General features: G+C 38.8%; 1 protein-coding gene across 2 annotated transcripts; it reads right to left on the bottom strand.

The window, feature by feature from the left end:
* Nucleotides 1-24,803: 24,803 nt before the first annotated feature.
* Nucleotides 24,804-164,602, bottom strand: PREX2 (phosphatidylinositol-3,4,5-trisphosphate dependent Rac exchange factor 2). Of its 2 annotated transcripts, none has more exons than XM_060775438.2 (40): nucleotides 163,867-164,602; nucleotides 125,237-125,308; nucleotides 125,036-125,158; nucleotides 124,134-124,238; nucleotides 121,578-121,679; nucleotides 120,824-120,985; nucleotides 112,675-112,808; nucleotides 111,719-111,822; nucleotides 109,911-110,060; nucleotides 106,399-106,543; nucleotides 103,808-103,908; nucleotides 98,067-98,170; nucleotides 96,785-96,834; nucleotides 95,691-95,766; nucleotides 92,980-93,052; nucleotides 89,908-90,050; nucleotides 89,316-89,408; nucleotides 87,685-87,833; nucleotides 87,180-87,265; nucleotides 84,272-84,408; nucleotides 81,138-81,255; nucleotides 79,719-79,948; nucleotides 76,636-76,797; nucleotides 72,900-73,122; nucleotides 70,418-70,625; nucleotides 66,382-66,561; nucleotides 64,613-64,707; nucleotides 59,900-59,982; nucleotides 58,344-58,434; nucleotides 57,685-57,813; nucleotides 51,650-51,691; nucleotides 50,358-50,575; nucleotides 46,298-46,400; nucleotides 44,176-44,319; nucleotides 39,721-39,835; nucleotides 33,826-33,892; nucleotides 32,386-32,576; nucleotides 28,729-28,831; nucleotides 27,542-27,609; nucleotides 24,804-25,256 (listed from the first exon to the last, which is right to left on the bottom strand). In XM_060775438.2, exons 1-40 carry the CDS (start codon nucleotides 164,005-164,007, stop codon nucleotides 25,211-25,213), a joined length of 4,866 nt encoding a protein of 1,621 aa, XP_060631421.2. In that variant the 5' UTR covers nucleotides 164,008-164,602; the 3' UTR covers nucleotides 24,804-25,210. The 2 variants fall into 2 exon arrangements, with proteins under 2 accessions (XP_060631421.2, XP_060631422.2); XM_060775439.2 differs by having other exon boundaries at nucleotides 79,719-79,903; nucleotides 163,867-164,600.
* Nucleotides 164,603-228,489: the final 63,887 nt, after the last annotated feature.

Genomic DNA, 228,489 nt, shown 5'->3' on the forward strand with positions numbered 1-228,489 from the left:
AAGCATATGGACAATTTCAACAGAAAGGAGGAAACCATGAAAATGAACAAAATCTGACTACCAGTATAAAAAAAACCTCTAAAATTACAACAGCAAAACAACAGAGAGGAAACAATCAGGGACTTCTAATCACCTCTCAACAAAAGATTGCTCCAGGCACTAACAAGCCACACCAAACAACTGCCAGGCCATCAAATGCTAAACAAGGTGGTCAGTTGAAACATTCACACCTAGCTCCAACAGACAAGAGTTCTTTGCCCCACCCTGGTCATTCCACAGATTTATAAACCCATTTTTCTAGTTCCAACAGACCTCACTACCTCTGAGGATGCTTATCATAGATGCAGGTGAAACAAGGTTTATGCATATCAAACTATCAGAAAGCAGTGGTGTTACTTTCGCAGGCACCTACGTGGACAATTTTGGAATTCCAGTTAAGAGATGCTCAATAGCCAGCAGCACAACAAGGATCATGTGTAAATCCACTGCTGCTTCACTGATTGATTTTTGCTGCTACTGAAATGATGTCAAAAAGCAAGCAGCACCTTTCTTCTGTCTCAGCCAGTGATGGATATGAGTCAGTTGCACCAACTGGGCCATTGGTAACCTAATCCTGAGCATGAGGAAGAAGAAAACATCTTTCACCTTTTCAATTCAAATCTGGATGTTTGTAATCTCTTGACTGTCATACCCATTTATTTATTTATTTGCGGCATTTATAGCTCACCTTTCTCAGCCGTAAGGCGACTCAGGGCAGATTACAGATTGGCAACAGTTCAATGCCACACATTCATAAAAATATGATTAAAAACAATCAGCCTAACCCATCAAAACTAAGATTTTTGAAGACAGTGTTGGTTTATGTAGTACTGCTTCTACTTGTTGACTGCAGGTGAATTAAAGGCAGTACGTGATACAATGTGACATGCAGAGAGTAAGACTTAGATGAGAGTGAAGAAAAGTGCAAGATAAAATAAAACTAAGACTTAATTGTTTCTAAAATGTGTTGCTCAATGTGAAACGAATTTCAATGTGCCACCTTTGAACCTTTCTTGCTTTAGGAATTGAGCAGTAGTAATGTTAGTATCCTTGTCTCTTTGAATACTAACTTGGATTGGTCTCAGAGAGGTTTTGTTTGGGTCTGGGTAAGTAGATCTTACATGAAGAATGTAACCTACAAAAATAAACTTGTTTACTTTTTGTTTATTAGTAAGACAAAAAAACCCAATCAGCCTAACAATATTAAAACATAGAATCATAGAATCAAAGAGTTGGAAGAGACCTCATGGGCCATCCAGTCCAACCCCCTGTCAAGAAGCAGGAATATTGCATTCAAAACACCTCGACAGATGGCTATCAAGCCTCTGTTTAAAAGCTTCCAAAGAAGGAGCCTCCACCACACTCCGGGGCAGAGAGTTCCGCTGCTGAACGGTTCTCACAGTCAGGAAGTTCTTTCTCATGTTCAGATGGAATCTCCTTTCTTGTAGTTTGAAACCATTAAAACATTTACTCGCATATGCTGAGAATGATTTAGAAACTTTAGAGACAGGATGAAACATATCTGCTTCTGGAGTTACTCTACAATTCCTCTTTCTAAATGTTTACATTGGTCTTATGCTGATCCAATGTGTTTGGTCTTATACCAACTGATCCAAGTATGTATAGAACTGCCTCTTTAATGATAATGTCATAACAATTCCCTCAACTATTTCAGGCTTTCCTCAGACACTTCTGAAGATAATTTCAGAAGCTAGGGCTGCTTCATGTGCCATACTCTACCAAACCTACAAGTGTATATTTCACTTATTTGAAGCATTTTATGTGCCTTTCCACAGTTCGACATGACTAGCAAACAATAACAGAACAAATCAAGAATTTCGTAAAACATAATCATTCCTCAAACTAGACAAGTCATATTTTAAAGGGCACAGGCTAGGATCCAAGGGATAGAACTTGTATCAACACATTGCAATGTGGTACCTCCCGCCACAAACACACATAGCCCCCTGCACACCCATAAAATATGTTCTAAAATGTGCCATCTGAAGTAAAAAATTGTCTTATATCTTTTTCAAACAAATAGATGAAAGATGTATTCTGTGCTTCTTCGATAGCAATCCAGGACTGGAGCAAAACATGAAAGGCCTGCACATTGCCAGTGATGTTGATACTTCAAGGGCTCTTGCAGCAGGGTCTGACCCACTGACCTATATTTCCCAAAGTCTTAGGCTCTCTGTGAGGGAAATGTATTTTCTGATCTGTACAAAGTGCATAGTACAGATCGGTCTATTCAGCAGTGTGCATTTTGAAGGAAATGCTGCAGGTTGAGCATCCTTTATCTGGAATTCTGAAATTTCATGTTTGAACTTGACTCCCATTGCTAAGATCTCTCATTATGTATTCCAAAATCTGAAAGCAAATCCTAACTATGGAACACTTCCAAACATTTTGCATCAGGAATACTCAACCAGAGATACTTTAACCCATTGCCCCCCCCCCCCCCAGTGGCACAATGGCTTAAACTCTTGTGCCAGCAGGACTAAAGACCGATAGGTCAGCAGTTCAAATCCAGGGAGAGTGGGTTGAGCTCCCTCTGTCAGCTCCAGCTCTCCATGCGGGAACATGAGAGAAGTCTCCCATGAGGATGATAAAACATCAAAACATCCTGGCACCCCCTGGGCAATATCCTTGCAGACAGCCAATTCCTTCACACCAGAAGCGACTTGTAGTTTCTCAAGCAGCTCCTGACACACACAAAACGCCAAAAAACTCTGTACCTACAAATCACAACTTGCATTTTTCTTATGTGCTGTAGAATAAGGTGATACATACAGGAAGTCCACAATTTTGAAAGTCACAGTATTTCATTTTGTTGTTTTTGTTGCCATATTTGATGTAGGCTGAGGGTTTACAGCTTTTTCTCCTTTTGTTTTAAAGTTATATTGCCTTCTATTTGAACACTTTTGTGCCTTAAACGATGAGAGTTTTACAGGCTCTAAATAGAAATAGCTTTTTTAAAAAAATGCTAACTGTATATCCTTGTTAAGTCTATTAAAATTCAATTTTCCATCAGTGGATATAACTCTTACTTTGGTTGTTTTAAAAGTAAAATGTGTGCAGTGTAAATCCTGTGATATTGTATGGATACAATCAGATATAGGAAGATTTTTGCTAACTGGAGCAGTGCCATAGTTTTATGTGCTGCAAATTGTGTCACCGCAATTCTACTGATGTAATCATACAAATGAATCATAATGCCATGAAAGTTTTGCCTGACTGTTATGAATAGAAAGGAGACAAAATTACATCTTATCTTGGCTGTGATTTTCCATCCTCTGTTTTTTCTAGTCCTGTGTTTCCAGACTAGAGAGCCTGTTGTAACAGTTCTTCCTTCAGATTCTTGTTTTATGTGGATTCTTTTATTAGTATTTTAAAACTTTGATTTTGGACTCGCATTGCTTCAGAGGGAAGGAACAGCAATTTCGTACGCCACTGGCATTTTGTTTCATTCAGCTATATCTCATCAGAGGCAGGGTGCTATGCTAGCTGAGCAAACAGGCCATTTTGGAATATTATTACTTCCTGGTCCAACTGTCAGCATTCCTTTTTTTTTTTTAAAGTGGTAACCCTTTTTCAGTCTGCTAGATGATCCATTATGCCTTAATCACTATCTTTTTCATCAACTAGACAAACCCCTGGCGAGAAGGACATGAACTATCTGCCTTTCCTGCCAGCTGAGTTGGCTCATGCAGCGCTTGGGATCTTTCCACTCTTCTGGTCTCAAAAGAGAATATTTTCCTACTTCCAGAATAGGACTGTGCCACAGCACAGAAAAAAAAGAAAAGGGCAGACAAAATATTTATCGGTATTTTAGTATTGTCAAAGGTTTTCATGGCTGGAATCACTGGGTTGTTGTAGGTTTTTCAGGCTATATGGCCATGTTCTAGAAGCATTCTCTCCCGATGTTTCGCCTGCATCTATGGCAAGCATCCTCAGAGGTTGTGACCTCACAACCTCTGAGGATGCTTGCCATAGATGCAGGCGAAACATCAGGAGAGAATGCTTCTAGAACATGGCCATATAGCCCGAAAAACCTACAACAACCCAGTATTTTAGTATTCAAATAATGCTAGGGCTGTTTGTTTGCAATGTTGACACATATGAACATGAGTTAATGCACAGTAAGATTTTAGTTTCACTGTTGTTATTATGTTTTATATTTTACTTATTGCTATAATAAAATTTTATTTATTTATATACCACTCTGTCTCCCCGAGGGGGACTCAGGGTGGTTTCCAAGGAACATCACCAAAACATACAGCGTAAACAGCATAACAAAATTAACAAACAACATAAGCATAAAATTATCACAATTACACATATATATTAAAAAATAATCCTGCCTGTTCAGAGCAATTAAAAGGCTGGGCCGAGGCCAATACAAACTCAAAATTTGAGGGGACCGGGAATTAAGTACAGTGCTATAACAGGCTAACAGCAATAGCCGGTATGGGTCTGTGGCTGCTCATTTCCAGGGGCTATTAGAGGGAGGAGTGGGGTAACAGGTAGGAAGGATAAGACCATATTCAACAATGTTTAGGGCTGGGCTAGACCTGGTCTCGGTGGGAGTGAAAGGAGGGCCTCCCCGGAAGATCTTAGAGGTCTTCAAGCTCTTACGAAGGTCTTCAAGCTCTTATGGAAGGAGGAGAGGGATTGGGCCTGTCTTATTTCCCTTGGAAGGGCGTTCCAGAGGCGGGGGTCACCACTGAGAAAGCCCTCTCTCTCAAACCCACCAACCGTACTTTTGACGGTGGTGAGAGCGAAAGGAGGGCCTCCCCGGAAGATCTTAGAGTTCGCGCCGGTTCATAGAAGGACATGCAATTGCAAAGTTAGGTGGGGTCTGAACCATTTTTTATTACTAGCCTATATTCCGCATAATGAGAAAACAGGAAAGCTTGGAGAAGATGCTAGGGAAAATGGAAGGGAAAAGGGAGCCGACCAAGGGCAAGATGGATGGATGGCATCCTTGAAGTAACTGGCTTGACCTTGAAGGAGCTGGGGAAGGCCACGGCCGACAGGGAGCTCTGACATGGGATGGTCCATGAGGTCACAAAGAGTCAGAAGTGACTGAATGAATGAATAAACAACAAAACCCATTGCCTGGGTTTCTATCATTTTTATGTGGCTCTTTCATTTCTTCCTCCCTTTCTCTCATAAATTTTCTCCCTCTCTTTTCATCCTTTCTTCCCTTCTTCCCTTGCTTTCCCTCATACACCTTCCCCATCTTTCTTTCTTTCTTTCTTTCTTTCTTTCTTTCTTTCTCTTCCCTCATATGTTTTTCCGTTTTCTTTCTCTTCATTCCCTCTCTTCTTTTTCTTTCTCTCCCCCTTCCTTCCTTCATTTCCCTTCTTTTTTCTTTCTTCCCTTATTGTTGTTATTATTATTATTATTATTATTATTATTATTATCTTTATTTGTACCCCGCTAGCATCTCCCAAAGGACTCGATGCGGCTTACAAAGGCCAAGGCCGCAAAACACAACATAACAATACACAACCTAAAGCTAAAAACAGTTAAAGCAATATTAAACAACAAGCAATAAACAATACACCAAGACACAATAAAACTGGGCCGGGCCAGAGTAATGGGTACAGATTAAAAATGCTGATGTGACAGGTGATATCTAAGGATTATAGGGTAAGTGCAGTGTGCAGTGTGCAGCAGTCTTAATTCTAATAAAGTGCTTCTGGGACTTGTTATTGGAGTTTTCCTATTCTGGAAAGGCACATCAGAACAGCCAGGTCCTCAAGTTCTTCCTAAAGACTGCCAACATAGGGACCTGTCTAAGATCTTTGGGGAGGGTGTTCCAGAGTCGGGGGGGCCACCACAGAAAAGGCCCTGTCTCGCGTCCCCACCAAACGCACCTGCGACGCAGGTGGAATCACGAGCAGGGCCTCTCCGGATGAACGAAGTGAGTGCCTGGGTTCATAAACGGAGATGCGGTCACGCAGGTAGGATGGTCCCAAACCATTTAGGGCTTTGTAGGTAAGCACTTGCACCTTAAATTGGGTTCGGAAAATAAATGGCAGCCAGTGGAGCTCCTTGAACAGGAGGGTTGACCTCTCTCTGTAAGGAGCACCAGTTAACATCCTGGCCGTTGCCCATTGGATCAGTTGATATTTCCGAGCCGTTTTCAAAGGCAGCCCCACGTAGAGTGCATTACCGTAGTCTAATTTAGAGGTGACCAAGGCATAGCCCCCTTCTCGTGTGCTTCATCACAGCCAACTCCTCGGTGAACCAGGGCGACGGCATGTCATGATGCAACGTGATGGGACGTTCGGGAGCGATCGTATCTATCGCCCTGGTCATCTCCCTGTTATAGAGATCGACCAAGACGTCGACAGAATCGCCAGGCTCCATGGCAGGAAGAACCCCAAGATTCCTCAGGAATCCCTCCGGATCCATCAGTCTCCTGGGGCGGACCATCTTAATCTGTTCTCCACCCCTGCGGAGGTTAAGGGTCGCGGAGGTTAAGGGACTTCTATATATACATATTAATTCATTTCATGTTTTAATTTTTATGGCACTTGCAAATAGTTCACGTACATGCACCATGGATCTGCTGCAGGATCCGAACTTCCTTAATCTAACATAGGTGAATTAGGTGGAATACAATTGTACGAGATGGAATGTCACTTGACTAATTATTTATAAGGATGTCTACAAAGCACCATCAAGTAACCCTATGCAATAGGTTTATTCATCCCATAGTAACAAATGCTGGAAAGAAAGTTATTCTCACAGGCAGCTGTACACTAATGGAGAAAAATTCCTGCTTTTGAATCATGAAAGCTCCTGCTGTGAATCTTGGCTGAATAATAGTGAAAGTAAGAAACTGCATTGCTAGCAGTTTCCCCTCTGTTTTCCATTTGTCTTGTAGAGAAAATATACACCATCAATTGAATCTGGTTTTACAATAGTACCTAAACTAAATAGTACCTGAACTAACTACATAACCTATATTTTAAATGAATATTTTGTCTAACAAATCCTACAACTGCTCACCTGTTTAAATTCAATGGGAATTTCTCCTACTAAACATGTATAGGATCTCTGGGTAAATGCATTTCACTCCATTGTGGCTAAGGATAAATCTTGCCTACAGAATCTATTTTTAAATTAAAAATGATTAATGAGTTTTTAATTATAGTGCTGGAACACGCTATTTACTGTACCGTTCGTAATTGAGCTTTGTTGAGCTCGACAGCCTATATCTAGTTTAAGTGACTTACTCCATTAGTACATTTGTGCTGGGTCCATGCTTTTCAGCAAATAGATCTTTTAAAAATGATTTATAGTTTGCACAACCACTTTGTATAACTTCTGTGCAAAAACTGGATTGGATACCTCTCTTGTGCTGTGAAAATGTTTGGGTTTCCCTAGTGCAATTACATCACCAGTGGACTTATACACAGATAACCGTGTATAGGATTTCAGCCTAAGGAAATCTATTTCAAGGTGTTTTTGAAAAAATTGTTTCTTTCACTTATGCTTCTTTTTGCATGATGAATTGTATCTTTCTGTAGCTATATATTATGCAGCTATAACTCTGTCCATTCCTGGAATAGGCCATTGAGACCTTTTTTTTTTTTCAATTCCTTTAAAATCATTTGGATAATGTGTCCCATGTGTCACAATAGCATATTGAACTACTTCATGAAGCTTTAAATAGCAGGGGTCTAGCAGTTTCCTTCCTGACTTAAAAGGCTGTTCTCTAGTTTCTTATTTATTGTTCTTTTAACAATGAATGTCTGGGAAACATTCTGGCCCTGAAAACAAATTAAACTCCCTCTGTTCTTTTTTCTAAGCTTTCCAACTTGCCCTTGCTTTGTCTCTAAGAAAGGATGATTTTTTTGAGTATTTGCCAATTACTCTGAGATAATTTTGGTAATTAAAATAAGATATAATAAAAATCATCAATTATCATTTCAAAACAACTGTGAATGTACTTTTTCAAGTTTTGTCATATGATGTAATTATTCAGGTAATTCTATGAGTGCATTCAAAATTATTTTTGGTCGTATAGTTGATATTGCATCCCTCTGTTTATGGTCTCCTTAAAATAAACAAATTATTATTATTTTAAGGGAGATACTGTGAACAAAATGCATCACTTCTGGGTGTGCATTCTTCATGTAGTGTAAAAAATTATATTAAATCTTACTGATCAGAAGGTTGGCAGTTCAAAGTTGCGAGTCAGGGTGAGCTCCTGCCATGAGGCCTAGCTTCTGCCAACCTAGCCATTTGAAAACAAAAATGTGAGTAGATCAATAGGTACTGCTTTGGTGGGGAGGAAGAAAAAGTACCCATACAGACATGCTGGCAATTTGATCAGGAAGGCGTCCACGGACAACAGGCTCCTCAGCATGGAAAATGGAACAAGAGCATCTCCCCATGGCCAGAGTTGAGCATAGCCTCCAGATGCCAGAGATGAAAAGGGGGAAGCCTTTACCTCTGTCTGTGTATTGTCGTTGTTGTTAATTGTATAATGGTATTGAATGTTTGCCACATATGTATTCTGTAATCTGCTCTGAGTCGTCCCCCCCCCGGGGGGGGAGATAGAGCAGAATATTGATGATGATGATGATGATGATGATGATGATGATGATGATTGTTATTGTTATTATTATCAACATATGTAAGATTTCTTCAGTTTCCAAAAGACCTCATATAGTTGGTTTTGGAAAATTCTGAGCTAGTTGGTTGAATAGTAAAGTGTTGAACTGGGCATCTGGAAGCTCCAGTATAAAAATGACCACACTGTGATTAACAATTGGACCTTTGTCAATATGGAATTTTATGAAATAATTTGATGGCAAACAACAACACCAACAACAGCTTTTTGTAATTTGTTCATATAGGTTAATTGGAGACCATGGCTTCCATTTGTACTAGACCCAAGAAAACCAAATTGTAGATGACCAAGAAACAAATGGCAAGCCCATCACTGTACTAAGGGAAAGAGGTGACATTGCCATATATGATATGGTGAGTGTATGTGTGTGTGTATACACACATTGTTAGTGTTTATATACCATATTTGAGAAGGCTGAAGCTTTAAAAGATCATATAATAATCTAGACATATATTTGGGGCCTCTGACACACATTCACACATATTTAATTAAGGGCCATATATATATTAATTCAGAAAAAAATGTTCAGAAAATGACTGGTGATCAAATTTTCTGGTACACTGAAGTATAAAAGATAAAGCATAGAAGTACCTCTGATATCATTGCTAAATGTTGAAATTTAGAGAGCTAAAGAAATGAGTAGGTTTTTTATTAAGGTTTTTATAGCCAAAAGTACAAAGTACAAAAGCATCTGAAAAAGGAAATCAGACCAAAAAAAAAGGTAGGATAAGCAACATGAATTATTGCTTTAAGTACAAAGTGTAAAATGGGGATAATGATATGTAAGAATTATTCTGAAAAGAATAGATTTGTCTTCTTCAAGTGTATGGAGAATATAATGGAAAAGGGAAAAAAGAAAATAATGGACTTCATTATAAGATTTTTATCAGGAGCTCTATGTGATCCTGTGCTGTCACTCAAAATACCAAGGGGATAGAATGAAAAGATTGGGTCAGTGAACTATGATTATGTATAAAAAGGAAAGAATGGATGAGGTGACTTGCATGATAGTAAAGTCGTGCATGGCTTTATACTGTGAATCTAATAATTTTCTTCTCTTTGAAATAAATTGGAAAAGCAAGGGCTGATCACATGCATAGCAGTGTCTGAATTGCAGGTAAAATGTAGAAAACGTATCTGAATTCTACCAATTAGGGGCAGGAGAGGAGCCATCCTTTATAAGTGTTCCGACATTCTATTATGGAGAACAATAGAATGAAGTTCTCATACAGTTGCTTTACTATTAATATAAGGTATGTGCATAATTGCTGTTTATTTGAAACTTTATATTCCAATTTAGAAGACAGAGTTGAGGAATGTGCTTGGGCTGCAACTCACATCAGCTATAGGCAGTGCTGGATTTACCATTGTGCCTAGGTGTGCTTAAGCACAGGGTCCCATTGGCCAGTGGGGGCAATCATCCTGCCTAAAAATCCTAAATGCCTCACTCTGGCAGGCGTTGCAAGGGGAAGACCCCGAAGGGAGGGAGGGTCCTGGCAGAAGGACTGAGTGGGGGGGCACAGCTGCAGAGGGCATGGCACCTGTCTCCACAGTGTAGGAGGCTTCACAGCAGCCCTTTCCTTGGGAGGTGCCAGCAGCAGGTGCTGGCAGAGTGATTGTGAGCCAGAGAGGGACTCTATGTGCGTAAGCGTGTATGTGGCATGTTTGCAGGTGCATGTATTTATACCAAGCAGGATGCTGCCACAGGAAGCCTGATTTGTTATTGTTTACCGTGTTTACCTGTATCATAATAATTATTTGGTTTATTTGTTGTGTACTTTTGGCATCAAAATCTTCCATTTTTGTTGTGAGCCATCCTGAGTCCCAAGAGGGGAGATGGGACGGGGTACAAATAAAGTTTTTTGTTGTTGTGTAAATCCGCAACTGGCTATAAGCAGCATATCCAATTGTGAGGTGTGATAAAAGCTGTAATCTAAAAACATATGGAGGGGGACATTTTCCAGCCTTGTTATATAGGCCCAAGAGACTAAGAAAATTAAATAACTACTGGCAAATAAAACATATAAATTTGTTATACTTGTTTAATATTTATTGAATTGCCTACTACTGTCATCCCTCCATATTTGTAGATTTGATTTTTTACAGATTTGATTTAAAATGTTTTCTCTAGGAATCTCTCGGTCCTCCAGTGTGACTCTACAGTCAACTTTCTCAAGTTGTGCTGGAGGACATAGGAAGAACCTAGAATTTCCCGAGAGGTGTTCCTTCTGGTAACAAAAAACATAGCATTTTTTTATTTGTAAGTTTCACTTTCATAGAGAGATCTTTTCCCTCTAACCCCTGAGGATGTGGAAATCTGAATGTATAAAGCATGGATTACACAAAAATAGCAAACAGATGCCCTTTCCTCAGTCCTGACAGTTAAAATTGTCAATTCAGATTTTTCTCAAAGTAATATCATCCAAAATGTTATTTTAAAATATTTTAAAGGCTTATTTTAAAAGTCATGCTTGATTTCTAAAACTTGATAGTTCTGATGGGCTTGTATGAAGAGCCTGGTTTTGAACAAGGTGGCAGAATTTCCCGGTAGACAGACACCCACTTTACTTCTGAAGGTGATGAAAAGCATCTCCAGATTTCCAAGGGGAAAATAAAAGGGTACTATGATATCCTGAACCAAAGTCACACAGAGCCTTAAAGGGCAGTATCAACATAATGAATCAAATCCCAAAATCAATTAATCAGTGTAGTAATTTAAAAATAAATGTAATATTTTATCTGCTGTCAAATCTAGTAAATAGTTTGCCTTCCTCTTTTCATTATACTGATACTTTAAAATATTTCTTTAAAAAAACAACTTAAAAAGTTAGAATACTCTAATTCACTACAAACACAGAAAGAAGTTATATATGTTAGCCATTTTTCTGCACAACTGAATCATTGCATCGTCTGCCTCTCCACTGTCTCCCTACCCTCTATCCTAAAGCATTCTCTGCAAGTATTATGTTTCAACATATATTTTCCATGCACAAACCCCATATTTGGGGGTTGGACAGGCATGGGAACCCTTGGAGGCCCCCAAAAATTTCTTTGAAGGACTCCATCCATCCACTTTATTTATACCCCGCATCTCTCTCAAATTAGGGGTGCATCTATAGTGTAGAACTAATGGAGTTTGACACCACTTTAAGTGCCATGGTTCAACACAATGGAATCATGAAAGTTATCATTTTATAAGGTATTTTGCCATCTGACAAAGAGTGCTGGTGCCTCACCAATCTACAACACAAGTGGTCCATAGTTCTGAGGCTTTGTGGTGTCAATCTGCATTCATTCTACACTGTCACAAGTGGTGACAAACTACGTTCTTTCTACAATGTAGATGCAGTCTGGGGCTGAAGAAGCTTACAAAAAGACAGAAGACAAAATAAACATATATGGTTAAAACATATAATATTAAGATTAAAGCAGTATTAGACAACAGAATTAAACTACTTAAATTCTTAAAATGGATCACCCCCTTCCTTTCCAATTTTCAGTTGTTTCTCAATCCCATCTCTTCTGCTCTTGAGATCGTATGAAAAAAGGCCAAGATATTTTGATAAATAAACAAAGAACATAGCTCATCTATTTACCATTTCACTGCATCAGGCATAAACAGAAAGCTACCCATCCTGACAAACTATAATTCGTTAATTAACTAAATAATTAAGTACTTGTTTTCAAGCTCAGGGGCAGAATGTTGTTCTGATGTAAACTGAAAGCATGGTTCTTCTTATGCATTTTTGAAAAGGAAAACCTTTCTCTGCAGCATATCTTGAGACGTAAAGAGTATATTTTTCAACGCGTGACAATAAAAACACCACTGTTAATCTCTAAGGCAAGAAGTTGTTTTTGAAGATGATAAAAGTCATTCACACTTTCATCTTCAAGAATTTCAATTAATGTATGTATAAATATTTGACCAGAGAAGAGGAATATAAAAATGACAGAATATCAGGCTTTCCTGATGGATAAATCAGTCCTGCCATAATAAAACACATTGCTGTCACTGGCTGTTTTAGATGATGCTATGTAAGGTTTAAGCTGGGGAGATCTAATAGTAAAATCCAATATTTTTTACAGCACAGCTATTTAGGTGGGATTAGAGGAAGGAGCCTGTGATTAGATAAACCAAAAATGTTGTCATTTCCTCCTACTGATCATCTTGAATTTCCAATTTTCTGTCTCATCTCTCCATCTTTCTTGCTTTTTCTGGCCCATATCATCAGAGAAGAATGGATGTGGACTAACTTCATCTCAAATGGGAAACCATATGTGGTTTCTCTTGATGGATCTCTACATGGCTACAGTCTGAGTGCATAGTATCTAAATTGAGAAGATCCTGTTGGAAAGCATTCTGTTCTCTGACAATTAGGATGATGGGTTGGATCCATAATACCACTTAGCAGAATTCTGGTTACATTGGGAAAAGGAAATAGGAAATGTTTTTTTCCCTGACTCCTTCCCATATGTTGCTTCCTGGGGGGAAAAACGCTATGGAAAATGGGAAGATCCTTTGAAGCAGCATGAAGTGCAATGTAGACGTGTAGGAAGACAGGGAAATGAGTCAAAAGTACCTCCCTCTTCCATCCAGCATAGAGCCTCTGCTAGAACAAGTGCCTTTCTTGAATGAAAAGAGTTCTGCTGTTGATGAATGGCCAATCTGCATCCAGTCTGGCTTAGTGTCTTGTAGCTATAGGTATATGAAGCTCATTCTTGGTCTTTGAGCCAACGTGCCAGCTTCTTACATCATGGTTAGAAACATTGTATTTCCCGCAGTTCTTTCCCTGCGTACTTGTCAAGGTCTCATTTCATCTGTGAACTTCAACAGCACTGGGGTTTCCAGATTGTGCAAATTCACCCAATATCCTAATAAAGATGAACAATCTGAATACCCAGATCTGGAACACACTACTTGAGCAATCTTAAACATTGGAAGGATGATCAGAATTTGTGTTAATCTTTTAGATTATTTATTATATGTAATCATATGTATACATACATATGCAGTTGTGTATACTTCCCTTAAGGAAAAATGCATACATGTTAATATCTAGGCACATTGCTTTCATTAGATGACATTGCATATAAAGCATCTTCAGCTCCTCTACTGATGAGCTGTGTATCTCTAAACAGGAATCTAAGCTGTTAATATTTTGGGTCATTTCTATATCTTGTGATGTCTAGCAGCATATGTTATAGTTCTGTTAACATCCAACATATCCATTATAATCTTAATGGGGAATATATCTATTTAGCATAGCCTAGTTTTTCCCGTTACTAACATCGTCTATCTTCATCAGCATGCCTGAGCAATTATCAATTAGGAACCACTTAACTTGGAGCAACATTGCAGCCTTTCCCCACAATGCAGACTACAAAGCAGTCTGACTTCTGTATCTTCTGACTTGTGTTTATATCCTCAGCCTAAGCAGCTGTAATCAGCTGACATCACTGGTAAATCAGATAACAAACACTCGTTTACACAGTACAGGCAGTCCCGAAGTTATGAAGATGGGTTTTGTAGGTTTGTTCTTAAGTTGAATTTGTATGTAAGTTGGAACAGGTAGATTTTTAAAGTCTCACTCCAGCCAAATATATATTGAGCTTTGGATAGCAGAAGGAAGGGTTAACACACCTGGGATGATTGTTTTGCTGTCTGTGCCCCTGTTCAGAAGATTTCACCTCACTTTCTGCTTCTGTGTTAATTGGATTTTGAAAAATGTGGCTTGATGTGGAAACAAGGATTGGTGATAAAACTTCAGTTGAGACTTCTTTTCCCCATGATCACTCTTTCTGGAGTGAATTTCCCTTCCTAAGGACAGATTTCTCTCACTGCCTGTTGTCTCAGCCCCATTTGTACCTTTGAGTCGGGTGTAAGTCGGATGTCTGTAACTTGGGGACTCCCCGTATAAACAGTCCTCTCTCCTCAGTCACATTTTGGAGATGGTATGAACAACCCAGGTAGTGTCAGATCTTGGCTTTTGGCTGCCTTCTGACAGCCAACCAATTGCTTCAGCCATTATTCTGTACACAACACCTGTTTTGAATTTATTGTTGCTCAAGTCTGCTAGACAGTCTCTTACTTTATTTGTACTGTAATCGTTTTGGCGTTCTTACTGGAACTAATCTGTTCTTGGTTCTCAGTGACACATCACAATCTAGAATACACAGAGCTTTCTGTTTCATATTTTATATATGTAATAAAAAGATGAAGAAAAAGGAGAAGATATATTTAATTTTCCTTATGAACCAGTTGTTTGCATTTTTAGGACTTACATTTAGAAAATTTTAATCCAAATCACTGCATGGTCTGTATCACCTTTAGTGCAGCTATACCAGCAATGGTAAATCACAATTAAAGGTGAAATGAGAAGTTACCACTGAAGTGGGCAGGGCAGAGGGGAAATAATGCCTACTTGATTGTTTTAATGAGATAATTGTTTTAATGAGATGGACTCTGTTTTTCTGCACTAGATTTAACCATTTCATTGAAAAGCCTATATCCAATTATTATTATTCATAAAGCAGGGTTATCTGTAAAACATTGCTTTAAAATTTGGTGGGACTTTAATAATGAGGGAATGGCCTTGTATGTCTTCCAGAAACACCTTTCCTCTATAGCAGACAAGACTAGTGGTCGTGTTGCATAGGAAAATAGAAAAAGAAACCAGTAACCTACACAAATGCACACAAAGGAGGGATTTGATGCTGCTAAAGAAATACATTTTTAAAACATTGCAATTTTTTAATGCACAGATAATTTCAAAGAGGATGGAAATAATTCTGTCAGGAAATACAGCAAATGCAAACAGATGATACAGCTTGCTATTGAGCCAGTTCTGCTAGTATCTTAAAGGCAGGAAAAGGAGAAGAATTCCCTTTCTCAATATTTTTTCATTCAGAAATGACCACCTTCACAGTACTCCATTCCATTCCCTCCCATGTTTCCCTTCCTGATCTCTCAGGCTTAATCAGCCAGCACAACACTCTGGCTGACTGAGCATGCTTACCTTTAATGGGGCTGTATTGAATAGGTACTTTTTATTACTATTTACCCAGGAGCTTTGGTGTACACTATGTCTTATGGTGTGTGGTGCTCAGAGGCGGCCCTAGGTAATTTTCAATGGTAAGCAAACAGTATTTTGGCGCCCCACTCACCCAAAACCAATCGCACTATATATATATATATATATATATATATATATATATATATATATGGGGGCATGGACAAATTTTGGCCCTCCAGGTATTTGGGACTTCCTACTGGCTGTTTGGAATTGTGGGAATTGAAGTCCAAAACACATGGAAGGCTGAAGTTGGTCTATGCCATCCATACATACACACACTAGCCATAACCTGCCACACGTTGCTGTGATCCAGTCTAGTGATCTTGAAAAGAAAGTAATAAGAAAGTTGGTTTCTAATATATGTAATTTCTTAATGCTTGTGGGTAAATAGTATTTCTTGTTGTTTCTTTGTCAGTGTTGATGTAGTTCCAACAAAAAATACTGGAGGAATTTGGGGAAAATAGACTCTGAATTTTAACTGAATTTTTAAAATACCAATGATATTTAATTCAATTTTAATGTTTGCATATTTGTGGATTTTAAACTGTACTGAAATGTTTTTAATGTAAGTCAACTTGAGTCTTCTTGGGGAGAGAACAAGCAGGGTATAAATAAACATAATAATGTGTTGTGGAAGGCTTTCAGGGCCAGAATCACTGAGTTGCTGTGAGTTTTCTGGGCTGTATGGCCATGTTCCAGAAGCATTCTCTCCTGACATTTTCCCCACATCTATGGCAGGCAACCTCAGAGGAACAAAATCTGGCTACCAGTACCCTCTAAAATCAGAACAGTAAATAAAGAGCAACACTAAAAAAAAGGAGAATTCCTGACATGAAGCAATCAGGGCCAGTTAACAAAGGATTCCTGGGGAGCAACTAGCTCGGCTTCGAAGCTGCAAGGCCATTAAATGCTCATCAAGATGACCAATTGCAACATTCACACATACCTCAAGCAGACATGAGTTCTTTTTCCCACCCTGGACATTCCACAGATATATAAACCCCACTTGCCTAGTTACAAACAGACCTCACAGCCTCTTGAGGATGCCTGCCATAGATGTGGGTGAAACATCAGGTGAGAATGCTTCACCAAGCACCAAAGAGCATTCTGAACTCCACCAGTAGAACTGAACCAAACTTGGCATACAGGACTTCCATGACTAACAGAAAATACTGGAGAGGGGGTTGGGAAAAATAGACCCTGACATTGGGAATTGCAGTTTACCAAGCACCAAAGAACATTCTGAGCTCCACCAACAATAGAATTGAACCAAACTTGGCATATAGGACTTCCATTACCAAATACTAGAGGGGTTTGGGGGAGGCATGTACAAAAGATGACATTTGCAGTACCTTTTGACGAGGCCTCCTTGCTGCCCTGAGAGGGGTCCAAGCTCAGCTTCAGGGAAGGAAAGGGAAAGAGAAAGAGCCTGGCTGGCTGCCTCCTGGCAGCACGTGGAGGGCTTCCCTCTCGCCTAGTGGGCGGGGCCTGCGCTTCTCCATTAGAAGGCTGTGCCTCCCGCCCTCAATCCTCTCTCTCTCTCTCCCAGGACCCTCCGTGCTTCTCTCTTTCTCCTGCACATGTGGCGAGGCCTCCGGGCTCCTTGCGGCTGCCTTCCCTTCCTGGCTGGAGGGCCCAAGAAGAGCGAGTGGGAGAAGAGGCCTTGGGAGCATGCATGCAGGAAGGGAGGGAGGGAAGGCAGCCGCATGGCGCCAGGAGGCCTCGACACATGTGTAGGAGAGTCAAGCACGGAGGGCGGGGGTGGGGGGAGGCACAGCCTGCTGCTAATGGAGAAACGCAGGCCCTGCCCATTAGGTGAGAGGGAAGCCCTCCAGGTGCAAGGAGGCCTGCAGCTCCTCTCTTGCCTTCCCTTCCCTGCCTCTCTCTCTTACACGCTGTTGAGGGCGCATGGGGCCTGCAGGAGGAGGCGTGGCCTAAGGAGACTCCGGTTCCCGGCTAGCAGAACAGCGCCCCCTGGCAAAAAAAGTATTCCGCCACCGCTTACTTCGCGTAATGGACGGGCCGCCCCTGGTGGTGCTATTTTGCCTGCTTGAAGACACACAGCTGAATTCATATTCAGCTGCCCTGCTATCACCAAAAGAAAATTTAGTGAAACAGGATCCTTTCTGTAGCATGTACCCAGTTGTGGAATTTCACTCCAAAAAAGGGAAGTGTCATCCTTGATGGTATTTATTGAAAATGTTAACTAGTAGCAGGCATGTAGCCGGGGGGGGGGGAGGCATGAGGGGCTTCAGCCTCCCCCCCCCCCCAAAATTCTCATGGTGGTTCGCGAAAAGGCCTTACTGGTGCATTATTTAAACTGTTATGTTTAGTCATATCATGATCTGATCCCATACTCAATATATCCCATATGCATGGGGGTATTGGGGTAATGATACGAAAGGTTTGCTAGGCTAGACCCTCTTTCACTCAGACTCAGCCCCCCCCGAAACTCAGCCCCCCCCCCAAAAAAAACCCTGAAATAAATTTAGCCCCCCCCCCCCCCGAAACGAAATCCTGGCTACGGGCCTGACTAGTAGTCAATGGCAGTTCTTTTCCTATGTTAACTTCTAATAGCATTGTGTTGATTATTTTAAATCCTGCTCATTTTGATTTAAATTTAAGTTTTAATTTGTACTACATGGTGTTTCATTTAATTTAGTTCTTTTATGGAAATAACTTTTGGTGTGGACTGAAAATGTGTATAAAATCCCTTTAGAAATAAATGTTGGAAATAACCTTATTTATTTATTTATTTATTTTCTGCATTACTATACCACTCTTTCTTACCCAGAGGAGGACTCAGGGCAGTGTACAACATGGCAAAATTCAAGCCTTCGTTAGTAATGTTTATCCATGATCCTGTTGCTTACTGTTTGTATATATGTTCTGGTATGCAGCTTCCTTTACTATATGGGTTTTGGGAAGTTATAAAAGAGACTGCAGACCACATGCTCTTTCTCTCTCTCTTTTTGACTATGTGATAAACGTTGTTTTACAGGAAAATATACATATTTGGGGCACTGAAAAACACTTCTAAAGCTCTGCTGTTTTTACGCACTGGCAAATCTCTGTTTTCCAAACAGATCAGAGATAACAGGTTATTCAGTCTAACAACTGAAACCATTGACTTTCAAAATTATATTGGGTTGTATACCACAAGAGAAGATTCTACTCTAAAGGGTTTTTGGCTCTTCTCTGAAAGGTCATTCATTTTTAAAAAGCATGGTGGTTTCCAAAGGTTATGAATGCCATTTTCCAAAAATAAATGCATAAGCTTGCATAATTTGTGCAATCACATCTCATACTGTTCTGTCTATAATGACGTCTCAGTTGATTTCAATGGAAATTGACATAAAAGCCACAATCAAGAAAAATTATATGTATAGTTTTCACCTCCACTCAGTAATGCAACAAGGTGTTTGCGTGGGTTAGAAAGTAGCTTGCATAATGAGAAGTTATAATGCAAGAGAACATATATTCCCCATGGTACATCCGCAATCTTGTGTATAAATGGACTTTCAGAATAATACCCAATGTGTTTCAGATTGAAGTGCAAACAGCCTTGATTAAAATCTAAATGCTCTTTATACATACTATTTCCATATGCATCAAAAGCTCTGAAAACTCCAGTTGATTGTAAAACAGTATAACATTTATAAAACCCTAAACAGCACTATGCTTGTTACTTTAATAAAAGTACATATATTAGTGCCTATGGGATTACAACCTAGTAAGATTTCAGTATAGTTCATTTCAGCAGCTCATGTTTTGAATTGTCCTTGAGTCATCATGCTGCTCTGAAATTAAAACCTATACAACTGCACTATAGATAATAGGACATAATTCCTATATGCCACAGGTAACCATATTCTGGATAGCATTTTCCTATCACAAAGCCCTCCAGAGCTAACAAAAACAGAACCAATTTTACCTCCAAAAAAGGTGCAGCTATTAACTGAAAAAAATCTGGATTTTCTGCTGAAGGGAAAAGGTATGAAGGGACACAAACAAGGTATGAAGGGACACAATTCTCCCTGAATGTTGTGCCTTTTTTGCTTGAAATATTTTTTCTTCTACTTCAGAGTCACCACATTGTCCTTGGGAGACACATGGTTTCTGTTTGAGCTATAACTACACTGTGCTTGAGCATATGCTCTGGAGAGATGTGCCAAGGTGATATTATAGTGTGTATGTTTTCAGTTAGTCCTTCGTGGAATAGAACGACACTGCCAGAAAATCTAAAAATGTTAGCCATGATTCCAGCATCTGTTGAAACTTCAAACAATGTCCTCTGCAGGGCCATAGCCAGAAAAAAATGGGGGGGGGGGGTGAAAATATTTTTAGAAAATCATGAAGAGTAGTTCGATAACACAACATCATTTTTAATACAGTCCAAAGACCCTTATTGCTCTGTAAAAGGTATAAGATGCAAGGTATGCAAGGTTAGTAAGGCTCAAAATAGCAAAACAAAAGGGTGTGTGTGTTTTTTACCTGAAAAATTTGTGGGGGTGAACCCCTAACCCCCCCCCCTCCCCAGCTACAGGCCTGGTCCTCTGGCCTGATTATTCTACACATACACATATGCAATAGAACCGGTGAACTAGCAATGAGAGAAATATGCTACTAGTGCACATCCTGCATCACCTCAGACGACATCCAAAATAATGCTAAATAATTAGTAGTTTAGACAACCTTCACCCTGGTAATTCCCCCCCCCCCCCCAAATTCAGCCTTAATGGCATGAGGTTTGCATATACTTACATTTTCCAGGAACTACAGTTCTGGAGCACAATAAAAGTGAGCAAAGACACTACACAATCTATCACCCCTATACATTCCTCATCAGGACTTTTCAAGAGCACACACAACTATTTCTAGAAAAAACAGGGGAAATGGTTTTCCTCCTTCAACTCCCCCATACAGTATGAGCATGTCAGGAGTGCTTTCACTTGTCTTTCATAGCATCTAGCAGATCCCACCTGGAATGGAAAACATTGACATACAAGCAAGTTGCCACAATATAAATTAGGGAAACTGACATGTACTAAGTAGTGGATTAAGGACACCAGTTTTTTCAGTAGCAAGATTCCAGGTCATTCAGTGGAAGGTCATATAAATGTCATTTGGGTTAAATCTTATCATGGGTGTTGTTGAACAATATTTTCCACCACGTTCAATTTTCCCCCAACATTAAAAAAAGTGGTCTAATAGGCTGGAATTCAAACTAAGGAGGAGGACTCATGGGGAAGTGGTGGGTTTTTTAACCTGTGAATAAAAGTTTAATTTACGTAACTATGATTTTAAAATATTCAGAAAGACATGAAAACTTCATATCTTCCCCTGACTTCAGAAGGAAAAACCAACGTAATTTTGATATGAACTATAAATGGAGGAGAAAGGTTAAGCAGTCTCTGCCTGCCCTTACTCTTTGTATTCTGCAGTTTCAGCCCAAGGCTACCAGATTTCTTTGATGCACTCCTACAGGTAGAGCATACTGATAACCAAATGGACACTCAATTTGAATACTGTATCAGTATTGATGAGATACGTAGTTTGCGGTGGCATAATCAGTCAAAGTGGAATGTCTTGGAATGGGCCATGAATGATTTCTTTTTTAGCTGTAAAATGAAGGTGAAATCAAAATAATTCACCTATGCTATTTCTAATAGAAAATGAGTAGGTGGTACTGAAAGTCTGCAATCTCAATGTACCACCTGAGCCAGGCATCAAATTGTGCATCATTTATAAGACTCTTACAAGAAAACTAAGCAGACTCTTTTTATAGAAATACCACCCTTTTGCCTTGAACTGCAGGATCACCTTTGCTTAGACGAAGATGGATTTTAACTCCCTTCATCAGCTGAATGTACATTTGAGTAAATATGCTTGGGCTTTCACTGAAATATGCCCTTGCCAGGCTTTTCTCAGCAGCAAGAGAGCTAATAGATGCAGACTACTGGAGAGGATTAAGGCAATTATTAGGACTTTATCATTAGGGATGAGAAGGGTCAGTATTGAACATTTTAAATCCCCTTTTATCTAAGAGCTGCTCTTAAGAAAATAATAATAATCTTCCTTTGCTACTTAAAAACATAGCAATTTGGTATTTCAAATGAAATATGGAGATATCATACCCCTGGGTCAGATGCTCACATGCTGAATAGCAGACTGCATTAAGATCCCTGTGAGAAGGAACATGTGCACTGTATACACAAGATCACATGTCCTCTTAGTGCAGACTTAATTCTGTTCATTACTATGCATTGAGAAAATGAGGCGTGGTCACCCTCTTGATAGCATTATTAACAGTGGGTATAATTGAGTTAGTTGATATGCTAAAAAAAAAAAAAAACCAGATCCCTGTCTGTTGATTATTTACCACTAAGGATATCTGATTGTTCTTCACATGCACAGCCAGGATTAAAAGTTTAGATATACAATTCCTCAAGATACCTACTCCTCATATGGATGATAAAGATGAAGGGTTCCCAATTGTTGAAAGAGATAGAATCATAGAGTTAGAAGAGACCTCATGGGCCATCCAGTCCAACCCCCTGCCAAGAAGCAGGAAAAATACATTCAAAGCACCCCTGACAGATGGCCATCCAGCCTCTGTTTAAAAGCCTCCGAAGAAGGAGCCTCCAGCACACTCTGGGACAGAGAGTTCCACTGCTGAACAGCTCTCACAATGAGGAGATTCTTCCTAATGTTCAGGTGGAATCTCCTTTCCTGTAGTTTGAAGCCATTGTTCCATGTCCTAGTCTCCAGGGCAGCAGAAAATAAATAATAATAATAAAGTTTTATTTGTAACCCGCTACCACCTCCCCAAGAGATTACTGATTCAAATAGATTCAAATAGATGCTTAATGGTGACTCCATTTTTATTCATCAAATGTTGACATATGTAGCTACAAATAAGACAGATCTAGAAGAAAATGCTAATATGCTTTATAGATTTCTTTATACACATATTTATACTTTTTTTAAAAAAAAGGCAGCAATGTTCTAGACTTCTTACTGGGTAATTACAAAAATATATTCTCCATCTGCAAAATCTAGTAATACTAGAATGAAAGGAGTAAGAAAATCCAACTTTTAAACAAGGAACATACAGATTTACTGCATTTCTTACACTATATACATGATGCTAAATACTTATATTGTTGCTATAATCTTTTAAAACCAGTTTATATAAATGGTGGAGAATGCATTAAAGCATAATAATGATAGGACCACAGTCAGCAGTACTGAAAAATGATTGAAGTAGAAACGTATTCCAGGCACTGCCAGAGTATGCTAAATTGTGCTTTTGAACTCTAGCTGCATTTCATCATCTCCAGAAGGCAGGGCTTCAATTACAAGTAAATATTTTCAGCATAAAAACATTTCTAAGCATAGTCTGAGAAATTATGTTTAATATGACTTTTCAGCAAAAACAAATTGTAATCAATTATACATTTCAAAACGATGCTACAAATATATATCCTAAACATAAACAAAGTTTAATATCCTGAAAGAACACATACTAGGAGTGATATTGTTCAGTAAATGGTTTATACTTAGAGGATTCATTATTTGCTACATATAGCATATCAACATAATCCAGCACAGGAGATACACTCATGTAACTAAGGAATATCTACACTGTAGAAATAATGTAGTTTGACACCACTTTTAAGTGCCCTGGTTCCATGTTATGGAATCCTGGGAGCTGTAGTTTGGTGAGGCTTTGGCAGAGAAGGCTAAAGACCTTGTAAAGCCACAACTCCGAGAATCCCATAGCTTTGAGCCAAGGCAGTTCAAGTGGCATTAAGCTGCATTATTTCTACAATGTAAATGAACCGTAGGTTTTTCCTTATATAGATTTTGTAGATCCATATCAGGCTATAAATCCACACTGTCATTCAAATTGCTTTAAAAAGTGCTACTGTAACATAGATATCCCAAACCTGGTGTGCATTTATGATTTAGAACATTTTAAATATCTAATATTTCTTCTTAGCTATGATAAAGGAAAATGGATCAAGTAACATATTTAGTATAGCATATAAACCGTCCTGTTTCTATCCTAGTAGGAATATACATAGACTATGTTTTATCTGTGTTACTGACCTCTTTGAGGTTGCATGCAATCCTGCCCACCTCTCAGCAGAAGGTAAGCCATGGGTAGAATAGATCTCCTCTCCCTAAATCTCTTCCTGAGTATAGCAAACGTGTAAAGGTCTAGAATCCTGAACTGTCATTCTGGCATCTAACACTGGTGTCAGTCAAGGCAATACTGTTTTGTTGGTCAGTTCATATGTTTTGTATTAATTCCATTATCTGACAAACAGTTGATTTTTGAACATTGCTAGATGGGTGTTTTGTGCATTAGTAATGCTGTTTTCTTATGTTGCGATGGTCCAGGATTCTTTTGCAACATTAATCCAGTTTCATTTTCTAAAGTAAAATTGTGTAGACTGTCAAAAAACATTGGTGGGTGGAGATATATCTCTGCTTTAATTGTAAGGATTTGACATAACACAATTCTCTAGATAGCTTAGCAAAAGATACAGATTTTAAACTGTAACACATAGGCATTGGCAGTACTTTCCTTGCTTAAAATATATTCAAGCATAAATGTACACCAGAACTCTGAAATACAAAAATGTCTAAGAATGTATGGTTTTAGCAGAATTTTCTACAAACTCAATCAGCATGCTCTGGTGCTGAAAAATCCACTGTCATTTGTGGGTTACCAAACAATGTCTTATGAACAATGAATGGAATTTTGACTCAGCGGAATCAGTCTGTCACTTCTAATCCTTCATCTCTTTGTGCCGGATGTCACTACTGCCAAGTCATGCAAAGCACTCACTAAACTTCTTAGACTGTTACCCATATATTATGAATACATTTGGCTCCCATTTGAGTGCCTTAACTGCTCCTTCACAAAAATGATAATTTCAAGTACAGCTCGAATTTAGAATTTAAAATACGAGAATATGATTAGGGAATGAGAGTATTATACATGCAATGAATACACTCTACAATAAAAACTTAAAATTGTTTATTGCTTTATGGCTCTCTAAATGAAGGCATCGGTTTTTGAATCTATTGAACAGTGTTTTTCCCTGTCTGCACTTCATCTTTCTGTTTTTTTTTGTTTGTTTTTTTACTATCACTGGCGTTTCTGAAGTAGTCATTTAAAACACAGCTCATTCTAGTGAAAGTGCCCTAGGTTTAAAATCACAGAGCATACACCTTACATCCAGATATTCTTTCTCTCTCAAAAGTATTTGTTTGTCAGTAGCACAGTTGAATTTGAAAAGATTGCTGTATCCAGTGCTAAGCGATACAGCTGATCAGTACTCAAAGCACATTCTGTCAGAGACTGTTGTGTTCACGTTTTTCAGTGTCATGGAAACTGGCATTTTGATTATTCCTCAGATGGAGGTCTTTACTCCTCTCCAACAGGAGGTGGTGGTTGGCACAGCTTGTACAACCTGCCAAAAAACAAAGAATGTTTATTACCATCTCTGTTGAAATATTCAACCATAATGTAGTTCCTTTTCAATGATAATACACTTGAGTCAGAAGAAGCATATAGGCTGAGAAACAAAATGTAGCCAGTGATATCATTGTTGTGGGTATTCTCCAGTCAACAAAAAAGTTTCAAATAGAAAAATAGTTTTTTGCACCAACAAAAAGAATTATGTGACTGTTACTTGCCATTTCAGGACCTGTTATCACTTTGGCATAGTTTATTTGTTTGTTTTTCAATTAATACTTTACATCCCTCCTTGAGAAACATTTGTATCTATCTCATTGTTAAGATATGTCAGAAATGGGAGTTGAAAGAGTCTTTCTACTATACACTGTGATGACTTATTCTAAACCATGTTTGTAGGTTCTGCATAACCTACAAATTTAGGCTTTAAAGTTCTTGTAAGGCATAACAATGGCTACACTGCATATTTGCTTAAGCTCCCTCCACCCCCAATATCATAAAACAAGTTAAAGTCATTTTTCTACTACTTTCTGATTTTCTCAAGGACCCAAGGAACAGATATGAAGCCTGTGAGGGCCTGCTACGTAAAATGCTGCCCCCCCCCCACACACACACACACCTAGAGGAGTTGTGTCTCCCACAGTGATGTGGGATTAGGTGACAACACCAGAAGAACTATGACCTCTAAGGAATGGAACTGCACCATCGGTTATATGAAGAAGGCGATGTTTCATCTTATAATGACCTTCTCTTTATAAAACTGTAGATAAGGAAGTTGAGTAGCTATCTTAGGAGATGTAATCGCCAGAAAGAAGATAATCTTCATTAAGAGGAGATGTCAATTACTTTGTGGCCAGTGGTTCAAGTGGCCTATGTTGGGACAGAACCAGAAATATCTCTTTAAGCTTCTACAAAAAGCCTTGACCTTGAGATAACAAAATCATGAGTAGTCTGAGGGCGGTGGCAGAAATAGCTTCTATCTAAATCTAGAGAGAAGAAATAGCCAGACCCTTGTTTCCAAAATGATGAGAAATGGTAGTACCTCACAAATACCAGCATGTATCAGAAAATTTCATGCATCAAAAATTACTGGAGAAATTTGTTTCACTTTAAATGATAAATGTTGTGAGCACATGGTTTTTCAGCTCCCTTAATTACCATCAGTGTCTGTGATGTAAGGGGAGGGCTATATATACACCTGATTGAGAATAGAGTTCTATATATACAACTGACTAAGAATTGAGAACTATTGGAGGTGACTTCCTCTGCGTCTTGCCTGTAGGAGGGATACATTGTGGGAGGACACTAGTGGATTTCCCTCCCTCTTGAGGCTGATTCATACCAACATTAGGATCATTTTAGTGCCAAGTCAAAACCAGGCTTTTTTAAAAAAATTGAAGTTCTCAAGCATAGCTGAATTCATCTGGGCTGTACTTATTCATTATTTAAAATTGTTTAAAATCATTTTAAACTATCATTAATATTTATAGTTTTACAGTTATTTTATTGTAAACTGCCTTGAGATAATCTGATATAAGGGAAAGGTAAAGATTTCCCCTTGACATTAAGTCTAGTCGTGTCCAACTCTGGGGGGGGGGGGGGCTCATCTCCACTTCTAAGCCGAAGACCCGGCATTGTCCATAGACACCTTCTAGGTCATGGAGCAGGCCTGACTGCATGGAGTGCCATTACCTTCCTGCAGAAAAGACATCTATTGATCTACTCACATTTGCATGTTTTCAAACTGCTAGGTTGGCAAAAGCTGAGGCTAACAATGGGAGTTCACCCCGTCCATGGATTTGAACTGCTGACCTTCTGATCAGCAAGTTCTTCAGCTTAGCGGTTTAACCCACTGTGCCACCATGGCTTGTTGTTATAAAGTAGACTATAAATATTAACAGAAATAAATCAATTAAATTTATTTATTTATTTACATTTACTATCACTAAAGCACCATCCCATGGTGTAAGTGGAGTATTACTAAATAAAAGCAACTCTGTCTTAGTTGAAGCTTACTTAAACTTGTTGTTCTTGAGTTTTTTTGATAGGCAGTCACAAAAAGAAACAGGTTTTCCTACCATTAATCTCAAACTGAAAATAATGAATATTTTCTGAAAGACAAACTCCAAAATAAAGCTGCCGAAATTTCATACCTAAAACAAAATAAACCCTGTCCTTAAAAATCAATAAAAAAATTAGTGTGAATCTGGATGAAGTTCTGGCAGAGACTGAAGAAAAGATGATCTTGGTCGCAGGCAATTGACTGTTATGTGTAATTACCTTGGAGCAGATGGTGGCGTTCGGTCCCTAACGCCTAAATTCTTGGCTGTGTTCTGCACTCTTGCTCCCTGTAAGACAGGAAAACGTTTTGCATTCCAAATAGCTTATTTCTTTGATCTTTTCCTTTTAACCTCCTTCTGGGCATATACATTTAAAAACAAATTTCAAAGGGAAAATACATAAATAATTGTTTTTGCTTACAACAGAAAAAAAAACACATCACACTTTAAAAAACATTAAAAACAGAGATTTCAGGAAGTATAACCGTATAAAACTATTAAAGAACATTCCCCCTAAAAATTCAATTTTCAAAGGCAGAATTCTGATCAAACATTTTAAGGCACAGAAAGTCCTATTTAGTGAAGACACAAGAGAGGCCTACACAGTGGTGGCTCCTAGATTGTGAAACTCTCTTTTGCAAGGGGAAAAAGATTGCTCCTTCCATGTTGCTCTTCCACAAGCAACCAAATACCTTTTTATTCATCCAGAATTTTAGCACTCATTGGCTGTTAAGGAGAAGTATAGTATTTTTCTTCTTTTTTTCTTCTGTGCTATAAATTGTTTTATTTTTTAAAATGTTGCTTTAATATCATAAGCTATTCAACTGTTTTAATATTGTAATTTATTGTGCTTTCTGCTGTTTAATTGTGATGTAAAAAAAATCTGGATCCCAATATTGGTAAAATGACAGGCTTAAAATACAGTACAATACAATACAATACAATCCGGGTGTGAAAACACGTTCTAAGTCACAAGTTGATGGCAAACAGACAATAAAACAGAAACTGGCATACTATCAACATGGCATGTAATCTTGGCAGATTGACAGGCACACAAAGAATTTTGAAAGTGATAGACACCGTCAGTGTAGGTGGACTGATAGTTTCTGCTACTTGATGACAATCTCTATTTGACAAATATGCCAAACAATCTCAAACAAAAGATACCCAAGACAAAAGAACAGATGGTCACTGGTTTGTTGGCTAAATCAAATTGTTTGTCTCTGTTTCTGTCTCTCTCGTCTTTTAAATACACTGTGCAATCTGAGGCACATCTACTCAGAAGAAAATCTCCCCGAGATCAATGGGACTTTGCTAAATAGCTGTGCATAGGATTTTAGTCTTAGTTAGAACATGTTAAGTACATGTTTTAAGAGGGCAATTATCATAAAAATAATGGTGGCTTACCTGTTTGCGCATCACATCTGTAGCTTGCAGAATGTAACGAGGAGGTAGACCATGACTCCGAGCAAGAATTATAGCCTGCTCCAGAGTAACACTCAGAGTACAACTGCAATGCAAAAATAAATACATTTAACAAAAATCCAATGTATTCCTTGTAATACAATTAAAAAGTGTTTAAAAAAACCCATGTAGTTCTTTTAGCCCAAGGGGAAAAAACAAATGTAAGAAAAAATAATGCAACATTAACATTAGAAAAATGTGGAAATCAAGACTCAATATTAATTTTCTACTGAATGTATAGGGCAGCACAAAGTTCACCTACCCCAAAATGGGTAGAATGAAAGCCAACAGAATAAAGTAAATGTGAGCATATCAGGATAAAAAAATGATACCAAGCCTCTCAAATATTGCAAGTCAATATGCTTATCTGCTGAGCAATACATGCATTTCCATCCAAATTTCACATTTACTCAAAAGTAGGTGGATTATCTGAATTCTACTATAAATTGTTATTTGCTGCCAGGAGGCAGAATTTTGTATTTTCAAGAGCTTCCATTTGTTTAGGATTATGTTAATTTTAATGCTGCTAAAAGTATACAAATGTTTCATTTGTATAAATGTGCAGTAAACATATTCTATATAGTACTGTGGAGATTAAAACTGGCTTTCATTTTCTTTCTGATACGTTCCTGCTCTGATGATAGACTTGCTAAAGTTGTCTGTCTAGAACAGATACAGGATTTGTCACTTCAATGCAATATTGAAAAACACTTTGTAATAAAAATGACAGCAAAAGTAATTGCTAGCTATTCAAAAACTTAAATATGAGTGTGCATACAGAAATGCAGACAAAATAACCTTTCAAGCCTCTTTTTTAAGCTTAACGTGGTTAAATGCATTTCAACTTGGATTAGAGTGAAAAATAACTAAGAAAAAAAGAGCCAAATATTCTGGATCAGGGTTCCCAACCTTTTTTTTTTTACCAGAGACCACTTGACTAGGGATCACCTTGACCAGGCACCATTTGGCCAGGGACCACTTGACCAGGGACCACTTTGACCAGGGACCACTCTCCAACATTAGCACCAAAACGGTTTTTGATCAACTTTAGATTTGGTTTGGTTATTTGGGGTGCTGATTCAGAAAATTGCATTGGATAGACCACAGCAGCTCTAGTTTCTGATGCAAAACACATGCCATCCAGTAGTTGCCATCTGCTCACCCACAGAAAACCATATTTAATAATCTAGAACTGATGTGTTAGTAGTATTCTTTCATGAGTAGTCAGCCTATACCCTCCAGACATCCCCATTGCCTTAGCACTATAAGAGGGTTCTGCAAGACCAGTCACTCTTGTTGCTGTGTGGTTTCAAGGCAACAGTGTAGTAATGGTGAGGCCACGGACCATATTTTTGTTCTTGGGGACCTCTGCTGGTCCACGGACCACAGGCTGGGAACACAATGTTCTAGATGTTTAATAGTTCTATCTACTTTCTATACAAACGTGAAGGGTGAGTGGGACACACACTGGAATTTAAAATGTATTGCATACTTTGTTAATAATCCTAGACATTTTCTAAGAGCCTAAACTAACTACTGTGCTCACAATATTTTTAATCTGAATGTAACATTGACGAATGGGATGAGCTGCGCCAGGATGCATCTTATTATCCTAAAGTGCACTGTTAACCTCTACTCTGCCAAATTTACTCAGCCAATTTTTAAACAGATAACTTTGTTGCTGCATAATCTAGGAAGGCATGTCCCAATACATCTAGCCTATACAGTGTTCCCTTGCTACTTCGTGGTTCGTTTTTTAGCGGACTCACTGTTTTGCGGGTTTTTGAAAATATTAATTAAAATATTAAATATTTACATCCAGTGGAGGCCAGGGAGGCCAGGGATCCTGGAAGTGCAGCGGCCTGAGGCACGGCAGGGAAGGCCTGCCTTCCTGGCCTGCTGCTGCCTGTGTGGCTCCTGCCAAGGAGGCAGGCAGGTACCCTGGGGATGGGCCGGGAGGCAGGTAAGGAAGAGCGAGTAAGAAACTAATTTATAAAATATATTAAAAAATATATAAATATTAAAATTAATATTGCATCCCTACTTCGCGCATTTCCACTTATCGCGGGTGGTCCTGGAATGGAACCCCCGTGATAAGTGAGGGAACACTGTATGTGCTATTTCCACATCCCTTATAGTATTATTCTGTTTTCTGCATTTAAGAGAATGCAGAACCTTTTGCCATCTTTTGGAAAAGAAAGGAAAGGAAAGGAAAGGAAAGGAAAGGAAAAGAGAAAGCAGAACATGTGGACTTTCATGAAAAACAACCTCTTAGATGTAAAAAAGTATATTTTAGAGAAAGAAAATCTATCAGTGCCCAAAGAAAGAAAGAACTTCATATTCTGAATACTGTGATATTTTTGCAAAATATGCAAACTTTTTTTTAAAAAAAGCAGCTATTAAGGATGCCAAAATTAATCATTTCTCAGTCCCATTTATTTCAGTCATTGAGAGCTAAGTCCATGCTTACCTCTCATATCAAAATCAATTTAACATTAAGAAATTAACTTCAGCAGTTCATGCCACATGCGCATTTCAACCCATTATAATCAATTCATTTTTGTTGCAAGCCTGGCTGGATTACTCTAAAAATAAGACTTTTATATTAACTTTAAAATTGATTTCCTTGGTCTTTTTAACCAGTCTATCCATCTGCCACTTATTCTGTTCCTTTATTTGATTTTACAAATGAGTGACCTTTAAATACAAGAATTCTTTATTCATTGGGAAGTCAACATCATTCCAAGTTTTATACAAAAACGAAGACGAGAAGTATGTACAGGTAGTCCTCAAGTTACACACATCTGACTTACAAATGACTAATAGTTAAGAATGAGGTTGAGACAACAGGAAGTGAGAGAAATCTGCACCTTGGAAGGGAAATTCATTCCTGAAAGAGTTATCATGGGGAAAACGTGTTTCCACTGAAGCTTTGTCACCAATCCTTGTTTTCACAAGCCCAATTTTTCAAAATCCAATTATCACATGGACAGAAAGTGAGAAGAAATCTTCTGAACAGGGGCAAAGACAGCAAAGAAAAGAAAAGAAAACACCATAGGGGTGTTAACCCTTTCCTATACAATCCAAAGTGTATGTATATATGGCTGGAGTTACACTTAAAAATGTACCTGCTCTGACTTACAAACAAATCAACTTAACAAACTTTCAGGACCTCTCTTGCTCGTAACTTGGGGGCTGCCTATATTATTGGAAACAGCAGTTGGATTTTCACTTATGAGTTGTCTTCCCCAGATTCTCACACGTCCCATACCAGAAGATGGCTTATACTCTTCTTAGTTCAGCATGAGGTAGACAGTAAAGCACTCCTCAAAGATGCCTGTACAAATCTGTCTAAAGAACCCCAAAGACAGAGAGTCTACTGCCCTCTGAATTCCATACCAATTATTCCTATATTGGAAAATAAGGAAAGTTGAGACTAGCAATAATGCCACATATCTCAAGCATAAATCATACTCACAGGAAGTTATACAAGCTATATACACAGGCTCAGACTAAACACAGATATGTTCAGCAAGCTATAATTCTTGGAACTTGACAACAATGACCACAGTGCTGGAAAAAATTGAACAGCTGTCATACCGGTGTACTCCACTATTGCACATGATGATATGGCAAGCTCCAAGTCTGCTACAGAGTTCTGAAGAAACCGACAGTAGCCCAACTCCAGACGCACCACAGGCTGTGTAAGCACAGGTTGCTGTGCGCTTAGATCTTATGAAAGATACCATCAGCCGATAAAGTTCATCCAGAGAATTGATGGGACGCATCAGCTGAAAGAGATAAAACATATTTGATTGGTGGATTGTGGCAGTAAGTATAACAAGTTATGAGTTCCATAAACACCAAATTGTGGTTACCTTTGGCTGGATCTACACTGCCATATGATCCAGATTTATTAAAGCACATAGTCCACATTATCTGCTTTGAACTGGATTATAGGTGTCTACACTGCCATATAATCAAGTTCAAAGCAGATAATCTGGATTTTATAAGGCAGTGTAGATTTATTTATTTATCATGTCAGAAGCAAGTTGAAAATACAGTTAAAATGCATTTTTAAAAACACAAAGTTTAAAAACTTGGCACTTTGCTAAATGTCCTTTGACCAGAAGCTGGTCACATGGAATGCCTCTGGTGTCACTGTGAGAAGGTCCTCCATTGTGTATGTGGCAGGGCTCAGGTTGCATTGTAATAGGTGGTGTGTGGTTTGCTCTTCTCTGAACTCGCATGTTGTGGACTCCACTTTCTTAAGGTTATTTCTGTATTTTGTGGTGCCAGAACGCAGCCTGTTCAGTGCCTTCCAGGTTGTCCACTCTTCTGTGTGCCCAGGAGGGAGTTTCTCATCCGGTCTCAGCCACTGATTGATGTGCTGGATTTTAGCCTGCCACTTTTGGACACTTGCTTGCTGAGGTGTTCCTGCAAGTATCTCTGTAGATCTTAGTAAGCTGTTTCTTGATTTAATGTATTGACAGTGTAGATGAGGCCTTTGATAACGAGGATAAATTCAGAGTAAAGATTTATTATTGCAGCAAAAAATGTCTTATTTTTTCCAAGAGGCAGCTGAACTAGGAATAGACACTTGGCAAGTACCATATGTAGTGAAAGATTAAAGCTGGCGCATTTTGAACAACCATTAATTAGGTAATTAGAGAGAATTAACAGCCGAAGAAGAAGTTTACACACCTTGTAAATTAAAGAAAGGGAATTAAAATCCCAGAATCCACAGTTTTTATATTTAAGCACAGAGACTTGTATGTAACAAATACAACAACAAGAAATGTCACCTAATCTCTGCAACTTAAAAGGAATTAAAAATATTAAGACCCTTCTAACAGCCAAAATTACAGCACTTGCTTGTACAGTCTGACAACAACGTGGATTATTTATTTCACATGATTCACCCAGCATGTCAATTTATTTCCATAATACCATTTTTTTCCTGTGGATAACATGCATGACAATATTACTCCAAGATAGAACTCAAAGTGCTTTAAACATAAGTAAAACAATTGACTTTACCTTATCTATATATGCAGCTTTTGATGTCGAATTTGGTGGAAGATTTGACTTGTCCAAGTAGAATGCCCTGAGAAAACAGAATTTAATTTTTCAAGAGTTTCTTCAATGTACAATTGATTTAGCACTGCTTTCCCCCATTACTGGCTATAATTGTCAATAAATATCTTCATTTTTTCAGTCATAATACTTTCACTTCTGAACTTTGTAACTCAGGCAAATTCTTGTACTTGCAGTCAAATTGAGTCTGTAATGCCTTTCTAAATATACTGAGAAGCAAAGGAAATACTAAAAACACTAAAAACAAAATGAATGGTAGAATATTTATCTTTGTCCAAAAAACCTGCTGCAAATCAGTGGCACTGCATATTAAAGGATCCTTCAATATTGATGGAGATTTGTTTTCTACACTACTCTAAACAACCCATGGGTCATAAAGCACGAACTGAACGTTAACATAGTAAAAGGAAACAACACCTTATATTGCAGTGCCACAGGCATTTTAGTTTGAACTGCATAAACAGCTACACATAAAATAAAAATATATGCTCAATCTAGCTTAACAAGCTTGAGGCCTTCAGAAAAAGAAAAGCTTTAAATTATGACAGAGAAGAATACAGTTACGTTGAAGCTCAAAGACAGAAGAATCCTGTGTCATCTAACTAATCAATGTCAGGAGATATTGTCCAATCCATCTCCCACTACTAATGATAACCTATGGGGGCAGCAAGGCAAACTGCAAATACTCAAATCCGTGAAGGCTAAACTCGTGAATGTGGAGGGCTGACTATAGACTTAGAATATGTTGCTTTTTTTGGAGAACGTGCATATCTTTCATCCTGTTGTTTTTGAGTAAAGTCATAATTGTGTACAAATCAATTCAATACTTGGGCTGATGGACATTGTGACACCATCCTGTATCATGTATGTGGTGTTGCAGATGATGCCCTGGGGTAGATTTCCACTATCATTGGCTCACCCAGTTGTGAGGACAGAATGTGAATGTTGATGCTCAGTCCCTAATGATTTGTCCCTGGAGATCTTTCCAAGGATGCTGAGACACGCCGTCCATTTATTTCATCCATTTTGGTGTCTACTAAGTTTGTATTCCTCCCCCCCCCCCCCCCCCCCATTTTTCACCTGGATAAGCACACAATGGATGAGCATAATGGCAATTCTGCTGATGTAGCAACATTGTATTTGCACTCCTGGCATAATGTGCTTATAACATTCTGAGCTCCCAATGTAACCAAACTAAAAATGTAATCATTTTTCTCCACCTATTAGCTGACACTTACAGATAATCTGGAAGTGCAACACTTGCATAGGTTTTCACAAAATTATCTTGGGTGTTTCTGAGAACATGGCAAGCTGAGGACAGCATACAAATTTGTAAAGCACTTCACTTAATTACTAAGTGCTTGTTTAGGACCTTAATAAAATTTTATGAGGAAATCTAATGGAAGCTCTGGCCTAACGCCCAAACAAGGCAATTTTTCTGAAGTTTTTAAAGGGACAAGCACTAAATCTTAACATTTACACTATGTGCAGCCTAAGCACTTTTAAAATGTTATATCTGTACATATAAACATTGCCACTAAGTGCCTTCAAGTCATTTCCAACATATAGCTACACTCAGACAAACCTATCAAAGGGTTTTCCTGACAATATTTATTCAATGGGGAGTTGCTGTCACCTTCCTCTGAGGCTGAGAGAGTGTGAATTACCCAAGATTAGCTAGTGAGCTTCCATGACTGAGCTAGGATTCAAACTGTGGTCTCCAAAAGTCCTACTCCAACCATTGAACCACTACACCTGTTAGTACTCTCACTCACCATCCCCATACACATAGAGAGACAGACATCTATATACACAATTATCAAGAAAGTTTGAGAGTGTGTGTAAAGACAGATAAAATATCCAGTTTAGAAGGAATGTTCAAAGATGAAACAACATCTCTGGAGTATCAGGTTGGACTGAATCAGTGAAGGGTTAGACCAGGCATGGGTAAACTAAGGCCTATGGGCTGAACATAGCCCTCTGGGTGCTTATGTCCAGCCCTCCAAATTTTCTCCGTTCTCTGGGCATAAGGAGTGCTCTCAGCCTGCGTGCCTTCCTCAGGTCCTCCTCCTGGCATAAGGATGGGATGAACAGCCAAGAGAAGCACAGCTGGGGGAAGAGGCAAACAGGGGCTGGGGGAGCTCTAAAGCCCCCTCAGTCCCCACCTACCTCTCCCTTCTCCCAGTGTAAGAAGGGGGCAAGGCTCCATCTTGATGCTGGGAGAAGCCCGGCCCAGGAGAGGAGGCAGATGGGAGCCAAGGGAGCTCCAAAGCCTCATCCTCCTCCCAGCATAAGGATGGGGTGAGCAGCCCCATCCTTATGCTGCGAGGAAAACCTGAGAACATCACAATCAGCTTTTTGTTTTAACCTTCCAAAATACTTGGTTGTCATTAGCCTTTCTGCTCATTTAACCCCAAGTCAACTATAACCATCCAAGTAAAAAAAAACATCATTCACAATATAACTCCCTTAGGCAACCTTTACATTCCTTCACTGCAATATGTGTCAATTTATTTCCAGTGACTACTTTCTGTTCTTTTAACCAATGAACAATCCATAAAAGAACCTCCCCCCAATTACTACTATAACTTCTCCAAAGTTCCTAGTGTCAGGCTTCATGAAATGCTTTATATAAGTCCAGGAAACTTGGCCAGCTGTCTAAATCCTGAACAGGTGTTTACTGACACGCAAAGAAATCAAACATAGACACAACTCTTCAGAAATCTGTTGATTTTCTTTCAGCAACACTTTCCCTACAATGTCCTTGAAGAAATATATTTAATAATACTTCCCACCAATTTATCCAGAAGAGATGCCCCAATTGTACAGAACAGCAACAACTGTGGAGAGGCATTTTCCATTATTTTCAAGAAGATTTTAGAACTCGGGATTTTGAGTGTGATTGCATGTTGTTAGGTGTGATTTGAAAGCAATGGAAAACTTCCAACTAATGCCGCACTAACCCACTCGCCATAATAGAAAAGAGAAAATTAAAGCAGTAAGTGGTATGTAGCATAACAACAAATCAGAAAGATATGTGATTTTAGCACTGATTGGTAGTACTACATTACTAATTTGTTCCAAAATTACAAAGAGATTATATGAGCTAATAAAAATACCCTTTAATTGTAGTCTGTTTACAATGGAATTCCTATATTTTTGCTAATGTACTATTTCGGTCCCTTAAGCTCTTAATAACTGCTGAGCCTTCAGATACATAGCAATGAAGGTGTTTAAAGAATATTTGCTGACAGGTAGAGGAAACCTGCTGGTGAGGTTAGTTCCAAAGCCTCACAGAGAAGGTTTGCAAGGCCTCTGAGCTGATACAGCTAATTTCCTTGCCCTGGTTATTGCCAGTTGAGGGAAGCATTTCCTAAATATATGTAATATTCTATGCAGCCTGGTGAAATGTCCTATCCACTTTCCATTCTTACTGGCATAAGACATCAGGCCAGGAGATCTGCCACATTACTCCCTGCTGACTCTGCTCAAAATTGCTCTGTTAATTACTTTCTTCTTTTTAAAGATACATCTTCCAACTAGCAAAACATAAAGTAATCATAAATTTACAGCATTTACCTTCCTACTGACATAGGACGTCAGCATACCATTTTTCTTGGAAGTGCCAAGAAAGCAGAAGTCTAATTACAAAACACAGCTGCAGTCTGGTTGAATGTATGGTGAGAAAATACAAAACTGTAAAAATGCAACTGAGGAAGATAGAAAAGGTTTATCTGCACCTTTTAAAAAGTCTCAAGGTAAAAGTTTTCTTGTAGCACCATGGTATTTCATTTCTTATAGACCACAATTGACACACTGGATTTTGACAGAATGCAAAATAGAGATTTTGCCATAAACTGGCTTTGATTGGCACTCTTAGCAGACAGGGTGACTTACAATGAAAGGGAATTAGGTCAATAGGTAGCATGCCTTATAGACTCTTGAGCTACCTGAGCTACTTAAAGGAGGAGCAGGAAAGGTGAGCAGGAAACAACCATTTTAAAGTTTTAAAGTTTATGAAGTTGGAATGAAAGCCTTGACCCAGGGTATTTTATGATGTATGAGCACTTGAAAAATGAGCTATAAAATAAGTATAATCTTTCATTAAAAGTTAATTAGTATAGTTGTATTTAAGATGGCAAGCACAAACCAAAATACTGTATATTCTTGAGTATAAACCTAGTTTTTTAGCCCTTTTTTAGGCTCAAAAGCCTCCATCCACCCCCCCCCCCCTTGGCTTATACTTGGGTGAGGGACCTGGCAGGAAAGCACCGGGCTGAAAGGAGGGTTTTTTTCAGACCCACACCTTCCTGCCAGGACCTTCACCTCTTCGCACAGCAACCCAGCTCTCCTTCCTCTCCTCCTCTCTCGACGCAACACACACCTTCCTCTCCTCCTCTTTCTGTGCCAGTCTTTCCCACTTTTTCTTATTCATATACACACAGCATTTCCCCCAAAATGTATAGTTAAAATAAACTATGGTGATTATTGGAGGGATATGTAAACACATTTACATTGATGAAGGTTCGAATAATGATTTAATCAGAGTTGGAGAGTCTTATCTGAAATTATAGTTTTATGTAAATATTCAAAAACATTTAATCAACTGATGCCTCAATTAATGTCATTTTATTGGTATCTATGTTTTTACTTTTAAATTTATCAGTAGCAGCTACATTCCCTACTCTTGGCTTATACTCAAGTCAATAAGTTTTCCCAGTTTTTTGTGGTAAAACTAGGTGCCTTGGCTTATATTCGGGTCAGCTAATACTCATATATATACGGATAATAATAATAATAATAATAATAATAATAATAATACTTTATTTGTAGACCATCCTATCTCCCTGAAAGGACTCAGGGCAATTGCCAACATATGTGGCAAACCTTCAATGCCAAAATGCAGAAATATACAAACAAATCAGTTCTTGTGGGTTTTTTCGGGCTATATGGCCATGTTCTAGAGGCATTTCTCCTGACGTTTCACCTGCATCTATGGCAGGCATCCTCAGAGGTAGAGGTCTAGACCTCTACCTCTGAGGATGCCTGCCATAGATGCAGGCGAAACGTCAGGAGAAATGCCTCTAGAACATGGCCATATAGCCCGAAAAAAACCCACAAGAACTGAGTGATTCCGGCCATGAAAGCCTTCGACAATACATACAAACAAATCACCTCAAACCCGCCACATCAGACAAAACACCCCAACAGATGACCATCCAGCCTTTGAAATAAATAATAATAATAATAATAATAATAATAATAATAATAATAATAATTGGAGCAACTCCATGGGCCACCTAGTCTAACCTGTATGTGCCATGCAGGGAAAGCACAGTCAAAGTGGTGGCAGGAAGGCTCCACAGGCCATGGCAGCGGCAGAGAGGCTCAGCAGGCTGCGCCAGCACCAGCAGAGCTCCACAGACCATATGCTTCCTAGGCAGAGATGACTAGGGGGGCTCTTGGCAAAAACCTGAGACTCAGAGACAGCCCTTGGTTATGCCATTTAAGGACCAGGAATGATTTGCAACACTAGGTTTTCATGGTTGAGCAGGATTTTAACCCAGATCTCTTTTAGTTCTAGGGTGCCATCTATACTGTTAGAATGAAAGCAAGGGCTCTGTGGAGCATAGTTTGAAAACTGCTATTCTAGACCAACATGGCTATGTCTTTCAGTTTTACATTCAAATAACATATCTAATTTACAGATTGATGATAATAACATATTAAGTATTACTTTGGAGTCCTAAAGATATCTGTGCTTTGGGATACTATAAATATGACTTCAGTTGCTCATGATCTTTTGGATAAAGCAGATATAAACATCTCATAGCTTACCTAAGTTTCTGGTTATACTGTTTTACTTTTTCCAATGAAGCTGCATTAATCTGGGCTTGAAATTCTTCTACAGATACATTGTCTCTATAATAATAGCCTTCCATGCTCTCCAGTGCTAAAAGAGAATGATAAAGAAAATCCAAATGAAGAAGCTTTGTAAAACATTGGATTCGATTAAAAAAAATCAGATGTGTAAATGCTGATGTTCTTCAAATGCATTTTTTACTCTGAAATGCATAAGCCCAGGCATGTGTTCATATACATTAAAACAAAATAACTGTTCTGGACTAACTGTGGCAAATGTTTCCCAAATAGATGGGATATTAGCCTGACCTTGTTCTTCAGCATTAAAGAGAAATCTTAAGGAGATATGGTTTCTTTGATCATTTCACCAACATGATCCCATAATGCTTTTTCAGGACACTTAGAAAAATGAAGAGTCAAAACATATTCTGTAGATTTCTTCCTCAGAAATTGATATAAACTTTGAGAAAATCTCTCATTCTCACAAGCTAGAATAACTTATAAAGTTTTCTCCCTACTAGGGAGAATTATGCACATTTATGTGCACTTTTGAATTTTTTTCATTGTCTGTTGTTTATTCATTTGGTTGCTTCTGACTTTTCATGACCTCATGGACCAGCCCATGCAGAGCTCCTTGTCAGCCGTGGCCACACCCAGCTCCTTCAAGGTCAAGCCACTCACTTCAAGGATACCATCCATCCATCCATCTTGCCCTTGGTCAGCCCCTCTTCCTTTTTCCTTCCATTTTTCCCAGGATCATTGTCTTCTCCAAGCTTTCCTGTCTTCTCATTATGTGGCCAAAGTACTTCATCTTTGCCTCTAATATATCCTTTCCTCCAGTGAGCAGTTGGGCATTATTTCCTGGTTGGATCTTCTTGTGGTCCAAGGCATTCTCAGAATTTTCCTCCACCGCCACAGTTCAAAAGTGTCTATCTCCCTTTGCTCAGCCTTTCTTGTGGCCCAACTCTCACATCCATAGGTTACTACAGGGGATAACATTGCTTTAAGTATGCAGATCTTCATTGCCAGTGTGATGTCTCTACTCTTCATTATTTTATCAAAATTGGTCATTGCTCTCCTCCCAAGAAATAAATATCTTCTGATTTCCTGGCTGCAGTCTGCATCTGCAGTAATCTTCGCGCCTAGAACTCAAAGTCTGTCACTTCCTCCATGTTTTCTCCCTCTCTTTGCCAGTTATCAACCAGTCTGGTTGCCATAATCTTGGTTTTTTTAATATTTAACTGCAACCCAGCTTTTGGACTTTCCTCTTTCATCTTGGTTATAAGGCTCCTTTAACAAATAACATGTGTAAAAAGTTTGGTCTTTGCACAAACAAAACTTGTTCTGCACAAAAAAATAAAGCCCCAATGTTTTGAGAAACACAACAGTTTATTTGCACAAAACATAGAAACATTTTTTTCACATATATATCTTGAAGTCCAAATGTTCTCACAGCAATTGACTCTTGACTCAAAGTACTGAAATACCTTTTGTGGTCAAGGAAAGAGAAAATGTGGTGACTTTGTTACATTCTTGTTTCATTAACACTGAAATAAAATTTTAGTTTTTCATTAGAGAAATAAAAACCTAGATGCTTTTTCCCCCAGAGCAGGCAACATGTACTATATGAAGTTTGTTTCCAAAGGGAACAATCAAAAAAGAAAGAAAGAAAGAAAAGAAAAATGGGTTCAAAGTGGCAGCACATTGTTTGCTAGGAGTAGAATACATATTATGCACAGATAAAAACTATCAAAATGTATCCATTCACTTTGGTACGGAGTTTGAAAAATGATATTTAATAGTAAAAGAATGTGTATCCTCGGCGTGTTTTTCGATTCCTGTAATATTGTTCAGGTGGATTTGATACCTTTTGGAAAGAAGCTCAACAAATGAACTTGCAATGGTCACAGCAATACTAAGAGAGGAGCAGACATATCCACATTAGCAGCTTTGATATTTACAGCAAATGTAAGATGTGGCTTTGCTAGAAATGTGAAACATTCACATTCCTTTCCCCAAACATTCAAACCAGTGTTGAAATTAAACTATGCTAACTTCAGAGCCAGCATAGCTAATAAATATAGAACCAACTCTTCTACATGAATTGAGACTTTTTGAATTCAGAATTGATTCTGCTTCCATTTCACCCAGAACTCTCCTTAATTTGGAGTGACGAACCCATTCAAGTTTGCAAACACATCTTGGTTCAGCAGAGATGTTTGTTATGCGTATCCCTCTCCCAGCAGTATTCCTTTCTGCCAGTAGAGAGCAAACTAGAAGTAATTCTATCGCCCTTCATTGAAAACAGTGTGGAGTGTGTGTTTGGGGGGGGGGTGTGTGCTTATAATGTGTACTGGACTGCAATTTTCATCTATATTCATCAGTGAGCTTTTACCTATTAATTTAATAGGAATGTATGCAAATCTGGAGCTGATACAATTGGAAGTTATTAAGTGGGTAATCTCATTATTTCATTGAAACAGATATGCGGTAGTTGACATTTGAGGGCAGAAGCATATTAATAAAATAGGTTTCAATTAAGAATACAGCCACTTTAATAATAAATCTAAATTATACAGGTTTGTCCCCCAGGGAACAATTAAAATGTCCCAAATAAGCAAGATTTTGTTGAAACCAGCTTGTGGGTTCATAACCCTAACCATATGCTGAATATTAATTTTGTTAAATGACCAGTTAATGAATAATTGTATTCATTAACAGCCCACTTGAGCCTTTCCAAAATCGTTTCTTTCATTTTTGTATAAAGAGAATTCAGGGCAGGGATCAAATTTATATCCAGACTCCTGCATTAAATCAATCATTGTTGCATATCAGTGGTCAGGATTCATTTAAAGACATCTACATGTTTAAGAGTTCCTTATGCTTCATCAGATGTCACAGGAGTGGACATTCCCTTCCTCCCTGGACAGCACCCAAAGCCCCTTTCCTAGCTTATTACAATACATGCATGTGGATTTCATGCTTCAAGTTGAGCAGACAGGATTGGAGAAGTGTCTGGCAAGTGCTAATGGTGATATAACAAGTCTATGTACAGTTATGGGTGCTAGCAGGCCTTCTCCATGCCTGTCTGCTAATTTTGAGGCATTGAAGGGCTGCACACTGTTGCTTAAGATGCTTTACAGTAAGTCAGAGAATGGTACAGGCAGTGTCCAAGTTATGAACAAGATAGGTTGTGTAGGTTTGTTCTTAATTTGAATTTGTTTGTAAGTTGGAACAGGTGCATTTTAAAGTGTAACCCCAGCCAAAAAATATATATATTTTAGCTTTGGATAGCATAGGGAAGAGTTAACAACCACGAGGTGTTTGTTTTGCTGCCTGTGACCCTGTCCAGGAGATTTCCCCTCACTTTCTGTCCCTGTGATAATTGGATTTTAAAGAATTTGGATTGTTGTGGAAACAAGGATAGGTGATAAAGCTTCAGTGAAGATACCTTTTCCCCATGATAACTTTTCAGGAATGAATTTAGCTTCCTAGGATTAGATTTCTCTCACTGCCGGTTGTCTCATCCCTGTTCTTAACTATGAGTTATTTGTAAGTCACATGTTTGTAACTTGGGGACTGCCTGTATATGGTTTAGCATACCCTAGCTCTGCATGTGGCATTTATGCTACATCGAGGTAATGTTGAACTGAGGCCTGGGTTATAGGTTTCATCTATGCTGTCCATTTAATATTGTTGTGCAGGCATCTGAAGCGTTCTACTGGCAGCCACATGCTTATTGTTGAAAAGGGATTTTTTAAAATTGTATTCTGCCAGCCTTTGTGATTTGAGTAAGCACCACCTGAGCCTCTAACCAGTTACAGCATCATCCATACAGTGAAACTACTTAATTCAATATCAGTTTCAAACTAACCTAAGTGACCAATGTAGATATGTCCATAAAGGACAAAAGTATTCATATATATACAAACAGTGTATCTCTGCAACAGATTCAAACTAAAATAAGAGTTTTTGAAAATCCCTACAAATAGCTCCTAATCAAGTTATAATCACAACTAACTCTAGAAACTGTAATCTACATAAACTAAATTTTAAAAAATTGCAACCTACATCAGAATGCAAATTTTCACATGCCATGCTTTGAATGTTTATCCACACATAAAGGTATATTTTGTGTTATGTCTTTTCTTTGGAACTGGGGATTTTCTGCAGACTGTACAAGTTCAAATTCACAAGAAAGTATCTCAACAGATGAAAGCAACAACTGATTTAATATATTAAAAGTCACATCAGACTCTAGTTGGGTAAAACGTTCAAAATAGATTTGTGCAATCAGTAACTGGCTTTCACATTAAAAGAAAGTTATTTTCTGAAAAACCGCTATAGCATTCATTGATGTTGACACAGTGAAAAATACTGGCAATTATATTTCAATCTTCTTTGAAAATTCATGGTGATTATAAAAAATACCTTGTGCAAACAGGACTGGGTAAATTTTAAAACCTCCACCGTCTTGTAGTCTTTGAGGAAGCTGTTCAAAATTATAACTATCGAGATAAAAGTAAACTTTCAAGGCTTGACGACTTCCTTCTGCTTGATATGTAATTGGTGTATCTTTGAAAAAAAGCATATTAGAATGTTATCCAAGGCAGTTTTAATTTTAATTTTAAAAGTACAAACAACATTTGGAAGCAAATGAAAGATAAGAAAGAACTTGCAAGTAAGAAAGGATACCTTGTGTAATCTGTTTGGTAGACTCAATAGGCAATATGTTGCATAATACTTTGACAAAGATACAGAATTTTAATAGAAACTACAGAAATAAATTAATTTGTGATGCTTCCACAGATGACAGAGTTCGAATGTGGTCCCCAACCATGAAAGTTGCCAACCTGGATGAGAATTTGAGAACTAGTGTGTGCCTTCAAATTTCCCGTCAACTTATGGTCAACAAATTTCCCGTCAACAATTTTCAAATTCCTATGATTTTCTTAGGTTTTTGCTAGCTCTTTAATCTGAAATACAGTGTACAACACCTGTATGAGTTGGTACTCTCCCATCCTAGTACAAATTAGCCTTAGCTTTCAAAATCAAATGGGATCTTATGGCTTGAGGATATTTACACCATTTGAGAGGTCCCTATTTCAATCCCTATCCTGCCATTTTAATCTACATAACAAGATCATTTTGAGATCAAAACAGCAGAGAGCTGTATATGATGCCTTTCCTTCTCGGATACATATGAAAGCGCTAAAATGTCAAAAAAATGCAAGTGCAACTAAAATGCTGCTTCCTCTCTTGCTCTGTGGTATTCACAACCAGTGTTATTTAAATGGAAGTAACATTAATATGACATTTATTTAATTTCTTCAGTTCCACACCATTATTGCTCATTATTGAGTGGGGACATGGGAGTTCCCCTGGTAATATGTCATGAGGCAACTGTTCTTGTGTTACAGAAGAGGAATGCATGGGTAGTGCATGTTTTAGTCAATACTGCCACAGCCAAGCATCGAGCTTAATAGCTACTGCAATCTACTATTTTAAACCAAATTAGAAGCCATTCCCAACTAAACAAATCCTGTCACTACCCTGCTGGTTGAGTCCCCTTTAATCTTAAGGACTTTGCACTTTATGCAATCCAAACTTCTAACTTGTTAGAACTGTCTTCAATCATGGTTAAGTTTAATATGTCTTAATTGTGTTTTAATAATTGTGATATATAATTCCTTTTTAACATTTTTATTTATGGTTTAGTTGCATCCTTTTAGAGTTATTGTAGGTCACCTTGAATCCCATACTTACATCAACTGACTGGATGTTATATATTATTTTATGGTTTATTGCATTGTGTTTAATTTTTATGACTCCCTGTGTTATTTAGTTTAATCCTTGGCTAATTTTTGGTTAGTTTTATATGTTTGCCATTTTTGTTACTCCTTGGAAATTGTCCTGAATTTCCTCAGGGAGAGAAAGCATGTTATAAATAAAGTGTTGTTGTTATTACTACCATCATCGTCGTCATCATCATCTTGGGAGAAAAATGAGATATAAATTCAATAAACAGAACTAAAAATTCACAGTTAAAAACCATTAAAATTTGAATATGTGAATTTTAAAATACTGATTATATTTAATTCTGATTTAATGTTTGCATATTTGTATATTTTAAATTGTATGCTAATGTCTTTTATGTTAAGCCACTTTGAGTCTCCTTCAGGAGAGATGAAGTGGGGTATAAATAATTATAATAATAATAATAATAATAATAATTCCAATAAATAATAAATTAGAGGGACTATGGCTACTATAAGTTGCAATACTGCTTATGTACACAATTCTGAAGAAGGATGGAAGAAACAGATATTACTGAGAAAGCTGAGGTGATGTTAAAGGCACATAATGCTTTTAAATTGTTGATAATATCCTTGAGGCTGTAAGGATGTCTATTCCAGAACTATACAGAATTTTCCCAATGGTTCATATACTGTTGATGGGTTACAAATCAGAAAAATATGATTCTACAGAGCAGTGCCAACAAAGGACTGTGAAGTAACAGAGAAAGTCTGAAAAAATGCATTATAATACTCACTTGCAACTAGAGGCTCCTGTTCAGATTGCTTAAAATAAAATGTAACTTTCTCCAGGTCAAACAATGCTACCAATGTGTCTTCTAGCATGGCTTGTTCATCAGTCTGAAAGAATACACAAACACTCACGAACATATATCTCTTGAGTCTAGTAATAACTCTAGGCTGAAATGTACGATTATTAACATAAATGGCAGATGGTCACATCATGTTTCACCAAAGTAGTAGTTAACCCAATTAACTTTTCCGTAACAAAAATTGATTTTCACTCTGTCTTCTGCTGTCAAGAGAAAATTATTAGAAATGATGAAACAAACCGAACTGTTAATTTACTATTTGCTGGGACGGCTGTGACATTTAATCATCAGCAACCCTAGTTATTGTTCCTGGGAATGAGTATGATCAGAAAATAACATCCCTTAAAACTATATTGCAATATTTTAATAGCTTCCCAAACTGACATGGCAGAGATAACAACAAGAGTTTCCCACAACTTTCTATCGAGGGGAATAAGTATCATGGGTTTATGTGGAATCCTTGTTGGTACATTCAATCTAAAAGAAACAATGGTGGCTTCTCCTCCTCCCTATCCCATTCCCAGTGGAATGGAGGGATTCCTAATGAGACAAGGTTCTGAACCTTTCATAGACTGGCTTGGAGCTATGATTTATCACAAAGCAGCCAAAACATAAATCAAATAAATTACTTGTGGTAGTTGTATTTTCTTATAACTTTTCTTTTTATTGGAATATCAAAGAGAAGAAATATGGATTTATTAAGATATAGCAGCTGCAAATATTAAAGGGCTGGAAAAGGCACCAAATCTAATGATCCTCAAGATCCTCTAGTTCTGATTCCTAGTTAAAATTGAGTAATTCTTTCATCCACAAGAACATAATGTATTCTTCTGTTACTTCTGTCTAAAGCACTGGTTCTCCACCTGTGGCTGTACAGGTGTTTTGGCTTACAACTCTCAGAAATCTCAACCAGTTTACCAGTTTATTTGGATTTCTGGGAGTTGGAGGCCAAAACATCTGGGGACCCACAGGTTGAGAACCACTGGTCTAAAGGAATGTACTCACAATGTCCTGAGTTTATAAGTTTATTTCTAAGACACACTGGTCCCTTCTACATGGCCATATAATTCAGATTATCAAAGCAGATTATTCACTTTATCTGATCTCTACTGGATTATATGAGTATACACTGCCATATAATCCAATTCAGAGCAGATAATATGAATTTTTATATGGCAGTGATGCTACATTTCTTTTCACAATTTGCTATCTCTACGAATCCTTCCAACTAGTTGGTTAAACATTTTATGGGCTATTAAAGACTTCTTTAAATCAGAATGGCATAGTTTCCATGGTAACATTTCTTCACATTCCTGGTCCTAATATTTTATTAGTATCTCTTCTTCACACCTTGATTTTGCCCATAATGGCAGGATTTAAATTCCCTGAAGGCTTGCAATTGTTCTAAAATGAATGTTCTTCGTCTCTAAAGAATTTTCAATATTTCATCCTCATTAAAGGAAAATTTCCTTCTGAAAAAGCAGTTGCTAGACAATGCCTTGTGCTTAAAGAGTCTTCAGGTTGTATACTGTATCCATTACTGCTACATAAAAGTAATAACTCAACCTTTCTGTTATATTATGATGTTTGTTTTATTTTACAATTAATTCCTTAAGGATCATTTGCATCAATGGAAGATTGCCATAGGAGATTCTAGACAGCATACCATAATTTCATAAATATCACACAACTGGTGCAGTGTGGTGATGTTAGTCTTTCAAGCATATCCAGATTTAGCAGTTTATTATTTATTTAAAACTTTTATATCCCGATCTTATCTACCTCCGCAGAGGGCTCAGACCGGCTTTATTCATGAGAAAGTCTGTCCTAAGAAGATTTTGAAAAAATTAAGGCTGGGTGTACACTGCCATATAATCCAGATTATCAAATAAAATAATCCAGATTGTCTGCTTTGAACTGGATTATATGAGTCTACACTGTCATATAATCCAGTTCAAATCAAATAATATGGATTTTATATGGCATATTAGATGGGGCCTAAGCCCTTTCTCTAAAATCTGCTTTCAGAACTATCACTGCTGTATTATACTTTGTTTCAGATGCTGGAAATTGCAATATTACAGTGGCTACTGACCAGTTAAGAAGGCTTTTAATGTATTAATGTTACATCTGTGTTTTTCAATTACAAAGGCTCCAAATTGTACTTGAAACCTTAGCACCAGTTTGTTTTCTTCACAAAATCTCCCACTCCTCAATTCTGGAGGTTTAGTTATGGGGGATGAAAAGACTATTTTTGCTTAGGTGGGGAGGGATTTTACAGCACCATAAAAGAAATATCAGAAAAATGCTTGCAATCAAAGAAGGAGGAAGTCTGTGATCAAGGCTCTTCATCATAAAGGATGGAGTGACAGCACCCCCTTTTGGTCAGAATTGAGCACAACCTCCAGGACACTGAAGCCGACATAATACAGGTATCTGTTGTCTGTCCTGTCTGTTTAACGGCATTGAATGTTTGTCATTTATGTGTTCTGTGACTCGCCCTGAGTCCCCTTCAGGGTGAGAAGGGCAGAATATAAATACTGTAAATAAAATAAATAATAAATAAATAAAAGGGCACCGCTTTTGAAAAGATGCCTCCATGCAGTTTTTCAGGATTTCTTTCATCTGCCAGTATCCAAGATCACACCATTCAATAGCCCCTCTGGTATTTTGAGAGATGACAAGTGGAGAAATCTATTTCCAGAAGCTCAGATCAACATCCTTTAATCTGGATCAGATCAAGCATATGTACACCATGACTGAGAAAAGTGCAACCCATAGTTAATTTTGGACCACCTGACCATTCCAGACTTGGCCACTTTTTCAGTTTTCCGTAAGTGCTAGTTGTCTCCTCTGGCAGTCTACAGGAGCAGTAATTCATCTTTAATAGATTGTGCACACACATACACACATAGTGCTATTTCAGTGGTTGATGTGTTTAGCAGTTAATGTGGCCCTTGGTAGAAAATTAATCCCAAAATAGCCATCATTGCCCAAACCTGGGCTGCTGATCCACTGAGAATTTCGAAGAAAGAAATAGCCAATGGACACAATGATGGTACAAGTCTGACAAACTAGGATGGAGTATGGGCTAATTCTTCATAGTAGGTAATCTGAGAAGCATTACTCCACAGTGTTTTTAAAAACTAAACTCATCAGAATCACAGTGCCTGAACAATCAAAAATACATCTAAGTCAACACCAGCAAGACTCACGACAGTTCAGAGATGACAACCAGGATAATAGTGGCGCACATCCCTTTTATTGACTTTATAAATCATTCAGCTGACTTTCTTGCCCCTCTTAAATCAGAAGTGAACATGTGGAACGATGACATTACTAGGAAGATAATCTATAATATATCATGAGAATTTCAGGATTGTGCTCTGCTTGCTGTACTTTAAAAACATGACGTAAAACAGTGTGGTATTTTAGTTATTGTTCAAAAAAGCACAATTAAAACAATTATGGGCATCTCCTTTTGTCTTTTATCTTTTCACAGATACCTAACAATCCAAGTATGAACAGGAATAAAGTACAGTCATACTTTCTTTTTTTCTCTTAGTCTTTACTGAAATCCGATGGGACTTAAATCAGTACTAACTTAACCCAATCATTTTAAGATGAAAGGAGAGGAGCTATAGAAAATTCAAGAGTGGTGTGAAATTATCCATGAACCTGAGATGGGAGGAGCTGGGTAGATTCATAGGGATGTTGCAAGCATGGTGCAAACAACCAGAGGAGGAAACTGAAGTATGCTCACAAAAGAACAAGGGACGGTATGCTTGATTTTAATGTCAACCTTTTGCATTTTAACGGTTATCTTTTTAGTGTGTAAACCACATTTTCCCAGTATTGGGAAAAATAATATATAAAATTGTTTAAAAATTATCATCATCACCATCATTATCACCATCATCACCAACATCAACACCAACATTACAATGTTATAAAGAATGATGTAGAAATGAACAAAAATTCTCACCAGATTTGGTGACAACAATGACTGGAAGTAAAGGAGGACACCTGCAGTGGATATCTGTTCTAGCCATCTTCTGCTGGCCTCCTGTGTGTCCATTTCACAGTCCTTGGTATTGTCGAACATCTGATTTAAGGCAGCCATTAGTTGCTCTGAAAAAGCACAAACCGTGGCCACTAAACTCTGGCAGAAAACCATGTCTCTCCTGAGCTGTATCTCACTATCTGGCAAGGGAATAATAAAGAGGAAAGGTAAATAAAAATAAGTTTACAGTAAAGCAAATATGCAGACACAGGCACCTTTACATTGAGAACATTGCCACTGTTTTCACATCTGCAATAATAAAAGTGAAGATCTGCCATCACTCATCAGGACAGTCTGCTAGGAGTCTCAACATTTGAAAGAATGCTATTGGCTAATATTCATGATAAAAAAATCCAGTTTCAAATTAAAATTCCGAATGACAACTCCATTAAGAGCAAAAGACAGGATGTCCCTTGGACTCTTATTGGAGTATTAATAGACGCCTAGACATATAACAAGATTGGTATCAGGCACCAAGTAATATGGTGCATGTAGTTTATCTTGACTGTAATCTGCAAACATTGTGATTTAGCATGTTTGTAGATTATGGTGAAATTATAGAGAAACCTAGTTATGAAATACTTCTACAACACTTAATGCATCAAGGAACGGTATGAAAATTTTATTATTTAAATTTATATATTTCTATCCTGCGTTTTTACTCAATACAGGACCACATTTTGACTTGCTTGGATAAAAAGAGCTTTCTGAGTTATCATCTTTATATAACTTGCAGTTTGATCTTATATATGTGTATTCAGAAAGAATTCTCTTTGAGTAAAATAAGTATGAGATAGGAAATTCATTCATAATGCATTTCATGTACTCATATTGCAAGGACACTTAAAATTTTCTATCTCGTACAATCCTCTTCAGGTTTACATACTTCCTTTCCACACATCTTCAATGAAGTTTCTGTTTGCTTGTTCATTTTTCCCCTTCCTTATCATTTCTCTTGTTATATTTAGAAATGGTTATTTAAGTGGAACTCTTTTGAATAAGTTAAACACACAAACCATGAAACCATACTGATGTGATGGTATTCAAATTCACATGAATTCATGTAAATTTCACATGGTCCACACTATTTCTTAATTTTATTTTCTTTCACATTCAGTAAGTATGTCTGGAGTTTGTAATATTGTAAGATAAATAGTTTGGAAAATTAACAACATTGAATTTTAAAAAAACAACATTCTTAAATTAAAATTTACCTGTATATTCAAGAAGTGCCAAAAGGATCCTCGCTTTCACCTCTAAATTTTGAGAAAACAAAATCTTATTTGAGATTCAGGTTTGACTTTTGTGTTAATTTCTATTGATTTCAATACTAGGTTTTTAATTTGTACATCTCAAGAAGAGGCAAACCTGTTAATATATGAATTTTTCCACTTCAAAGTGAAATAAGACATCTATAATAGACATTCTGGGGTAAATCACAATTCCAATTCTAATAAGCATTAGATACGGGGAATCATAACAATGTGTCCAGTCATCTAGTAACTAGTGTTGTGGTTCAACCAGATAAAGATGACGGGGTTGGTATTTCAGAGCCTGGGAGAGTAGTGGATGGTTCTTTCAATGAGGAAATGAGGGGATTATAGAGCAAGATTGTGATAATAGTCTTGAAAGTGAAACTGTTTCGGAGTCCAGCAGACAGGGAGATGCAGAGTCTGCTGGAGACCTTTCACCTACTAGTAGCAGAGCAACCCCAGATAAAGACACGGATGGGCGAGAAAGCTCAATGGAGGGAACATATATGTTCGACAAGCATATCAGGCTTGATCTTAGGGAGGAATCTAGCAAGCTCTGAAAATTGCAAAGCCTCCATGAGAAGGAAGAGTGGAAAAAGTCTCACAGGCAAGGGAGTCAAGGTCATAGAAATGACTTCATGTTTTGTGGTCCTTAAATCAGAGAAGTGTCTTTTTGAGAATTCAGATCAGGCAATGCTGTTATATAGTAAGGCTCTCAAGTCCTGTTTCAGTTCATATTTTAGTCTAAGATCTTGGAAGTTTTGATTCATGTTTTAAGAAGTTCTTATAGCCTTGATTTTGGATTCATCCTCATGTTTTGATTCTTGTTTATCTGGATTCTTGTTCATGTTTTGATTTTTGATTTTCTTATAACTTTTGGGTTATTTGGAATATTGCCTTTTAAGTGTTCTACTACTAACGAGTTTGGTTGGGCTTTTACTTGTTAACTATTTTTAATTATTACCTGTTGGATTTTGTCTTTCTTATTTCTTTTGGTGATCTTCCCTTTTTAGATGTACTTTTTCCAATAAACTGGTTTACTGTCGCTTTTGGATTCCTGGTTGGTGTTGAAGGCAAGGTGAACTCTGGCTGGGGTGCAAAACTACATGTATAATTTAATCTGCACTGTGTAGATTGCAGTTTATTTGGAGACTCTGGATGTTCCTATACCGCACAACCCTTCATTACATGTTGCATTGTGTATTTCTGTTGATTTTTCTTCCTTAATCCTACATATATATACTCTAACTAATTCACGTACATTCCAAGATTCCTTGTGCTCATTTCAAACTCTATTATTCTATGATTCTACCATCACAATCAGCCAAAGTCATTATAATGAAGAGGAGTCGCACTCCCTTACTTCCAGTCAGTCACCACATGTGCTACACAGTCAATATTCACATGGAAATGCACTCCATGCAGCTTCATTAATATTCTTCATAAGTTTCTGGCCATATTACAAGTCTCACTTAAATTAATCAGAAGGCTTCAAATACATTTTATGTTCAGTTCAATATATTAGTTACTTTCTCTTCTCCCTTTCTTTGCTTTCTCACTTTTCTAATACTTTATTGTTCTCACTCTTTCGTTGTATTCTTTTTATAAAACTTAATAAAATTTCTTTGTTACCTTCCTAAAAACTGTGCAATCCTTGTTCTTTTTATTGTATGTACTTCTAATACTCTCCTTTGGATCTAAGTGGACAGTTGATCAAGTGGTATCTTAAGAAAATTATGGTATGAGTTTTCTATTTTTATTCTCATGATTTACTATACAAAATATAAAAAGAACTAGATTGTCTTATTTATGTCAATTTCAATAGCTTCTTGTTGTTATTTCATTTGTATTCAACATACACAATGGAAAAGATCTTTGATCAAAAATTCAACAGCTTCTGAGAGACTGGAGATGTTTTTCATCACCACAAAGGTCCATTCAGTTATCTTCTAGAATGAATCAATATCCTTTCAATTACAGTTCATGAAAAGTACTTTAGATGCTGGTTCAAAGGATTTTATAGTCTCTATTTAACGTTTAAAACTCCTAGATCCATCTCACGAGCCATAATTCCTCCAAAGTTTAACAACTGTTACCCATGAATTCTGCTTACATTGTATAGAAATACACAACTTGTATTATTATCTAGAACTTTACACATATAAACAAATAACTCTTCTTTTATACCCAAAGGAAGCAGAAAGGGCATTTGGGAACTGGGGAACAAGATGGCACCACAAAGGCAATCTCACTGTTTAAAAGTCCATAAAAGTTATAATGCTGTTTTCTTCAGAATCCTGTTGTACATGAGATCCTCTGAACCATTAAGGAGGGCATTCTAATGAGTTCTCCAAGATGCCTTTGCTTAGACAGAAAAAGACCAACAGTGTTTTCCTGTTTGGGAAATGGGAAATAAGATAATTCCTTCAGTTCCACAGATCCGAAGTACTACCTGGATGTTGTTTTCTATTTTAGAGATACTCCCTTACTATATGAAGGAAACATGCATACAAACACTTAGTATAGGATAGTTGAGGGGATGATGGGGTTTTGTACTTAAACACAATTATTTGGTAATAATCTATATATATAAATTTGTTAGGGGCATCCAACGAGGAAACAAAACTCAAAAACCCCCCAACGAAACTTAACCAAAATTCCCATGCCCATAACACAACCCACAAGGTACAAACATATCTACTCAAAATGAAAAACAACACAACAACACACTCACAAAACGGCAAAACAACAAAACTCAAAAATCCCCCAACGAAACTTAACCAAAATTCCCATGCCCATAACACAACCCACAAGGTACAAACATATCTACTCAAAATGAAAAACAACACAACAACACACTCAAAACGGCAAAAAAAACAAAACTCAAAAAAACCAACGAAACTTAACCAAAATTCCCATGCTCATAACACAACCCACAAGGTACAAACATATTACTCAAAATGAAAAACAACACAACAACACACTCAAAACGGCAAAAAAAACAAAACTCAAAAAACCCCCAACGAAACTTAACCAAAATTCCCATGCCCATAACACAACCCACAAGGTACAAACATATCTACTCAAAATGAAAAACAACACAACAACACACTCACAAAACGGCAAAAGAATAAAACTCAAAAAAAACCCCAATGAAACTTAACCAAAATTCCCATGCTCATAACACAACCCACAAGGTACAAACATATCTACTCAAAATGAAAAACAACACAACAACACACTCAAAACGGCAAAAAAACAAAACTCAAAACCCCCCAACGAAACTTAACCAAAATTCCCATGCCCATAACACAACCCACAAGGTACAAACATATCTACTCAAAATGAAAAACAACACAGCAACACACTCACAAAACGGCAAAACAACAAAACTCAAAAATCCCCCAACGAAACTTAACCAAAATTCCCATGCCCATAACACAACCCACAAGGTACAAACATATCTACTCAAAATGAAAAACAACACAACAACACACTCACAAAACGGCAAAACAACAAAACTCAAAAAAACCAACGAAACTTAACCAAAATTCCCATGCCCATAACACAACCCACAAGGTACAAACATATCTACTCAAAATGAAAAACAACACAACAACACACTCACAAAATGGCAAAAGAATAAAACTCAAAAAAACCCCAGCGAAACTTAACCAAAATTCCCATGCTCATAACACAACCCACAAGGTACAAACATATCTACTCAAAATGAAAAACACAACAACAACACACTCACAAAACGGCAAAACAACAAAACTCAAAAAAACCCCAACGAAACTTAACCAAAATTCCCATGCCCATAACACAACCCACAAGGTACAAACGTATCTACTCAAAATGAAAAAGAACACAACAACACACTCACAAAACGGCAAAAGGATAAAACTCTAAAAAAAAACAACGAAACTTAACCAAAATTCCCATGCTCATAACACAACCCACAAGGTACAAACATATTACTCAAAATGAAAAACAACACAACAACACACTCAAAACGGCAAAAAAACAAAACTCAAAAAACCCCCAACGAAACTTAACCAAAATTCCCATGCCCATAACACAACCCACAAGGTACAAATGTATCTACTCAAAATGAAAAAGAACACAACAACACACTCACAAAACAGCAAAACAACTGAGCATGTGCATTGGCGCCCAGCCGCAAGTTCCCTGGCACACGCACATGCCCTTCCGGCCAACGTTCCCTCTGCGGAAACCATGCCCACTCCAAGCCCCACTGCGCCGCTTCCCGCACGCACGCACACCCCTGCCGCACACACACACACAACCCCACACTCCATCACGCCCCCCGCCGCCGCACACACACACGCAACCCCACACTCCATCACTTTCCCCGCTGCTGCACGCACACACGCAACCCCACTCCCCCCGCCGCCGCACACACACACGCAACCCCATGCTCCATCACTCCCCTGCCGCCGCACGCACACACTCAACCCCACTCCCCCGCCGCCGCACACACACACAACCCCACGCTCCATCACTCCCCCCGCCGCCGCACACACACACGCAACCCCACGCTCCATCACTCCCCCCGCCGCTGCACAGACACACACAACCCCACGCTCCATCACTCCCCCACCCCAATCTTACCTCCTTTTACTTCACGCCACCTCCAAACCCCACCCTGCCCCTTCCCGCCCTATCAAAATCTAGGAAAGACAGGAAGGAAGGAAAGAAGGAAGAAAGAGAAAGGGAGGTAAAGAAAAAGGGGGAAGGAAGGAAAGTTAGAGAAAGAAGGAAGAAGAAAAGGAAAGAAAAGGAAAGATGGAAGGAAAGACAAGAGAGACAGCAGAAAAGAAAGAAAAAGGGGGAAGGAAGGAAAGAGATAGAGAAAGAAGAGGAGAAGGAAAGATGGGAGGGAAGGAAGGAAGGAAGGAGGGAAAGAAGGAGAGAAAGAGGGAAGATTGGCCACAGCAACACGTGGCGGGTAAAGGTTGTTATTTCTATTATTATTATTATTATGCTATTGTTCCTATGAGACCCTGGAGGAATGGGAGAGGTGTCAGGTCCCAGAGGCAATGCACTGCATTATTGTTATTGTTATGATGGTGGTAAAATAAAAGGAAATAAAAAGAGAAAGAAGGAAGCAAACAGGGAGGGAAGAAAGGCAAAGGAAGAAAGGGGGAGGGAATGAAGGAAAGAGAGAAGGATGAAACCAAGTAGTGAAAGAAGGAAAGAAAGAAAGAGGTAGAGAAGGAAGAAAGGAGAGAAAGGGGGAGGAAAAGGGGGAAGGAATAGGTAGGTACCTCTCTTTCATAATAGTCCAGATATCTACCTCAAGTTTGATAACTTTTACTATAGGCCACAGCAACGCGTGGCAGGGCACAGCTAGTTAGCTTATAAAAAAATTAAAACATTGTTTTCCTCTTCTGACAATACTTCATAATTCAACTCTAAAATCCTACAGTATTTTTCTTTATAAAATGCAGCATATGTTCCTTTGCAGTCATGAGACAGTGAGCAGATATATCATAGTATGTCACATAAATAAATCTGTACAATGGATGTGGTCAAAATAGTTGTCAACTTAAAAAATATGGACTGAAGCCAAATTGAATGAGATTTTAATTCCCACATGGATACATCTGCTGAATCACTCCAATGAATATCTTTATAATTATCCTTTTGCTTGTTCCCCCTTTTCCTTGTTATTTAGTGGAGACAAAATTAAATTAGCAGATTTCAATGAGGAGTTCCATGAATGTAGCACTGCAGGAACCTAGCCCTCCGATAATCTCCTATTAAAATGGCAGTGAGGACTACCATTTCTGAACACCAGCTATATGTCTTTCTTTTAATAAATTAGATTTAATTAAATTAACTAGCCAGGCTACTGAGGTTATGCAGCATTTCTGGAATTTATTCATCACAAACTTCTACAGATTCTACATTAGAAGTAGGAAAAACCTCAACATATTATAAAGTATTATAAAGACTACTGAGTTACTGACCTTCAACAAACTTTCTGATGTTTTGAGAAAGATTCTGAACACTACTAGGAAGATTCCAAGGGTCTTGCTTGATATGAAGTCTCAGTCGCTTTGGACAGCTGAGTTTAAGTTCAATTTCCTGCTGAAATTCTAGTCCAAAAGAAAATTATCAATTTAAATTCGTATAATACATCCATTTGAATAGTCTTACAGTGCATTCCAAACCCCTTCTGAACCAATCTTTCAAATAAAATCCCATGCTAGAGTTGGCATAAATGAGAAAATATGGTACTTGAAAGCACACAACAACCAAGTGCAAAGTAGTTCTTTAGGTGCCCTTAAAGTTCTATGGGTGTGTTCTTCAGGTGGTATTTTAATACAATGATGGACTTCTTTCTTTAATTTTATTATAATTTGTAATATTGGCAATTCATAGTCTAGGCCACAATTTGCTCCTGGTCTTGGTTTCTGTTGTGAGAATGGAGCTTTTCAAGCTTCTGCTTCCAATTACAAACAATATTTAATTTTTATATTGGTAATGTTCATATATACACACATATCTTTGGTTATTTGAAGAACGTGTTTGCAATTAACAAACTATTGCAACAAACTCAAATTTGGAAGCCAGACTGCTTATATGGGAAGCCCCATTGACTGCCACTGTTTGCTTTCAAGAATACCTTGCAAACTTCGACCTGGTGTGAAGAACTTGGTCTGCTCAAAAGCTCTTGCTACTGCCGGTCCTTTCAGTAGAGTAATAATTGAATCTACCTGTTAGGTGAAAAAAAGGAAATGGTGAATCAGAAGGAAACTGAGTTTGAAAAATATCTCTATAGAATACTGAAGTAAATTTTTGATGGAAGTACATTTTTGAACAAGACAAGAACAGAAGAGCATGGGCATCTGATATATGAGAGGTCCTGTCATAACCACCAAACCTAACAATGCACAGTGGAGTACTCTGATAAAGATGTGGATCAGGCTACTTTTTAGAAAGGAGAGTAGCCAGTATGTTTTTGCTGCCTTCCTTGGACTTCAGTGAGTCTGTTCAAGTTAACACTAGCAATTCTATTGATACCAACACAGCTACCATCTACATGGCCATGTGAGTCAATGTGGAAGCGAACAGACTATGTGCTACACAGTACATACAAGGTTAATGTGGCCTCGTCCCATGTTTTTAAAGTCCAGCATGCTCCAAAGCTTCGCTGAAGCATTATAGGATTCTGTACCAGTATAAATAGTTGGGCTACTACTTATTTGGAAGGGCCCATGACTGTTCCTGCTTTTTCTGGGTTCCAGTTATCTCGGGACAGGGGATGGCACTTTCCTTATTCTGTCATTCTTAGCTGGAACCAAAAGGCACAAATCCAGAAATGGTTATCACTCAGTGCTTGTAGTGACAACACCCAGAATAATGTGGAAATCAGAACAAAGAGGGAGTGGGAAGCAATTATTCCTTTCTCTCCTCTCCTCAGTCACATTGTTTCATCACTCTGGCTATCATCACTACATGCACCAAGTTGTGACCATCATCATGTTGTCCCCGGTGATCACTGCTAAGGCCATGCTTCATCACTCAGGCTATCATCACTACAGGCACTGAGTCCTGACAATCACCATGTTTGTGCCCGGTGATCAATGCTTAGGGCAGTTTAACAGAATAAACGAAGCACGGCAATCCAGTGGTGGCAAACCAGTTCCAGCTAGACCATGTGGACACCATCCAACTGACATGCCTTTTCAGGGCCACACTGTGCAAAACTCGCCAGCCTCCAAGTCAAAGTGGATTTTTTTATTTGCAATTTGACACTCCAGTTATCTGAATATATGAAATTTACATGAGAATAATTGCAAAAGGGAAAATAAATATTATGACCAATAATTAAGTAAATACAGTTGTGAAAATCTAAACAAGAAATGTGCAATAAGATCCTATTATTTACTATGCAAAGCAAAGTTCCTCAAGTGAAAGCCAACCCACTTATACCAATAACCTAGTTGTTTTCTGTGTCCCCCACCTGAATATCACAGGTTTTTAGTGCAGTAATATAACAAATATACATGTGTGGTCAATGCATAAGTCCTTATCTGTCAGTGGATGTAACATTGTGACCACGAACCCACAAAGTTTGCAGAAAACTCAGGGCTAACAATTGGACCTATTGGCAAACAAAATTATAAAAAGCAGTTTATCAAACTGGTATAAATTGTGTAATTGCAATAACTGAATTACCTGACCAAAAAGATGCTCCAAACAGCCATGTAATTTGTCCTGCTTGTCATGAGAAATGCGTATACTCAGAGGAAGTTCATCACCTATTAAAACAGTATGTGAAATTGTCTTTGTCTTAAGACATTAACAGACTATTCAGACTCTATATCTAGATTATTAATACTATTACTATTTTGATATAGTTACAAACAGATTGTGAGAGCAGTGCTTTGCTTTTCCTTCTGGGAGAATGAAATACTCACTTAACTCCCCCCCCCCCCCCAGACTTCAGAAAATATTATTATGGCTAAGGGAATTTGAAATGTGTAGTCTTTAACTTTTTCACCATGATTTCTTTTACTTTCCTTGATACTTTAATTCAGGTTAAGGGATACTTACTATCATCATTTTCTAAATGATCTAAACCACTAAATCACCAGAATTGGACACAGTATTCCAGGTGTGGTCTGACCAAGGCAGAATAGAGGGGTAGCATGATTTCCCTGGATCAAGGCACTAAACTCCTATTTATTAATACTAGGGGAAGAAAAAAACTTATAAAATAGTAGCCAAGTATTAAGAGGCTTCATGTCTGATCTGTGCTTTAAATGTGGAAGCACACCATACTCAATTTGTAAGGTTTCCATTTCAATCTATATATATAAATTTGTTAGGGGCATCCAACGAGGAAACAAAACTCAAAAACCCCCCAACGAAACTTAACCAAAATTCCCATGCCCATAACACAACCCACAAGGTACAAACATATCTACTCAAAATGAAAAACAACACAACAACACACTCACAAAACGGCAAAACAACAAAACTCAAAAATCCCCCAACGAAACTTAACCAAAATTCCCATGCCCATAACACAACCCACAAGGTACAAACATATCTACTCAAAATGAAAAACAACACAACAACACACTCAAAACGGCAAAAAAAACAAAACTCAAAAAAACCAACGAAACTTAACCAAAATTCCCATGCTCATAACACAACCCACAAGGTACAAACATATTACTCAAAATGAAAAACAACACAACAACACACTCAAAACGGCAAAAAAAACAAAACTCAAAAAAACCCCAACGAAACTTAACCAAAATTCCCATGCCCATAACACAACCCACAAGGTACAAACATATCTACTCAAAATGAAAAACAACACAACAACACACTCACAAAACGGCAAAAGAATAAAACTCAAAAAAAAACCCAATGAAACTTAACCAAAATTCCCATGCTCATAACACAACCCACAAGGTACAAACATATCTACTCAAAATGAAAAACAACACAACAACACACTCAAAACGGCAAAAAAACAAAACTCAAAACCCCCCAACGAAACTTAACCAAAATTCCCATGCCCATAACACAACCCACAAGGTACAAACATATCTACTCAAAATGAAAAACAACACAGCAACACACTCACAAAACGGCAAAACAACAAAACTCAAAAATCCCCCAACGAAACTTAACCAAAATTCCCATGCCCATAACACAACCCACAAGGTACAAACATATCTACTCAAAATGAAAAACAACACAACAACACACTCACAAAACGGCAAAACAACAAAACTCAAAAAACCAACGAAACTTAACCAAAATTCCCATGCCCATAACACAACCCACAAGGTACAAACATATCTACTCAAAATGAAAAACAACACAACAACACACTCACAAAATGGCAAAAGAATAAAACTCAAAAAAACCCCAGCGAAACTTAACCAAAATTCCCATGCTCATAACACAACCCACAAGGTACAAACATATCTACTCAAAATGAAAAACACAACAACAACACACTCACAAAACGGCAAAACAACAAAACTCAAAAAAACCCCAACGAAACTTAACCAAAATTCCCATGCCCATAACACAACCCACAAGGTACAAACGTATCTACTCAAAATGAAAAAGAACACAACAACACACTCACAAAACGGCAAAAGGATAAAACTCTAAAAAAAAACAACGAAACTTAACCAAAATTCCCATGCTCATAACACAACCCACAAGGTACAAACATATTACTCAAAATGAAAAACAACACAACAACACACTCAAAACGGCAAAAAAACAAAACTCAAAAAACCCCCAACGAAACTTAACCAAAATTCCCATGCCCATAACACAACCCACAAGGTACAAATGTATCTACTCAAAATGAAAAAGAACACAACAACACACTCACAAAACAGCAAAACAACTGAGCATGTGCATTGGCGCCCAGCCGCAAGTTCCCTGGCACACGCACATGCCCTTCCGGCCAACGTTCCCTCTGCGGAAACCATGCCCACTCCAAGCCCCACTGCGCCGCTTCCCGCACGCACGCACACCCCTGCCGCACACACACACACAACCCCACACTCCATCACGCCCCCCGCCGCCGCACACACACACGCAACCCCACACTCCATCACTTTCCCCGCTGCTGCACGCACACACGCAACCCCACTCCCCCCGCCGCCGCACACACACACGCAACCCCATGCTCCATCACTCCCCTGCCGCCGCACGCACACACTCAACCCCACTCCCCCGCCGCCGCACACACACACAACCCCACGCTCCATCACTCCCCCCGCCGCCGCACACACACACGCAACCCCACGCTCCATCACTCCCCCCGCCGCTGCACAGACACACACAACCCCACGCTCCATCACTCCCCCACCCCAATCTTACCTCCTTTTACTTCACGCCACCTCCAAACCCCACCCTGCCCCTTCCCGCCCTATCAAAATCTAGGAAAGACAGGAAGGAAGGAAAGAAGGAAGAAAGAGAAAGGGAGGTAAAGAAAAAGGGGGAAGGAAGGAAAGTTAGAGAAAGAAGGAAGAAGAAAAGGAAAGAAAAGGAAAGATGGAAGGAAAGACAAGAGAGACAGCAGAAAAGAAAGAAAAAGGGGGAAGGAAGGAAAGAGATAGAGAAAGAAGAGGAGAAGGAAAGATGGGAGGGAAGGAAGGAAGGAAGGAGGGAAAGAAGGAGAGAAAGAGGGAAGATTGGCCACAGCAACACGTGGCGGGTAAAGGTTGTTATTTCTATTATTATTATTATTATGCTATTGTTCCTATGAGACCCTGGAGGAATGGGAGAGGTGTCAGGTCCCAGAGGCAATGCACTGCATTATTGTTATTGTTATGATGGTGGTAAAATAAAAGGAAATAAAAAGAGAAAGAAGGAAGCAAACAGGGAGGGAAGAAAGGCAAAGGAAGAAAGGGGGAGGGAATGAAGGAAAGAGAGAAGGATGAAACCAAGTAGTGAAAGAAGGAAAGAAAGAAAGAGGTAGAGAAGGAAGAAAGGAGAGAAAGGGGGAGGAAAAGGGGGAAGGAATAGGTAGGTACCTCTCTTTCATAATAGTCCAGATATCTACCTCAAGTTTGATAACTTTTACTATAGGCCACAGCAACGCGTGGCAGGGCACAGCTAGTACTGTATATAAAACATCAGGAATAACAGCGTGGGAATTTAGTGCTGTTTATAGTGATATTACTAGCAATATGCAACAATTAGTAGTATCATTAACAGTCCAATTAATCTTTCTTCAACACGGGCAAATGCAATAGTACTGTAAGATTAATGTCTACTTTCACAAAATGAAATTTCTATTTTCTAGAAACTCAAATCCTGTTGGGTTATTGTAGGTTTTTCGGGCTATATGGCCATGTTCTAGAGGCATTCTCTCCTGATGTTTTGCCTGCATCTATGGCAAGCATCCTCAGAGGCAGTGTCCTCACTACCTCTGAGGATGCTTGCCATAGATACAGGCAAAGCATCAGGAGAGAATGCCTCTAGAACAGTGGTTCTCAACCTGGGGTCCCCAGATGTTTGTGGCCTACAACTCCCACAAACCTTTATCAGCTGTTAGGATTTCTGGGAGTTGTAGGCCAAAAACCTCTGGGGACCCCAGGTTGAGAACCACTGCTCTAGAACATGGCCATATAGCCTGAAAAAACCTACAACAACCCAGTGATTCCGGCCATGAAAGCCTTCGACAATACATTCAAATCCTGTTATTTTACCAAATGGTGGGGAAAGTCATTTCCTTGGAGTAGATCATTGCCATGGCAGCTCAGCAACCAACACCCAAAGGCAATGTGTATGTGTGTTTGGGGGGGGGGGAGGGGGTGATCTGGACAAAATATCTCATCTCAGCCATTTTGGCAAAGATGGAAAAAACAACATACTTAAGAAAAGGATTGAGGCATTTTAATAGATAGTACTTCTGACAATAAATAAGGAACATGCAATTCGCTTTCTTATGAAACAGACAGTGAAATTAGAAACATTTTGCCCTACAATGGGAAAGGCAACCAACAGAGAGTTGAAGCCTGCATTCATTCCCAAATCAGGAGCTTTATGCTGTCAATACTGGTCTTTGGCACCACTGTAGTTGCAAACAGTACAATGTGCCAGTGCCAATGGTATTCGGAGGAGGGGATTAATATGATTCTTACAATCCACTCTAATTATAAAGTATTCCTATTCCAAGACTACAGAAGAAAATTGTAGCTGTAACTAAGACAGATTATCATTTCTTAAGAGATCTACTTCATTTGTACTGGAAATTGAAGCTTCTGGAGAACATGCACACATACAACTAATTACAGTACTTAAGCAAAAGAAAGAAAGACATTTCTTTCATCCACTTGAATAAAGAACTGCACAAATCAGCCAACAAAACTCACACAGAAAAGTACATTTTTAAAAAATTACCAGAATCCATTTCATCACTGTGGAAGTAAGAACTGCACTGACTACTGCAAATGCTGGTAAAAGAAGCAATAGAATTCCTGTTGCTGTTGCAGTCACTAAACAAAGGAAAGAAATACACAAGAGGATAAATCCTTTCAGAACATTTACATTTCAATAGTGTCTTTCTTATCCTTTTTTCCCCACTCTTGTCCAGGCATTCTTTGCACTACTTTACCAAAGTTATTTATGCCATTAAACACGACACACAGTACATTTTATTTTCCCCCTGAGATAAAAAGCTCAATACTGTATAATTTTAAAGCTTAACAAAATAATGCCCAAGGCTACAATCCAACATAGAGCTAAGCAGGCTTATGCCAGTCGAGGTAAATGAATCTAATGTTCCAAATTCTTAGTGAAAAACAAATCTGTTATAGTTCCACTTTCTTTTTAGTTTACCATTTTCCCATTATACATATATTTCATCCCATTTTCTCATCAGTTTGGGACTTCTTAAAAAATTCCATGAAAATTCCATATGTATTAATATTTTGACAGAGAGAAAGGCACATATTGCCAAAATCTTCCAACAAAGTCCTGTTTTGCCTATTAAATCCAGATAGAGTGGGCAACAGAGCAAGACAAGCTGTTATATATTAGGAAGGAAGAAAATGGAGCACCTATTGAGTAGAATCCTTTGCTAAGCATCAGGAATTCTTCAAGATAAACAGACCTATGAGTTTGTTTCTAATTGCTTATTTGCTTTGTATTTCTGGTTAGTTAAATGCATGTTCGGAAAATATAAGGATCTCGAGGAGTGAAACAGAACAAGCCATTGGAGGAAGAATGGAGAGAGACATCTTGTGTCTGTCCCTTCTTCTGCTTCACCAACAAACATGATTCCTGGCTATTCCTGGCTATTCTAGGAGAACCCCATCAGATCACAAAATACTCCGGCTTAAGGCCAGGTCAATGACTGAAAAATCTGTATTATCTAGGACATGATCTTGGATAATCCCACTGACTGTGATGTTTAACTAAAATCTGATTCACTCAAGAGTTGGTGCCAATTTGACCCTGTTATGTCCACCAGGATTTTTAAGGCAGGAGCAGACAAGATCTGATGGGTTGGGATGAGGAGTTGCAATGCATTCTTCAATTGCAGTACTCCCTCTGACAAAATTGTTAAGGTTTAGGTATATACACCTGGCAAGAGGGTAACGAGATAAGATAAGGATCCTGTTGGTATCAATTTCACTTCACTGCCCAACTGTCTCCCAGCCAGAGCTCATGAAGGTGATCTTGAAAGTGGTGTTAAACTTATTGAGTTGGGAGATTTTAGCATCCATGCTGAGGTAAGATCATCAGGATTTCATGGCTTTCTTGGGAACCAGGGGCATGTCTCAATATCTCGCCCTGTACATTTATCAGTCCATACCCTTGAGCTGGTTTTGTTAGTTAGGACTCTGGTGATCTAAGCATACAGGCATTTAAAAGAATTTTATTGCCATGGATATACTGCTATCTGATGTGGTTTAGATCTTCTCCTAACCTCCACTGTGAGCCTATCTTTGCTAATTCTGAGCTCAAATGTGGACGACATGAGGAAAGCACTGAGAGGAAAAACTATTTTGAAAGTACAAAATAACATTACCTTCCATTTAATTTTAGCTGATTGATAAACACTATGTTTCATTTTCATTGTGGAATTTTAAAGATTTATACTATTTACTCAAATAGAACATAATCCATATACTGCCCTCTTATTGATGGAGGTAAGGCCCACTTACCTATATGAATCCCTGTTGCTAATAGTGTCATGACCAGAATCTTCTTGCTCATCACCAGTTACACTGAAACAGACCTTTTTCCCATTGCGTTCTCCTTTTTCGTTATCACTGTCTGGTGATGTCAATGGTTCGTGGGTTTTATGCTCTGATCTTGGTGAATATGTTATTGAAGAGAGAAGGCTGCAATTGCATACATTCTTCTTAATAATAATAAAAATCTTCTGTATATTACTATGAAAATATGTGAATTGTATAATGAAAATGACACAGATCTAAAATGCAATAGTCTTACAAAACAGACAACTATCAAATAGGATGATTGATTGATTGATTGATTGATTGATTGATTGATTTACTGCATTTATATCCCACCTTTCTCACCCTGAAGGGGACTCACACAGATTCTTACTAAAATATATAGTGCACATAAGTATTTCAGTACCCATACTAATCTGATCACTATTTTGAATGCGTCCACCTGAGGGTGGGTGACCGGGACAGATTAGGGATTCTGTTAGTGTACCGTCCACCTCGCTGCACTACAGTCTCCCTACCTGAGCTAGCGGGGGTAGTCTCGGACCTGGCATTGGAGTCCCAGCGGCTGCTTGTGCTGGGGGACTTCAATGTCCATGCTGAGGCTGCCCTAACGGGAGCGGCTCAGGACTTCATGTCTACCATGGCGACCATGGGTCTGTCCCAACAAGTATCTGGCCCCACCCACAGTGCTGGACATACATTGGACTTGGTTTTCTGTCAGGGATGGGAGGAAGGTGGCGGTGTCGAGGAGTTATCCATCTCTCCGTTGCCATGGACCGACCACTTCCTGGTCAGCTTTAGACTTACTGCGCCCCCTAACCTCCGCAGAGGTGGAGGACCTATTAAATTGGTCCGCCCCAGGAGGCTTATGGATCCGGAAGGATTCCTGACGGCTCTTGGGGATTTTCCCGCCACCGCGGTTGGTGATCCTGTTGATACCCTGGTCGCTCTCTGGAATGGGGAGATGACCAGGGCAATAGACACGATCGCTCCAGAACGTCCCCTCTCAAGTAGCCGATCTAAACCGGCCCCTTGGTTTACTGAGGAGCTGGCGGTGTTGAAGCGAAAGAAGAGGGAACTAGAGAGCGTGTGGCGTTCGGATCCGAGCGAGTCAAACCGAACACGGTTTGTGGCCTTTTTAAGGTCATATGCCGCGGCAATAAGAGCCGCTAAGAAAACTTTCTTCGCGGCCACTATTGCGTCTGCAAAGAACCGTCCGGCTGAACTGTTCCGAGTTGTCAGAGGCCTTTTGAAACCCACCACTCAGGATGGGTGCCCTGATGACTCGGCTGCTCGCTGTGAAGCTTTTGCTCGGTTCTTCGCAGACAAAGTCGCTTTGATCCGCTCTGGACTGGACGCCGCATTAACGGCAGTCTCTGAGGATGTAACACGAGCATCTGCTTGTCCGATTTTGATGGATTCATTTCAATTGGTTCAAACTGAGGATGTGGACAAGGTGCTTGGAGGAATGAGAGCTACCACATGCATCCTAGACCCCTGCCCATCCTGGCTTCTAAAGGAGGCCAGAGGGGGATTGGCCGAGTGGGTTAAGGTGGTGGTTAATGCCTCCCTTCGGGAAGGCATTTTTCCAGCCAGCTTAAAGCAAGCTGTGATAAAACCGCTGTTGAAGAAGCCATCACTGGACCCCACTCAATTGGTAAACTATCGGCCTGTTTCCAATCTTCCCTTTTTGGGCAAAGTCATGGAACGTGTGGTGGCCTCACAACTCCAGGCATTCTTGGTAGACACAGATTATCTAGATCCGGCACAGTCTGGCTTTAGGCCGGGACATGGTACCGAGACAGCCTTGGTCGCCTTAGTGGATGATCTCCGTCGGGAGCTCGACAGGGGGAGTGTGTCCCTGTTGGTGCTACTCGACCTCTCAGCGGCCTTCGATACCGTCGACCACGGTATCCTTCTGGGACGCCTCGCGGGAATGGGTCTCGGAGGTACTGCTCTGCAGTGGCTCCGGTCATTCCTCGAGGGTCGGTCTCAGAAGGTGTCACTGGGGGACTCCTGCTCTACCCCACAACCTTTGTCTTGTGGGGTTCCTCAGGGTTCAATACTGTCCCCCATGTTGTTTAACATCTACATGAAGCCGCTGGGTGAGATCATCCGGAGTTTCGGGGTGCGGTGTCATCTGTACGCAGATGATGTCCAACTCTGTCACTCCTTCCCACCTGCTACTAAGGAGGCTGTCGAAGTCCTGAACCGGTGCTTAGCCGCTGTGACGGTCTGGATGGGGGCGAACAAATTGAAATTGAATCCAGACAAGACAGAGGTGCTCCTGGTCAGTCGCAAGGCCGAACAGGGTATAGGGTTACAGCCTGTGTTAGACGGGGTCGCACTCCCCCTGAAGACACAGGTTCGCAGTTTGGGTGTGATCCTGGACTCATCGCTGAGCCTGGAGCCCCAGGTTTCGGCGGTGACCAGGGGAGCATTCGCACAGTTAAGACTCGTGCGCCAACTGCGACCGTACCTTGGGAAGTCTGACTTGGCCACGGTAGTCCACGCTCTGGTTACATCCCGTCTTGATTACTGCAACGCTCTCTACGTGGGGTTGCCTTTGAAGACGGCCCGGAAGCTCCAACTAGTCCAACGGGCGGCAGCCATGGTATTAACAGGGGCTGGGCGCAGGGAGCACACAACTCCTCTGCTGTACCAGCTTCACTGGCTACCGATTAGCTACCGAGCCCAATTCAAAGTGCTGGTTTTGACCTTTAAAGCCCTAAACGGTTCTGGCCCTACATACCTATCCGAACGTATCTCGGCCTATCAGCCCACCAGGACCCTTAGATCTTCAGGAGAAGCCCTTCTCTCTATCCCACCTGCTTCACAGGTGCGGCTCATGGGAACGAGAGATAGGGCCTTTTCTGTGGTGGCCCCCCGGCTTTGGAATGCCCTCCCTACTGAATTAAGGTCAGCCACTTCGCTAATGGCATTTAGGAAAAAACTAAAAACCTGGATGTTTGAGCAAGTCTTCAATTGACCTTCGTCGTGATGTTTTATCTGACCATGGATTAGCAATCAAGACAACGAATTGGATGACGATTTTAACTATGAGATGTCCCGATCTGTATTGGTGGCCCAATGCTGCGTATGTTTTTTGTATGTATTCTTAATTTTAATTTTATATGCTTAAGTGAATTGTATATTTTAACATTGTATATTTTAACATGTTGTAAACCGCAATGAGTCGCCGCATAGGCTGAGATATTAGCGGTATACAAGCATACCAAATAAATAAATAATAAATAAATATTTTCTATTTACCTTTGATTGTACAAATTATACTCAAATACTATTCTGCCGGCAATATCATTAGCTTAGCCTATGTTATCAAATTTTACTGGACCAACTACATCATAAAAACTAAAAAGCTGATAAACTATCATTCTCTGAATAAATAAGTATAATAACTAAAACCCAACAGTTAAAGCAAGAAACCAGCAATAATAGAATGGGGATTTTATTTAAAGTCTGACAATTTAAGACTGACAGGTATGTAAAACCTAACTAATCTTCTGTTACATTATTTTATATAGAATTATTGTTACAAAACACTTTATGTAATACTCCTTGTGTGTAGTGTTCACCTTTTCAACTATGTGAGTCACAAAATTTATTTATGATTATAATATGAAAAGGATAAAAAATGAAAATACTGATATTACGTCATGTAAATTTATAGCGGAATAGCGGTGACATTAACAATTTAGAAAGCAAAAAGTTGCTAGAATACTAACATAAAAATATTAATGAAAAGAAATTGATTATTTCTAAGAATATGTGATCTATTTCTTGGTTCATCTGATAAGTATGCATGTTTTGGCTTGATAGTATTTATGTTATAGTATAAGAGAAGGTGCAATTTCTTTGTATTCTTAATAAAATACATAGTGCACATAAATATTTCAGTACCTATACTAATTTGATCACTATTTTCTATTTATCTGTTAATGTTCAGAATCTCTAAAATATATTCTAGCAATTTACTTACTCATCTATTTGTGAAACACAGTTTTCCACCTCTTTTAGTGCAGCCTGCAACTTGCACAACAATTTCTGATAGACGTCTTGTGTTTCCAGATCTTCTTCATTTAACAGATATCTCAAACCATGGCCATCCTGTTGACTTAAGGAGTGTCCTGAAGGAGCTGCCATGGTAGTGATTGTATGTTGTACATAGACCATGGGATTCAGTTTACCTGCAAATGATGGAATTTTAAAATAAATAAATAAATAATATATGCTCTCAGGTACTCTATTTTCATAATGACCATTCTTGAGTTTAAAACACAAGCCTTACTTACACCTATCCAGCATATGAGCACGCTGATGCTAGAGACAAAAAAAGGCACAGAAATTCATTCTTTCCACATACCCCTGGTATAATTAAAATTGCCTCCATGCTAGTAAAACATGTTTTTCTGTTTTTCAAAGATTAAAATCAGTATATTAAAGCAATCCAAATCATTGAAAATCATAGGCACCTCGCAGTAAAATCAATCATAAGTAGCTATAAATAAGTACTTGGGAAAACAAAACTCTGTAATTATTATTGCTTTTAAGCAAAAAAGGGAGAGTGTTTGTTGTTAAATATTTTCAAAATCAAGAAGCACTTCAATCAAAAACACATTGTTTATTCACTTGGTTTTCTCTAAGACTGATATTCTAAATGATTTCTTAGTTATTGCTCAAAAAATGGAGGTGGGAAGTGGGGAGTCACACACAAAAAAGGAACAAAATGGGATTAAACTATTCAGGAATGGTGGCTCTTGCTTTGAATAGCCTGCATTTTCCTAGCAACTCAACATACAATTGAATATGATTCACTAAGAGGTGTCATAATGTTGTCATGTGGTTACTAACCGAGTAGAATCTTTCTAATAAATACTAACTGGGAAGCAATAAAACAAATTGCGAAGAAGCCATAGCAGATGAGGAAGACAAATAGAAATTGTAAAAAGACTGTAGAGAAAGGGAAACACAGTAGTTTTGTCTCACAAGCATAGTAATTCGTACGTGCAAGCAGGAACAATAACCAGTCCTGCACTACCACCATACAGAGGTCTAACAAAAAATTAGCCTTCTTTGATAAAATGATATGAAATATATTTATTTACAGCTACAAAAGGTGACATTACATTTCATGGGGAAGTCTCTGAAACATGTTCAGAGAGAAGAAAGAAAAATGCAAACTACAGAATGATGACCAGTCTGAACAACTGAATATTAACTAGTGGAGGAAGAGAAAACGGTAGGGCTAAGGATAATATAAATGAAATGAATGAATACATTTTATATTTAAAGTCTTAGAGAAATATATAAAGTAGTAATTACAGTAGATTCTCTGGCTCTGCAAGCTGTGAATCCACAATTTCAATCAACTGTGGATTGTCATGTCTTATAAATAAATTGGCATAGACACACCGAAGTGTCCTCATGCACATCACCACCATTTAATAACATGGAACATAATCTGCTTTTGTTAGCATCTGCAGGAATTCTGGAACAAAGACCTCATAAGATGTATATAACCAACTGTCCTGCATTCAGGTAGGTTCAGGGATGATAAAAGAAAGTACTTCTTCGCACGAACTATGGAATTTGCCATACATCACAAAGCATGGTAAAATGACTCTTAATTTGGATACCTTTAAAAGGAGATCATGCACTCATGGAAGAAAAAGGCTCCTTGTGGCCACATGCTTACCTCAAATATCAGAATATAATTCTGAATGCCCATTGATAAGAAACATGAAGAATAGGGTACTATTTTACTCATGTCCTTCCTGTGGGCTTCTCATAAGCATTCAACTGGTGTAGAATTTTTAGATCTCTTTATTTGTTTCTAAGTTAGAGGTCCATTTTTTCACATAGACATGAAACACGCATAGGTTATTGAGGTTAGGAATCAAGAAAGGTCCAATAAATCATTTAAACAGTAGCTTAAAGCTAGCTTTTTACCGGCTGTGCCTTAGATTTAGAGCATTCCCAGGTCAATCCAAAACACAAAAGAAGTAGCCAAAGTTGCAACTTGCTTATCTAAAGGCATTTCCCGCACAGATATAAGTAATGGAGGGGAAAAATTCTGAGTTATCTAAGGATTTGCTGGTTAATCTGGAAAAAACAGGGGGAGAAGCAATAACAAGTGACTGAATAAATGATAAATGATAACTTCCCCTTATGGGAAGAAATCAACCTATGTAGTAAAAGCAAATATTATTTAGATTTCAGCATGGTAAAGCATAATTAAGCAAAATAATTAAACATGGAGTTATAAAAATAGGTTTTAGGATATCTTCTTCAAATGCATGTTTGGCTTTATCTACACTGGCTGCTTAATTTATGAAGGTGGCCACACACACAGTTCCCATCTGAAGCAGTGGCAAGGCGGAATCAAAATGGAGCTACAATGCTAACGTTAGAAAAGATGCTTGTGTGATAGGGAAAAGGTGGGAGAGATCATTGAGCCTTACCTTGGTCAGTATATTTGTTCTCTTTTTCATGTGATAGATGTTTTCTGCTATCCAACTGGACACCAAAGGCACTGCCAACTGATGTTGAAGTCTTAGGATATGAGACTTCCATCACATTGATGTGGCAATTTGTTGGACAGAAATCACTGCTGTGTAGTGGAGAAATTTTTGACTTGGCTTGCTTGAAGGTAGGCCAAGCTCGATTTTTTAAAACCCGTGAAAACTGCAAGTGAAAAATGGAATGCATAAAGTTTATTTTAGTATCAAAACTAATATTAAAATTGTTATATTTTAAAAGATTTGGATATTGAAATCTTTTTAAAATATAACAATTTAAAATTGTTATATTTTAAAAGATTTGGATATTGAAGTATACAATTATTACTCTAGAAACTAGGGTCCACATTTCCACTCGTCCATGGAAACCCACTGGGTGATCTTTTGTAAGTCACACAATTTCAGAGGAAATGAAAGGGGAATCTCCTCTAAACAAATCTAACCAAGAAAACACTTTGTGTCTTAGAGTTTTGTGTGTTTTCAGAAACATCTTGAAAACACACAAAATAATGGAACAAAACACCTTTTTGATTTCAGTTTACTAACTTGTATTCTCATTTTACTGACTGTTATACAAGTGATAAGTATTTTGTGATGACAAGGTATTAACATAAGCTTTCCACAGTGATTTTTTTTTTCATGTCTGGAGTGACTTGAGAAATGGCAAAACGCTTCCAGTGTGAGAAAATTGGCCATCTGCAAGGATGTTGCCCATGGGATGCCTGGATGTTTGATGTATTACCATCCTTGTAGGAGGCTTCTCTCAAGTCCCCGCATGGGGAGCTGAAGCTGACAGAAGGAGCTCAACCTGCTCTCCCCAGATTCGAAGCATTGATCTGTCACTCAGCTGTCCTACCAGCACAAGGGTTTAACCATTGCACCACTGGGGGCTCCAACAGTGACTGATCATCCGCAGTGACGATCTGTCACTATAGATAGAGTTATCCACTATCATGAATTACAATCTAATAACAACTTTAAAAAAATCAAATTATGAGTGTGCAGACAAATTTTATGCTTGCTTACAACACTTGTAGGAAGGACTGGTGTATCTCTCCTGCAATACCAAACATGCCTCTTATACACTTAGTAGGAGTATAATATAAAACCTGCACTTCCAGAAATGTACCCACCATCACAACTAGTACATATGCCAATCACTCATGCAATGACAACTGTACCATTAGGAATCATGCATCCCTACAGAGACTATTGAAATGTGATTTGTGACATTTGTCATCATTGACTATAATGTTTAGGGCTGCTATCCACTTTTTGCACTAGTGCTACTTCAAAGAAATGTCCAGAACAATTGGGGGGGGGGGGGAGGTACTACCTCAGCTGTATTTGATGATTTTGTTATGTGCCTTCAAGTTAACTCTGATTTGTGGAGACCACATCATATAGTTTTCTTGATGATATAATTGCTTTTCTCTAAAGACAAAAAGGTGTGACTTGTTTGCAATCAACCAGTGGGTTTCCATGGTCAAGTGAGGATTTGACACCCCATCTCCAGAGACGTAGTCCAATGCTCAAACCACCATCCTGGGATTTGAACTTTGATATCCTAAATATTGTCAATTGGTGTAACCAATCTAAAGGGATATTCCCAATTTCATGAAGTATGATAATTCTGGCTTACTTTGTCAAGCTTAAGAGAAAAAATACATGTTTTAGGTAACCATAACCTAGAAATAAAGGCAATGAAAGGTAAAGGTTTCCCCTGATGTAAAGTCTAGTTGCATCTGACTGGGGGTGGTGCTCACCTCCATTTCTAAGCCAAAGAGCCAGACAACTCCAAGGTCATGTGGCCAGCATGACTTCATGGAGCGCTATTACCTTCCTGCAGAAGCAGCACCTATTGATCTACTCACATTTGCATGTTTTCGAATTGCTAGGTTGGCAGGAGCTGGAGCTAACAGTGGGGGCTCTCCCCACTCCCTGGATCCAAGCCACCAACCTTTTGGTCAGCAAGTTCAGCAGCTCAGCAGTTTAACCCATTGTGCCACCAGGGGGTCAATAGGCATTTACATTGATAATATTCTTACTAACAGTCATATTAATAGTGGATACTTTCTGTTACATCTATAAACAGCCATAATGATTTCCTAAACTCACATATAAACAAAGAATACCATATATGCTTTGAACCCAAGTTTGCCAAAAATCTAAATTGTGTGGGATGTGATCACGAACTGTTATGGTATAGACATTAAGTGCTCTTCATAATACTTCTGTCCAGATAATCTAGTACAGTTGGCTTGAAAGATGTGAAATAATGCAACAAAGGCATTAAGGGCATTTAAACAGGAAGAAGAGCAGCGCATATTTCACATTTAAACCTCCCACACATTATCTCCCACAGAAACCAAAAGCCTGGATATAATTCGATGAGACAGTAAGTATTATCCAAAATAGTTTTCATACATATGCTTGAAAAACCTGGAGAGCATTATGCTGGACTAAAACTTCTGTTCGAAATAATGGGATAATAAGAAACACAGGAAGCCACTAGGCTTCTATTTATAGATTGCAAACTTTCACAGCAAAACTAACAGCACGGCTAAAGAATTCTCAGACACTTTTGTTACTATGGTGACATTTACCTCTCTAAAATAAAAGCATGGCTGCTCTTGGAATAAGGCACATTACTAACAGCTATCAAGAACGGTAAACATTTTTGAAACAACAACTATGCATCATGTTAATGGATTTTGGAAAGGTCTTTTCTGAGCAGTAAATGACTGTATGAATTTATATTAAGGTAATATCAGATGCAGTAATTCCCCATATAGTTGCGCCAATATTCTTCTTCCTGACTCAATACTATCTTATTATCGTAGACATTGTACAGAACATAATGAATTATTCTACAGTAGTCAAGAACTATATGAAAAGGATTGCATGCATAGAAATTCTGACTGGGGGATAAAAACACCCCTCTACAGCAGTCAAGTTAAACAGAGATGAGAGAGAGGCAAAAAATTTAAATAAGGCAGATAGCCTAATAACTGATATCAATATTCATATTGATTGAGAAACATTACAGACATTCAAAGGGGGCTAAGTATGTTGTCAGGGATCTTAGTAGCCTGTAAGCCATAGGGCTCCTCACTTTCCCAAAATACATTTCCCAGAGTTCTGTGCTTTCTTTCCCAGCAAACTCTGCTTTCTCCCCACTTTTCCTCTCCTCATGGCAATAGGCCATTAATTTAAAGAGGAGAGGAAGCCCTCTGGCTTTGCTTTGATTCCTTGTGCTGAAAATAAAACCGACTTTAGGAGGCTTCTGAAATATACAAAATGGAAATGAAAAAGTTTTGATTCTTACATTTTTGGCATGGGGCATGCCCATGTGTCAGATATTGCCTCGTAAGTACGAATTTAACAAATTTGATATGACTTATGAGGACTAACAAAAAAATGCACACTTCTAGTATTTTGTGCATTCCTTCATGACCAGGAGATAGACTAGGTGGCCCCTGTGGTTTCTTTCCACTCTATGATTCTAGGCAGGGTTTGTTGACATGAATATGGTTCAGAGAAAACAACAGAAAAAAAGAAAGAGAGATAATAGAGGCAAGTATAAACAAAGAGGGCATGCAGTTATTTTGGTTATACGTGCTTAGCTCAGCTGAATATTTTTGGTTGTTTTTTTTCAAGCATAGCTTTTTACCCTTACCTTTTTGTAACTAGTAATCCTTCTGCAAATGTGTTCCATTTTCTCATTGCAAATGGTGCTGAATTTACTTTGCAAGTCAGGAGGTATTACTTCATTCAGACTATTTAGGCTGTTACAGTTTTGCACAAATTCCTCATCACTTTTTGCAAGTGCTTCCAGAATCTGTAAGTAAATTGTAGTAGATTCCTTCAGTGTTACAACTAACACACTCTACTGGAGTTAATTTAAAATGTTTTAAAGTGTTTGAAAGTCTGTTATGAATCTTTATACTTTTAAAATCAGAAACTATGAGAATCATACATAAATCAGAAGAAAAGAAATTGTTAAAGGTGCAGGGACTCAATCATTTTTATCTGCAGTCAACATAAAACAGACACATAAAAAATCTATTGTCTTTTGATAGGTCCTGTCTTTCAACAGGACCTAACAGTACTGTAACTTACACCCCAAAACTATTCCTTCTAAAGCAGTGCATGAGAATCCAGTATATTGAACTCTCCATTGTAAAAAAAAATATGCAAGATAAAATATCAAAAGGCTCAATTAACTTCTCTCATGTGAAATATTTTTTCTTGATTCCATTGACTGGAATGTATGGCATGTGTATAGGGCATTTACTAACTATTTTTCCATGCATTAAATTATGTTTCCTTTAGCATTAAAAAACTTTTACAGTGTATATGCAATTATAGCAACAAAAAAAAGTACTGTAACTTACACTTTCTGAATCATGATATTAATTAGGTTTCTAATTGCTTGTAAGAGTTTTGTTTTCAGCGGGTTTAATTAATAATGCAAAATGTTTCAGCAAAATCTATCCCTTGGCTATCACTACAGAGAGTGTGGTTAAATCCATACCAAGTCATGTAGATCCTGTTCTTCAATTTCAAATTATCTTTTTAGTAACTCTAAAGCATTGCCATTCCTAAATGACTATTTTAAAAATTTATATCATTTCATAATTAAGGTTTGCAGCTTTGATCAAAAGCAACCCGCAAGAATTACTGTATTACATGTAACATTCTAACTTAGCTCTCCTAATTGTTTTTGCATTACTTTTCTTCACTATAAGATGACTTTCTGAGCCATTCTAGACTTCAATTGTGCCATTTAAGGATCTGTAAAATAGGACTACATTTACCCACACTAGACAGCACAAGATATTCTAACAATATGGAAGATAAATTCGGGGAGGGGGGGGAGCTTCAATATGATTGCAGAATGCTCTACCAGTGTAGCCATTCTTCTGGCAAAAATACATTATCAGAATGGTCAAAAAAGGCTGAAAGCACGTTTATTCAATATTCACCCAAGTATAAGTGCACACTGCAGCAACCATGAACACACCATTGTCAACCATACAATTGTGCAGCAAGTATGTATGTGATACAAGTAGTTTCCCTCCTAATGATTTCAATAGGAGATATTTGAATCTCCTTCAGGAGAGATAAAGCGGGGAAATAATAATAATAATAATAATAATATCCCTCTATTGCTCTACAACACAGTTTAAAATAGAGCACGAGCCAGGACACATCATGATCCCGCTAGTCCATATATGCCACAACTCAACCAATAGCACATGCCATATACGGTTAAAAACTCTCTGACTTTGAGTCATAAAAACCTAGACTTCAAAAAATGTACTTTCTGCAACAACAACAACAACAACAACAACAACAACAACAACAACAATTTATTTCTAGACCGCCCTCTGTCCCAGAAGGGACTCAGGACAGTTTATACACAGAAAAAAGCAAACATTCAATGCCAAAAATAATGCAAACACATCAAAAATCAAAGTAATACACAATAATAACAGTAAACTTTAAGAATTAAAAGAATTAAAACATTATAAAATAGTCCTATAGACATTATAACATTGAAACATATAACCTATAAAACAATTAAAATATGAAACAGCTCGTCTCTAAAATATGTACAGCAACTTAAGCATTTAGACAGTACTCATCTGAATAGTACCTTTCCAGATACACCCTTTAAAATAGTGGCAACTCCAGCTACAAGAACAAGGAAGGCTATGACCATTCAACAAAATAATACAACTGCAACTATCTCTCATACATACCCATCACAAATTATATCTTGTCTGAACTGCTGATAAAATATCAGACAATATAATAGTATGTGATGGATGTGTATGTTGTGACTTTCAGCTAGGGTCCATCCACTGGAGGCATGAGATTTGCATTAAGCATCCACTAAGCAATCTAGTTGCATCTAACAATTGAATAGAAGCCAAATTTTTACAAGGAAGGGGGAAATAGTTACTTTTTGATTAATATTATTACTGAAACGGTAACACAATAACTGCTAGTATAGGCTACTTATCACTCCATAAACATTACTTGGGATAGGGTTCATCTCCCCCTCCCCCCCCCCCCCCCCCACCATCCTGATGTCACACTGCTGTTTTTTCTCCAAATCCTTATCTCTCAATGGCTGGATTAACACCACTGATTTTTCATTTTCTTCCCTGCTGTAATTTAGCACCAGTTAAAGCCTTTTTACAATGCCGTGCTCCTCTGAGCAATTAGCATAGAACTCACTGGGTACACTTTATTTATGAAAGGAACAATTAATCTGCATAATGTTGTGGATGAATATACTCTTGACCCCTCTTACACAAAATAAGCAATATGAACTTTGCTATTAAAATAGATAACTATGATTTTTTAAAAATAACATCCAATTATTATTGAACACAAAAACATTTAGAGAAGTACTTGAAAACACAAAATCCAAAAGGTAGCAACGTAATTTATACCTAGTCTCTTTCACATTATTTTAAGTTTGGCAGTTTACTTTATGACTGCCCTGCAACTGAATTTTCTTTCTGGGTGAATAACTATGACTCATAACCATTAACAACCATAAACCGTACAGAGGTATTTCTGGACAAATAACCACAATTCATAAGCATTAATAACTATCAACAGATCATTGACAAATGATAGACTTGAAATGAAGTAACTAAAAACCTTTCCCTATACAAGATACGCCACTTCAGTGACAGAAGGAACAATAAATAATTAAAGAAAGAAATATTTTACGCTTCATACCTTTGCAGTCAAGCTGAAAAAGCCCTTTGGTTCAATCATCTTCTCCAAAACATGACATTTTATTCCAGCTGTACTGTCATATTCATAAACGACACCATATTCCAGATGAACATTATCAACAGTTAAACTGACATGGTCCTTCCGTCCATCAATTATTGCCATGGTATTAAATTTGTCAATTACTTCTAGAAATAGATGTTTCAAGTCAACTTCTTTTGTTTCCATCTTATCTAATGATTTAACGAATGCAACTAAATCATCATTTGTTAAGCAAACTAAATTAAAATTGAATTGAGCAAGTAAATGAGCTAAAACAGATTACAGTTTATTTATAATCTTGCTAGAAGATAATTCGTTTTTTGTAAAGTGAGATACAGACATAGGCATTGATATACATACAGATATACTATTACTAAACCAAAGATTCCAAGGATAACTGAAGGTGGATGAATGTCTTTTAGGGCACAATCTCAAAGAAAATCCTTAAAATTTCAATTAGGTGGAGCTATATAGAGGTTCAAATCTGGGGAGCAGGTGAGCTCCCACTGTTAGGTCCAGCTTCTGCCAATCTAGCAGTTTGAAAAAATGCAAATGTGAGTAGATCAATAGGCACCATTTCTGCAGGAAGGTAACATGCTCCATGCAGTCATGCTGGACACATGACCTAGGAAGTGCCTACGGACAAAGCTGGCTCTTTGACTTAGAAATGGAGATGAGCACCACCCCCCAGAGTCGGACACAACTAGACTTAATGTCAGGCAGGCCCATAGCCTGGGGTGAGGGGCTTGATGGGCTTCAGCCCCCCCCCCCCCCCAAATTCCCAGGGTGGTCCATGAGAAGGCCTTACTGGTACATTATTTAAACTGTTATGTTTATTCATATCATGACCTGATCACCATGCTCAATATGTCCCATATGCATGGGGGTATTGGGATAATGAGACAAAAGGTTTGCTAGGGTAGAGCCTCTCTCACTCAGACTCAGCCCCCCCCCCCAAATCAAACTGAACCCCCCGAATCAATATCTTGGCTACGGTACTGATGTCAGGGGAAAACCTTTACCTTTACTATAAGGACAATTCTAAAGCAATATGAAAAATAAATCAACATTCAAGTAAAGGTCATAATCAGATTTCCATGCCTATACATTAGTTGGACTATTTCACTAATTAAGAAATTAGGCTTGTAACTGACTAAATCACATACATACTTCATACTTCAAACATATCACCTGAAGGAGAAAGCCCACATCTCTCTCTATATTATATGTGAAGAGTGTCATTTATTTGGTTTCATGTGTCTTACTTCAAGGGATGTTCTTTTGACAATGTGTGGGGTATTTGCTTCTCCTGCTTTTGGTCTTAAGTGTCTCATCTGACATTTTACTTTGCTGTGTTCAATAAGAGACAAATAACCCCACCTTCTACTTTGCAGTCAAATGCGTATCCTCCATCATCTCCCAAAGGCTTGGAATTTGTTTTCTGCAGATCTTCCTGAGCGCTCTCAATGCTGTTATAGACCCACTGAATAGAATCTTGCTGCAGAATAGCAATAACAATTATTTTAAAAGTTTACGTGCTTACTATAAACAGGAAAGCATATTAGCTTTGCTAAAGGAAACAATGTTCTCATGAGTGTCATATTGAAATGAAAGTTTAATTTTCATCCTCATCCCACCAGCCCACCCTTTTCCTGGAATTTTAATGACTCAGAGATGAGCAGAAAGACTCTCACTAAATATTCCAAGCAAATGCTTCCTGTCTTGCCATACTACACTGTGAAGCAGAGCGATGGGTTTTGGGACAAGATTAAGTCATGCCCCACTCAAATAAAATTCCTGATCTTCCCATTAAAATTCTCCTTCAGACCTCAAACTTCTAACATTGCAGTAACATAAACTCCAATGTTTCAAAGATAAAATTGGAACACGTGTATTCAAGCAACATTAGAATGTGGTCAAAATCATTGATTAATGAGGAAGGACAAACAGGCTAAAAGAGGTTGCATCTGTTTGCTTTTTTCAGAGACTATTCACATTTCAGAAGAGAATCAAGACTTGGTGGTTTGAACAAGCGTTTGAAAATGCAAGGTAAGGGACATAGGAATTGGAACGACTGGACGACGAGATGGGACAATGTTTTTATTAGGAGACACAAATGATGTATGCTTTTAGTTTTCTTGTTATGGTTTTATATTATGTGTTAATGTTTTTAAATGTTTTATGGTGTTTTTGGGCCAATTGTTTTTGGCCCTCCTGGAGGCAGATGTAGATGGGGGGTTAGCATGCTCCCCAGAAGTAGGGGAGCCCCCAAAATGCAGCATATCTGGTGTCTGGGAGTTACCTCTGCCTTGTGTTTTTTTAGTGTCCAAGGGTGAGTGGGTCCTGGAACCTATCCCCCCATGGATACTGAGGACTTGCTTTAACTATAAGATCACACTTGTTAAAATTAAGAACCTGTCTACTGATTTACACTGACCATTTCATACAGATTCAAACTATTACCGAAGAAATTGATTTTGCTGTGCAGATTACATAGCAAATCCTTGAACCAGTTTGAGGCCCAGAAAGTAATTATACAAACCACAGAGCACCAATGCACATAAAGGACTTTCCTTTATGCACTTTCATGGGAGTTGGCTGTCTAGTGCCCGCCACTGTTTGAAGCTAGCTTTGAACTGCATTAAATGGTCAGTGTAGATCAGTGGTTCTGACCTGGACTGGATTTTGGATTCTGATTTTAATAGAAGTGTGCCAATCAATTGTTTTAATTGCTGTTTTAATATTTCAATGTACTGCTGATTGTTTTATGATGTTGGCACCACATGGTGCTTTTGTGAGGCTGCTCTGAGTCCCCCCTCAGGGGTGAGAAGGGTGCAGTATAAATATAGGAAATAAATAAATAAATAAATTCTTAACCTATGGGCCACGGACCATTAGTGGGCCGGGAGGATGAAAATCTGGTCCTCAAGCTTCCTTCCTTTAATTTAATTTAATTGCACTCCTTTCGCACTGCCAGCCACTCCTTCCCTGTCGCTGACCATGGCATATGTTCTGTATCAGAAACTAGAGCTGATGTGGTCTATCCAATGCAATCTTCTGAATCAGCGCCCCAAACCAAATGAAGAGTTGACCAAAAACTGATTCGTAACTCTTTTGGTACTAAAGTTGGAGAGTGGTCCTTGGTCAAAAAAAGGTTGGGAACCACTGGTGTAGATGGCGGTCTCATAATTTAAAATCAGAGTTCACACACAAGGGCATTCACAAAAATATCTACTGCCTGGGCAGGAATGCATTAGGTTCTGACTGAATGTCTAGAAACAGGTCTCTACACACAATAAAAAGGCCTGCATGTCAGTTATATTTTTATATTCATTGTTTCAACCAGCCACATTCTGGAAGAATTCCTAAAACATATAGAAATCTGTGTAATTTAGAATTTAGCCCAACAGTTAATTATAGATTGTTCTCAAAAGACTAGATAACTTGTCCTTGTTTTTTTCTAGAACAAAATGTACTCTTCTTATATAGAATCATTGCTAGAAAGTCTGGTAGTAAAATATATATTCTAAAACGTTTTCAGTTACTTACTAAAGTAAAAAAAAAAAACCATGGTGAGTTTCAGAATTTCTTCCACCCCGCAGTTAAATACAGCTGGATGAACTACAAAAATAGCTTGTGTTCTGACAGAATTGAAAATACAAGCCTCTGAAGGAAAGTGTGTGGGATGAAATGGAAGTTAAGCAAAAAGTCCAAGGATTTGAGCTTTTGTATATATTTCTATATGACTTTTCAAAATAAAATTTTAAGCTTATTTCTCTTTTAATATAACTTCAAATGCATTACTGAATAATTCCATATGCTTTTTGTTTATGATATGAAGCTAAATTTAACTCATCTCTTCCTTGCTACATTCACTGCATTTTATCTAACAATGTTTATTTTGCACCGTGGGAGGCTATGGTCCATTGATTGCATTACTTTCCAGCCATATTTATGAAGTATCAGCAAAAGTTTTGAAAGGAGGTCCTTTCAGGATCTTAAAGATCACTGGAATGATCCCAGCGCCATTCTGTACCAACACAAACCAATTTATACATTTTCTTTCCACTCTTATTCAAGCTTTTTACTGCAAGTTTTGTGTGAAGTCTGTGCTTATCAACTAGGTAGGTTACTGAAAATATTATGAAAAGGCATATTTAGTGCCAAATATGTTTTCTTTATATATCTATCTTTTCCGGTGATTTTTCACATTGCTTTTATATAGTTAGAGCCTGATTCTGCTGGTTTCAATTGGACATATTTATTAAGTGATAGAAAAGGTAGAAATGTTCAGTATTATATTCATAGAATTGGCCCCTTTTGGTTTCATCACAAGTCAATTCAAATGTGCACCTCAAATTGCATCAAATAGCACTTTTTAAAATAATTACAATAGCGATATGCTCTTTTGACTGCATTATTTGCATTCATCTCCCAAGGGATAGATGTGAACCAATAAAATGGAAAAGTAAAGCAACCACATTCAAAATAAATAAAGTCAGGAGCATATTTACATGCATTGGGCGTCTGTGTTTCCTGCAAGCTGTGACATGGGCAATGACACTTGCATGTGTTTCTTTGCTGACATTAATTCCATTCACTTTGATGATGCATTGTCCCGGGTGAAGGCCGGCAGAAGCAGCAACTGTTCCTTAAAACAGAGTGGAAAGTTGCCAAGTTAGAAGTTTCCTTCTTGGGAAGAAAAGGGGAAGAATCAATAGCTCAAATTGCATGAATGTCTTCTCTATTTGCAGTTCAGCTCAGAAACATATTGAAGCCAGTATGGTGTTCCCACTGCAGAGAGACTTTAATGCTTTAACAGGTTGTGTTCAAAGTGATCCACACAAAGATTTCACCCCCACAACCAGTTTCCCCCCTTATTTACATAGCTACTGGCTTATTTATATCCTGCCTTTCTTGGCAGAATGGGATTCATGGCTGCTTAAGATATAAACATTTGCCAAATGTGTTATAAATAGGGTGTGCTGCATTTGTTTATTTATTTATTGCCACCATTGTACTGTACTTTAACAGCTTTCTAAATTGTTATATATTGGAGTTTTTAAGATAACTGTTTATGTAATTGTTTTTCAATCTTTGTATTATGCCTTGTTTTAACTATACTCTGTTTCAACTTGTGTCAAAACTCCCATAATGGGGAAAAGATGGAATATAAAATATGTACATTAGGAAGTAACTAAATTCAGAACACGACAATAAAATAAAGTCCTTTTTACAGCAAGATGGTTGTTTAAGAAACACCTGAATAAAAAAAGATCTTTGCTTGCTGCTGAAAAGACAACAGAAAAAGAACCAGACTAATACCTCTAAGGGTGCAATCTACAGTATAGAATTAATGCAGTCTGAAACACTTCAACTGCCATGGCTCAATGCTATAGAATCATGTTAGTATTTGTAGTTTACACAATCTTTAGCATTGTCTGCCAAAGATTGTTCCCAAATGACAAAAGCAATAAAACCATGGCATTGAAGTGGTATCAAACTGCATTAATTTGACACTATAGGTGCACTCCCTGTTGAATTCCTAAAGCCTGGTCGTGACCCCTAAGGAGGTTCCCCCCTTGCGTTTGCACCAAACAAGTCTCCTAAAAGCAAAGGGATTGAAAGAAGACCAACAGATAGTGCTAGTGTGTTTCTCTACCAAACCTGACAATCTGTCACAAGGAAGAATGTCTATGGGATGCATATCTTTTCCCAGAGCATGCCGATAAAGGAGACACCGTTTTACAAGGCTGGCCTTGTGAAAGTTCAATTGATTTGCCTCTGTGGTGCTACATTTAAGCCAGATTTATTTGTTGCTCTTACTATAATAACCAAGCAGCAGCTTAGTAATATACACTATTATATTGAATCATTTATATAGCTGCTAAATAAAATTCTGACAAAATCCCACACTGAAAGCCATAAGCAATTTAAGTACTCTTGGGCATTTTAAACAGAAAGATTTGATACTGGTAGAAAGATGGAAAGCTACATCTGTGTTGTCGAAGGTTTTTGTGGCTGGAATCATTGGGTTGCTGTGAGTTTTCCGGGCTATATTGGCCATGTTCCAGAAGCATTCTCTCCTGATGTTTCGCCCACATCTATGGCAGACATCCTCAGAGGTTGAGGACCCTGTTGGAAACTAGGCAAGTGAGGTTTATATATCTGTGGAATATCCAGGATGGGAGTAAGAACTCTTGTCTGCTTGAGGCAAGGGGGAATGTTGCAATTGGCCACCTTGATTAGCATTTAATAGCCTTGTTGTTTCAAAGCCTGGATGATTGTTGGGAGGTGTTCGCTGGCCCTGATTGATTCTTGTCTTGAATTCCCCTGTTTTTTGAGTGGTGCTCTTTATTTATTGTCCTGATTTTAAAGGTTTTTAATACTGATAGCCAGATTTTGTTCATCGTTTCTTCTTTTCTGTCGAAATTGTCCACATGCTTGTGGATTTTAGTGACTTTTTTGATAGTCTGAAGTAAATAAAAAGCAACACTAAAAATAGGAGAATTCCAGACAAGAATCAATCAGGACCAGCTAACATCTCCCAACAAAGGATCCTCAGGTAGCAATCAGCCAGGCTTTAAAACTACAAGGCCATTAAATGCCAATCAAGGTAGCCAATAGCAACATTCACACTTGCCTCAGACAGACAAGAGGTCTTTCTCCCACCCTGGACATTCCACAGATATATAAACCCCACTTGCCTAATCTCCAACAAACTTCCCAACTTCTGAGGATGCCTGCCATAGATAAGGGCGAAACGTTAGGAGAGAATGTTTCTGGAACATGGCCATACAGCCTGGAAAATTCACAGCAACCTAAGCTACAACTATTTCATACCAAGACTTTTTCTGTGTCCCAAGAAACCCTTATACCTTGATGCCTGTAACAGGGAAAACAGATTTCTCTGTCAACTCTGTTCTTTGTCAATCTGAGAAAAACACTAAAACAGACCTGATATGTTTTAATCCAGAATAATAAGCCAAGGATCCAAGTTCAGGGACGTTTCTATGCAGATTTTAATTTATTTAACATATTGTTGAAATGAAAATTAAATCAACAGAGAAAGCTTTAAAGAAAAATCATGTCTTACCGATGTAAATTATTAAATTGTATATCAGTACTAAGTCCATTTGTTGAAACATTCCCCTTTCCCACAGTGCCAAAACAGATGTATTTTGGAAGATCAGTGCCAAGGCCTGAAGATAATTATTTTCACTGTTGCCTATTATAAGCTTTGTATCTTATGGTGGTTGTCTTTACTTTTACTTCATTGCTCCTATTATTTACTTCTTCACAAATCAAATTCAAACGAAATAAAATCAAGGATGGATATATGACTCAAGAGTTCTAGATAATTCTGCCTACAGTTTTAAATGCTGGAAAAATATTCACAACTAATCAAGTCCTCATTCCTACCTCTTCCAACAGCATGGACAACTGAAGGGCCAAAGCCTCGTATCTGGAATCCAAGACCATCCACAGAATCGGGTATCTTCACTGTCCTAAGAGAAATCTCAAGATGAAAGATCCAATGCCAATATGTTTACTTCACTGTCCACTGAGAACCAGGGACTACATATATTTCAAGAAATACATTCTTCTTGGAGTCAACCAATTCAACATTTCTTCATTGTTTACAAACAAATTGTCATTAAAGATGAACAGAAAATGTAATCACATTTTCTGGATATGTTAATTATTATCAGTCCATTATTATAACTTAGGAACAGCATTAACAACTGCATATTCAATGCAAATAACTTAAATTCCCATTCGACCATTAATGCCTTCACCCAATAATCTTTAACTCCTAATTCCAGGCATTTAACGTTTGCCAAGAAAAAGTTTTTGCATCCTTCCAATTTGATGCCCATTGTTTGTAATACACTTTACAATTTCTGAAACTGAAGAAACAACTTACTCCCTGGGTTTTGTGCTCACAAGTACCCGGAGGGGCTTTCTGATGCTTAAACATGCTTTCAGAAAGCTATCCACTTCACTGAAGGGTCTCAGAAAAACCAGGTCACCATTTATGGCAAAGATTTTTTTCCCAACCTCCAGACCTGCCATCTAAATAAGGAAACAAAACACAGAGAAAAGTAAATATATTATTATTTTGAAAACAAAACTACTTATACTCATATCCTTTGCTCCTGATAAGTAAGACTTTGAGAAATTTATCAAGTGGCCTAGCACTACAATTGTGAAATGCATGCAATCCACAAAAAATATTCTGGAGGTCAAAAGTGATTGCTTAGCAATTTCAGAATTATTTGAAACATATGTTCACTCAATCTCTCTGTGGGCCCTTCTAGACAAGCCCTATATCCCAGGATCTGATCCCAGGTTTTAAGTTTATCCCAGATTATCTGGCAGTGTGGACTTATATAACCCAGTTTAAAACAGAAAACCTGGGATCAGATCCTGCGATATTATTCTCTGTTATAAGAATATAGAAAGGGACTCTAAGTAAAATCTAGATTATCTGCTTTGAACTGGATTATATGGCAGTGTAAACTTATATAATCCAGTACAAAGCAGATAAAATGTGGATTAACTGATTTGATAATCTGGATTATATGGCAATGTAAACCCACCTAAGATTCCACTGTTGTCGGTAATGAACATCCTAGATTAATCTACTTTGGATAGTAATGTACTGGTCAATAATACTCAAATGTGCTCCTTGTGTTAGGCAAAATATTTTGCAGGCTTTATGAAAATATATACCGCTGCAACACGGCAACATAGTAAAATCTCAGTGATATATGCTGGGAATCTACACCGTACACATATTATTGTTATATGCATACATAACCCACATCGTTTCACAGTTAGGTGGAACGCTTTCAGTGATTGAGGCTGCTCCATGCAGAATTGTCTCCAACCCTGAGCTTCTCTGGAGCTGGCAAAAGTAATCTACAACTGGGTTGTTGTAGGCTTTTCAGGTTGTATGGCCATGTTCTAGAAGCATTCTCTCCTGACGCCTGCATCTATGGCAGGCATCCTTAGAGGTTGTGAGGACCTCTGACGATGCCTCTGACCATGCCTGCCATAGATGCAGGAGAAATGTCAGGAGATAATGTTTCTAGAACATGGCCATAGAGCCCGAAAAACATACAACAACCCATTGATTCTGGCCATGAAAGACTTCGACAATACATTAACCTACAACTGGTTGTCAGGTTGGGGACTTGGGCATCCATGGATTTTGGTGTCCATGGCAGGTCCTGGAACCATTCTCCCGTGGATATCGAGGAACAATTGTATTTTATTTCTTTTCTGATAAGTGATGATTACAACACAGAGAAATGATGTATACTGTCTAATCAGATAGTCCAGGAAGTCCTTATATGCAGAGAATTTCAATGCACTTGACACTTTTCTCTGATAAAAAAATACCCTCACTGCTTTCAATAATTGAGGCTGCTCCATGCAGAGCTGTCTCCAACCCTGAGGTGAATGGGAAGCCAAACTAAGACCTCTTTGCAAAGTTTTACAAAATATCTTTTCAGGCAACGATACACATGACTAAAAATTAAAATAAATCACCTCAGCATTTGATCCCTTTTCCACTATTTTAATTATTGGCACTTTGTTTTTGTCTTCCAAACCAAAACCATAGCTTTCTTCAGTTGATTTAATCTGTAAAAGAAAAAAATGTTTGACATTTATATAAAATGAAATATTTAAAATACCTTCAAATTAAATAAACATGAACATCAGGCCTGGCAAATGTGATGATTACCCTCAGCAGTCATCCACTGTCTAATGTGGGAGTTCTAGCCAAGACACAGTGTCACTTTCACACAAACAGTTTGTTGTTAGAGGAATCTTCTGCTAAAACTGAATTGTGGGGAATATGGCATAGAAGTTTTATTACATAGTTTATTGCAAATATGCTGATATAACCCAAAAGTCTGTTTCTCCCGTCCTTCTTTGCTATTACCCTGATGCCAAGGTGCTCATTAAAAAAACCCTTCTAGATAACAAAGAACACGGAGGAAAGAGTGGGCATAAAACCTTTGTCAAATGGGTTTTAATCTGACAGGGAGCAATGCATAGTCAACCTTCGTGAAAGTACTATGAAAGTGTCATGATATATATACAGAGACTGAGAAAGACAACATTTTTAAAACCTTACCAGGAGTGATTTTGCAATTACATTTTCCACTACTTTTAAATCATGTTTCATGAGCCTGTGCTTCATGTTTGAGCCTTCCATTTCTTCATCCGCAAAAAAGCGAAAGACAAGTGGTTCATCTTTGAATTCACTTTTTTCAAGCACTGTTTGATACAAAACAACGTAAATGTTTTCTCTCTTGTCCCACAAATACCTTTTGCTTTTTGATCTTTTAAAAAAACTTGCATATTGTATACTGATTAATTCAATAGATAGCATATGTAAGTCAAGTTATAGAAATAATAGTTTTGTACAAGAGTGGGAAAAATGGGTTTTGTAACTGTTGTGTACAAGACTATTTGATACCTTAATTAATGATCCTAATGGCATTCCTTACTTTTTTCAAATCACAGACTCCTTCTTTAGCCATTATCATCTGCATTTAAGTCATAAAAATATGCTTTCATTTAGACCCAATGAAACTCACTGTAATCATGTAAGAGCTATTCAGTGTTGCTGGTGAGACAGGATGGTAGGAGTAACAGTCTATCAACACTGAACACCGACACATATCTGTGGGCATTGTGTAGAAAGATGTTTGGAACAGTACATACAATTGCTTAATAGCCAGACGTATCCATCCCTAATAAGACTATGCCCATGGTAAGCACTGTCTACTGCCTAATAATCACTGGTGTCAATTATTCCTGTCTCTGTTACCACCAAATGATACTGATCAATAAGGGAGAAAAGCCGCTTTATCCTCAGTTGCTGTTTATGAGTACCAACTTTTTAGTAATGCTGGCTTTCGCACACGTGATTGGTGGGGATGAGAGACAGGGTCTTCTCAGTGGTGGCCCCTCTTCTATGGCATTCCCTTTCTAATGATGTTAGACTAACCCCCGCTCTCCTCATATTCAGGAAAAAGTTGAAGACCTGGCTATGCTTCTACAGGAATTTGGGGAATAGTGCCAATAGTGCAACACTAATGATGGTCATGTGTCTAGGTGTCTATTTTAATCTGTTTTTAATGGTTTTAACTGTTTTAATTGTATTGTATGTTTTATTTGTTTTTATTGTTTTATTATTATGTTTATTTGTTATGTATGTTTTGATACAACACTGAATTTTGCCAATTTTGTAAGGTCACTCTGAGTCCCCTTCGGGGTGAGAACAGCAGGGTAGAAATGAAGTAAATAAATAAATAATGCTGCTTCACAATAGTATGTACTGGAGCAGTCCCAGTGAACTGCAATGTGACTCTAGATGGAGATCTTCTAGAAGAGTTGGGTTGGGGAGACTTTGCAGTAGTTAACAACTATTAAATAAACCATTAATTTCAGTAAGGTTTGTTCCTTATTGTTCCCTTAATGTTTAGGGTCAAATAACCAAAGGAAGGATGGAAAGGTAATTTCTGGCTCTAAAACAAGGTCTTTTTCTTTGAAATAGGCAGAATGTGAACCACAGTGTATGGCTGGACACAGATGATATTTCAGGGGATCATCTGATCTCTGCGAGGAACAGTGTGCACTAGAAAATGTAGACATTAGTCTCAACCCCAGCAATTCACAATTCTTTGTCAAGTAGATATAGTTAGAACTAAGTATTCATTAATTCATTAATTGCTATAGGATTCAGAGTATATACTTTTGCTTTGTAAATTTAATCACGTCAATGGATCACACAGATTCTCGTTTTCAAAAACCGAATCAATCCACACAAGATGGTTGCCAGCCCACTCTGTTTTACCATAAGGTGAAATTGGCAGAAGGGTGTCCACTAACCACTTAATCTATGCTAAGGCAGAATATTGGTAACTGTCTCTTTAAAAAAGTTATTCAGGAAACTAGACTTTACAGCTTTCCACTTCCATTGCTAAACTGTTCATATGGAACATAATCAAACTGTGACACTACCCCTCACTGCCATCAGTTGCACTTGCACTCATCTTTATGGATCTCAAATAGGTATGTGTTAAGAGTAGCAATGAATTTTCTCCTTTTTATTGATTTAAAGCAGTAGTTCCAACCTTTTTTTGACCATGGGCCACTTTGACCAGGGACCACTCTCCAACATTGGTACCAAAAGGGTTACAAATCAGTTTTTGGTCAACTTTAGATTTGGTCTGGGATGCTGATTCACAAAATTGCATTGGATAGAGCATATCAGCTCGAGTTTCTGATACGGAACATATAACATGGTCAGCGACAGGAAAGGAGTGTCAGGTGGTGCAAAAGAAACAGAAATAAAATAAAATAAAATAAAATAAAATAAAGAGGAAGGAGGCTCGCGGACCAGGTTTTCTTTCTCGCGGTCCACTAGTGGCTCCACGGCACACAGGTTAAGAACCACTGATTTAAAGCTAGAGTGGAATACAAACCAGAAGTAAACATTCAGGATGATGAAGCAAAGTTACAATTTTCAAATGAGACATTTCCACATTTACTCAGGAATAAATTTGTATTAAATCTAAAAAGTGAGTTGCTCATCATAGTGAATTTTCAGCTATTTTGTCATAAGGCCATATAATCAACAGAATCATAGTTTATTCATAACAACATGTAGAAGCATAGTATCTGAAAGAAGTAAACAGTATCTTTTCCAAAAGAACAGTGTAGAAAAGTTAGAACTTATTTACCTAGATACTACTTTTCTCAAGATAAAATCTAAAAGTCAAACCCTATCAAAAACACAATAAATAAATGGTATAAGTCCATCAGTTATTTGCAGCATATTATGAGACATAGCCACCCATAAAGAACCCAATGGCGTAGAAAGCTAGAGCTGCCTTCAGGATAAAATACTACATTTATTAAAAATATGCATCAGTGGCTCAAAGAAATGAACCATATTATTCCAGGCAAAAGAAAAGGGTTTTCTTGGGAGATTAATGCAGACCCAAATTAATGATGAAAACAAGAAACACGACATCCTTCATGGCATTAAGCCTAGGCAATCATCCTTTTCAGCCATCTGATAGAAAAACAGACATTCTTCTAAGTGAAGATTCTCAGCACTAAAACGCTTGAGAAATTCCCTAATCCGTACACAGTATTTATTCACAGTCAGAATTCTAAAATCTACAGTGTTTACCATGGTGCATAAATCCATTGTCACAAAGTGCTATGCCAAAGATCATTGCTTCTTCTCTCGTCCTGCAGTCTCCCTGTTACAACATAATATATGCATCGATGTAAGTATCATGCACCGCAATTTGAAATTAGGAAATCATATATCATTTTTGCATCACTCAAACAAACAGGATCATTTTATTTTAGTCCCATTTCAATTTTAATCATCTAATTAATTTTAATAATTTTAGTCCCAGAGCATCATAACAAAGGTAATGTTAACATAATATTTTGGAAATAATAAGATAAATAATTATGCCTATTTTGTAATGAGCATTTTCAAAGTGACATACAAATTTATTCTATTTGCCAAACTATTAGAGAGATAGAAAAAGTTTCTCAAAGGCTGTTCCTTAACAAAAACCGACTAAGTGGATTCTCAGAAGAAATATACCATATTTGTAAATTCAGAGAGGGCTTTAGAAAGTGACCTCACTTTCTGCAAAAATGGCTTTCAACCAGTTCAAAGTGCCTTTGTTTTATTAAATTGTAAGCTACACTGAGTCCTAGTTTTGGGAGAAAGGCAGGATATAAATCAATTTTGCAAACTATTAAATTAAAATATTGACTATTTTTGTTGTGTGTATAATAGACTTAACACCCCGCAGACTAAAATAATGTACAATGCATAGACATTTTGCAGGTTAGTCACCAGATGATGGCAGTATGGTGCTGCATCTTGGGAAAGGCATCATGGGTCAAACATAATATTTTGCATAGTGTTGCCTTTGAATCCCTACCGTGAAATAAAAAATCCAGACACAAAGATATGGAGAAATAATGGGCCATTTATTGGCCTATTTAAAACTGGAAAATGAAGTAAGCAATTAGTTGTGGGGGAGCACTGCAACATGGCCAATGGCATGAGACCAGGTATCATTCTTTGACTACCCGCCAAATCAAACACTGGGTGAAGTACCTGACCCCCAAGTGATGGTTTGCTATCCCAATTAATAACCTATAGAGGTCAACCCAAAAGTCCCCCTTTTCCCAAAAAGGGAGGGATGCCAAGGTTGCACACCGATCCATATTCTCCCCCACTTCTTGCCAATGACAGCTAATTATGACAGCCTCACCTCTTTAAATTCATTGCTCCCAACAGTTTTAATATGGGATAGGCAAAAAAAATCCCCTCTTATGGGGTAAAAATTCCTACCCGGCCAGTATAATGTGACCAATATTACCTTATATTGAACTGAGGGCGGGGGGGGGGGGGAGGTTGTGGGTTGTGCGGCTAACCAAAGGTGGCTTCCTTAAGCCCTTCTCCACTGCAGACTGGCAGTGACATCAGTCTCAGTAGGACACTGGTTTCATTGAAAGGGGGATTCAAAAGCTCCCCTCCAACCATATGGCTGGCCTTTCTGTCCAGAAGTGAGTGATCTATGAATCAGTGTCAATATCGAAGCTCATTTTAAACCATGGATCTTCTACATGAGAACCAATGTGGTCTAGTGGTTTGAAAGATGGTCTAAAATTTCAGGAGTTCATGGTCTAAATCACTACCAAGCCATGGAAACCCATTTGTGACACACTCTCAATGTTAGAGAAAGGCAATGGTGAACCTCCTCCAAATGAATCTTGCCAAGAAACCCTATGATAGGGTCACCATATGTCCGATTCAACTTGAAGACATATAGCAAAAACAACAAAGTCTCTATATTTGAGGAAGAGCAAAATATGAATATAATGGCTCTTTCTCTTCTGTTTGCATTGCTATTGATTGGTACAGCACAGTTGCATGCAATGTAGGGACTGCGCTATCCTTAATTTGGAACCTTAAAAAAGTAAGTTTTTCAATAATGCAGAGAGTCATAAAAATTTTAAGACTGAGTCAGGGCAGCTATGAAGTGTTTTATGGATTTTACTTGGTTTTCAATGGTTTAAATTATTTATTTTAATAGTCCCTGGTTTAATGCTATTTCAGTGTTTACATCTTTTATGTCAATACACAATTTTAAGTTGTATATTGTTTTTACTATTGTTCACAGCTTTGATTCTCTTTTAAGAGACAAAAGGTGGGATATAAATATCATCATCATCATATACAAGGGATCATCCACTGGGGGCATATACTCTCCATGTATAGATGGCAATGAGAATAATGAGGAAGATGACCACACAATTATGCTTCTCACAGTTTTTCCTCCCCAAGAGTTTGATAGTGCTTTCGTTGGGTTTGGAAATAAGAAAATGTTTCATTTTCTTGAAAACTATTCTATAATAGAGAGGAAAAAAGTTAAGGTTGGCTCTAGGTATACTTGAATCCAGAGTAACCCTATCAATGGACCCTATCAGGTTTACATGAAAGTGGCACAAAACAGCGTGAGGACTTCAACCTGCACCCCATTTTAACTTCTCATCATTCCCCTTGCATTACTTTAAAGTATGATGGAAAAACAAAATAGAGCCTTCACCTAGTTACTTGACTTTATTGGGAGTGCTAGCTAGAAATCATCTGAAGGGAAAAAGAAGAGAGCCATATATGCCATGTCCCTTCTTGGGGTACTGACTTTCCAGAAGCTGTCAAAGAACATCAGATGCTCATCCCTGGCTCAGATACATATAGCGATACAAAATAAACTAGATAGAATGGGAAGATTTGCCTCAATAATGGTAATAAAATAGGCATTCCATTTTGTAATAAAATTTATGTGCCTCAGAGCACTATCCTACCTGTGCAATTAGCCAGTCTATCAATTTATTAGCCATGACAACAGATTTGTAGGTTCGTAGATGGTAATCTTTATCCCTGGGGGGGAAAAGCACATGCAAAACAATTCATTCTTAAATTTATATATTTGACATTTCAGTGCAACTTGACAGTACCATACATTTATTTGTCCAAGTCCACACCAACTTTTGTTAGCTTCAGATAATAAAACATTATTCTGGTTGTAACTACTAAGTGTATGGCTGCCATATATTATCACTTTCTTTTTACAATTATTGAACATCTCTTTATTTTCAGAAGTATCTGTTTAAAAGCAACGCATATCCTACCGAAGGACATTTATTGGCTATTATGATTCCTCCTGGAGCCCCCAGTGGCACAATGGGCTAAATGCTTGTGCCGGTAGGACTGCTGACCGACAGGTCAGTGGTTCGAATCTGGGGAGAGCATGTTGAGCTCCCTCTGTCAGTTCCAGCTCACCATGAGGGATGAGAGAAGCCTCCCATGAGAATGGTAAAACATCAAAATATTCAGGCATCCTTGCAGATGGTTAATTCTCTCGCACCAGAAGCAACTTGCAGTTTCTCAAGTCGCTCCTTACACGAAATAAATCCCTTCTCATTCACCCCAAAGAAAGAGCAACAGTAAGTTATGCATTGTGTTCTTTCTTTTTTTCTTCACTCTTCTCATTTGAGGATAGGTAAATGGCCAAAACAAAATATCTTCCAAATACCTGAATGCAGAATTTCCTTGGCAGCAATATGTTAAAGAATACAATTGGAGAAAACAATGTTATTGTTACCCTTTATACTAATTTTATACAATTTTTCTTTCATATCTATATTGTCACAATTCTTTCACATGTATTTGTGATTTTTAAATAATATTCAAAGAAAATAAAAATTGAGTTGAACAGTAATATATTGCACAAAGACATGTATACCCTTCCATTAATTGTGTACTGTTTACAAGAAGATGACATTTGTCTCTATTTCACCAGCTCTAGTTTTCTCTTTATCTAAAATTCATTACCAACACACTGATTAGCCTCACTAATATAACCTGATGAAGCATAAAGTTCAAAAAGAACACCTACCTTACCACAGGAGTAAATAGACTGTGTAGACGACAATATAATCTTACACCCTGTTAGATATATAAACAGGTCTAGTGTTAAATATACCTTGCTAATTAACACCTCTACAAAACCAATTAACCCAAAAAACGCTTGTACAAAATATAACCTTTAATGTCAGCAATGAAATGAATGGGATAAAGCAGACAAAAATAATAGACCATGGCATGCAAAGTCTAGGGAAATTCTTACAAATCTCCCTCCAACTCCCCAAAGTAAACAAGTCAAGATTTCTCCAAATTCTTGTATTTTTTCCAACCATTTCTTCGGTTTATTAATTGATTCTTCAATGATTAATATCAAATCATCCACAAATGCTCTCATTTTGTACGTTTTACCTTGTATCTTTGTGCCTGTTAATTCTTCATCATCTCTTATTTTGTTTAATAGGATCTCTAATGACATTATAAAAATGAGTGGAGAGAAAGGGCATCCCTGTCTTGTCCCCTTATTGATTTTTATGTATTTGGATTCCTGCCCATTTATAAAAATCTTAGCTTCCTGTTTTTCATATATTGCTTTGGCAGCAATAATAACCTAAATCCAATTATTGCGTCATAAGTCACCTTCGGGCTAATATGGGCGGGATAAAAGGGATGTAAACAAATAAAATAAATAAATACATTTAAAGAAATCCCAATTTAGGTTATCAAAAGCTTTCTCGGCATCAAGAGCTAGTAGGAGTAGTTCTTTTTGATTCCTAGTTTTGTAATATTCAATCTGATCCACTATTATTCTCATATTTTCCTTTTCATATCTGTTAGGCAGGAAACCTGTCTGTTTTTCTTTTATCCAACTGTCAGGATTTCTAATTAATCATTATGTCAGAATGTCACTCACTATTATCTCTTCCATAACTTCACTTTGTGTCAGTAAATAAATATTATACACAACTCATTGAAAAAATACCAACAAACATTTACATTTAAAAATACAGTTCAACACAGCTAAACTTACCAGATCTAGTTTTAAAAAGAAGCCTATTTTTTCATATATAAAATTAAACCGGATTACATTATGAAGTTCTCTATCAGTCCACAAAAAATTCAACGCAACTCATGCAACTTCACAAAGATCATGAAAAATTCATTAGATTTAATAATGTTATCAAATTTCTTACTGATGGGTTTTACAAAATTCAGATTGATCAATATTAAGGTACTGACAACTGACAACCCAAAAAGACAAATGGCTGCTAAGTTTTGAAGCAGAATCTCTTTCTCTATTACATTTATGCTTATACCTTGGAAATTACATCCTGCATTTCACTTCTTGGGTAGTATGTGCCATCATCATAACGAAATCTGTAGAGCATGTGTTCAGGTTTAAACTGATGCTTGTCAGTAACTAAAACAAAAGAAAATATAAAACAAAGATAAATTGTTCTGCTTTAACACATCAAGAGGAGAACTCAAAGTGCCAATGAGCAATCCCCCAAAAAAGTATTCTGTTTGTTTCACTGTGGCTCTCCACCAGGATTATATCTGAAGCACTTTTCTACTGAATTTCCTAGGTTTCTTTTCTTTCAAATACAGTATCAATCAGTTAACTAAGATTATTATTTATGACAGAAATGAAGCTCCTCTGTGGACCCTTATTATATTCTGAAACTCACTAGCAGGAACTTTTCACTTCCCTACAAATTATAATTTAACATACCTTCAGGGTCCTTAGTAAGAAGCCAGAGGCCCTGGAATCTGACAGCCTGGAAAGTTTAAGTTTTAAAGCTTTAGCATTTAATGAGGTGCAAGAAATAGCCTTCCTCTTATCATTTTTCCCATCATCATTGCTGGAAGGCAAGTTTAGGAGAAAGGGAAGATGGCACAAAGGGTTTCGAGGTGATATGCTTTCAGAATCCATCATAATTCCAGTGACATAATTGAGAGCCGAAAAAGTATCCTTTTTGTTTTATAAAAGAAAACGGTGAATGTGTGGCTTTCCAAGTGTTGTGCTACATTTACAGCATTTTTCACCACTATTTATGCTGCCTAGAGTTGATGATAGGTGTAGTCCAACAATTGTAGGGCCACATACCAATATATGTACAACAGCACTCAAACACAGGGGATATACTAGATGAAAAAGGAACAACTTTGTGGTGAATGTTTAATAACAAGCAAACACAGGATCACTCCAAGTCAAGCTCAGATTTTCCCTTTTAGTAGAAGTAAAAAGTAAAGGCTTCCCATTGACATTAAGACTAGTCATGTCCAAATCAGGGGGTGGTGTTCATCTCCATTTCTAAGCCAAAGAGCTGGCATTGTCCATAGATGCCTTCAAGGTCATGTGACTGGCATGACTGCATGGAGCTGTAAAACAACTGTATGGTTGCTCCTGACACGATAAATAAATATGGAGCTCCGTTATCTTCCCACCAAAGTGGTATCTATTAATCTACTCACATTTTGTATGTTTTCAAACTGCTAGGTTGGCAGAAGCTGGGGCAAATGGTGGGAGCTCACTCCGCTCCCCGGATTCGAACTGCTGACCTTTCAGTCAGCAAGTTCAGCAGATTTCGAGGAAGATTCAATCAATTTCATATTTCACTGCTCTAGACAGCTATTGAATATATTTCTGCATACATATATGTACAGTAGAGTCTTGCTTATCTAACCTTTGCTCATCCAACGTTCTGTATTATCCAATGCAGTCTGCCTCCTGCCCACATCCACAGCTGTTTCAAAACACTGCAATGTTTTGGGGCTAAATTCATAAATACAGTAATTACTATATAATGTTACCATTTACTGAACTGTTTTTTTCTGTTGATTTGTTATAAAACATGATGTTTTGGTGCTTAATTTGTAAAATCATAATATAATTTGATAGTTTAATAGGCTTTTCATTAATCCCTCCTTATTATCCAACATTTTTGCTTATCCAACTTTCTACCAGCCTGTATATGTTGGATAAGCGAGACTCTACTGTGCATAGCTGTATATGTATATATTAAACTGACTCTTTATTTCAAGGAGGCATAGACTTGCTAGATGAGTGCAGGAAAAATAGTTAAATTAGCTTACGGAGAGAGGCCTTTTCAAGCTAGTTAATAATGCCGTAAATAGGTGTGAACAAAAGAGGTGGGCAGCAAAAACTGGAAAAACCATTATATGTAGCATCTGGAAATATTTAAATAGGAAGGCTGTAAAAGAGGAAGACATAACCTTCAGGTTAATTACACTTGCTTTATAGCCAATTTTGTTTTTGTTTTTTTCTCAATTTTTGTTCAAAAAGACAGGTGTGTCTTGATATGATCTAGTGTGCTAAACAAAACCTCTACAAGAAATTTCATGTACATATGAACCTATATTTCTGTTGATACACACAGTTTTAATTTGCACCTTCAAAATGGTCATCAATGGAGATGTCTGTGTGTATACAGATACAACAGATTAGATTATGCCTCAACATAATTTAAGGAAAACTAGCAATCCTATCTCTAAAGGTCTGAATCTCTAATTATTAGCCAGCAACACTTAACATACTCTGTACTGTAAAGCAAAAACAACAAAACAACTTAATGATAAATAACTTAGAAGATATAATTATTAGTTGCATGTACATAAACGCCCAAATTAAAACAAATCTGTGCAAAATTTTATTTTTGTGTACAAAACAGATGGTTCCTCCAACTTTATTTTAAGAATTTTATTCCTGCTAAAAACACAGCTGGTCCTGCACATGCTAATAAAAAGGGCATACCTGACTCAAAAAATTCTCCGTTCTAAAATATTTATCATTCCACCCTCCCACCTTAACTTTAATGGCTTGGTAACAGAAAGCAAGCAACATAAAATATAAGCTATTTCAAACACCTTGACTTTGTTTACTTTGCTTAATGAAAAGTTACATTCATTTTAATTAAACAAATAAACAAAGAATGAGGAGACAGATAAGCAATTCTGCAGTAACTGAAAAATATGTATTATTTCCATTGATATTCCATTGTCGAGGCAAAACCATTACTTCTGAAGTGGGCTTATTATCACAAGTCAGATCAACCAAAACAACTATAATTAAATTTATTTACCACCATAAAATTAAACTAAATGACAACACAGGATCAAAATTTTTATCGTATAACACAACTTGTTTAATGAGAAGTGGTGGTTAGTATATGCAATCTGTGGGAAGTGGGAGCAATTCCATTAAAACAGGCTAGGTTTTAAATCCAAAATAGTAAGATACCACATAGGCCCCTTCTACACTACCATATAAAATCTAGATTATCTACTTTGAACTGGTTGATATGGCAGTGTAGACTCATATAATTCATTTCAAAACAGATAATGTGGATGATCTTCTTTAATAATCAGAATTATATGGCAGTGTAGAAGGGGCCACAGACATTCCAACATGAGTAGTTCCATGGGAACACCTTGAATCAATAAATGATATGCTATATCTCAAATGGTAGAGTACCCACAGAAGTACCAGAGGTACTCTCAGACTGTGGCGAAAACATAGGAAGAAGAAGCACTCCTTCAAATAACTAGGATCAGTAAAAAGGTAAAAGGGTTGGGAATAGCTGCTATATATTGTTGTTATGCATCTTCAAATGGTTTGTGATTTTAAAGACCCTAAGATGCCCCCAGTGGCATAGTGGGTTAAACTTCTGAGCTGCTGAACTTGCAGACTGAAGGGTCGCTGGTTCGTACCTGGGTAGGGGCTAAGTTCCCACTGTTAGCCCCAGCTTCTGTCAACTTAGCAGTTCGAAAACATGTGAGTGGATCAATAGGTACCGCTCTGGCGGGAAGGTAATGGCATTCCATGAAGTCATGCCACATGACCTGGGAAGCATCTACGGACAACGCTCTCTTTTCAGCTTAGAAATAGAGATGACCACCAATCCTCTGAGTCGGACACGAATGGACTTAATGTCACAGGAAAACCTTTACCTATCATGGATCTTTGTTAGCAAGTTTGTTAAAAGGAGGATTATTTTTGCTTTCCTTTAGAGTTGAGAGTGGATTTCTATGGTCAAGCAGGGATTCAAACCCTGGTCTCCAGATTCCTGGGATTTGTCTACACTAGCCAAAACATTCTGGACTCATTGTGAATTTACTACCATCTGTCTCCATGACACACAGTGAATTCTGGAGTTCCCTGGGATTTTGTGGCCCTCTGAGCAGCTAGATTGTGTCGGTTTCAGCATGATCCTTTGTCCAGATAGCACTGCTACCTTCACCCTTCCCCTGATGAATGCAGTGGAAGAGAATGGCTCATCCTCATGTCACCATTACCAATCCATGTCAGCCACAGAGATTGCTGTAACCCCCTGGCCATCACGGGCACATTCGCTGATATCAGAATGGAGCACCCACATGACCAGAAAAAAAAGGAAAAGGTTGACTGATACAGTATGGAGAACCTTGCAGCACTGTATAAGCTCCCAGCTCATACACACTCAGATAATATAAAATAATAGCATGATTGATTGCTCTGATTTCTACTGAGAACTACACTGAATCCCATCACTGAATCCCAAGTCTCCTTTATGCTAAACAAGAAGGGGAAGATAGATTGAACTAAGTGTTCAATATTCTACTAAAATATCCTATTTTTAGTTGAAGATGAGGAAGCATGAACTCTAAGATCTATCTTAAGTACCGCAGATTAAAAACTCCAAAATGAATTTATTTTTAAAACCTAGCCAGGATCAGAAACTGACTGATCTCCGGGATCAATTCCACAGTTTGGAACTGCAGTGTCAATTTGGATAAAGGCTCCATCACACTATGTAAGATGTGGAAACAAACACATGCATTGACTCGACTCCTCCAAGGACTTTGCGTACATTTTTCAGGTGCAGCACATCAAATTCAAACAATTAAGATAACAAAAATGGATATGTTGATATCTGCAGACAGTGGAACTTTATTATTATTATTTATTTTATTTCACTTACTTATGCCCCGCCCTTCTCACCCCAGGGGGGACTCAGGGCGGCTTACAGGAAAAAGCACAATTAGATGCCCAAATCAATTGACAAACAATACAAAATACCAAAACAATCAACAATTAAATTAAAACATCAATACATAATAAAATAATAAGACAATCTCATATTCAGGGTTCAGAGACCATATATCCATTCCATTCCATTTGTCCTTATCTATCGTCAGATCCTTAAATTAGTTGTCAGAACGACCAAAGGCTTGGTCCCACACCCAGGTCTTCAGTTTTTTCCTAAACGCCAGAAGGGAAGTCACCGATCTAATCTCCCCAGGAAGTGAGTTCCACAGGTGGGGGGCCACCACTGAGAAGGCCCTGCTCCTCGTCCCCGCCAGCCTAACTTGTGACAGTGGCGGGGTCGAGAGCAGGGCCTCCCCAGAAGATCTTAAACTTCGAGGTGGGATGTAGAGGGAGATCCGTTCGGACAAATACACTGGGCCGGAACCGTATAGGGTTTTGTAGGTCAAAACCAGCACTTTGAATTGTGCTCGGAATTGGATCGGCAGCCAGTGGAGCTGACGCAACAAGGGGGTGGTATGCTCCCTGTACGTCGCTCCAGTGAGCAACCTGGCTGCTTCTCGCTGGATTAGTTGGAGTTTCCGAGCAGTCTTCAAAGGCAACCCCACGTAGAGTGCGTTGCAGTAATCCAACCGGGATGTGACAAGAGCGTGGACCACCGTGGCCAGATCTGACTTCCCAAGGTACGGGCGCAGCTGGCACACAAGTTTTAATTGTGCAAAAGCTCTCCCGGCCACCGCTGAGACCTGGGGTTTCAGGCTCAGCGATGAGTCCAGGATCACTCCCAAGCTGCGAACCTGCTTCTTCAGGGGGAGTGTAACCCCGTCTAACACAGGCTGTAACCCTATTCCCTGTTCGGCCTTCTGACTGACCAGTAGGACTTCTGTCTTGTCTGGATTCAATTTCAATTTGTTAGCTCTCATCCAGTCCGATACAGCAGCTAGACACCGGTTCAAGGTCTGGTTTAAAGTTAAACATTTTAAAATGATTATGGCGAACAGATATATTTACCATGATGGATAATGCCATTCTCCAGCAGAGCCTGACCAAGATGAACACCTTCTTCAGGTCTGTGAATCTCTCCAGTTTCTAGCAACCAGGACACAAACTCACTAATAAGGAGAAAGACGGTTAACAGAAAATTAATTCAGTATATTTTAAATCAAATTATCTGAATTTGTATCATTAATAAAAGCAACAGAGCCTAAAATGGTTTTTGACAACGCAGTGTATAACCAAATTTCTATATGTCTGCTCAGAAGCAAGCCTAATGAGTCTTTTTCAGTTTTCAACAGTCCTATGAACTGACCTTATAATGGGTTATACTAAAATGTCTGTCATCAAGAATTTGACTGTAGAAAAACAATAGAATAGGTTTTCCAATCCATTCCAGTCATCAATTTATTATTTATTTATTTAGAACATTTGTATCTCATCCTATTCTCAACCTCTGAAGAGGGACTCAGGGCAGTTTCCAACAATATAAAAACACCAATAAAATACACAATTACATAAAATGATAATAAATATACATTAAAAAACAGTTTGCCAGGTTTAAAACATCCTCCAAATCAGTCCAAAAAATGTGGTCCATAAAATCTCATCTACACCAATAAAAACCATCTATTCTGTGAATGCTTGCTCCCACAGCCAAGTCTTAAGTGTCTTGCGAAAAGTGAAGAGGGAGAGCGCAGATCTCACCTCTTTAGGGAGGGACTGCCACAGCTGAAGTAAAGTAAAAAAAGTGTCCTCAAAGTCGCAAGTTTATACAGAATATATTGCAATCCTATTACCACTTCTATGGAAACAAAATCTCTAAAAATAATGATTTTATTTCTGCATAGAGACACACAGAACTGCACATGTCTAGATTTGTAAAAGTATATTGAAGAGAAAAGCAGATAAGTATTATGGGGGGAAAACTGCAGACATTGCAGCCAACCTGACCTAGATTTAAAAAGCAATAGTAAGATCAACCAGAAAAAATTAAATTTTTCAAGTCCAAAGCCACATTGCTGAGAAAGGCATGATGCCCCCATTAACGCCCGAGAGAAATGCCCACAGCTTAAAAAGTGAATTGATTTTCTATCTTTTACTCTCAGCAAATAGAACTGTGAAATGTTTGAGAGTTATGATATGAATGATGATTTTTCTGCTATCACAATGTAAACCTCCAAAATGAATATCTATGTATCTAGAACAGTGGTTCCCAACCCCCCCCCCCTTTTTTTTTTTTTTTGACCAGGGATTACTTGACCACGGACCAGCATTAATACCAAAAGGGTTATGAATCAGTTTTTGGTCAACTTTAGATTCAGTTTGGTTATTTGGGGTGCTGATTCAGAAAATTGCCATCAGCTCTAGTTTCTGATACAGAACATGTGCCATCCAGTAGTCACCATTTGCTCATATTTAATAAGCCTCAGCACTATAAGAGGGTTTCATGAGACCAGTCGCTCTTGTTGCAATTATGTAGTAATGGTGAGGCCACGGACCATATTTTAGTTCTTGCAAACCATTGGTGGTCCACGGACCACAGGTAGTAACCACTGATCTAGAAGCACATGATTTAGACAGATTGAAGAACTTAGACAATTTAGAGGGGAAATGATCAAGACTCATGACGATGCATGCTATGGCTATAACAATAAAGCGGTTTGTTTACTAATAAGTTCTTGATTATACAATAAAAGTGTTTTGCTGTTACAGCCTTACTAGATCATGGGCCATGATAACTTCTTCTCCAAAACTCCCAAGATGAAATATTTTTGACACATTACAAAATTGTTTCAAACTTCGAAAGGATTAAAAATTGATATGTTTCTTTATCGCAGAAAGAAATACTGCTTGTAGGCAAGACTGGGGATCAATTCACAAATTAACTTTTTATGTAAAATGTATTTATTTATTTATTTAAAACATTTATATTCTGTCCTTCCTACCCCAATGGGGACTCAGGGCAGAGCACAGCATATAAATGGCAAACATTCAATGCAGGACATAAATAGACCTTGTACATACATAAACATTAAAATCATTTATCTTGACATGGTAAGGTTTCCTATTGCACTGTCCCAAAGGCTTGGTCCCACATCCAAGTTTTTATCATTCTTCTGAAGGACAGGAGGGAAGGGGCTGCTCTAATCTCACCAAGAAGGGAGTTCCAAAGTTGACTGGCAATCACTGGGAAGTCCCTCTCGTCCCTGCCAGTCATGCCTGTGACAGTTGTGCGACAGAGAGCAGGCCTCCCTGGAGGATCTTAATCTCTGTGATAGTTCATAGAGGGAGATGTGTTTGGACAGGTAAACTGGGCTGGGGCCGCTTAGGGCTTTATAGGCTAAAGCCAGCACTTTGAATTGTTCTCGGTAGCATGGTGATTTCAAAATGACATCTTTAATGCATAGAAGGATTCAACAACGCTTCAAATATTCTACACTAGGAGACTAAAGCATCTTCCGATTTCCAGAAAGATTATTGCAATTATTTTAACTAGTTAGCAGCCTAAGAAAGATAAAATTATTTCTTACTATCTCTCCGGTGATTATTTTTTTAAAAAAAAAGTTTTAAAAAAGCCACTGTGAAGCAAATTGTGAAACACATACCTTCCGAGAAAGCATTTTGGAAAAGTTGTTAATTTTCTCTTTCGGTCTTTGATCAAGTTCCCTTGTCTACACATCATTTTATAAAGTTTCTCTCCTTGTTCTGAGATCATCACCCAGGTATCTTGTTCCATACCTAGTTTCAACCCTGGAGAATGAATCAAAATTAATTAATTATGAAATGTTTCTATAAACAAGCATATACCATTATTTTATTTTCCTCCTAGATTTCAGTTCTGAGCATCTTAGATGTACAGTAATGGGTACATTCCTTCATACTTAAAGTAATAATTTTAATTTTAAATTATTTCTATATTAATACGATGGTAGCATATATTAATCATAATAGTTTAATTATTTCTCTCAAAAATGTATTTTCATTTTCTTTATACAAGCAATACCCACATCCCTATCATAAAGGTCCATGAAAGATCTCGAACAGATTGATAGTGATTGCATAGTCTTTTCATATATTACAATTCAACAAGGATCTGAACTTTGAATGTTTTCAAAAGTTGGAACAGGATGAATTTCAGTCTACCTGTGAGGTTCCCATGGTAACCAGGGACATAGCTGCAATGCTAGGTTGGTAAAATTGTATAATAAGGACCAGTACATTATATAGGAAACTCCATGGTAAAAATCTACATCATTAACGTATCTGAATTTATGAGATCCTTCACAATTAGTAGAAGGCTGATCACAAGTAGTCATGAAAAAACAAAGACTAAGGCTCAGATAACATGAACTATTTTCTACAACTCCATCAAGGCCCGCACATAAGAGCTGTGCTCTACCTGTAGCTTTTTCCCTACATCCACAATTAATTCATTGGAGGCAATAGTGACAGAAGGAAGAACTAGACTATAATTCTTCAGTGGTGCCCATAATACTCAAAAGACAGTGTTCCAGGCTTCATATGACATATATGTAATGGACTTAACCATAAAGTTGATCCATTCAAATTAGTGGGATTTCTGATAATAAAAGTGAACTTGATTTCAATCTGTCTCTTCACCCCAATCCAGTACCTAAATCCATGGTTTTATATAAAGTCCAAGTATTTTTTTTTACTATTAACCTACTGGCAATATAAGCAAGTTTTCTGGCAAGTTTACAGTAAATGTGGAAATCACTCCTTGCCCTTGAGTGTGCCCACAGTATTGCAAGGACCATCAGGACATATGCTTTCCAGAGTATTTGATAAACCTCCTGAATACTCAGGCAACCTGTAAAAATCTGCCTGCCCTAGAGATCCTTCTTGACATGTTTACTCAAGAGTTCTATCTGATATTCCACATAGGAACAGAATTCATTATGAACAGAAAACGAAGACTGAACTATGTTAAGTCCAGATTCTAGGCTGCACTCTTTTGCAGTGAAAGTTAAAGTCCTTGCAAAACTAGACCCTCAGTCAGTTTCAAATGTGCTATGCAGAAGAGACACAATGTACATCCATACTGTAGAATCAATGCAGTATGGCAATGCTTCAACTGTCATGACTCAATGCTATGGAATTATGGGAAGTATAGTTTTACAAAGACGTCTATCTTCTCTGCCAAAACTACAAATCCAAGGATTCCACAACATTGAGCTATAGCAATAAAAATCATGTCAACTACATTTATTCAACAGAGCAGATACACCCTGGGAAAGCTTATGCTTCCAACATCTTTTTTTTTAGTCTCAAAGGTACTACAAGATCCTTTTGCATTAGGAACAGAAGACATCCATATTTTAAATCAGACAAATAAAGCTTCCCCAATATTACAATGCATGACAGTATCTTCAAAGCATTGTAATGGAAATGGGGGCAGTAGAAGAATAAGGGTGTCTTTTGCACACATACCCTATCCTCCCACCCCCACATTCTCCACCTCAGAAAATCAGCTGGATTTCCTTTTCAGCTGTGATTATGCAAATGCTTTCAATTAGTCTGTATACATGAAAGTAAGTGGAATTTTGGTAAATGCTGTTTTGTAAACTAAACTAAATAATCTAAAGCTATTTTTTATTCGTGCTGAATGGAATGCTGTTTATGGCTACTTTTAGCAAAGGTATTTTAATTTTACAGACTATTTTGTTCATGAATCATCTGCTATTCTGCTTGTAATTAAGTCAATGCATCCTGCTTTATAAAAGAAGTGTTTATACAGATGTTTTAGAGATAGTTGGGATGAGACAGTAGCAATATGTATATACGTACTGTCAAAATGAAACCACGAGGGAAAAATTGCAAAAGCTTTTCTTCTATAAACTTGTGAGATAAATCATTTTACTCTGACTTCTCTTTTGTTTCACTCAAAGCCTCCAGCTATACTTTTTCACTGTGTCTTGGGACCTATCTAAATAATGGTTTCTTTGTGTCTCAAAAGCACAGTTTTTACATAAACCTCACAGGGAGTCTAAAACATCCATGCACAGCAGCATTTTGCATGGTTGTTTGAGCATCTGCCTGACGAATTTGGAGAAAATGGTACAAAACCCCACTCCGCCATCAAAATCCATGACATAGCCTTGGACAAGCCATGGTCTCTCAGCCTCATGTCTGTTCTACACTGCCAAATAAAGCAGTGCAAAGTTGCATTAACCTGCATGCACCCATATAAGATATGCAAGCTAATGTGAATTAGTGCAGGCTGCTTAATGTGGCTGCACCCCAGGTTAAAAAAAATACTGTCTGGATCCTGTTCCAAAATTTTTAATTTCATCTTTGTTTGAGCAGTGGGGCAGCCATCCGGCATCCCTATGTGGGATCCTGTCCACGCAGCCATTGAACACTCCCCAGTATCAGGCAATCTGGGGAGGCAGGATACCCCTACTTCTCCCACTGCCCAGCCATGTTAAAACCTGTTCAACATGGCTGAAAAGGGGGCAAGATTCAACCTCACCCTGCATCCCAATTCAACCCTAAGGCAAAAACAAACTCATTTGAATAAATCTTTCCATGAAAACCCTATAGTAAGTTCACATTAGGGTAGCCATAAGTCAGAAATTACACAAAGGCATACATCAATAACACTTTTGTAAAATGGGATGGAACAGTATTTTTGAAGAGAGTATAACAAAGACTACCAACTATTAATTTTACCTACTAGGAGGCACTTTTAAACCAAAGTATGTAAATACAGAATATACTGCTTAAGGATAAGAACAACCATCATGAATTGAAGTGATCAAGCTGACTATGAAAGTAATAGAAACATAATACATTACTAAAGTTAATAAATAAAAATAAATACAATTAATACAAGTATTTATATATCCACATATTTTAACAGCCTCCCAACAAAACACACCGCTGTGCTCCACAATTTTAAATGCAAACACTGTACGGATATGTTAGAACAGTGCTTCTAAGGCTGTCTGATGTGGGGAACTAGCATTTTTTTACCCAAATACGTCAGGGATTGATTCTGGTTTGCAAGACTCATGTGATCATGTCCTATGACTGTGGAAAGTGAGAACTAGTAAGACTACAGGAAAATTCCACAATGGGATATTTATATTCTCACCTTTTCTTCTTTCACGTTCTTTTAGAATCGCTTCCAGCCATTCATGTTTTTCTTCAGGGGTTTTTGCCATGCAGACAAACCATTTATTTTTTGCTGTGTTGTGTATCTTCCATCCATTGAGAACAATGTGGCCACTGCTGTGATAGTCAGCTGGGAAAGATTAACAGAAAGCACATCTTTTAAATGTAAACAAATATTTGGATAAACAAAAGGGAAGTAGATATGGTGTCTTTCTGAAGTGTTCACTGCTTTAACTTTTCAATATTTTTGTTATGTTACAGGCTGAAATTGAAATAGTTTTAGTTGGCATTATTATCACTTCGGAGCCCCCAGTGGCGCAGTGGGTTAAAGCCCTGTGTCGGCAGGACTGAAGACCGAGAAGTCGCAGGTTCGAATCTGGGGAGAGGCAGATGAGCTCCCTCTATCAACTCCAGTTCCTCATGCGGGGACATGAGAGAAGCCTCCCACAAGGCTGGATGGCCATTTGTCAGGGGTGATTTGAATGCAATATTCCTGCTTCTTGGCAGGGGGTTGGACTGGATGGCCCATGAGGTCTCTTCCAACTCTTTGATTCTATGATTCTATGAAAAACATCAAATCATCCAGGCGTCCCCTGGGCAACATCCTTGCAGACGGCCAATTCTCTCACACCATTTTCTTCATTTTGTTTTCCAATTGTTACCTGTTTCTAATTTTTTTCCCTTCACCCTCCCTAAATAAGTAATGTAGACAACACGAAATTCTTAATAATACTTGTAAATACTATGGTATAATGTCATGAAAAGGGTAGAATTGCATATTCTCTGAATATTCCATCTTTCTATACTTAAGGTTCAATGCTTTGTATCTGGTAACTTCCTTGGACCCATTTCCAATATATTTATTTATCATGCTCTTAAACACAAATTTGTTTCTGATCCCACTCTAAGATAAGCAAAAGAATTACAAGCAAAGAAAGAATGTGTTCCTCTCTTGCTTTTAAAAATCTGCATTCATAATAAATATACTAACATTACATCGATCTGCTTCCTTCCACATTCTTTCATGAACCGCAGCTAATTGGAAAAACAGCTGGGAATATCTTCATTCTTACCAAAGGTTTTATTCCTGGGTTTGACCAGCAGCCCAGAACTAAATCTATTAGCAACTCAAATATAAACAGTCAAATTCACAGAGCTGGAGGAGTTCAAATGGCTATGTAAACGAGGGAATTGCATTGGGAGAATTCATACAACTTAAATTTTGTTACAGGAACTACCATCTCAAAAAAACAACCACTTTTCCTTTAACATAAAATGCACTCAGGTTTCCAACTGTAAACAGGGTGTACTGGGAATGCATATTCTTCTTTAAAGGGGGAAATTGATGGTTTACTGAGGCAAATTTAGATGCAGCCAGAAGGCACCAACATATAAACCAATCCACTAATTTGAAGCAGGTCCACTTATCTATCAAGAGTGCAGCCAACCAATGCAATGCAAAATGAATGACAGGTTCTGCCACAGCAGCTAAAGTGATCCTATACTTTACAAAACGATTATTTAATCATGAATCAGGTATTGTTACTAGCTCTGTAGTGCAGCTTACAGGTTGTGTCAGCAAGATAACAGCTCCTATGATAAATGTCTAATATAAACAGAAGCTTGGTTCTTATTGTTTTAATCAACTTCACTTTAGCTACCTAGTGCCAAATATATGGCATATAAATTAGTGGAAAGAACAAGATGTAATGACAACAGAATATTTTAAGGGGATGTATGCACATTTATATTTAAATAAATGGTCTAAATTGGTGCAGGCACACATACCTGTTCCATCATCTACATTCTCTACTTCCATCACTTCAGTGTTTATTCTGCCCCGGAAAAGGTACCGATGACCTTCAGAGGAGGTTTTGCTGTTTTTCAGTCGTCTGAGGTGAGGGGAGGAGGTACAAGTGCATTGTCCAAATATTAACATTTTTTACAATTCCAGACTAACTGAATTGCATTAAAGAAGCTACACATTTTTTTTTAAAGAATGCATACTATCCAGCCTCCATATATGTTGCCAGCGATCTAGGGTTGATCCAGATTTATGCATATAAAACTGGCTCAACTTTCTTTTTCTTTCCATGCTAATGTGCTCTCCCAAATTTTAGTCCCCTCCACAAAGCTCAACCTCTACAAATATCCCACAGAGGGTTGGAAGACCCTGTTACATGGCTTAAGGTATACACCAGTGGTACCTAACCTTTGGACCTCCAGGTGTTTTGGATTTCAAATCCCAGAATTCCAGCCAGTTTACTAGCTGTTAGGAACGGTGGGAGTTGAAGTCCAAAACACCTGGAGGCCCAAAGGTTGGGAACCACTACTATACAGGAATAAAGACCCAGAAGGTCAAGCAATAAGATCCTCTATCACAAGGATAGAAAATTAAGGAAGGCTAGGGAGCTACATTGTCTCCCTCCCCCCCCCCCCCAGGAGACTATGAAGGGCTGCCCTTGCTTCACTCCTGTAAAAAAAAAATCTAAATTTTGCACCCCCAAACGGCAAAAAATAATGCTGACCCCTTGCTGGCCCTTTCGGTTGCAGGTAGCACTTTGTTCAACTATAATAAACTGGACTGCTGCACAGTATCTTCTATTTCAAAAATTAAGTGCATACGCTAGCATTATATTAGTTAGGTCAAAGTATCAAAATGTTTTTAACATTAAAATACACTAAAAATTAAAATTATAGGGTCGGAGCTGCATTAAAGTATACACTAATAAAATGTATCTTACCTGTGCTTCCTCTTACAATAGACCAAAAGGTTGTCAAAGAGAAAAAACACTCGTTCCTGTATATTGCCTGCAGAGATCTTCAGCAAAACTCCACACATAAGCATTTCTGTGCACGTGTCTGTAATGTTAGATCCCTGATCAGGAAAGGTAAGAGCAATTTAGTAGGCCCCAGATGTATAATAGATATCATCATGCACACGCATACCTGTAGGAGTCTCACAAAAATTGTGCAATTTTAGTTAAGTAAGAATAGAAAAATACATTTTTTGTTTAAGTATTTGGTTTATTGCACATTGGTACATTCTTCTCTAAATTAAATGATTGACTATGGTCTAATGAGATGACGGTGCATCTCCTGTGCATACAATACATTTTTTATAAGTTTCCATGTCAGTAGATGAGTCAATGGGCAACATCTGGAAGTCCATTTTCCTCCTCTCCCCCCGCCACACACATATGTATGAAAATATATGAAACTTCCTTCAGAAGCTTATGGGGTACAGCATTTGACTTTCTAGACTTTTGAGGGTTAGAAAGGGTATTTTTTAGGAGCAAGTAGTAGCTGACAAGTCAATTCTTGTATCTAAAAAAGACATTTGCAAGGCAAATTATCACCAACTCTTGAAGAATGGGAAACCCAACCTTGCCACCAAAGTAGGAAAGAAACCAATAGCCAGACAACCAGAGATTGAGAACAACAACCTCCATGAACCTTTTACATCTACTGAATTGGACATGGCTCTCAACAAATGTAAAAATGGCAAAGCAGCTGGCTTGGATGATCTACGGATGGAACAAATCAAGAACTTTGGTCCAAAAGCAAGGCGCTGGCTGCTGGAGCTGATGAACAACTGCACTGCATCCTGTCAGATCCCCAAAATCTGGAGGAAAGCAAGAGTCATCGCCATCTTGAAGCCAGGCAAAGACCGTAATGACCCAAAAAGCTACAGACCAATCTCCCTGTTGTGCCACCTCTACAAAGTTCTGGAGAGACTTATTTTGCATAGAATTATGGAAAAAATAGACCCCTGTCTGATCCCACAGCAAGCTGGCTTCAGAAAAGGCAAAAGCTGCACATCGCAAGTGCTGAACCTGATTCAGCACATAGAAGATGGCTTTGAAAGGCAGCAGATCACAGGAGCTGTCTTCATAGACTTGTCAGCAGCCTATGATACTGTGAACCACCGCCTCCTCCTGAGAAAAATGTATAATATCACAAAGGACTACCACCTCACCCGCCTCATAGGAAACCTGCTACAAAACAGGAGCTTTTTTGTTGAGTTCCAGGGCCAGAGAAGCAGATGGCGGAAACAGAAGAACGGCCTGCCTCAGGGGAGCGTGCTTGCTCCATCCATGTTCAACATCTACACAAATGACCAGCCACTGCCAGAAGGGACAGAGAGTTTCATCTATGCTGATGATCGTGCCATTACTGCTCAAGCAGGGAGCTTTGAGATGGTAGAACAGAAACTCTCCGAAGCTCTAGGTGCTCTTACTGCCTATTACAGGGAAAACCAACTGATCCCTAATCCATCTAAAACACAGACATGCGCCTTTCACCTTAAGAACAGACAAGCATCCAGAGCTCTGAGGATTACCTGGGAAGGAATCCCACTGGAGCATTGCAGCACACCCAAATACCTGGGAGTCACTTTGGACCGTGCTCTGACCTACAAGAAGCACTGCCTGAACATCAAACAAAAAGTGGGCGCTAGAAACAACATCATACGAAAGCTGACTGGCACAACCTGGGGATCACAACCAGACACAGTGAAGACATCTGCCCTTGCGCTATACTACTCTGCTTCTGAGTATGCATGCCCAGTGTGGAACACATCTCACCACACTAAAACAGTAGATGTGGCTCTTAATGAGACATGCCGCATTATCACAGGGTGTCTGCGCCCCACACCACTGGAGAAATTGCACTGCTTAGCCGGTATTGCACCACCTGACATCCGCCGGGAAGTAGCAGCCAATAGTGAAAGGACCAAGGCAGAGACATCTCCAGCTTATCCCCTGTTTGGATATCAGCCAGCATGTCAACGACTTAAATCAAGACATAGTTTTCTTAGATCTACAGAGACACTCGCTCAGCAAGCGAGAGTCCAAAAGTGGCAGACCCAAACCCAGCACCTCAATTCATGGGTGATACCAGATGAGAGACTCCCCCCTGGGCACTCAGAAGACTGGGCGACTTGGAAGGCGCTGAACAGACTGCGCTCTGGCACCACGAGATGCAGAGACAACCTTCAGAAATGGGGCTACAGGGTGGAATCCTCGGCATGCGAGTGCGGAGAAGAACAAACCACTGACCACCTGCTGCAATGCACCCTGAGCCCTGCCACATGCACAATAGAGGACCTTCTTGCGGCAACCCCAGAGGCACTCTAAGTGGCCAGATACTGGTCAAAGGACATTTAACCAAATACCAAATTTGCAAAATCTGTGTGGTTTTTTTTCTTTTTTCTTTTCTTTTCTTTTCTTTTTTATCTCTGTGTTTGTTTTGCTCTGTTAGAATTGTAATACAATGGTTGCTGATGACACGATAAATAAATAATTAAAAGGCAAATTATGCCCTCAGAGACTCCAGGGGTTGTTGTGATATCACATTTTAAGGACCACGGTTTTAGAGGTAAGATTTCTTAGATTAAGGAGCCAAAAATGCTGGCAACACTTGTGATACATTATCCATACTGATGCAAGGAATAAATCGAAACATTTTATATGCAAAGCATATGCTCAGTCAATCAGATATGGACATATCCCTCAAAACACAATTCACTGGTATCATTTAAAACTGTAATTTAAGTTCATTCAGGCAGCTTTTGAGGATATGCTTTCCCAGGCCACATCTATATCGGCTGCTTAATTGGGGCAAATCCAGAGCATTATGCTCTGGCCTGGCTCCAGATCAACCATAATGGTGATAGATCACAGCAGACTGAACCCTCTGTGGCCCTGTTTTGTTGTCCAGATAGCCCAGTTTAGCTGAGACCACATTGGCACTGCTGGGCCACCCCCTTCCCTTTCATGTTGCTACTGCCACTCTCCACCAGTCACAGAACCCCCACTGAACCCTTGGCTGCCACAGTTGCATCTGCTGAGGTCATGCATGACAGACACCTATTCTGACCTCAGCAGGCACAACTGTGATGACCAGGTGCTTGTAGTGAAGCACAACAGTGGCAACATGGGAACAACCCATCACTTTGCTCTGTGGTGATCAGGGCAGGGAAAAGTTGATGACAGCAATAGTGTCCATGTAAACAGTAGATTGGATTGAAATATGCCTGCAAACTCTAGAGTATTCCCCAATTTTTTAAACAAAGAACAAAGTCAGGTTAATGGCAGAAACTGGAAATATTTATTGAAAATCCCTGTTCATCATGAAGACTGTCAGTGCTTGATTTGAAGTGAGTACAAGAATGTTTATTTGTGTAAACAAGTCCTAAAATATGCACATGCATCCCCTTGGATTTCAGCAAATGTAATTTGGAAATATGGAAACTTGGATCCCTAAACATTTTTGCTTAGGCCAAGCTCCTCTTAAATCAACAGAACTTGGTTTCAGGTAAATAGGTTTAGAGCAGGGCTGCAAGCCAAATAGACTGAAGAGCTGAGCCATTTATATAAAGCAGAATTCTGCTGAAATAGGAACTATGACATTGTAAAGTAATAGCTCCTAATTTTCTTCATTTATTTAGTTACCAAATTCATTTATCTAAAAGGTTCTTTTTTAAAAAAAAAAACCAGAGTACATCAATTAGAGTGCTTTCACAGCTAGTCTTTTGGAAAGCATTTTATAGGCCTATTTAAAGTTCCAAGCATATATTCAAAGTTTCTTTCCTACATCATAAGAATATTAAATACCATGCAAAAACATATTGGATTAGAACACTATATGAGCCAGTCAAGTAATAGCTTCATTAAGAATGTGTCATGAGCTCATGTACTACCATAAAGTACATTTTTCCAAGTTCATACTAAAATGCAGTAACCAATGGAGGAATTACAATGTTAACACTTGACTTAGGCACTTTATCCACCAGCCCTATCCTCACAATTGAGTTGCACTAGTCTGCCCACCCGTGCCCAGGAATTATTTACTATTGCAGGTTCATTGGTCATTGGTTTGATGGTCGCATTTATTTACAACATTGTTTTTTTTAAAAAAATTCTGTTTTATGTGGTTGTATTTTATATTTGTGTATTTTTCAACCATGTTTGTCTCGGGCTCATCCCTACGTAAACCCCAAGTCCCTTCAGGGAGATGGAGGTGGGCTATAAAAATAAAATTGTTGTTGTTGCTGTTGTTGCTGTTGTTACAACATGCTGTATTTAGCCAGAAAGGAATAGCCCCATTATCGTTCTAGTTTTCCATAGTAACAGCTTTGAACAAACTGGTAGAGTATTTATTTTTCATGCTTTTTATCACCATATTGTGGCATGTTGCTGGGGAAATAAGAACGAACACATGGAGGAAAAAAGGAGAAAGTACTTCTACTCATGTAGACTCTGGAATCCAGCTAGTACTAACATAATTACAACATTGCATCCTAAAGGCAGAATACCAAACCAAAAATGTAATGAAATATTTAAGAAACTAAATTCATCAGGAAAAATAACCTTTTTGTAACAAAGTACATTTCTTGATAACCGGCTTACTACAAAACCTGTATGCCCATAGGTGATTCTATACAATATAATGACTGTTTTCTCTTGCAAAACAAAACAAATGAATCCACTATTTAAACATCTCAAATATGATCGGAAACATCTGCTTTAGGACTAATGAATTTAACATTCCGATGTTCAATTCTTAAAAAGAATACTTGAAGCTTGAACATTTATATTCATTTAGATGATATCTCTTTTCCCACAAAATGTTAATCATAACCAACACAAGCTTAGTTTTGTGACACTTGTATGTAAGAATGCAAGTCATGCTTTGATCCTCCATCAGATTCTAAATATAGTCCTTTTCCTAGCTAAACAATGTGCTAAGCATTTTCTTCTGACAGAATATCTCTAACAAGTGTGTTTCTCTGTTCATAAGCTTTCTTACAAACCAGATGTTTAGTTAATTAAAGCAGTCCCTTGTACTATAGAACAATTTATGGAGAAGAAGACTTGGTTGGTTCTTGCACAAACCATTTGAATTCAAGCAATTTGAAGTTGAAAATATCATTTACAAAAAGTCTAACCTGAAACATAATGAGTATTAATTTTTAACCAAAATATGGCTTCAAATCTGACTGCTAACACAAATATGAAAGGCGCCCTCCTCTCCAGAGCTGTCAGGCAGTCTGACAGAGGCATCCAAGGTCAGGTGAGAGTCTAACCAAGCCAAACCAGTTATGGCCTGGCAGCATGGTCTGGACTCCGCCTCATCACCATTGCGGTATGCAGACAGGTAGTTGTTCCTCCAACTCCTCAGCCTCATTTTGTGGAAACAAGGAGGAGGACCTTTTTGGTGGCTGTTCCCAGATTTTGGAACTCTCTTCCTTGAAAGACCAGAATTACTCTGCCCTGTCCTCCTTTTGTCATCAGATTAAGATGTTTTAATGCCTGTAGGCTTTTAGAAACAGATGGGGTGGGCTTTTAATATTGTGTGGCTTCATGTAGTCTTTTAACTGGTGCTTAATGTGTTTAATGTTTTAACTTTATATAGTGTTTATCTCTTTTAAAAATTACTCATATTTATGCTTTTATTTTTTATACTTTTAATTAGTATAGTTTTCAAGTATGGCATATTATTGGGAGAAAGATGGGATATAAATGAATATAATAAATGAACCATTAGTGACTACTCTTTGGAATCAGCCCATCACCCAGGTGGAAACTATGCAGCAGAAAAACCCTCTGGGAGCCATTGACAGTACACAAACAAATTTGAAGAGAAAAATCTGTCTGTCAACTCTATAACAGGCTCTGTAATGGGAGTCAACAGGTTGTACTGCTGATGCTGAAAAGATTCAGTGCACAGAATTTCCATCTGGATAGAAAAGGACCCGGTCTGTTCCCAGAGGAGATGTATACTGGTAGTAGGGGACTCCGTCATATGAGGAACAGAAGTGGTGATTTTGCAAACATGACAGGTTGCCTTGAGAAGTATGCTGTCTTCCTGAGGCAAAGATCTGCCACGTAACTGACCATCCCCTTCTCCTGCTGGTTCATGTGGGAACCAATAATGCTGCAAGGCATTGTTTACAAAAGATCAGAAGGGATTTTGAAGTTCTGGGGAGAAAACTAAAGAATGGTAATGTACAGGTAGTCTATTCATCTCGTTGCACAACACAATCCACAAAGGGCAAGAGAAATAGTAAAGGGAACAACTGGCTCTGCAAATGGTGTCATCAAGAACGATTTGGCTTCCTGGACCATGGTCTCAGGAAGATGGGTTTCTGGCACAGGATGGATTGAACATCACTAAAGTTGGAAGGAATGTTTCTGTTGAAAGACTCACAAACTTGATCAGACAGATTTGTGTGGGGAAGGGTGTGTGAAGCGTTGTCCCCAATATTCTTGGGGACAACGCTTTATTAATGTCTAGACAAAACAGCCCAAAGGCTAAAGAGAGAGTTGAAAAACAGAACAAGTACCAAGCAGAAAAAGGATAGTAATCTCAAATAACCAGCTAGGGGAATGCCCCATGGGCTTAGATGTCTCTACACTAATGCACAGAGCATGGGAAATAAATAAAATGAACTGGAACTCTTAGCTCAACAAAACAGTTACAATGTAATAGGTATCATTGAACCTGGTGGGATGGGTCCTATAACTGAAATGTAGGGCTGTAAATTATTTTAGAGAAATAGACCAAATAGGAGAGTGGATGAGGTAGCATTATATGTTAAGGATCTTTACACCTGTGAAGAGATACAAAAATTAAATCCTGACAATCAGGTTGAGAGTATCAGGATAAAAATTCAAGAAGCAAGAACAGAAAAAGATGCAGTTCTGAGGGTTTACTACAGACATCTAAGATTCTGTAATCTTCTGGGCCACTTTAGAGGTCTTTTCAAAAACGTGATGAAAGCCTCAAATTATTTTATTTTTATTGCATTCTGTGGCAGCACGCGTGGTCATTCGATATCTTCTAGGGAGGCTAATGTGGCCCCTTAGCTTTCCTCAGTTGTCCACCCATGTTCTAGAAACAACTATTTCTTGATTTCAGCATTACCCATAGACATGCATACAACTATATATTCCAAAACAGTTATCAGTCAAAAAATCTTGTTAATATATTTAGTTAATGGAATAAATGTACAGCAGAAAACCATTAATCCAGTAGGTTTATATTCTCAATTTTTTTCTGCTGGTTAGGAGTCGACATTTTCTTTAAAAAATATTTAATCATGTCATTATGCAGAATGAATATGTAACTGCAGTACATGGGGAAAACAGGGCTGTTTCCAAAATTAGCAACAAGCAGGAGAATTTAATGTGTGATAATGATGCAACTATTCTTATCCCACAGCATCACCTCTCTCCTACTGTTTTCAGTGACATGGAAATTGTCTATACAATAACATTAAATCATGTTTTCTTTCAGTATTCTGAGGAAGGAAAAAATAAGGTGCTTTTGGGGATAGGCAAGCATTATTCATGCTCTGTAGAAATCTCCAAATACAGATGGGAAAGATCAGGATGGTTTCAACTAGGAGGAACTCCAATGAGATCCCACAGTCCCACCATCTGTTTTCACCCACTATTCTCCAAATCATGCCCACCCCAATGAATCAGATAAAAAGTAAGGCAGAATTTAGACCTACAAATCGTCATTGTGGGGAGGAAGCTAGACAGAAGCATATTCCTTAAGCTTCTATTTCCCCACAATATCTGTTTGTATTTTTCTGCCATAAGAAGGAATATCATCTTATTTCTACCTTCAGATTTCCCCACTAGAAAATAGTAGAGGTGTTGGAAATTATCCAGCCACGGGCTGATCAAACACAGTATTATTCTAACTAACAAGAAAAAGGACAAAGCACTTTAGTCTAATTGTGAGTTATAGATTGTTCCTAATATGTCACATTATGTCCTGTGCTGAATACAAAGAACGTACCATGTGCACACAATGTACCATGCGCAGTCTTTTAAATGCCTCCCACATTTGATGAAATGACAAATTTTGTGACATTACCTCCCATCCCTCAATGTGAGACTGCCATTCTTCTAAAACCTCTAATTTTTCCATCTGTCTCTTGGCCTCATTAATGTTGGAGCAGACAGCTTTCATAGTTTGGAGAGCTTCCATTAGCAGAGAGTAGTCACTGTGCTTTTTGGGAGTTCGCTTTAGCAACTCCTGTTTTAAAAAAAAAATCAGAAAAAGAAAAATCATTTTTTCAAAGTAATTATAATCAATTTCTTCAGTTTCACTGGTAATTTTATAGGACACAAAGGTTTCAATTCTACCCATAGAGTTAAGTATCATGAATTCAGTAGAACAGACTCCCAAATAGGCACTGCCATAGAATGAGGACATCAAACTGATTGGCATACTAAAACGATTGTTAATGTCGGTATCCGATTTCGTAACATGTGCAGTTAACTCTCCCAATAATGTCAATAAGATTTAATAGTGCTGGGATTTGCCTGTTTCAGTGCCTCTCCAATTTGTTCGGTCTCTCCAGTCTATTTATGACACCAGAAATAGAACAAAACTTACACATCCTACAAAGGCTAGAAAAATAATTGAAATAGCCTTTATTATTAACTTTTATAAATGTTTGTAAAACTGTAGCTAAAGCCACAGCTCGAACAGAGCTCCTGCTTTTTAAAATCACTAATCTCCTTTGTTTCAGGGAAATCATTGTCACTGGTGAATGTCAAACACAATGTGGCAAAGATTATGTTTTGTGTTTCAAATATTTCAAATAGCTAAATAAAATTCATACCTTCAAAAGAAGTGGATACTTGCATATTCTCTGAATTGGTGTCACTAAGTAACCTTCTAGTGGTACATCAGTATTCTTGCGTCCTCCTAGCAGCATGCAGTTCTATAAAGGAATTAAGGAAGTTGATTGCTTTGGAACTGAATTTACCCATTGCCATGTCAACACATCACTCTGAGATCCTACTTGGCTAGTCAGCTTTCAAGTGGCCAGACAAGCACCACAATATTTTATTTATACCAATCACTGAAGACAATTTGGAAGTTCCTTTTGGTCAAAATGTTGTGTTTTTCTGTTAATCTAGGATACTAAAATTATACCACCTTAATTTCATAAATGTCAAATAACATTCTAGAAAAACTCAGATCAAGTCACTTGTTGCTCTTTTAAAACTTAGAATGGCCTGGGCTCTCTGTGTGTGAAGGACTAGTTTATCCCTCCATTTTTTTCTTGTCTATTAAGATCAACAAGGAAAACCCTATTCCCATCCTTTCACAATTCGAAGTTAAAACTATGGAAACACAGGCCAGGATCCAATGCCAGACCTGCACCCAATCCCACTTCTTTTGCCAGGATTCCTGAACGCACAAATTCTTCTCTGGTCAAGTATAACAACAGTGCCAAATGATATCAGAGGGTCAAATGTTGGAAGTCTCTGTTTCATGGGCACTGGGTAACAAAATAAACTATGGCTCTTCACTACAAGGTAAAACCTTCTTGCCAGTTTCAGTAACCCTGTGCCATCATTTGCAATATAATTATGAATTTCAGGGACCTCTGTTGCACAAGAAAGTGTAAAAATGAAATGGAGAAACAATGCAATTCACTAGCACATGACCATTAGGAAACCAAGCTGAGTTTGGAAAACATCATAGCAGTGGTAATTGCTACTTGGATATTCCAGTAATAACAGACATTATGCAAATGAAGACAATAGTTGCTTGGGAAAAATGAGAAGAAAGGTCTGCTGAAAGGGAGGGGGGTAAGGCTGCAGCCTGCTAGGTCTTGTATGACTGCCGTTGTCACATGCATGAGCATGGTTGGCTTCTTACAATGGAGGTTAGGATCTTCTTGATGGCATAGATCAGGGGTCCTCAAACTAAGGCCCGGGGGCCAGATACGGCCCTCCAAGGTCATTTACCCGGCCCTCACTCAGGGTCAACCTAAGTCTGAAATGACTTTAAAACACACAACAGCAACAACAATCCTATCTCATCAGCGAAAAGCAGGCCCACACTTCCCATTGAAATACTAATAAGTTTATATTTGTTAAAATTCTTCTTCATTTTAATAATGTTTTAAAGTGTTTTTTGCACTATAAATAAGATATGTGCAGTGTACATATGAATTAATTCATGTTTTCTTTCAAATTATAATTTGGCCCTCCAACAGTTTGAGGGACAGTTTGACCTGGCCCTCTGTTTAAAAAGTTTGAGGACCCCTGGCATAGATGAAGGGTTAGAAGGCATGATCATCAAGTTTGCAGATGACAACAAATTGGGAGGAATAGCTAATACTCCAGGAGACAGAAGCAGAATTCAAAACGATCTTAACAAATTAGAAAGATGGACTAAAACTTACAAAATTAAGTTCACCAGGGACAAATGCAACATACTCCACTTAGGCAGAAAAAAATGAAATGCAAAGATACAGAATGGGGGATGCCTGGCTCGAGAGCAGTACGTGTGAAAAATATATTGGAGTACTTGTAGATAACAAGTTAAACATCAGCCAACAATGTGATGCAGCAGCTAAAAAAGCCCATGGGATGTTGGCCTGCATAAATAGGAGTATAGTGTATAGATCCAGGGAAGTCATGCTACCCTCTATTCAGCCTTGGTCAGACCACACCTGGAATACTGTGTCCAATTCTGGGCAACACAATTGAAAGGAGATGTTGAGAAGCTAGAAGGCATCCAGAGGAGGGCAACTAAAATGATCAAGGGTCTGGAGGTCCTATGAGGAGCAGCTTAAAGAGCTGGGCACGTTTAGCCTTCAGAAGAGAAGGCTGAGAGGAGATGTGATGAGAGCTATGTATAAATATGTGAGGGGAAGTCACAGGGAGGAGGGAGCAAGTTTGTTTTCTGCTTTTCTGGAGACTAGGATGCGGAGCAATGGCTTCAAACTATAGGAAAGGAGATTCCACCAGAACATGAGAAAGAATTTCCTGACTGTTAGAACTGTTCAGCAGTGGAACTCTCTGCCCCGGAGTGTGATAGAGGCTTCTTTTTTGGAGGCTTTTAAACAGAGGCTGGATGGCCAATTGTTGGCAGTACTTTGAATGTGATTTTCCTGCTTCTTGGCAGGGGGTTGGACTGGATGGCCCATGAAATCTCTTCCAACTTTATGATTCTATATGGGTGTCTATGATGGAACATAGGATGCAGACAAAATGGACTTTTGATCTAGTTCAGCAATGCTGTTCTTAAGAAAGGAGTATCTTTAACATAAGCAGCTACAACAAGCATATTGTTAAACTGCACTTCAACAGCAGCATACATTAAAATCCTATATGTTTCTCAGGTATAAGAATCAAAATATGAATAAGTATTAGCTTACCAGTAGAAAAGTCCGTACTGTTCTTATTTTGTTGAGTTCAAGCAAAAGTTTTTGTGCCTTCTCATGATTACTGCAATATTCATCATAGATACGAAATCTGTCTTTCTGGTGGAGGGATTATTTTATATTAGTGATATTACGAGGTTGGTTTGTTTATGTCTATTTTGTTGATTTTTTTTTAAAAAAAGCATTTATAACACAGATTAAAAATAAATATGTAACTGGATTTAATTTCTGAACTCTCCACACATTGTGGAAGAAAGATTAAAAGTAAGTATTAAAAACGTATGAGTTAAATACTGAAAACAAATAGAATAACTCAGGGAAAACAAAGAGCTCCATTTTCATTTTAGCTTCTTTGATTGTAAAGGAAAGGAGCAGAATTTGCTTCTTCTAAATAATACATTCAATCTATTTCGCTATACTTGTTTCACAACACATCACAGTGTAATGTTTAAAACTACATTTTCTTCAGAATCACAGCATGTATTTGCCAAACAGGACAATACATGAACACTACTCATTTTCACAGTAATTGCACTGTAATGTACAATAAACAAACTTTCCTCCTGATCAAACAAAAGATGAACCATTCAGAGCAAGTGAAAAAGAATTCACCGCAGCTAATTCCAGCACAGCTTGCTAAAGAGGACCTTAATGAAAAATCACATTGATGCCCACACTCCACAGAATAGACAACAAAATGGTAAAACTTTACTTTTAGCACTCAATTTAGCTTCCAAGTGTCCTAAAGAGACCTTAAATTATGCAATCGAGTCTGTTTTTGTGCTCACGGTGTAGTGTACATGAACTACATGCCAACAATGTCTTTCTTTAAAAAGCAGCACTGCAGAAAAGATGATCAATTAAATATGAAGCTTATGTTACCAACGTTTACATACAAAGTGAAGAAAGCAGGTTCCAACTTCATGTTGGGCATTTGGTTCAGGATGTAAACATTTTTCAATACGAGATAGAAAATCCTTGTGCACCTCAAGAATATCTTCAATATTTGAGAACAATGTCTGTAAGTTTAAAAAGAAAGCATAAATATACAGAAACAAACATCAATTCTAAGACAGGAAGAATAAGCAAGAACTCACCTTAACTGTTTCCTCTGTAATATTTTTGTCAATTTTAGAAGCAGCACATTGCATTATTCTTTGAAGAAATGCCTGAAGAGAAAAGAACATTTTAAAAATGGAAGAACTGTATGGCAATTCAATCAATATTTTTGATTTAATAAAGTTTCATATGAACTATTGCAATTAGCTAAATATGCAATAATCTAATAGATGAAATGGATAAAGTGAATTGATTCTTTAAAAAGTGGCTGGGTTCAGCACACACACAAAAGAATCAATCTTGTGAGACAATACTATCAATTTCATTTTAGCATCAACCTTTGTGAATTAGAATTCACCTCCCTGGATCAGTACAATATTCAAGCATCACTTGTATGTGCTCAGGTACATCGTTGTAGGGATGAGACCAAAATGCCTTCCCCATATTTCATTATATTTCCTTACATTCAATGTCAAAGAAAAACTATATTTTATAATCCATTATGAACAAGACAAAATAAGATACAGTTTACAGAAACTACACTATCGCAGAATCCGCTTGAGAGGGGACTGGAACAATGATGGCAATATTCAATGGGTTCCTAAATCAAATCATTTTCAGTTAGGAGGTCTGACCATTATTCTTTGCTTCCAGTGACATTTGCTCTTTGTTTCAGCATCTAACTCTGGAACAGTGGTTCTCAACCTGTGGGTTCCCAGATGTTTTGGCCTACAACTGCCAGAAATCCCAGCCTGTTTACCAGCTATTAGGATTTCTGGCAGTTGTTGGCCAAAACACCTAGGGACCCACAGGTTGAGAACCACTGCTCTAAAAGATTTTTTTTCCCATATCATTGAAGTATGGAACATGGTTGTTCCTCCTAATTTAACATGGATGTTGAGAACCACAAGAAGAAACAAACTCATGTTTTGGTGCTTTTCCATCTCTTCTTCCTAATCCCTGATAATCACTGAAATAACCCATCCAGAAAATCAGATATCTGAAGGGTAAGATTGTTTAATGACACCAAGTGCAGTTGCTAGGTGAGAATAAAATTGGCCAAAATGTTCATGAGGTACCATAGATATGTGGGCAAAGGACATAATACTTTCAATAAATACCTTTATAAACTGAATGCTGTTTAAAAACAGGCATGATGTATAGGTTATTGGAAAATTAATCTATTCAGATAAAGGACCTCATCACATTGAGGCTCAAATCCATGGGACAGTGGGGGGATTTGCCACACAGTGGGTCGGCGGGGAGAAACTGCGCCCCTTACCTTAGCGCACAGGGGAAGCATCACCAGATTCCCCCTGTTCTTCTCTATGGAACATGGAAAGCCTCCAGTATTCTCAGGGAAGGTTCTAGCATGCTGCCAGGACATTTTCTTTATGGAGCCTCGCTGGAAGTAGCCTTACGTTGGGTGATGGCATCTGGTGGGCTCAATCGAGGAAGCATCCTGGCAGCATGCTAGGATGCTTCCTTCTCTCCATGTGATGAGGTGCAAAGTCTGATAGAAGTGTAGGTTTGTAAGGAGCTACTGCACTACTTCTAGAATTACTATCATCCTAAGTACAAGTTATGCATCAGGACAATCAAATGACATAGCATATCTAGTTTGTTAAGCGTGCTTCATCAGTTTTCATTATCTACACAGTCAAAGGTTTTGGGGTAATCTAAAGCATAAGCTTATTTTCTCCTGAAATTCTTTGATGCACTCCATTATCCAACATATCCATGACTGCTTCTTCGTCTGAGCCCCCTACGACACAGCTCTATAAAATACTCATCTGCTTTGAACTACATTATATGGCAGTGTAGACTAAGATAATCCAGTTCAAATCAGATGTGGTTTTTCTGTTTTGATAACCTGGATTATCTGGCATTGTAGAAGGGCCTTGAATCCTTTTCTAGTAAAAGTCTTTGTAGTAGAAATTTGTGCATTTTGCATGACTTTGCTCCCATGGGGTGAATGAAATAATGCTGTGGTTACTGCAATCCCTGTTCTCCCCTTTCTTGAATGTTTCCACTTTGTGACCATTGCTCTATTTTCCATATTTGTTGACAGATTTGAGTTTTAACTTGAGTGGATTTTGTCTTTGTAGCTTCAAGTAGATCTATTGGTGTGCCATCTGTTCATGGTGATTTATTTCTCCCAAGTGCTCTGAGTGCAGCTTCCACCCAACTTTCTAAAACTGTAGCTTCATCTTCAAATGGTTCTTCCTTGAATTAACCTGTAATTCTTTCATCCGTTTCATATAGTTTGTCAGTGTATTGTTTCCAGTTCATACCAGTTCATTAGTTCTATGTATTTCTAATAATTTAGCCTGAACTCAGTTCTTGTGGGTTTTTTCGGGCTATATGGCCATGTTCTAGAGGCATTTCTCCTGACGTTTCGCCTGCATCTATGGCAAGCATCCTCAGAGGTAGAGGTGGATGCTTGCCATAGATGCAGGCGAAACGTCAGGAGAAATGCCTCTAGAACATGGCCATATAGCCCGAAAAAACCCACAAGAACTGAGTGATTCCGGCCATGAAAGCCTTCGACAATACATTAGCCTGAACTGTTACCTTAATCTATCATTCTTATCACATTGTGTATATTTTAAGGATCACTTTGCTAATTCAATTCATTTATAAGTAGACAGCATTTAAACTTTAAAAATAACTGCTTTACTTAATATGTTGAGTTTCCAAAATATACATTACTTTAGTTATGAATTAATTACTGATGTCCCATTCACTTATTGGAAACCCCACCAGAAAATATTTTCATAACTCTGAACACAATGCTATAATATATTTGCATTTTCTGATATCTCTTGTCTGTTCTCAGGTACTTTCAATTTTGGATACCAGTTAAAAAGTCTAGTAAATAGCTGTGCTCAATGAACAATCCAAATTTTTACATCATTTGTTTTCTTCAAAAATAAAGATTTATTTTATGCCCCATTACCTGATAAAAGGTTATTATCTGTAATATGGAATATTATAAAGTAAAAATATTACTCTATTTTATAGAGTTGAAATTAGCACAAGACACTAAGCCACAGCTTGATGTCTAGGAAATCTACATGTTATCCTATCACTCTCAATTGGCCTCTTGCAATACTAAAGCAAAAAACTTAACTGGGTGGAAAATGTGTCATGTCCAAACAAAATTTCTGGTTTCTTTGGTTTCTACGAATTTTGAAGCATAAATCCTTATTGTCCCTACAGCAATGCCCCTAGGAGAGACCAAAATATCCAATAATGTTTACATAAATACCAAGTCAACTTATTCACATGTCAATGCAATACTTCTGTGTACAATGGCACTTCTGGATTTCTATAACGCCTGTACAAAAATGACAGTAGCTTGCTTTTTAGCACTTCCTTACTATGTCAGAGAAAGAAGAGGAGGCCAGTGCTTCTTTTTAGGTTACCAGAACAGACTAAATTCCTTCCCTTCTTGGCTGCTCAAAGCCCTCCTCAGCTAACAAGGTCCCATAATCATATTCCCTTTCTAGCTTCTTCTCTGGGTCTGGTAGTCGCAGCCTTCTCCTCCAGCTCCCGGACTGCCCGTAATACATGGGGCTTGTCCAGAGACAGCACTACTACTGCCACCACCAGACCACTGTGACCATTCTGCTGCCTGAAAGCTGAAGGAGAGGAATATGCAGGAGCTAAAATACGGTATAACCCGCAGCGTTGGTCTTGGTCAGGATGAGGTGGTGGACAGGAGAGAAAAAAAATCCATTGAAACCCATATTGCCTATTTCTGATATAGAATCTTAGAATCCTAGAGTTGGAAGAGACCCCCAAGGGCCATCCAGTCCAACCCCCTTCCATGCAGGTAGGCCCAATTAAAGCACTCCCAATAGACAGCCTCTGTGGAAAAATCTCCAGAGAAGAAGACTCTACCACACTCCCAAGCAGCCTATGCAACTCTCCAACAGCTTTTACTCTTGGGAAGTTCTTCCTAATCTTTTCAGTCAAATCTCTTTCCTTGCCATTTGAAACCACTGCTCCCTTGTGTCCCTGACTCTAGAACAGCAGAAAGTCAGTTTTTCCCCTCCTCCTCTTCCTCAGTTGGACACCCTCTTAAATCTTGAAACATGGTTCTCATGTTCCCTTTCTACCTTCTCTTCTCTCGGCTCAGCATTCCCCAGGAGGAAAGGAGGAAGGAAAAAGAGAAGGGAGGGAGGGAGGAGAAAAAGAGAGTGGAAGGAGGAAGAAAAGAGGGAAGGAAGGAAGGATGAAAGAGTGAAAGGGAAGCAAGGAGGGAGGGAGAAAAAGGGAGGTAAGGAAGTTAGGGAGGGAAGGAAGGAAGAAGGAAAGAGAAGGGAGGGATAGGATGGTGAAAGAGGAGGGAGTGAGAAAAGAGCCCAAGGGAACGCATCCGGCCCACGGGCCTGGGTTTGCCAATAGCTGCTGTAGTATGTATAGTGCTATTGACAAGTAGCTAGACAGCAAACTTCACATGCTTCTTTAATATCAATCTCCTGCCGCACCCCATGCTGCAATGCTAAGCTTTATGAGGGAAGACTATAATGCCATCTGCTGGAGTTTTATATTTTGCCAACTTCATTCAGATTTGGCGGGGATACACATGTTATAAATATAATCAGATACCTAAACAAATGGGAGAAACTATTCACATTTAAATAAGGCAGATTTGGAAACCATGTTTCAAATTGATTTGTTTAAAAACTGAGCATGTTAAAACATATATTGACCAGAAACTTGTTTACAATCTGAGCAGTTTACACACTGTCACATGTGCATAGTTTGTAATTGTTTTAGACTATTTCAAGCAGTCTTAAATTGTTTTTTTTTACTTGTTAAATTGTTTGGTACATCTTTAGTCTTTTAAGAATTATTTTTATTGTTTACAAAATTTAAAAATAGTCAGGTTGGCCCTTCCCATGTAGGAGAAGAGAAAATAGGTGGTAAGTGGCTCACTGACAGCTCCAAAATAACTCAAGAATGACTGCATTATACACTACCTTATATTCAGAAATATTGTAGCTCATAGTAAATTACAACTACCTGGAACCTTAGATCTAGAGTTTACCTTGGGAACAAAGAAGAGACTTCAACACTCCTGTTCCTGTGCAGAAGATTTAAATGGTCACAAACCAACTGTAACTATGGCCTCTTCCACACAGCTGTATAAAATCCACATTGAACTGGACTATATGGCAGTGTGGATTCAGATAACCCAGTTCAAAGCAGATAATGTGAATTATCTGCCTGGATATTCTGGGTTATATGGCTGTGTAGAAGGGCCCTATAACAAAGTGTCAAAAATGAATATTTATCTTACCGACCAGAATAATGAAACTGTGTGGGGTAATGCATTTCCAAAGAAGTACAACAGTGTTACTTCCAACAGACTGAAAAATGTATTAGCATTTGTGGTTTACTGAAATAGTTAGATCACTAGCTTCAGTGTTACTTACTGCAGAATCCTTTCTCAAAAAAAAAACAAACGAGAGTACAATCAGAGAAAATGACTGATTAAAAAAAACTGGTGGGAGTTGCTTTGTATTAATGTACTGAAGCCATGGTGGAAGAGGGGCATGAATGGAAATCATATTTCTCTTAATGTAGCCCTGTATCAGATTTATGCCTACTGATTCAGAAATGACACCTAGGTTGCTATTTTTGCCCTCATCAGTCAGCTAAGCTTTTGGAAAAGATGTAGCATTTGCTAAGAGAAAAGAAATGGCATAGGCACCACAGTGTTTTAAGAGAGAGCACTTAAATATTCCTGAACTTCTTGCCACTTCTCCCCTATAAGGGCATTTTTGCCTCCAGCTGGCTATATTTCCTGTTTTGGAGCACAGCTGGGGAAAATACTGAAATATGCATGGAAGAGGGTCAGTTACAAAGTAGAAACAATGGATAGCTAAACAATTGAGGACCCACCAATTCTATTCTTTAACAATCCTTCCTAGTATTATGTGGGGATATCCTATGATGTTCTTCCCAATTTCATGGGGAGGAATTGTGCAAGAGCATTCTCAATAGATCTGCTTGGTAATAATGTGTCTCTAGTTCACATGAGAAAGGTGGCTGCCCCCCTATACTTTGCTTCATGTGGACACTTAATATCAAGCCAAGGAGCACTTATTGAGAACCAGGAAATAGTACATAGAATAGAGCTCAAGCCTCTAAAATAGTGGTTCTCAACCTGTGGATCCCCAGATGTTTTGGCCTTCAACTCCCAGAAATCCTAACAGCTGGTAAACTGGCTGGGATTTCTGAGAGTTGTAGGCCAAAACCCCTGGGGACCCACAGGTTGAGAACCACTGATCTAACCCATGGCCATCTAGTCCAATTATAATCTGGAGGGCCATGTGATTCTCCAGTCTAATAAGGCCAAACAGAAAATGTTCTAGACAAGGTATAGTTCTTCTGAAACAGCTTTTGGTGCTTGTGCATTAGGGTTTTGAATAATACAATAAGCACACATATAGAAAAACAGATGTTATGGAACATAGGAAGCAGCTGGCCTTCACCATGTCTTGGCTCTTCCTTCATTTAGGTTAGTACTGTTTACTTGGACCAACAACAGCTGTCCAGAATCCAAGTTAGGAATTTGTTGCAGAGGAATTATATGAATAGACAAATTCATGGAGACTGAATGCCCTCTCACAGCTTTTTGTCCATGGTAGTTAAGGGATTCTGGAAAATGTAGTCCAAAAATAAATTTTGGAGTTCTGCACATGATCACTTCAAATTGTCTATTCAATCAAACTGAGTTTTAAAAAAATCATCTGACTTGTCTGCCTTTACAAAAATAGAACAAAGCAATGGACAGAGTTCTAAAAAATCTGAAGTGGCAGTATAATTACATTACCAGCAAAGGAAGTACCAGAATTCATGTCACCAAATACTTTTCATGAAGCATTGCAGCATTTGCAGCTTAAATATATATTCTGTCCAAAACCATATGTAAGAATGACATCCTGAGGGGCTCAAAACTGGTTCACAAAGCAATAAATCACATATTCTCCAACATTTCATGAATGGAACTTGGGTTACATATGACCAAGCCACTTCAGATAGGGTGGCAAAATAATAAGAACAGACAAGCTAGAAGGATGTGCTTTTACCTAAATTTAAGAGGAAAGACAAGGTTCTGCCACTTCTCTTTCCCTCCTTTTGCTTCTCAAGTTGAGTGCAACATACTCTTGCATTTTAAATTCAGTTTGCAGCATTATAGCAATCTGAGGGAAAATAAGGAGAGGAGGAAGAAGAGAGAGAACCTCAGGTATTTTAAAAGCAATCACAAATTGGGACAGCACAAGATGAATTGGGACTTTTCCTTGCAAACAGGGACAATTGTGTGTGTGGGCAGTTATGGAATCATTGTTTAGAGCAGAAGTAGGAATAATCTGGCTCTTACATGTTACTGGACTGCAACTCCCCAGCAGCCCAGGCCAGCAAAGCTAATGGTAAGGAATGCTGGGAGGAATTCAACATCTAGAAAGCTGTGTGAATGCAGCCAATTAATTATGTAATAATTCCTCTCTTTTATACAGTAATTCCTCTCTTATATGAAGAGCTACTTATGTGAGTATGCATCAAGAATTCTTTCCTATTTAGGCTGCCATTCATTTTCTTATGCTCTGTAATCGCCTGCGATTTTGAGCAGCCATAATGACTTATTTATCCATTCATGCATCAACAGCAGTGAGTTGTTGTTTTCTCTTTTGTGCTTTGGATTTTGCTTCCTAGCACTGCTAAAAATGCTGGCAAAAGGTAGTCTCCACATTGCTGTGCTAAAGGTTTGAAAGAGCAGCATGCTCTGCTTCCTCTATTACACTAAAGTAGAGGCACAAGTTCTCCTTTCACTAGTAAATCAATTCTCAAAGGGGGTGCTATTATCTAGAACAAGGGAGCTCTATGGTGCTTGTTAGACTTGGACAAGAGCTTCTCTTTTCTTCTCCATCCAGTTGTCTGTCAGGAAAGGAGGCCAGTGTCTCTATGCCAGGCTGTAGCAGCTGTCCAAACACTACTTGCAAATACTACATGGATCTCTTGATGTTTGTGTGTGTGTGTGCCTTCAAGTCACCTGTCCATTTATGACAACCCCATCAATTTCATGGGATTTTCTTAGGTAAGAAATACTCAGATGTGGCTTTGCCAGTTCCTTCCCTTGAAAGGTAGCCTGAAGCACCTCATGTTCATTGGTAGTCTCCCATCCAAGTACCAGCCGAGTCTGATCTTGCTTAGTTTCTAAAATCAGATAGCATTTGGTGCCATTTCAGTATTTAGGTTTATATATGCACATTACTATAATGGAGTAGTCTGGGGTCTTCTATATTTATGCAGTGGTATGAATCCCTGATAGCCATAAGGAGCCAATTACCATTCCTTTTCCCTGCTATCCAATCAGGATCAGTTTACACTGATTTTTTGCTATTGTTTACCAATGCATTCATGTTAAATACACCAAACAAATGTGACTATATAAAACAGAAACATTCTATCATTGTATTGCTTCTTGTAGTGCCATTCTAGCAGCACAAAATAACTGTCGATGCAAAAATAAAACACGTTTGTGAAATGCTGCCATGTAATGCTACATTTATTTCATCAACAAACAAAAAGATATACAGAATTAACTTGAGTTTTTGGCACTTTCTCTAACAAGCTCTGCCTCAAACCTGTCTTCCATGTATCTTGTCTGATTTCCCCATCCTCACTAGCTATAACGCAAGGAAATCTATTTTAAATAAATATACCTGAGACAGATTTCCACTTGTGAAAGTACCATAAAGTAGAATATGTCTCTTGCTTTAAGTATTACCGTAATATTCCCACTGATTCTTGCAGGGGGTTTTTAAATAGAAAACGCATTGGATGCAGTTGTCCCATATATCTGCAAGAACTGTATTTCTAATTAGATGCATTTTGAAATGCATGTAATTAGATGCATTTAAATTACATGCATTTAAACAAATCAAGGATATAAAATTGAGTAGGGAAATCAAAGTAGATTGAGAAAATTACAGAAATATTAAGGTGCATAACAAAAACATATATTTCATAACATTGCAAATGACAGGATTAACAGACTAACCTTTCACAACAAACTCAAGATGGAAGTGGGGAACTGTGTCCTTATATTTATTAGGAAGTTGTGACTCCAATAATTCCTTAATATTGTCTATGTTGCAAATGTCCACTGACAATTGTTAGAGATAGCAGCTTTTGCGCGCTTATTAATCTTGTGCATTTGTATAGAATCACAATCTGTTTTCTGTTTGTTTCATTTGTAAGACCCCATTTTTGTATTTGAGTGTCTCTCCCGAAAATGGGTGCCTTTCCAAATGAGCTTTTTCATCCAAGGTCCAAACAAATGAATATTTTGGCCCATTGGCAGAAATGGGCGGGCTTCCCATGCTCCTCTTCCCCTCAGTTTTATGGCTAGTGTTAGGTGCTTGGCTGCAGACCCTGGCAGATGTGGGAAAGAGAGTGCATGTGTGGCGAGCAGGCCCAAAGCTCCCGCGCCTGCCAGGGCCTACAGCTGAGCACAGAGAGCCTCTTCCTTGGCACTCAGCTGTAGCCAACGGCCTGCAGGCAAGCACTGAGTAAGAGGGACTCAGCACTTGGCTGTAGGCAGGCATGTAGCCAGGGGGGGGGGCTTGGGGGCTTCAGCCCCCCCCAAAAAAAATTCTGATGGTGGTCCACGAGAAGGCCTTACTGGTGCATTATTTAAACTACTATGTTTATTCATATCATGATCTGATCACTATACTCAATATATCCCATATGCATGGGGGTATTGGGGTAACGATACAAAAGGTTTGCTAGGATAGACCCTCTTTCACTCAGACTCAGTCCCCCCTGAACCAAACTCAGCCCCCCCCCCAAACCAAACTCACCCCCCCCCCCCCCGAAACAATATCCTGGCTACGGGCCTGGTTGTAGGCCTTGGCAAGTATGGGCCCTTTGGGCTTGCTCACCACACATGCACTCTCTTTCCTAGGAGAGTGCATGTGTCGAGCAGACCCAAAGTGCTAGTGTCTACCAGGGCCTCTTACAGAAATCAGATTATAGGAGTACTTTGTACAATCCACAGAAATCGAAGTCCATGAGTAACATCAAAAAATCAGAAATACAAAAACAGAATAAATCCAAAACATGAAATTCTGGAACAGTCCTCAAAACTTGGAATCATGAGACATAAACAAAAGGAAATATGGAACATCGTACTAGAAATCCCTTGACTTGCTCATGGATCTATACTCAACACCAACGTTGCCAGGATTAACGAGATCATCTGCTTGGCTAACTCATACAGAGAGAAAATCATGACGTCTTCTCTGCGAAAAAGATAAAAACGTCTTGTCTAATAAGCGTCTTAACCTTCATACTCTCTCTTGAAAGGCCCTATGTTGATGGAATGTAAATCTGCTATATAACTCCTCATTAAACTGGCCACCTGGACTTTCATTTCCACCCTCTAAGCTCAGTTCTGCTCCTGACCTAGCAAATTGCCTTTCCCTAGCGAACCGTCTTTCAGGAACATGGCCTTCAGACACAGACTGCTCATTTTCAGGGCTTAAAATCTCTTGCTGGCTCCTCTGCTGGCATGCAGATCCAGAATCCCCAGTGTCATCAGAATAACTAAAAAGCCCAGAATCCCCAATGAGATCAGGCACAGGCACAATCAAAGGCTGAACTACAACAAGAGCCTAGATACAAATGCTTCATTGGTTATCATTCTCTTTCTGGAAAGAACTCAAAATGCTGGTTATGACCAACAAAGTCATATGTGTCTTGGAGTCTGTCTGTGTAATAAACGAAGTTACTTGACCAAGATTTGACATATTTATCTGAAGTTCTCTTTCAGCTAAGGCAAATCTAGTATAAGAATAAGAGGAGTCGCTACTCTTATATTTCACAACTGAAATATAAGAGTATAAATTCTTAGTGGCTACTCTCATATTTCATAACTGCTTCCTGATATGTCAGGCTGGCTTTCCCCTGTTTTGTCCTTCTAACAATGCAAGAATATGTTTATCCAGAATACCTTTTGAGCATTGCATAGTACTGCATGGGGGGGGGGGGTGTCAAAATTTATATGGGTGTCGTATTCTTCCATATAAGTATGTTTTAAAAGTTTTTTTTAATTAGACCTTTAATCTAATCACATTTTAATCTGTCTGGATGTGATTCTTCCATGTTATGTCGCAGGACTCTGTGACTGAAGCAAATTGGCTGTTGCAAATGAAAGGATTTTGCATCTAATCACCAGCATGATTTAAGGCTGAAAACTCTTGTACAGGGACTTCTTTGAGGTGTCTGGGCTGAATGCCACAGTTGCATTTGTGAATGAAATGGCATGAGCCATGCACTCATTCCTTTTCTCCCCCTTCCATCATGTGCTCCACCTCCCAAGTTCTCATAAGGCCTTTTACTGCTTCTTTCCCTGGCAACCAGAAGACTCAGCTGCTTCTCAATGATCCAAAAAGGCATTCCACAATTTCAGGAGAAATCACCTACATGTCCCTTTTCTGAAATTTTATCACCTGTTTTCCACACTACCTTGTAATAAGTATAACAGTATAACTGCAAGGTATGTAGACAGCTGAAAGTGTAGAAAAACTCAACATCATACTAGTAGGTTAGTCTTTGTCATAGCAGTAATACTATTCTTACATTCATTTTTTTCAACTTATTCTTATAGTACAAGCTTCCTTAATGCTATCCTATAAATTGTCCTATTATATGCATGCCTTGTCCCAGAAGGGAAAAATTCCAGCAGCCTAGTATTTATTCATCAGTTAGCTTCACTGTTCATTTCACATAGCAGGAATTCTACTACTAATGCCAGCAATTAGAATTCTACTTTGTACAAAGCAGGAAATCTATTGGTGATAGTTTAACTCTATCTGTTCCTAACATATAGCATTGTAGAACTTAAGTGTTTTTAGAATATGTATCCATGAACTTTATTTTTGATTGCTGTTACTGATAGTTCATAAACTTACCATTTATCTTTAGCCAAGGTAAATGCAAACTTGCATTTATCAAACTGAAACTTTTGGTTCAAGAAAACATATTTTTAAAACTATACATTTTACTTCCATGAACACGAAATTACTTTGAAAATGAGATTTTATACATTATCTAGAATTTGATTTATATTTTCTCAAATTTTTGGGATGGGATGGGATAAATCTTAGCAAATGAATAAAAGCCATAATATTATACAGACCAGAAAGTGTGGGATCACTAGAGGTTAAGAAAACAGGAAATGGAAAAGAATGAAAATTGTTTGTTGGGGGTGGGGGTGGAGGGATGTTTTTATCAAAACAAATCATGAACCTCAGAAGAATTAAAAGTCACTAAGTAGTCTATGGTGAGTTGTTCTAAGACAGCATTTTTCAAGCTGGGGGTTGGGACCCCTGGGGCGGGGGGTCGCAAGGAAGGTTTTAGAGGCATTGCCAAAAACCATTAAAAAACACATATTTCTTATGGTCTTAGGAACTCCTTTGGCAGAGAAGGCTGAAGATCTCTCTGCCTGTTCTTCTCTTCCTCTATTCCCAGTTTGGTACAGAGTGCTCTCTGAATGTTGGTGAACTACAACTCCCAGAATTTAAAAACAACTCCCTCCCAACCGCACCGGTATTGAATGTTGGCCATGTAGGTAGTGTGCCAAGTTTGGTGCAGATCCATTGTGGGCTGGGTTCAGAGTGCTCTTTAATTGTAGGCGAACTAGAAATCCCAGCAACTACAACTCCCAAATGACAAAATCATTGCCCCCCCCCCCCAACATCACCAGTATTCAAATGTTGGCATATCATGTATTTGTGCCAAGTTTGGTCCAGATCCATCGTTGTTTGGGTTCACAGTGCTCTCCGGAGGTAGGTGAACTACATCTCCCCTGAATCACTGTCAATTCCTCCCAAATCCCACCAGTATTTTCTGTTAGTCATGAAGGTTCTATGTGGTAAGTTTGGTTCAATGCTATAATAAGTGAAGGTCAGAATAATGTTTGATTATAGGTGAACTATACATCCCAGCAACTACAACTCCCAAATGACAAAATCAATTCAAATTTGGGCGTATAGGGTATTTGTGCCAAATTTGGTTCAGTAAATGAAAATACATCCTGCATATCAGATATTTACACTACAATTCATAACAGTAGCAAAACTGCAGTTATGAAGTAGCAATGAAAATAATGTTATGGTTGGGGGTCACCACAACATGAGAAACTTTATTAAAGGGTCACGGCATTAGGAAGGTTGAGAACCACTGCTCTAAAACAAACTCTCAGAGGGCCACATGGCTACAGTAATCAAGAGTGTAGACAGGTAATGTTAAAGTCTTGACGAAGACCCTAGACAGACAGTCCCCAGGTTATAGACAATATAGGTGCTGTAGATTTGTTCTTAAGTTGAATGTTTACATAAATCAAAACAAGTACATTTTTAAGTTTAACTCCAGCCATTTGTTGTTGTTGCTGTTTTGGATACTATAAGGAAGGGTTAACACCCTATAACATTTCTTTTGCTGTCTGTCTCCCTGTTCAGAATACTTCATCTCACTTTCTGTCCCTGCGACCATTGGATGTTGAAAAAAACTGAGTTGTCATGGAAACAAGGACTGGTGATAAAGATTCAGTGAAGACACTTTTTCCCAAGATCTCTCTTTCAGGAGTTAATTTCCCTTCCTGGGGGCAGATTTTCTTTCACTTCCTGTTGTCTGACTCCCCCATTCTTAACTATGAGATGTATGTAAGTTGGATGTCTGTAACTCGAGGACTGCCTCTATGCTGATATATAAATCTAATAATAATAATAATAATAATAATAATAATAATAATAATATACTTAGTTTATATTCTGCCCTTCTCCCCGTGGGGAGACTCAGAGCAGATTACAATACAAACAAGAGGCCAGCAAACATTCAGTGTATTGTCGAAGGCTTTCATGGCCAGAATCACTGGGTTGTTGTAGATTTTTTTGGGCTATATGGCCATGTTCTAGAGGCATTCTCTCCTGACGTTTCGCCTGCATCTATGGCAAGCATCCTCTTGTTACAATACAGTGAGAAACACAAACACAAACACTATCTCCTTTCATTTCTGGCTTTGGAGGGGGTGCTCATCTCTGGCTCTGGGGGAGGTGCTGTTCTCCATTTCCAAGCTGAGGAACCTGTGTTGGCATCTCCTGGTCGTGTGACCAGTATGACTGCTTGGAGCATCATATGCCTTTCCTGCCAAAGCAGTACCTATTTATATACTCACATTTGTGTGTTTTTGAACTGCTAGGTTGGCAGGAGCTAGAGCCAACAGTGGGAGCTCACCCCATCTCACAGATTTGAATTGCCAACCTTCAAGTCAGCAGTTCAGCAGCATAAGGGTTTAACCTATTGCACTACTGTGGTCCCAAAGTCTAGAAATTTTAGTCAAACCCAAAAAATCTGAGTTGACTTATCAATGGGTAAATGTGAATACTGTAACTTAACTCTTATTGTAAAAAGGAACCAAGTACATTCCAAGGCAACAGTTGTGGGGTCCAGCAATGTTTCCCCCCAGTGTGCCAGGGATCTATACCATATTTATGCACATTAGCTGCAGTTGCATCTGCCACTGAAACTGGCAGCCAGTAGCTTGGAGACTGATATTGCTCAGTACTAATCTACTCCAATAGTTTCAAAATGTGGTCAGCCATCCCAACCATTTTAGAAGGCCTTCCTGCTCTTCCTGCCCCAAAGTGGTACCTTTCCGATGCCACTGTTCCCATCTCCTCTGCTTTTCTGCAAATCCCCCCCCCCCTCAAAAAAACGAGGACAGGTTACAGCCTAACATAGTGGAAAGTCTGAGCAGTGCTTTTGTTCAGCTGCCTTTCTTTTCATTTCCCAATACTCACTGTGATTCAAATGCTGCCTTACATAACATTGTCATCTCTGGTCACTTCTGGTATTATTTAATATTCCATTTGCACCAAGCAATTGAAATAGGGCAACTGATAAAAGCATTGCTAACTGAAATGGAACTATTAATTAACAAAAAGCTTAAATAAGTTCTGGCTATATTGATGTGTCCATCACACTAGAGAAAAAAAACCACTTAAAAACCGGTTTCTGCCTCCTGAAGAATTCTGGGGTTTGTGGTTTAGTGAGGCTGTTAAAGGCTCCTTCCTAAATGACAAACACCAGAATTCTGCAGGAGACAGAAACCGGATTTTAAGTAGAGTTTTTCTCTAGTATGATGAAGAACTGAGTCTCCTTCTAGTTTCTCCACAATGCAACTATTGCTAGACATCCAGGTGCAGCCGGTCTTAAAACAATAGTAACTCAAGTTACACTTTACCCACTATCCTTAGTTACCATTATTGGTAAGCAAAGGGAGTGTCAGTATCATGTTTTTTCAGTGAGAAAATCAAGCCCAATTCTGCTCTGGTTACTTTGTGTTAGTCTTTCCTGACCCGGTGGTTTTCAGATGCTTTGGCCTCTAACTCCCATTATCTCCGTCCACTGCTAATGATAACTAGTCTAAAATATGTGGAAAGCATGTCAAACCCCCAGCATTGCAAACAGCTCCACATTCATTTCCTATCCTTATCACAGTTCACTAGAAACCTTTAAAATCAAACAATCCACTTTGATTTTTTGGTCTGTTTTGTCACTCTCTGTACTGATAGTTGTGGAATATAAGCAAATATACAACTTTTATACAATAACTCAGTAACACCTGAATTTAAGCAGTGCATTTAAAGCTCTAATAGACTTATTTTAATACTGTGGAGTACTGAAATTATAGTGGAAGATAAATAGTTTCATTTTCTTGAAGATATCTATTAAAAACATTGATGTATGTTTATGACACTTGAGTCATTCAGAAAGAAACACAACACTATATACAAAATGCAACAAAAATCCATGCTCATTAGTCATTTGTTTGAAGAAATGGTCACAGTTGTTCAGAGAACAAATACAAAAAAAAACTCTACCATAACAAAAACAATAGGAAAAATTCCTTTCCTTGTTTTCAGACTAGCCTAACTACATTCACAGTTGTGTATCCAACATACAAAAGAATCTGTTTCCTGTGGAGACAGCATGATCGTACGTGAAATGAAATTAACACATCCGTATAGAATAAAAAGACCAATTTCCAGGCATTATTCTTAATAAACAACATTTCACATGGCAAGAAGGAAAAAATAAACAACGAAGGACCTTTTAAAAGGAAGTATGAACTATCACTTCTTATTTCAAATAGAGAACTCTTGAATACAGAATGTAGAAATTAACTTTAAAGGTGATCAATGACTCCACAAATATTACTTGTCAATCTTAGGACAGTAGTATTTTGCACACAAAAATGTAGCAACAATAGATGCACACACCCCCTGCATATGTGTCTTCCAGAGTACTAGCACAACAGTGTGCTTCAAGATGTAGCAAACAAGGCACAAAAATTAGTTTCACAGCTGGCAGATGAAACAGGGATGAAAAAAATGGGATGCATCAGCACTAAAGAAACATGATATCCAGAGATTCACATGTTGCCGGTATGCTGTTGAAGACTACAGATGTGCTTCATTAGATGCAAGAGTGGAAATCCTAATAGATCATTATGAGCATCTACTTTTTACTAGTTGCCAAATGATGGAAGTCAATATCAGTGGAAAAGTGCATCTGAACTTTAAATAAACTGTCCAAGGAGCTCAACACCAGCACGGTGTTTTGAGAAGGTTTTAAACAACTTATTTTAAAGTAGATACTGTATAACTGATTTTAGTGTTTGTATATGTTTATAGTTATTCATGTCCCGGCATGGAATGCTTGCCGTATACATCTTGTGCTCCATCCTGAGTCCCTTTCGGGGTATAATATAAATGTTTCAAATAAATTAATAAATATTTCTGGATTTAGTTGGCAGTGGAGATATGGATGACTGTGAAGTTCTCTGTAAGTTGAGGTGGGAAAGCATCTGCCAGTCCCAGGCATCCCCTTGTTGTTGTGTGCCTTTTAGTAGACTCTGATTCATTGCAAACCTAAAGTGATTTTATCATGGGGTTTTCATAGCAAGATTTGGTCTGAAGAGGTTTACTTTGCCTTTCTGTGAGAGTAAGAGTGTGATATATGCAAAAAAAATAATCCAGTGGGTTTCCATAGTTTAGTAGCAATTCCAATCCTGGTCTCAAGAGTCACAGATTCATATTCAAACTACTACATGATGCTGGGTTTCAGATGTTGCCCACCCGTTGCTTATGCCTACATAATATGATCCACTTTATTTTACTAAACAAAATGGAAGAGGGAGTGCAAGTCAACCCAGGGGGAGATAAACTTGTTCTCATAATACCATGTATCTCTCTTGCAGCGTCATCAAACTAGTGAAAAAAATCCACTTTAAAATCCAGTTTCTGCCTCCTGCAAAATTCTGGGCTTTGTAGTTTAGGGAGAAGCCTTTAACAGTGTGATGAAGTGGTTAGCACCTGCCCATCTTAATTTTTTTAAATTGCTTTTGCATTGAATATCTCCCAAGATACTTGTGTTTGGTACCAGAGTTAAAGAACTCTCAGGCCCCTTCTATACTGCCATGTAATCCAGATTATCAAAGTAGATAATCCACATTATCTACTTTAAACTGGATTATATGAGTCTACACTGGTATACAATCCAGTAAATAATCTGGATTTTATATGGCAGTGTAGAAGGGGCCTCGAGTGTATGCCAGCTGAATTTTATCCTTCATCATTTCTGTTTGACTTTCTTTTTCAGATAGTTTTGCATATATATATATATGCAACTATGAGTATTTTCTGTTACCAGCACAGTGTATTTCTGCTGGTTTGCTGCTTCCAAAGAACCGGTATATAAGGAAACTTCAACTGTATTTTTCTTTAAATTCTTAAATTTTCACCCCATTTGCTTAACTTAAATCTTCTAAGTTTGCTATTCTCTTTAGTTTAGCAAGCTTTCCATGTTTTTAAGGAAGATTTCTTGCCTCTTTAACACCCTTCAGATCTTCTGCAAGGGTTAATTATTAGAGGTGTTCCAGTATATAAGAGAGCAAGGCAGCACTGCATACTCTTTTCATGAATTTATTAAATTGGACCAACTTTTCCTAGTTGAAGCAAAACTATGTCTACATAAAATCTGTAAGGAAGAAACAGCCTATAAAATTTGTTTATGAGCTTATAGGAAACATCCATTACAAAAGTGTTAGCCGCATAAAAACAATAGCCAGTGACAGTTTTGTCTCTTTCAACTCCTACAACTAATTTCTTCATCTTCACTTGGCAACTTCTGGCATCACAACATAAACATCTATTAACAGCATCATTTGGAAAGTCTCTTGCGTCAAAATATTCCAGCAACTCTATAGCACTTTGAAATGGCTATGATTGGTTTGTGTGAGTGGGTTACCAAGTTCTAGATCATTGCAACTTGTAAGAGCTGAAATATTTCAACTCTCCTCTCGAAGGGATGAGTTGTTGTATACAGAAGCTTTCTCAGCATTTCCCTGATTAAAATCCTCTCTGTGACCTTTCCCTTATTAAGTGCCAGCAGTGTAGTTCCATAGCAGTATCTCTCTTTGTTCAGTTTTGGCTTGTCTCCAGAAAGTTCCCCAGTGCCTAGCAAATATAAAGCTTTTCTGCTTTTGCTACTGTTTCTAAACTTTTCCTCCCTGCACCACTATCTCATGCCTGTCTAGTTTGATCTGCATACATAATAGATAGCAATTTCCAAACATGCTACCTTGGATGACTGGCAACACCAAAATTTTATTTTCATGATCTCAAGTATAAGAACACTGACTCCTCCAACACCTAAGTCTTGACAACAGCCAATATCCACACCAAACAGACATGATCCCTACATGGTGATTTGTCAAACAACACATAGGTATTCTAATTATTTCAGGCTGGATCGACTGCCCTTTATCCCAGGATATGATCACAGATTATATGCTTTGAACAGAATTATATGAGTTTCCACTGCCATATAATCTAGGACAAACAGATAATCTGGGATCAGATCCTGGGGTATAGGACAGTGTAGAAGAGGGCCAACAAGCTGAAACTAAATCCAGACAAGACAGCCTGTGTTGGATGGGGTCACACTCCCCCTGAAGACAGAGGTTCACAATCTGGGGGTGATCCTGGACTCATCGCTAGGAGGGACTAGGAGCACCTTTGCACAGCTGCATCCATACCTTGAGACGCCAGACCTGGCAATGGTAGTCCATGCCTTAGTCACATCTTGTTTAGACTACTGCAATGCTCTCTATGTGGGACGGCCTTTGAAGATAGCTTCAAATGGCCCTGAGATTGGCAGCCATGTTACTAATTGGAGTGCCATTCAGGGAGAGAACTAGTCCCATGTTGTAGCAGCTCCATTGGCTGCTGGTCTGCTTCTGGGCTAAATACAAGGTGCTGGTTTTTACCTTTAAAGCTCTAAATGGCTCTGGTCCAGGCTATTTGACTATCTCCTACTATAGACCAACTTGGACACTGCGGTCATCAGAGGAGGCCCTCCGCTTGCTCCCAAGCATGGCTTGCGGGAATGCTGCCCCCCCCTCTGGAACCCCCTTCCTAAGGAGTTAAAGATGGCCCCCTCCCACCTCACTTTCAAGAAACAGCTGAAGACATATCTTTGCTCACTGGCTTGCGAGGAGAAGAAGGAGCTAATACTACCATTATACCTCTGATTAATAGCTACCATCTGTATCCATGCCTTGTTCAGCCCACCAGCTCAATAGTTATTTGAGCAATGATCAATTTTTATTTATTTTTTATTTATTTACTTCATTTATATACCGTTTTTCTCAGCCCTCAGGTGACTCAATCTATTTGCCCCCAAGGAACTGGGAAATTGATGCTTCTGTTCGATGTTTGATGTTTTGTCCTATATCTGATATAACAGGCTAGGGTGGAATATAAACAAAATGTTGTTGTTGTTGCTGCTGTTATGTCACTATCAGGATATCCCACCTCTGCTACTTCAGAGCTAAGAAGTTATGAGCAGTTCCAGAATTACCTCCCCTAAATTTTTAATCTGCTACACTGCTCATTTAGCTTCACTGGGTTTATCAATAACTAAACATGTTCTTTGCTTAATATAAAATATGTACTGTGAAGCTGGTACTCTTCATGTGGTATATTTCAGGATATTCAATAAATGCAAAGAGACCAAACATAAGCCAATGTTGGCAATGATGATGTGATAATCTCATGCCTTGAAATGACCCTTGTACATGATTTCTCACCTGTGTAAAAGTATTTCCCAAACCAGAACACCAATAATTCACACTGCTTAAATAGTCAGGCAAGGTCAGGAGGCCAATTCCTAATGAAGGAAGGAAGCCACTAGTTTGCATGTGCTATCACTGAACCCAGTCTGGACCTCTGAAATATTAGGTAGTGTAGTAATACAACACTAAAGGAAACCAATTGATTTATAATTAATGAAAAGGGGAATATTAATTTACTAATGTATTTGCTGATTTATCAACTTGTTAAATAAAAATGATTTAATCACTTAAAATGATTAAAAATGGCCAATGAATTAAAGTAAGAAGAGATAATAGTTCCTCACAAGTAACATTGTTCCCATAAAAGAAATAAAATTATAAATTGCAGATGGTTATTAAATGATTTTAACAAATCAGAGGTAACAAATTAATTTTTAAGTAATTGTTTTTATGTTCTGGCCTAATTCTATGCATAGCAATCAAGTTGGGGCTATTAATGTTTCTGGTGAATTGATGTTATTTCCAGAGAAGTGTGAAAATTGAGAAGCTTCATAATTACTAATGTGAAAATGCTTTCCTTGATTTAAAGAATAATTCTGTCGTTTTTCAAGTGATAAAAGCTGCTTACAGATTTTTAATTCCTCCCAATTTAACAACTATGTTATTTTCCAGTGCCCTGCACAGTCCCATGCATAGATATTTGGGAGTTCATTCTACAATAGTTAATCATCACAGCGATAACCTTCAATCATGTTTAATGGGATATACACCCTAGGAACTGCATTAGAATTGCACTTCCATTTATGCTAAAACAATTATTCTTTCTGACTGGATTGTCACAATTGTAATGTGATATATTCATTTGTCTTCTCATTCAAAGTGATTTGCTTCTTTCTTTACTTCTTCAGTTAGATTTATGAATAAGAAAGATAAACTTCACAGTCAATTTTTTTGGTCTCAACATTTACTTGAATCTTTCACTCAGCAACAGCAGTTGGTTGTAGTGTTCACTGAATTGCTAGTAAACCAGTACATAAAACTTTTTCCATAGTCATAAAGTTGGACAGATTCAAGTTACTACAAGATACACCCAGTACAACCTATCACTGCAAGAATCCATTACTAAAACACTATCTGGCCTCTGATATAAAACCTCCAATTAATAAGAACTCACCATACCCTGGGGCAATCTGTTCTCATAAAATAGCAGATCCCAACCTGTGGTCCGTGGACTACCAGTGGTCCCCAAGAACTACAATATGGTCTGCAGCCTCACTGTTACTACACCATTGTAATGAAAGTGACTGGTCTCGCAAAAACCTCTTATAGTGCCGAGTCAATGGAAATTCAGGAGTAGAGAGGCTGACTACCCACAAAAGACTTGACAACAAGCCTCCTAACTGCTGCTTCTCTTCCTCCTCCCTCCCCTAGAGCAGGGACTTTCCTTGTGGCACCTGGAAGCGGGAACGTCTTGGTGTCTTCGTTTTTAGCCCTGTTCCTGGGGTTATTTGGGGTTCAGATTCAGAAAACTTGCATTGAATAGACCACATCAGCTCTAGATTATTAAATATGGTTTTCTGAGGGAGAGCAGATGGCGACTACTTGATGGCATATGTTCTGTATCAGAAACTAGAGATACTATGCTTGGACAGTTCTTCTCTGGCTGGATCTACACTGCCAAATAAAGCAACTTGGAACTTCACTATATGGTCAGTGTAGACTCATATAATGCAGTTTAACTACACTGAACTGCACTGAATCTACACGAACTAATATAGATCCAGCCTCTGTTACATAAAAAAGCAAGGCCAGTAAGTGTGAGGTTGTCTGCTTCAAGGGCCATAAAGACAGTTTGCCAGATATACCTTTAGTTTTTACTTGTGTGGCGACAATAAATAGTGGGGGGGGGGGGCTAAACTATGGCATCGTGAAGAAAAGAAGATTATGTAAACAGTCTGGAGCTTGCATTAGTGGGGGGGTTTTGTTGCCTTTAGAGACAATTGGGGAAAAGAAATAAGGAAGAAATGCACCAAGAAATCCACCCCAGCCTTTCTCCCCTGTCACAATAAGCAAGCAGGGATTTGGAAGTACAGAGAGTAAATACAACCTATCTCACCATCCACACCTCTCCACCACTTTTAGAACAGTAGTTTTTCTAAAAAGAAGTTTTTGCCTACAACGTCCAGAAATCCCAGCCAGTTTATCACCTATTAATTAGCATTTCTGGGACTTGAAGGCCAAAACATCTGGGGACCCACGGGTTGAGAACCACCGACTTAGAATGTATCTGTACACTTTATTAAAGCTGCAGAAAAGGATAAATCAGGCATGGGCAAACTTTGGCCCTCCAGGTGTTCTGGACTTCAACTTGCAGAAATCCCAGCCAGCTTACCGACTGGTAGGAATTGTGGGAGTTGCAGTCCAAAACACCTGGAAGGCTGAAGATTGCCCATGCCTGGTCTAAATAACCCTAAAGGCACAAGATCTTGTCTGATCTTGGAATCTAAATAGAATCAGCAATGCCTAGTCAGGACACCGCCAATTAATAGGCTATTTTTCAGGGGAAGGACCTCACAAAACTATCTCTGAGTGTCTAAGGAAACCCTATCAAATTCATGGGTTCACCACAAGTCAATAGGCAACTTGAAGACATATACACTTACAGTTACAAGGAGGCAGATCTCACTGCGAGTAATGTGGTTTATACTCTAGTAAATGCATACAAGACTTAGGCTATTTTAGTATTTGTTAGCTGCTAGTTGAAGTGCGGCCCAACACTCAGCATGAGGAGGTCTTCCTTGTAAGTTAATGTAGTTTTATTTCATTTTGTGTATGGGAAGGGAATAATTACATTAATAACGAATGCAAATAGTGTTACCATATTTAATTCTGACTAAGCAACTATTCCTGTTTTTCCTTATACAGCAGACAAGTTAAAAACAGCAGAAACTGGAAGTGAATAGATTTTTTACTTTCTATGGTAATTGTGTCTGAACTTCCTTTTGACTCTACATGATGTATCAGCCATGCAACTTCTGTGTTACAGAGCAAAGGAAAAGGAAATCACACAACCTTATCAAAAATCACAGCCAGTTGAAGTCCTTCCCTTACTACATTTAAAATACTTCACAAAATAGTACGTAGTTCGTAAGCTATTATGCAGTCACCAATCACAAAAGAAATTAATCCTTTTAAAAATCTGCTTTCTATGAATAAGCTATATGCTATTTTGAACTGAGATATGAAGTAGATGCTAAGATAACGGACATGGAAGAAATTTAAATGTAATTCCCTAGTTACCTTCTTCTGGCATAAACTAGGAAAAGTCTTGAGAGGTCAAGAAACACATTGCATTGCATTGTGACTAAGAACAGCTGAATGAAAGCTCTTAGGAGCGTAGGTCCATCTTAACAATTCGTATTACCAAAGAAGGAAAAAGAAAACTCTTGCCTACATAGGTGATTCTCAAGCTGATGAACACTTTCCTCTACAAATGCTACAATTTCTGGATCTCTTCAATCCAGAACAGATAATCGGTTCCACAGGTCAAGGCACAGATATTTTTATAAAGCCCCCTTATCTGCGGACTCGATAACCACGGTTTCACTTACTACACTCCCTCCTACCACCACCCCCAGAAGCCTTTGTGGGTCTCTGTTATTCTAAGATATGCTCAAAATATAAAGTTCACTATTATCTGGGATTTCAGGTATCCCAGGGGGTACATATCCCCCTTGGAAATGGGCTTTTTACTCTACTATGCATTTCAGCCCAGTGCTGCTTGCTGTTATTTTTGGACTGAGTTACTAATCAGAGCGCTATCACTAAGGGAGGTCCTGAACAATACATCTTTGATTGCTGATTTAAAATTATGCACAAAACATAGCGCTTTCTGAGACTTCTAAGCAAACTCTCCATAATTCAATCTGGAACCTGTTTAATCAAACCAAACAATCTTCTAAAATTTGAGGCTAGTTTGGTGGGAATGTTTAAGACTAATCCTGATGTTTGTATATCATGATATTCCTAGGATCCTCCTACAGCTCCCTAAATCTTTCTTAGGTTGTGTTTTTTATATATACTTTTTCATTATCCTGGCAATATCTCTGTGCCACATTTTCTGAAACTCATGAAAGCCAGTACTTTGGAGATATAAAATGCCTTTTGAACTAAAAAAAAAAAAAAAAACATTGTGGGACATACTTGATAATCATCAAGCTTTGGGACATATTGATTAGTGTAACACATTTTGGACAGTATGATAGGAATCTGTAAATACAGAATGACTAGCTGGCAAAACTGACTGGGCAAAGTTAGCATATGTAATTCAAATTAACTTTTTAAATTAAAAATAAAGCCCCAATAGTTTAGGACAAGATTTCAGAAATTCTCATCATGGAAGCTAAGGACTATAGGGGACATTATCATTTGTGCTCATGTCTTATGCCCTGCACCAACACTCTTCTTTGTTTTTTCAGGACCAAATTTAGATGGACAGGACCTGTGGCTGCGAAAGACCACTGTTCCTATATTGCATTATAGGAGCTGTTGAATCTTGCTGTATTTCTAGGAGTCCTTTTGTAATTTAATTCATGCCAGTGTTTACTTTCCACTGGATGGTCTCTTTCATGTCACTGCAGTGCCAAAACTACTTAACTTTAAGTGCAGGTTTAGTCCTTTGGAAAGTAAAGATAAAGTTTGAATTTAAATCCAAATTGATGTAGGACTTCACTGGCAATGTGATCATCACCAGTTTGTACTAAGAGCAGTAGCTAAAATAATGGAATAAATCATGGCTGGACAATTCTAGTCTATTCTCTTAAAAAGATAAGATGGGAAGTTAATACTGTATCAGCCTGGGATACCAAAACCCATGTTCAAGTCCCATGGGTACTAAAAGCCATCAATGCTCAAGTACCATTATATGCAATGGCATAGTTTAATAGTACAATGGCAAACAACACCAATGAGTGCTAAAGAAAGCCTGAGGATCTGTGAAATCTGTGATCTGTGAGGCTACAGCAGGGTATATGCCTATGCACCAGTGTTGAGCTTGGCACACACCAAGATCACAGTCTGCTTTTTGGAATTTGTTTTCTAATTTTTTTTAGCTGTGTTTGGTTAAATCCATGGATGCAGAGGCTGACTATAGTAAAGGTAAAGTTTTGAATCCCCAATTTCACAGGTGTCAGTGCTGAAGTCTTAACCAGTTAACATATTTTTTTCCAAATACACAAATAAAAAATGGAAGGATATTACCAATCTGATGAGAAGAACAGATCCTCGCAGCAAACATTATGAAAATTCACATCATGATAAATCTGCCAGACTGGAACCCACTTTATAAGACACATGAGCTCTCACTTCTGTTGTCTGCTGAACCTTTGTTTTAAATCTCCATACAGGTATTGTTAACAACAGATTTATTGGGGGAATTTTAAACAGCTCCCTAGCACAACTTAAACAGACCTGTGAAAGGTTTTTCCTAGGGAAATTTCATCAAATAACTCAATCCGACATGAATTTTTAGGACACAATAAAATCACTTAACACAAATCCTCACACATCACAACCTCATCCTACATATACAGCCCAAGAGTCATGAAAGAAAAGTTTCTAATTAATGCTTACATTGATTTTCTTTAAAATTCTGAATTTTTCCTTCTGTCTGTTTTTGGAAGGATAAGTGATATTTTATTTTATTTTTATTTATATTCATTCTATTTGACAACACAACTGCAAATGTATTATAAATAATGTTAAAACATTGTCTTCTGATTCATATTGCAAAATCATAGAAAACTGGACTATCCATGAATTTATTTTAGTTCTCTGATTACTTGAATATCATATGAAGATATGGAGGAATGGGGAGCACAGCATGTTTTTAAAACCCTAAGCATATAATATATCTTGGTCCTATAAATCCTAGCAGCCTCACTACCTCCTTGGAGTCAGTTATGGTGTTTTTCCCTCAAACAGGCTGTCCTCCTGTCTTGCCTGTGCAGAAAGAATTGGGAGAACTGATCGCTTGTGAAGGAGCTTGTCACATAGGGAAGCATAAATCTCTCGCCTTCAACTACAAGTTTTGATTTAACTTCACAAGCAAGCATAAACTCCCTGTTCTGGAGACTGACCTGTCTGAGTTCTCGGTTTGTTATAATGCTGTTTTTGATTGGTTCCAGAAAATCTGAAAAGATCTGGACAAAAGGTGCACAGATGTAGCCAAATAAGTCTCTATAATTATCCTCAGATTTGATCTGCAATTTAGCTTTCCCCATAGTTTTAAAAGTTATTTATAATAATTAGTAACAATCACAGTTCTAAGGCCTCCATTTGTGAATGACCATGGTTGTTAATTGCATTTTTAAACAACTAATGCTTACTCAAGAGCAGCTAAAATAATTATTTTGGTTTGGTTCCCAACATTTTTTGACTAGGGACCACTTTGACCAGGGACTACTTGACCAGAGACCAATCTAACATTAGTAATAAAAAGGGTTTTGAATCAGTTTTTGGTCAACTTTAGATTCAGTTTGGGATGCTGATTCAGAAAATTGTATTGGATAGACCACATCAGCTCTACTTTCTGAGACATAACATATGCCATGGTCAGCAACAGGGAAGGAGTAGCAGGTGGTGTGTAAGGAATGGAAATAGCATAAAATAAAATAAAATAAAATAAAATAAAATAAAATAAAGAGGAAGAAGGCTCGCGAACCAGATTTTTGTCCTTAAGAATCACTGTTTAGCACAAATGCAGTAGAATGCAGAAGGTCATTCCTATCCCTAAATAATGAAGTCATAATGAAATAACTATAATATTAAAGTACACTATACTTATACAGTACTATAAACTGGCAGTATTATTCCTTGTTAAAATACCATGATAATATGCCTTGGCTATTGCAAAAATGCAATAATTAGAACCAGCTAGTGTTTTTGTAACTATCTACTTCCAATGCTTATCAACTCTTGTATGTTTGTCCTACAGAAAACAAATCATAAATAGAGGGCTGCCATGAAATTTAAATAGCATTTGGACTCTTGTTTCTCTTTCCTTATCTCTATCAATCTGTTTACTCTTTGTGTGTCCCAATGAAAGATGACATTTGATGTATGTGTTAGTCTTCAAGATGACACAAGAATCTTTTATTTTTAAGCATACTAATGCAGCTACTCCTTTAGAACTATTGCCAGCTGATGTGAAATCTTATCAACTAAACTTCAGATACATACTAGAGATACAGTTTTTAATTCTCTCCAAGTGTTTTCAGCATTTAAAGCTAAGAGTTCAATGTTTACTTTGTTTTTATTTCCTGTTTATTAGGTCTAGGGACTGGGAGTATGTCAATGTTTTTCATGCTTTCAGCTTTTCAGAGTAAGTAATTAACTGCTTTGAAGAGCTTTAATTACCTCCGGTATATTATGTCTTTTGACATAGTTGTGTTACAGCACAATCTACTTGAAAAACTTGCCCATAATGAGTCAGTTGCAAAAGACCATTTGCAATCTAGAGAATCAATATATAATGGTGATTAAATCCAGGTAAGTGCATTATCCAAATCCCATAATCAGAGATGAGACACAACTGAAATAATAATTTCCCCTCTAAGGAAGACGTTTGATAATGTACGGTATATGCAAATGGATAAACAAGAAAGGAGGCAAAGTTGTGTGATCAACATAAAGTAAAGCAGATACCAAAGGAAGAGCTGGATTCCATATGGGCATAGTTCCTCTGACAGGAAGCTGGATTTGACCTTGATTTGGCTCCATCTATCTGTCGATCCATCCATCATTTAGTTACATTCCACTTTTTCCTCAAACCTGGAGCTCAAGGGGTTTACAATATGAAAAGAAATACAAGCAAAAACACATGTAGCTAAAGTTCTGTTTAAAAGAAGATTAAACTGTCTATAGAATCAAAGCCGGCTCTGCCCAGTGGGTGCTGGCTCCTCACCAAACCAGAAGTCCCATGATCTCACAGCCTTGGGCCATGGCAGTAAAATGGTGTCAAACTACATTAATTCTACAGTCTATCCACACGGGCCAGAGTTTGAGAACAGCCAGGAATAAGGCCCTCCCTTGTATGCTCAATAAATATGCCTGTAAGGGTGGTAGAATTGAGAGAAGCTTCTCTCCTTAGAACTTAAGATGGCTTGAATGAGAAGATGCAGTCCTTCAGACAATTGGATACAGGCTATATAAGGTTATACACCTTTACATCAGCAGCATTTGAACTGTGTATCCAGCTGAGACATTGCAAAAGGAATCTGTGGGCTTCCTACAACCAATCTATGTATGTTTATGGCATCTAATTGTTGCCAATCTGTACGCCGCCCTGAGTCGCCTTTGGGCTGAAAAGAGTGGGATAAAAATGCTGCAAATAAATAATAATAAATAAACCTTTATTAAAAATCTGGCTGCAGTTCTTTAAACATGGTGAACTTTCCAAACATTTTTTCTAGGGAAGCATTACATAGAGCACATAAAAAATAATCTAAATGTGAGGTAGATAAGGCATATAACGCTGTGAACAAACCAAATGTCCCTAGGAACAGGTTGGTTTTGATACTGTAAATCAGTACTTCTCAAACTCTGCTCCTCCAAGTGTTTTGGACTTCAGCTCCCAGAAATCCCAGCCAGTTTACCAGCTGTTAGGAATTATGGGAGTTGAAGTCGAAAACACTTGAAGGAGCAGAATTTGAAAAACACTGCTGTAAATGCACTTCTGGCAACTGTTGAAATCCAGGGCAAATCAAGACTGCACATAAATTCTAAACCTCTGTCTTTAGCCTAGATGGAGTCCCTTTTCACTGATTTGTCTTTCAACTGACCAAGAGTTGACCTCTGCCCTGTCAGGATTAAGCCCAGTCTATTATTGCCAACAAGTACAGATTTATACCTGAAACAATTTTCTGAAATTAGGGTAGAAAGAAAAGAGATTAACTTGAGCACCTAGACATGCTTTGCTAGTTCCTTGGTCTTCATGAAGACCAAAGCAAACTGTGGGGTGTTCCAAAAACAGATGTTTTTAATTTGAGATCATCTATCACTGGAATGGCACACAAGCAAGCTACATTCAACTACCATTGTGAGTTTTTCAGATAGTGGATTGCAGCACTGTGATACATATTTAGGTTTATCACAGCAAAGAGGAAAGAACACTTATGAAACCACAGAATGCCAGTTTGGTTTTGTTTACTTAATTTTAGGTAAAGGTAAAGTTTTTCCCCTGACATTAAGTCCAGTCCAGTCATGTCCGACTCTGGGGTTGGAGCTCATCTCCATTTCTAAGCTGAAGAGCCGGAATTGTCCATAGACACCTCCAAGGTCATGTGGCCGACATGATGGCATGGAGTTCCGTTACATTCCCGCCGAAGCGGTACCTATTGATATACTCACATTTGCATGTTTCAAACTGCTAAGTTGGCAGAAGCTGAGGCTAACAGCCGGATTTGAACCTGCAACCTTTTGGTCAACAAGTTCAGCAACTCAGCAGTTCAACCCACTGTGCCACCGGCCCTTCAGTAAAAATAGTTTGCACCTTCACAGCACTGAATATCTTGTCTACATCCAGTGGTAACAATGCCAATTGAATCAATTTCAATTCTACCTTGCAACACAACAAAATATGCAAAACATTGAACTGGGGAAGGAATACTTATGCAAGGCACTGTACTGCTGAGGATGACTAGCTGAAACCTATGTTTGTTTAAGTGTGACTTTTCTTCTACACTGAAATAATAACATCCAGTAAATGAGGTGTTCTGCAACAAGGTTGGAGTTCTTCAAAATGACAACTCAAGAAATGGCCCAAGTCAATGAATCTACTGATGAGTAAGTGTCCTAGGTATGAATGTTTGTGGCAATCCTTCTCTTTGCAGGTATGCAAAAGTAGGGAAAGACAGCTTGTTTTCCTTCCTTCCAGAAAATAAATGAGTGGTGCAAATACATATCAAGAGAAAGTTTCTCACCTTTGTGTTTTCCTTATTTCGGGAAGTATCCAACTAGCAGATAGCAGCATAACTGATTGCTGTTAGAACCCCCCTCAATAATACTCATATTTTTTTCTAATTCTGGCTTTTAGTCATCTTTTCTATAGTACACCTCTTCAGCTATGGCAGCAAACCAGTTGGTTGGTTACTACTTCCACTAAACTTTTCCATAAATCTTGATTTGCACCGGGATTGTGGCGCAGCTGGCTGAGTGTCAGCTGCATTAAGATCACTCTGACCAAAAGGTCATGAGTTCGAAGCCAGCCCAGGCTGGAGTGGGTGTCCAGCCACTGTGTAGCCCGTTGTCGACCTTTGCAACCCGAAAGACAGTTGCATCTGTCAAGTAGGAAAATAAGGTACCACCTTGTGTGGGAGGCTAAATTTAACTAATTTAACGGGGAATGTGGAATGCGGAAGAACTTCATCGGTGTCGTTGATGGATGATGAAAAGCAGCAGCTCCCCTGGCGGCCAGAAAAAAGTTAAATAGCCTCAGTGTATTTGTGTGTTAAATGTTGTTTGTCAAACTGGCATTGAATGTTTGCCATATATGTGTTTACTGTAATCCGCCCTGAGTCCCCTGCAGGGTGAGAAGGGCGGAATATAAGAACTGTAAATAAATAAATAATAATAATAATAATAATAAATTTGGACACCACACACAACTCAGAAAACTTGCTGAACTCTTCAATTTTGATGTCTAAGTCAGTAACAAAAAGCAGCTGACACATTTCTATCTGGGCTTTACTGACAGTTCCAAGGGATTTTGAAGATTGGTCTGAAGAACTGAAATGCTTTTCTGCTTGTAGTCATAGACAGTATGTCGTATTTTGCACTGAACAATATTTAGGGAAAATGAGGTTTCTTGGGTGTAGCTGATGACCAATAATCCAAAGAACATTTAAAAAATCTTATTTTCCAAAGGCAACATCCCACTTCCACAGAGCTATGGATGTTTATAATAGGGTTCATCTATTGCTAAATATGCATAAAAATTCCACTGCCTATTGAATGCTCAACCCTTTAACACGAGTTAGCAACTACAGGCAGTCCACAAGTTAATGGATAAGGTTCTGTAGGCTTGTTCTTAAACTGAATTTGTATGTAAGTTGGAACAGGTACATTTTTTTAAGTGAACTCCAGCCAAATACATATACATAAGCTTTGGATTGCATAAGGAAGGGTTAACACCCCTGTGGTGTTTATTTTGCTGTCCGTGCCCCCTATTCAGAACATTTCACCTCACTTTCTGACCCTGTGAGAATTGGATTTTGAAAAATGTGATTTGTTGTGGAAACAAGAATTGGTGGGAAAGCTTCAGTTGAGACATCTTTTCCCCATGATAAGTCTTTTAGGAATGAATTTCCCTTCCTAAGGATAGATTTTTTCACTTCCTTTTGTCTCACCCTGTTCTTAACTATGAGTCAGATGTGAGTCAGATGTTTGCAACTCAGGGACTGCCTGTACTAGCATCGCATATAGGTAGGATGCAGTATCCTGTATGCTATGGAGCAGAGCTTATTCTTAGCAAGGTGCATGTCAACTTGGTCAAGGAGAGGATTAAACTTTGAACTATTTACTTCAAATCACATTTCTTATGCACAACATTAATGTATTTCAGAACATTCAAATCATCAGCATCGCCAAAGAGGTCAGCAGAAAGTAGAGCTTTCCAAAGTTCAGTTTGATGGAAATGTAATCAAGTAACAGAGCAAGAACCCAAGCATTCAGCAAGGGCTTGACCCCTCTCTCCTCTGCCCTTCACATACACCTAGGATCGCCTGGTGTAAACTGAACAAGCATAAACACTCTCGTTCAAGATAAACAAGCAGTGTTGTTGTTAAGGCTAATTGATAAGGAAGAGGCAGCTCATTTTTTTCTAGTCATAGCAACAGACTGTCCCATGTTGCTAGCTTGTTTGTTGGTTGCTGAACTTTTCTGTGGAGGGAAGAAGATTTGACCTGAGAGCTAATGGGGGATGGAAGAGGGTTGAAACTGAGGGTGAAGAGGCCCTGAACTATGAGCTTCCAGTTTTTCTACCCTTTTACATTATTCACAAGATGTCGTTTCAGTGCAGCTGAATTTAATTTCAAATTTAATTTTCAATGTAAACCTCGTTCTTGCTAGTGACCTCAAAAACATCATATGAGGTCTCAGTGTAAAAGAGTTCTATTCTTTTACAGATTTTACTTTAACTAATTTTATCTGAGAAATGAATTCTAAAGACTCAGGGTGCATCTATGCTGTAGAATCGGTGCAGTTTGACACCACTTTTAACTGCCATGACTCAATTCTATGGCACACTATGGATATGTAGTGAAGTGCCAACATTCTTTGGTAGAGAGGAACTAGAGAAATTGTAAAATTACCATGATTCCATAAAATTGCACCTTGGTTGTTAAAGTGGCGTCAAACTGCATTAATTCTAGTGTAAATGCATCCTCAATCATCAGGTAAGATGTTTATTGTTTATTATTTATTAATTTCATTTATATACTGCTTTTCTCAACCTCTGGGGGAGCTCAAAGCAGTTCACAACAAAGTAAATGACAAAATTCAATGCCTCACAGACTATAAAGTACAACACATAACTAAAATAGCATATAATGAGATTAAAACCAGTAAACTATAAAACAGTCATGGGCAAACTTTTTTGCCTTCAGGCCACATTGTGGGCCGGGCCAGGAGGGAGAACAGCCAGACACACACTGGGTGGGTCGGAATCAGGAGGGGGAGGGCAAGGCTGGAAGGAGGTGGGATAGGATCATCCATAAGTTGTCCTCCTGGCCATAAGGGCGGGGCTGCTTGACCCATCCTTATGCTGGGAGGAAAACGAGACATGTAGCGACTGTCCCGATCCTCCTCCCCAATATTTGGGCTGTCCACTCGATATTTTTCCGGGAGGAGGGCATGACACACGGTGGCTGAGAGCGCTCCAGAGGGCTCTCAGCTGCTGTGTGACTTCTTCCCCTATCCTTTCTGCATAAGGATGTGGCAGTCCACCACATCTTTGGCTGCTTCATCTTAGCTGCTTCATCTTACTCTCCAAATGCTTGCTTTAAAAGCCACATTTGAGTAATTTTCTGAACATGAGGAGGGAGGGGCTGACCTGATCTCACTAGGAAGGGAGTTTCATAGCCAAGGCGGTACAACCGAGAAGGCCCTGTTTCTCGTCCCCACCAGTCACACCTACAAAGGTGGTGGGACCGAAAGCAGGACCTCCTCAGCTGATCTTAATGCACGACCTCCTCAGCCGATCTTAATGCTCTAACTGGTTTATGTTGTCAATCAAATCGAGGATCGTCTACAAATGGGGAAGTGGCCCTCAAAATGTTTTGAACCTAATAAACTCCAATTATTGCCAGCATTTCATGAGAAAGTCGTCCAACAATTTCTGGAGGAGGATGGGTTCACCATTCTTGGAGCAGACAATACTGGATTTGTGGGTTGTTATGATTACAAAGGCACCACAGGATTTCTAGTAGAGATCTTTCACATTTCTTGCTACTTTTATTTTTTATTGAACCTGGGTACTTCCTACATAACAACTATTGCTGTCACCAAACTGTGATGTCTTCCAAAAGAAGCTAATAGGCAGAACATTCCGGTCCTGCCCCTAAACAAGACAAAACCATTGGAACAAACAGGCCTTGCATACTTGTGGAAACTTCACTTTCTCCACATATATCAAATCTTCATAGCTTCTAAATATAATTTTCTCTATTCCATTGCCAATAGGAAGCCAAAGAGATGTAAAGTTGGTGTTTATTTAAAACAAAAGGTAAATGTCAAAACAGCAGATTACAATTAAATCATAAAGACCAAATAATGCACTCTTTGTGTATTTGTTCATAATTACATAGAGATTAGCAATCCCTGTGAGGCTTCTCTATAAATCATATTTTATTTCAGCATCATTGCCTTCATTCCTGCCAAAAAGCCGAGCTGAGAATGTTCTCCTGCATGATAATAAGCAGAAAGTTCACATCTCTCTGAAAACTAAGCAGGAAGTTTGCTCTTTGAAAGATTTCCCTTTCAGACAGGATGGGGGTGGGGGAATGCGAGGAAAAAATGTGAGGGCTATTATGACAGGCACTCTAAAAAAAAATTAAGCAGACAACTTGAGCTTTGTTTATACCAAAAACTGCTTAAGTGATCCTGCTGACAAATGTGAAAATAAGTTTGGGAGATAGTGCAGTGATGTTTGTGTTATCATCCAACAAAGAAAGATCTTCCTTCACAGTTTCCTCTTAGAAGGAAAATGCAAGTGTTTACATGCACAGGTTTCTTCTGTCATGTTAATGTCTAGGAAATTAATTGTGAGGGACCTAAATACCCTAGAGCAGGCATGGGCAAACCTCGGCCCTCAAGGTGTTTTGGACTTGAGACGCCAGACTTGGCCATGGTAGTCCACACCTTAGTCACATCCCATTTGAACTACTGCAACACTATCTACGTGGGGCTACCTTTGAAGATAGTTTGGAAGCTGCAATTAGTGCATAGATCGGTGGCTAGATTGTTAACTGGAGCACCGTATCGTGAAAAGACGACTCCTCTGCTGCGGCAGCTCCCCTGTTTGCCAGTCTGCTTCCAGGCTAAATACAACGTGCTGGTCCTTACCTATAAAGCCCTAAACAGTTTGAGTCCAAGTTATTTGTCCAATCACATCTCCTTATATAGGGCATTTAAGATCATTGAGTGAGACCCTGCTTTCAGTCCCGCCCCCTTCTCAAGCTCGACTGGTGGGAACAAGAGAGGGGGGCCTTCCCCATGATCGCTCCCCATCTCTGGAACTCCCTCCCTAAAGAAATAAAAGTGCCCTCTACCCTCCTCTCCTTTAAGAAACTTTTGAAAACACATTCATGCACTTCAGCATGTGGAGAGGAGGAGAACTAAGATACTACTCCACCAGAACACTGGCGAGCCCATTTGCACTAAATTTATTTATTTATTATTTCCAACATTTCTACCCCATCCTTCTCAACCCCTGAAGAGGGACTCAGGGCGGTTTACAACAGTAGTAATTCAATGCCGACAACATACAAACACATTTACAACAGCATTATACAAGAGAAAAAGCATTAGATTAAAATACATTGATTAAAATATGTTAAAACATTATTATTCATCATATAGCCAAGTCTAAATCTGATTTAGCAACCGACAACTCAGCCCAAACCTGACATTGTCAGAGTTCAAGCATTGTGAATACTGCCAAACCTACTGTCCAACATCCTTGTCCCAAAACCATGTTTTGAGCTGCTTTCTAAAAGAGAGGAGGGATGAAGCTGACCTAATTTTGTTAGGAAGAGCATTCCACAAGCGGAAGGCCACCACCAAGAAGGCCCTGTCCCTCTTCCCCACCAAACGCACTTGCGAAGAGGGCAGGACCTCCCTCAACGATCTTAAATTCCAAGAGGGAGATATGACAGCTATGATACATTTTTAACAAACACATGTGTTAGCCATCATAAATGCAATTCATTTACAACTGCTTTAAATTATATATGTTTAATGTGTATTCGTGTCCTAGTTTATTATCTAACTGGTTTACTACTACCTAGTCCCCATTTCAATTTAATTTTTTAATTTTTATTATTATAAGTTTACTGTTATTATTGTGCATTATTTTGTATTACTCCTGATGTTTGTATTTTTAAGGCATTGAATGTTTGCCTGTCTCTGTGTGTAAACCACCCTGAGTCCCTTTGGGAGAGGGTGGTCTAGAAAATTACTATTGTTATTATTATTATTGGAATTCAACTCCCACAACTCCAAACAGCCTCAGGCCCTTTCCTTTTCCCCCTCAACAGTGGCTGAAAAGGAAGGACCCTGAGGCTAATAGGAATTGTGGGAGTTGAAATCCAAAATACTTGGAGGGCTGAAGTTTCCCCTTGCCTGACTTAGAGGCACCAGATCCCATCTGATCTTGGAGGTTAAGCAGAATTATTCCTAGTTAATGCTTGGGTAGGAGATTGCCAATGAATCCCAGATGCTTTAAGTTGTATTGAGAGGAAGGAACGAGAAAAAATTACCTCTGGAGCTACCATGAGTCAACAGGCAACTTGAGGGCATGTGCATATGCACACAGATAGACAGGCAAATCAATTGCTATAGTGGGGTGGCTAGAATGCATGTTGTAAGCAAGTCACAGGGCTGGAAGGATGTAGGCTTAATCGTGATTGAATTAAGTCCATTGATTTGAGTAGGTCTTCTTTTAAGCATGATGAGAATGGGATACAAGCCAACTTTCTTTTAATCATCTATCTATTACCAAAACAAGACTTTGAATAGGCAGATGTTGGATGGCAGCAGAGTCAAGGGAAGAGAAGAGGTAAAAGTTACATGTGGCTTTAATACTAAACAGCTGATGTAGATCAAGCATCTCCACCCTTGCGCAATTCCCTCCTTTCTGCCCCCCCCCCCCCATACCCTCTTTCAAGGAAGATAGTAAATACAGAGTGATTCAAGATTCCAGTGTTTAATCCCTTCTTCCACTTCCAAAAAAGTCCCATCAGCCAAATGGACCTAAACTTAGAACATTTCATTCACTACTTTTCAAATATGTGTGCCCAGAAAAGTCACCTGACATTGGAGTTTTCAAGGAAGCGGAGATTTAAAAGAGATTTGTTCACTGGATTTGTAAAGCTTCGGCATGGTTGCAAGACAAGAACATACTGAAGTCAACCAAGGGAAGATGAGGCCACACAAAAACAAGACAAAAAGTCCAAAAACATGGGGGAAAGTCCAAAGGCAAAAGTAAAACAAGACTCCTCTTCCCTTGATTGACTTGAACATGTTCTCCATGTAGTATAAATCCTCCCTGGACTCTGGAGACTGTGTTTCCCAAGAGTCGCACAATGGTCCCCAAAGGCTTAGAACACTGTTTCACAACCTGGGGGTCAGGACCCTTGGGGGGGGTCGCTGGGGGGTGTCAGAGGGGCCACCAAAGACCAAGAGAACACACAGTATTTTCTGTTGTTCATGTTTGGGAAGTTCAGCTCAATTCTATCATTGGTAGGGTTGAGAATGCTCTTTGATTGTAGGTGAACTAGAAATCCCAGCAACTTCAACTCTCATATGTCAAGGTCTATTTTCCCCAAACTCCACCAGTGTTCACACTTGGTCATATTGAGTAGTCGTACCAAGTTTGGTCCGGATCCATCATTGTTTGAGTCCACAATGCTCTCTGGATGTAGGTGAACTACAACTCCAAAACTCAACATCAATGCCCACCAAACTCTCCTGGTATTTTCTGTTTGTCATGGGAGTTCTGTGTGCCAAGTTTGGTTCAATTCCATTGCTGGTGGAATTCAGAATGCTCTCTGATTGTAGGTGAACTATAAATTCCAGCAACTACAACTCCCAAATGACAAAATCAACTGCCCTCCAACCCCACCAGTATTCAAATGTGGGCATATAGGGTATTTGTGCCATATTTGGTCCAGGGAATGAAAATAGATTCTGCATATCATTATGATTTGTAACAGTATCAGAATTATAGTTGTGAAGTAGCAACTTAAATAATTCTATGGTTGGGGGTTACCACAACATGAGAAACAGTATTAAGAAGTTGTGGCATTAGGAAGATTGAGAAACTCTGTCTTAGAATCATAGTGTTGGAAGAGACCTCGTGGGCCATCCAGTCCAACCCCCTCCCAGGAAGCAGGAAAATTACATTCAAAGCACCCCCCGACAGATGGCCATCCAGTTTCTGCTTAAAAGCCTCCAAAGAAGGAGCCTCCACCACAATTCAGGGCAGAGAATTCCACTGCTGAACAGCTCTCACAGTTAGGAAGTTGTCAAAGGCTTTCATGGCTGGAATCATTGCGTTGTTGTAGGTTTTTTCAGGCTATATGACCATGTTCTAGAGACATTCTCTCCTGATGTTTCGCCTGCATCTATGGCAAGCATCCTCAGAGGTTGTGAGGTCCTCACAACCTCTAAGGATGCTTGCCATAGATGCAGGTGAAAAGTCAGGAGAGAATGCCACTAGAACATGGCCATATAGCCCAACAACCTAGTTAGGAAGTTCTTCCTCATGTTCAGGTTGAATCTCCTTTCCTGTAGTTTGAAGCCATTGTTCTGTGTCCTAATCTCCAGAGCAGCAGAAAAGAAGCTTGCTCCCTCCTCTCTATGCTTTCCCCTCAGATATTTATACATGGCCCTCATCATGTCTCCTCTCAGCCTTCTCTTCTTCAGGCTAAACATGCCCAGCTCTTTAAGCCGCTCCTCATAGGGCTTATTCTCCTGACCCTTGATCATTTGAGTCGCCCTCCTCTGGCTTCCTCGACTTTGCTGGCAAACTTGGGGGGAGGAGTGAAAGAAAGGGAGAGAAGGAGGGCTGTTGATATCCAAAGGGATAGGAAAAGGCGCCTGAGGCGATGACACAAAGCCGAAGCATCATTTGAGGAGGGGAAGAGAGTAAGAGAGGTCCAAACTCACCGAGACCAAAAACTCCAAGGTGCCCACATAGTCCCGCTCCGTCTTCAGCAGCTCATTCAAAACGCACACTCGGAGGCGAAGATGCTTCTCCAAGTCTTTCCCACTTTCTCCTTTCCCTTCCCCTTTGCTTTCTTCGGTCATGGTTGCCCACTCCCCAAAAAATGCACTTTCCCTACTTTTTTCCTCCGCTCCTTCTTAGCCAGAAAGGGAAATTCCACAAAAAAGGAAAGGAAAAAGAAGGCAACAACACGAACAACCTCTCTGTGCCTCTCTCCTATTCAGTGGCTCTCTCTTTCTCTTTCTCAGGCGCTCCCAAACTTGCGAAGAAGTGGGAAGAGTTGTTCGGTCTTCCTTCCTTTCCCGCAGCCCTGAAAATGTCCTCTTTCGAGGAAGGAAGAGGCCCCCGGGCCGTAGGAAGTGAGTGGCCCCCGGCTCCTTGCTCCCTTTGTGCGTCCGAGGGCTTGGGAGCCTTGGAGGAGGCGCAGCCGCGGAGGCAGCAGCAGCAGCAGCAGCACCGCTTGGCCATTAATCAAAAGCTTTGTCTGGCTGCGACTCCGGCCCCCTTCTCTCCCTCCTCGCCTCCTGCGCCAACTCTCAGGAAAAAGCAAAGGAAGCTCAACCTTGGGAAAAGGGGTGCGTGCCAACAAGGGCTTGTTTCACACACAAGCTGGGGAGCTTTGGGAGTTTTGTTCGGGGCTAATTGGAGATCTCCCAGTTGAGAGGCTGCGGCGGCTTTCCAAAGGTCCCAAACGAGCTCCACTGCTGAGTTTCTGACTCAAGAGTTTATTATGCTTTGTATTGAACAGGCAGCCACAGGTCGTGCCTCCAGCCCACGGATTCCCACCCACCTCACACAAGTATTACATAAATCCCATGAGCCTAAATAGAAAAGTTGATGCTGTAGACAAATACATATCTAGTTACTATTTTGTAACTAGTTACTAGTATGTAATTATATTGTGGCACAGCTAGTAAGAAGCCAGCTGCATTAAATCACTACTGACTGAGAGGTCATGAGTTCGAAGCCAGTTCGGATCAGAGTAAGCTCCCGAAGATTAATAGTCTAGCTTGCTGTTGACCTATGCAGCCCGAAAGACAATTGCATCTATCAAGTAGGAAATGTAGGTACCACTTTATGCAGTGAGGCTAATTTAACTAATTTACAATGCCATAAAAACTCCCAGCAGCATGCAGAAGAATGAGGAAGCACTCCATCAAAGCTAGTTAGTAACCAGCTGCATTACATCACTACTGACCGAGAGGTCATGAGTTCGAAGCCAGTTCGGGTCGGAGTAAGCTCCCGAAGATTAATAGTCTAGCTTACTGTTGACTTATGCAGCCCGAAAGACAGTTGCATCTATCAAGTAGGAAATACCACTTTATGCAGTGAGGCTAATTTAACTAATTTACAATGCCATAAAAACTTCCAGCAGCACGCAGAAGAATGAGGAAGCACTCCATCAAAGCTAGTTAGTAACCAGATGCATTACATCACTACTGACCGAGAGGTCTTGAGTTCCAAGCCATCCCAGGTCAGAGTAAGCTCCCAAACATTAATAGTGTAGCTTGCTGTCGACCTATGCATCCCAAAAGACACTTGCATCTATCAAGTAGCCCCCTGTTATGTCAGCTCCACTGGCTGCCGATCCAGTTCCGAACACAATTCAAAGTGCTGGTTTTGACCTACAAAACCCTATACGGCTCCGGCTCAGTGTACCTGTCTGAACGTATCTCTTTCTACATCCCATCTTGGAGTTTAAGATCTTCGGGGAGGCCCTGCTCTCGGCCCCGCCTTTATCACAAGTGAGACTAGCGGGGACGAGGGACAGGGCCTTCTCAGTGGTGGCCCCTCGCCTGTGGAATGCGTTCCCCGGGGAAATTAGGTCATCAACATCCCTCCTCTCTTTCAGAAGGAAGCTAAAGACCTGGATATGGGACCAGGCCTTTGGGTAAGCTGGCAGATGGATAAAAGACAATGACGACCAGAGTAGGAAAGGACAATGACAATGCTGGATGGATTATGGATTTATGAATTGACGAACCTTGACCACAAGATGATTTTATTGCTACTGTTGTTTTAATTTGAATGTTTTAATTAGTTATAATTGTCGTCGTTATATTGTAAATTGTATATTGTATTTTGTAAATTATTGGGCATCAAATTGTGCCTTTTGTAAGCCACCCTGAGTCCCCCCCTAGGGGGTTGAGAAGGGCAGGGTAGAAGCATTCCAAATAAATAAATAAATAAATAAATAAATTTAGGTACCACTTTATGCGGTGAGGCTAATTTAACTAATTTACAATGCCGTAAAACCTTCCAGCAGCGTGCAGAAGAATGAAGAAGTACTCCATCAAAACTAGTTATAGTAGCCAGCTGCATTATATCACTACTGACCAAAAGGTCTTGAGTTCCAAGCCAGCCCAGGTCAGAGTAAGCTCCCAATCATTAATAGTCTAGCTTGCTGTCAACCTATGCAGCCTGAAATACAGCTGCATCTATCAAGTAGGAAATCTAGGTACTGCTTTATGTGGGGAGGCTAATTTAACCAATTTACAATGTCATAAAACCTTCCAGCAGTGTGCAGAAGAATGAGGAAGTACTCCATCAAAGGACCCGGTGTCACAAGTGGACACTGAAGCAGCAGTTCCCCTGTGGCCAGAATCAAGCATATATGAAGCCAGAAAAGCTGGAATGTTAAATTGCCTCTATGTCTGTCTATATATGCAGCTCGAAAGACAGTTGCATCCATCAAGTAGGAAATTTAGGTACCACTTTATGTGGGGAGGATAATTTAACTAATTTACAATGTCATAAAACCTTCCAGCAGCGTACAGATGAATGAGGAAGTACTCCATCAAAGGATCCAGTGTCACAAGTGGACAGTGAAGCGGCACCTCCCCTTTGGCCGGAACCAGGCATACCCTCATGAAGCCAGAAAAGCTGGAATGTTAAATTGCCTCTATGTCTGTCTATATATGTTGTATGTCTAATTGCCATGTATATGTGCATTGTAATCCACCCTGTAAATAAATAAATAAATAAAATACATATCTAGTTACTATACTTACTTACTTTACTTACTTAGGTGATCCCTTATAGCCCAAGGATGATGTTCCTCCAAGTTCAGTGTCTTGGCGGTGAGCCCGTAGGTGGCTGTGGAATTCTATTCTTGATCAGCATGTTCTCCTGCAGTGAGGACTTTGGTTTCCAGGCAGAAGGCGGTCCCTGTAGGGGTTGGCTTGACATGCCTTTCGTTGGCACGTTTCTCCCTTTTGCCCTCCATTCGTGCCTCTTTGAATTCTGCAGCACTACCGGTCACAGCTGACCTCCAGCTGGAGAGCTCAAAGGCCAGGGCTTCCCAGTTCTCGTTGTCTGTGCCACAGTTTTTGAGGCTGGCTTTAAGCCCATCTCTAACTATCTTTCCCTGTCCACCAACATTCCTTTTTCCATTCTTGAGTTCGGAGTAGAGTAACTGCTTTGGGAGATGGTGATCGGGCATTCGGACAACGTGACCAGTCCAGCAGAATTGCTGATGGAGGAGCATCGCTTCAGTGTTGGTGGTCTTCGCTTCTTCCAGCTCGCTGACATTTGTCCGCCTGTCTTCCCAAGAGATTTCCAGGGTTTTTCAGAGGCAACGCTGATGGAATCGTTCCAGGAGTTGCGTATGACGGCTGTAGACAGTCCACATTTCACTGGCGTATAGCAAGGTTGGGAGGACAATAGCCTTATAAACAAGCACCTTGGTATTCCTATGGCTGTCCCGGTTCTAAAACACTCTCAGCTTCATTTGGAAGAATGCTGCACTCACAGAGCTCAGGTGGAGTTGTATTTCAGTGTTAATGTTGCCTTTGTGTAGAGGTGGCTGCCAAGGTAATGGAAATGGTCCACATTTTCTAATGTTACACCATTAAGCTGTATCTTTGGCATTGGAAAGGGATTGGCTGGTTACTGCTGGAAGACCATTTTGGTTTTCTCAATGTTGAATGAGAGGCCAAGCTTCTTGTATGCTTCTGCAAAGGTATTTCGAGTGGCTTGCAGGTCTTATTCTTAGTGTGCATAGACTACAATCTGCTACAGAAGAGATTAGTATAGACTCAACACTCTTTCTGTGGGAAGTGGGAATGGAACAGCAGTTTTCCCCATAATTTCAGGAACGTTTGAGGCTCACCTTCTCCTGACATGAATGGTACTTGGCGCATTTGAGATGTGAGCAAGTCTATATTTTCAGTCAATCAGAAGTGGTGAAGACAGTGAAATGCTGCCACTTATTGTCTGATACTCACACATTTACTTGGGAGTTCAGTCTGAACGGGACATGAAAAGTATTATATTCTGAGTAAAAAAAAATTTCTGCAAAGTGTGTGTGTTATAAAAAATATAGCAGAGGTGACAACCTCTGTTGGAAGGTTTATTCTTGTGTTATCTTCTGTCAGTGAAAGCAACCATTCAGGGAAACTATCCTGAAAAGCATGTGTACCGTTGAGCTTTGCATTCTTGGTGGGGAGGGGGAGTCAAAATCAGTCATTACTGTGATCCCACTCACTTTGCTTCTACACATCTATTCTGTCCTTCATTCCACAATCTGACTTTTACCCCCACAGTGGCCCCCTGGTGGCACAGAAGGTTAAACCGCTGAGCTGCTGAACTTGCTGACAGAAAGGTTGGCAGTTTGAATCCGGGGAATGGGGTGAGCTCCCACTGTTAGCCCCAGCTTCTGCCAACCTAGCAGTTTGAAAACATGTAAAGATCAATCAGTACCGCTTCTGTGAGAAGATAATGGCAGTCCATGTAGTCATGCTGGCCATATGACCTTGGCGGTGTCTATGGACAACCCCGCTCTTCGGCTTAGAAATGGAGATGAGCACTACCCCCCAGAGTGAGACATGATTGGACTTCATGTCAAGGGAAACCTTTACCTTTACTGCTAGAGTGCAGTTCCAGACCCCCCCCCCCCCCCAACTGGAATTTGACCTTTTGGCCAAAATATATATATTTTTACCCACTTGATACATGAATTGAAGTTCTAGCCTTTCTATGTATATCTAGTCACACATATAGTCATATATTCTAAGAAAATATGCATTTATTGTTGGTATAACCTGGATCATATTGCATAAAAAAACCCAGATTAGTATTTTTGTTGAAATGCTTTCAATGGGGTCACTTCCCAATGCTGTTATCCTCTCATATATGCTTGATGAGCCAAAACACTGTTGCTGTTCTCAAAAACAAGTACATTCAATGACAGCTTGAGATTCACCAAAGAAAAAGGAAAGACACAAGAACAGTCCATCCTCTGTTTTCTTCCTTTTTATGTGTATGATTTAGAAAGGCCCATCACAAATTGTGTCATGAGCTAGAGTACAGAGCAGCAACTGTCTCTTCAGAAAAAGAGGACTTATCTGGGAAGGATACGGAGATTGTGGTATAAACACACACACGCACATGTGTATGTGTAAGTAAATGCCTTTGGCAGTACTTATCCAAGCTTCCTGCATTATGCAAAAAAAAAAAAAAAGGCTTCATTCTTCATGGCTATAGAATGAAGACATTATAATGTCTTCTTTCCCTTAGTGCTTGAAAATGGCCAAATACCTTCAAAAATTAGCTATCAGTGGCATTTCATATATGATTACTGCATAACACAATGACAAAGAATGATTATTGGTAATTAATATCAGTAATGGGAAAACATAACTTTGCAAATCTTCAGGCATTGTTCCACACACACGAGAGTGGTTCCATTAAAGGAATAGTTTTGGTACTCCCCCTAGACATCTTAAAAAAGCATATCTTGTTCCACATACTTTTTCATGTTTATCTTACTGGGAGCTGTCCATTGAGTTAGTTATGAGAATGTTAAGAGCAGCTGTCCAGCAGTGAATCAGGGGACACAATAAGACTAGGCATTGCTTTACCTCTGGTGAAACCAGTATTATTATTATTATTATTATTATTATTATTATTATTATTAGTTTACTGTTATTATTGTGCATTATTTTGTATTATCCCTGATGTTGTTTGTATTGTTTAAGGCATTGAATGTTTGTTTGCCTATCACTGTGTGTAAACCACTCTGAGTCCCTTTGGAAGAGAGGATGGTCTAGAAATAAATTATTATTATTATTATTATTATTTGAAACACAACAAGATGAGTCCACAGCAGAAAAGATCACTCTGATGGCTGTTGTATTGGATCACACTTCGGACACTTCCCAGGTGTCTAGGACTGTGTGGTATAGAGGCGAATAATGCATACAGATCCCGTTAAGGTGGCCTTCTGCAGCTGGCAGATGGTAATTTTGTCAGCATTGATTGTGTTTAAGTGCAGGCCAAGGTCTTTAGGCACTGCACCCAGTGTTCCGATCACCACTGGGAGCACCTTGACTGGCTTGTGCTAGAGTCTTTGCAGTTCGATCTTTAAATCCTTGTATCATGTCAGGAAAACTTCCTTGGCATTAGGTGGAAAGGAGTAGTAGAATTGGGTGTCATCTGCATATAGGTGGCACTGTACTCCAAACTCTGGATGACCTCTCCCAGTGGTTTCATGTATATGTCAAACAGCACGGAGGACAAAATGAAAACCTGAAAAACCCCACAGGTCAACAGCTAGGAATTCAAACAGTAGTTCCTCAGCACTACCTTCTGAGTTTTCTCCTCCAGGAAGGGGCGGAGCCACTGTAAATCAGTGCCTTCCAGTCCCATCCCAGCAAGATGAATCAGAAGGATACCATGGTCAATGGTATCGAAAGCCACTGAGATATCCAGGAGAACCAAAGGACAAACTCCCTCTGTCTAGTTCTCAGTGAAATATCTTTAATGGTAGTGAGCTTAGAAGGAGACCGTGACTGATATCTTCTGATATCTTCTGAGACCATAGCTGATATCCTACATGTGTGTTTGCACACCTTCAAATCACCTATCACCTTATGGTGATCCCATTAATTTCATAGGGTTTTCTTAGGAAATAATACTTTAGTGATTTTCCCAGTTCCTGCCTTTGAAATATAATCTACAGCATCTAATATTTACTAGCATTGCCCCATCAAGTATTATCTAGAACTGGACCTGATTAGAATCATAGAATCATAAAGTTGGAAGAGAACTCGTGGGCCATCCAGTCCAACCCCCTGCCAAGAAGCAGGAAAATCGCATTTAAATCATCCCCGACAGATGGCCATCCAGCCTCTGTTTAAAAACCTCCAAAGAAGGAGCCTCCACCACACTCCAGGGCATAGAGTTCCACTGCTGAACAGCTCTCACAGTCAGGAAGTTCTTCCTAATGTTCAGATGGAATCTCCTTTCTTGTAGTTTGATTAGCTTCCAAGTATAAACAAAGTATGGTGCCTTTAGGATATTTAGGTCATTATAACCATGCAATTACTAGCACCTAGAAGTAGATTCCTCCTAGTCCTTTGGAATCCCATTCAATTTTGAGTTGATCTTGCTAGAAAAAAAATAGGTCCTAGGACTTCATTCCTAAAATGATATACAATGTGTTTCGGTATGTGTATATGTGTATGTATGTGTGTGTGTGACTGCATGCATGTGTGTGTGTGTGTAATATCCTGCAAGAAGAAATTGACCCAAGGACTTCATTCCTAAAAATATACACAATGTATTTTTGTATGTATATGTGTGTATGCATGTGTGTGTGTGTATGCACTATATGCAAGACCAGCTATGTCATAACACTAGGACTCTGCCCTATGGCAAACTACAATGAGGCTGCAGAGGGGATACATCCTGTAACACTTGAAATAAAATTTATTGTCATTTATGTTTGGAAGATCTCATTCCCTAAACACAGAAAAGCAAAAGAATGGGACCGGACTAACAGCATGTTGCAGCTTAAAATTCTAGCTGTCAGTAACTAAGCCTTGGGGGAGTGACGTCAGTCTTTTCTGAATGGAGAAAATTGCAAAAACATGGAAAAACAGCTAACAAAATCGCATTGGCTCTCTCCACTGTTAGCATGTGACTCCTGGATAGAAATTCACAAGGGAATCCAGTCCTTTGGCTACAAGATTCTCCACATCTGCTTTAACTCTCCCCAGTTCAGAAATGTCAACCAAATTCTTATTAATTGAATACACAAAGTGAAAGCTTCTTATCTCTTTAACATTTGCACCAGAGAAGGAAAAAATACTGGTCCGTGTCAATGAACTATGCTTTTGATTTATATCCCAAATGCTCCTCAACTGTACGGATGGATTTTAGGTGTACTGTAACTCATTTCAGAATTTGACCAATTTTCTTTGACCTATCATTTTGAACTGAAAAACACATTTATAGTATTGCATTTCCAAACTATGCCTTCTTTTCTCTAAATAGGAAGCATACACACATCTGTAATTTGATGTATTTATATATGTGGGTTTCCACAAGTAGAGAATATTGCTTAGTATATATTATTTGTGATTTATATGCAGTCACAGGGGGGGAAATGCCTTAAACTACCATAGTTTCATTAAAAAACAAATTCACTCCATTCAAAATGTGAGTTTTGCATTAGAGTGGATGTTAAACTGTTAATACAATGTCTGTAATTGTATATTTGGATTAACTTGTTTGATTTAACTTGCATGGTTGGCTTCATTTGGTTTAATTTTTACCTCAGTTATGTTGTTTGTCTAATATACATTTTATCCCAGAGGCTCAGTATAAAGAACAAACCAGAAGATGGGAAGGAAAATTCCCGGTGGTTGGAAATAATTATAAAACAGATCATTCTTTCCTTTGTAAAAGAGAACAACAAAAACATATTTAGCTAAATGTTTGTATTTTCTGCAAATCTCTCCTAAGAATTCACCCAGGCACAAATTAGTGCTTCCTTTCCACAGATATCAGCAGGATTTGTTTCCTATTACTTTAGGTTAATTGCACGCCATAGATTTCACAAAGTTCATTCTCTTTTGTCAAAGCCTTTCCAGCTATGTAAAAGCAAACTTTTAATTTTAAAACGCTGTATCATAATTGCTTGTGGGATTTGTTGCAATCAGTGAGATTGGCATATTACTTATCAAACTTCCTTGATCCCTACGTTAATTTTAAATGAAAAAGGATTAATTTGTTTTGCAATAAGAGTTATTTGCATATTATACCATATGTACTTTCTGGAAGGGACCTCCTGGTGGTGCAGTGGGTTAAACCACTGAGCTGGTGAACTTGCTGACCAAAAGGTTGGCGGTTTGAATCTGGGAGGTGGGGTGAGCTCCCGCTTTTAGCCCCAGCTTCTGCCAACCTAGCAGTTCAAAAACATGCAAATGTGAGTAGATCAATAAAGATGGCTTCTGCGGGAAGGTAACAGCGCTCCAAGCTGTCATGCTGGCCACATGACCTTAGAGGTGTCTATGGACAATGCTGGCTCTTCGGTTTAGAAATGGAGATGAACACCACCACCCCAGAGTCGGATTCAACTAGACTTAATATCAGGGGAACCTTTTCCTTTCCTTTACTACTTTCTGGGAATGGCAAGCTTTTCTTATAGAAAGTGAAAAGTACTTTTATTCCTATAATTCATTTTCATCACTTTTCAATAGATTTACTTTAATTGTAGGAAGTGATTTCCACCACTACCCCCTCTTCCTTCTCCTCCTCCTCCTGTCGGCTTTCCATATTTGCCAGGCTTAAGGGGACATTACCTATGCAAAAGTAGAAGAATGGAACCAAGTTATAAAATTTCTATTTTTTTTTTCTTGAAAGAACACCTTGCTAGTGTTCTCTATCTTCTCTACTATGTTCAACTTCTGGTGGAAGCTTTGGAGGACCTAGAAATTCCAAGAGAAATTGATGAATAATCAAACCCACAAATAAGAAACCTTCACATGTGGATGGTCAACTGTATTATATTTATACTACAAGTGATCATACGTCTGGCATTGTGTCCCCATTATTTATAGATATTAATAATAAATAATGTGTTGTCAAAGGCTTTCATGGCCAGAATCACTGAGTTGCTGTGAGTTTTCCAGCCTGTGTGCCCGTGTTCCATAAGCATTCTGTCCTGACATTTCACCCACATCTATGGCAGGCATCCTCAGAGGTTGTGAGGTCTCTTGGAAACTAGACAAGTGAGTTTTATATATCTGTCAAATGTCCACGGTGAAAGAAAGAAGTCTAGTCTGTTGGAGGCAAGTGTGAATGTTGCAAATGACCACCTTGATTAGCATTGAATGGCCTTGCAGCTTCAGAGCCTGACTGTTTCCTGCCCGGGAAATCCTTTGTTGGGATATGTTACCAAGGCCCTGATAGTTTCCAGTCTGGAATTCCCTTGTTTATTGAGTGTTGCTCTTTAATTACTGTCCTGATTTTAGAGTTTTTTAATATTGGTAGCCAGATTTTATTCATTTTCATGGTTTCCTCTTTTCTGTTGAAATTGTCCACATACTTGTGGATTTCAAGGGTTTTCTGTGTTGTCTGTCAACATTTGACAGCAGTGACTCTGTAGCATTTGATTAACATTCCAAAATGATATTACTAACAAACCACGACACTATTATAGTCTTGGGCTGGAGATAGAGGGATGAGGAGCAGAACAAATTATCACTGCTACTTTGTCGCTGCTGTTGTTTTTAATTAAACAACCCAGGACATTCTATACACAAAACCACATTTTCAAGTTCTGTATATCAAAGGTAAACAAGCCATGGCTCCTGCTCCACTTGTAGCTTCTAAACACTGCTGGCGTGAGCCCTTTTTCCTGCTGCTGATGGGCATGGAAATATCATTAAATTTACTTAATATCTCTTATACTAATACCACCAACTTTAAAGCTATTTTAGCAGAACATTTTGTTCTAGGGGAGACCTGACCCTACCCTTCCCACCACAAAATTCCAAACATTGAGATAAAGTTTATGTGAGTTTCAGTCCAACTTTATATGTCCCGTGTGTCTCATTTTCTGAGTGTTTTGCATTTGCATCTTTCTAGTATTCCTTAGTGGCACTAGCAGAAATAGTTTTCATAGAATTTCTATCTTTGTTATGCCAATAATAATGGAAGCTTATGGAACAGCGATAAAACAGTTATGCACCAAGTTCAGACCAAGGAGAGGAACTGCTTGTTCTGAACTGGCTCCTACATTGATCCTCTATTAACAAGGAGGATCGGCAAGCTACCTTCCCCATATCCCACACCATTCCCAAGGTCGAGCAGATATCCATTATGAGTACGAAGAAGACTACTGCTGCCATTTTGGTAATTTTTTTAACCTTCTACTTAGGGTTTTTTTTTAAAAAAAAATGGAGGTTTGAATAGCTCTGAAAATCAAGGGAAGTGAACTACCACATCTGCAATTGGCTTTGGGTATGTGATGCCTTTTTCAGAGGGAAAAATCTTCTGAAAATCAGGGAGACTTGGGAGTTTTCAAGGATTACACTTTAGGGTACCAAGGGCCAAATGATACTCATGGGCTGCACTTTACCCGCACTGACGTACACATGCATATTATTGTGATCAACAAATCCATACATTGTTGAAGGCTTTCATGGCTGGAATCACTGGGTTATTGTAGGTTTTTTCGGGCTATATGGCCATGTTCTAGAGGCATTCTCTCCTGACATTTCCCCTGCATCTATGGCAAGCATCCTCAGAGGTAGTGAGGTCCAACAGAATGCCTCTAGAACATGGCCATATAGCCCGAAAAAACCTACAACAACAAATCCATAGTTACACAAATGCCGATATACCACATCTGTTGAAATGAGGACTTTATTTTTGAATTTAAGAGGTTGTGATAATCAGCAACATACTTATTGAGGGCAGGCCTAATCTTTCAGCCACAATTTCAATGCATGCATCTATGCCAGACATAATTTAAGGATACTCCATGGGGAAGCAAGCTGAAAAGTGAAATTCAGTAAAGTAATTATAAGACAGAAGATAGCCTTTCTTTGTTTAACTTCTAATGCATCTTTGTGATTCAATTTCCTTCACTCACGAAGAGCCACTTACTGAATGACATTTTACAAGAAGCATCAAAGGCTATCTTGCTAATACTGAAAATAAATTCATTGACTTTTTCATGAACATTATTGAACCATCTTGAACTATCTTGGTCTGGGCAAGAAAAATACCACAAAACATGAATGTTACTTATAATAATCAAGAGAGAAATAATAATATAGGGAAATAATATAGGGAAATATTTAAACAAAATAGGGAAATATTTCTATTTTGTATACCCTTTTTATTTAATCAAAGAAGGGATGTCCACTTTTTAAATGTATTGTCGAAGGCTTTTATGACTGAAATCACCAGGGTGTTGTGTGGTTTCTGGGCTGTCAGTATTTTCTCTTGACATTTCACATGCATCTGTGGCTACCATCAGATCCTCTGAAGATGCCAGCAACAGATGCAGGTGAAACATTAGGAGAAAATGCTATTAGAACACAGCCATACAGTTCAAAAACCATACAACACCCCATCCACTTTTTTGTTTGGTATTTTATTTGGAAAACACTTCAAATATCACTTCTGCCAAATTTATTGTCTCTGCAATTCTTACAAGTCTGGAAGGCCATTCACTATGATTATATAACCTCTGTCTTGTACTGCCATGTCCATGAATGGGAGTCCATGGGCACTAGGGAAACTAACTGTTTTTCTGACTCACTCTTTTGCAGTAGTTTTCAACCTGATGTTTTGGCCTTCAACTCCCCAAAATCCTAACAGCTGGTAAACTGGCTGGGATTTCTGGGAGTGTTAGGCCAAAACACCCAGGGACCCACAGGTTGAGAACCACTGCTCTTTTGGGTAGTACATGCATTAAAAGTGGAGCTACAGGACTTTGAATAATCCCAAACAGACAATTGACAAAGAATCTGGCTCAGATGAGGCACCCTTCTTGGGCCATATTTCTCCTTCCATGCTTCTAATGAGCCCAGTCTCTGACTGAAGCACAACACTATTTTGTTTAAACATGCAAGCATAGGCAAACCAGCCATGGAGATTGCATAGCTTCCTTTGGAGAAGACATCAGTCCCTGTGAAGATTCTGGCCTTGTTTTGAGTTCAAAGTGAACCTATTTTATGAGTTTTCTAGCTAATAAACTCATGTCAGTATTTATGGATATCAGTATCTAAGCATGGACCCTCTCTAGTTCTTCTTCTTGGTCCTTACTACTGCCCATTCTACAGAGGGAAGTGGATAGGAGAAGAAACGTAAGGAAATATCTTATGGTTAGGTCACCCTAGTTCAATGTTGTTTGCATTGATTGACAGTGAGTCTTACAGATTTCAGATACAGTTCTTTCAGACCTGGGGTGTTAGGGAATTACACATATTTCCCACTACATTTATTAATTCAGTCCCACAGCCTCTATACTACATGTACTGATGCTATAATTTCAGAAGTGTCACAGAATCATAGATGCATACAACTGGGAAGTACTTCAAGGGACTTTTAATCCCCCTGCCAACCTCTGTTTGAAAATTTCCAATATATGAGACTCCACCATCTTCCCACAGAGACTAGTGCTTATCTATAATATCCTTCCTAGTGCTTATCTATAATATCCTTTCTTGTAAACTGATTCTCTCTATCAGCATTTGTCTTAATTTCAGCCTTATTCTTCAATCTTGTAAAGTTATAGTGAATTCAAATTCTGTCTTGTAAATGTTAACTACCACTCCTAGTTTTATGTTACATGCATGTTTGATAAGTAAGCCCTCTTCTCTGTCATTTATAAAACTGGGCCCAATACAGGACCCTGCAGCAGCACCTCCTTTGTTATTTGTTTCCATGAAAATGGGGAGTCATTGATGAGCATCCTTTGGATTTAGTTTCTAAACCAGCTACAAATCCATCTAACAGTAGCCAACATTTTAGCAGCCTGTCTCCAAGAATATCATAGAGAGACGCGTCAAAAGCCTTATTAAATAAAAATCCACTACATTCTGAGCATTCTTCTCACATATCAAGTTGCGACACACAAAAATAGTTTTATAGAACCCTATGCTGACTTTTAATAATGGACCAAGTGTTTCATGGTCCTTTCTATAATCTTTAGGTATTATAATATAGAAGGCCAATAGTTGTCTGCACCTTTTTTCCCATTTCTAAAAATGGAAAACAATACTTTCCTACCTTCTGGCTGTGAGGACTTCATTTGTTCTCCAAGGATTCTCCAAAATTATGGACAGAAATTCTAAGACTGTATCTGCAAGTTCCTCAAGTAGCCTTGGATGTAGTTCAACTGACCCCGGATATTTGAGTGTATTAAAATAACATATATCTCTTTGCCTGTAGAATAATATATAGCTCTTTCAAAAAGTAAAGCATAGTAATCTGGATGCATCCAAACAGTTAAAATTTGTTTGAATAATAGAAGTCTTCGTAAAACTAAAAAGAAGGCACCTTTTATGGAAGAGAGAGATGCACAGTTAAGTGAGAATGTAATGTACATTTTTAGAAATAGTAATAATTATAATACACATAGATTACAATAATGTAAAAATCATTTGCTGTAATTAATAGCATAATGGTAGCAAATATTGTGATTTGGAATGCACTATTTTTTTTCCCGGGTTGCATTTTTAATTAAAATCTGGAGCTGCCAAGAACCCATTATCCAGTTTTCTAAAGATTTGAAGGCGCAGTTGAAAGTGGTTCTGTTTTCCTCACTCTCATGCTTCAGGACCTGGCCACAAGAACTGTTATTCTCATTAGGGAGAGTATGGTGATGCCTTGCATAATGGAAGAGTATTTTGTGTTTCAAGAGAAGACAACATTTCAACTGATGTTTTTAAAAGTATAAAAATGAAAACCTGTGGTTTTAGTTAATGGTGAAATTTATTTGAATTACTGAGAATTGTTTTTCTACAACCTATTCTTAATTGCAATATGAAATAACAAACACACATAGAGTGTTTGTAAGTGCAACAAGTCTGTCAACCACAGAAGAAACCCTGGAACCATGATGGTAAATTATTCAAAAAAATAGAACCTAAGGAAGACACTTATTTGGGGACAGGTCTTATTGAATTCAGTGGGACTTAATAATGAGTACACATGTAAGAGGGGAAAAAGTCATAACATTAATGTAACAGTGTAAACCACTTGCAAACTCAAGGCAAACTAGAACTATGTAGCTCATTGCAACTTTCACCTATCACAAATATTTTTCCATAATTCTTAAATGAATGCTACCATCTTCCTAAACAAAGTTCATCTTCACCGAACTAAGTTAAGAAAATGTATTACTTATTAAATTACTAAATCTGTCTGAAGTACTCTTAGTAGAACAAACCACCCACATTCTAAATATTCTCTTCCTAGAAAGTATTCTAAATACAGTAGTGCCTAAAGATTGAATAGCACCTTTGGGAGGATATAATTGTTGTTTTTAAATGTTCCAGTAAAAAGGAAACTGGAAGATTAGTATACAGACGCAAGATAAAATAGTAATGGGGTAACTATAGCAACTAAAAGAATGCTGTTGGGAAATTGCCAAACGTCTTAGACTTTGGCGAGTTCATGAAAAGGATGTTTTTCCTCTTCTGTGAATATTCATTCATTAATTGTAAGATATAATCTCAGGAATAAAATGTGGATGTGGAGTTGTTGTCGTGTGTCTTAAAATAAAATTAAAATGTATCAGACTAAAAGAAAAAGAAAAACATCATAGAAGTGAGTGGAAGCAACGGCATGTGGCTGTGATTTTTCTTATACAAAATTCTGGAGGTTTGCCAATACCTAATTCTTAGATAATTTAAAGAATGCATTCAGGGATGCTCTTGACTAGTGCTACTCAAAGTTGTGGCTCCTGGAATAGTGCCAATGGCTTCCAATCCTTGATGAGTTTCCAGGAATGAAAGAAATAATTATAGCCAATGTGTACAAATATTGTGCTGCTCCTTGATACATTGGAGGATAAAAAAATTACTAGTCCACACATCAAATAGCCTGAGAGACAATTATTGTAGATATCCAAATGTCATCCAGATATTCAAAAGGAGTTCAGGTGCATATATTTAATGGATGGATTCATGACCTAGACTTTTTGTGGCACTAAGTGAAGAACTTGTAGTTCTGGGTTCTTCAGATCTATAAAACTGAATTAAAATTAACTATCATCAAAAGTGACCCAAGACTGAAATGGAGAAGGGTGAGTCCTGAAGGAGGAGACATGAGACATGTATTACAGCTCCACCTGGCCAGAACTTTATAACACTCTACCTCATACAGCAGCTCGGCTATGTGATGTTTCAGTATGATCTGGCCCAAAGGACAGTGATAAATTACACATAGGAAATCTAGAGAGTTGAGCTATAGGGCTGGGGCAAGTTAAAGCAAATTTCACATCTGGTCTGTCTCTCCTTTTTCTGTTAACTATTACCTTGAACTTACAACTCCCCATTTTACAGCAAGATTTTCAGGTTAATATACCGCTACTTGTTTGGGAAGGTAGGAAAATGATCCTGCTATATAATCTAAAACAAATGGCGGAGGTGGTTGACCTCCCAATCGTATCAGTAACTCCAGCTGTAGCTTTTCTTGACAAGGTTGTGGATTTATAGTTAAGTTGTTAGGGGCCAGACTCATCTGGAAGAAGTGGTCTAAAGCTTTATGTCACTCTCCAGAGGCCTACATTGTATGTTGTACTAACTCATATTAACTGATCCTTCTGCCATCTGTTTCAGTGTGGTGAAATAATCTAAAGGAAAAATCTGTATGGGAATGGGCTTCTACCTTTCATGAGGCAATTCACAAAAATGTAGAGGAAATGTAATGTAAAATTATACAGTGCTGTTGTGAGACTGTTATAAATTTACCTATCTTTACAAATATGCAAAACAGGTCTCCAGGATATCCCTCCAAAACTGATGTATAATTTAGACTCAGTTTTTTTCTCCCCCCACAACTTTTTCTCTTCATGATAATTCTCACAGTCTTATTTGGACCTTGGTTTGCAAATAAATGTGTAATAAATGTGTACCTCCCAACTTACTAATGTGCAGATTTTGAAAGTATAAAAAAGGAGGTGGTGTAATAGGTAACATTGGCACTGGGGAAGGGGGTCTCACTGAGTGGGAATACATCAAACTATGGGGGTGACACCAGCGAGACCTCCACTGGAGTGTGTAATGCAGTATAGTATATGAAAAGAAATGCTGCACCAAACACAACAAGAACTGAATTAGCATAAGTGGTATCAAACATGTTCCTATAATGCCGTGTTTTATTAAATCAGCCAAAGAGGGACATAATTGTGCACCTATCTGAAACTGCCCCTTCAACATGCTTCATATGAACTAAACATTCTTTATGTGAACTATTCCCTCTCTGCATTTGAACTATACATATTTATTTCAGCATAGGTGCAAAGTAAAATATGAGTTATGGATCAGTCCTAAAATGCTTAATGGAATGTTGGGTTTACATTTTCACAATGGTGTTATATCAGCGCATTTATATGTACAGAGCAACTCATACAACTTCTCCCTTGATGTTCACTCCATTACTTTTCTGATATTTGAGTTCCCTCTTAGTATAATTAGGTTTCCAGGAAGAAGATTCTTTTCATAATTTGTTTTCCTTCAATAATTTTTTGTAACAAGACAGCAAAATTCATCTCTGGAACTTGGAACATTATTTTGACAAAATAAGAGGAAAAAACAAGGTAAAGGTTGTTGTTAAGCCAAAGACATATCTCAAAGCATCAAATATAAATTTGACAGCTTTGACTTTTCAAAGTAAATCATTATCATGTATTTATGTCTTCCTACATTTCATTTTTATCTCTTCCATGTTCAATTGGAGTTTATATCTTTTCTCTAATGAAAGTTTGTATCCAGCTTACTACATCAGTTAGGAAAGTAGGTAGTGCCTTCTATGCATTTGCCATTTTATCCCCATGATCACTTTAGAAATAGATATGTCCAGAGAAAGATCTTTAATTTAGTAATAATAATAACAACAACAACGATAATAATAAACACAACAACAACAACAACAACAACAACAACAACAACAACAACTTTATTTTTATACCCCACCTCCATCTCCCTGAAGGGACTCGGGGTGGTTTACATGGGGCCAGGCCCAACAGAACAGTTAAAACATAGCACATTAAAATGCATATCAACAAAATAACAAAAAAACAATATAATCAAATAAAACAACAACATTAAACAGTATATAAAAGAAACATCAAAACCAACAACCAATAGCAAAATTCAATGTCTCAACATGGGTGGCCGGATTGGTGCCACAATATTAGAGGACAGAGCTAATGAGTAAAGTGCAAATATCATACAGCAGTGATGAGGATAAGAATGATTTATCATTAAGGATTTGGATATAATTATCATAAAGTGCTTGAGGACACGAATTTTCTTTTGGTACTGACTGGGGCCAGCTGTCTAGGGAATTGCCTAGTCAAAAGCACAGTGAAACATCCACGCCTTTAAATCCTTGCGGAAGGTGGACAGGGAGTGTGCTAGCCTGATGAATCTTTATTACAGCAGTAATGCTCATCCAGTGGTATATGTAATTCCCAAAGGACACAGACGTAGGTGGGATGCAGTGTTTTCCTAATACAGTGGAGTCTTGCTCATCCAACATTCTGTATTATCCAATGCAGTCTGTCAACCGCTCAGATCCACAGCTGTTTCAATACATTGCAATGATTTGGTGCTAAGTTCATAAATACAGTAATTATTGAACTGCTTTTTTGTCAACTTGTAAAACATAATGTTTTGATGCTTAATTTGTAAAATCATAATGTAATTTGATGTTTTATAGGCTTTTCCTTAATCCCGCCTTATTATCCAATATTTTTGCTTATCCTACGTTTTGCCAGCCCATTTATGTTGGATAGGCGAGATTCTACTCTCCTTCAATCCCTCTGTCTTATAAGAAGTTTAACAAGATCCTTGCCCTATATGGAATGGATTAGCCATCTGTGTCTTTCTGGTGTGCTGGTGATAATTTTGCATACACAAGATATGAAACACAGAGAACTGCTATAATTTCTAAATTTTCCTTATGCTCTTCATTTCTTCAGATAGAAAGGGAGTTCTGAGAGCCTCTTTGAATCTGAAGAGCAATTCAGTTGACTGTAACTCTGTATGCTATGCAGGGATCATTTTTCTGAGAAAGGAAACTGGCTGTTCCAGTAGGGAATAGGCAATTTTCCTTCCCACCATTTCTCTTTGCACAAAGAGCACAGGGAGCTGTATATGCAAGAATGATAGGGCTTCCCCAGGCAATATAATCAGAAACCACATCAGCTGGGGGACTCTGGGAACCATTGTCTGAAAAGTAACATTTCCAAAGTATAACAGATTATCTGGAAGCCTGTTCTGAAGAATTTAAGAAGTCATCTTTTGTTTGCAGGTGGAAAACTAATGTAGTAATGAATCCTAAACAGAGCATCAACCACCAATCTTGGAGTTTCTCAGACGATCTAGACCTACTGAGCTTTAATGAGGTTCTTTTTTACCATTTGTATTCAGGGAATGCTCTACAGATATATTTTAATGTGTATTCCTTGTCAGGACTGGAAATTAAAACTGTCTACATGTGTGTTTCTTGTTAAATCTAATATATTTGGCAAAACATTTCATTTGTTGGCAGCTGTCCAGAGAGATGCCACACCACTCTTCTTCCTTGATGCTTCTCCAGCTGCCCATCAAAGTCCCTTTTTGTACTTGTCTTGGTTTTGGGCTTTGGATGAGATGCTACGGAAATTTGAAATTAGGCACTCGATATCCTTTTGAAGAGTGAGTGTCTTGATGAAGAAAGCATATGCACCCATTAAGAAGCTATTTACAAAATAATGCACATTGAATAATTACATCGTTCTATATTTTCAATCCTGTTTTCATCATAAGTTAGAGATGTGTTTAAAAATTATTATTTAAAAATTATGCCCTTAAAAACATTTTGGAGCTAAAAAGCAAAATAAAAAACATGCTCCTTATGTTTCAGACAATATTCAAGCAGGTGCTTCTTGCTGCTTTTGACAATATTTTAGTGATGATATAAAAGTCATCACTAAAACACTGACTCAATTCCAACTATTTGCAGATATATTTGATCCTGTGGAACATTGGAAACAGTTACATGTTGTACAGATGGTTTTGCAAAATGTGTGAAGGTAACTTTTGCAGAAAAACATGACACACCAAAGCAAATTAATTAGGTAAATAAGGAAACAGAATTTACTTCCTTCCCCATAAGTTCCTTTTATACATAAAGATAAACACTGCTTCTTCTTTCTTTTTTTGAGAACTCCCCCTGTCCATTTTTCATTCCTGACAGATGCCATAAATGTCATGTTTAAAATGACATAAATTTAATCATCAGATCTTTACCTGACTTCTTTTTATCTCAACTATGCTATCTGTCTTCCTTGACATATTGCATAACATGATCTGAGCTTGGCAGCTAGCTTGCTGAGCTATTGAGGCTTACTGAGCGACTTGTCATGGACCACATACAGTCAGACTTCAAAGTGCTCTTCACATATGGAAGGGAGTAACTTTTTTCCATTTTACATACTTCTAAGTACTAATGGCAAAATTAGGAGAGGTACATGTTTTATGGATGATCCATAAGCAAACAATCACTATAGACAACATCTTTGGCTTCTACTGTCAAATGCTAACTTTCAGGGGCTGCTGAATACTACATAGAACAGCTAATATTCAGAACTTTGAAACAAGATGCTTCCCTTGCAATACTAGCATCCAGCACTTGACCCTTTGTAATAATATTAGGAAGTGACATCACTTCATAAGTCATTGCTGTGAAGATATCAGTGTCTTCCACTGGCACGGTCAGTGATAGTAGTTTCCATGGCAGTGAGACGATGAATCAGTTCTGGTTTTTAGTTCAAATGTTCAAATGCTAAATCTATTATGGGGATAGAAATAAGTATCTTGGATAGTGTTAACTTCAGCTCACATTGCTTGATTGGGTATTCATGCATGGCTGGTGGTTGTAGAATCATAGAGTTGGAAGAGACATCGTGGGCCATCCAGTCCAACCCCCTACCAAGAAGCAGGAAAATTGCATTCAAAGCACCCCCAATAGATGGCCATCCAGCCTCTGTTTAGAAGCCTCCAAAGAAGGAGCCTCTACCACATTCCAGGGAAGAGTACCACTGCTGAACAGTTCTCACAGTTAGGAAGTTCTTCCTAATATTCAGGTGGAATCTCCAACACTATTATTCTAACCCAGGCATGGTCAAACTTCGACCCTCCACGTGTTTTGAACTTCAACTCCCACAATTCCTAACAGCTGGTAAGCTGGCTAGGATTTCTGGGAGTTGAAGTCCAGTGGACACAGTGGCAGAGGTATCCCACTCTCATCTATAGTGTCATGTTCAGAGGACAGCATCGAATTACTATATCTCAGACCTATGGCAATTAAACCCTGGGAGTTCCACAGGTTCCATCTTGTCCCCAAAAGCAGGAGGATAATTAGTGGGTGATAATTTTATATAAGTTATAGTGCATCTTTCTTTCAAGTATCCATGCATACCAGGAATTCAGTGTAAAGCAAATTGTGAAAATACATTCAGAATACAAGCAACCTTACCATGGAGTCCCCATTCTCCACCTTCAGATATGCTCTCCCAGTCAGCTGAAGACTCAGACTTTGTACCTCAGCTTTTGAGTTCAATCGTGGTGTTTTGTAAATTGCAGAATTCAATGTGCATGTGCCCTCCATTGTTGTCAGAGTCGGCCCTAGGTAATTTTCAACGATAAGCAAACAGTATTTTGGCGCCCCCCCCCCCTCCCCCAACTAATCACTGATATATATTTTCTGTTTGTCGTAGGAATTCTGTATGCCATATTTGGTTCAATTCCATCATTGGTGGAGTTCAGAATGCTCTTTGATTGTAGGTGAACTATACATCCCAGTAACTACAACTCGCATATGTCAAGGTCTATTTTCCCCCAAGAGTGCCTCAAGAGCGCCCCTGAGCAAAATAAACTATACTGCAAATGCTTACCTTGCATAATGGGTTGAGCTGCCCAATTGTACTGTTTTATTGATATTGTATACCTTTTTGACATTATGATGAGAAATGGGTAAGAAACGTTATAACAGTACTAATGACTATGCTATTTTATTGTGTTCAGGGTAAAACCATGCCTTGTATTGTAAAACAGAACGGAAATGAAATAGGTTTTTTTAAAGTCTGTCACATCCTAGAATGATTTGCTTCAGGGAACTGGTTATGACTCTATTTTGAAAAGACAAATAGTCTTGGGAGAATTTTATAGAATAACTGAGTGGCTGTCCATGACAGCATTTTGGACTTATTAGAAATAATGTAACATAGCACTGCAAAGCCTCTAGTGATTACATTCATCTCTGAAACGACCAAGAAATATAACCTAATTAGTGACACCATTTGCTGTAGCATGCTGAAAGCTTCCAATTCAATTCTTTTTCCATACTGCAAAAAGAAGAATGTGGGTGCCCAATGTGGATCACTTCCAATTACTCTTTTTTAAAGAATCAGTAGCATTCAAATAATTTTTCTTTGCTTTATACCATCTGTTTAGATATTTTCATACAAGCCTGAGAAATGTATACTGTCTCCTTGGGCTAAGATTAAAAATAATTCAGAATAGATCAATGAGTTTCTGTTCTTATCATGGTGGTGTGTTTCATTTTCTTAGAATCTTATAATTAATACTCCTTGCACCAGATTAGCTTCCCCTTGCCTTGATGTTTTTAGCACAATGTCCTGGTGCACCATGCTATTTTGCTACTGAGTCTTTTGAAAATGTATTCTGTTTCCAATTGAAATAATCTGTTAATGACCGACAACCCCCCCCCCCCATATTACTATGGTCTAATAACCACTTTGGGTGTGAGTGTCTTGTTCCACTTTGTAGTGAACATGTGTAGACATTATATCATTATCTCCAGCAGGATAATGCTCAGTGGTTGGTCTGGGATGGCATCAGGACTTTCCAAAAGTAGATGGACATTTGTTATCTGTTCTTCTACATGTTACATAAAAACAAGTAGGGAATATTGCAGTAATACAATTCCAAGATAAACCTACTAGTGAAACTGTAGGATTCAGGAAAAGTTTAAAGTGTATGCAAAACTTTAAAAAGTAAAATACCAAAATTGGCTGCATGCCTTACTGTGTGGCCCAATTGTGGTGTGGAGCAGCTGCCATCTTATTAGTGGCCTACTGACTTCTTTCTAGGGTTCTGGGACCTTGACACAACCCTTGAGAAACCAGCAACCATTGGGTTCAAGCTGATAAATATGAATAGAGTGGCCCTGTTGTAGTCTTCACTCCAGTAAGACTAAGGAGGTTTATAAGCTCCCCCTCCAGTGCAATCTCAGCAATTGCCCTCAGAGAGTCATCCCAACACCCTTATTTTGCATTATTTAAGTACTCATTATTGTTAAAGAAATATTTTGTCAGTGTTCTCAAACGTCACAAGTAATGCTGTCTTCCTTCTAATATGAAACTAGCTGATACAAAGTTTTTTAACTACTCTGAATATTTTAACTGAATCACCTAAAAGCCACCTTGTCACCTGCATTATGGAGAAATAAATGTGTTCCATGGCTTCTTGAAAGTATCTTTGTAAAACTCAGCTTCTAATGAAGCAGCTTGGCATCTTTGAATGCTTATGCTGCTTTGCAGGAAAAAAAAACCTGAAAAATAAGTCTCAAGGTGTCATTGAACACATTTGATTTTTAAAATATTATTATACTCTAGTGACCCTTTAGACTGTATAAATTATTGTAGTTATAGAACTTTACAAATGTGGTTTTAACTACAGTCAGGAAATACAGTTTTTATTTTTAATATTTAGAGAAGAACAAAGGTGACAGCAAAGAGGAAAGAAAAGTTTTGGCCCAACTAGACTGTGCAGACTGACACCATGGGCCAAGAACAAAATGTGTGGACACCTTTAGACCTTCAGGACAAGTCTAGACTGGCCCCACAAAACTGGCCACTACACAAGAGCCCTCCGGTTGGTCTACACTGCTACATAATCCAAATTATCCAATCAGGTAATCCATATTATCTGCTTTGAACTTGTCACACCACTGCCACCTAAAATAGGTGGCAGTGGTGGTGTGCTGGTTCCACCTCCTTTCACCCATGGAGCTATCCAGCGCCCATCATACGGGGCCATCCCGACTCTATGGGTGAAAGGGGGCAGAACTGGCACGCAACATGACAGGCTTCCCACATTGCCATTGACTTTAATGGAGGGAAACCGCACACTCCATGTGCACACCATGCTTCCCCCATGGGATCAACAACCCGAGGAGCCAGGCAATGTGGGGTGTGAGGTGGCGGCTTCCCCATGCCCTGCAGGCATGAGGTGGGTAGTCTACACTGCCATGTAATTCATTTCAAAGCAGATAATCTGGATTTTATATTACAATACAGGGATGGATCTACATTGCCATATAATCCAATTATCAAAGCTGATAATATGAGTCTACGCTACGATATAATCCAGTTCAAAGCAGATAATATGGATTTTATATGGCAGTATAGATGGAGTCTAGATACAGCCTCAGAGAGCAATCACATTTTATGTATTAAGCAATATCCTAATATAAAATAATGGATGTTCATCCATCCTGTGCAATCCTATGCACACCAAACAGGAACTAAATGGAATGTAAAGGAATTTATATTTGAGTAAACATATTACGAATGTGCTCTCAAGTTACAAGGGATGAGGTTAATTCTTGTATGGTCTTGTTTAATGCAACCTGGCACATTTTTTTATTGCACCATTACCCCTTTACACTCTGCTGTTCAAGTCCCATACGTTTAGATAGATAGGGACTGCATTTGATTTCATGTTGATTTCAATAAGGAAACCATATGGTTTTCATTTTGAGATCGAAAATAAATGAAGCACATTCATCACCAACCTCTTTAAATAATAAATCTCTTTCGTTTGGACAGCACACTGGTACTTTATCATTTCTTACAAAACCTGCTACAGAAATATCTTACCATATGTACTTTTTCCCAGGTAATAGTATTGAAGATTTACTTAGTAATCACGTTTGTTGTTGTTCATACGTTCAGTCGTCTCCGACTCTTCGTGACCTCATGGACCAGCCTACGCCAGAGCTCCCTGTTGGCCGTCACCACCCCCAGCTCCTTCAAGGTCAGTCCAGTCACTTCAAGGATGCCATCCATCCATCTTGCCCTTGGTCGGCCCCTCTTCCTTTTGCCTTCCACTTTCCCCAGCATAATTGTCTTCTCTAGGCTTTCCTGTCTCCTCATGATGTGGCCAAAGTACTTCAACTTTGTCTCTAGTATCTTTTCCTCCAGTGAGCAGTCGGGCTTTATTTCCTGGAGGATGGACTGGTTGGATCTTCTCGCAGTCCAAGGCACTCTCAGCACTTTCCTCCAGCACCACAGCTCAAAAGCATCGATCTTCCTTCGCTCAGCCTTCCCTAAGGTCCAGCTCTCACATCCGTAGGTTACTACAGGGAAGACCATGGCTTTGACTATGCGGATCTTTGTTGCCAGTCTGATGTCTCTACTCTTCACTATTTTATCGAGACTGGACATTGCTCTCCTCCCAAGAAGTAAGCGTCTTCTGATTTCCTGGCTACAGTCTGCATCTGCAGTAATCTTTGCACCTAGAAATACAAAGTCTGTCACGGCCTCCACGGTTTCTCCCTCTATTTTCCAGTTGTCAATCATTCTTGTTGCCATAATCTTGGTTTTTTTGACATTTAGCTGCAACCCGGCTTTTGCGCTTTCTTCTTTCACCTTGATTAGAAGGCTCCTCAGCTCCTCCTCGCTTTCGGCCATCAGAGTGGTGTCATCTGCATATCTGAGGTTATTAATGTTTCTTCCAGCAATTTTCACCCCAGCTTTGCATTCATCCAGCCCCGCACATCGCATGATGTGTTCTGCATACAAGTTAAAAAGGTTGGGTGAGAGTATGCAGCCTTGCCGTATGCCTTTCCCAATCTTGAACCAGTCTGTTGTTCCGTGGTCAGTTCTGACTGTTGCTACTTGGTCCTTGTACAGATTCCTCAGGAGCGAGACAAGGTGGCTTGGTATGCCCATCCCACCAAGAACTTGCCACAATTTATTATGATCCACACAGTCAAAGGCTTTAGAATAGTCAATGAAGCAGAAGTAGATGTTTTTTCTGAAACTCCCTGCCTTTCTCCATTATCAGCGGATATTGTAATCACGTATCACAACAAAATTATAAAAAGTACATTTAAAAACTAACCTGAGTCCTACTTCTGGAATTCCTGATATGATGAAATTCAAACTGTTCACTAGACAAGGACTTTGAGGTCCCATCTACATGATCATATAATGCAATTTCATGATGCAGCTTAGTGCATTGAGCTGCATTATATGAGTCTCCACTGTTATATAATTCAGTTCAATGCAGTTAAACTGCATTATATGGAAATATAGATAGGGCCTTAGTTGAGTCCAATTATACAATATTCAAAACCCTTAAACATGTGCAAGCGGGCATCTCCCAAGGTGGAGAGCTGATTAATAGCCTTGGCTGGGAATGGAGATAACAAGGGAGGGGTTGCATAGCAACAAGATGGGATTGAGAAGTTTCTCTCTAACTTGGGCCTCTTTCCAAAAGTGGAAGGGGGGCTCACTATTCAGTTCCATTTGTTTGTTTTGCAAAGACTTCAGTTTTCGACATGGTTTTTAAGGATCTCCCACTCACAAAAAAATACCTGCATATGAGGCAGCATTATCTATTTTGTCCCTTAGGGTTCTAGTTATCTTTGGACTGAGCAGAACTTAACAATGTGTGCATCTGCACTGTAGCATTCATCCAGTTTTGCACCACTGCCATGGCTCAATGCTATAGATTTCTGGGAGCTGTAGTTTGGTAAAGTTTCAGCACCCTTTACCATATAAGGCTAAAGACCTTTTCAAACGGAAACTCTCATGATTCCATAGCATTGAGCCATAGGCAGTAAAAGTGCTGTCACTCTGCATGAATTCTACAGTGTGGATGCACCCTTACATTGACATTCTGGAGAAAGAATGGGCATTATACATTATTTCAAAATCTCAAGTGTAGATTGCAAAACTTATCTGAACAAATGAATATCCAGACTTTCTAGTTGTTTTAGTTTGAATTTCAGCTTGACTTTGAGCCATTGCTCATGCCAAGATTGTTTTGCAGTCCTGGCAAAGTTAACTAGTTGCAGCCTCTCCACCCCAAAATTGCTAATATCAATTTTCTAAAAGGGATTTTTTTTAAAGAATTTAAAAAAAACAGAAAAATTGAAAGTATTTATTTTAAATTACAAGTCTAAACAATCTTTGGTCAGCTTTTCCAAATATAAAGGTAAATATTTAGCATACAAATGCTGCAAGTCGCTTCTGGTGTCAGCAAATCAGTCATCTATGAAGACGTTGCCCAGGGGACGCCCAGATGTGTTACTATCCTGCAGGAAGGCTTCTCCCATGTCTCCCGCAGGGACATGAATATCAGGCAAAGAGTGGGTGCTAGAAATAATATAAATGAAAGCTGACTGGTGCAACCTACAGATCACAAACAGACACAGTGACAGCATCTGCCCTTGTGTTTTGCTACTCTGCTGCTGAATACACATGCCCAGTATAGAAAACATCTCACCACATCAAAACAGTGGATGTGGCTCTTAATGAGACATGCCACATTATCACAGGATGTCTATGCCCCACACCACTGGAGAAATTAAACTATTTAGCTGGTATCACACCATCTGGCATCTGCTGGGAAGTAACAGCTAACAATGAAAGGACCAAAGCATTGACATCTTCGATCCATCCTCTGTTCAGATATCAGCCAGCATGTCAATGCCTTAAATCAAGAAACAGCTTCCTAAGATCTACAGAGATATCATAGGGACACCTCAGCAAGCAAGAGTCCAAAAGTGGCAGACTAAAACCCAGCACCTCAATTAGAGGCTGAGACCAGGTGAGAAACTCTCTCCTAGGCACACAGAAGAGTGGACGACCTCAAAGGCACTGAACAGGCTGTGCTCTGGCATCACGAGATGCAGAGCTAACCTTAAGAAATGGGGCTCCCAAGGGGAGTCCATGATTTGTGAGTGCGGAGAAGAGCAAATCACAGACCACCTACTACAATGTGGTCTGAATCCCACCACATGCACAATGGAGGACCTTCTCACAGCGACACCAGAGGCACTCCAAGTGGCCAGCTTCTAGTCAAAGGACATTTTGCATAATGCCAAGTTCTTAAAACTTGGTGTTTTTTAAAATGCATTTTAACCCTCAACTTGTTTCTGATATGATAAATAAATAATAAAAATAATAAATAAATAAGAATACAAACCATGTTGCGTAATCTTGTGACCTGAGATGTTAACATTTAAATCTCTTAAGGTTTTTTTTCAAATACATTTTTAAAATCTCATTTTGTATGCTTTTTCCTTTTTAACCTTTTGCCACCAATTCCTTCAGATGAGTGCTGATGCTTGGGTATGGTCAGCGGATATAGTTGTCAGATCATTTATTTCTTATTTATTTGTTTCAGTTGTATGCTGACTTTCCCCCAGAATGGCTTCCAGAAAAAGTAAATAAAAAGAAATAAACAAACAATAAGTTTTTTTAAAACCAGAATAAAGGTTTTCTGAGTATCCATTTAAAAGCCTGCTTAAACATTCTTATCATGTATTAATTTCCAGTAGAACACTTCGTCTTACCAAGTTCCCATTTCCAATCTTATTTTTAAAAGTTTACACAAAGGTTAAGTGCAGCAGCATGTATGTATTTGATTATTTTGTAAATTTTGAAAATCATAACATATACAAAGATTGTTAAACCTGAGGCAAATAAAAGCAACATATGAGCAAATATGGTTTATATTCTCATTGTATTGACATACCAGAACTAATACAGCCAGCAGAGGTTTAGGTATATTCAAAATGTATCACTCAAACCACAAACCAAATGCATGAATTAATTGTATAAACACACAGCTAGATACAACCATGTGCTATTTATCTGGAATCCATTTGAAACTTGATTTTTCCAGGTACTCCAAGGCATCATATGAGAAGATCCTCAAGCAGAAAAGTGTTGAAGGGCTGGAATGAAGCAAATAAACATGAGATATCTAATTGTTTCTTTTCAGTGTGCTAACCCTAGGATGCCTTTACTTGTTTCCTGGTAATCTGCCATATCGCTGACTCACACAAAAAAGCTTTTGCACTGGGAAATACAATTGCTGTTATGCTCAGCAACTATGATTCTCAGGTTGCAATATGAGATTTCAAAAATCTTGATGCATATAAAATTGAAGGTTGGAACAGAGACTGGGAAGAAATCTCCAGCAAAGTTGCAGAAATTGTTGTGTTCGCTACTCTGTTCAGATACTAAAAATACATCCTCTACTCAGAAGAAGCACTTGAGTGATTCAAATGGCAAAATGAGTCATCTCATGGAGCAAAACTGAGAGATCAAGCACACATTGATAAGCTATAGCAATTTGTGTCCTGATAGAAATGGTGGATTATGAATCCGTTTAGGGTTGCCAGACTAAAAACTGGAGAAGGCTCTTGTCCCTTTGAAGGCAGTGTAGAAGACAGAATTTCAGCAGGTGTATCCGGTTGTGTAACAAGCAACAATTGCTCAAATTCCCTCTTCTGTAACAATCATTGAAAGGATAGGAACTGCCTCCAATTTTCATTGTGGTTACACTTTGTATGAGATACCTTGGCTTCTAACTGGTCTTGGAAACCACTTCTTGCTGAATTAGAATCAGCCCAAACTATTTTTCTGCCTAAGGCATAACAGAAAATGGTATCTGAGCCTTGTTGAAGTATTTTGGCATCTGGGTCAGAAAATCCCAGAAGTGTCTTTTTTAAACTTCTTTGATAGTTAAAATAATAATAATAATAATAATAATAATAATAATAATAACAACAACAACAACAACAACATTTGCTGTCTGTTCAGTTCTGCTTAAGAGAACTTCTCTCACAACATATCAACTATTCAAAAGTTCAGAAATCATATCACCATTTCTTGGTTGGATGGGGAAGCAATTTTTACCTTTATGTCAGACTGTTTATATGTTTTATTAAAAGGATAAAAATAAAAATGTCATGATGACAAGAGTGGATATGGCCCAACATGTGATAAAACAGAGTCACATTTACTTATGTTAAATTCCAATAGAATTGCAACAAACAACAATGAACCAGAATTTCCCAGAAGACATGACAGCTCTGTTTCACCATTACCTCACCACCAGCTACTTTCAGAGGGACAAGCTGGAGTAGCTATGGGGAGCTCTCTCAGCCCGGTCATAGCTAATTTCTACATGGAACACTTTGAAAAACAAGCCCTGGAAAGAGCAACAAAAAAGCCCACTATATGGTTCAGGTATGTCGGTGAAACTTTCACCATTTGGAGCCATGGAGAAGAAGAACTCAACAGGTTCCTGGACCATCTTAACAGCATCCACCCAAACATCCAATTCACCATGGAAAAAGAAAATGAAGGAAGACTGCCTTTTCTAGATGTCCTAGTCATCCGCAAACCAGATCAACAGTTGGGTCACACTGTTTACAGAAAATCCACACACATAGATAGATAGCTACATAAAAACTCCAACCATCACCCAAGTAAAAAAAGAAGCACCATTAAAGCCTTGGCAGACCGTGCAAAAAGAATCTGTGAACCCCACCTCCTCCAAAATGAACAGAACCACCTAAACTGGGCTCTACAGGCCAATGGATACTCCACCTCAGACATCAGAAGAGCTGCAAGACCAAGAACAAGCCACGAGAGTAAAGATGAAGATCCACCCAGAGGAAACGTGTTCTTGCCATATATCAAGGGAACCGCTGACCGCATAGGGAAGCTGATGAGGAAACACAACATACAAACTATCTACAGACCCACCAAGAAAATCCAACAAATGCTACATTCAGCAAAGGACAAAAGGGATCCTCTCACTTCTGCAGGAGTCTACCGTATACCATGCAGCTGTGGACAAGTCTACATCGGGACCACCAAACGCAGCGCCCAAACACGAATCAAGGGACATGAAAGGCACTGCAGACTACTTCAACCAGAGAAGTCAACCATAGCAGAGCACCTGATGAACCAACGTGGATACAGCATATTATCTGAGAACACAGAAATGCTGGACCACTCTCACAACCACCATGTCAGACTACACAGAGAAGCCACTGAAATCCAGAAGCATGTGGACAATTTAAACAGAAAGGAGGAAAGCATGAAAATGAACAAAATCTGGCTACCACTATTTAAAAAAACTCTAAAATTACAACAGCAAAACAACAGAGAGGAAACAATCAAGGCCATCTAATCACCTTTCAACAAAAGACTGCCCCAGGCACTGCCAGGCCATCAAATGCTAATCAAGGCCTGAAGAAGAGAAGGCTGAGAGGAGATATGATAGCCATGTATAAATATGTGAGAGGAAGCCACAGGGAGGAGGGAGCAAGCTTGTTTTCTGCTTCCCTGGAGACTAGGATGCGGAACAATGGCTTCAAACTACAAGAAAGGAGATTCCATCTAAACATGAGGAAGAACTTCCTAACTGTGAAAGCCATTCAGCAGTGGAACTCTCTGCTCCAGAATGTGGTGGAGGCTCCTTCTTTGGAAGCTTTTAAACAGAGGCTGGATGGCCATCTGTCAGGGGTGATTTGAATGCAATATTCCTGCTTCTTGGCAGGGGGTTGGACTGGATGGCCCATGAGGTCTCTTCCAACTCTTTGATTCTATGATTCGGTCAGTTGAAACATTCACACCTAGCTCCAACAGAGAAGAGTTCTTTGTCCCACCCTGGTCATTCCACAGATCTATAAACCCATTTTCCTAGTTCCAACAGACCTCACTACCTCTGAGGATGCTTGCTATAGATGCAGGCGAAATGTCCGGAGAGAATGCCTCTAGAATATGGCCATATAGCCCAAAAACACCTACAACAACCCAGTGACTCCATCCATGAAAGCCTTCGACAATACAATGAAAACAGTACAAATTTGGTACAAAGATACCTCCTTAATTGCATTATCATATTCAAAGTAATATGCTAGTTGTCATACATCCAAAAAGTCACAATTACATTCAGCATACCCTAAACATAATTTTGGCTGAACCAAATGCAATTTTAGATCTAAAAGAATATTAGTTATTGAATCTAGGCAGCTCTGGTTAATTTGCACAAGAGAATCAACTCTGTCCCACTCAACTGTAACTGCATTAACAGCGAATTTATTTCAGCAAACAATTACAGATGAATCTCACTGGTTTCAGTTTCTCTCAGGATATGATTAATGTTTCCATCACAGCAGGGATGGGTGAGTGATGGGCCCTATACAGACACATCAAATGATATTGTATGCACTGATACAATGCATCCATGGACAACTGGTAAGTAGACTGTGACCCTGTTCTGAATCAATCAACTGATCCAAAGTACAGATTCTACAATCAAATCATTTCTTCCAGTTCAAAAAATAATCCTTTTCAATATTCACATATGGTTCCCCTTACATTACCAACTTGTACAGGTTATGGATTCTCCCAACATGACTCAGAAGACAGTAAATGGAAAGAATACATAAGGAAGATGTAAACCTAAATGCAAAGAGCTATTATTTCAGCAAGAAAATCTATTGCCTAAAGTATTGTGAAGTAAAGGGCCTGTGCTAAAAGCATTTTAAATATTTTCTTATTGCTCCTAAACTGTCCTAAAGTTATTATATCTGAGATTGTCAGATATAGGATGGGATATAAATATTTAAATCCAAACATATGTACATTTAGAACTGTATGCACTCATTCTGACAGACACTTTAGAAGAGTCCAGGAATGCAGGCAGCTCTGCTATTCTGGCTGTTTTCAGGAAATATTTTATAAGGCTAATGAGTTATAATTGCTCATTTAAGACTAAGGCTGGATCTACACTGCCAAATTGAACTTGTATGGTCAGTGCAGATCCATATAAGCCAGTGGTTCTCAACCTTCCTAATGCTGCGACCCCTTAATACAGTTCTTCACGTTGTGGTGACCCCAACCATAACATTATTTTGGTTGCTACTTCATAACTGTAATTTTGCTACTGTTGTGAATCATAACAGGATGTATTTTCATTCACTAGACAAATTTGCCAAAATACCCAATATGCCCAAATTTTAATACTAATGGAGTTGGGGGGCAGGGATTGATTTTGTCATTTGGGAGTTGTAGTTGCTGGGATTTATAGTTAACCTACAATCAAAGAGCATTCTGAACTCCACCAACGATGGAATTGAACCAGACTTGGCACAAAGAACTCCCATGACCAGCAGAAAAGGGTTTGATGCAGGCATGTAGCCGGAGGGGGGGGGGCTTGAGGGGCTACAACCCCCCCCCCCCCCCGAAATTCTCATGGTGGTTTGCGAAAAGGCCTTACTGGTGCATTATTTAAACTGTCATGTTTATCCATATCATGATCTGATCACCATACTCAATATATCCTATATGCATGGCGATATTGGGGTAACGATACAAAAGGTTTGCTAGGGTAGACCCTCTTTCACTCAGATTCAGCCCCCCCCCCCCAGAAACAAACTCAGCCCCCCCCCCCCAATCGAAATCCTGGCTACGGGCCTGGTTTGGTGGGCATTGGTATTGAGTTTTGGAGTTGTCGTTCACCTACATCCAGAGAACACTGTGGACTCAAACAATGATGGATCTGGAGCAAACCTGGCAGGAATACCCAACATGGCCAAATGTGATCACTGGTAGAATTTGGGGAAGCTTGACATTTGTACTTTCTGGGATTTATAGTTCATCTGCAATCAAAGAGCATTCTGAACCCCATCAATGATAGAATTGGGCCAAACTTCCCACACAGAACCCTCATGTCCAACAGAGAATATTGTATATTCAATGGTCTTTGGTGATGCCTCTGACACCCCCACATGACTCCCCCAGGGGTCCTGACCCCCAGGTTGAGAAATGCTAATATAAGCAGTTTGAACAACATTGAATTGCATTCTTTGCCCCTAACTGCCTAAGTCACCACATCCCAAATACATTGCATTACAATGGGGGTGGTTCATAACAATACTGTATATCAATACAAAGAAAATCTATAGCCACCATAAATCCTGCATGCAATATGTCCAAAGATCCATCATTCCAATACCCTCAAGTCTCCTTCACAAATTATTTTGCCGACAATGTCAAGGAGGGCAGAGTTCTAATAGCTCTTTTAGACAAATTCCCACTCACACCATCAACATTTCAAACCTCTTTCCAACTATTCTAAAAGGCTAACAAAGACATTCTATACAGCACACTGTGAAATCTGTACAATGTTCCTTAGCAGAGCTGATTTAGAATACAACATAATAATCTTCACACTTCTCATATGTGCAGCTGGTAGAGCAGCCAGCTAGCTGTTATGAACATAATTGTGTGGGAGAGGTGAAAGAAAGAAAAGACAGGACTCTTCCACTCTGAAAGGAAAGATCGTCACTGCAGGGAATAGAGCAGCCAGGAGCAACTGGGAGCAGCGACAGCTTGCTGTTGCATTACTCATATTTTGCTGTTACATTTTCAGTTGAGAGACAAAACCATTCTCCACGATTAGAGCTCCACTTTTCTACTTATGCAAGCATCAGTGCTGCAAGATTGTAGGTAGCAGTTGAAAGGAGCCACTTCTGTAGTCATCAGAGCTGTCTGAGGGCCCTTCCAGGCAGGACTTTATCCTGCGACTTGTCTCAGTTTTACCAGATGATTCCAAATGATGGCTAAGGTCAAACCAGATCTTTCCAGGTGTTTAATTAATTCAGAACAAACTGGGATATACCAGTTTCTCTGAATTAATTAAACACCTGAAAAGATCCAGACTTTTTCAGGTGAGTGTCCTGGGGAATTGAGTTCAAGGACTGCTCCTGCAGACGAAGAGTCCGAGGAGCGGGATGGTACCCATCCCTCCCCTCCAACCCCCCTATTTCCCTCTGCTGTCAGGCCCCTCAGGTAGATTTTTGAGCAGGAAATGGGGGGCTGGAGAATGCCCTTCTGGGTCAACCTTTGGAAATCCCAGGGTTGTGGGAGAGCGTGTGGCTTTAATCCTGAAAGAAACTGAGTTTAAATAACCCAGTTCCTCCCGGGATTAATGCCTGTCTGGGAGGACCCTGAGGATGGATCTTTTCTGCCCTATTTCCTAGGATCTGATCCCAGATTACCTTCTTATCCTAGATTATCTGGCAGTTCAGACTCAGGCCCCTTCTACACTGCCATATAATCCAGTTTATCAAATCAGATAATCCTCATTATCTGCTTTGAACTGTATTATGTGAATCTACACTTCCATATAATCCAGTTCAAAGCAGAAAATCTGGGATCAGATTCAGGGATATAGGGTAGTATAGATACAGGCCCCTTCCACACTGCCCTATATCGCAGGATCAGATTCCTGATTATCTGTTTATAGCAGATTATCTGACAATATTGACTCATATAATCCAGTTCAAAGCAAATAGTTTGGATTCAGACACTGAATTATATGAAAATGTAGATCCAGCCTGAAACTGCCTTGTGGTCTATTCCAACCTCTTGCAGTGGGTTTTTGAGGTTTTTGAGAGGCTGACCTTTCTCTTGAAAGGTGGCTTGATGCCATCTTTGGATAACATCCAGCCCCCCCTCCAGCCCCCCATTCCACCCCCAAAAAAGCTTACCGGAAGGGCCTGCCAGCAGAGCAGAGCAGAACCCTCTGCAAAGTACTGCCAATGTGTGAAAATGATGAACCAGGAGGTGGGGGGGGGGGGAAGCTACTCCAGTAATTTCTTTAGGAAAAAATAGGGGGTTGGAAGGGAGTTAGTGGGCACTCCAGGAGCCCAAAGAACAAGGATGTCTGTGGAGCTTGACCCCTTCCCCCCCCCCCCCAGGACTGGGGAAGCAGTCCCAGGAGTCAATCCCCACAGGTCCCTCGCCTGGAAAGATCTGGACCTTAGTTTTATGTCTGGATCTTTTCAGGTGTTTAATTAATCCAGAGGGGAAAAAGGGGAAGTCCCACTTTTCTCCCGATTAATTTGCTTTTACTTGAGGTGTCATTTGAACACCTCAGGTGAAACCGAGACAGGTCCCGCATTTTGGACCTGTCTGGAAGGGCCCTTTGTTTCCTAGACTCAGAATTATGTTTGGATTATTTCAAATCAAATTTTCCATGTATTGATGAAGCAAACCACTTCACGGTAGTAGGAAATCATACGGCAATCCAGAGTGCCTACATCAGGCATGAACAAATTTCTGCCATCTAGATGTTTTGGACTTCAACTCCCACAATTTCTAACAGCCAGTAAGCTGGCTGGGATTTTTGGGAGTTGAAGTCCAAAACACCTTGAGGGCTGAAGTTTGCGTATGCCTGATATATACTGTAGTATTAATGCAGTTGGATACCACTTTAACCGCTATGGCACAAAGCTGTGGAATCCTGGGAGGCTCCAGCACTCTTTACACAGAGGCTCAAAGATTTGTAAAACTGCAACTCCCACTGTCCCATAGCATTGAGTCATGACTATTAAAGTAGTGTCAAACTGCATTAATTCTACAGTGCAACCCCACTAGCAAGCCAGCCTATCAGAAGTGCTTAGATTTTTTGCCCTATCAAATGTGGATATCAAACAATTTTAGAAAATGAAGGAGCATGCAAAATCAAACAAATGCTACTTGTGAGTTCATTTAGCTTCAGTCAATTCATTGCCTACTTTTCCCCCTCAAGCTGAGTCTGGATGGCAAAGCTAAGAATATTTGCTCAAAGGGATTTTTTATTGGAGCTGATACTGCAACTGATTTCATTAAAAACGTTCACACTACTTGAATTCCACAGGCCCCTGGATTTGCTCAAATATATACGGCTTCCACCCAATTCATAAATTATAACTGAGTCATGCCATTGCTCCATTTGTCAAGAAACAGGGCAGGGATAAACAAAAGCAAGGTTGGCCTACTATAGTAAGATGCCATCATCAGGACTCAAATTGGGAGTGATATGTAAGAACAACAAAATGCTACTTTAATAGTTTTCCTGCTAGGGATGGAGGAAGCTACTTGTAGGAAGTTGGCAAAGGTTAGGCTGGGATTTGTTGCCAGATCTCTGATTGATTTATATTATAACAGCAAGCGTTCTGACTCACTAAAATTTGTTCATGTGAGCAGCATAAGAATGCCTTTCCCAAGAAAATTAGACAGCTGATAATAATAATGCAAAATTTGCTTTATTGTGAAAGGACACTGCCATATAATCCAGATTTTCAAAACAAATAATCCACATTATATAGTATGCTTTGAATTTGATTGTATCAGTCTACACTTCCATATAATCCAGTTTGAAGCAGATAATCTGGATATTATGTGGCAATGTAGATGGGAGCTCAGGGTCCTTCTACACGGACCAAATTCCCAAGAGGAAGAGGGGGTCCCTTCGCAACAGGCCCAAAATGCAGAACCTGTCTTGGTTTTGAATTAACCCAGAAAAAAACTGGAATTTCCCAGTTTGCTCTGGATTAATTAAGCACATGAAAAGAGCCTGGGCCTACACTAAAATCCAGATCTTTCCAAGTGAGTTCCCTGTGGGGATTGATTTCCAGGATTGCTTTCAGGAAGACATCTAGTCTTCCCCCAGGGAAAGCCCAGAGTTTGGGTTGGGGGGTTGGGTTGGGGAGTTTGGGTCAAGGGTGGGGACTAAATCCCGGGAGGACAGGGATCCCAGTTCCTCTCAGGATTTACTCAAGTGTGGAAGGGCCCTGGGATTTCATATCCCAGTTCCTCTTGGGATCGAGGCCCCATATCCACCACAAACCCCAGGATTTTGCTGGGGTGGTGGCTACATGCCCTCTCAGAGGTTGACCTGGAAGGGCATCTAGCCAGCCTCCAGCCCTCCATTTTCCCCCTAAACTGATCAAGGGGCCTGGCCATATCTTTAGGGCCCTCAGCAAAAGCTTCTGATGCATCAAAATGACACATCAGGAGCTTTTGCTGAGAAGCCTGAGCATGCAACCAGGCCCCTTGGGTAAGTATAGGGGGCAAGTGAGAGACTGGGAGGGGAGTGTGGGTGTGCCATCCTTCTCCTTCAGGTTCTTAGAGCCCTCAAAGCCTGAAGAACCAAGATTACAATGGGGGTCGCAGAAAGCGGTTCCAGGAGTCAATTGGAAGGCCATCCTTCCAATTGAGTCAGTCCTCACAGGCCAGGCACCTGGCTAGATCAAGACCTTTCAGTAAAGTCTGAATCTTTCCAGGTGTTTCATTAATCCAGAGTAAATCCCAGTTTACTCTAAATTAATCCAGATTAATGCCTCCAGAACATGGCCATATAGCCCGGAAAAACCTACAACAACCCAATCTGAAGCATTGTTTGGATGCCTCAGGTTAACCCGCAACCCAACATGGGTTTTGTGCTTGTCTGGTAGGGCCCTTAGGCTGGATCGACACTACCCTATATCCCAGGATACTAGATTATCTACCTATCCCAGTATAGATTTATATAATCCAGTTCAAAGCCAATAATCTGGGATCAGATCCTGGGATATAGAACAGTGTAGATCCAGTCTTATTTTCCCCAGCAGTTTGTACACAGACACAAAGCCAAATGTTTCTAGCAGAAACCAAAAGATTTCTGTCTTATGTCCACTTACCTGGCAATAAAGCCAACTGTAAACATTGGGGAATACTTCTGAGTACGCATACTTAGTATGGTTCCATTTGGATAACTGCCAAATCAGAATGTTTAGAATTTCCACTCTGCATACTTAAATATTTGAACCGTATAACTCGGAATGAATTTCCAATCATAAATGGTCAAAATGCAAATAATTAATTGAAAAGGGATTTATTTTTCATTACACATCAGACATGCCTTGACTGCATTGGCTAGACTAACACATAGCCAATCTCTAACCGATAGAAGAGAAAAAATAGATCTGTTTTCCAATTAAGTCATTTTGATAATAATGTTGGAATGGAAAGATAGGTTTAAATGAGAATGGGTCCAAAAATATTAAATCGAAAGTTATTATTGTTTTTAGAAATTTTTAAAACACATCAAGAATAACTTGATGTGTTTTAAAAGTTTTATAGATTTGCATTGTTTAAATTGGTTTTTATTTGTTAATTGCCTTGGGAGTCCTTGTGGGCCAGGAAGTAATCCAGAAAGAAATAAATACATAAATTATTCCCATATTTAATAAAGGATAAAATCATGACTATTGGGCAAACACATTACCTAGAGAAGATGAAAACGCTGACATTTTTGCATCCCACCATTAAATTTCAGAGGGCTTAAAAAAGATTTGAGCTTATCAAATGCCTTTTTATATTCTCATTCCTTAGTGGAAATCACTGCATTTGAAACACAGAAGCAAAACAAGCTGTTGGTATTACAGTGACCATATACTGCCCTCCAGTGGTTTCTTCTAGGACATGAAATGAGAGAAGATCTCCTCAAAAGCACTAAAATGCTGGCAAGTTGTTCTCAAGTACTTGTGCAAAAACTAGTAATTACTTGCATTCAACCATCTCAATAGTTACCTAGAAATTAGTAATTGGCACCTAAAATGAAATCTGTAATACTCATTACATACAATTAGATAACAAAGAAGCTCAAACAGAAGAACAAAGAATACTAGTCTCTGCAGCGTGAAAAAGAGGATGGGAGCAGGAAGGGTAAAAGGAATGTAGCAGCACCTTTAAAACTGTATTATTATTATTATTATTATTATTATTATTATTATTATTAACAAGATCACTATGCTGGCTTTTGTTTTCGATCACATGTTGGACACTTCCCAAGTGTCTAGGATTGTGTGATATATTGGTGAATAATGTGTGCAGATCCAAGTAGGGTGGCCTTTTGCAGCTGACAGATGGTAATTTTGTCAGCGCTGCTTGTTTTTAAGTGCAGGCCAAGGTCTTTATGCACTACACCCAATGTGCCAGTCATCATTGGGAGTCTGGGACCACCTCTCCTGGCTTGTGCCACAATCTTTGCAGTTCTGTCTTTAAATCCTCTTTTGTGTAAACTTTTTCAGTTGCTTCTTGTTGATTCTGCTGTCACCTGGGATTGCAATATCGAGGATCCATACTTTATTTTTTTCCACGATCGTGAGGTCAGGAGTATTGCACTCCAAAACTCTGTCAGTCTGGACTCGCAAGTCCCAGAGTAGTTTTACGTGATCATTTTCTGTAACGTTTTCAGGCTTGTGATCACACCAGTTCTTTGTCACAGGCAGATGGTATTTGTGACACAAGTTCCAGTGGAGTATCTGAGCAACAGTATTATGCCTCTGCTTGTAGTCTGTCTGCACGATCTTCTTGCAGTAGCTTAGTATGCGATCCATCATTTCGCCTGCTTCCTTGCAGAGTCTGCACTTGGAATCTGTCGTCAACTTTTCAATTCTGGCTTTGATGGCATTTGTTCTAATTGCTTGTTCTTGGGATGCAAGAATCAAGCCCTCCATCTCATTTTTCAAAGTTCCATTTGTGAGCCACAGCCATGATTTTTTCCTTGTCAAATTTGCTCTCAATTTTCCCCCCAGGAATTTTTAGAGAGGCTGCTTTTGCCAGTTTTCTCTCCTGCTCTGTATTGTATTTTCAGTATTCACTCTTTGTCTTTTGCAGTTTTCTACTATTGACCACCATCAATGTTGGCTCGAGTATCTTTCACGTAATCTGCCAGTGCATGTTTCTCTTCTTCTGCCATTTGTTTCACTTGAAGAAACCCTCTGCCTCCTGATTTTCTGGGCAGGTAAAGTCTGTTGACATCACCACGTGGGTGTAATGAGTAGTAGATTGCTTTCTTGTTTTTCTATTATTATTTTACTGACACAAAACCACAGTATGTCACAGCAAATTAGATCTATATTCTGATTTTGCATCACAAAATCACAAGTCGAACACTTCCCAAGAGTCTAGGACTGTGTAATGTATTTTTGAATGATGCATGCAGATCCAAGTAAGGTGGCTTTTATTCTATTATTATTATTATTATTATTATTATTATTATTATTATTATTGCTATTATTATAGCATGAGCTTCCATGCACTCTGTACTGCATCTGAAGTAGTGGATTTATATCCACACAACCTCATGCTGAAATAAAAAAAAAACAATTGTTAAAGTAATACTACCTTTCACTACCTCCTTTTTAATTAAATAGCGGCTACAGACGGAAACTAAACCTGACTGCAAGAGTTATACAACACTATACTCAATGTGAAATCTGACATAGTCTTTACTGTAATGCTACATTCTAATCTGCCTATTCTCTACCTGTTGATACTGGTGTGTGCTTTCAAGTCATTTCCAACCCATGGTGACCCTATCACAGGGTTTTCTTGATCATTTTCTTGCACTTGGCTTCCTCTGAGGCTCCTTCTACACTGCCATATAAAATCCAGATTATCTGTTTTGAACCTGTTTATATTATTTTACACTGCCATATAATCCAGTTCAATGCAGACAATCTGTATTTTATATGGCAGTGTACATGAGGTCATAGTTTAATGCTCAAATTTTCTTTGAACACATCCTTGGGTGGATGTAGTTTCTTTGATAGGGTAACTGTAGGCTGCAGGATACAATAATATGGGAATTACTTTCTACATAACTCTGTTCAACATACTTCACTAGTTATTCCACTGGCTTGAAAGTAAACAAACCAGTGTGTAACTCAGTGTTTTATCTGTGAATTCTAACCCATTCCAATTGGCTACTAGTCTTCCCCTCCTTACTGATAATGCTGCAGTGATAGAAAGATTTTCTTTAAACCAAGGATTTGTATCATCTTTCACTGAATTTAAAATATTGAATTCTTTTTTCTCATATTTCTTCTGCACATCCTTTAAAAACCATAATCTATTTATTTTACTTACTTCAACCATTGAATTAAACATTTTGTTTGGTGCTGATAAAGGGCCAAAAGCAGTCCTGTAAACTGAGCAACTAAAATCTGTCAGGCAGCTGCCTATATATATGGATAAAAAGGGTGCCCTACTTTCCCAAGGATGTGTAATGCTGCTTCTTGCAGAGAAATGGCTATAATAAATTAAAAGTCAAGCTGTCATAAGTTTGGAGAAGAGGAAGAATTGTTCTTCATCTGGCCAAAAGGAATGAGATTAATAGACCAGGAAATGTGGGTCAAAAGAAAAAAGAAACCTCAGAAATGACTAGAAGGAAAATGCCATTTATTCTACATCAAAATGCTCATAAATATAAGTTCACTAAACAAGAATCTCAAAATTCAAGAAAATACTATGATTCTATGGACAGGTATACTAAAAGAGAAGGGAGTTAATGATGGATGGGAGTCTCTTAAAAGTGAGATACTGAAGGCACAATTGCAGTGCCAGCAAGAAGAAAAAATAAGAGAAGTGTAAAGAAACTAGAATGAATGTGCAAGGAACTTTCAGCTGAGCTAAGATTTAAAGGAGACATGTAGAAGAAATGGGAAAAGTGAGGAAATCACCAGAGAGGGATTCAAACAAATAATCAACACATGTAGGTAAAAGGTCCAAAAGCCTAAACCAAAAAAATGAACCCAAGCTTGCCAAAGAGATTAAAATCAATAAAAAGGAGTTCTTTCGTTCTATCAGTAAAAGGGGGGGGGGGGGCAAGGAAATGCATGAAGAAGATGGTGGTGAAATTAGAACTAGATAGAATTACTCAACACCTTCTTTGCCTCAGGGCCCATCCAGACAGTACCTTTATTGTGGTATCTATTACAATAAAGGAGGGGTTGTCCAGACAACGTTCTGGACAGTCCCAAATTAATTCACTACAAACCAGGAAACCCCTGGTTTGTAGCAAATTAATTAGATAGTGGGTTTATTCCATGCCTTCTTGGAAGGCTCGGGATAAGCCCAGTATTTCCGGTTCTGGACTGCAGAATACTGCAGTCCAGACAGTATTCCCACAGTTTTCCAGGCTAAATAAGCCCGGTAAACTGTGGGAATACCCACCCCCTTCCCCAGACCCCTTAGAAAAGTAATGAAAATTTAGATAAAGTTTAGCCTAGAGGTTAGAATGACTATGTAGTTATAAACTCCATTAGTTTGAACAGCTTTAACCACAATGTGTCTGACACTAGATGGCAGAAAATACCACTTTCTAAGATAGTTCCATGTATTCTGCTGAAGTTGGAAAACTGAGATTCAGATACTATAAAAGGTTTTTACAATGTTGCTTTAATTGCTATAGGTTGTGAGCAATTCTGCCACATGCTTTCTATTTATTCTGTGCTTCTGTTCATGCACAGAACTTAGATACTGACAAACAAGGTACATTATAGCTAATTGTAACTTGAAATAAACAAATATTTTTACCATACAATCCTAGTCCACAAGGGTAATCCTATATAGTTTTATTCAGGTGTCCCTTTGAGTTCAGTGATGGGTTCCAGTATTTTCTTATACAGACATAACACAGTTAACAAAGCCTTTTTACACAGTCTGTTTTTTTGGGAGCCCAGTCCAGCCTGCAAACCTTTTCTTGCCTTCAGTGAAACTGGAAATTGTTATTGTATTTAGAGGGTTTTCAGGGGAAGACAGCATTGGCATTAGGAGGCTGGTGGAAGAGGTCTGGAGAAAGACAGGCTTTCAATCTTGGGTGGTAATAGTGTCTCTGTAGTAAACAGTAAACCATGCAATAAAGCTCAACCTAGGAGTTAATAGGATTCCAGGCTAGGTGATGCCACTATAGCTGTCTGTCCTTACAGTATGTGCAAAATGCTGCCTCCAGAACCACTTATTGAGCATATGTGAACAGCAAAAGGGGGGGGGAGATTAGCACCACAACTTCTTCTACGTAGTATGTTAATAAAGCATAGATCTGTAGGTTTTGCCTCCAAATGGAAATCATGAGGAAAGCAAAGACAGTTGAAAAGAAGGAAAAATTAATTCCAGGATGGAATTTGGAAGAAGCTTTCAAGTGGTCTCTAGAAGATTTGAAATGTCTTGAGGTGGGTGCTTCATTTTACAAATTCATGTTGTTTGATTTTGATAAAAAGTTTGCAGAAGCCTGTTGAACTGCTCTTCTTCTTCTTCTTCTTCTTTTGAAATGCATTTACCTTACTCCTTCCATGTTATTTTGCCACTAATAATAATGTTTATGTTAAAAGCTGTAAAGCCCAGGAACACATCTAGTCCATTAATTGAGGTGTTCCTCAATAATGTAGATGATGTTCCTCAATAAGTAGATGACACACAAACACTTATGGAATATTCTTATGGAGGTCTAAATGCTCTGAACACATGATAGAAATCAGAAGATAATTATTTAATCAAAAACACACTGAGCTATTTTCATCACATATCTTTTATATTTATATTATACATTTGGAAAAATAATACAATGCTTGCAGACTTCTCTTCCCTTGACACATACGGGAATCATTTGAGAGTCAGAATTTACTCTAACCAGATTTTTTTTCCTGATGGCTATGTTATGGATTAAATTCCACCCCAGTTTTAGCACATGGCGTTGAGGTTAAACTGCCACATTGATTCTTTTTTAAGCCTTCAAACATTATCAGCACATCTGGACCCCATCCCATCCTGGCTCATGCTCCAATATATAAGGAAGTGTTGGTGTATTCAGATGGTACTTACTTTCTCGAATGGAAAGTGCCAAGATTTGGGTCCATCTGGAAGTCAAACATTTCCCCGCTCCCTCCAGAAGCCCTTACTGACATTGCCAGTTGTGTGAAATCTCCATGTGAGAGAAAGGCTCATGCTCTAGATGTGTATGCATATGTGCCTTCAAGTTGTCTGTTGATTTATAAGAATTATTATTATTATTATTATTATTATTATAAAACTTTGTTTATATCCCACCCTATTTCCCTGAGGAGACTCAGGGCGGTTTACAACAGATACTGGCAAACATTCAATGCTGTGAGAAGCTGAACAAAGACAAAATAACCAACCCCCTAAATCCCAAAAACAAATCCACATCAATATAAAAAATAATAACACATTATAGTGCAATATTCTAGTAATGTTATATGTAATATATAATATGCAATTATCATTATTATATATTATTATTATTATTATACCACAATATATATAATATACTACCAGTACATTATACTATTAACAAGGAGACATTATAAATTTATATTTCATTTATTTGTTTAGTTTTTATTATATGTTATGTTTTTAATTGTATTATGACATTGTAAGCATTGTATTTCACCATGTTGACCGCCTTGAGTCGCCTACTGACTGAGAAAGGCGGAATACAAATATAGTAAATAAATAAATAAATAAATATTAGTAATATATAATATGTTGTACCATATCATAACTTGTAATATATACAATATATTATATTACAACATTATTAATATTACATACAATATACCAGCACAATGTTATTACTTCTATATATTATTATATTGTATAAATTGAGGGACTCCCAAGTGATGGTATTCAAGGTATTCATGAATACCATAAATCTCATAGGACTTTCCTGGGGAAGAAATACTCAGAGGTGGTTTTGTCAGGTTCTTCCTCTGAGATACATTTTATCTTTATTATGACTTCCCATTAAATCAAACTGTATAAAACAGTACGTATTTTGTAAAGCACCAGGTTGTTCCTGAGACTTCTGGGAATGTAGGCATGTACACACAAGAACCTCCGGGAACCAAGAGGCTACTTCATCTGTATTCCCAAACTCAGGCTGCGAAAGTCCCTATGGAGAGACTGGGGAAGGCGGTGGCTGGCAAGGCCAAAGGCCTTGGCTTTGCAACCCCTTTTCCTACTGCAAAGGCAAGACAGTCCAGTTTCTCAATGAACCTCCAGATGCTTGGAAGAACCTGAAAAAGCAATTCATACCTACACTTACAGTGCACTGATTCCTAACTTGAATTTATTTATGTGAAAATATGAAACACAGGACCTTTTTGTAGAGGGGTGCTAGTATATCTCAAGTATTATTATAATTAAGCAGATACAATCAATAATGTTGTTTAACCATGCAGGTAGATTACTATCCAACAGGTAACCATCTAACTAAGTAATGTTTTGCTTTTTGTCTATCTTTAATATACTTTTCTATACACAGTGCCTATACTTTTCTATACACAGTGTGTATAATACTATGTTATTACATCTACACCTTGTGTATATGTTTACACACTACCTTTATCTTCAAGTTTTTAAACTGAGAACATAATGACAGGTCACTACTAAACTCTGAATGGGCATAAGAACTTTTCTCCTACTGAATTATAAGGTGGAACTGAATTTAAAAATACCTTTGTATCTAAATTGTGTCATATAGGCAGGTGATTTAAAAGCAAAAACAATTAAAAAGCTGTGTTTTATTTGTATTGACATGCAGCACAGCAGACAGTCATATTTATTTATTTAATTTTATTTATAGTATTTGTATTCCGCCCTTCTCACCCTGCAGGGGACTCAGGGTAGGTTACAATACACATATACATGGCAAACATTCAATGCCACTTAGACATACAACATATATAGACAGACACAGAGGTAATTTAACATTCCAGCTATTATGGCTTCATGAGGGTATGCTCAATTCCAGCTTGATTTAAGCCACAAGGGAGCTGCCGCTTCACCATCCATTTGTGACACTGAGTCTTTTGATGGAGTACTTCCTGATTCTTTTGCATGCCACTGGAAGGTTTTATGGCATCGTAAATTAGTTAAATTAGTCTCCCCGCATAAAGCGGTATCTAAATTTCCTACTTGATAGATGCAACTGTCTTCTGGGCTAAAAAGGTTGACAGCAATCTAGACTAATGGCCGGAAGGTGGGTTCGAACCCATGACCTCTCGGTCAGTAGTGACTTAATGCAGCTAGCTATCAGCTAGTTGCACCGCAACCTGGTCCTTATTTGACCAGACGTCATATTATTGACTTTTTACTTGCTTATTAGTAAATTTATTCAGAAATACTTTGATAGGCAAAGCCACAAAATGTTAATAAAACACCAGCAAAAGATGACATTCAGCTATTAAGCTTAAACAGAAAAACAACAGTTTTTAGATTTGACATTGTAGCATAAACAAAAAGTGCTTCTTTGACAATTTTTAATGCAATGCTAAAATCCATTTAGAATTAACAGTAATTACTCTAAAAGATTTCTGGCAATGGGTGTATTGATAATTCATGTATAAAGTATATATGAAATAGCCTTTTTTTTTTCTTTATGGACCTGCCAAAGATATTCTGAAAGCATGACTCCCACAATCTCCTATGAATAGTTTGGTCTATATTTAGATCACAGGTGGCTCAGAACCAGCGCATAACCAACCCACATTCATAAACTCTTTCTGGAGGTGACATGCCAGAATCTTAATACATGCACTATTCACAAGACTCTCCATCACATGAAAAGAATTGAGATACTTACTGGCTTATGCTATGTTAAAGTGGTGCTTCAAACAGACCTTAAAGCCTTTAAAACTGTTCAGTGTGTCAATCCTTTTTTATTCCATCATTTCAGTTTCTGTGGCACAGTTTCCTTTATGTACAAATCTTTTACAATAAAATCTAATCTCTATTCCGAGTAACCAAATTATTGGGTAACAAATGGTTTGCCTAATGGAAAATTACCAATGCATAAGTATAACACGTGATATACATGATATACAATATATGCTTTCGAAGACTGTTCGGAAGCTGCAAATAGTCCAATGCACTGCAGCCATGTTGTTAACTGGGGCATCGCACAGGGAGCATGCAACCCCCCTGTTGCGGCAACTCCATTGGCTACCTATTAGCTACTGAGCATGATTCAAAGTGCTGGTCTTATCCTATAAAGCCTTAAATGGCTCTATTCCAACTTACCTGTCCAAATGTATCTCCCTCTATGGACTGGTTTGTAGATTAAGATCTTCCAGGGAGATCCTGCTCTTGGTCCCAACGGCCTCACAGGTGCGGCTGGTGGGGACGAGGAACAGGGCCTTCTCAGTGGTGGCCCCACAGCTGTGGAACTCCCTCCCGAGTGAGATCAGGTTGGCCCCCTCCCTCCTGACCTTTAGGAGGCAGCTAAAGACCTGGCTGTGGAAACAAGCATTCGGTCCATCACAGGAATATTTAAAGTGAAAGTTTAAAGTGCAATGGACCAGGACTATTTATGATAATAGCTATTTCTCTGTGTGATAGATGATCTTATTTTACATGATGTCTTTAATAATGTTAACTGTTTTATCTGGGCAGGGTCAATTTTAATGTTTTATACTGTTTTTATCAATGGCATTGAATTGTTGCCAGCTCTGTGAACCGCCCTGAGTCTCCCTCAGGGTTGAGAAGGGTGGTATATAAATATTGCAAATAAATAAAATAAATAAATATATTCTTCAGCATCAAGAACATAGATCCCTTCAACACCGATCCCAGATTATCTTATTATCCTATATTATATTTTATTGTCTGCTTATATATTTATATGTATATTGTTTCTTTATTGTCTGTTATATGGCATCAAATTGCTGTCGATGGTAAGGCTGCTCTGAATCCCCTTTGTGGTGAGAAGGGCGGGATATAAATACAGAAAATAAATAATAAGTAATAGATTATATGGAGATTTATTTAATCCAGCTTAAAGCAGATAATTTGGGATCAGATCCTGGGATATAGGGCAGTGTAAATCCAGCCTTACTGCTAGCCAAAGGGGAGGTAGGATGGAACAGGAACTGTCAAGGACAGTCCTGATAAATCCTCTGTATTCAGGTTTTTTCAACTGTTTTTAAAAGGCATGGGATGCATCTAGGATTGATACAGTTTGACACCACTTAAACTCCCATGACTCAGGTCCCATCTACACTGCCATGTAATCTAGTTTGAATTGCATTATAAACGTCACTGTAGTCCAGGCATGGGCAATTTTATTTTGTCTGAGGGCCAGCCCGGAGGGCCGGGCTGGGATGGAGTGGGATCATTTGCACGCTGGGTGGGCGCAGATCCACAAGGTATAGGGCTCAGGAGAAGGTAGGGCCAGGAGGGGTGGGGAAGAGCCTGGGTCATCCTCAGGTTATCCTCACAGCATAAGGAGGGGGCTGGTTGCCCCACACCGGGAGGAAGGTGGGACACACCACGACTGCCCCAATCCTTGGGCTTCCTTTTGGCATAATGCCAGGAGGAAGGCAAAACAGGTGGAATCTGAAAGGGCTCTGGGGGGCTCTGAGCCACCACATGCCTTCTTTGAGCTGTCCTCACGGCATAAGGGTGGGGCCACTTGCATCATCCTTATGCCAGTAGGAGGACGAGACACGTGGTGGCTGAGAGCGTGCCTGATGGCTCTCAGCTGCTGTGGGTTGCAGCGTCCTTATGTCAAGAGGTCAAGGTAAATGAGGAGGGCCTGAGGTAAGCGCCCCAGGGGCCACATCCTGCCCCCAGGCCTTAGTTTGCCCATGTCTGCTGCAGATTCATATAATGCAGACTGAACTGCATTGAATTGGATTATATGACCCTACACAAGCCCGTAGCCAGGATTTCGATTCGGGGGGGGGGTGAGTTTGTTTGGGGGGGGCTGAGTCTGAGTGAAAGAAGGTCTACCCTAGCAAACCTTTTGTATCATTACCCCAATACCCCCATGCATATGGGATATATTGAGTATGGTGATCAGATCATGATATGAATAAACATAACAGTTTAAATAATGCACCAGTAAGACCTTTTCCTGAACCACCATGAGAATTTCAGGGGGGGCTGAAGCCCCTCAAGCCCCCCCCCCCCCCTCGGCTACATGCCTGACCCTACACTGCTATACAATCCAGTTAAATGCTGTTAATCTGCATTCAGAAACTGGATATTATGGCAGTGTATATGGGACCTCAGTGCTAGTGAATCATAGAAGTTGCAGTTTTACAAGGACTTAGACTTCTCTGCCAAAGAGTGCTGGTGCCTCAACAAACTACAGATCCCATGATTCCAGAGCATTGTGCATTGGCAGTTACTGTGGTGTCGAACTGCATTGAATCTATGTATAAATGCTCTCTTAGATTGCACTCCTGGAAAGCAAAATTTTGCCATGTGGAACATATTTCACATCCTAATTGAAACCTGTATTAATATTCCTATGAATGGTCTCTGATGTGTAATATACTTCAATCCAATACATAACAGTGGATTGAAAATTGTTCAAGGAAAACAGCATTTTTAAGAAGTTATATTATGAGGAAACATTAAAATGTCAGCAAAGTAAAAAAGAAAAAGTAGCTATGTGCTCCACACTTAGGTACATAACCTAGATTTATGTATATGTTTATTAGGATCACTAAAATCTCACAGACATTGTAAGTAAAGCAATAAAAACTGCCACTTCACAACAAAATGGAATAGTCTGGATGAGGACATAAGTTATAAAAATTCCTCCTTGCAGATCTAATATTCTGTGAATTCTACAACCAAATATAGCTCTGAGACTAAAATAGCCCATTTGTCTGAACAAGGGTTAAATGAAACTAAAAAGTCAAATAAACGTTCTGTGCCCTCTCATTCAAAGGAAAGCAAAGGCCAGAGTTGTGTTCCAGTATGAATTTTCGCTCAGGGAAATGGATCGGTGTTAATGGTTATTACGGGTGACTCAAAATACTAGGAAATACACAACAGGGAGTACTTGTACATTGACAGAGAGATGATCTAAGAGACCTTTTCTACTTCTAATATCCACCATATGATTAATGCTGGATTTAGTGCCAGCATCCAAGGACACAAAAGGGGAATGATGGTATGTTGTTTAGTTACTGAACACAAGGAGCTGAGATTTCACAAAGCTCTTTCCATTAGGCTTCGTCTCTTTCCCCTCCTTTGAACAGAAGCAAAATAATATTTTAGATCTGCATTTATTTATTTCAATCACTATAACTTGGATCTACCTCTTTGTTGCCAGGAGACAGCATTTTGTGTAATGCAATTTGTAATCCTTTCATGTTAGACATTGCACATGACAAAATATTCTTTAATATTTAATATTTAAATGGAAAGGTGTCATGAAATGTTGCCCAAGTTTTTAGCTCTGTAATCTGTGGTTTTCAAAAGAACTCAAATATGATAAGAACTGTCTTCTTGCTTTCTTGAATTTACTTTTATTCAGTATGATACATACTGACAGTCTTATCCAGGTAGGAATTGTGTTCATTCATAGATACATCCAAAGATCTATATAGCTCAACATTCAGGCAGTAGCTAGCCAAATATTCAAAGGTAGGAAGAACAAAGAAAAGATGGGATACAGTTGTTGCATTCTCTCTTGCTCTTAGTCAAAAATTATCTTGAATTAGAGTCTGTGGGTTGCAACCAGTGCTTGAGCAAGTTGACTTTCAGATTCTTTTCTCTCTACTCCAGTCCCTGGGCTCCTTGAAATCCTCTGTTGAGGTAATGGACTACCAGAAAAGGCCTGAGATGTAGCAAGAAAGCTACCATGAGAGAGTGGATTATCCAGATTTGGACAAGATTTGCTTTTGACGAATGAACGCATACCCGCATACCCGCATACCATGTCCGTCCCAATCCAGACTTGATGTACTTTCTCTCATCCCTTAGTGAAGCTCAACCCCATCATTCGCCCCTGAGTTCTCCCCTTAGAAACACATTACTCCATTTACTTATCTCACCCAGGGTTTTATCAATTTTATCCTGTGCATTTGATCCACCCACTGTGGTTTTTATTCCTCCATTTTATTTTGCGTCTGCTTATTGTATGTTTGTTATTGTTTGTATTTTACTTTGATGTTATTATTTGTCTGCTGTATTTTACTTTGCTGTACTGTAATTTTTTGGGCTTGGGAGATGGTGGCGGAGTATAAATAAATAAATATGATGATAATAATGATGATGATGGTTATTATTATTGTTGTTGTTGTTGTTCATTTGTTCAGTCGTCTCCGATTCTTCGTGACCTCATGGAGCAGCCCACGCCAGAGCTCCCTGTCGGCCGTCACCACCCCCAGTTCCTTCAAGGTCAGTCCAGTCACTTCAAGGATGCCATCCATCCATCTTGCCCTTGGTCAGCCCCTCTTCCTTTTACCTTCCACTCTCCCCAGCATAATTGTCTTCTCTAGGCTTTGCTGTCTCCTCATGATGTGGCCAAAGTACTTCAACTTTGTCTCTAGTATCCTTCCCTCCAATGAGCAGTCGGGCTTTATTTCCTGGAGGATGGACTGGTTGGATCTTCTCGCAGTCCAAGGCACTCTCAGAACTTTCCTCCAACACCACAACTCAAAAGCATCTATCTTCCTTCGCTCAGCCTTCCCTAAGGTCCAGCTCTCATATCCGTAGGTTACTGCAGGGAATACCATGGCTTTGACTATGCGGATCTTTGTTGCCAGTGTGATGTCTCTACTCTTTACTATTTTATCGAGACTGGACATTGCTCTCCTCCCAAGAAGTAAGTGTCTTCTGATTTCCTGGCTACAGTCTGCATCTGCAGTAATCTTTGCACCTAGAAATACAAAGTCTGTCACGGCCTCCACATTTTCTCCCTCTATTTTCCAGTTGTCAATCATTCTTGTTGCCATAATCTTGGTTTTTTTTTTATGTTTAGCTGCAACCCAGCTTTTGTGCTTTCTTCTTTCACCTTGATTAGAAGGCTCCTCAGCTCCTCCTTGCTTTCGGCCATCAGAGTGGTGTCATCTGCATATCTGAGGTTGTTAATGTTTCTTCCAGCAATTTTCACCCCAGCTTTGCATTCATCAAGCCCCGCACATCGCATGATGTGTTCTGCATACAAGTTAAAAAGGTTGGGTGAGAGGATGCAGCCTTGCCGTACGCCTTTCCCAATCTTGAACCAGTCTGTTGTTCCGTGGTCAGTTCTTACTGTTGCTACTTGGTCCTTGTACAGATTCCTCAGGAGAGAGACAAGGTGGCTTGGGATGCCCATCCCACTAAGAACTTGCCACAATTTATTATGATCCACGCAGTCAAAGGCTTTAGAATAGTCAATGAAGAAGAAGTAGATGTTTTTCTGAAACTCCCTGCCTTTCTGCATTATCCAGCAGATCTTGACAATTTGGTCTCTTGTTCCTCTGCCTTTTCTAAACCCAAATAATAATTATTATTTTAAATAATTATTCTAAATAAATTATTATTATTATTATTAATATTATTATTATTATTATTATTATTATTATTATTATTATGTTTATAGAATTTATACAATTTCAGTTCTCACTTCTGGTGGATCCTCCATCCATGTCACAACCTCAGGATTTTGTCCTTGGGTGAGGTTTTTCACAGGCACAGTGAAAGGAAATTATGTTGATATTGTTGTTGTTGTTGTTGTTGTTAACTGCCCTCAAGTCAACTCTGACCTATGACAAAGTCCCATAGCCTAAGGGCTTTGGCTTCTTTGTTAGAGTCAATCCACCTGGAAAGTAGTTTTCCTCTCTTCCTACTGTCTTCAGTCTTACCAACCATTATTGTCTTTTCTAGTGAGTCATGTCTTCTCATGATATGGCTAAAGTATGACAACTACCATCTTGACATCTCTGGAAAGTTCATGGTTGATTTGCTTTAAGGCCCATTTACTTGTCTTTTTAGCTATCCATGATATCTGTAGAAATATTTACCAGGATCATTGTTCAAATAAATTGATTTCTATCTTAGCTTTCCTATCTGTTCAGCTTTCACAACTATTTATGAAATGGAAACAAGAAGACATAGACAAGCCTAACTATAGTGTTCAATCATATATCTTTACACTTCAGGAACATATCTAGTTCCAAATCCTAGTCTCCTTCTGATTTCACAACTGCAGTTTCCATTCTGATTAATGACCGACTGAGCCAAGGCATCAAGTGACCCGACTGGTGTGCAGTCCATTGGTGTTTCTAGAATCCCGATGAGATCCATTTGCTTCAGCAGGTAAGGGATGGAAGAGGAGGGGGTGTGGTAACAGAAGTTGAAGGCACTGTTAATTTCACCTGGGTAGATCTCCAAAAAGTTGAGGGTATCATCTCAGCAGCAGTTTCTCCTCCATGTTTTTGTCACTTTTTTCAGCAGTAAGAACAATTTGAATGATCAAAAGAAGTGAGAAATTCCTTATTGCCTGGAATGTCTGTCTGGCTTTCAGATGAAACAACCAGAGGATTACTTGAACACATGGTTAACCGAAAAGTGTACTAAACTGAGTATTACCGTGCTGTTTGTTCAGACACATTTCAAAATAGATGAACATCAGTAATGAAACTATGTGTATCTCATAAAGTTTATCAGATGATTGTTGTTATTATTATTATTATTATTATGTTTATTTATACTACACTTTTTTCTCTCCACAGAGAAGACTCAGAGGTTGGTTCTAAACTTCACATGCCATTCTACAAGAGAAGGCCAAAAATTCCCTAGAATGCTATCCATCTTGATTCTCACAGTGATGTCACCATCACAATTCAATCTTATGTCCTATAACCTGAGAGCAACAAATCCAATTCAATTCAGTTAGTTTAAATAGGCACAGGTGTATATTGAGACCATTTTCTAACCTTCTTCCAAAAAAATTGATAAATGACAGTTGAACTACAATCTTCCCATTTTATTATTGCTTTTCATTGCAGTCACACCTCCCACAAGGACCTGCAAAGAAACCATACCTCAATCTGACAATTTGCTGTGGAATGATTTCATAGCATCTGAAAAATTCTCCTAAATTTGCACTATGATTCTCTAGATAGGGAACCCCCAGTGGCGCAGTGGGTTACACCATTGAGCTGTTGAACTTGCTGACCAAAAGGTCACTAATTTGACTAATTTGAATCCCGGGAGTGGGGTGAGCTCCCGCTGTTAGCCCCAGCTTCTGCCAACCTAGCAGTTTGAAAATATGCAAATGTTAGTAGATCAATAGGTACCACTCCGGCGGGAAGGTAATGGCGCTCCATGCAGTCATGCTAGCCACATGACCTTGGAGGTTTCTACAGATTAAGCCGGCTCTTCAGCTTAGAAATGGAGATGAGCACCAACTCCCAGAGTAAGACACAACTGGACTTAATGTCAGGGGAAAACCTTTACCTTTACCTCTCTAGGTAGTTCTTGGAAATAGTTTTTTTGTTTTCTTCTTTGGAACTTGCAAATTTAGTCCCTACTTGTCTGATTTTGAGCAAAGGGACAGAGGGCTATGTGAAAAAGCACCTTTGCTTGGGTGAAGGCTGATTACATTTTTCAACACATGAAGAACTGATGATGAGTTCTCTACATTGCATAAATATGAGTATGTTGTTTGATCTTTGTTGGCTGAAAAATAAAGCACACGTTACATTCCTTTGACCTCAGGAACTCTTTCAGGAGACTCTTTGAGGACCAGGTCATAGAATTAGTGGAGCATTTGTTGGCTTACCGTGCTTTTGCCAGGAGGATTATATTGTTTGCAAGCTGCTAAATGCCAAGACGCCAAATCCTTTTGTCGATGGAAAACACCCCCTTTTGTTGACCAGATGCCGCCAGCTATTTATTGTTGTTGTTTCGCTAAAAGGCTTTGCAAGGCATGAACATGTGCTACACAGGATTAACCCTGCCGGCACACAGGCACCCACTACATAAGGCACTGCCAATTAAACTGTCAAATGTCAGGAGAAAGCAATAGGTCAATCTGATGAAGCTTTCATTTTCCCATGAACCTCTATTTTTAACCAGACATCAGGAACCCACATCTGGAATTTGGTTTTTCAGGCATATATAGGAGGCCATCTCATGTAATATGAACTGCAGACCATCTGTATATTGATGCATTTGTAATCTGCACCATGTTTAAGACTACTATGAGAAAAAAGAGGGAGAACAAGAACTGTGTAAAATGTCTGGAGAAAACTTAGGAAAGATATTAATACAGTGCATAAATAAATACTATTACAAAACTCAACAAAATACTCTACAGTGACCCTTGCTGATAAACTTGTTCAGCTAAAATACAAATCCTTCAAGAAGTATAGGTCTTTTAAAATTTATGAATTTGGCAGTTCTAATTTTAGATAAATGGGCACATTATAAAGTCAAGGATCTTCACTGTTCTTGTGTGAGATTTCTCTCAGCATGACTGCAAAGCTTCTTACTTCTTTGGACTACACACTCCATTGGCATGTTACCTAGAAATTATGAGGACTATACTGTGATCCAAAATGGTAACTTTGTCAGGTCTGAAGCTATGAGGAAGGATGTTTATTAGCTGTCTAACATTTTACACGCCAGTTCTGAAATCAAGAGGAAAGGTTACTCAGGAATTAGACATGCTGCCAAAATACTTGGGCACATTTAAAATGCAATGTAGCACATTCTTACAGAAGAGTAAATCCGTAGGGAATCTTTTATAGGATTGTGCACAGAACTTGTTTTGAAGTTCCAGGTAAATGTGCATAGAGATGCACTTTCTAAATCGAGTTCAATTACTCCTCACCAACAAGCAATTCATCTACATGACCCAAATAGTGCCTTACCTAGAAGTACCTAATCATCATCTAGCCACCAAACTCTTTTTGCTTTCCAAAATACTATTTTACTTACTAAAGAAATAATAAATGATTGAGAACTCTAAATGTACCTTCACTTCCTTTGATCCTTTGAAGAAAAATGAAGAAGACAAGGTATTAGCTCCACACTAACAGGCACTGCATTCTTAAGTTCTTTCCCTAATATACTTTAGGTACACTACCTGTCATTCCTTTCACTCCTTTTTGTGAGCTGGATGTCATAATAATATACTTTATTTAAATTCCACTCTATCTTCCCGAGGAAACTCAGGGTAGATTACAGAACACATATATGGCTAACATTCATTTCTGTTATATAATTAACAAGGACACACAATACATAAACAGAAGTAAAGGCTTTCCCATTTTTTTCCATTTCTGGCATCTGTAGGCTGTGCTTGACTCCGGCTACAGGGGGTGCTGTCGCTCCATCTTCCATGCCAAGGAGCTTTGTCCCAATTGAATCACCAGCATGTCCTTATGGGTGCTTTTCATTACCTACCCGGTTAAAGCAATACCTATTTATCTACTCACATTTCAACCTGCTAGGTGAGCAGAAGCTGGGGCTAACAGCGGGTGCTCACCCTCACCCAGGCTTGAACTGCCGACCTTTTGATCAGCAGGATTTTCTGCAGCTTAGCAGTTTAACCCGCTGTGCTAAAGTTTGGTCCCGTTATGATCAAAACAAAGTGTTAAGCATCAGTTTCTTTCTGAGTAAAGACCCAAAGTACTAGAATTGGTGCAAACCAAACTTCAAACTTCAAAATATAAATCAAAATATGAATACAGGCAGTCCCCAAGTTACTAACAAGATATTTCCCCTTCGGGGGAGATAAAGTAGGTATAAATAAATAAATAAATAAATAAATAGTTCTGTAAGTTTGTTCTTAGGCTGAATTTGTATGTGAGTTGGAACAGGTTCATTTTTAAGTGTAACCCCAGAGATAGATAGATAGATAGATAGATAGATAGATAGATAGATGATTTGGATAGCATAAGGAAGGGTTAACATCCATGTGGTGTTTGTTTTGCTGTCTGTGCCCCTGTTCAGAAGATTTCTCCTTACTTTCTGTCCCTGTGATAACTGGATTTTTAAAAATTTGGCTTGTTGTGAAAATAAAGATTGGTAAGAAGATGTCAGTGGAGACACCTTTTGCCCATGATAACTCTTTCAGATGTGAATGTCCATTGTGAGGGGTAGATCCCTCTCAATTCCGTTCTTAACTATGAGTTGTTTGTAAGTCAGATGTTTGTAACTCAGGGACTACATGTGATTACTTTCTCTTAAATAATGATTTGGGTCTCTAGAATGTAAAGTTCTAGAGCCTCCAACTGCTCCAGATAATGTGGGAAACCAGACTTCAAATCATAGAATTATAGAGTTGGAAGAGACTACAGGGGCCATCTAGTCCAACCCTCTGCCATGCAGGAAAAGCACAATCAAAGTATCTCTGTCAGATGGCTATTCAGTCTCTGTTTAAAAGTTTCCAAGGAAGAAAATTCCACCACAATCACAGGCAGAGAGTTCCACTGTTGAACAGCTTCCTAATGTTCAGGTGGAATCTTCTTTCCTGTAATTTGAACCCATTGCTCCTAGTCCTAGTTTCAAGGACAGTAGAAAACAAGCCTACTCCCACTTCCTTATGACATTTTTTCACATATTTATATATGGCTATCATGTCTCCTCTCAACCTTCTCTTCTGCAGGCTAAACATACCCAGTTCTCTAACATGCTCCTCATAGGGCATGGTCTCCACACCTTTGATCATTTGAGTCACCCTCCTCTGGACACCTTCCAGCTTGTCAATATCTCTTTTGAACTGTGGTGCCGAGAATTGGACACAGTATTCCAGATGAGGTCTAACAAAGCAGAATAGAGAGGCCTTCCCTTGATTATAGACACTATACTCCTTTTGATGCATCCCAAAATCCCATTGGCTTTTTTAGCTGTTGCATCACACTTTTGGCTCATGATGAACTTCTTGTCCATGAAGACTCCCAAGTTCTTTCTCACATGGGCTGTTGTAATGCCAGGCATCACCCATCCTGTATCTTTGCATTTCATGTTTTCTGCCTCCGTGTAATATCTTACATTTGTCCTTGTAAATGAGAACTGAGAAATCCTTCCTCAGTGCTCAGCCACAGAGATTACTATTTAGTGACCTTATGTTGTTTACTTGCTCATAACTCTTACAAAATGGGAAGTCACCTTCTATCAAATCTAACCACTGTTCTGCCTAGTTCAGCTCTTTCCTAGATTTCAAGTAGAAGTATTTAGATACATCTGGAAGAAATGCTTTTCTCCTGAGGTCTTAGGCATGGAACAAAATATACAGAAGAAAATCTGGATTTTTGAGAGGCAGACTGTCTCTGTAGGAGATAAAGTATGGCAATCACTAGATGTCAATAGAAGCAAAGTAGTTGATCAGAGTTTAACAAATGCTCAGCTCCTGTCTCCTTTATATGGTCTGTAACATAAGATAAGGCCATTTGGTCATGAAGGAAGGGCAAAATTGATGGCAAGACCAAAGCTAGTTTCTGGAATGCAGGCAAGACCAGGTGTCATCAACAGGCATGAAAACACACACTTTGCCATTAGATAATGGCCTAACAGACTTGTTATTGTACAGACAGGAGGTGAATCATAGAATCATTGAGTTGGAAGAGACCTTGTGGACCATCCAATCCAACCCTCTGCTAAGAAGCAGGAAAATTGCATTCAAAGCAGATTGAGAACAATGAATCTTTTTTGAACTCTTTAGATTGAGGATATGGGAAACAAATCTGAAAAACAGAGCTGCAGGTCTTCTCTATAAATGTTGATAGAGATGCCTAGAGAATCTGAAAAGATTACCCAAATGACAGAAACAAACCATACTGCAGTGAAGGTGAGAACCATGTCTCTTTTTTGAACTCTTTGGGAAGAAATAAGGAAAAACAAATTGGAAAAATAGAGTGTCAGATCTTCTCTATAAATATTGATGTCAAGATAGCATCCACCACTGCACTTCTTGTCTAGAGAAATGGAAAAGATTTGCCAAATGAGAGAAACTAAATCATACCACGGAGAAGCAAATTAAGTTAATGGTAGCATGGCATGCCACATCAGACAACAGAATCCATGTGATCTCAACCCACCCCATTGTTCCTCTCATCCCACCCAGCCTCTCCCCTCTGCCCCATTCAAAGGTCTTATTCTCATCTTCATTTCTATGCTGAAGCGTGGTGGAGGCTCCTTCTTTGGAAGCTTTTAAACAGAGGCTGGATGGCCATCTGTCAGGGGTGATTTGAATGCAATATTCCTGCTTCTTGGCAGGGGGTTGGACTGGATGGCCGAGGTCTCTTCCAACTCTTTGATTCTATGATTCTATGATTCTATGATAAGAACTACCCAGATGGAGCCAATCTGAACATTGTTGTAAGGAGGCTCTTTATGCCACCATGGCACTGGCAATGTCTATGGCCATTGTGTCTACAACTGCATGCATTGAGAACTTCTTAGAGCAAGATCTTTGGGAACTGCTGGCCTCCGAGATCCCTCCAGCAGAATAGAAACAACATCTGATACAAAATGTACGCTTGTGACACTAATATTGTCATTTTTCTTCTCCTGTATTATTTTTCACATTTTTTTGTCCTGATGAAGAATCCAGTGGAATTTCAGAAGTTTACATGATGCATTTCCTGCATTTTGGTTGGCCAATAGCGGTCAAATCTTTTGTGGATTTTTGTTGTAATTTAATAATTGAATACTGAAATACAATAGCCAGCATGTATCAGCAAAGTAGAGTAGCCATGTGTGATGCTTGTTAGAAGGCATGACTTTACCTGAGGCATACCATGAAACCTACTACCTAGAGTTTAGTTCATCTCTCCCTGTGCCATCGCGCCTGGGGGCTATAACTCTTAATGAAGGAGGCATGGGCGTGGCACCTTTCCCCAGGGGATTGCTTCTTGCCCTCCTATAGGAAACTGGAACTCTCAAAAACCCAAAACACTGTAAATAACTCAAAATAAGTTTTATTGATCACAAAGAGTTATTTCTTTAAAGCAATGAGCTGGAAACTTCAGAGGGGTGAAGGAAAATATACGTTACAGTCTCAGTTAGTCCTGGGTCCAAGGTGTTTGAAGCTGAGAAGCCTTTCCAAGTTTCCTCTTTCCTCAATGCCGGAGCAAACCACAACCCCAGTTCAGATGGCCTATGTTTGAAGACTCAGGATCTTCCTCTGGTGCCAAAAGAACCGGTTTGAAGGCGCTTGAGACTTCCAACGTCGTTCAGGTTGGTCTGAACATGAAGCACAAGTCTCAAGGGTAGAAAACCTCAGAACTGGTGCTGAGAGGTAATTTAAATCAGGGTCTTTTGGAGTCAAGTCTCTTACTCACATCCATCTGGTAGAAACTCTGATGGCAGAATGGAAAGAAAGGAAGCACTCCCCTCCTGCAGGAAGAGGTGGAGCCAAACAGTACTGATTGACAGCTATAAGTAACCAATCCATCCAACTATACATAAGCAGGGTAAAAAGGCAGGATTAAGCATGATAGAGCAGTTTAAATCTTGCAACTAACTGTTCTACACATAGATGGTGCCACTCGCGCCATCACACTCCCACTTTATTATTATTATTATTATTATTATTATTATTATTATTGTGTTTATTTATATCCTGCTTTTTCTTGCTATACAGAGACTCAAAGCAGCTCCCAATTAAAAGCATTACAATACAACTTAAAATATGTAAATATTAAAACAGTATTAAACATCATTAATATTAAAAACAATTCAGGTGAAAACCTAAAAAGCATATAAAACCACAGCACCCCCTGACTAGGTCTTCAACACTTTCATCTTTAAAAACCTGTCTGAATAAAAAAGTTTTAGCCTGCTGTCAGAAAGACAGCAGGGAGGGAGCCATTTTAGCTTCCTTGGGCAGAGAGTTGCAGAGTTGCTCTCGCTTTGGTTAGCCTTATCTACTTCACGGGCTCCTGGTAGCGCAGCGGGTTAAACCACTGAGTTACTGAACTTGCTGACTAAAAGGTTGGTAGTTCGAATCCAGAGAGTGGGGTGAGCTCCCGCTGCTGCCAACCTAGCAGTTCAAAAACATACAAGTGTGAGTAGATCAGTAGGTACTGCTTCTCCAGGAGGGTAACTGCACTCCATGCAGTCATGCTTGCCACATGACCTTGGGGGTGGCTATGGACAATGCTGGCTCTTCAGCATAGAAATGAAGATGAACACCACCACTACCACCCCTCCCCCAGAGTAGGACACGACTAGACTTAATGTCAGGGGAAACCTTTATCCTTTACCTTTTTACCTACTTCACAGAGTTGCAGTGAGGATAAATAATAACAATAACAATAATAACAATAACAACAGCAACAGCAACAACAACAATAATAACTTTATTCTTACACCCTGCCACCATCTCCCCAAAGGGACTCGGGGCGTCTTACATATGGGGTAATGCCTGCAAGACATAAATACAAAACAATCAATTCAGGCAAAATCACAATTAAAATAAGAGCATAATAAAATATAACAATCCAGATAAAAACACAAGTAAATAAAACATAAGAATATAAAACAGCAGTGTTGAAACTCAATCAAAGCAAAGTCCCCCTCCCAAAAAACAAACAAACAAACAAACAAACAGTAATCAGTGCTATAATGGTTGTGCCCAGGCTATAAAAAGGGCCAGGCATGGGATAGTGCAAACAGTGCACTATCCCACAGGGCCGGGGTATTGGATGAAGTTCAGAGAACATAATATTATCAGGCAACCTAGGGACTTGGCATTTATAACTAGGGACTTCTCTATTCTACTTTGAGCTCACTGAACAAAAGGTGAGGATATAAAGTTCACAGTCAAGTATTGCTACCTCCAGAAATTCAGTTTACAGTTGGGATAAATGGTAAGGGTGGCCCAGCAGGGATGTGTTCATGGTGTACTGGCAATCAATGATCCTAAACCCATTTACTTATGACTCAATGAGGTCTTGCTTCTGTATAAGCATGCCAGGAATTGGACTGCTGAAGACGTTTGTTTCCTCTCTTTGCCAAGTACCAAATGTGTACTCCCCTGCTGTTTTACTGTTTTCTTTCCCATTTCTTCTCTCACCAGTTCTGCAGAATTGGCTCAAATTACTCAGTTCTTGGGTGCTCCTTGTACACCCAACCTCCTGGCACTACCAATTAAAAGCTTGCAAGTAGTCTGTCTTCAGATTTACGACTGAAAGATAAAACAAAAGGTGGTAAAATTCAGGGTGTGGTTTTGTCTTATGGAAGCTTCTATAAGTTTGAGTGAATGTTTTCACTTTTATAACTAAATCCCCTCACGTCTAGAACCAGTGTTTCCTTCCGTAAAACAAAATGCAAAGCCATAAACTTGCTCCATGTTACAAAAAACAAAACTGAATTTTAGAAAGTTATCCCACAGAATTTCTAAGGCCGCAATCCTGAAAAGCAGCCATGTGATGTTTGAGCATCAGACTTCATCTTTATAGACCAAGGCTTGAACCCCATTTAGCCATGGAAGCCATGGAAACTGTATACCATGTAGCTGTGGACAAGTCTACATAGAGACCACCAAACGCAGCACCCAAACATGAATCAAGGAACATGAAAGGCACTGCAGACTACTTCAGCCAGGCCCGTAGCCAGGATTTCGTTTCGGGGGGGGCTAAAAAAATTTCAGGGGGGGTTTCGGGGGGGGCTGAGTTTCGGGGGGGGGCTGAGTCTGACTGAAAGAGGGTCTAGCCTAGCAAACCTTTTGTATCATTACCCCAATACCCCCATACATATGGGATATATTGAGAATGGTGATCAAATCATGATATTAATAAACATAACAGTTTAAATAATGCACCAGTAAGGCCTTTTCGCGAACCACCATGAGAATTTCGGGAGGGGCTGAAGCCCCCCGAGCCCCCCCCCTGGCTACATGCCTGACTTCAGCCAGAGAAGTCAGCCATAGCAGAGCACCTGATGAACTAACCTGGGCACAGCATATTATTTGAGAACAACAGAAATGCTGGACCACCCTAACAACCACCATGTCAGACTACACAGAGAAGCCACTGAAATCCACAAGCATGTGGACAATTTCAACAGAAAGGAGGAAATCATGAAAGTGAATAATATCTGGCTACCAGCATTTAAAAACTCCAAAATCAGGACAGTAAATAAAGAACAACATTCAGAAAACAGGGGAAATCAGACATGAAACAATCAGGGCCACCTAACACCTCCCAACAAAGGATTCCCCCAGGCAGGAAGCAGCCAGGCTTTGAAGCTGCAAAGCCATTCAATGCTACTCATGGTGGCCAATCCAATGCCCTCACTGCGGAAGAAGATGCAGATCAAGAATAGGGCTCCACAACCACCTACAGACTCACAAGAATTCTGATCCTGGAAGACTATCCTACTCGGCCAACGAGGGATCGCCTAAGCCTGGCCAATTGTAACATTGACACTTGATGTTTTACCATCCTTGTGGGAGGCTTCTCTCATGTCCCTGCAATGGGGAGCTGGAGCTGATAGAGGGAGCTCATCCACGCTCTCCCAGGGTTCAAACCTTTGACCTGCCGGTCTTCAGTCCTGCCAGCACAGGGGTTTAATCCACTGTTCCACCGGGGGCTCCAGCCACATAATGAGAAGAAAGGAAAGATTAGAGAAGACAATGATGCTGGGGGAAATGGAAGGAAAAAGGAAGAGGGGCCAACCAAGGGCAAGATGGATGGATGGTATCCTCAAAGTGACTGGGTTGACCTTAAAGGAGCTGGGGGTGGCTCTGGCGTGGGCTGGTCCACGAAGAGTTGGAAGCAATTGAACAAATAAACAACATAAATCATAATAATATGTGTTTAATGCATAGGTGTTTTTCTTAACTTTTATAGTTTAATATATATGCTTTATTGTTTTTATATGAGGGTTGAATGAAAAGTAATGCCTCCACCTTCGTAACTCCTCAACAGATGGCAGTACTGGTATGCAGCAGGTACTGGCTTGTTCAGTGGACTCTCCTCTACACTTCCATTTTGGTGGGAAGCTTTAGCATTGAATGGTTGTGTTGTTAAAGAGCGAAGTATGGAACCCTGCGCAGACAGTCAATGCGACTTAAGCAACGTGCAGTCATTGAATTCTTGACAGCAGAAGGTGTCACCCCAAAGGAGATTCATCA

The sequence above is a fragment of the Anolis sagrei genome, chromosome 4 (genome assembly GCF_037176765.1).
Source record: "Anolis sagrei isolate rAnoSag1 chromosome 4, rAnoSag1.mat, whole genome shotgun sequence".
Taxonomy (NCBI): Eukaryota; Metazoa; Chordata; class Lepidosauria; order Squamata; family Dactyloidae; genus Anolis; species Anolis sagrei.

Bases quoted from the DNA above. Each gene is read 5' to 3' on its own strand.
- PREX2 (XM_060775438.2), bottom strand. From the start codon at position 164,007: ATGACCGAAGAAAGCAAAGGGGAAGGGAAAGGAGAAAGTGGGAAAGAC. The intron at 120,986-121,577 runs GTATGAATTTTA...TTTTTAAAACAG, and splicing joins AGTATCCACTTCTTTTGAAG to GAGTTGCTAAAGCGAACTCC. The intron at 28,832-32,385 runs GTATGACAGCTG...TTTGCATTGCAG, and splicing joins TGCAATAGTGGAGTACACCG to TTGTACTCTGAGTGTTACTC.